The 288,358-nt window shown below is 41.2% G+C and overlaps 8 protein-coding genes and 13 non-coding genes across 25 annotated transcripts in view; 9 read left to right on the top strand and 12 right to left on the bottom strand.

Moving 5' to 3' along the window:
• LOC140272907 (forkhead box protein K2-like) overlaps nt 1-4,715 on the bottom strand; it is a 14,202-nt gene extending 9,487 nt beyond the window's left edge. Inside the window, exon 1 of the mRNA XM_072368416.1 lies at nt 4,221-4,715. Coding sequence (XP_072224517.1) covers nt 4,221-4,513 — 293 coding nt within the window. The 5' untranslated portion in view covers nt 4,514-4,715. The remainder of the gene's footprint in view (nt 1-4,220) is intronic.
• Nucleotides 4,716-13,189: 8,474 nt separating this feature from the next.
• On the bottom strand, nt 13,190-13,810 carry LOC140273274 (transmembrane protein 238-like). The gene has a single exon (XM_072368794.1). The coding sequence runs from the start codon at nt 13,695-13,697 to the stop codon at nt 13,212-13,214; it is 486 nt and encodes a 161-aa protein (XP_072224895.1). The 5' UTR covers nt 13,698-13,810; the 3' UTR covers nt 13,190-13,211.
• Nucleotides 13,811-17,325: 3,515 nt separating this feature from the next.
• On the bottom strand, nt 17,326-20,969 carry LOC140273488 (phosphoinositide-interacting protein-like). Of its 2 annotated transcripts, none has more exons than XM_072369088.1 (2): nt 20,856-20,969; nt 17,326-17,811 (listed from the first exon to the last, which is right to left on the bottom strand). In XM_072369088.1, the coding sequence occupies exon 2, from the start codon at nt 17,793-17,795 to the stop codon at nt 17,388-17,390; it is 408 nt and encodes a 135-aa protein (XP_072225189.1). In that variant the 5' UTR covers nt 17,796-17,811; nt 20,856-20,969; the 3' UTR covers nt 17,326-17,387. The 2 variants fall into 2 exon arrangements, with proteins under 2 accessions (XP_072225189.1, XP_072225188.1); XM_072369087.1 differs by lacking the exon at nt 20,856-20,969 and adding an exon at nt 20,638-20,849.
• Nucleotides 20,970-58,446: 37,477 nt separating this feature from the next.
• Nucleotides 58,447-136,993, bottom strand: LOC140273761 (protein shisa-6). Its single transcript, XM_072369425.1, has 8 exons — nt 136,954-136,993; nt 135,555-136,467; nt 127,940-128,097; nt 121,003-121,098; nt 120,489-120,557; nt 72,019-72,081; nt 67,860-67,988; nt 58,447-62,855 (listed from the first exon to the last, which is right to left on the bottom strand). Exons 2-8 carry the CDS (start codon nt 136,109-136,111, stop codon nt 62,239-62,241), a joined length of 1,689 nt encoding a protein of 562 aa, XP_072225526.1. The 5' UTR covers nt 136,112-136,467; nt 136,954-136,993; the 3' UTR covers nt 58,447-62,238.
• Nucleotides 136,994-157,238: 20,245 nt separating this feature from the next.
• trnac-gca (transfer RNA cysteine (anticodon GCA)) lies at nt 157,239-157,310 on the top strand. The gene has a single exon. It is a non-coding gene; the product is annotated as a tRNA-Cys (tRNA).
• Nucleotides 157,311-157,734: 424 nt separating this feature from the next.
• trnac-gca (transfer RNA cysteine (anticodon GCA)) lies at nt 157,735-157,806 on the bottom strand. Its single transcript has one exon. It is a non-coding gene; the product is annotated as a tRNA-Cys (tRNA).
• A 124-nt stretch (nt 157,807-157,930) lies between these two features.
• Nucleotides 157,931-158,002, top strand: trnac-gca (transfer RNA cysteine (anticodon GCA)). The gene has a single exon. It is a non-coding gene; the product is annotated as a tRNA-Cys (tRNA).
• A 447-nt stretch (nt 158,003-158,449) lies between these two features.
• Nucleotides 158,450-158,521, bottom strand: trnac-gca (transfer RNA cysteine (anticodon GCA)). Its single transcript has one exon. It is a non-coding gene; the product is annotated as a tRNA-Cys (tRNA).
• A 627-nt stretch (nt 158,522-159,148) lies between these two features.
• On the top strand, nt 159,149-159,220 carry trnac-gca (transfer RNA cysteine (anticodon GCA)). Its single transcript has one exon. It is a non-coding gene; the product is annotated as a tRNA-Cys (tRNA).
• A 450-nt stretch (nt 159,221-159,670) lies between these two features.
• On the bottom strand, nt 159,671-159,742 carry trnac-gca (transfer RNA cysteine (anticodon GCA)). Its single transcript has one exon. It is a non-coding gene; the product is annotated as a tRNA-Cys (tRNA).
• Nucleotides 159,743-159,899: 157 nt separating this feature from the next.
• trnac-gca (transfer RNA cysteine (anticodon GCA)) lies at nt 159,900-159,971 on the top strand. The gene has a single exon. It is a non-coding gene; the product is annotated as a tRNA-Cys (tRNA).
• A 636-nt stretch (nt 159,972-160,607) lies between these two features.
• trnac-gca (transfer RNA cysteine (anticodon GCA)) lies at nt 160,608-160,679 on the bottom strand. The gene has a single exon. It is a non-coding gene; the product is annotated as a tRNA-Cys (tRNA).
• A 153-nt stretch (nt 160,680-160,832) lies between these two features.
• trnac-gca (transfer RNA cysteine (anticodon GCA)) lies at nt 160,833-160,904 on the top strand. Its single transcript has one exon. It is a non-coding gene; the product is annotated as a tRNA-Cys (tRNA).
• Nucleotides 160,905-161,232: 328 nt separating this feature from the next.
• Nucleotides 161,233-161,304, bottom strand: trnac-gca (transfer RNA cysteine (anticodon GCA)). Its single transcript has one exon. It is a non-coding gene; the product is annotated as a tRNA-Cys (tRNA).
• Nucleotides 161,305-161,461: 157 nt separating this feature from the next.
• On the top strand, nt 161,462-161,533 carry trnac-gca (transfer RNA cysteine (anticodon GCA)). The gene has a single exon. It is a non-coding gene; the product is annotated as a tRNA-Cys (tRNA).
• Nucleotides 161,534-162,336: 803 nt separating this feature from the next.
• On the top strand, nt 162,337-162,408 carry trnac-gca (transfer RNA cysteine (anticodon GCA)). The gene has a single exon. It is a non-coding gene; the product is annotated as a tRNA-Cys (tRNA).
• Nucleotides 162,409-162,572: 164 nt separating this feature from the next.
• On the bottom strand, nt 162,573-162,644 carry trnac-gca (transfer RNA cysteine (anticodon GCA)). Its single transcript has one exon. It is a non-coding gene; the product is annotated as a tRNA-Cys (tRNA).
• An 87,249-nt stretch (nt 162,645-249,893) lies between these two features.
• elac2 (elaC ribonuclease Z 2) lies at nt 249,894-261,306 on the bottom strand. Its single transcript, XM_072369004.1, has 24 exons — nt 260,798-261,306; nt 259,987-260,037; nt 259,837-259,907; nt 259,082-259,146; nt 258,940-258,997; nt 258,793-258,861; nt 258,594-258,707; nt 258,212-258,267; nt 258,066-258,124; nt 257,854-257,926; nt 257,657-257,769; nt 257,477-257,575; nt 257,265-257,403; nt 256,434-256,519; nt 256,087-256,208; nt 255,898-255,994; nt 255,248-255,386; nt 255,115-255,153; nt 253,433-253,542; nt 252,242-252,341; nt 252,042-252,162; nt 251,526-251,604; nt 251,178-251,322; nt 249,894-250,353 (listed from the first exon to the last, which is right to left on the bottom strand). Exons 1-24 carry the CDS (start codon nt 261,127-261,129, stop codon nt 250,120-250,122), a joined length of 2,571 nt encoding a protein of 856 aa, XP_072225105.1. The 5' UTR covers nt 261,130-261,306; the 3' UTR covers nt 249,894-250,119.
• A 1,253-nt stretch (nt 261,307-262,559) lies between these two features.
• Nucleotides 262,560-275,662, bottom strand: LOC140272840 (dual specificity mitogen-activated protein kinase kinase 4-like). 3 transcript variants are annotated; one of them, XM_072368324.1, is made up of 13 exons: nt 275,214-275,662; nt 274,518-274,553; nt 272,688-272,720; nt 270,099-270,201; nt 269,841-270,015; nt 269,641-269,760; nt 269,439-269,558; nt 269,295-269,346; nt 269,080-269,207; nt 265,507-265,584; nt 263,506-263,654; nt 263,341-263,386; nt 262,560-263,258 (listed from the first exon to the last, which is right to left on the bottom strand). In XM_072368324.1, exons 1-13 carry the CDS (start codon nt 275,362-275,364, stop codon nt 263,145-263,147), a joined length of 1,305 nt encoding a protein of 434 aa, XP_072224425.1. In that variant the 5' UTR covers nt 275,365-275,662; the 3' UTR covers nt 262,560-263,144. The 3 variants fall into 3 exon arrangements, with proteins under 3 accessions (XP_072224425.1, XP_072224427.1, XP_072224426.1); XM_072368326.1 differs by lacking the exon at nt 272,688-272,720 and having other exon boundaries at nt 270,099-270,189; XM_072368325.1 differs by lacking the exon at nt 272,688-272,720 and having other exon boundaries at nt 275,214-275,661.
• A 1,338-nt stretch (nt 275,663-277,000) lies between these two features.
• tmem220 (transmembrane protein 220) lies at nt 277,001-279,913 on the top strand. 2 transcript variants are annotated; one of them, XM_072369116.1, is made up of 7 exons: nt 277,001-277,125; nt 277,318-277,461; nt 277,547-277,576; nt 277,672-277,732; nt 277,977-278,100; nt 279,371-279,430; nt 279,536-279,913. In XM_072369116.1, the coding sequence occupies exons 2-7, from the start codon at nt 277,354-277,356 to the stop codon at nt 279,666-279,668; spliced, it is 516 nt and encodes a 171-aa protein (XP_072225217.1). In that variant the 5' UTR covers nt 277,001-277,125; nt 277,318-277,353; the 3' UTR covers nt 279,669-279,913. The 2 variants fall into 2 exon arrangements, with proteins under 2 accessions (XP_072225217.1, XP_072225216.1); XM_072369115.1 differs by lacking the exon at nt 277,001-277,125 and having other exon boundaries at nt 277,206-277,461.
• Nucleotides 279,914-280,033: 120 nt separating this feature from the next.
• sco1 (synthesis of cytochrome C oxidase 1) lies at nt 280,034-285,221 on the top strand. The gene is made up of 7 exons (XM_072369114.1): nt 280,034-280,363; nt 280,687-280,806; nt 281,766-281,856; nt 281,958-282,155; nt 282,253-282,345; nt 284,220-284,335; nt 284,418-285,221. Exons 1-7 carry the CDS (start codon nt 280,211-280,213, stop codon nt 284,544-284,546), a joined length of 900 nt encoding a protein of 299 aa, XP_072225215.1. The 5' UTR covers nt 280,034-280,210; the 3' UTR covers nt 284,547-285,221.
• The last annotated feature ends 3,137 nt before the right edge of the window (nt 285,222-288,358 follow it).

A 288,358-nucleotide genomic window follows, 5' to 3' on the forward strand; every position in this document is an offset into this window, starting at 1 on the left:
TGAACAACATCTGGACAAAATCATCCATCAATTCACAATAAAAAGTGCCTCCTGCATGTCAGGGGAGCACAGAAACAAAGTCAAATATCAAGCTTCACACACCGAGGGTGGATTCCACAGACTGGAACTGCAATATTACAGCAAATCAGAGATATTCACACCAGAAAAACTGGTTCATTTACTTTGTGTCCAAGCCCACTTCCTAAAAACATGCCAGGAAATTTTACAAGTCCCACCTGACCTGCCAGAGATAAAGTGACGTGACTCACCAGCTGCTTCCGGTCTGAGCAGCAGAATAGGAATGACTCGAGTATTCCCGGATATGATGAGATATCGCTCTCTTTTTTCCTTTAGATGACTGTGCCCACAGTCCCCCCCCCAACGCACACAAGAGTTCATTCATTTCAGGTGTATAAGGACTATAAGAAGAGTGATTAGTACCACCCAAAGAGCTGGTTTGACTTTTACTAAAGCCAGAGCCCCCCCCCCCAGCAGGCCATTTTTATTAATGTGTCTGAACATACCTGCATCATTCATTAGATTCTGATTAAAAGCTAAATATTTTTACCGACCCATGGCTCTCTCTGTCTCTATCTCTGAGCTGGGATGATGTCATCGACGCCTGCCGCTGCAGCACAGCTCATTCACTCCGGTAAGAACGTCCATCTTACTCAAAGTCGTCGTTCACGTTGTCAAAATCTGATAAATATCCTGCCATGTTGCACAAAACTATCAGCAGCAAACTCTGTGTGAAGTTAGCCGACTGTCACAGAGCACGGAGTGAATAAACTGTGCTGCAGGGGGGCGTGTGGATGAAGTGGTCCCAGTAGAGTGCCTGTGTAGAAATCCCTCCGTTAGCTCTCCTATAGCTGCAAGTAGCCACATAACAGCAGCTATGAGCTAACAGAGCTATAGCACACGTTCATTCATTCATTCTTCTTAAAGTATTGGTGAAATACAGACAGATAATGCCTTATTTAGAGGCTGCATCCTCTAAGCCCCGTTCACTCCGTTATATGGATCTCCAGTTATCTAAATATCTTCTGAAGGACGCCAACTTTCACCAAACTGTTCTCGGTGAGGAGATGAACGTATTTCATGCCAGAAATAAGGTCCAGGTTTAAAAATACCGGAGTTCCCCTTTAAGGTTAGGAGCCACAGTCTCTGGAGTCAAACGCCATCAGGGACCTGCACGCTACCAATAACCTCCAGGCAGCCGCTCGCCGAGTGTAAAACCAGGACTGGCGCCGGGAGGCGGATCTAATGACACATCCACCTGCACTCAGAAAAGGTGTTTAACAGCCCTCTGAATAATAAGAATATAATTAAGAACACATTGATTTTAATACTTCGACACTACAGTAAAACACCAAGTAATTGTTCTGTGGACAGAACTTTGTGCTTTGGAGCAACGGCGGGAGAGTTTCCCTTCATTTGTAGAACTCAGTGATTAATCGATAAATCGACATGAAGGTTATTAGATAAGCTAAATGTTACCTGCAGCTTCATCAGCAACAAGAGACACAATTTGCTTTACTTTAGGTTTCTGTGAATCAATTTCTGCCTGCAAAATAAAGCCTAAACCATCGAAAGAAGCAGGATGTCAGTGTTAGAAAGGCTCAAACTTCTGGAAAAGGTCTTCAGTTGCTCATATGAAACATCTTTAAAAGATTTATAAAAGAATTCAAGTTTGCAACAACTTCAGGAAACATCTGACACTTTTAATTCCCGTATATGTGGGATCTGCTGTGGAACAACCCTCTCCTGTGTGCAATTACAGAAGCCTCTTTATAACCCATTTTCTCCTGCAAGAACAATGAAGCCCAAACTCCAAATAACGCACAGTTGCTATGCTGCTAAGCTGCGAGGACAGCAACAAACAAAGCTTGTTCAGCTGAAAGCTTTCCCCCGAATTTCACCCCCACCCACCCTGCGAAAAAGAGAATGTAAACAAGAGGGGACAGAAAAATAGGAACCCACTTGGGGTGAATTTGTGGGTGTGGGAGAGGAAGGGGGGGGGGGGCTGTTGCTTTCTACTGGCCGTGTTTACATCACCAAAGAGGAATCCCTGGAATACAAGCGACCTGATCCCCGAGCCACGGCTCAGCGAGTTCTCTCACGCCGTCTATCTGCTTCTTCAGCTCTACCCGTCTTAACGCAGAGAGTGTGGCTTGTTTAAGGGTCTCCTCCAGCTCGGGGATTACAGCAAAGCACGCTGGGTGGTGTCTTACCCATGGAAGTCGCTGTAATAGACACTGATTAAAAGCTCCTTACTGGCGGTCGGTCTGATCAATATGAGAATCTGACACCAGTGTTTTTTCTTGCTGGTGGTACAAACACGGTGAAATGCACTGGGACAGATGCGTTTAAACGCCCAACAAGGCCAGTTTAGGAACTGCATCAAGTCAAAACACGTCAGAGAAATGGTTTCATATCGAGGGATTGCACAATAGTTGAGAGAAGTGTGCAAAGTCTTGACTGGAGTTGGCAGAAGCTGGCAGGTCTGTTTACATGACGCCGCACGTCTGTGAATGAACTACAGCGGCTCAAACAAATCCGTCTGGACCAAGTGTAAACAACCTGGTTTGGTTGAGTTTTTTAAATCAAACACTTCGTTTAACCGAAACAACACGTCAAATTTCACCGTCACAAGCGAATAATCCTGCTTTCAATCTGTGTGGAACTACTCTGCTGGGCCTCAAAGTGCACCTAAATATTTCAGATAACATACAATAAATGGAGAAAAGCTCCCATCTAGATGCACAGGTAACAACAAACCTGCATGTCATTGTCCAAGTCATTCAAAACAGGTTTCAAATAGACGATTTCTTATATTCACACCAGCATCTTCTGCCTGAATAAGTGCATTTAGACATTCCCTTTTCAACTTCCCTGCAAATTTCACCAAATGTTGCAGTTTCACACAGATTACACAAAGCAGTTTGGGTTTTTTTTAGATGACAGCCTTACATTTCCTCTTGCACTCGCCTTTTAATCGCATTAAAAAAGGAGAAATCTGCTGAAAGACTTGTTTTTCTTTGCAGACCTGCTGTGAAAATCAAACATGCTGCACCCATCCCCAAACAGCCTGCAAGAGAGACTGATAAGGGCCCGTTAATGTCGTTACACCCAGGATTTCATTTGCTCTTCCTTCACAGACATGTGTTGCTCTCCATATCAGCAACAAACTGTGCGTTTCCACCTCAAAGCCAGTGCAAGACCTTCTAATATCTGATTTAGTTATTCAAAAACAACGTCACAAAGTTTCACTTTTGGGAAGTTTTAAGAAAAGAACAGTCTGCAATTATCTGGGCTGTTTCCCATCCACTACTACGCCTATTTTCTTTGTTAATAACATTACAGCGAAGCCAGATATGTTCAGCTTATAATGAAAACCAGTTTATCACCGCTGTGGAGATTAAACTCATTAATCTGTTTAACTGTAACTTTATTTTACCAACACAAGCAGCAGATATTCACAGATATCTGCCAAGAATGGAAATCCCACTGCTTAGTGAAAGTTTATTGATTCCCCAGAGTGATGAGAGTCAGCAGCAACCTCCAACAATGGCTACAAGCTGACAGCAATGCAAGGTGTAAGTATGAGACTCGGGTGATTGTTTACTAGTGAGTGACAGATAATTATTGATGAAGCACGCGCTAACACACCGTGGGTTTAGCGGATAGAGGTCATGGTGCTGCAGGTTGTGCCGCTGTGAGCCAGCAGGGCGGGGACGGCTTGGTTTGTTTACGTTCAGGGGTCGAGAGGAGCTCCATTCACAAATACCGGGAGGCTACGGCTAACATGAGCACTGTTTACACTACCACGAGCGCATATTTCTTATTTAAGCCTGCACGCGTGACCGCAAAACTATCCCCGATCAATATCAGCGACAGCGTCCCGGTAGATGCGGTTACTTTGGGTTAATTAGCTTTAATACAACCGCAGAGGAATGCGGCTAAAGCCGAGCTGAAAAACTGGGTGGAAGGTGGGATCTGGGTGGGATGACGGCGGGCGGCTAATTTACACAGTTGCTAAGAAGAATGTCAACAAAGAAAACGGCTTTGGAAACAGGATGCGGAGTTCTTGCTAACATGCTAAAACACGTGGTCTTCTCGACCCTCGCTAGCCAATATAAACCCAATGTTGTTGACTGTTAACTTTAGCCGTCGGGCTACTGTTGCTAGCGTCCACATGTTCTCCAAGAGGGGGGACTTACATTCGTGGTAGCTGCAGAGGAGGGGCGCCTCGTCGAAGGAACACTCCGTCCACAAACACCCCGTTTTTACCGAGACACCTCAGGTAAAAATCTCCGCTGCCGGTGCCGTCGTCGCTGGTGGTGAATATCTCCAGGTGCCTCCGCGAGATGAAGCTGGAGTGGCCCATGCTCACGTCTACGGAGCCTTGAGAGGAGTTCCGGCCGATGGTCACCGAGCGCTTTTTCATCATGTATTCGAATTCACGGCCCTCGAGCCGGGCAACCGGCCCAGACGATCCGCTAACCACAGCCATGTTCAGGTTAAAGCTTGTAAACGCCAAATACTGGGGCAACTAAAAATAACAGTGCACGTGCGCCCGACTGTGGCCCTTCAGAGGCGTGTAAATGGAGCAAATCTACAAGAGGGGCATCAAATTCAATACAGGAATCTAGAGGGAAACATGCGAGGCCAGGGACAGCGGCTCCGACCCACCGCCGAGAGAAAAGGTAGCGGAGAGGTCCAACCAAACGGGCAAGGGTGGATATTTCTTAACTGGCAGGCGTCTTAACCAATGAGAAGCCAGGAAGGCGATGGAACTTTGATACTGCAGCCAATCAGACGTGAGAATTAATCCGAGGACAGATTCAAGGTCGGTTGGGGGGTAGCAGTACGCGCATATGCTGTTTGGGAAGAGTTAAGAGGCGGCGGGTCGAAACAGGAAAAGGAGTGGATCGACTGGTTTACACGTGCAATCAGTCGCAGTAATCACTACAGTTAAAGATAACGGATAATCCGCGATAGTACGTCGAAATAGGCGACTAATCTTGTACCCTAACAAAGACATGACTCCGTGAAATGTGGGTGTTTGTATGATTAAGCTGCCCTCGATTTCTCCAGCTTAGCAGCGCAAAGCCACGGTGCACGATGGTCTTCCTCCTCCACTACGCGATCCACGCCTGGTTTTCGACGATGCTCCCGTTGCAGCATCTTGTTACTTTGTAATTATGAGGTTAGATATCTTTGAGATGATCAATACAAACAAACCCTGTTGCCTGTACGCTCAGACCTCTTTATTTTCCTGCAGATTTCAGCGCCTCTGCCGTGCTGCGCTGCACTGTCTGCAGGCCCTGTCATATCAGGGAGAATGACTCTGCCATCTATTTACAAACTCCAAGGATCTGCTTTCTGAGAAGTGATCCAGTTCGTCCAAAATCATTCAAAATCAAGCCTCTCAAAACTCGACTAACACACCCAAATAATGTGGTTGGGGATCAGCTAGCCTGAAATGGGCCCAGGTGCTCTGTACATGCTCCAGAGTTCCATCTTATTGCATCTTTTAGTACAAAAAGTAAAGGGATAGTGTTTACGTGGCTGCTTGCACTCACATATTTTTCAGTTTCATTTTGACAGACGTCAGAATTGTGACACAAATCAGCCCCTTTAAGACTTTAAGTGTAAACTCATAATTGCTTAAAGTATGTCCAGACTGTTCCATTGCTCAAATAAAATCCTGGTATTACAAACAAATCACCATTCGGGTAACCTACACACTTCTTTGCAGTGAATTCAGCTACGCTTACATTTATGATGAAGAGGCAAAATGCCTTGACCACACCAAAGCATCACTGTGTCTGAGACACTTCAATCAATGAGGTGATATCTCTCCTGTGCATCTAAACTGTTACAAGCACAGTGGTCCAGTTAGATGGCTGAGCCACAGCTCGACTCAACTGTGCATTTAACTGTGCTGAGTGCCTGTCAGTAGTCAATTACACCCCAGAGAAGGAAGTAATCTGGCCTTAAGAGGGTGTCTGTTTGCACTACTTAACAGCTTGTACGATTCTGGTTCAGATCATCCTAAAGAAAAAATCATTTGTACCTCCACAACCTGCAGCACCAAGTAGGTCATCTACATTTTGTGGCTAATTACAAAACATTTAACATGACACGCAGCCACTTCAAAGACATTTTACTCCTTTCTGTGGCTAAAAAGAATCTTTATGACGATTACATGATCTGGTCACAAAGAGGGTTTACAGTGCCTCCTCATCACATTAAAGGACAATATTATGCACTTCACTGAGTTTATAATAGACTTTATAAGTGATTACAATCATGCATAACAAAATAGAGCAGTGCAATTCTTCTCTTTGGCTCCTGGGGCGGCATCCTGCTGCAGCTGTTCTGTGTTACATGGTGCAGGAGGTGGGACAAAGGATATGTTTGTGTGGGACATGTTGAAAAGTAGTCTGAAGATAAAGTCTAAAAGTCTAACTTAAGAAATAAACACAAAAGATAAAGATAAACATCATGAATATATTCAATTTGAATGCAACTTTCTGAACTTTGACCATTAATCTTATTCTATTCGTGTTTTCCTTTTTGTTTTCTTAATCTCTGAGTTTGGAAAAGTGACTGGTGCAGTCTTATCACCACAATCTGCCGACCTGTATGTGATAAATACTGATTATTTCTGTTGCCATCACCTTATCTGGCAGTTGTCTTCAGGCTTTTGCTGGAATACATCCACAGATTGGCAAATCTACCTTTGGGCCAAATGTTACTTATTAGACTTTCACATTAAATTTTCCCTGTTAAAATAAATAAATATGTGAAATATATTAAATGTTAGCATGCTATTTGCAGTCAGACTAATCCGTTGTATACTTAAAGTATGGTAATGATTAGCTAACTTAAAGGTGAATATCTTTATAATCAAATCAAATTTGTAGCCAAACTTTTGTGGCTCTGTATGTACTAATTTACATCCTTGATTAGTAAAATAAAGTTTATTTTATAAATAAATACAGTAATAGTTTCATAAGTATACAAAAAATGCCACCAGCAATAAAGCAATATGTCATTAACATGTTATTATTTTATTAATTGTGTTCTCAATCATACTTTTCACACATTTCCATTAATAAAAATGGGTCTTTACTAGTAATTTACCTATAAACTTTGTGATTACTTCATGGTTTAAAATGCCCTTGAAATTAAGCTCAAATGTAATTTAAGATATACTAAAACTTTAGGGAGTTAAAATGCATAGTTAAGAAATATGTAATATAATATATTACAGTATATATTTATGTGAAAGGTACCTAACCATCCTGCAGAGTTAACTTTAGACACATGGAGCAGATTAAAATGCAGAACATTATCCTAATTTGTGGGGTGAGGGACAAGGAACACCTGATCACCCCACTTACATCATATCGAATGTTTCCCTGGCAACAGGGTGCAGCCACAACCAGACACCCCCAAAAGCAGATTAACACTGAAATCTAAATGACTGAATTGGAATTGATTTTGGATTTTGTTTCAGTTTAGCACAAACCAGCTACCATGACATAAGGCATTTATAAAGACACTTAAATAACAAGTATAGACACTCAGCTCCTGAAACTGACTTGTGATGATGTAATTAACATCAGTACTGTGCTAAAGTGACAGCAGATTTGAAATTGTGTGAATCGTTTTGCATTATTTTGCACACACCTTCATCTTAAAACAGGTAATGGTGTCATTGCATCATATCCTGTGGGGGGGGGGGGGGGGGGGGGGGGGGGGTGCATGTGTGAACGTGCAACTGAAAGTGAAGCTGCATGTTGTCATGAGGGAGATTACGTGGATTAAGACTCAGTGTAACTGAAGTAGACGGCGTTCGGACTCAAATGAGGAAAGTTTGCACATGAACACCTTGCTTTACAACAATTAACACGAGCATTTTTTTTCTTTTATGCCACAGTTGACTGATAACATGAAATGCAGGATTACCGACAGGTAAATACTCCTGTGCAAAGACTTGTAAAGGTGCTTTTAAATGTTTATTGTCTCAACCTTGAGTGTCTGCCGTGCACAGCCTGAGTGTTGGGCTGAGTGTGGGCTCCAGTGTTTGGTTTACAAAATGACTTTCACTTGTCTTGTATTTGAATAAGTCTTAAAAAGAAAAAGATTGACATGAGTTAGCTAGTGATTAGTGAACATCAGCTAACACAGAAGAGTGAGCGTGTGCGTCCATGGCTGTTTGTCTCGTTTGTGTCTGTTTTGGCCCTGTGATGAACTGGTGTCCTCTGCAGGCTGCTCTCTGGCACAGCAGCAACTGGGATCCAAGGCTCCAGCCAGGATTAAGCAGGTATGGAAAGTGAACTGATGGATGGTTGTTTGGGTTATTAAAATACATTAAATCTACATAAAAAGGCTCCTAACTCAAGAGATGAACCAATGTTGTGTCTACACATTACAACTTAGTAAAGAACCAAATTTAAATGGTGTATTTAAGCACTTTGTTCCCATTTCTTTAGTTGCATCTATGAAAAACAGCAAAGATAACACAGTTTGACAGACAGAAAATAGGATTTCTGCAGCAACAAGGTGATTCCCAAAGAGCTGTTAGCTGAAAACTTGGCATATCTCAGCATGGTGTGCAGTGTGTCCTTAAAACATTTGAGGAAACTGGACAAGTGGAGGACAAAAGAAGAAGTGTCAGGCCTAAAAAACTATCTACAGCAGATGAACAGGATCTGAAAGTGATGTCCTTAAGAAAGAGGAAAAAATCCAGCTGTGACCTGACAGGACCTGAGAGATGCATCTGGACCTTCAGCTGATCCATCTGCTGTTGGCCCAAGCCTCATCAGAAATGGTCTCCATGGAAGGGTGGCTGTCAAGAAGCCATTCTTAAGGAAGGGAAACAGGGAGAAAAGGCTGAGCTATGCCAAATGACACAAGAAGTGGACTGAAAATCAGTGGCAACAGGTCTTATGGAGGGATGAATCCTGATGAGAAGATTCATAGACTTTCAAGCTCTGTTTTGTCTGATAGACTGTAGTTCAGACACCCCTCATGTTTAAAGTGAGGGGTGTCTCAAGACATTTGCATAGTACTGCAGTCACTGTCACATTATCTGTCCAAATCTAATCATGAAGACTTTGTGCCTGAACTCTGAATGAACTCTGTAGCAAAACTGATAATATCCATCCCACCTCCACATGGAACAGGGACAAAGCTGCCTGAAGTTACTCTGACTGCACAGTGAGGAGTTTTGCACCCGGACACATATCTCACAAGTTTCAGGTAGAAGTTTACACAGATTTATTTCAATCACATCTTAACTTACATAATTTATTCATATTGCTATCATTATGCACATGATAGGAAAACACTGCATTCAGTGTTAAACCTTTAAAGTGAACGTGACAAACTGATCTCACAGAAATACATTAAATTTCAAAAGGAACAAATACAGTCTATCTAAATTCATATATCATAGTTTTACACATCCGCAAATATTCAATTTACTCTTTGAGAGGAGTTGATTGACCTCTGGGAACCACCCACAATACCCTGGAAGCTTAGCTCTACACCAACCACTGGAGGGAGACATCCACCTTTCCACAACCTCCGAGATTTCCAGATGACATCATCACGTTATCAGCCATTTCAAGCTGTTCTGAAGAAGATAAGTTGGAACAGTATTGCCACTTATCCCCTGCCAAAAGACAGATTAATCTGCCCGCAGTCAAAGCATGCAAGTATTTATCAGCGACAGAGAGCAGATAATCAATCTGAAGTGCTTAAATGGCCTGATCATTTTCTGATATTACATTAATAAACATTCAGTTGTTCCTCTCATAAGATTCTAAAGTTACAATCCGATCAAAGGAATTTTAAGTTAGAATATTAAAAGCCATTTGAAACATTTTCTCATTAATTCATCTTGTATCTGAGCTTCTCATGCTTCCGGTGTATTTGTGGTGAGATCTTTATCCACTGGTGACAGCCAGCCCCATTTTCTCTACAGTCCAGGAAGAGTAGCGACCGCTAATGGCTATCAACTATGAGTCAAAGCTCTTTCCAACCACATGACTGGGATTCACACAGCATATGCTTTATCACACTGTGCTAACAAACCAGGATGGAAATTTGAGCCTCATGTTCTCACAGGGAAGCCTCTTATAATCTGCTTCTCTCATGGGAGCCACTATTATGCCCTGATGTGTACAGTTGTGATTAAGACTGTTACGACATATAGCATCAAGACAACTTCAGTGAGAGTGGCGTCCCGTGGGAGAGGAAGAGCTGAGCAGCAGGGCTTCGAGGAGACCCATTACGCCTCTTCTCCATTTCCTCTCTCAGGGGCAGGAACCAAATGGACACATTAATAATACTCCCCATGTCTGAGGGAGCTAATGGTGCCTTGAGTGCTGATTAAAGCTGGGAAGATTTGGGTGTGGAGGAGGAGTATTAGTTTCACTCTCTTCTCTGACTGTTGTGCACGAACTGAAGCTTACATCCTGTGTTAGAGGTGCTAATTGCGAAAGCTTTCCAGTTGAGTATAGGTTGTCATTGTTTCCTGCTTCGCATCATACTTGCTCTGGGTGGATCTTAAAAACTTACAGTGCCAGTTTGGCTGGTTCAGTTTTCAGCAGCAGTCTCACAGAGAGCATACAGCAGTCGTTTTAAAAGCTTATCACTCATGCACGAATGTGCAAAGACGTGCTCGAATTCAAACATCAACTCACAACAATAAGATCAATAAAGCAAAAGCTATCACCCCCTGCAGTTTTTCAAAGATATTTTCCACTCCAACAAAACACGGGAATCACTGCTCTCCAGTCTGCTGACGAGTTCTTTTGCCATCAAGTCAAAGGGATTAGTCAAATGTGTCCTTCCTGGATTTGGTTTATCTCACATGGAAACACTGAGGCTCCAGAGGGCCACAGCTTGACAAATTCAGGATTTTTGATCCAGCATCTGCTTCATTTTCATTCCTTCCTCATCCTCATGTGACAATCTGGCGCCTCTGCCAGATTTGACTCAGTCCAGCGTCCGTCGAACTGTGCCATGCAGTTACAAAATGTCATGTTTAATCAGGTTGAGCTCCTCCTCGGATACAGTGAGGTTCCCCATGTACCAGAATATCCAGGGAATCAGGCTGAGGAAGATCAGCAGAGGTCCGGAGAGCACGAAAAAGTCCCAGAAACTCAAAGGTGCGAAGATCCCAATTAAGAAGAGGAGGAGGCCGACAACGTCCATAATCACAGCGAGGGATAGGAAGAAGATGGAACACTTCCCCTGCTCCATAGTTGGACCGGGTGAGACAGAAAGGTGGATGTCTGCCGATGGTATGACGAGTGTGAGCAGCCTCTCCAGAGAAGTGCTTCCTCTGTCTCACAGATCATTCTCTGTCACTCACAGCACACCTTACATTTCTTTCATACAACAAGATGTAGTGGAAAGACTGGTATCCGACCAGAGCAGTGGGTTGTGCCTCCCATTAAAACACCTGAAGGTTCATTCCTATGCAGGGCTGACTTGTTTTGCATCTCTTCATGTCATCGGTATGACAGATTTATGCACATAATCAGCTGCTGAGTCTGTGTTTACATGGTGATAAGCTCGCTGTAATTAATCAAGACCCGGCTGATCTTTATGTTCAGCTAATGAAACCAACGTGCTGCAGCTGCATCGCTGCCCGGCATCTTCTATCACATCATTAAAAGCCTCATGGGAGTTCAGAGAGTCGCCCGGGAAAGACATTTACCTTTTGAGTTAGCTCGGGAGCGGCTTTGTTGGGTTTTTCCCCAAATATCGTCACCATAACGACACCTATTATGGAGTCGAAAAGCAGAAATGAACGTAATGGAAACTTCTCCACAAACACCTTGTTTGACAGGTCAGGCCACCACTGTTTGAGTTTCCTCCCCAGCTGTGACTCTGTTTTCATATTATAGCCAGTGTACACAGATAAGTTGGGATGTGTTTACTGTTACTTAGTCTCAGCTTTGATTAAAAGGAGCTGAGCCGTCAGTCAGGCCCACTCTGACATGACAGGACTGTAAGTGAAGCTTCTATTCCCAGACTTTGCTGTCCACAAATACAAATGTTTTAATCAGCAGAAGACAGATTTGTCATACATATATTTGGTGTTCGTAGAAGAGATACTAAAAACACCCTTGTACAGTTATCAGGCCTCTGTTGAGGATTTTTATGTTTGTTTAACCAACACCGCACCACGAGGCCAAACCTGTCTGACCTGTTGCTTTGAGCGCACATCCAACAGCAAACACGATCAGCCTTCTCTCTGTCTGGCAGCAACTACACGTCAAAGAAAACTAAGCTGCAACAAAGGAAAATTATCACATTTAATGTGGTTGGATCGACACAGAAATTCTGAGAGAGAAAACTGTAATAATAATTCTGAATATTTCAGTCGAAGCTACCACTGAGAAGACTGAGAACACGCTGTGTTCCTGCAGCTTTGGGAAATCAGAAGATTTTTTGATAAGATAAAACACTGATATATCTAGAATTACAATAAGGACCATATTAAGCTGCAAAGGGGGGTGTTCTTACACTTAAAAAACAACTTCATGCATCATATAAGCACAAAATAAACTCAAATGAAGACATGCATTACATTTTACATCTAAAAAAGTTGCCAAATACTTTAAGGCTACAGTCATCTTTAGATCTAAAGAGCTTAACCGGTTTCAAGGATGTGCAAGTGATTACATAACATCAAACTAAATATGCTCTCTTAAAGCTAAATAGATAAAAGCCCCATCCAAACAACTGTTAAAGTGAAAGGAAAAAACAAAAAGAGTCAATTTGTTTCTTGTGTGGGGCACATTTTAAAAGTTATTTCCAATGAGACTTTCTAGAAAGAGCTGATGGTTGGATGGTTGTCCCACATTCTACATTTGCATGCCCAGCTGACCTGGTGTGCACTCACGAAAAGAAAGGTGCCACGGTGTTTGTTTTCCTCCTCTTCCACAGAAAATGTGTAAGGACGTTATTTGAAAATGTTACACCTGAAAAACGAGGACTTCCTGAAATAGAAAACCATTATAAGCTTTGGGTGGATATCTTTTAAATGCTTGCTGCAGCATTGCTATTTCTACATCATTTCTTATGAGTTTTTAATTGGGTTTCAGTTGCATCCTTCTTCTCATAAACCAACTGAAGTCATAGTTCCCACTAAAACACACGCAGGCTCACTTAAAAGATCAGAAGTTCACGTTGTTGGAGGTGAAGTCCACCTTCTTCTCCACATCAGGGGAGTCCATGGAGCTGTCATACCCTTCGTTGCTGTAAGCGGTGGATTTGCCCCATGTCACCCTGCCGGATTTGCGTGGACGTGACCCCATCTGGCCGGAGTCCTCGTCCTCGACGCATTTCACGCGTTCCTCCCCCTTCAGCTTCTTGCTTAACCTCTCAGATATTTTCCGGGCCAGCTGTACGATACTGTTGCGCTTTTTCAGCTCGTCATATTCCGACACCCGGACGTTCCCCAAGTACCACATCAGCCAGAAGCCGAGGCTAAAGAAAATGATCAGAGAGCCGGTGTAGATCAGAAAGTCGCCATAAAAGCGACCGTTGAGGCGCAGGTTGGCGAATATCCCGACGAAGAGCAGGACCAGGCCGGTAATGTCAAATGCGATGGCCATAAAAAACAGAGGCAAACAGCTTCCAATACACTTGACCGTATCCATGGTGGGGACATTAGAGCTGCTTCAGGTTTGTATAACGGCAGGATGCTTCATCCTGTGTACCTGCGCTGACGCTGCGCACCTGTAGAGAAACGCCCCACCTTTCTGTGAGGATACGCACACAAATCAAGCACACAGCCACCGTCGTTTCCAACAGGCAGTTCCCTTTTTCTACAGCAAAAATTCGAAAAACAATCATGCTTTTTTTCACAATGCAAATGGGAGAGGCAGACTCTTTAACATATCATTTGCTTGTCAAATACGCAGCGTGATGCAGCATGTAAGCACCTTCCTCATATACTGATGTGGTTACTTATAAGGATTAGACGAGGCCAGCAGCCATTAAAACATCACGCAGTCCAAAATGACGTTGTCCAGGTCTCATTTGATGTTTTCCTCTTGCTAAAAAGCCTTTTTCGTGTCTGCTTGTCGCCTTCTATGTGGATAACAAGGACACCATTTTGATATTAGAGGCACATCCTGTACTGTCCAAAAGTCTCCAGCCATCTGCAAACATGAATACATAAAAAAACAGAGTTTGTACAAGCTTGAAAGTAAATCATCTTTGTTCTTTTTGAAGAATATTATATCTTTATAAAAAATCTGAACCCTCTGAGACGAGCTTTCTGTCATTTCTTTAAGGAGTCTTCAGGAATAGTTCTCCAGGCTTCTTGAAGGACATTCCAAAGCTCTTCTTTGGATGTGGGCTGCCTTTTGTTCCGTTCTCTGTCAGATGATCCCACACTGCTTCAATAATGTTGAGGTCCGGGCTCTGGGGAGGATTCATCCCTCCATAAGACCTGTTTTTTAATGTTCTTTTTTATCTATTTTTATTTTACTTTGTCCATTTCAAAGCAGCAAACTGACCTATTAACAGTTCATTAGGTAACAGTATTGCTTAGATTCACACCCCCCAGACACAGTCTTTCTCATGTTCTTTGATTTCTCCTCTGCTTTTAATGTAATTCACTCTGAACAGTTATGTGTGAAGCTCCTAAAAATAAAGGTTAATGGCTCTACAATCATCTGGATTGACTACTTACTACCTGACAAAAAGACCATAATTTGCGAGACTGAAATTTTACTCTCACTGTTTTACATCATGCTGTAAACCTCAACAATCCAGTACAACTCAGTCCTGTCATTTCCAGAAATAACAGTGGATTTTAGGAGGACCAAGAATAAGCCAAACACTATTTCTAACCTGGGAAAAAAAGGTGGAGGTGGCAGAGGTCGACAGATATCTGGGAGAATATCTGGACAACAGTTTAGGCTGGAAATGCAACACTGAGCTGTCGCCAAGAAGGAACAGAGCTGACTCTACTTCTTCAGGAAACTAAGGTTATTCATTGTCTACACGAACATGTTGCATATTTTCTATGAGGTTGTGGTGGAGAGAGCAATCTGCAGTGTAGCCATCTGTTGTGGCAGCAGCATCAGAGCAGGGCTTTAAAGAAACTGAACAAAGTGATAAATTAGGCCGACTCTGTGCTGGAGCCTCATTATGCAAAGAAGAATGTTGCAAAAGTTGCTCAACTTAAAGCACAACGATGCATGTCTTCTACACAGCAAATCACATTTTTACACCAAAAGTAGCATCTGTAAAGAGGGTTTTTTAAGCGTGGGTTCACCACTAAAACAAGCCGATTAGAGCCTTTTCCCTTGCATGTGGGAGCAGGTTTATCATCTCTGATTCGTGTGCCCTGACACAACATGATGGCATTACTCTGTATCCTGCAGATTGTGCTTCTTATAATCATTACTCAGAGTAGATAATCAGGCTAGTTTACTACATTTGATTGGACTGTGGATGTACGCTACACAGGGGGCAGGGATAAGTCAGTAAATGTGAGTTCTAGAAAGAGAAAGTGAGGTGTGCCCATTTTTGCTGCTTCAGCTGCAGCATCCTCGGTTAAAATGAATGTGTTTACCGGGGTCTTGTGTTTCCACTGTTTCTTTTGCAGAGTCATTTGACATTTAACACTTTCCCGCTGCAGTTAAGAGCCAGTCAGCATGTGTTTACGGGTTTTTGACCAATGTAAAAAGTGCTTTAGAAAATACAAAGTGAGTCCAGTCAAAGGCTTATTCAGCCATGCTGCAGCAGGAAGTCTGCACAATAACTTTTTTTTACAATTTATAATAATTTTATTCTTTATGCTGTCAAAAACAATATCCCATTTTGGCATTAATAAAGTATTATTCGATTCAGTTCAATATTTACTCTACTTTTCGCTCTGGTTTTGGTAGTTCAGCTCGACTTGCAACTGGAAAGTTAGCAGTTTGATCCCTTGAGTGTCCTTGGAAACAAGTCCTTTGTATAACTTAGACAAGGTCACAAAGGGGCAGTATTAAAGTGTGTGGACCCTTTTTATGTTTCTTTTGCAGCAAATTGCTTCACCGGTGGTCACCAGTTGTTTCTGAATGTGTCTCTGAGCTTTGTGGTGCCTCTAGGAGGTATTCAGTGTCTCTTTAGAGCTTTTGCCTTGAAAACAGCTTTGATAAAAAACAGAGCTGAGTGAGCCGAGAGTCATTTTATTCCTTCACAGAGGTATCCATCTGTGGTGTCCTCAGCCGTTCAAAAAGCAAACAACACACACTGACAATTGAAGCAGTGATCAAAAGCTGATTTGTTGAAAGTTAACTTGAGCTGGCTCGAGCTGGAAGGGGCAGACGGCTACCGATTTAATAAGGGGAAAAAACACCTAAAAACATAGCAAAGAAGTGAAAATAATGACAACAGCTGCACTGGGCAATCTTCACTGTCTTAACAGTTGGTTTCTCCATCAAAAAGCACATATTCTATATACTTTGACTTCAGTTTAATCCACAGCAGAGTAAAGCTAAAGGACCAGCAACAGTGCTAACACAACTAAGAGCAACCCACAGCTAAAGACTGCTTCCAAGTAGCAGCAAAATGCTACCATGTAGACATGTGCATGTACACAGAATGATGTTAAACCCACATGACAAGCTCAAATGCTCCAGAGCTGAGTGATACTCAAGTCGTTTTAACAGCTGTTTACACATAATCCCACTCTGTTGTGCTCAAGAATGTATTTTGACTGGAGAAAATGGCTTAATATTGCATGCATTACAATAGAAGCTGGGTCTGAAGGGGTTACTTAAAGATTTCTGCCATGTAATATTTAAATCCTATTTAAATCTTGTGCTTTCAGGTCACACTAGTCAAATTTTCCCACTTTTCATCATTCAAAGCTGCATGCGTTCGGATTCAAAGTATCCCTTCCAGATGCTCAGTTCCACACAGGCGATCTTAGAGGATGCAACTAGACACAGTAAACAGGAAAGTGACAATTACAAGCTTATTTAATTATTCATGAATCGACATATACTAAACCACACAGCTTTAAGAGCCCCCCATTGTCCAGTTCAGTTCTCTCTTTCATAAATATTCAGGAGGACTCTTTTCCCTCTATCTACACCCTTAAATTGTGTGTGAATAATTTGATTTTATTCAGCTCATTGTTGTCCTTGTGCGCTCACGTTTTTTTCAACAGCTAAAGAAAATGTCATGCACACTAAATGTTGCGATAGCATTGTCAATCCTGGTGAATCACGGTAAAGTAAACATAAATGTCAGCACGCTGAGCTCTAAAATAATTAATGCTTTAAATCTGGTTTCCTCGAGTAAATTCCATGAAGTTTCCTGGAAAAACATCCACACCCATGCCATCACAGATCAAACACTGGAGGCCTGTAGTAACTGAGAGGCCTCTTCATAGTTGACGTCTTCCTGTTCTCCTTGGTGATAGGAATCAGGACCACACCAATCACAAAAACCATCAGTCCAATGGACAGCAGGGCCGGTCCCAGGATGTTGGCTACCTTCTTGCAGTGGCCGGCGAAGCCCAAGCCGCTGATAATGATGCCACAGGCCAGGAAGCTGCCTCCAGTGGACATGAGGTGGATGGGGAACCAGAAGACTTCACACTTGGTGCGGGAGTTCTCGGTGGTCCAGAGGGACTCGCTGCGGGACAGACTGAACACGGTGCTCGCTGTGTGGCTCGGAGGGGTCAGCTGATCCCTGGACTGGGAGAGCGTGCACTCTCCCAGGGGGATGTCCTCTGGGCAGCCTGACATGACCTCTTGGATGACTCTGTAGAAGTAATTTGGCATAATGATTAGTTCCTGGAAGGCTTTCTGCTAACTTTCTGCTAATAAGACAGCCTGGTCTTAAGCAGTTAATTTTATTTGGTAAAATAGGCCTGAAACACATAAAGAACTGAAGGAATCTTCCCCATCTGTGAGACTGCACTTTGAGACTGTGAGATTTAAGAGATTCTGCATCCTCAACACTGGAAATGCAGACGTCCCACACAACATTCTTTTGAGAGGATCAACATCTGTAAAATCAAAATAAATTTCTACCAAAGCACGCTCATCTTGCTGAACAGCGAGTCGGAGCCAGGAAGCTGTGCAAGGCCCAAGCACGGCGGCACTGGATGCTGCTCTGAAATGGGTGGGACGTTTTTCCGACTTCAATTTGGACATGAAAAGCATCTTTTCACTGTCTCACAATGTGACAAAAGAAGGAGGCCACACATAGGTTTTTTATTGTTACCAGTAGGTCTTTAAGCATGCCACGTTTCACAAAGTGAAATCAGTTCTAAAACCATTGAGAAAAGAGGGTGAGGATCTTGCTGGGCTGGTTTATAACCAGCTGAGCATAGCCTGCCTGAGTTTACTGCATCACTGACAAGGTTTCAGCTCCACCCGAAACGACCTGGAAGGGAAACACAAAGGCCTCACCCCAGGCTGTCACATGATGTTTGAGGAAATACCCCCCCATCCTCTCGCTGGTCTCACTGTAGAGTCAGTTGTTCGCACTCATGACTTTTTTTGCCTCACAAAAAACCACACAAGCACTTCTGTGTGTGACAACAGTTTTTGATGCACGTCATTTTTCACACCTAAAACCAATAAATAGGTCCAATCTAATTTAGACGATATCTGTGGCTGGAAAACCTCTGTTTCCGGAGTCACATTATAGGTTCAGGGACGTGCACATGTACGTGCACGGACCTCACATCTTAGCTTTGTACAGGGCATCAAAGCAAAGATATCCTGACAGGTGTGACCACAATACACTGTGATGGTCCATCAGATGCCGCCGAACACAGAGAAGTCGACGCTGCCTCTCTAACATTAACCTCCTTTCTTTAAAAGTTTGAAGGGGCATTTGTGAATGTAACTCTGTATTGTGGTGCTTGACAAAAGTTTCCCACTGTAAACACTTGTCAATGTGGTTATATCAGCTATCGATGAATGACGGTTATTGATGCAGCGCCATCTGAGGGCTCGGAGATCACGGGAGTCCAGCTCAGGCTTATTCCTTTGTCCTTTACGCACTGAAATTTCTCCAGATTCCTCGAGTGGAATGATGTTCTGCTCTGTGGTAAGACTGATATACAAATATTTACGTTTTTAAAAGAAAATAAAGAGTCTTTCAATGTTTTCCTTTTCTTTTTATTCCTTTTTTTACGTGTTGCAGGAGTGAAATATGAAAATGTTTGTATATAAACAAAACCGTTATCATTAAAATCGCTGCAACATCATTATTATTACTGTTAAAATAATAATTATTCATGTTATTGGTATATTTTGCTCACCCTGATCCCTACACTGATGAGGTGCAAGTTTCTTTTCATCGCACACCAAACCCTTAATAAGCTCCCCTTCCTCAGGCAAGTGATCAGCAACATTTTGCTTTGCTGTGCCCTCACATGTGAACGGTTAAGGTTAGAATTCATCTAAATTGCTACATGTTACAAAATACGTTTTTTCTGGTGAGACGATGCTGAATAAGATGATATATACTGAATGATGCTGTCTTTGTTGCACACGAGGAAATCAACATTATTTAGATATGAAATGGTTGCCTCCCTTTTTTGGACTAACACATTTCATAACTTCAATGTGAACATAGTCTTCAGGCAAACTGCTTTTATCAGGATTCGGTGTCAATCCAAAATGTTACTGAACCTAAAAAAGGAAGTTTAACTTCTCCCCGGGAACGGACGGTTTAAATAGAATAAAACTTTTCCCGTCACACTTGTTCAGTCTTTAACTAAGCTTAACTAAGTGTGACCAGTATTGACTCTCTTCTTTTCCATCCGAGTAATCTGTCAGTGACTTGATCTGCTTACGATCAGGATTTTGATGAAGCAGCCTGTTGAAAGAGGTTAATTTCTTCCCTCACTGTTAACCTCAGGTTTGAAAAGAGCCCATGAGTCTTCAGTCAGACTTAAGTCAATAAGGACCAGGTCATTCCTCTGCCACCTTTAAAGCTTTTACTGTGTAGCAGCAGGGATTGGGAGGTCATTTCCAGCTAAAACTGAACATAAACATTCAAATCTGCACTTTTATTTAATCACCAGCAGAGGGAGACGTCTGTGATTGGAAAAAAGATGTCTGACTTGGTACTGATATCTATGAGAAAACAATTCAACTTTTCACTTGATCTGGGACCTCACTAAACATTTTCCTGAATATTTCATGGTCACAGTCCATAATATCACATGTTAGATACTGCATGATGTTAATCTAGACAATTCTGTTCCCATTCAGACTGCTTTGAGATCGGCTACATTGTGACTGATTCACTGCAGACTAATGAGAGTATGTAGTTGGCACTATACTTAAAAAGATGCACATGTGATGCACAGATTGCAGTGAAAATACTGAAGAATCTTCAAAATTAGTTAACAGACCAAAGAGGGACATCACCGCGGCTACGCCCAGCTCGTCTCAGATTTCCAGTCAATATCCTCAAAATGGTTCATCCTCGTTAATCTTTTATGACAGCAGCACATGCAATACATTAATGGAAAAAAACATCACAGAAAACATTTGAAAAGATGAGTTTTTCCACTTATTGTTACTACAAACAAGTACAAGTCAACAAAGACAGATAAACACCTACCTGTAAAATCTGGATCAAGTCTCCTTATCTGTATTTTCAAGCAATCAACAATAAGCTGAAGTCACATTAAGATAGAAAAACATCCATGTGTTTGAAGGAGATGACAAGAAAAACTTCCAGCCTCCTTTTGACCAGAGAAACCAATAACAGGCAGCCTACCCACCCTCCGATGCTTTCTCCACCTCCTCAAGAGAAGCCTGTGACCACCATCATCTTACCATCATACACCATTGCAGGCAGGCTGTCCTGATGTTACATCCAGGGCGAGAAGCTTGCCTTCAGGTCCCCAGAGGATATCCACTGACCTCAAACTACTTAGGCTAACGTCTTCATTAGGCTCTAAAATCATTTCTGCAAATTCTGTGAACAGTTTGGTTGTTGCGTTTCTGAGTATGAATTGGCCGGAACTCTTTCCACACGAAGAGGAGCAGGGCAGGGCAGCGAATAGGAAATGGCTCTCTGTTATAGTTGGATTGATGCAGCAGGCAATCAGCCGTAAACAGACTTTTCCAACATGTTGGCACAACATTGATCCCAAAGTGCCCTGCAGCCATAATTTTGTTCGCTGAACATGGGATCAATTAATTCTTTGTGGCAAAAATGAACCCTCAGGAAGAGTAGAGGATTCAGGGTTGACTTTAGGATGTTCTCTTGTAATCTTGTCGTTCAGCTTCTTAAGTTACCAGCCACCGATGCACAGAAGGGAACACAAAAGGGATGTTGTTGCAACATGAGCCTCCTGCATCCACTAAACAGTGCAGAGATTACATTTGTTATCTTGGTCGCCATGTGTGCTCTTTGAAAAAGACACAAGTGTCAGTATGTGGCCATTGATCAGAACATGAGCTCACACTTTAACGCAATTATGCACTACAGAGAGCCGTTAAGCTGTGAAAATGGCTCTTCAGGGCTTGTACTTAGCAAACACAGAACCTCCTGCATGATTTCATTAGACTGCTGCTGCCATCTGTTTTAAAAGCCCCATCCTGTGGTGCAACGCTGACATTATGAAACCTTACTGAACCTGTGATGAGCTGTTTCATCCAATAGGGGGCAGTATTGTCACATCATTTGGCATGTGAGCGAAATATGTAATCCGGGTTTGTTGTGTCATCAACATTTGGGATGTTTTTGTAAGGAATCTGGTGTCTTCTCCATTCTGATGGTCATGATGAATCATGCTAATGATGCTGCTGCACATATTGTGATGATGCTGGACCCAATTCTCCTTTACGGTCTATTTAAATCAGTTGTACCTCCTTAATTTGATCATTTTAGGGACTTTTCCCACTGCTGATACTGAAGGTTGAGGTAGAGCAGCAGATTTTCCATCATTACATAATGCAGGTAATATATAACTTTCATGACATCCATTTCTGCCTAAAACTGCACTGAATATAGTTTGATTAGTATGAGGTTGTGAAGAAGACCAGAAATAGCCTAAAATCTAATAGTTCTAGTGCTTTTTGAGAGAACATGCCAATCATTGTCTAATATCGACTTTTTATTTGGATATTCCATTGCAGATGTTTCATGAAGATATCATGATATTACAGTCTACAAAATGAACAGAACACTCTGATACAGACAGGTTTTATATCAAAGGAAAAAAATTAGTGGAGCAAACAGCAGATGCTGTAATTAAGTAATCAACATCCTGGAATGTTTTGTGGCTTGTATGGCATGTGGTATGTCTGTAGCTCAGGAGGCTCCCGTCCCTCAATCAGAGGGTCGCTGGTTAAATGTCAAACCTCCCCAGTCTACATGTCAGTGTCCTGAGGCAAAATACTGAACCCCACATGGCCCCCAATTCTCATTCTCATGAGAAAATCCCTTTGGATAAAAAGTGGATAAAAGCATCCTCTAAATTAATGTAATCCATAGAAATGCAGAGCTGGTTTGTTCACCTTTTGCATCAAAAGAAAATGACCTAAATGGATGAATGGCCTGGAGCTGCAGTCAAGAGACTGCTCAGGCTGCTGGTGTTTCATCCATCCAGCCATCCATCCATACCTATACCCACTGTATCATGTGTTTCATCCATCCATCCATCCATCCATACCTATACCCACTGTATTATGTGTTTAATCCATCCATCCATACCTATACCCACTGTATTATGTGTTTAATCCATCCATCCATACCTATACCCACTGTATCATGTGTTCCATCCATCCATCCATCCCCATATCCACTGTATCCTTCCTTCCTGCTCTCAATGAAGGCGGTCACATTTCTCTCCTCTCCTCTATCTTCCCTGCTTTTCTTCACATCTTGTCCTGTCTTGTCTCAAACTTTGGTTCCTCTCTCCGCATTGTTCTCAAAATTAAAATCATGGAATTGGTCAACTGGTCTCTCAACGCAATTGAATTTTCTCGACGAGAACCTGTCTGCCCTGATGGAACGCGGGACTCCTGGGAGAAGTGGAGGGTCGTGTGCCTGGCGATTCGTCAAGGATCTTTGCATCTTCGGAACCATGATAACGGGCTATCTGCTCATTGGATTAGGCATTGGCCTGGTGTATCGGAAAAGGACTTCTCCATGGCAACCTGCTGGGGTATCACGATGACATCCTGAGAACTGAGACACTGATTGAGAGCCAGACGAAAGCAACTCTCTGGACTTACCCCCATCCCACGCCTTCAAGTTGTTTAGCATTTTTATGTGTGAAGCGAGCAAATGTTTGCTTATGTTTTGAGTTCTATGTTGGATGGTGAGCTTATGTTTGCCGTTCTTGATGTTGCTGAGGTTTTTTCCCAGCCCCACATTGTACTCCCCAAGGAACATAGTCTGGATGCTGTGTTTTTTCCCCTCCATCCATCCATCCATCCATACCCACTGTTTCACGTTCAGGGTCATAGAGGTCTGAAGTCTATCCCATCTACCACTGGAGAGCTTTGATACATCCTGTCTGGACAGCTTCCAAGTCTATAAAAGGACACCCCGGTGGATATCCTCTGAGGGTCAAATGATCAGGACAGGCTGCCTATGATGGTAAGATGATGGAGCTCACAGGCCTTTCCTTTGGTGGGTAACAAAGCACAAAAAAATGAGTAGATTCTTATTTCAGTGGGAATCTGATCTGGTCAGTTTTTGGGTGGAAATCATTGTCACCATCTTCTTCAGATTTCTGGATGTTACCTTATCTTTTGGTGACTTGATCAAGATAATCCTAGATAATAATATTAGTCGACTTGTTTACTCGTATTTGACGTAAACTGATATCAAGCTGTTCATAATTAGATTGGATCACAAAAAAAAGTAGACCTGACAAGCACAATTATTACTTTATCATTATTTCTATGCACAATTTCCCAATTCCCATCCATCCATTTTCTATACCGACAGTCCGTTAATCGGGTAGCGGGTGGGCTGGAGCCTATCCCAGCAGTCAATTTCCCAATTCCAAACCACATTTTTTTGAGAGCTTAGTGGCTTTAATCACATTCAATTACTATGAGTTTTTGTAAGACGAGAGGGTGGCCTAAAGTTACCAATAGAGCCCATAATCCCCCAGTGCCACCATGATTCAGATATCCAGCTCACAATTGCAGTGTAAATGCAGAGAAACACATTTATGAACATCACACCTGACGTCAGTTTATAATCATCAATTAACTTAACACACGTGGACTTTGGGAGGAAACCAGATTACCAGGGGAGAGTCCATGCCTGCATATGAAGAACATTTTAAATTCCACAACATTCAAACTATTAATTTCTTGCTGTGGAGCAAAGAATTTAATTTTTGTGTCCTAATATAGTCATAGCTTGCTTGATAGCTCCAGTAATTTTGCTGCTCATTCTAGGTTTACGGTGGATGTTACTCAGCGCACCAAATCAGCCTGTAGTGTTGGAGGTGATGACATAATCAATGAAGCCCCCATTGAGAGCTAAAAAGGACTGATTGGTAGACCTGATGTTTACAGAACTTTGTGTAAAAGTGACATCTGCGTTAAACCTTAATCCTGTCATTATCAAATAAACTATACAGCCAAATACAGCTTTAAAGCTGAAAAAAATGGGATTCTTACATTTACTTTAACTTTTTATTTCACTGCAAACAGCTTGAACTCAATATATTTCATGTCTCATCTACTTTGTTTAAATCGTTATACATCCATTTTTGTGTTTGAAGCCAGCGCTGCACTCCAGGGAAGAAGCACAGGGACACCTGAGGGCTAGAAACCTGTTAGAAAATTATTCAACAGCTTAAAAATGGTGCTTCTCATCATTTTTTGGTGAGAATGGACTCAAATGCTGGACTGAGGAGGCAAAGGCAGGTAAAGAAGATGAACTAAGGCTTTATTTTAGTGCTACTAGGGCAGGAGCAGAGAACTTCAAATGAAACTAAATGGAAGTAAAAGCAGGATGAGCTGACATTTTTGTGTTATGAAATCATAACACAAATACTATAACTAACAACATAAAAAGATAAGGCAAATTAGATGGTTAACTGAAGAGCTATAAGTACGATGAGTTGATGAGTTGAGTGACAACAGGTGAGTGAATCTCAGGAACAGGTGTGAATGAGAATAAGGAGGAAAACCAAGATGACTGAGGACATCCAGGGGGAAAAAAGACAAAGAACGGAAGAAACAGAATATAAAAAGGACTAAGAACTATAACAACATACCAGGAGTGAAGCTCAAACAAGAACACAGAACAAAGACTAAACTGAGGCACTAAAAAATAACTAAACCAGAGCAAGGACAAAGAAATTAAAAGACAGAAACCAAACCAAAACCCTAAGAACCATGTCAAAATTAAGAGTTGGAGAGATTTCCCTCCTTTACACAGTAAAAACTTTTCAAAGGTCTTTTGTAAGGTAGTAAACCTAAACTGTAATCTTATGATCCCTCAGGTGGCACTGCATAAAGAATGGTTATTAATTATTAGCTGCTGGACGAGGGATTACTGTGGGAGACCTTTGTCATACTCTACAATACAGAGTTGCATTACTTTAAACTTTAATGTGCAAAAAAGAATAAGAGGCAGCATCGACTTCTCTGAGCTCAGAGGCTTCTGGGATGGACCATCGCATTTTGGAAAGGCTGTGTGTGCAAAGCCAAAGACAACGAATCACCCTGACTGACACTGCAGGAGGGGCCAGGCAGGAATTTATGATGTGAATCACTTGTGACAGTGTTCATAGTCCAAAGATCTCAGTCCTTTAATCTGCCAGCTGTCTATGTTATGCATTGTAGATATGAATACATTTTCTAATCACAGAAAGTGTAAGAAATGACGTGTAAAGCTCGATAAAATGTGTTTGAAAGAACTCCGGAGAGAGAAAACTCTTAACTCATCTCAAGCAGATGATGTCTTATTGGTGTTCTAACGATATAATTTGGCCCAGCGTATTGATAAAGCAAGATTCAGGTGTTAGTCTAATCCTGTTTGATGATAAAAACACAGAGAGTTGCCAGGGATTAGGCATAATAAGCCTCGTCTTGACTCAGAATGCTGAGTTTGTTGATTTGGCAGGGGTTTTAGCCTGGGATCCAAATGAACTGTGGAGGTGGAGGTGCAGTGCGCACACCGTCTAGTTAAAGCCACCAGAACTAAGATGCTCTAACAACTCCAACCCAAGCATTTTTTCAAGGCCATGGATTAAAGAGAAATACTTTTTGGCCAAATGAAGCCGCACACAGAGCCTCGTTAACTCCTCAGAAAATATCAATAAAACCTCTGCACCGACTCATCCGAAGACTAATCACATTTCAGCTAATACACTGCCGATTTATTGACACATGGAGGCCTTTTCTGCACAGGTGACCTTGGGAAACTAATGAATCTGCTTTGCATATTTACAGCTTTTTGTTGAGTAAAGCCAGAAGTGGAGGCATGCAAACAGCTCTCGCATAAAGGCTCTTCACTCGTGGTAATCCAGATAATGTGAAGTTTGTAGTTCTTTCGGTGCTGACCACTTGAAATATGAGTGTTTGCTTTTTTTTTTTTCATACAAGCTGCTTAGTCTTATATCTGATTTGATAGCGAATAAACAATAATCTTCCTTTAAAGACGTGTGTGACTTTACCAGTACCAACACTGCTTCGCCATTAATTGTTAATCCCATCACAGCCTGGTAATTAATCTCCATGATCCCACTGTTAATGTCAGCAAGATGTGGGACGAGGGATCCGGGAAATAAACCCATCAACTCCAGCTCTTTATGAAAGCAAATCCAACAAAAATCTCATTAGTGTTCACTCCAAAAAGTGTGTACACAGTGGAAATTTAAATAAAAACCAAACCTAATAATTTGCACATCTGATAAACTAACATTTTATTCAGAAAGAAACATTTAAACACAAGTAAGGGGTACTAAAAACAGCTGGAGGAACATGTTACCGCTAATTAGGCTAACTGGCAACTGGTTAGTCACATGATTGGGTATAAAAAAAGCACCTTAGAGAGGTAGAGTTTCTCAGAACTAAAGATGGGCAGAAGTTTAGCAATCTGCAAAAAACTGTCTATAAATCGTAGCGCAATTTCAGAATGGTGGTTTGTAAAGACTTTGAATATTTATCGTACATAAAATCATCTGTGGGGACATGGCTGAAAATCGTTTCCAGTTCTCAGTTCGAAAGCCTGCCAGACCTTTAATCAGCTGAAAACATGTAAAATACAACAAAGAAGACACAGAATCCTCTATCAGACAACAATGGGACAACATTCCTCCCCCAAAGGTCCAGAAGCTGGTCTCCTCAGTTCCAGATGCTTCCAGATGTTGTTAAAAAAAGAGGGGATGCTGCACAGCGGAAACATGGACCTGTCCCAACTATTTCTCCGGGAGAGAACAGGGCAGAGACAATGCAGCCTCTAAATAAGGCATTATCTGTCTTTATTTCACCAATACTTGGATGAATGAATGAACGTGTGCTATAGCTCTGTTAGCTCATAGCTGCTGTGTTGTTGTTATTGTTGCTATCGGGGGGCTTATGGAGGACTGGATGAGCTGCAGCACAGCTCATTCACTCCGTGCTCTGTGACAGTCGGCTAACTTCACACAGAGTTTGCTGCTGATAGTTTTGTGCAACATGGCAGGATATTTATCAGATTTTGACGACGTGAACGACGACTTTGAGTAAGAAGGACGTTCTTACCGGAGTGAATGAACTGTGCTGCAGCAGCGCGTCAATGACATCATCCCAGTAGACGAGTGTGTAGAAAGCCCTCTATAAGCCCCCCGATAGCAACAATAACAACAACACAGCAGCTATGAGCTAACAGAGCTATAGCACACGTTCATTCATTCATTCTTCTTAAAGTATTGGTGAAATAAAGACAGATAATGCCTTATTTAGAGGCTGCATCCTCTAAGCCCCGTTCACTCCGTTATATGGATCTCGAGGAATCTAAATATCTTCCGAAGGACGCCGACTTTCACCAAACTGTTCTCAGTGAGTAGATGAAGGTATTTCATGCCAGAAATAAGGTCCGGGTTTAAAAATACCGGAGTTCCCCTTTAATAACCTTGATAAAAGTTGAATGAATTTATTACGTGCTTTGCTTTTTTAAACAAACCTCTTGTGTATCATTTTCAGTTCAAAGTAATGCTTTTAGATGTGGAAGACACCCTTATTGTTATCGGTGAGTTATGTCAGAAATAAGGTCCGGGTTTAAAAACAGCTTAATGCTGCAAGTGACTTCATGCATAGACTCATATATACATTGTCAAACAGGTCATTTGAGAGGGTAATTTCACATAAGACATTGATTTGGTCATCATTCTTTTTCTCCATTGAGCCCCAACAAAATCAAATTCAATGTTTACATCTCAGTATATGACTTGTGTTGCACAATGACTGACCTACACACCCAAATGTGGCTCAACATTGGAAAAAAAGGTGGTTGATGGATGTGCTTAGTGGTATTTTTATGCTGACTTTGTCATTTCCAAGGCTTATGGTTATTTTGTGTCAAACTAAAATATATATTTTGGAATTTCAAATATCACATTAGCTGATGCAGAGCTGTGCCAGGTCATGAGAGTCAACCAATCAGGGCAGACTGAGCAGGTAGAAATGTTTTGCTTGATGAAGTTCTGTTGCAAATAGACATTTTTTTGCAAGTTAGACGGTGTGTGGGAGTTTTCCTCTCGTTAGCACTTGCTTCTGGATGTAGAAGTGCAAATTATCCCCTTGGTCTTTAAGAAAATAATTGCTGAATTCATAAAAGGATTGAGAAGTGGCAGAAATCCCAGATCAAGTATGCCATGGAGCTTGATATGTTGTGGTTGTAAGAGGACTACGAGGGTACTTATTGCACTTAAGTAAGTGCTGTTATTTTCAATGGACTGATTTTGTAAAAAAGCCACACTGGTTTAGAGCGTAAAGACCAATAAAACCTGACAATGCAGCCATCATTTACTTCTGGTGTTACAACTGGAATTAACACAAAAACCGCTGCTCCTGGCTTCCGTTCCATCATCTGGTGCTTCATCACGGGGAGTTACACGCCTGCCACAGAAGCCATTTTCACACATACATGGCTGTTTACAGGCTGGGAATTTTCTCATTCAGGAGGGGCGGCATGTGTGGTGAAAAATAAAATGCATGCAAATATAACGTGACTTAGGGTATTACTACACTGCAACAACACAAAAACATAATTCTGTATGTATAGGGAGTATAATCAGCTTTGTTATAACCATGTTTGCATTGTGTCCTTCCTTTTGTAAATGTAAATGTAATTTATCTATACTGCCCTTTACAACAATCCGTTTCGGTACCAAAGTGCTTTACAGCAGATAATAAATAAAGAAAAGAATAAGTACAAAACAATAAAATAACAGTAAACGCAATAAAATACAGCAAAATTGAATAAGATAATATAAAAGTGTCACCATACCACTGGGTATTAAAAACCATCTGAAATAAGTATGTTTTTAGCCTAGATTTAAAGAGGCCCAGGTCAGAAATAAGACTCATCTCGGGGGGGGGGGCTTATTCCAGAGCCTGGGGGCAGCAGCAGAAAAGGCTCGGTCACCCCAGGGCTTGTATTTTGACCTGAACACTTCCAACAAAAGTTGATTTGTTGACCTCAGAGCTCTACCAGGGTAACGGACAGTTAAAAGCTCAGATAAATACGATGGGGTGAGGCCGTTAAGAGCTTTAAAAACAAACATTAAAAGTTTAAAATCAATTCTATAAAGGACAGGAAGCCAATGAAGGGAGTTAAGAACAGGAGTGATGTGCACACGTCTGTTAGTGTTGGTTAAAAGACGGGCAGCAGCAGCATTTTGCACAAGTTGAAGGCGACTGAGAGAAGTCTGGGAGACAAAGTGCATTGCAGTCGTCTGACCTTGAACTTATTAGGGCATGGATGGCTTAAAAACATTTTAACTTCGGCCAGGAGACGCAACTGGAAAAAACTAGTCCTGACAACATTGTTCATTTGTTTGTCAAACTTCAGATGACTGTCAAAGGTCAAAGGTCACTCCCAGATTTCTGACGGTTGAACTGAGCTTTGAAGACAAGGTGCTAAAGTCAGCCGTCACAGTATCCCCAAACACATCATTTAAATGTAGAAAACTTTGGGCCAACCATTGCTTAATGTCAGCAATACAATCACACAAAGAACATTGTGCACTGTTACTATTTTGTGGCACTTTGGGAACCTGCATTTGTCTTCTTTGATTGTCACAGAATCTGCACATGACCATCTGGTTTATTCAGAACTCTGGCACAAGGAGACAAGTTTTCAATTGTTAAGATAAAAAGTACGATGTTTCTGGCCAGCTGCTGGCCTCCGAGGGGGCCTTGGGCCGTCATGACGTCAATAATCTGCACTGTTCCTCCCCTGCTGTGGCATGACAGACACAGAGAGAAGCAGAGAGTGCTTAGAGATGCTGTGGGAAAGGCAAAAAGTGTAGACTGTATAAACAGATCAATAGTGCAGCCATGTCCCAATTCTGACGGATTTGTTCATCCAGTCTGATAATTGGGCAAAGAACTAGGAGCGCCACACTAGGTTCTCTGGGCTTTTTTTTCCTGCTCTCAGCAGAGAAGTTGGATGGTGCTGATAGACTGAAACCAGGCAGAGGATAAACAGACGGGACTTCAGCGAGATGCCTCCGACACTGTCACTGCAGAGGCTAAATCTGAACTGACATAGTGACAGAACTGTTGATTGTTAGTCATTTTTCAATGTAAATGTCCAAAAACAGGAGGCTCTCATTCCCACCAGGGATGCTGGGGACATGTGGCTTGTTCTCATTTTGTTATTTGAACAATGAAAAGTTGATTTTTGGGCAGTTTGAATAAGCTTGTGGACAGAAGAAATTGCAGCAGAATATGATGTGGGGTGATATAAAGAAGTGTGTTCTTTCTCTTTCTCTTTCATTTGATGTTTTTCTACACTTATAGGAATAAACAGCAAAGGGAAATGACTCACACTCATTATCATAATAATTCATCATCTTCTTGTATCTTACAATGAAAATAATCTAAGAGTACTGGCTGTAATTTTCTGGTTCTTCTCGAGCATTTAAATGACCTCGTCCATGTAAAAAGACAAGCAGAGGAGTTCATTCTTCTGAGTTAACCAACAATGAGGATAATTTGGATACAAACACATTCATTTATAATTAAATTTATCTGCATCTAGAAAGCCTGAGGAGCCCCCTGCTTACAAATTTGTTCTGCAGTAGTTGCAAAATGTCCTTAAAAATATATATATTTAAGGTGATTACAGCCAGAATGGCCACATTTACAGGCTGGATAGTGTAGTGGGAAGGTTGCCATCTTGCCACCTTTCATGCAGGTGACCTGGGTTCAAATCTCCTGCATGATCCCCTTACTGCACCTGCAGTAGGGGTCCTTAGGCCCTTATCCTACCCGCCTACCGATGTAAGTCGCTTTGGAAAAAGCGTCTGCCAGATGCATAAACATTTAAAAGGGGCAGGGATTTTTGTGAGGTTGCAACCAGGCCTCTGCTTGCTATAGCTTACCTGCTGGTATCAGTCTTCTTATTTAACTCTTTGCAACACGGTAAATGAGTATATTATATATATATATTTATATATACTGTCTTTGAACAGTTAGCTTATTACGTAAGCTCTCAGAAAACCCTAAATACCTGCTATTGTCTGTTACTGGATTTTCTCAGTTGTTGAACACTGAATTGTTCAAGAATTACAGTACAAGACTAAAAACAGTAGCTTATGTTCAGCCAAAAGTTTTAGACAGAACACATATTTCAAAAGGTCTCCTTAAAGGTAATAACTGGATATGTGACCCAAAGGCGTCAGTCTGTACTAACATGGTGTTGAAGGTGAGAGATCAACCAGCAGTAACAGGGCACTGCATGGGATGGGGGATACTACTGCAAGTTTCTGAATCCACTCAAAGGCTGATTTTCACACTTGAAATGAATAACTGAATGTTATCTAATAATGAGTCTGTGGTGAGTCATATATCCATTCCACTTTGATTTAGAGAAAGGCACTTAAGAGAGAGGCAGCAGGCTTTTGAGACAAAACAAATCACAGTCTTTTCTGGAGGAGGTTAAGTTGCTGAAAGGGGACCAAACGTCCTGGATTGTTAAATTCTCCTTCTACTTCTCAGTCCACGCTCTCATGTTGGTCAGATTTAATCAAAGAGCAGGATCTATGTTTTGTGCATTGAAGACCAGCATCTAGAAAAATGATGGGGTTAAGCTGAATGAACCTTTAATATGGGCTGAGTAATGTATGCTCCTTGGAGAAGCTCTCTGTAAAACAGCTTAAAACATGCATGCTGTGAGTCATTAGAGTGAGATTATTATCTGCATTATTACTCTTCACAGAAACATGTACTGTGTGCATTCTGACCCACGTCTGATGGTCCTACATCAGGGGTGTCCAAAGTAGGGCCTCGAGGGCCGCTGTCCTGCAGGTTTTAGATGTTTCCCTGCTGAATGAAACGGATCTCTTCAAAAGATTAAGTTCTGCAGCAGCCTGCTGATGATGAGCTGATCTGAATCAGGTGTGTTGAAGCAGGGAAACGTCTAAAACCTGCAGGACAGCGGCCCTCGAGGACCAAGGGGTGACTCAGATGACGTGACAAGACACAACTGAAGGTGAAAGTTGACATTCCAGAGTGTATTCTGTCCTCCCCATATTCCAAAAAAGTTAGGATGCTGAATGCAATCATTTGCAAATCCCATAAACCAATTTATCAATCACATTATGAATATAAAACATATCAAATGTTGAAAGTACCGCTTACATTTTCAGTCTGTTGTAGCCCCTGTCCCAACTTTATTGGTCTGTGTTACTACCTTCAAATTCAAGATGAGCTAATTGTTTTTTTTTCAGATTTAGATTCTCAACGTTTTTGGAATTGGAGGTTTTAAAAAAAAGACCCTTAACACAGTCAGCCAGGCAACCAAAGTTAGACAAAAAGTCCACGAACAGCAGGAAAAATGGCTGGAATGCTAACTTACAGGGAATACTAAGTAAGAGGAAACACAAGGAAATCCACGCACTGAGATAAGAAATGATGAACCGAATGCAGCTGTGTGTGTGAGGAAGGAGCAAAGTGAAGAAAGGAGTGTGTGATTCATCCCAGTTTCACAGCAACACATTAAAAAGTGCACAAATAAATCACCAATCCACTGATATGTCGCCACAGACTCTGAATTTTCCAACTCACAAAGCAACTTAGTTCTTTAAAGTTTCTTTTGCTGTTTCCTTGTTCTTTCGGTCACTGTTTTATTGTTGTTTTGTGAATTAGAAACTATTTGGGATATTCTTGCTCTTCAAGTGAGGTTTTATGATGTCAAATGAACAGTCAGCGTCTCATCTGTGTCTTATCCGAGTGTTTCTCAGTTTATAGAATCAGAAAGGATTTTCTGACGGTCAAGTTAAGCAAAGAAGAGCAATTTCTGGCCCTTAAACTCAAACCACTGACATTTTTCAGTGGTCAAAGCACATTGTGTCACTTTTGCATTGGATACTTACACAAACTGTGTCCTGCTGACCATGTTCAACATCAAAGAGAAAACGTGTCCACGACCTGATGCAAAAGTGAGGAAAAATCCACAATATAGCGTTTGCTTGACATTTTGATGCTTTTGACTGAGGACAAACTCAAGCTCATCTCACACAAGAGACTCTGTTTTCAATGAATATGTCTTATTATTTAAAAAAATCAGAGATAAAAACAGGAAAAAAGTACTTATTTTATTGCTTCCATCGTATTGTATTGAGATAAATTAATAGTTTTTGTAAAGCAGAGGGAGGATGTTAACAAAGCAATGTAATTTCCATCTGTTAACGGTTTCAAAGTGATTTTACCGAACGCTGTTTGGATGCTTCCTGACTGATGTGTGTCAGAAGATAAAGGGAATGGCATCAGACAGTTGAATCTGCGCTGCGAATATCACATTTTCAAGATGTCATCTAAGATGTCATCGTGCTGATAAAGTGTGGGGGTTGTTTTTCTGCGCAACAACGATGGCTCTGAACTCTAAAGCTTGACCTGAGAGTTAATACCGAAAGGAGGGATGATACAATTTCTTTATTTTTTTTTCCTTTTGGACCGATTACTCCTCAAACTTTGGTTTTTAAACTAAAGATTTATTTTCTCATCTCAAAGAGGGTTAGATGAGAAAAGACACTCAAGTCTATCAGACGGAACCCTGCTGTGATACGTCTACTATCTGTTGTTTAAAAACCTTTCACAAGACCTTTGCTTTGATCCTGTTAGAGGCAATAAAACTCAGATGATGTGCGCTCTGAAACTCAGTTGAGAGGCATTTCATAGCAAGCAATATACAGCAAGGTGTGACTTGGCTCCACAAGTTAGACGCTGACATCTAATTTCAGAAATCAAGAGGGGTTGGCCTCCTGAACCATGGGAAATAAGAGCAATCTATCCAGGGTCAAAGGGATAAAGGTAGTGCGGCCAGAATCCTATCCCTGCTCTCATGGAGGACACAGATTTCAGAGTCAGCTGTAAAGCCGTGATGTCTGGTACAGTATGCCTTTGTTCAGGAATCAGACTTCACAGCTCAGATATGTCTTTGATGATGCGATATCACGGTTGTAGCTGGAGTTCCTTTTGAAATGTTAATTCCTCTCTGAGCAGCAGAAGCCAATCAGTGATATCAATCTGTATTTTCATCAGAAGTCTGACAATCCTGCAGTCACATAGATAAGTAACTTATGACCTGGACTCCCATATTCTGCGAGTATGCTAAGTGAGCAAACTGAGGCTAATGCTCAATGCTGCTTTGATGGCTAAGGCTGCACAGATGTTCTGGCTTAATCAAGATAAATGGGAGCTTTTGGTGCATGCTGAAAAGTCGATACGGTGGTCCTACTGAGTTACCAGGAGGAACTCCCTGTGGAGCGCTGAAGCCTTGCAGACTTTAGATTATTTAGAGGAAACAGCTCTGAACAAGCAGCAATTAGCAAGTTTTCTTCTTATGTCCTCTGACTCTGCGCTTTTAGCTGAAAGGGACTTTTTACGAAGTTTTAGGGAAGAGTTCAGTTGGTAGTTTTATTACTTTTGTTTATATGAAGCATTGTGGGAGATTCCATCTGTCACAACGTCTCTGACAGAATATCTTTTTGATTTAAAAACATTTCACACGTGTGTGCACAGATGGTTTCTGAGGTGGTTTGAACTGCAATAAATTAGTATACGAATTGTTCTGTCTTAACTGTGTTTGTTAAATGCATGAAGCTTTTGTAAGAATACACCATTTATCTGTTAAAATCTGTTAAAAAGGTACACATTATAATAATGAGCCTGACTCAGCAGAACTGCAATATATCTAAGTGCAATATTTGTTCGGTGCTTCTGTAGTTCTTCCTGAAATCTGTTTCATTTGTTCAAAATTAACCTTTTTCTGAGGACTCGAGGCTCAGAGAGAATGTCAGACTATGAGGCCACATTTACATCCCTTGACTTGACGGGACGTATCAGAGGTTAGGGTTTGTAAAAGATGGACCATCTGACCATAATGACACCCGGTGGTTTCTCAGGCTTTAAGTTCAGTATGCCGGCTCTTTCCCTCATGATTTTGGGTGTGGAGCAGTGGATTGGGGCAAGAGCGAGTGGCAGCTATTTGTTAAAGAAGAATATGAAGTAAGATAAGCTACAGGTGTCTGAACTAACCTTTCAAATAGAGATTTCTGGTGAATATCGAGGAAACAAATGGACAGACTGCAGCAGTTTCTTTCAGTTAATTACTGCACTAAACCACAAAGCTGAGGAGCCTCTCTTCACATTACTTCATTTATCTGATCACTTTGGTAGACAGTTACTATTTAAACAGGATTTTGACATGCAAAATATTGTGCTGTTTGATGAAGACTAAATCTTTAGCAGAACCAGCCCAGATCATCAGCCCTCCACCACCGTGCTTGACAGCTGGTATGAGGTGTTTGTGCTGATATGCTGTGTTTGGTTTCCTCCAAACGTGCTGCTGTGCATTATGACCAAACATCTCCACTTTGCTCTGGTCTGTCCAAAGGACATTGTTCCAGAAGTCTTGAGCTTTGTTCAGATGCAGCTTTGCAAACCTAAGCTGTGCTGCCATGTTCTTTTTAGAGAGAAGAGGCTTTCTCCTGCAGCCCTTCCAAACAAGCCATCCTTGTTCAGTCTTTTTCTAACTGTGCTGTCATGACCTTTAACCTTTAACATGCTAACTGAGGCCTGTAGAGTCTGAGATGTAGCTCTGGGCTTTTTCACCTTGGGGTGAACTTGCTGGGACGTCCACTCCTGGGAAGATTGACAGCTGTCCTGAATGTTTTCCACTTGTGAATAATCTTTCTCTCTGTAGAATGATGGACTGCAGATAGTCTGGAAATGGCCTTATAACCCTTCCCAGATTAATGGGCAGCTTCTCTAAGATCATTGCTGATGTCTTTCCTCCTTGGCATCGTGTTAACACACACCTGAATGCTGCAGAGCAGGTTTCTTCTGATCAACTGATGAAGTGCATTTGATTATCAGCACCTGGATGCCACCTTGCTTCTTAACGCCTTTGGAAGCAGTAGAGATGTACTGTTTATTTATGTATTTAGCTGCATTCTGGCGTAGTTTTTGTAAAACTGTAATGTAAGTGTAATATATCACGTGCTGTTCTTCATCTGCGGTTGTAAATATCCAGTTGTGAGATTTGGTTTTCAGACTAATCATCACAGAAATGAAAAAGGGTGCACTTTCTTTTTCATATGACTGTACAGATATGAGCAGGACTGAGGCTAACGTGGGAACTAGCTTAAGTCTTGTTGTCTGTGACTGACTGGAAAGCATCAAAGACATGGGCCGAGCATCATTTACCCCCGAGATGTACAGAGGAGTCCCCCAAAACTGGCTATTTTTAGTCACTATACTTATCACGCCACATCTGTCTGGGTGAGCCATTGTGATGCTGTTTGTCATACAGGCTTCAGCCTGGGATCTGAAGACAAAAGTTCATTTCACATGTCACTGATCACGTTATCCCCACCTCTTAAGCCATGATGTGAAATTGTCATTTGTTGGTGTGACCATGAACTGCGTCCACCAGAGCCATCTCTCACATACAATCACTATGATGGGCTGCTCTGGACTCTTTTGTCCTTATAAGGCAATTTCATTAATTTCCCCCTCAGTGGAGATGGCACAGTGTTAGATGAAGTCAGACCTCCTGTTCAACTCAGTCCATTTATGTGTCAGTCTGAGCGGAGAGTGAATTGCTTTCATGCAGTTTCGCTGCTTTGCTTGTTATTGTTGTATTATCTGTTATGCAGGGGAACATTCAGGTAAACAAAACATGAATTCATAGTGAGGAAGCAATAAGTCACACTGTGTGCTGCACAGCATGGGATCATCTTCACGAGCACAGCAATGACCCTGAGTTTGCTTAACATTTGCTTCACCTGAAGGGACCAAAAGAAAGAGATTAGTAATTAAACATTAACCCCAACCTGAAGCTAACTGTCAGGATTTGAAAAGTGCATTCGTGGGCATTTGTTATTTTCAAAACTAGAGAATTTCGGGTCAGTGTGCGAACAATTTGGTCGTGACTTTTTCCGTAGCTGCTGTCCACACAAGCACATCACAGCAGGAGACTTTTTTTTGCAGGAGATAAGCTCTCCAGGCTGGAAAAGCAGGTGAGGTGGTGCAGGGCGACCGCTTTAGAGCACATAGAGGGCAGCACTTAATGAAGAGATTGCTGTGTTTTCTGCACAACACACTGAGAGTAGCAGGTGTAGCAGGGAGACAGCGGAAAGCAGCTTACAGGTCATCAGAAAGGACTAACTCTCACACTCAGAGGCAGAAAATACCTGCTGATACCGTCATGCATCTCACTGATGGCCCGAAGATTTTACTGGAGGCCTGGATAGAAAATGCTTTTGGGCTACATCGTAAATCAGAGCACTTCAAAGATACAATCCATATCATTAGACCATTAATACCATCAAACAGACTCAGCCAACGCTTTCTTTTCTTCAGCATGTAAAAGTGGAAGAAATTGCAGATGATGCAATGATTGTTGAATCATCTGTGTTGATAAAAATGCTGTTTCTTCTTTTCACCTCTTTTGCATCCATCGATAAGCAGTTTTTACTGTTTTTCCTCATTTATAATTCATTATCTTTTACAGTCAATCAATTCCAGGGAGAACCATTTCCAACAATTATCAAGAGATGGTTGGAAACACGAAGCCAGTGTAGCAGTGAGGGGAAGCTGCAATACCACTGACAGCCACTGGGGGCTGAAAACGACCAAACACTGTCCCTGAAGCTATTAGCTGTTAGAATGCATGTTGACGTGCATGTATACTGGGACAAGGATGGTGGTCCAGTTAAATTGCCACTTTGAGCTGTAACTGTGGTTCAGCTCAGCTGTGCTTGTTGCTGAGACCCTTCAAGTTTTCACAGACCTGATTGGGAATTACAGAAACTGGCAGCCATTGGGTGGTGGCTTGTCACTTACAACAAAGCCAAATCTTACTTTAAATTGGAGGATAATTCACTGAAAGAGCATAAACTCATCAAAGAAACGTTTACTGACGTCACAAATTAAATTTGATCCACAGTAGTTTTAAGGCATTACTGTTCTGGGTCTATTTTTGAAAAAAATCCACCTGTAAATCCACCCAACAAACCTCTGCCTCCAACTGACTCCATTCTGAGAGACTAAAATTTTCTGAAGAAACACTTTTTGTCCACAATGTCATCAACTAGATTCAGTCCTTCTGATCAGTTCGTTTATGATTAATGCTTCAACTAATTAAATCGATCAATGTTCAGGTATAAGTATCACTTTTTTCTTGCTGTACTCAGAGGTTCAGGCATCAGTAAAGTGTTCTCATCATAGTCTGCAGCACTTTGTGTAAATGTTTCTGTTCTATAGCGTCTTTAAGTTTGACCCGTAAATGTTTGTTATATAGTAAGAAAACAAAAGTGTTTCAGTGAAAAGCTGTCGTGTTTACGATAAAACGTATGTTGGCCTCGATCTCACGACACACAAAGGCACAAAGTTGCTTCCTCCTTATTAGGGCTGCAACTAATGATAGTCTGAACTATTTTGATAGTCGTTAGTATTGAAACGATTAATTGACTTTTGACGGTTAATTACTAATTAAAACAATCTGAAAACTGAAAAAGGACACATTCAAGCCATATTTCATCTTGACTTTTAACATTGACATTAACTGAAAATGCTCAGAAGAGTGCTGGCTGTAATGCACCAGCAGTCAAATCAATACCAAAAAGTGAACAAGTCAAAAAGAATACAGCCTGGTTTTAACTTTGGAAGTTGAATGATACAATTTTAATGTTGCACTTAAAATCTAAGACAACTCCGCTTATCTATAGCTAGCAGGCTACGCTAACAAGCTAAATATCTTACCATGGTGAGTTCACGTCTCCCTGAGCTCCAACCTGCTTCCTCTTGTTGTTCACGCATGACAGACAAAACATGCACTTAAAAAATTTACATTTAATCTATTTTTTCTGGGTGTCGAGGGCGAAATGCTCCCAGACCCTGGACACTTTTGGACTGGAGGACGGTAATTCAGCCACAGCCATTTCACTGTTTATACAGATCATCTCCCGCTAATATTTATTGTGACGCGCATGCATCTCTGAGCAGAGATAGGTAGGAAGTGAGATGACTCACTCCGTACGAAAAATGATGTTCAGCTCGACCGCGTGAAAAAGACGTGTGATGACGTAACCGAAAATGATCGACAATTAAACACCTCGGCGACTAATTATGTTATAGATTTTTGTCGACAACGTTGACTAATCGTTGCAGCCTTCTTCCTTATGATGACTTTGTGTCTTCCTAAAAGAAAGCGTGTGAATGACTGGGAGACTGACCTGATATGAGTTGGATTGTCCTTCTACTTCTGTCATGGCTGTACTTTACAGGATGCCGTTATGGGCCGTACTGAAGTGTATAAATTAATCACCTATATGACGGTTTCAGTTGGAGGACTTGTTGGTTGTGGAGACACTGATGACGGCGCTGAAATGTGTGCTTACCCGTGGGACTCTTTTATCAATGAACCACTCCATTATATGTTCAGTTGATGTAATTTATTGTGAAATTTCGGTCTGATCATGGAAGTCTCACATCCTCTGGGCTGCTTAAGCTTTCAGAAATTCATTCAGGTTTAAAGATTTCATTCAGTTCTTCTTCGACAAACAAGCAGAGGAACACTTACTCTCACAGATTACATCGATACAATTGATTTTTACCCCTTCATTTTCATCCCTCTATCCAGACAGCCATTGATTCTTTCTTACTCACTCTGTTTGAGAAGAGGAACAGGATTATAATTACTTTCCTCTGTGTCTGAAGAGTCAGAACAAACCATTTTTCCTCTAAAATGGTTGTTTGCCTGAACATGTTTATACTGCAGTTGGACTATAAGTTGATGATAATCGCCACCTGCATCCTGCAAGTTCACGCTTTTCTTTACGAATTCTTGGCAGCTTTACTTTTTTTCTTTTACACTTCGCATCCAGCTTTCATGAATTATTCATGTGTGTGGTGTTTTTTCTCCTGAAGGGGTTGTTGCTTGCTCCGAACTGTCAAGCCACATTTTAATTGTTCTGCAGTCTCCCACGACTCAGAAAAAAAAACACAAAATGGTTTGACCTTAGCAGTCCGCTTGCCATTTGAGCTCAAAACATTCATGGATTCATGGATTGTGTTACGGGACAGCTAAAAGGCAAGATAAAGTGAAGGAACTGCTCCTTTTCTCACCGTTTCTGTTCTCGGTAGACATTTGTTAAGGTCAACAGTCTTTTATCAAGCTCGGTGAAAGACTCCAATGAGAAGCATGTATTTCAGAATTTCTTGCACTCAATTCAATATGCGTGACTGTGGATGATTTTTCCAAAGCTAGAAACCAGAGAGCAAAGACCTAAAAATGAGATATCATCACATATATACAGAGCGAAATAGAAAAAGATAGTGAAGCCGACTGGTGGAGCTTCTGGGGTTATTTTCTGGTGATATGAGAGTATATCTGACAACACAATGACAGGATGAAACAGCAGGAAGTAAGACCTGAAAACAAAAACAAAGGAGTTCACAAAGTCTTCCATTCATTTCCCATGTGGCGGCTCCATGTTTTCTCTATTAATTAAGAGTAGAACAACCTTGTCTATGTCTAATATAGTCTTTTACAGTATGTTAAAATTAGGGTGTCATCTGATTATCGTAAAGCTTCCCAGAGTCAGGAGAATAGAATCAGTAATGGTTTAATTTCTTCATTATTACATGTATAAGATACTCTCACAACAAAGTCTGTTACTTTTAGGTTTAAAAGGTTTGAATTTATTTGTAGAAATGTCCTTTTTCTTCGATTATTTTCTTATATTCCACCTTTTCAGACATGAGATACATGACAATGATGACTTCAACAGACTTTAAAGTCAAAACTGTCCTCCTTCTAAAAAGAACTTTGTTGCTGCAGGGAATTACAACCTAATATTAAATATGAATAACATGCAACCTAAAAAGTAACTGCATGTTTAGTGTCAACATGGTGTCCACTAAAATGTCCATGTCATGGTAGAAAGAGTATATTTCAACCCCAACCATGATCATTTTCTAAACCTAAACGAGTGTTTTTATTGTCTAAACCTAACCAGGAAGTAAAATAAAACGTTTTGGTACCTCGCTGTTGTCCCATTGCCTGAATGTAACCGTACTGATCTTCAGGAAGGTCCCAAAGATGAATCATTGATCAATAAATTTGGATGCATTTGAAGCCTATCTAACCATATCGGCTGTCGTGCCTTTTTCTCAAACTGCTTTTCTGTCCCCATCTTTCTCCTTTACAGGACTTGTTTAAGGAGACCCTCGTGAATGAGGTTTGCTCTGATGCAGGAAAGGCAGGAACAAACTTCCTCTGATTGTTAAGCTTGGAGATGTGCAGTATGTTTTGTCATCTGTAGTGGTGCTAATGATAGAGGACGCCCCTGTGAGTCCTATTTAAGGGTAGGATTGCAAATGACACTTGATGATAGACAGCTTTGACATGTCAGTGTCACCAGTTGGTGCTTAGAAACCAAATGTCATCACAGAAGGTGATTAAAAACGATGACTGACCGGGCTACAGAGTTTATAATTGTGATCTTCTCCAGAACTTCAGGATACACTTGAAGAAAAGTGAAATCCAACTCCAAGCGGACACACAAACAAGCTGGGAGAGACTCCTGTTTGTGTCTTCAAAACATTTTAAGACTCGACACATTTGTTCGTTCTTGAAACCAAATCCTAAGTCCTGGGATTCATGACGTGGATGATATGTATGATTCATACCCACCACCCAGGCTTTGTAGCGGCTTCCATTCCGACAATTGGGCGACACTTATTTTTTTATCAAACGTCCCGTCATTCCGACACTTTTTTCCTCCTATGGTCAGAATGGCGGTATGTTTTTTTTTTCCCCCAACAGTTCCTTTTAATAGCCTATTTTTTACCCAAAACATTTTGCACTAATGATAAGCCGGTGTAAATACGCCCTAAAGTTTGGCGCACAAACTCTGCACATGCAGAGGCCTCGCAAACAAACTTTAATAATCTACTATCAAAAACCCCTGAATTTAAAATATAAAAATACATATATTAATGTAACTCTGGCGAGACTGAAACTGGTTAAGCAGAAATACAGTCTCAGTGAGCTGTCAGCAGCCAGCTGGAGCGGAGCTCTCCACAGAGCCCATGCGTCTTTTACACGCTGTCATCATATGCAAAAGTAATAATTGCAATTACAGATATCATAGGAGAGGAGAGAAATGACAGCATAGAACGTATAAAACACAACAAAATGCAGTAAAAACGTTTATTCATGTTATTCACGTGATTTATGAGTACTCGCTCCAATTTTGGGAAGCGCGGAAGGGCTTTGTGCATTTGGCACAAACACACAGCCTTTATACAGCCTGTTGATATCTTAAGGACCTAACTGGTCACACATGGGAGTAAATGTCATGTAGAGATTGTTTTTACATGACATTACAGCTGAACATATAGCTTTCATCCACAAACCAACGTGGGAGAGCCCGAAGACGCATTTTGACCACTTCATGATGTTTATTTGCTTTCTTTTTGTTAACTTTCGTTTCTTTTGGATTCTTATGCGTATTATGGAGCCGTTTTGGTCCATGTTTGTAAGCCTTTTTTTCCTGGATTAAATTTTCAGAAGTTGAAACAAGTGGCATTGGAGTGTGTGATTGAAAACCGAGACTTTGTGTTTTTAATAACGCTTATTATCTGTAAACATGTGTTAAACATAAATAGCATGAACAGAAAGAATGGACTCACCTGTTGAGTAACGCACATTTCCTTCTACGGAAAGCCTTGTCGGAATAGCGGGACGTCGGAATGGGTGTTGCCACCGCTTTGTAGCACCAAGTGAAACCCTTAATGACAAGCATAAAGCCAGAGTTAGTTGTTGTTGTTGTGGCTGATCATCAAATGTCGTTGGATATAACATCACAGACTAAAACCTCAAGCACATGTACAGAGATAATGACTCTTACTTTGTTTTAAATGTATTCAACATGTATCCCTGTTTAAGTGTCAACCCAGTACCAATATATAAAAACTCAGAGGCTGGAATCTCAGGCTTTGATGGACCTTGAATCTCCACAAAATGAACTCTATGAAATATGAATTTCAAACAAAATTTCTCAACAGTTCTCACAGAAAACCCTGTGATGGGGTCATTCCATATTGCTTCTTTAGTTCTTTTTATTTCGTTTTAGTGATGCAGAGCAGTGCTGGAGCCTGTAGATACAGACCCAGCAGTTAGTTTACAAGAAACACGCTTTTTATTGGCTTTAAGCATCTTGTGCAGCGCTGGATGAAATCGGCCTTCTAATTTGGTGAATCACATTAAGGAAAACATTGCTAATTAGGCTCGCTGTTAGCCTTGCTTCCACAGCACAGAAATCAAATGCTACATGTTTTTATTTAGCCACCAAGGCTAAGAAAGATAAGAAACCTTGCATCAGTCTTAAAACATATTGGGCTTACTTTCATAATTTAACAGAAAAAGTTAATAAATAGTCAGATTTACTCACATTCAAAGCAAGAAACTTCCCAGCAGTGTTGCCATGAGAAACAAGACCAAATCTGTGAGAACAACCTCCAGAACAAGAAGATCAAAGCTGTGACCAAAATGTGAAACAGACACGTGTTAAATTGATTTATGATCATTAGAGGTGTGACGAGATTAAACACGACGACATTTCTCGTCACGTTAAAAATCTGTCTCGCGAGATTTGTGAGCTATCCAAACTTCTATTTGTGACCTGTGGGGGCAGTAATGCGCCTTTGCTACGTCGAGCCTGCCAGAACCTAAAGAAGGAGAAGGACAAGAAGAAGAGGAGAAGGCGCGGAAGCAGCAAGCAGCCAAAATGACGTCAGAAAATACCGGTACAACCATTAAAGATGCCCCCGCCACCTTCAAATCGTTTGTTTGGCAGCATTTTGGGTAGCCGGCGGAAATGAGAGTGACTGAATGATAGAGTGACTGATAAGTTGTCAGTTGTCAGTGACATACTTGGTCAGACTCTGTTTGCACTACTTGCAACTCCGTATTGAAAGAGTAGAACTTTGATTTGGTTTTGCACATAATATTGTTTGCTCTTGGAAAAAAGAAATAAACATTTTATTGATTTAACTTTTATAAGTTTTAGTTTCAATTTGTGGAAGAAGAAGTTTATTAAAAGTTCATGCTTACATCATGCATGTAAAGAGTTATAATAGGAACATTTGCAACTTGGTTAAATAAATGTCTGTTGGTCCAGTCATATATTTTGTCATTGTAGTATCATTGTAAAATCTTGTCTCGTTCTCATGAACCCAGTCTCGTCTCGTCTCATGAGCTGAGTGTATCATCACACTCCTATTAATCATACACGACCAACAACGAGGAATGAATAAAGTGTCCACCTGTAGTTCTTTGAGCATGCATGGAGCACTAAGTAGTGGAAGTGATCACTTCTTACCAAAGTTTATAAGTAAAAAGAACCCTATTTGTCCCCAAAATACAGTGGAGCAACACGAGAAGCCAAAATTAAATGGAAATACCTCCACAGCTTCAACCTACAGTAGCTACGTTTATGTTGACATTTATGATTCACATTTTAGAAAATGTGAATAAGCAAAGGTTAAAGGAAAGGTTGAAAATCCAAAACACTTCCAGTGAGCCGCAAAAATGTTAAAAGGTTCACTTTCCGCCTGTTTCGAAGAAGACTTCGGAAGCAACCAGTCCCATCTGACCTGTCAAACATTAAATTGACGTGACTCATCAGCTGTTTCTAGTCTGAGCCGGCGGACATTAAACTGATGTGACTGACCAGCGTCTTCCCAAACACGATGTAATATCCCAGGCGTTCCAGGGGATGAAAGTAATTCCTGAAGAACAGCTCTTTTCTTTTTGCCCTTTTGGATGTCCACCAGATGTTAGCAGATGTTGGCTTTTGTCTTTTTCTAAATCAGTGAGAAACAAATGAGAAATTAACAGAGAAAACACACTGAAACTGAAATTAATAAAAGACTTCTTGTAAAAATAAGGTGGGATTTAATAAGCAGACTTAGCAACAGTGAATTTCTTTTTAATAAAACCAGCAGTGCTGTAAACAAACAGCAAAGAACAGACCTTGCAAGGTTTAAAGCTCTTAGACTGGCTAATTGCTGCTTTTTTGCTTTTGAGCCCCTTTTGTCACCATCCACTTTGGCAGCTTGTTTTGCCAAGTTTGCAGCGCTATCCTGCAGAGACGTTGTGACTGATTTGAAATACTGTTTGGTGGTGGTTGAGTTACAGCAGATGAAAAGATGAAGACAAAACTAACTGAAGGATCCGAGGATGCATGTGAGTGGGTCTGATGATCTAAAGAGTTTGTTTGATTCCAGTTTCTTACACATGTCAAACATGACAGTGTGATTTCACTTATGCATGCAAACATACACGGTTGTCAGTGTTTATAACTGCAAGGCGTTCTCTGCTGCTTCCTCGCCACCTCTCATGCTAAACTAGGCTGCACCAGATCACACAGCTCAAACACGAGGTGTGGCTTCTCCTTCAGGCTGAAGGAAATAAATCAGACTTCTGTAGGTTTAGAAATCAAGGTCAGCCAGAGTCTTTTAAATCTGGGACACTTCCCCTCATGAGACGAGCTGTTAATCTACCCCATATTAAAAAAACTGCACCACCACCACAAATGTTGGTGCACAGCTGGACAGGTTTGTTGCAGAAGCCTTAAACAAGCTGATATGAGGAGCTGTGTTTGTTCTGATGACAATCCAGACCTCTCTGCACAAACAGTTGTGATCCAGTGGAGGACCCTGGACTCCATGTTGCACCCACAACAGTAGAAGTGCTTTAGATTGATGAATTTGACCTGTTAGCTGCTGTGAAATTTATGGACTATTGTGAGAAGCTTCCTTTCTTTTGTGTGCTTATTTTCTGCCCCTCCAGTAAATTCCTCAGAGAGACGTCAGCCTAGTTGCCCAGATTACATCTCTGCCTGTTAGTGGGGGATTTAAGCTCACATGTAACATTCAGTGAAGAGGATAATTTCTGTCTCTGCAGGCAAATCTAAAAATATAAACTTTAATTCACTGTGGATGATTTTAAACCACTTGAACAAAAGGGAACAAGGTGTGAGAAATATCCCAGATACACAAATGAGCACAGTGAAAATGTGTGCAGCACTTAGGATACATCTCTGTAAACAAGAGCTGGTCTCCGTTGGTGGCCCTCTCTGTCAGATAGTTCTCAGCAGGGTACCGTCAGATCAGCAGCCTATCGTTGATGACTTGTGAGCTGCCTTGTTTTATTATGTTCAAACAGTAAGAGACCTCACATCCCACCTCAGCCCTCCCCTCAGAGGAAACAGGCCGTCAAACAAGCTGCTGTGCTGCCACCAGAAAGCAAACTAAGACAAGCATGTGTGCCACTCGCTTCATGTTAGCACACACCAGTCGTAGATCTGTTCACATGGTGCTGCCTGCCCACTCTCACGAGAAAACATGTAACACAAGGCTTTGTTTACATCTCAAAGATGTAGCTGTGTCACAAACCCAAACCCCTAACCATGACAAGCAGCTAAGTGAGCAATCATGAGCAAAAGAGAAAAGACTGGAAAGGTTCTGTAGGAAGGGTCTCAAACTGGGTCTCCAGTGTGGAAGACAGGCTTCCTCCTTATAAGCTTTTGTTGTGTACAAAATCAACATGTAGTGAGAACCTTTATGTGGTCACTTAATGCTGAGACTTCGTTTTGAGAGAGGGAAAAGTATTGGGATGAGAAGATTAACTGAAAAGAGTAGGAACCTGATTTAACATTAAAGATGTGATCACATCAGTTTAAAGGCAGTTTAGAGTCAAAGCACGGCTAAAGAAACTGGGTCCACACTATTAATAAACCATTCATGTGCAAACAAAGGGAGTCCAATCCACACACAACTTAAACAGTATCTCATTTGGGCCGCCCACCCGAAGCTCTGCCCAGAATTAGTGGTGAAAGCAGCATATTGGTACGTGCCCTTAATCAAACACAAATTAAACATATCTCATGACCAATGGTAACAATGGTAACCAGTGGTTTAGAACGCACAATGATACCTGCTATTAGTTAGGATTTTACAGGAAGTCAGGAGCATTGGATCAACATCTGTAGAGCATTAATTAAATACACATGATCTGATCATCTGGTGAGACGTCACACTGAATCCCGAGATGCTAATACAGCTAGCATAAACAAAAGAAAAAGACACAAAACTTGGACCCAACTTGGAAAGGTAAAAGGTAATCATGTCACCTATTGGCAATAATTTACAACAGTGTGGTTGCAAGTGTTGTCTGTGGTGACATGATGCTGTACATACAGTAACGTTGTGGTAAAAGACACCAACTCGACTGTATTTAACTAACTAATGTGTGCCAGTCTAAACAAGAAATTCAAAAGGCAGTTTTTTTTCTGTAGACTAGATGCATAGTGACTTGTCTCATAAGGGAGATATACACAGCCCTAAAAAAAGTCATGGTATTGTCATGGATTGTGGATCAACATACCTAAAATACCGGTAATTGCATCACTGATAATGTTCATACAATGACTCTGGAGAGTTTAGAGACAAAATGTTGGGCTGGACATGTTGTTGCAGTTCCCTTGACAGATGTTGAGATTATTTGTCATCATGAAACATAATATTACTCTCATGATTGGGCAGATAATTCCTTAAAACAACAAACATTTTATGAGAACAGTATGATGGAGACGGAAGACTAGAGACTAGATGCTATAAATGTGCTTTTTCATACTATATTTGGTCAGTTCAGATGAATACCAAACATTCATCAGAGGACCTTTAGGTCTCTGATAGTTAGAGTTAGATTTAATGCTTGCTGTTATATTTGAGGCCATTTCAGTGAACTGTAAATGAAAAGTTAAGAGTGTTGGCTTAACCTTAAACCAACAGGTTTATTCAACACAAAGCTCATGTTTTGACAGCAAATAAACGGTGATGACTTTCATAAATCCATGAGTGCTTCCATTTACTCACACGGTATGAAAGGTGTTCTCACAGATTATTGTGCAGTATATCCACCGATAGTTTTCTGCCCGCATTCCATCAAATGTACACATGAGCCAGTCTCAGACTCTGGAGAGGGCCTGATCTCTGGAGAGCCGCACATTGATCTGCTCTGTGACCTGAGCTGCATGAAGTGTGGAGGATCTGCTCCGCTCAAGTCCTGGCTGGGGGGAAAAAAAAGAAAGAAAGAAAACCTCGAAGAGCCTTTGACCATATAATGGTAAAAAACTTCAAGGTGTAACAATGCAGTAAAGAATGACAGAAGAGTAGGAATCTCAAGTGAGTGCATTTAGCAAACCACTGCTCCTGCTATCTTGGTAGCAGATGGAGAAGGAGCGGCGTGTATGGTTTATGATTAATGAAGGTAGTTGTCAATAAGACAATGCAGGTGGGATATTAATGCATCAGTCTGGCAGGAAGCTCAGTTTATAATTGGAGACTGTTCTCAGGATGTGGAGCACATAGAAAAAGCTGTGAGCTGTGTTCAGTGTCACAACACAACAAAGGAAATTACAGTTTATTTAAGCGTATCTTGCAGACTTTCTAAATCTCTTGTCTGAGCAGCGATTAGATTGCAACTCTCTGCTCAAGCTCAACATGCACATCGTTAGGTATGTTTGCGTAATCTAAAGTGTCCATACAATAAATCACATTATGCTTAAGAACACTCACATGTGAGAGGGATCAGAGATTTAACCAGCAATGCTACGTGTTTAAGGTAAAAGGCCAATGCAAAATGGGTGTTATGGATTTACTTTCCAGACTTTGTGGGGTTTTTAACCTCTTTAATTCCATGAATATATTAAGCCTTGTGTTTCTCACTCTGTCATTAGCACAATGGGGACAAAGCAGTTTTCAGAAACAGGTCAGGGGCATTTCTGGAGAAGAATATCGAAAATGAAACCTCCTCCGTTATTAGAAAATGGAAAGAAAGCCCGACAAGAAAGGACTGGCGACCAAAACTCAGATCTGGAAAGAAAGTATTTCTCAAAGAGCAAACAAAGATGGCAAAGTTAACCCTGAAAGAGCCATGAAGTGTTTGTCAGGACAGGACAACATTAAGCTTTATGGAAGAGCATGCAGAACAAAAGGTTTTATCATGTAAATTTAAATGCATAAAGCAGGAATGTTTATAGCCAAACAGTAATAAGGTTTAGAACATACTTTGATTGGTTTTAAAAATCTGCAGCTGCTGCATTAAACATAAGGATTTTTATGAGTATATTGTTTCATGATGAGGATGATTCCCTCATATTTGAGGAGGGATTTGATAATAACTCCCATAATTGTTGTGATTGCTGTTATGATGGTAATTATCATCATCATCATCATCCCTGATGCTCTGCATGGATCAGCGGCCCCTGTAGCTCTTCTTGGTGGGCAAAATGGACCGAGGTGATGAGATCTGAGCTCATTCATGGCACACAGCTGATCATCTGTGGTCCAGTGGTGCTTTGCCAAGCTTCATTAGAAAATAACTCCAATCATATTCATGTTATGGATTGTTACCTACAGGTAGCAGCTTCATGATCATTTACTGTTTGGGCTGTAAAGGTTGTGGGTTTGCAAAACAAGAATGAGCTCATTTTTGAGGAACTTGTGGACAGTTCACAGTGAAAAATCTTGATAGTGAGCTCGGAAAAACCACAAGATAAGTCTCGTAATGACAGCCTGATCGGTGCAGGTCTCTTCTGTCTGTACCAGAGTGTTTAACATGTCTTAACATTCTGTGTTAAGACTATCGCTCTGAAGCTGGATTAAATCTGTCCACGCTGAGTCATATATTATAAATATGCAGAGTGATATATTATGAATATGCAGCAAATGGGCTTGGATGGATTCTCCAAAATGCACACAGCGCTGAGTGAAAAACTTCAAAGTTTGCTTGAACCAGAAGTGAGACAGGAGCCAGATGCCTCCTGGACGTCTCCCTGGTGAGGTGTTCAGGGCACGTCCCACTGGGAGGACCCAGGACACGTTGGAGAGACTATGTCTCTCGGCTGGCCTGGGAACACCTCGGGGTCCCCCGGAAGAGCTGGAGGAAGTGGCCGGGGACAGGGACATCTGGGTTTCTCTGCTCAAGCTGCTGCCCCCGCGACCCGACCCCAGAGAAGCGGCAGACAATGGATGGATGGAGAAAAGAAACTACTTTTATCACAAAAAAAAGAAAAGTAAAAGAATCTTAACTGTTATAATACTGTTTCCCGCCATCGCTGAGCAGATTCATTTCCCCCTATTGCTTCTATCTTTTATCACGAAGCTGCAAAAGTAAGGGACAAACAACAAAACCAACACAAGCAGGAGTAGCCTTCACCTCTGATTGGTTACATTTGTTTTAAAGTAACACTAAAAAGCTGCAACAGATCACACCTGAGGTTTACTGATGAATGTCCAGTATTTTGCAGTTTGGGCCAATTCAGGTGTTACACATTTTCTTGTAAGATCATGTTGCTTAGAGTTCAGAGACATGCTTTTAGACTGATTTGTAACTCTAAAATGTGCATACGATAGGCCTGAGAGTGCATGGTTATAGGTTATATGGTTATATGGTGATAGGCTGAGCCCTCTGGAAACCTGGACAGGATGAAATTGGTTTAAAATATTAATTTTGTGTCAATCTAAAAAGTATGAGATAAGTAAGATGGAGGCCAACAGCCGTGGAAGTGAGACCGATGAGTACTGTTTGACGGAAACTTAACTTAACTCAAACTTAAGAAGCTCCCAAAACCAAATGGTAAATGGACTGTACTTTTGTAGCACTTTTCTAGTCTAGCTGACCACTCAAAGCACTATATGCCACATTCAGCCATTCACACAGCACATGTTGGTCTGTGCATACGTGCTTCCTACCCATTCACACACATTTATACACTGATGGATGCATCAGTGGGTAACAGTGTCTTGCCCAAGAACGCTTTGACACGCGACCCGGGGAAACCGGAGTCGAACCACCGACCTTCCAATTGGTGGGCGACTGCTCTGTCTCCTACAGCCGCTCCAATGGAAAAGAAAAAGACTCAGAACTTTCAGAATTTCTGAACAGACACGAATGCTCTTTGTGGCTTTTTCTCTTCGTGCGGTAGTTACACAATTTTCTTTAAAAAAAATCGAACCTTTCCTTCCTTCCCCATTCAACAAATATCCATTCCTTTGCAGAAGCAGTCGCGGCTGTTTCATACACAGCTCAACTATTGACCGCTCCCATTTAAGCAATGGTGAAGCAGCATGTCGGGGGAGATCAATACCAGCCCCATATGAGAATCACCCATGTGTGCGTGCATGTGTACGTGCGGTGCACTTAGAAACGCCTTGGCCTATTAGCTGCATTCATCATCAGGCTCCCATGGTGGTGTGGTCACTGGTGAATGCCATGGTGTTTACTCAGTCTGCTTAAGCACCCTGCTCTATTAACTCTCTGCATTTACCTGATGCCCACATCCATTCATTTCTCCCTGGAGGTGAGAGCTCTTACAGTGAACCATAGATTACATGAATTGTCCAATTTCTGCCCAGGCTGAATGCTACTGATGTAATTGCAACACAGATAATGACTCCTATTTTCAGCAAGGTGGCTGGTCATCAGTGGAATGGGACTGAGTATATTCTTTTCATGCCAGCACATCAGAAATGTATGCAATTTTACATTTTATAGTTTTAGATCATACATCAGTGTAAAATATATCTGTACATAATTAAAGTTTCTGTGTAAAAACTCCTGAGAATATTGAGCAGAGATGTGAGAATGCTGAAGAAAGTCATATCATTAGCATTATTCATTCAGCAGTGGGATTTTATGAGAGATCTGCTTAGATGCAATAAAAAAAAGGGGTTGTTGAAATTCAATGTAAACAATAAATTTTACTGACATAAGGTAGTTTTGGTATATATATATATATATATCCTTTTGTATGCTTAGGTAATTTTATTAATTTATTGTTAAATTCTATTCCTTTTTCATGCTCTTTAGACGGGTCCAGCTGGAACAAAAGTGTTCTGATTCTGATAAAATATATCTTCTATCTTGTAATGTAACTCACAGGCCAACAGACCTACATTTTTACCCATTTTAGCATAATATTACTCAGCTTATCATACTGTCTTGCCTTCCCAACTCATCAGATCTCAATGTTTAGTCAAGAAACTTTGACACCAGTTTTCAACACGCCATCACCTTCCGGCGCACAATAAACTGCTATTGCTGCTGTTAGCTATTGCTGCTATTAGCTAATGCTGCTATTGCTGCTATTAGCTATTGCTGCTTTTGCTACTATTGCTGCTATTAGCTATTGTTGCTATTAGATATTGCTGCTATTAACTATTGCTGCTATTAGCTATTGCTGCTTTTGCTACTATTGCTGCTTTTGCTGCTATTAGCTATTGCTGCTATTAGCTAATCACTGCTATTGCTGCTATTAGCTATTGCTGCTATTAGCTATTGTTGCTATTAGATATTGCTGCTATTAACTATTGCTGCTATTAGCTTTTGCTACTATTGCTGCTTTTGCTGCTATTAGCTATTGCTGCTATTAGCTATCACTGCTATTGCTGCTATTGCTGCTATTCCTGCTGTTGCTGTTGTTGCTGCAACAACAATCTATTCTATTCAATCTAACTAACGTTAGCTACAGTGAAACCATGTAAAGACAAATGAAAATATCAAAGGAGACATGGCTGAGTTGATGAGTTGTTTAATCAATCATCTAAAAGACATACAGAACAAAAACAATAGGCTGAAACATGCATGAAAAGCTCTGTATAGTAAATGGAGGCTTATCCTCTACACATACTGCTCATTCGTTCGATCCTAGTTTTGCCACTGTTGGTCCGACAGTTTGTCTGTGTTCCTGCCTGGCTTCCCTCTGTTCATTCTTTGTTTGGCACATCAATCAATCAGGACAAAACTTGTCCCTCATGGTGCCGTGGCTCTTGATTGAATCATGGCTGACAAAAGGTCAGCTGTGGCATTTTGAAATCCCCCACTATGTCAGTAAACAATAAAAGCTTTGGCTTCATACCAGAGGTTTGCATGTTTACGTATGTTTTGTTCTTTTTTAACCAAAACGGAAAGGTCATCCTATCAGAAACAGACTTCAGGGCTGGTGAAACACAGCGACTGGAAGATTTATGGTCAAATGTGGTTGTTTTACATGTTAAAAGTGGCATTTGGTTTGAATAAATGCAGTTTGTTTTTTCCTGTAAGCAGGCATGAATCTTTTCTTCTTGCTGGATCACTGATTGTACAAAATATACACATCACCCTTTTGAATAGTGAACAAAAGCAGCGTTTGTTCATGATCAAGATCATTCGAACAATCCACTGAATTAACTAACATGATAAAGAACACGAGGAGAACAGAATTAGATTAATGGCTGAACATTTGACCGTTGTTCCTCTATTCTGGTCACAGTTGTCCAAATAACCTTGTTCCTTTTTCCATCTAAATGCAAATGGATGGGTGTTGAAGAAAGGGGAAACCACAGCTATTTGGCATCTTCTCATTTGTGTGCACTGTTGTGACTATAAGGTTTTGTTCCGGTAGTGTAAGAAATTGCCTGCTGACTCCTCTATGAATTTCAAGAGGGTTTCAAATGACCTAAGACACGATTGAAACAGTGGGTTTAATACATGTGTCAGTGACCATATGTATGACCAACTGAGGTTTTAGCCTGGAAAGCTTAATCAGGTCTGGTTTGTTTTGTGGGTAGTTTTTGTTTGGTTCAAAAGTACTTTTGATTTGCATGTGTAGAGAAAGAAGAGAAAGGGCCTGAAGCCAATGCACTGCAGGTAAAGAGATATCCTGCTGTCTACCGCAGGTAAGATTGATTACACTTAAATACTTCACGCTTAAAAAAAAAATCACCTGCGAGCACAGAAAACTGAAGATATGAAGCAAAAAAGATGGGACAACAAGTAGAAAAGAGAAGTTGTCGCACAGACCTGGGGGCGTAACACCACCATCTCCCCCCTCCTTTACCTCTTATCAGTGTTTCTGAACATGTTATAGTTGTGGCATGTCACATGTTTTCACAGTTCATTACAGTTTAGTGTAATGAAAGATGCCAGCGTGGTACAATCTGCAAAGGAAAACAAGGGTCGGCCATTTTTTTAAGCCTAGAAAATGTTTGACAAACCCATAAAGTTGTCTTTTTCTACACTTACTTTTAGACCGTCTGCACCTCATATATATATATATATATATCATAAATACGGGTGTAAATCAGGCTGTGTGTGAATATAAATAAACAGGAGCCATAGCTATGCAAGGTCAAAGGAATGCAAAGCTATATTTCCGCCTTTGTGTGTACACACGATTCTAGTCATTAAACTACACTGAGTCCTATGCATCTGGCCCCCTGTCAAAGGTCGGTGTTTCATTTTATTTGTATATTTATCTGTATTATTTTTCCACCATCTCAGACCTACAAGATGTTGATGCAGATCACATCCAAGAAAAAATCCAAGATGTTGATCAGTGTCAGTATTTGAGCAGCTCGGAGTGAAGCTGCAGAAACTGGATTTCAAGATATGTCTTACAAGAAGGAAAGAATTATTCTTAAAAAAAGCTAGTACATACATTTCAAACTACACACCTACTCACACACGTATATATATTGTTTTTCTTAAGTGGTTTGGTGGTGTGAGATGCAGGAAGTCAATTTTGAATTGCTTCCTTTCTCTGCGAGACCAGCAGACGGATGATGCATCTTCCCAACTTTTCACTCCCACGTCACCGTGTGTCCATTCAAACTTACCTGAAGCTACAACCGCATCATTTCTTTATTCCTTGACACGACTACTTGAGGATCTCAGTGAAATGTCAAAACAAGGTAATGCCAAGATGACAGATAAACCAAAATGTGATAATTGAGAATGATGACTCTGGAGACTGAAAAGCCTTAATTGTCTCTGCACAACATCAAACCCACAGTCCATCTCACACTATAAAAGAGCTGCTCTCTCAAAACTGCGTCTCTCCAAGCTGACAAGGTCACAAATATCGACTGCATTCATGGACATAATAATCCCATATGGAGCTATATGAAGGGAAACACAGAAATGACCCCTTTTTTTTTCATAAAGTGGATTCAAAATCACCATTAACCTTTAATAAATGTTCACTCGTTCACACTCTGGGACTGCTCTTTTGGCTTCGAAAAATAAAAAGCATCACTCGTCAAATCAAATTGATCAGGTAGATTCTGTGTCACCGGGCACGAGGTCTAATAAATATCCATATTTACTGTGAATAAAGTAAGATTCTTGACCATACAGCTATTAGTTACATTCAGTATGTAACTTTTAGAAGAGATGAGATGGCATACCCTCTACTTTATTATCAAAATGACCAAAACACCCTTTGTGTGTTGGTTGGTGGCCTCTCTTTGAACTATTTCCCCAGTTAAAAAAACATTTAATCACATTACTTTGCGTATCATAAGTAATTTGTCTGTAAGATGGACAGAAATATCCATTTTCTATACCCGCTTAATCCAATTTTAGAGTCGCAGAGCCTATCCCAGCTGTCATTGAGCGAGAGGCGGGGTACACCCTGGACACCAGTCTATCACAGGGCTGACAGCAAGTTCCTTAAAGCTAATATACCAAAGCAGTGCTACACTCAGTGAGAGGGACATTCCTGAAGTATGCAACATCGCCAACATTGGTGCATTCAGACCCATCATGCAGGGAAGTGTGTGGGTGGTGCGATTTTGCACTGTGCAAAATGAGCAGATGCGAAAATGCACCTGTGCAGGCCTCTCAGCGTCGGGATTCTTCCAAAGACACCAGGAACAAGTGATATCCTGAATAATAACCTCATATTGAAGCACGTTGACTTCTCTTATGCACATTGCGGGGCCTGAAACTGCTCCAGAGCTCCAGAAGGCTGAGATACTGTCGTTCACAGCATTGATTTCAAGCCCTGCATCACACAGTTTTCACTGCACGGTTTCTTGACATTTTTGTGAGCTTTTCGCTGTGGCCCCCTTCAACATGACAACAAATTCATGTGCATGGCTGTACATGTGCACGGCTCACACAGAGCTTCATCTTTGCAACAGTGGTGTTACATCTCACAACTATGGGGGGCCCATAGCTGTCTGTGGGATCCCTGAGGTCAATGATCACAGCTATGATCAACCAAGAATGATTGATTGGTTGGGTTACAACCATGTTACATCTGCAGATAGAGGACTGTCCTCTGCTCTGTATGTCCACTTGTATGTATTATCACCCAGTGATACTGTCTCATGACTGAGGAGAAATGTAAATGTTTTCTCACAGCTGAGACATTGCTAATATGATTCTAATCTTGGTTTATAGAGATGTGAAAGAACAACATATATCTGTTCCCACAACCAAGTTGCACTTGGTCAAGAGCACGTTAGTTTTGATCACAGTGGGCACCCTTCCTCACCCCCAGAGCATCGCTTTTGAATGTTAAATCCCTCCCAAACTGGACATGTGACAGTCGTGGGACACATCACCACAGCAAAGTGGAAAAGCTTATTGCAACAAAATGTCTGCTGTTGTATATTCTAAGATCTGATCGTGATGTTTTCCTAACCTAAACAAGCACCTTTAATATACAGCTTAGTTGTGTAGTAGTAAAAAAAGAGAAGCCGAAATAAAGACCAGAAACAACATAAAGGCAAAGAAAGGAAACAAAAACCAGCTGTTTCATGGTTGAACTCAAACACGAGTCCCTTGCTCAAGAGCCAGACATCTGCCCTCCTTTCTGACCTCCTTACGCAGTCTGTGTTACTTGTTAGTAAGCCAGCATGATAGAATGACCGTTTCCTGTTGCTGGTTATGACTGGGCAGCGGGTGAGTTACTCACCGCCGCCAAAGGATGAGCAGCAACATGCAGCAGTTTCCTGGTGATGGTGGAAAGGAACAGGAAGGGCCAAGCATCAGAATCTGATGAGATGGGAATGAGAATGTGTCAGATGCACAAGGACAATCAGACTGTGTGATATGCTGGCTAATGTTGCTGTAAAACCTTGTTTCCTGGCATTTATGTGGATTTAACTGTGACACCAACTGTGTAAGCATTGTTTCAGACCATTTGCCGACGATGTTTCCTCTTTTTGCCACACAGCGAAAACTAAATGGTTTGACGTTGTTCAAGATGTTGACTTGGTGTAAATTCCTCTGAGGAAATTCTGGAAAACTGATCGGATTAATGGAGGCTTTCAGGATCCGCTGTGAATATCTTATGGCGCCTTACTGGGTAAGAGCTGTTTCAGCATCATGAATGGGGACAGGAACAGGCTGATGGTTTTACACACTGTTATTTTGACACGTCACAATTAAAATAGAACAAAGATAATCAGAGCATGCCAGCTCTTTTCACACGAAACCAGGCCCATTGCCAGCTTGGTTCTGCTAGATTCTCAACATGAATTTCAAAAATCTCTCTAAAGGGAAAATTTGACTCTGCAAGTCTTATAGAGTTTAACAGCAATGTGAGATCCTGGGTTTGACTTTGACAGACGTGAGATGGTCAGGAAAAGCTTTGATAGCTGATAAAGGTAAAGAGATTAACTACAAATCATGAAATGAGTTCAACCCCTGCAAAAACTAGCCTTTCCACAGTCATCGCTACTGTACTGTTTAGTTTTAAGAGACTTTGGTGGAATTTAAATCATATTTGTTATATTTCAGAAACGATAAATAGCATAAGTGAATGGAAAAATATGTACAACACCCATTATGTGCTTTAATAATTTGTAAACAAACAAAAATGCACAAGAACAGTCATATCTTATGGTTTTGAAGCCTTTAAAGTCTCCAGTCATTTATGCAGTTACACCAACATCTTTTTCATTCATACACATTTGTCAGTTTTATAAAAAAAACTCCTTGTCGACTATGAAAGACGGCACAGTCCTAAACCAAAAGGACGACAAAGCTTTCATGGCAGCAAATGAACCTCACAACCTTTTAAAAAGAGTAAGTGGCTATAGAGTTATATAGCATGATTAGGAAATATTGCACATAGAGAAAAAGGCTTTTGGGATGACATCATTATTAATTAAGTGAAAAGAAGTAGCAGAAGTTTGTGAGATTAGTTGCGCAAAGTAGATGGATACAGATATTTATCCAAAGCAGTCTGCTGCTGAACAGTTAGCATCCCTCCCACACTCATAGCGATCAAATGTTCTTCCTTTTCTGAAGAATCTAACTCTCTGAATAAAGAAAAGAAGAATCATCAAGTACAAAGACAATAATCAAAAAAACAAAAACAAAGCAATTTCTAACTGACATCATTGAATGCAGACCTGGCTTAAAAAAAGTGAAGTGGCACATCAAGTTGAAGAATACTTTTCTTGAACTCAAGGTACATTTGGCCAATGTTCCATATCCCTACGACGTCAACCATTAAAATTCACTGATATTTTAAAAAAAAAAGAGGTCAACTTAAGAAAAACATGCAACAAGACATGAACAGCTTTTAATAAACCGATATATCTATCATGAGACACTGCTGTCCTGCCATTGAAATTACAGTTCAAATCACAAATAACATTGTATTGTATGTACAGTAGTTGACAATAAAGAATAAGAACACGACTTTCCTGATGTTTTACTTTCAGAATGATGTCAATCTGTTGAGTGTTTTCACAAAGAAACGGCCACAATTTCTTATTTCTTGGCATTTTGGTCACGGACAGTGCAAACCTAAAGACTAAAAAAAAGATTAGTATCTGAACACTCTTTCTGACCTTTAAACACGCCTGTGGCAAAGGCATTTAGACTCTCCGGCAGAGGCCTTGATGGGTCTTAAATTCTGATTAATGCAAGAAATGCAAAAACTGTCTGCCTCCGTTAGATTGTACATAGAAGATGGGAGTAGCTTCCCCGACTCCACCTATTTTTTGTGTTTGCAGGCCCAGAGTTCAGCATTCATTCGTTACCATCCTTTTAAGATGATTTACAAGGGACGGATCTGTTTTGTTGAACTCGAAGACACGTTTATTAGGAGAACTCACCAACTAGAGAAATTTGAGGAAGGTAGCATGACTGTAACCTTTACAAATGTCATTTTTGTGAGTGAGCACACCAAAATAAGGTTTGCTGCAGTTGCTGTTAGCATTGTGGTCGGTGTGGGAGGCATCATCACCAAACCTTATGCAAATTTCAGAGATGCCATAGACTTTGAGAGAGTAGCTGGAATGGGAACGGATTGAAATTTCTGCTTGTAAAGTCGGGTGGTTTAACTTGCGGATCTTTGGGGGCCAGTTTTTCACGTTGCCCCTTAGTGGTCATTTAGGGGAACTGCAGTTTTTGGCACCTGCATTTGCTTTTTTTTATTTTTCCTCAGAGGTTGCCATTTGGTCTCTCTTTGGCAAAGACTACGGCACACTGTCGGAAAGTCCTTTTCGGACAATTTGGGATTACACACAGTGGTGCAAACTTGAATTTGAACCGTGGAAAACATCCCTTGCTCAATTCCTGGATTGGATTTTCATTTCAAACCAAGAGAACCCCTTAAACCTCCACAATTCATCTGCCTGTACAGCCACAAACAAAGTAGTGTATTGTATATTAGTAAATGTAAATACTTGCACGCCTGTAAACCTTTAACAAAGCTAATATGGTTGATACGTATATAGTTTATTCAGTTTCCAATAATGATGTACTGACACTAGAGAGGTTCAGTTTGATTAAAATAATCTCATGTGCGAATGATCTGTTGATGTGGATCATTTGAAGATGTCTGAACGTTGTCCTGTGAATCCCAGTATGAGCCCAGAAAAGAGCTTGAAGAGGCAGGTCTCAGCCTGCTTCCAAACAAACTCTGATGCGCTTTGTTTCAAATATCAATGCAACACGGAGCACAGACAGAGAAACCTACAGCATACAGGAGCTGTATTCCTCATTACAGTTCAGCACAAGCATAGCATCTACTATTTTCTTGCAGCGCTTTGTGCAGGAAAGGACCTAAAAGTTACATCTCTGCTGGTAAATGTACCGCTGCATATAGTCTACTGGTCACATTGAACTTGACATGCAGGATTGTTTTGGAAATGTGTCATTTTGCCAACAGAATATATGTCAGAAAAGCTGTCCAATTGGTCTTTTATCAGGCATCTGTTGGTTTGATTAGAGAAAAATGCCAAGATTAACACCGATGTGACTAATTTCTTCTTTGGTCCAGACCAAGGAACCGTACTTCAAGTGTAAACACACCCTAAAAGACAGAAGAGTGATGTGTCTAATGATTGTTTTGCTTTCAAAGTTTGAGACTTATTCAATTTAATTTAGTCTTTTTGAGGTATATGGACTGTAGCATCTATCACTCTCCTGATTTTTACTGCTGGTTCTGCCGTAATCCATTATATTGCACGAAAAGCCATGTGACAAAAGCATGATTGTTCAATTAAGAGCATATGGGATTCTATCGATAAGGCATTGATCTACTGAAAACATCTGGACAAACATTTCACAGTTTAATTGATGCTTGATTGACAAGTGATTATGAAGTCTCCTTTAATTCGGATTGTTCCAATCGGCATCAACACAAATCTATTACTCGGCCAATATGCTCCACAACACTGAGTACCTGATATGTAGAGATGGAAGGAGCTGGCAGGAGGCCATCCTCATGGATGACGAAGCAGGAAAGATTACAAATGGAATTCAAGCAAATTCGAACGACCATCTGCCTCAATTTTTAACAGCAAATTCATAGATGCAGACAGAAGCTGCCAGTCAACAATGGTATTACACAGTCATTCTATGCCACAAGCACAGTTTGAAAAGAAAAAACAATAATCCCCACATTCATATTAGATCCACATAATTTGCAGACATCGGTGGAAATAATACTAATTTGGGAACTGCCTTATCTAAAATCAAAATGATTAAATGGGAATCTATGATAGATTCCACTTGGGATAAAAATGCCAGAGGGCCAGCTTTTCTTGTTTAATGCTGCTAATATAGCTTATTTACAATCATCTATTGTATGCAACAGAAATAGCCTGTTCTCACTTAGATTATAAGCTGATATGTTCTGGCCAATCATCAAAGAAGAAGAAGAAGAGAAAACTTAATTCAAAAGAATGGGAATTCATTAATTGTGCTTTTTAACCCACAAATCCACTCCATTGTTGAAATGGGACAATTTCAAGAGGCACCACTTGAAGTGCTAACATCAAATAATGAGAATCTCTAAAGCTATAAACAAGAACTGAAAGTATAAATAGTAAATATAGGTTATTTATATATTTATAAAGTTGATACAATTCCCTTCGAGTCCCATGTCCTGTTTAAAAAATATCTAACATCTGACATGAAGGACCTTTGTGTCAAAACGCAAAGCCCTTATGAAGCTCTAAGAGAGTAACGTCTTTTCCAGGGTTGATCCCAGTTACCCAAAATCTGGATGAGACAGAAAGCTTGTGCTAAAAAGCAAAGAGAGTTAACGTAGGTGGATGTTTTAAAAGAAGACCAAATTGCTCTTCCGAAACCGGCTGACACTGTGGATGTCCGTGGATGTTCGTGGTATGTCTCAGAAACTCTTTCTCACCAATGTTAAACAGTTACCTCGTTCTTACTGGCAGTGCGATACGTGTGGTGGTGGCCCGGAATGTACTGTAGGTGATCCACTGTGTGTGTTCGTCGGGAAGCAAATGCCTGCCTCTTAGATGTGGTTGCATGATGGTTGACCATCAGCGTGTTGTACGAGTCATTGGAGGCACTGGGTTGGGAGTGCATCTTGGTCATCTTGTGGCGGTCCATGACAGGGGTGGTTGGAAGCAGCATGTCGGCGTGAGACATCGCCCGTGCCATGGCCTTCTCTCGGAACTTATCACGCCTCATGGCGGGGGACAGCAGCAAGGGATCCTGGGAATGTAGGCGGTCTGCTGAAAGTAGCTGCTCATTTGATAGGTTGCGACTGCTTCCATATGCTGCAGCTGCCATCGCACCGTATGATGACAAACCGTAGTCTCCACGTCGTGGTGTCCTGGGAGGAGACAGGACATGGTCCTGGGACATTGCCCTCTGGACCCGACGGGGCCGCTGCCGCTGCTGGTGCTGCTGGTGCTGCTGGGGTTCTGCATTCAGCTTCACCATGTGGGTTGGTCCCCGGCCACCAAAGTCAGGATGATGATGCTTCCTTGGGTAGTAGTCATCTATGTCCTTATCACCTGTGGAGTCAGAAAACAAATGTTATCAGTAGAGTGGAAGTTGCATTTTGCTGCCTCAGATCATTTCCTCCTCCATTTTCTAACCCTATCGTTAATATGTCGTTACCACAAGAGAAGCCGTCTATGGACACTGTCTGAGAAATGGCACACATTTGAAATAAATACCTGGCAGGTGATTGAACAAACCATTTACCACCCTTATCAGCTGAGTTTTGACAGTTGATAATATCACTCTTACCCAAGCTCGTTGGGGAAAGACTGAACACATCTTTTCTACCACAAAGCATATTCTGCTGAAAGCAGGTGGGGGTTAAAACTGAGTATGAAGCATAAATATTGACAACCTGAGAAAGCTGGTGGGAACCAAGCTTGCTGAGCACTGAGCTGACAGAAATCTTTGCATACCATGACCTTGAGATTCCTGCTGCCTCACAGTGAAAGTGTGGACTCCCAGCCGGCCCAATTTGAATCCCAATTTGGTCGGCCTAAATGGTCTGAAAAACTCCCCTCAGCCATAAAGACATCACTTTGACACTGGCATCAGAATCTCTCATCATGAATCCAGCTGCCTCACAAAGTAACACATAGGCCTTCAGTAAAAAGCGCCTTGGTCATCTTCTGACTTGATTTTCAACTGGACAGTAGTTGCTTTGCTGTGCCTTAAATCATGCATGGACTCGCATGGACTTTAGAGCTGTAAAATCCTAAAGAGGCAGCTGGGATTCTTTAATATGAGAGCCTCAACAGGTTGGTATAGCAGATCTGCCAGTGATGCGAAAGAGGCAAGAACCTCTGACCAGATATAGAGTCTGAGTATGAAATATGAAAAATGGACACCGATAATCCCCATGGTAACAAAGGTAGTAACATTTGCTGGGGAGTCCGATATAACCTGGTGCTATGCATGTTGTTCATCAGCATGGAGAGCCTTCATTAGCATGCCACAGACCTGCAAAGTCACAGTCCCAATTAATCCTCTTGGTCCTCCCTGTGGCAAGAATCAGGTGCTCGTTTTCTCATGAGCATCCAGGAGCCTCCAACACACCAGCTGAAGGGCTCGATGACCAATACTCTTTGATACCTCTGAAGAGAGAGGCATCTTATCTATACTAGCCAAATAGAGGAGTAGGGCCAAAGGGGTAATTGGGATCAGGCTTGGGATGATCATTTCCCAAAGTTTTAACCACAGCCGGCCGACAGCAGAATTATTTTTACTTGTTTTGTTTTTCTCTGATAACTATTTCAGCAGAGGGGTTGTTATCTGTGTTGCCACGAAGTATGATGGAACACAGAGGTCAACCTTAAACTGCAGGACCAAATCAAATTCCACCAAGTCATGGTGCAACAATATGATTGGGATTGTTTGTTTATTCGGATGCTTCTCTCCCTGGGAGATTTCATACTTGGTTAATAGAAGGTCAGCTTATTGTCGCCCATAAGGAGGTTTTCACGTCAATTGCTCTGTGCATTCCTAATTAAGGTGGGCCAGTTCTGGCCTGTGGCGATGTGCTCCAGCATTTTCCCTGCAGAGTTGGTTGAGATGTGACATTATGGCAGAAAATGTCAACCAAACTCAACTAAAGGCTACAAGTGTACAGACAACTGACAAAGCCTGTAGCTTCATTAATAGGCCAGAGTAAAATATCCACGATTGGAGCTTTACTATAAGCTCATGTGAATGGTGCAGGGAAGCCTAAAGTCCACAAATTCTTAATCCATGGCAGAAGCAAACATTAAGGCAGTGTTGAGTTTCAAATGATAAACACCAATCGATAGAACAGTGAAGGAGCAGATCAGACAATATTGAGGGTTCCTATACACTTTCAGAGTGAATTATCTCAAAATATGCTGCTTTTTTCGTGCATTAGTGCACCCCTTTAGAGATGCTTCTGCTGCAATCTGATTCAAATCCCACTTTTCATGAGCAGACACAGGCTACACAGTTTACTACACAGTCTACACTTTAGGAGACAGAAGAGATTTAAGAATGCTAATGGCTGATCTCATCTCTGCAGCTCTGATAAAAACACAGCATTTTACTATTAACATGACTGTGTGGGCCAGACAGCTTCCAAACATACAGAGCAGCTACATACACACTAAATTGCTAACAACAGCTAATTAAACTCCAGCGCCCACTTTGTTAGATTGCTTCCAATACAACCACCATATTTACGTGTCAGCTATTGATCACAGAAGACTGTAATCACGTAATGCACTAACGCTCATGAAACTGCTGGGACATCAATTACAAAGTGATCCTCTGAGTTTTAGGGCAGGAGAGGTGAAATCTAAAAACGTGTGTCAGTTGGGAACGCTGTTTAGTTTAGGTTCTTCTTTCTGGGAGGATTAAAGATGGCTTGTATGAGGGTGAAGGGTGTTTTAATCCCTTTTAGGGTGATTAAGGTGAATAACAACAGAGTCTCCTGTTTTCCTTTGAGGAGTTAAGCAGGTTATTTAAAGCAGCGTCCTCCATCTCTGTCTCATTGGTGAAGGACGAAAGGGCCTCAAAAGTTTCTCTCTCACACAAACCGATTTAAATTAGCAAATTTTTAAATTGCAAATAAAGCATTCCAATTTGATCTAGTAATCATCAATTCTCAGGACGGTTTAATTAAATTAGCAACTGCTATAATTATAGAACATTTAGGCATGTTTCCAAAGACCTCACTAATGCTTCAACCCATCATTTTAGTTCGTTTTTTTTTCTTTTTGGGAGGACTTTCTTCAAAGGTTGGTCTTCCTGTCACAAATTTGAAAAGCTTATTTGTCGTTTGGTGTGATTTACTCTGTGTGGACAAGGTTTTAGCAAGATAAGAGCAAAGCCTTGAGTTGATAAGACAGAAAAAGGCAAAGCACTGACAGAAGATTTCACTGATGCATGTTTTCACTCACATAACCAGTCTTTCTGTGTTCTCTTAACATGCATCTGGAATGGATTCATTCCTGCAAAATATGCTTTTGAGAAAAAGAACAACACAATTATTCTGATAAAAGGCAGTTTCACTGACAAATTATGTTGAATAATTATGCTGAATAACTTCCTGAGGCTAAAGAGAGTGTCTTTAGAAGGATTAAATGGAAACACATCAGATAAATATTACACAACCAAACAAACCAATCAAATCAGCAGCATTTCCAGCAGCAGATTGATGCTTTTAACAGAAGCAGCAATTCTGGTAAAAGCAACATATGTCTAAAAGCAAAATGTTTAAAATAAAATCCGTCTTTCACAACTGACAGGAGCAGCTCGACCGTTTAAGCAGATGAGGAAAAGTTTGTGGATTACATGTGTCTTTTATATTCATGGTTATATTTATGCTGTGGGTTGCTAAGACAAGCTGACAAACAGCAGCCTCCGCTGGTAAAAATCTAATTACATGGAGCACAATGAAGCCAGAGCTTCGTGACTTACCAGATTTTAATCGATTTGATTTGTTTTTTTGTTGGTTTGTTTGTCTGACCTACAGCTCCAGGTTTTGAAGCATTGCTTCCCCTTTGCAATCAACTGCGTAAGCTCATCTAAGAATGACCGATAGTCTGGTAACAGATTATAGTGTTTGATCTCTGCAGGACACTTTGGGTGCCTGATAACCCCGACTTTATGCTACATCATTCTGTGCATTCAGTTGAGAGTGATTAAAAACAAATATATATATATATATGTATATATATGTATGTACCATCAGTGGCTTCAGTTAGCAAAGACTGAAGCTTTTCCTCTGGAGCAGCTGGCTACAAGGTTTGCCTCATTAAGACTTGAATTTTCACTGATGGAAGAGGTATTCAGAGGCTTTTTTGAGAAGAAAAAGTATTTGTCAAATACTAGCTGTCTCAGGTTCTTGAATCCCCATTAACTTTGAAAGAGGAGAGGGAACAATACCCCCAGAAATGTGGTTTTCTAACATTTCAACACAACATTGACAAGAAAATTGGCTTTAATCTATAGCTGCTTCCCATGTTGCCTCTATCTAACCACAATTTGTCATTTCTATCAATCAAATCTAAATCTATGAGAACGAGAAAGCAAAAGTCCCTCCTATGAGGTCAACCTGGTCTTCCAGAAATAAGAGAAAGAAAGACTATAATTTTTTCAACATAGCACTACAGGATACAAGAACAGCCTCCATAAAAATATGGTTTCATACAAGTGTTCAAGCTCTACATCTAGATACTCACGATGACCCAGAGGCTTTAAAAGGCTTTACAAATGGAGAAAGCTGCAGTTTCACTGCTTTTAGTTTGAAAAAAATAGATAGACTTTAATTGGACTCACTGACTTCGTACTATGCACTCAAACACCATTCATGCAATATTTGAAAAGCCTTGTTCTGTTTGAGAAATAACTGAGTGCAACTGTTATTATTCAATTCATGTCTCTCCTATAGAAGATAATGTTTCTCGAGAGACCTCCCGCTTTAATAAAAAAATTAAATCAAGGGAAGAAAACTGGGATAATCACAGAAAACATGCAATCAATCTAAAGAACACAAAGACATCACACATCACAGTCAATGGATAATGAACTCCAGTGTCGCTATGACATTAAAGCACCATTCTGTTGGCATATAGAAGCTATTCTGCTGAAAAAAGGCTCTTAATATGTCATTAAGAGACATTAACAACATGGCATGGGCCGCAGATGGAGCCAAATTACACACCAATTATATGTCAGTTGATGAGCCGGTAGATGAGTCCATGGAAATGAGTATGGAGGCTTGAAGAGTGTTCTCATGCATTCTAAGAAGTTTATTTCCCTAAAAAGGTGAAAAAGGGAAAGGGGCATCTGCATGATGAGCCACCAAACATCTGCAGATACTCATCATGATGCATGTCTCTGTAATGGACATTTAGATGTTTCATCAGGCCAGATGCAGGGAATGTAGCAAGCTTTTAATGCAAGGGGCAAGAAACTGACGTCATTCCCGGTCTTTTTTCAGGCAAAACACGGCGATGGAGGGCGAATGAAAGACCACCTACTTAATCTGTGGAGTGAGTATTTACTTAAGTCAGGCTTGAGGGCCAGCTCGTAGGAGGGTGGCAGATGGCTGAGGTTCTGGAAGGATCTGGAGAGGGACAGGTCGTAGGGCTCCGTCGCTGAGGTCAGGATGTTGTTCATTCTCTGGGGCCTCTCTACAGGGGACAAGAGAGGAAGTGGTGCACTGCAGTCAGCCCACATTCAGTCGCAGAGATGGTTTTATACTAGGAGTCTTTACTTTGGAGAGGAGGACTGATGCATGTTTATGTTTATGCATTTAAACAGACGCTTTTATCCAAAGCGACTTACAGGTAGGCAGATAGGACAAGGGGGTCTTGCCTAAGGACCCCTACTAGAGGTAGAGGTAGTACCTTTCATGCAGGGACATGAAGCCCAGGTCTCCCACACGGAAGATGGCAATCATACCACAACACTATCCAGTCCCTCAGGAAATGTGCAAGACTAGAGAGTATATGACTCCTTAGTGTTTTACTTCCTTTGCTGCTAATCAACTGAAAAGCTCCCACTTGGCATATTTGCTAAAAAATATATATCAAGTTAAGGTAATCAATCATGATTGCAGGCAGGGACGCATGTGGGGTAATTTTAGTTTAATTTAGCCACAAACAGCCTAAATGACTTGTAATAACCGTCATACTAGGAATAACTTGTGTGTGAAAGGTTCTGAAAATTAACGGTTTATCTTAAATGTCCAACAACTGCAGCAACCAAAGCCATGAATTTACCAGCTGCATCTACCTGCATCTTTCTTCTTTTATGTGCGGTGCCACATCTGTGCGGCTTGTTTTGGGTTCACCTTTGTTTACCACTAAAGAATGTCTTTGTATAAACCCAGTGAGATCTTTGCATGTGTGAGTAATTGGGTTCGGACACACCACCAGAGCCCTTTATATCCATGGCCAGAGGCATTGCCACCAAGCTGTCCTCCTCCAGTGAATATCACTGCTCTGTCTGTCTCCCTACTTTCTGTCTGTGATTGGATCAGCCTGAATAACAGCCAGGAGGCACCGGTGCATAGCTCCAAAGTGATGTCACCAAGGAAATATAGACCAGCTAATATGTGCTGCAATCCTGACAAAATAGTAACTGTAAAATGTTTCCTCCTTGTAAGACTAAACTCCATGATTAGGGACACTCCAGTGGCCAAAGCACAATGTTAGACTTTTAAATTTCTCCTAAACTAAACTAAACAAGGATCCTAATGAGGATAGGCTTTGTATTATTGTACTGATTAAGTTAATACATGGGTAGATACTGTAGGTATTTGTACACACCACATATTTTGGCATGTAAAGCAATGAGAGCAAGTTTTATTCATAATCTTTGATCGCTTAGTTGTAATACGTGTGCTTAATTACTACAACAGCATAGTTTAATTTTCTGTGACATAAAAAATACTGTACAAACACAACTAATATACTTCTCAACCCCCAACATGGTTTCTTTGGAACTAGTGGCTGTAATGAGGTAAATTAATGTATCGAGCGGTACGAAACACAGATTACAAAGTGTCCAGCTGTAATCCATTATCTTTAAGTGGTTTTCCTTTGGAGAGTCATGAGACAGAAGGTCTGCTCTCTATGTGTCCTCCAGTGTCCTGTGTTGTTGACCTGTTCCCATTCCATCTCACACCTGTGCCCTTCCTCATCCTTTTCCCATTTCCCTCCCTGTAATTTTACAATCCTTGGAATTTACAAGTAGGTATTGACCAAAAGTATGACGTCACAGATACTAGCAACCAACATAGCTTTACTTCACAAGGACGCCGACTTTCGCCAAACTGTTCTCGGTGAGTAGATAAACGTATTACATGCCAGAAATAAGGTCTCGGTTTAAAAATATATCTGCCTCAGACATTTTCATTTTGGTGATCAGTTCTTGAAGTGGCGTGCCCCCCCTTGTAGCCCAATTGTTGAAAAACGCATGCTAAAATGCCCTCTTGGGAGCCAAAATGTGTGCTAAACTGCCCTCAAGTGCCCTCTCGGGAGCCAAAACGTGTGCTAAAGTGGCCCTTTGGGAGCCAAACTGCGTGCTAAAGTGGCCCTTTGGGAGCCAAACTGGGTGCTAAAGTGCCCTCAAGTGCCCTCTCGGGAGCCAAAACGTGTGCTAAAGTGGCCCTTTGGGAGCCAAACTGCGTGCTAAAGTGGCCCTTTGGGAACCAAACTGGGTGCTAAAGTGCCCTCAAGTGCCCTCTCGGGAGCCAAAACGCGTGCTAAAGTGGCCCTTTGGGAGCCAAACTGGGTGCTAAAGTGCCCTCAAGTGCCCTCTCGGGAGCCAAAACGCGTGCTAAAGTGGCCCTTTGGGAGCCAAAACGCGTGCTAAAGTGGCCCTTTGGGAGCCAAACTGGGTGCTAAAGTGCCCTCAAGTGCCCTCTCGGGAGCCAAAACGCGTGCTAAAGTGGCCCTTTGGGAGCCAAAACGCATGCTAAAGTAGCCCTTTGGGAGCCAAACTGGGTGCTAAAGTGGCCTCTATTGGTGAGGACGCGCTATATGTGCCCTTTTTTTTTCTATCCGCCCCTGCTCTTCAAAAAGTCTGTGCATGCCACTGAGTTCTATGAAGACCATCCCAACAATCCAGGACCAACTATTGGCTTGTTTGTGGCTCAGGGCTAAAATATTTGGGCCCAGCTCCATCAAAGGTTTGGATGCACTTACCCATTTTTTTAGAATGAGAAGGTGTGTTAAAACATTTGACTTGAACTATGTACAGATACAGTCAAGTATGTACAAATGGGGCAGCAGGATACAATGAGAGTATCACAGAGGCAGGGGGCATCTGCTGGGGATTTAAAACCATCTAACCTTAAAACACAGTGATGATAATGTATACATCTGTTTAAATGTTTGAGTGGTTTGGTTCAGAAATGATGATGTGCATAACTGTGCTTTTTGTGAACATAAAGTACTGACTTTTTATTCTGCAAAACGGCTGCATGTGTTAACAAGTTGTAGCACCAAGAAAGCAGACTAATCTGTCTGCTTTGCAGTTATGAGTCATCTGTCAACTACACTGAAAGAGCTCAAGCTCATTGCTGACTGCCTTCAACGCTTCAGTTCAGGATATATCAGTGTGTGACACCATTAAGGCTCCCTGCACTGTGAGGAGCTCCTGTGGCTTCAGTATTTGGGACGCCCAGTCATGGGTCAGAGAGCGCCGCGGGTGGGAAGGGCTGGGATATGAACAGGGACTCTGGTGCTGCATCTAAAAATAGGACTGAGTGACTTCTGCAGCAAGGAGGACAGAGAAACACAGCACCAAGGAACATGTGGTGTAAAAGGGAGACGCTTGGCGAGTCTGAGAGTGTGTGGGTGTGTGGTTTTGTGGGGAAAAAGAGCCGGTTTGGTGGAAAGAAGGAAGACAATGTGTGAGAAAAGATTCTGAGATTGGACTAAAGGTCATGGATTGTAATGCAGCAGCGTGAAGTTTTGTGACTGCAAAGAATACAAAAGCGCTTAAAAAAAAGAAAGAAAGGAAAGAATAAAAATGAAATACATTTTGGTCTCTGCTGCGCATGATATATGTTGAAGGCGTATGTGTATCACTTACCGTGTCTCATTTGTCTGTGGGCTAACAAATCCAAGTGAGAAAGAAAGTATCAATACCAGTAAATGTGAAGAATGCTTCAACCACAGCTTCCAAACTAGAGGTTGCTGGAATACGGCAAGACTGTTGCTAAGGGTTAACACAAGGTCCAAAAGAGCAACTCTTGAATTATGCATTGAGGCTCTGATAAGCTAAATAGACTTCAAACGTGCTGTTTGAAGAGTTTTATTTAGTACTTTTGAAATCCGTTTTCCCAGTGAAAAGCTTCCCAGGACGGGCGAACTGCAGCTTTGTATCATGATTCAATAACACTTTCTTATCTTTAATCAAAAACAGTTGCAGAAAACAACAGGTTTTAAATATCACAGTGTTATTCTTCTGGTTGCATTTAATTTCTATTGAGATGCAGTTTCACACTAAAAGATCCACTTTCACAGAAAATCACATTTTGTGAAATAGACGGGAAGCCATGGCAGTAATTGGGTTTTTAATAACTTGAGCAAACTGCATTTAATCTCCCTTTGAGAGACATACTTTTGTCTTTTTAACCAGAAATAGGAGATTTGCACCATGTTGCATCTATTGTCACCAGTGCAGGATTCCATTAGTTAGTTTTCTTACCCAGTTTAGGTGTGAGCGCAGTCAGGTCCAGGTGGCTGTGCTGGTAGTCGTGATGATGGTTTCCTATTACGACAAAAACAAATGAAGAAAATCACATGTAACGATTGATGTTGCCTTTTTGCTTTGTGTTGTACATAATCATTTAAATTAAAACCGTGCTAATGGCCAAATCCCGCTTGTGACGCTTAAAGCAAAACTAGCGCCAGAATTAAACTTTGGCCTTTTTGTGAATGTACGTGAGTCACACAGTCCTTTCAAAAGCATAATTATGATGGAAGCGCCCTTTGTGAGATCAACCGTATACGTTTATGGGGTGCAGTTGCCTTTTTAACGGGACATTTTTGGGCACTCGTCAAACTCGCTACTTTTAAAACACTCGGAGGCTCGACAGAGCATGAAACTTTCCCCGTATGTAAAGACCTGGGTCTCTACACACGAACCCAAACGTCTATTAAAATAAAGGTTTTAAAAAACTCACTTCTCGTTGTCGGAGTTTCTGCTCTCCGCCATCTTTGTAGTCCAAAACACTCGATCGCCGAATGAATGGACTCCAATGGAGGAAATCCCATGATGTTGTTATTGCAATGAAACGCATGACAGCTTAGCCTTTCATGGCATTATCTATTCAAATAATTGTTTTGCCTTTAGTGAAAAGCAACATTATTCTTGTATTTGACAATTGAGCCTCATATAAGAGACAATACTAAAATCAGAAGCTGGAAGAGATCGACTGTTTTGGACTACAAAGATGGCGGAAAGCGTAAAACTCCGACAGAGAGAGTTGTTTGAAACCTTTAAGTTCAATTCTGGCTCTAGTTTTGCTTTAAGTCAGCCTCAGCTGTAGACAGATGGGTAAAACCAACTCCTTCACACCGTTTCCACTCTTTTGTTGACGATATCTTTTGGCTGGAACTGGGATGCCCGGCGCAGCCGAATCAGACATTTGTCAGAAGTGTTAGGGGCCTTGATCAAACGATAGAATAACCATCATGAAAATTAACTCACAATTAATTTAAGATTGTGAACACTGAATAAATGACATCTGTTTAATACCATCATGTTAGTGTTGTTCCTGTTATTTACTGCTTTCATGCATTTGGTTTTCAATGTTTGGGGGAATGTCTGGTTGTGTCGAAGGCGGCCATCTTGAGACTTCTTTAAAATACTGTCAGATTCATATGGTTTGGGATTAAGTGATTTTATTGGTTCCTGACCGTCCTTACAGACCTGAAGACCTTGACATTTACCAACTAAAAGATACCAACTGTGTACAACACAATATAAATTAGATTTAGATTTAAGATCCACCACAACAAACATGCAGCCAACCTCAGAGAGCCCTTTTCCAGGCTGTAAAAGCAGTCTTCTCTAACACTTAAAGTACAATACTATAACACTGGGTACTACATCGATCAGCTACAACATTAAATCCACTGACAGGTCTGTTCTACTGAGAAAACCTGCACCTTTGAAATCCACCTTTGAGTCCTGCAAAATCTACTGAGGAAGAGTTCAAAGGAGTTGGGAAGAGTTGAAAGGTAAGGAGTCTGAGGTGTTATGCCTGTTTCCAAACTCCCCAGATACTAATCTGACAGCATCTGTGAGTAACGAGCCCAGTCCTCAGAAGTCCCGACTACCCCACAACCCAGAGGGCCCCTTCCCAGATGTTCTTTGTCCATGTGCTGAGTGGACAGAGCTCTTTTGCCACCACAGGGAAGTAGAGAAGAGCTGACCTTTAGAATAATGTCTCTTTATGAGTTCAGAGAAAAGGCTCAGTTATTATACTGACCGCCAATATTCTCTATTTCAGAGTATCAGCTTTTCCTTCCACTGAAGTCAGGGTTTGCTGAAACTCCAGATATGAAAGCTTTGATTTGTTTACTGTCTCAAGTGAGCTGTAAACGTCCGTAGCTCAGTTATGAGATCGTTTCTTTCATTAGACAGAATGCACACTCTTGAACTTTAGCAAAATGATTGATTACAGCCTCTTTAAATGGAGCAGGGAAGCAGCTAAAATTCAAGGTGATCCATCTTCGCTGTGAGTGATTTGATGTTGCAGTAATGTAGTTATGTGTTGTTCGGCTGCCTGAAGAACAAAGCAACATCTTCTGAGACCTCCATCTGTGAGCTGCAAAGGGAATTCACATGATTCCAGAGTGAAAATATTGCCTTTATTCAATTATGTTTTGTTCCCCTGTTTTTTTGAACACTGTACAAAGACGGTGACACTTGTACCTGATTTCCATTTAAATGTTTTCATTTTTCATCCAATAAAAACATTAAACGCAGTAAGAAGACTGCACTAATTGCCAAAAACAACTTGTATGAGCTCTTTACAAAGCTTTGACCGGACACATGGATTAGTTCTCTTTTAGTTTAGGTTAACCAATGACGCTGATGTCCCAGTGGGCACAGGTGTTTTTGCTAATATTCAGACTTAAATATGATGTTAAATATGTCAGAATTCCTTGATGTTTAGGAACGTAAACACTTTAGAAAGGAACTAGCTCTAAGGTGCTGTATGGCATAATTGCAAAACAACTTTGGTCCGTTCTCCCTGCAGCTGTACACTGCTGTCCAATCGCACAAGTTTGATCAAGGGACCAATTATAGCAGCAAAGGGAAACTCAGCTCGTTTACTGCACTCTGTAATTGCATAAACTTCCTTTTCCCTTAAGCACATAAACCAACATGAATTCCACACTTTGAAATGTACCACATGCATTAAACCAAAGTTCATACGTTTATCACCGTGTGGGGATGCTTTTCCTTCAGGTTATCACCTACATGTATGTGTGATCCAGTTATCCCTTTTATTTGACTTGTCTGAATGTTGTTGCTCCCATTGTGCAGCAACTCCGACACTCAAATGAGGACAAACAGGATTGAAATACAGATTTGTATTTTTTGTGTGATAAGAGAGAATCTAGTTCCACAACTCGGTGATGCAGGCAGGAATAATTTAACCACGGGACAGTGAGCAGTCACAACACAAATCAGTCACACCAAATAGTTATTTCTGAGGCTAGAGACTTTATAGCTTTAGCTCTGTTTGCTGTGGAGAGCAACTTCAGCTGAGCTCAAGTGGAATCACAGAGCTGCAGCAAAATGCCCTCAAGTACAAAGAAAAAAACAAAAGGACCCTGAGCACGAAAAACAAGTATGCAATCTGAAGCTAGTATTTAACCATTTCTAGATTTCTTATGACCAGGGTAAGCCTCCTTTACACTGCGTCATACGGTGGTGGAAATGTACTGAACTTCCAGGCCGACACCACAGAACAGTGGCAGTAGAAAGTAAAACAGAGGGGCAAGTCAGGTAATAAAATGAGCTTCTTCCAAAATGACGAAATTATGACTTTCATGTGCTTCTATGAGGATAAAAAGCAATGTATGAATATCATATTGCATTTATAATAAACAGATCCCTCCTAATGTTACATGCTGTAAAGCTGTTTGGTTCATTTAGTCAACAAATGTGTCGTGTGTTTCAATGTTACCAGGAAAACAATGTTTATGTAACAGTACCCTGCAAAAGGCTTGAGCCACCCGTCATTTCTTTAGAATTTGCTTCCATGAAGCTGGACTTCTTTTGTGTGGTCTTGAACAATAAGTCCAGGTTTTCTGAAGGTCTTTCAGTTTTTCTTTGGCCCAAGAATTAGTGAAAAAGTAGCCAATGTCCAGTCCTGGCCATTTCTAGCTGAATATGCATTTTATTTAAGCAGTTTAACACGGATCTGTGAATCATTCATACATAAAAATGGGCCCAAACTCAAAGTGTTGAACCAGTGTTGCGTCTACACGACTACTTATTAAAATAAGAAACTATTTTAAATTGCATGCTCACGCACTTTGTTACTTGCAGCCTGTCACAAACACACAGAATTTGCTCCAGCTTCTTTAGTTCCATCTATGAAAAATGCCACATAAAATTGTATTTTTGCACCAACAAGGTGATTTCCAAAGAGCTATTAGCTGAAACTGAGACGATGAATGGTTACAAAAGGCATACATATAACACATAAACATCTGCATTTCCCTGAGGTTAGACCAAGCACATCATGTACAACTGAGATCATAAATAGCAGAATTAGATGGAAGTTAGTCAAACTGGTTTGCTTTTTTCCCCCTTCATGTTTCATACATGCTCTCTCGGAGGATTTGACATGTTGAGCCACTTGTTTTGGTCACAAGATCTGACGAGTTAACATGAAGCTAACACATGCTTGTCCAGTCAGGTGGCAATGACTTAAACGACTGACCCGACGGTCAGTCTGTGACACACATATGAACCTGGTGACCCGCCAAGTGCGAATGGTCTTTTAACTGCTCATAACCTCAAAGTCCCCACCAACTAGTGTAGAACTGAACCCATTTTTGTGAGTAAAGTAGCAGCCATATAGAAATGAGGGTGTTTATTATGAGACTTAAACTGTTGTTGCTGTAGTCAAACAGTTCCTGACTGTAATGGTAGAGCAAATCTGTTATTCTTTCCCTCAGTTTCATCATCTACGTGAAGAAGTTGCTAACCTGAATCCATCTGATAGAGTATGAGAGCTATAATAAGCACATACCTACAGTAAGTGTTAAAGCCCTCATTGACAGCAAAGTGTGCCACATGGATAGACTGAGGCAATGCAGGCAGCTGTGTCAAAAATGAATCGAAAGCTTCCAGGTTCCAGCCGGTGGACAGAGGGGATCCCACTGTGACCCAGATCCATTTTAAACGCCTCGCTCTGGGGAAGCTGATGGACAGACGCTGGCTCTGGAGAAGGCTCATGCTATGTCATTATGTTGGAAGAGTGTGAGGGACCATGTGGGCATGGTGGGACGCGTCACCTTATTTTGTCCTTGTGCATACATTATGTGTGTGATGGTGAGGCAGAAACACTTCTGAGCTCATTTAACCCTTATTAGATAGAGTCACAGTGCATCAGAACATTTTACATTGTGACCTGAAAAAATAATTATCTTTAGCGAAAAATGAGCAGGTAAACAAACGATAAAATAAACTTTGTATATTTTGTCACATTTGTGTTTTAAACCTCCAACAAACCCAAAGAAAATAAGAGTTTTAGAGAACAGCTTCAAGTCTGCAGTGATGCTCTAAACATCTGTTTCCCTGCACTGATCTGTCACAGCTTTGCATGCAGTAAGAGCAGAAAGACAGTATGTCAAAGTAACAGTTTTTTCCCTTCGATATCAGTAAAACAATAAGAAATATGCATTATATAATAAAACTGTTAACACTTCGGTCCCTCAAACCATCTTTGAGAGAGAATTATTTCATACAAACGCTTTAACCAAAGAAAAATGTGTGAAAATAACAGTTTAAAAAGCCCTTTTAGCCTGTTAAACTATCACATAAATACTAAATGACTTTTCAGTATTCGACTGATCCAACAACATATTTGCTGAATCTGCAGCTACAGGCTAATCCTGCCAGTTTCAACATAACATCAGATAAACATCAGTTTAATCGCAGTCAACAAGCTGAACATTGGCCAAGCAGATGTTACAACAGCATATACATATAATAACTGTGACTGTAATATCCATTAAGGCATGGTTATAAGTTATAACAAATAAATAGCTTGAAATCATTGACGAAGGCACAAATTCTCGTCAATAGAATCATTCTTACGGAGCTCGAGAGCTGCCTGAAAACCAAGAGGACCGGCAGAGACTTGCAACTGATACTTAATGCGATTTACTGACTGTGATCCATCTTTGATGAGCTTTTGGCATCTTGAGGATGGCACCTTTAAATTTGCATTCTACCTTTGCTTCAGTCAAACATCTCTGAATTCTGGGTATTGGAAACAAACAGAAAAAAAAAAAGAGGCATTCTCAGAGTTCTCGGCTTAATTACAGCATATTAAAAATTTTAATTTAGTCTCCAAGTAAACAAGCGTAATTTTCTTTGCTGATGATAAATAGGTTAATTTTCCACCTCACAAACTGCATCTTTGAAGAGACAGTTTCTCCCTCGTGCTTATTTTAATGCTGGAAAAGCAGCACATTTCCACACATGTAAAACAGAAAGCAGCAATCCGTACAATCACGAAGTCTCTGAGCCTTACCAAAGCGCTGTCATGAACTGCACCGACGCCATCTCGGGGAGAGAACAGCTTCTTGGAGTCTGTGAATTACTAACAAGGATAAGCACAGATTTATCTGATGTCTTCTTCGATATGTCAGAAGTAACATCACACAAAGCTGCCGTTATCCTTGCTGTGGTATGTTGGACTCAGTGAATCAGCGGGCCAAAAACCAGAAGGGTGAGCAGTCGGGTGCTGAAGGTGGAGCAAAGTGAGGATTCTAAAAGGAAAGCCTTTGACCACAACCAAAATTGGTCCAAAACAACAAAAGACAGAATATAAACCACATCTATACTCCTTCCACATAAAAACACAAGCTACTTGGACACTTTTTCCATATTTTCAGTGTTAATTTGAGCCTGTTTTTCCTGTTTGAAGTCCATTTATCCCTTTTTTATCCCACTTTTCCGACACCGGTATGTCAGAGAGAGATGAAAAGAGGACGATATTTCACAAATGTAGGGTGCAGGTGAGGAGCTTCAGGTCCACAGATGAGATTGGATGACAGGATGTGACTCAGGAGGAATCATTCAAGGGTTCTGGGATTTAGAAGGTTTATTTGACACCAAAGTTGATCCCTATGGATGCAAGTTTCAGTGGAAAGTCTGAAATCTATATACCCCACACGCCCGAACACTGAGCTCACATCACAACAAGTCGTGACACAACTTCGGCTAAGACAGACCCCGAGCATACAGGCGAATGTGATGTATTCAGAGCTTATGTGAGAAGGTATCTGAGGGGCAGTCAAAGCATGTGAAGCTTTCAGATGCATGTTGGAGCAGCATAAAACTATCTGTACCTGTCGCTGATATCTTTGATATATTTTCATTGTCATGGTCTTAGCTTTGATTGCATCAGTGGAGTTTCGTCACTTAAACAGATGCTAAGATAATTTTGTCCTGCATAGATCATAATGGTGTTAATACAGGCCTAACATCCAGTGTTCATTTGACAGTGATGCTATTTTGGCTTAATGGGAGCAAATGACAGTCGCCATATCACAAAATCTGACACGAGCAGACTTGGAATTACACCTACTGCTTTCTCTATGAATGCTGTTTTTCTGTGGCCATATTGAAATAAAATAACCTCACATTTCAGACTTATGCAGCTTGGGAAATGAAGAAGAAATAAACCCGATTTTAATGCATCTTTGGCTTCTTCTCAAGAAAGGATGTTTACAGCTTGTATCAATCTGTTTGATATATTAGGACTAATGATAATATGTGGGTTCACACCTCAATTTAATAAGGTTCGTGGCTCCAACAGAACACAATGAGTGTCAGGAGCAATTAAGTAAAGGCACATCAAGCATTTCAGGAGCATCTTCTCATGTTTGGTGTGAAGAAAAGGCAGCCGAGTATTCCAAAATGAATTATCCAGTAAGTTATTTACTATAATTACGCTCCGTGTTTTTCCGTAATTACATTGGTTACTTGGCATAAAGCAACTGTTGATAAGCAGGCTGATGAAGCGATTAAATGAAGGAGAAAAGCCAGGCATTGTCAAGATACCACAAACTGGAAAATTACGAGCGAGATCTTTTAATGACTTTATAATTACGAGTCAAGCTCAGCTGCTCATTGGCATTTAGCAGAGAGCGTACAGAATGTTATTACTTAATGTTGACATCGTTCACTCTAGGTTGGGGATGAACTTCACTTTAAACGCAGCTATTTTGAGAATATAGAAGTTAAGACTTTTGATCAGAGCAACTGCTCAGTCGGTCATCATGTAAAATTCATAGCGAACTAAAAATTCCCCCTGAACAAATGACTGAGGAATATTCATTTAGCTTTCAATCTACACTTCAACACCCACAAAATGGAGTAAAGAGAAAGACATTGTTTCCTTCCAGTGGGAAATCCAGTAGGTTGACAGTTGTTTGTCACTCTTTGCGGCATTCTTTCAGTCACTGCAGATTTCAGACCATCCTCCTTCCCTTTCAAAACAGAGCAAAGACAGGAGAACTGAGTCGACCCATCTTGGCATTACATATACTTCCCATTAGGGGCCCCTGAGGCAGAGGATCTTTGTTTCTTCGGTATTGATTAGGGATTTTGTGTCGCCGCTCCGAGTCGCGTCATGTGCGCCTGACATGCTTTTTCCAGTCAAAAGAGGGCTCGGTCTGCTGTTTTCCCCTCTCAGGATGACCTTGTGACTACCTAACAGAAATAAGAATCACCCTGTAGGCCAAGAGAGCAGTAATAAATGGCTGCAGAGGCACCAGAAAACACTGTGAAATAAGCACGGTGTGATATTTCATTGTTATCCGATGTTGTTTTTTTCTAATATGCTATTCCAGCATGCATTCTTTAGAAATGGCTACAAACAGTGAGGGTGACAGTCATGTGACTTACGAAACTTGTATGATTTTGTCAGGAAAAATCACCACCAGTCAGGTTAAGTCTGTGATTTTCAGCCTATTCTCATTCAGACGATGTAATATAGTGCCCTGCTGTAAAGCCCCCACGACATCACTTACCAATGCTTTTATTACCAGTTCTCAACACAGCAGGAAATAGAGTTAGACAGTATTTCTACATCATTAAATCTAAATTCCTACACCTAAACGTGTCGTTTAATTGGCTAAACCTATCAAGGAAACTCTGCTGGCTAAGTCTAATGATGACTAAACCTAGCTCCATCGTATCTAAAAGATCTCATAGGTTTCCGAGAGCAGAGCCATTTTGGATTTAGGAAACAGATACCTCTCCACCTTTAGAATTAAACTTAAAATCTTTCTTTTCCATATAGTTTATAGTTAGACATAGTCTGAAAGATTGTATCTAATTGAATCAGGCCAAACCAAGTTGTATTGATGTGTAAGCCTAAACCTAACCAAGCAGTTTTTATGCCTAATCCTAACCAAGTACTTGCGCTGTCTCAGCCTAACCAAGTAGCAGAATGGTGAGCGGTGCATAATTGGGACATTTGTGCTCACCGACAAGTGCAAAATAAGCTGTTTGAGGAGGGCTCAAAGAAGTGGACTTAAACTAAAATATATAGGTACAAGATGTCTTATTTGCTTTACAATTTGAACCCAGTATAGTGGAGGCTGTGATGAATATGACTTCCTAACATAAGATGTTTACTGTTAAGATAGGTTTGCTCTTCCTTATTCCAGAAGAGACAAACCTAATCTTCTGAGGGGATAAAAGGCAGAAGTGGCAGCAGTCTCTTACCATTTCCTGATGATTAGAGAATCTTTTATCAGGAAGCTTTTGGATAAGTGGATGTTATTTTACAGCTGTTACCGTCGGCGGAGCGTCTCTTGGCTCAGTGCTGCATGTCTTTGTCTCCTTCACACTTCTGCCACTTTCACAGAAGGCAAGCAACACGCTTGCCTTTCTTCTCATGAGTAATGCGTGATGATCACAACAGATAATTACATCTATTTACATATAAATGTGATTGATACTTGTCCTACAGAGTTAAGCTTCCTTAAGCTGCTGTCAGAGACGTTTGTCTCTGATCTTGTTATGATTTATCCATAATATTTGGATCCTCGTTCTGAAGCTACCTAATTAAATGATCATTCGCGACACGTAAACAATTGTTGATTATTCTAATTAACGACGGCTGAACACTGTGAGGCATTACATGTTGAGAGACACTACCACTGCATCTAATAGCGTGTATTAAAAGACTTATAATTAATTCAGTGAGAGTTAGATCTGTTTTGTGTTTTTTTCCCTGTGGCAGACTCAGTTGTGACTGCAGCACAACGCACAAAGAGGCCAAAGGCCTAATTGATTAGGTGTTGTCATGCACAATATTGACCGCCCTCATAAGAATCTCAAATGAACAGTCGACTGATAATGCCAGAACTTGTTAAATTTTGAGCGCTGTGGGACTTTCGGAAATGTCAAGACAAACCCAAATGATTTCTAAACACGGGGACCTTTTTAAATACATGGAACAGACCCTATTTTCATAACTAGCAGCAATATTTTCATTGTGTATCTGTAATTCAAAGATATAATCAAATATTCTGTTTCCTTTCCCCGCTGTGCTTTTCAATTTCTACAGGCCCTGCCTGAAACCGCAGGATGGAAGCACCGAAAACATTTGCTCACCCTGTGTGGTCTTGTGTCAAACATGCCCTGTAGTCAGGTCGCACCTCAACAGGTACGCAGTCAGACTGCTTATTAAAACTTTGGCTTGAGCCCACAGAGCTCCAGGATTCAACATGCCTACAGCTTGCCAGTGAGCTGCAGGTGCAAACTGCTTGCCAAAAATGTCTGGTTGGTGGTGTGACCTCCAGTCAGAGTGAGCATTCATTTCCTTTGACATACTCTAATAATCCTGAGACACATGGGAAGTTTCACTCGGATATTGTGCTGCACCGTGACCTTTGATGAAATGCCAAATGTCTGTGATATGATTTCTTGCACTGTATATACTGGTTATAGTTCAAAACCTGTGAACAATGCAATTTTTTTTTACAATAAATAGCATTTTAAAGGCGCGTACAACTGCTAAAACAAGCCGATTAAATCCTTTTCCAATGCAAATGTTGATGTGAACGTACACATCAATGGGGTTACAGCCAATAACTACTGCTTACTCCATGGGTGAAGGCAAACTATGTTTGAATCATGGAAGGCGGTCAGATAAATGCCACAATTATAATGAGAAAAAAGGACTTAATATTTGAAAAACAATCTATCTTGTGTTTTTTACTCCTTTAGTCCATGTTGTTGCTGTCTGTTGGGGTCTGAGAGACATTATGGCCGATAAACATGCGTTTCTGTTGATTTAAAAGGGAGCTGTGCCTACTCTTGCAGCCCCAAGTGAAGCACATTGATTGAAAATTAATGTGTGCATCCAGCTGTTGTGTTTTCATAAATGCTGATCTGAGCCAGAGCTGATAAACACCAGTGACCACTGCATTTGTTTTACACAGAACTGGATGCTGATGATATTATAATCAGCATCATTATTGTGATCAGCATTATAAACACAAAAAACAGATGTTATTAGGTGTAAGTAATTTTGTTTCATTTAAAAAAAGGGGTATTATGAACAAAAGACAATTTTACCCTCATAGATTATAACACTGAAATGCTGAATTCATAACAAAAATCTTGGAATGCCATTCAGTTGGGTCCAGTTGTACCTTAAATGTTATCATTAAAGCACCTTCAGCTCTTTGTTCAAGCCTTTTTCAGTGTACCAGTCAATGTATTGGGGCCAGGTCATATAAGATATTACCGGTGTGAGAGGGCTTGCTGAATAGGCTGCCTTGAACTGCAGGTCAGCCATCCTTCCTCTTAGTGGTTTCAGATGTGATAGCGTTGTGGTTCAGTTATACTTATACTGCACCAGTGTCACTGACTCATTGGTGTGGCTTCCAACACAATGTATTGGAATACATTTTGACAACATTTTCAGAAAGTCTGCAAAATAAAATGAAAATGCTTTGTCTTTTATAGAAAAACAAGCTCAAGGGTCACTTGTTCATGTGGGCAATGACGGCCTATAATTATGTTCATATGTTCTGTGAGCAACTGTGTGGAAATTGTTGAATAAAGTGATGGTGGCGTGGTGGTAAATGGAATGTATTTTAGCTTTAACCATTATCATCTTCACACCCCAACTAAGAAATGTTATTGCCTAAACCCAAGCAAGAAGTGAAAAAAGTGTTTTAGTTTTCATACCTGGGGTGCAAACCACTCCAGGGAGTTTGACTTCATCAACTTTTTATTCATATGCAAAACTAACCAAATCAATAAGGCTCTGAACACTCATTGAAATCAGCTGTCCCAGTTTCCTTCAGCGAGACCTTAGTCCATGCTGTTACCATACATGCAACTAAGTTAAAGTGGCATTTCCAACAGCAGTCTAATTACTGTAATTTTCCTTCTTCTAAAGGTAAACATAGTGTATTAACAAATGCACACCTACAGTGATAAGGACCTACATTATAGTACATTTGTTCTGCAGGTTAATTGACTCATTTCTCAGGGATCTCTTTATACTCTCTGTGTGTCCTCAGTGGTCGGTTGCCTGCCCCACGCTCAAAGCCACCCCACAGGGGTCCTGACTGCAGCAGTGACTGCTAATTATGCAACAGCAGGAATGCACGCTGTGAAGAGGCGAATTACTTAATATATCAATGAAGAAAATTAAAGGCTCATTTCTGTGGCTTTTTTCCTCATCTGCTTCTTTGTAAAATGATATGTAGCCGATGCAGGAGGGTGTTGAACATAACGTGGAATGAAAACTGATTCTGCAACAAACAACATTTAAAACAATGTAAAGACTTCTCCACCAACATCTGAAAGACCGAGATAAGATAAGCCATAAAGAAAACGATAAGAAGGTGGTGAGGGGGCAGATACATAAGGGGGTCTGACACAGAACAAATGTGTGTGAGATGCTGAAGCGATTGTCAGATTTTCTATCAGAGCTTTTGAAGAGCTTTATGGTTTGTACAAAAGAAGAGGTCAGTGTAGAGATAAGGGTATAATGGGTGATCTGTCAGAAACACACACATGAAGAAATCTCACAATACCAAATGAAAAATAAAGGAGCGACTGCAGGATGCATAGATCCAACGCCCCCCCCCAATCCTGAAAGACATTTTCTGAGGTGAAGGTGATGAGCAGATAAAGAGTGAGACATGGGATTCTTATGGGATTTGGACTGGACTTACAGATGGCAATAACTGGAGGATATGGACATTAAAACAACCGATACCCTGGAAAATTAGTGATGTTGTGAGGTGTAGCATTTATGGCTATCAATTAGCAGTTCACTATACAGCTACATTAGCACAGAATGACTGTAAATCTGAATCATTGCGTATTTGTTACCTTAGAATGAACAATTTATACCTACAAGTGGAGACGGTTCTAAAAGTTTCTACTCTTTTCCAGAACAATGCGAGTAGACTCGCACATTTGGGGTGGTGTAATGAAATCGTTGGCTTTTGTAGCCTCTTTAGGTATTTTCTAACATACTGAGGGATGGTGATTTATTTATAAGCTGCAAGGACAAAGTATTTCATTTGTAGAATTTGTTCTTGTTTTTACAGCTTCCTTACAGCCCATATTAATTGAGGTTCTGATTTATTTCCATTTCCATTAATCAATTAATGTGTCAGTTACTGTTTTTAAAATGTCCCAAAACCTTGGGAGAAGGAGACTCATATTCTTAAAAAAGCTCAGGGGTTGGTCACCAGATATTGTGGCTTTGTGGTTCTATTCAACCAAAAGCCCTGAAACCTTAACATTCACAGTAAAATGATCGAAAAAAGCAGCAGAGCCAGACATTTCAGAACGTTTTTGCACATTTAGGGTCTCAGACAGTCAATCAGACATCAAACCTCTCCGAGCACCAGTGAATGAAAAGCATCTACGACTCCCTCTGTAGTGATATTTGTTAAAACCAGTACCAAGCCCTGCTACCTCTGATCCCCTCTCACAAACAGCCGCTCTCTTTTCTCAGTTCAAACCAGTGCCAGTGGTAAGGTTTAAGCCTTAAAAAGCAGTGCAAGACCCCATGTTTGTGTTGGTGAGACCCAGCCGTGCTGTTTGCATCATGCTACAGCAAAACAGGGAGTACGCTAGAAGTCCTTTGGGTGTTCATTTACAGTCGCAGACGAAGGCGAGGAAGCAAACAACAATTTGTAAGACTGATTTGCATCATGCGATCGAGTTGAGTAAATAAAGTTTCTGCCACCTCTTGTCCTGTTTGTGAAGACTCCTGCTGTCAGTGAGCCTCCAGTCTCATTTTGATCTTTTCCTTCCTTTTTTAATTAGACCCAGGAAAAAGCTGCTTGACTTTTCATGTGCATATTTATTTTACCGAAGCTAAAATACATTATTCAGTCTGAAAGTTGCATCAGCAGAGGCGAGAATTCTCCGTGCGTTTTCTGTAAACACGGGCCTGCGGTTAATACACTGTGACGATCACACAGATAGCACTATATATATATTAAAAAAAAGAGAAACAGGAAATTGCACTTCGAGGACCTGATAGATGAAAAACTAAATAAAAACTGAACTAGAACCACAAGTGAGAGATGAAAAAGCTTGAGGATATGTGGTTATGAGGGTGTTTTTTATAAAGAAAACACACACCTGAGCGACCACGGCAACAAACATCATTCGTGCTCTTCTCACCAGACAGAGTGATGGACTAACAAGCCCTCAGAGTGGCTCCATTTTCCACCTCTCACATTTTCTGTTCATTTTGAGTGCCAGACACATCCGTCTGTGGGTTCGCAGATGTTATGACTGGTGGGAGATGAAATCCTAGTGGGCATTGTATGGCTGGAATTCATGTGATTCAGGTGTCCGTCAGTGCTGCTCCTGACAAGGAAGCATAATGTCATTGCAGGCCCTGTTTTCAGATTGAGGTATGGACTTATTGACTATAAATCAGAGTGTCTGCAGGGGACTGATTACTTGATACTAACGAACTCCTGCGATGCCTTGAATTTTCAGCCACAGTGAGTGAGCAGTGAAGTGTGATACCTTTTTTTGTAGGAGTAGCTTGTGGCGTAATAAACCAGCACACTGATATCTCAGACCAGTGGTTCTTAAACTTTCTTCTGGAACAACAACACAGTGTAAACATGAGCAAAAACAGGAAAACAATGAATCTAGAAGTAGAAGAAAACAGACACAAATTTGAATTTTCACTCAGCGTATTCCCATTAATGGTGAACTCCGGTATTTTTAAACCTAGACCTTATTTCTGGCATGAAATACGTTCATCTACTCACCGAGAACAGTTTGGTGAAAGTCGGCGTCCTTCGGAAGATATTTAGATAACTGGAGATCCATATAACGGAGTGAACGGGGCTTAGACGATGCAGCCTCTAAATAAGGCATTATCTGTCTTTATTTCACCAATACTTTAAGAAGAATGAATGAATGAACGTGTGCTATAGCTCTGTTAGCTCATAGCTGCTGTGTTGTTGTTATTGTTGCTATCGGGGGGCTTATAGAGGACTTTCTACACACTCGTCTACTGGGATGACGTCATCGACGCGCGCTGCTGCAGCACAGCTTATTTACTTATTTAGGACCCGACTTTCACCAAACTGCTCTCGGTGAGTAGATTTCATGCCAGAAATAAGATCTAGGTTTAAAAATACAGGAGTTCCCCTTTAAACATGATGTGATTATGCTAGCTTATGCCAGGGGATGCATCTCCTTTTTAAAACTTCCTCAGCAGTTGTTAATCAACTAAAACCTCATCTATGCTCCTCAAAATTGTAGCCACATTTTTAAGTTTTAGCCATGAAGAAAAAAAAATATGAAAGATAACGTCTCATGGCCTTAAAGTGGCTTTGTGCATGACTACACTACATTTTCCTCATTCAGTAAGAGGGGCTCTATGAACATACTGATCTGGCTCAGCCTATATATCTCTGCCCACCAACAGATGACACTGATTTCCCGTTTACTCTGACTCTTCTATGCCAAGGCGACTTCTTTGGACCAGACCGTGACTCTCAAGAAGAAGAAGCTAAACTGAATAAGGTGTGGGAATGACAACAGTTCACTTCCTATAACTGTAGATAATAATAATTGCATCACGTGCCTGCAGCTGAGAGGTGGCTGCTTACTGCCAGGCCTTTCCTTGTTGCTACAGTAGATGGCCACTGGCAGCCGCCGCAGATGTTAGCAACAACAGTGGCTTGGCAGCTGCATCTATCAGGCCAGAGTCCCGGACTCTAAGCTGGCTTTGCCGACTGACAGAAAATGACTACATTTCCATTCTACCACTTCCCTTTGCATGCACTCTCTGTTGCCGATTGTGCTCATGATGTATCCTGTACCCCATAAAAAACAAATAATGGTTAACAAGGTTAAAACCTTTATTTCTATTGGAGCTAAACAGCTGTCACAACTGCTAAGGGCTACGGCTGCAATGGAAAGTTAACTTTCCTCAACACATTATAAAGTAGACAAGAGATTATAATCTGCACACCAACTGTTTTCTGTGATAGCTAAGGGGTGTTTTAACAAACTGTACCCTGAGTAGCTGAGTACATACGTACTCCCCATGCAGACAGCAGCAAAACAGCATAAAATTCAAGCCTGCAGCAATAAATAAATAAATGAATATAATAAGACAAATCGCCCTTTATGCGTGAAGTCTTTTGATAAACAACATCTCTAATCCATTGCTACTTTGTTGCATTAGCATACCAGTAAACTGTAATTTTGCCCTTTAATTGGTAAAAATGTGCAAATGGCAAAGAAAGAAACTATTTTGGATGATCATGGGTCAAAAATTCTATTCTCACTCCAGATGTTTGTCTTAGAAGTAGACAGATATCACAGATAACCTTTGAAATGATCAAGCCTACATAGATTTATTCTATTCCAACAACCGAGGGTAGAGGTTTGAATTTAATTATAATCAGAAAAGTTGATTAGGAGTTTGTGAAATAATGAGCCTCGATTATGAACTCGCTGGCACCTCCTTTACTCCTGACAGGGTTCAAAACCTATTATCACCCCAGCAGATTTAAACAATGCAACAAATTTCACATTCATATTTCATTTCCAGTGTGCGGAGTCTGATGAATGAAAGCCGGCTGGAGATCATCGTCTGACAGAAGATGGTCGGACGAGGTAACAGAGGTTCCATCAGGGAGAGGCACAAATGAAACGTAACAACGCAGTGGGAAAAACTATTTCAAATGATATCCTGCTAATTAAATTTCTCCAAATGCCATTAAAAAGATTCCAGTACTATTTGAGCAAAGTGTTAATGTAATCGAAGCACATCTGAAGCCCATCAAATGATAAAAATGCTGCAGAGTGAAAAAAGATGGAGCCACTGCTGGGTCACATCATTATATCAGCGTTTCACTGACTCCATCCACTTTTACACAGCGCACAGTTTAATAACTTAGACTTTTTTCTTCATCCTTTATTTATATAGGATTCATGATAACATCAAAGCCCATAGGTTTGATGTAGAAGGGGACAGATGTATAATGCATAAAGCTGTCCCTACTACATCCCTACTACACATTTCACCGTGTAGAAAGTGATGTATTTATTAGTTATTAAAGGCAGAATGTGCGGCACCCTGCTGATCTGAGAATCCAGAGCTTGTTTCATGATATCCTCTTAAGTACTGTTCTTCTTATGTTGTCTTTGATTCAGTGAGAGCTGGAAATTAAACAGATTTCTCGTAAACATTTGACCGATGAAATTAACCAAATTTGGAGAGGAGGAAACCTCCCACTTCATAAAGACTGAAAATAAGCAGAAAGGTTGGGGTACCTCTATGCGAAAAAAAACGTAAATATGCCAAGAAAATAAGGGAAGTGCTTCCATTTGGCTGCTAAAGCCGCTAACAGACACATCTGTCTGTGGGTTCACAGACGCTACAATCAAACTGAGATGATCCAGTAAAACTGGTTCAGTAAACAGAGGTATTAGTAGGAAAACTGCTCATTAGATGTTTGTTTTCATCCTTCTATGGCTAACGAGTAACAAGGGAGCTTAGAGTGCACGTCCATAATCAGGTCAGATGTTTTTCACAGTTTTAAGAAAAGAAATCAAATTGGCTCTCCCAAAAAAAGATTTGCTATGAACTTAATGGAGAGTCACGCATCACCATCTCGAGTCTTTGCTGGGTGGAGGAATAATCAAGATTTAAAAAGCAGCAACTCTGAATGGATGGCTTTATCAATTGGATTAAAATCTAAAAGAGTAAATATTTGTTTCTATGTGTGCACAAGTTTCCCTTTCTGGTAAAATGTGTCTAAAACGCCAATCTTTGGCATTACAACATACAATTAGAACTGAAATCTTTGTTTAGAACATGCTTTACCCATTTAACATGTTCAAAATATAGATTTCATTTAGACTCCTTTCACTTTTAGAGCTGTTCTACAACTATACGGAGTAAATGATTGATTTTTGTCTCTTCCGAAAGCTATTTTTTCCCAGTAAAAAGCACTCAGAGAGTAAACGTTTGAAGACGCTCTTTGTTATTTCCTTCCTCTCAAGACAACTGTCTCTCTTACGCACCTCATCATCCTCCTTCATGAGTTCACACGGTACACACGAGGACTTGCTGTCGCCGTAGCCTTACGAAAGACTTTTATTATTGGACATTTAAAGCTACACCTGTGGCTATTTGATGCATCAGAACTCAACAAGCTGATTTACAGCTGGCTCTGATGTTTACACGACAGCAGAGGAACGCAGTGAGGTGTCAATCAAAAGAGTTAAAATGGTTTCCATGCAGACCAAACTTATGAAATAATATGTGAAAGTTTAGGCCCGGCTGATAGCTGTTTGAAATGATGCAACAGCAGTCTGTGGGAATATACTGAAGATGTCAGGTCCCTTGCTGATGGAAAAAGAAAATTTTGATTGATTGAACCCACCCACACCAAACGACCTTTGTTGTACTCATCCAATATTTACAGTAGACCTATTTGTCATTTGACAACTTGTTTAGGTCTTTACTGTCTACCAAGAAGCTCCTATAGGACTTATTCACTACACTCAAGAATGCTTCAAGAGGAAAACAGTTGAACTTGAGAAGGGGATAAGGGCAAATGAACCCGTGTGGGAAGTCTTAAAATACCCCTTAAACTAGGGCAGCGCACGAGGCTCGGGGTGTAGCACGCTGCACAGAGAACCTGTCCACGCAGATGGGGACACGAGTTATATAGACCAACACGAGGCACTGCAGGATCCCGCTAACTGCAGCTTCTGATAATGAAAAGCCCTGTTGAGGGCATGAGAGTGATCGGGATTGAAATGCCATCATCTCACCTGCTGCAAAGCGACCTAGATGCCTGAGCAGGTACAGCACAGAGCCAGAGACAAACTCCAGAGCCTCAACTTTGTATCTCAGCTATGCCGGAGAGCAACTTCTACAACTGAAGTGTTTTAAAACAACTGAAAGGAGTATGGGTGGTTAAAGATTCATGGGCTGTATTTTCACTGCCATCCATTCCACTGATGAGGTCTACAGTGAGGGATTAAGGGAGCCTTGCATATTGTTAAAAGTAAATTGGTGCCTTTCAAATCTTGCGGCAGTCTGTCCAGCACATATAATGAATTCCAGTAATGAACTGGCCCTATACAGGGGAGCACACTATAAGCTGTAAAGTGTGGTACTATGCAGACCACATTTGTCACCATTACAGTCAATATTTGGTGACTGTCACAAGATGAATGTGGCCCTGGGGAGCAATGAAAGAAGCTTGGTCTAATCTAATGTGAGTCATGATAGTCTCTGTGGCTCCTGTTGGCCCAGGTAATGGTCTGCGTTATACAATGCAACACCAGCTATTCTGTCACCTGCCCTTGATACACATCTGAATGTATTACACTGTAAAAACATCAGTCCAGAAGAAGAAAGGTAACAATTTCAGCAGTAATACAACAAAAAACTGTGGAGTTATAGTTAAAACTAAATGTGGCAGAGCTGACCCAAATACCTCCTTTTCCATTTGTACTGGTTGTCTCTGATGACCAAGCTTAACATGGAATCAATTCAACTAATTGGAGACTTTAAATGGAATTGTTCTTGCCCTGTAAATGAATCTTTGCCAAACCGACTCGTTCAGCCAGCGGAAAACAAATGATTGTGCTATTAGCACCGTCTTCAATTAACTTTTTAAATGCTTGATCATCTCCTTAAATTTCTCTGCTGATATTTTCTTAATAAAACACTGAGATTTCTACCTTTAGATTTCAGCCCACCAAAGAATCTCACAGTCACAGATTCAAACAAATTTATAACCCGTTTTTTTAAAACCTGGACCTTATTTCATAAAATACGTTAATCTACTCTAATCTACTACTAATCTACGAACATTTTGGTGAAACAACACAGCAGCTCTGAGCTAACAGAGCAATAGCACACGTTCATTCATTCATTCGTCTTAAAGTATTGGTGAAATAAAGACAGATTATGCCTTATTTAGAGGCTGTATTGTCTATGCTCTGTTCTCTCCCGTTATATAGATATATGCGGATCTCGAGTGATCTAAATATCTTCCGAAGGACGCCGACTTTCACCAAACTGTTATCGGCCAAATTTGGGCTTCACAGTGAATTAGCTTAAGCTAATGTTAGCATTTAGCAACACAGAAGCTGTATGCTAACATAGTGAAGGCGAAGGCTCTGTGTTTGCTTGTGTCACTTCAGCTCAGTGTGAGTTTAATTTTTTTTGGCCTTGTTTCTTGTATGTGTGCATTTATGCTTACAAACTACAGGCTCAGCTCTGTGCTCCGTGTGACCTCCATCACCCCTCTCCACCATACAACCAGAGCTGCAACTGGAGAGGAGTGCAGGGCTATTTTCCCCATAAAACATACTCTCTTAGGGGGCTGAAAATACACACTGCTCTGCTGTGAGGTGTGGAAAAAGAAATACAAAGCAGAACTGACAAAAGCAGATACACATAGCAAGAAGAGGATACAACCTGTCATGTTAGATGTACTATAGCTGGTTACTTTGTTGTCTGTTTCAGCCCAAACGAGATGGGCTAAAACAGAGCTCTCTGTGTTCTGGAATCTCTTTATTCAACTCCTTTTTGGAAAAATCACAACCTTTGTCAGAGGCACTTAAGGCAAAGGGATTGTTTTCTTGAAAAAAACCGATAAACTTGATCAGAGCAGGTATTTTGGTAAAGTAGGGTGAGGCGATCCATCAAAACATACAATTTAATCCCATGAAACTGACAACTATGTGTCAATACAACTGGATACACTGAGTGTGTAACCATTTCTTATACGGTATCACAAAACTATACCACAATTTTTAGTGTAATCAAAGCATGTGATTCCTCTGATCAGGGTTCTCCCTCTCTGACAAACATCTCTACAACTTGCTCACAAATCTAGGCAATCTTAAGCTTTTCTCATCAAATCAATTCACTTGTAAGCATCTTTACATCTGGGGGTGCACAGCAAGCAGAAACCACTAATATCTATCTTTACAAAGCTGTTTTTTTTTATTTTTATTTATAAAATCAGTGAATGTTTGCCAAAATGCTAACAAACAGTGTTTAAGCTTGGTCTGTCGTAAAGATAAGAGCTACATAATTCAATTAACTGCAGGATTTCTCTGTAATGCCATCAGACTCGAGCCACTTTAGGCTTAACAGTAGCTGCAGTTCGCAGCAGTCCAATCAGATTTGGGACCGACTAATTTGGATGAATACACAATACAAGTCTGGAAATCAAGAACTGGATTTAAGCTTGTTTTGGCTTAAATGTTCCTATATAAAAGTAACATATTTCACAAGCTAAAGCCTTTCAGCCAGAAAGGCTTTAGCCTCCCCCCCCTCCATGACCAGGTAAATCCAGTCACAAACAACCTAAAACCATCTGACCATAAAGCATTTATTTTATCCAGTGGTATTAAGGGAGCTGTGCTCACCTCCCCACTTTTGTTTTCAACTCCTGAATCCTTCAGCTTCACACGAATCAAGCTGCCACTGCTGCGGGGAAGCTTGTCAGAGAAGACGCCTCGGGGCCGCTCAGCGTCTCCAGCCGGGTCTGGACATCGGCGTGTGAAGCTTAAGTCCATATCACACCCTGTGTGTGCATCATATCTGACCTCCTCCTCCACTTCTACACGCTCCGTTTACAAAAGGAGGGATGTTGCCATGGTTACAAAATGCAGACCAGCATGCCAATGTTTTCCATGAATTGTGAAGAAAACAAGTCTTTTTTTTTTGTGGTACACACATCATTCTTAAAGCATATCTTAAACGTACTTTTATGGTTATTTCAAGCAACCAAATTATTAGTTGTTTTGTTTTCTGGCCACAAACATATAACCATAAACCATTACAGACAAAAATGGAATAATAATAAACAGGAAATCACGGCATCAATGCAACATACTGTGTCGATATGTTAGAATAGTATGTGGGCTTCATAACCATTTGGATGTGAATAACATCAAAACAAGCTCTTGTGCTATTTGCTGATGCTTACAAAAATGCCACAAAGCTGCAAGTGCTTTAAAAATAAAGTTTTGGTTACTCAAACACCTCAGAGTTATGTACTATTACCTCCCTGATGTGGGAGTGACAGAACATGACACAATGCCTGGAGGGGGACTGTATACGAGAGCTGAAGGTCCGCCAGGAGTCCAACATCAATCATATATTACAAAAACGGAGGTTTTGAAGCTTGTGGAAGCTCGTAATTAATCTCAGGATTTGTTTTGACTAATGCCAAACATTTTTTAAATACATTTCCTGAAACCCCTCTGGTGCATTGGGGGAGGAATTGATCAAGAGCACTGTGGTGCAGGTGGAATGAAAGGTAGCGAATGATTGAAAAGAAGGAGTGTGATAAGTATGTAGGCACACCACCCTGCCCATTCTCCACAGTGGGGTCCGGTGGTAAATATGAGTGGATTTCACCCCCCCTCTTATCTGCCTGTATGTAAACTTTGCCACAGTAGCTGCTGATATGCCACCAGATGGTTAACGAATCATCCCAATTAATTCAAATCATGACACAGGAACAATTACTCCATCAGCAAACAAAACCAATGAAAGAAAAGGCTTGATCTTCCGATAAAAGACAAATACCAAGAGAGTCTCTGATACAAAATGAAGTGTTTGATTAAGCCTGAAAAAAAACAATAAAGCCTTACTTAACCTTCTCAAATCCCTCCTCAAATATCCTATAATCACTCTCTGCAATTTTGTTTAGTTAAGCTGCTTGTGCACAAGTTCTTTGCAGATGTCTTCCTCCGTGAGTGCAGCACCTTCCCCACAAATTCATCTAAAATGTGATGTTTTTATTAATAATCCCTGCTGACTGCTCGACTAATTGCATTTCCTCGTGAGAAAAATACCTGCTATTGGGCTCAAGTGAGTCCCCGACTAAAGTGAGAAATGCAAAACAATTACCTGAATTTCATCAAGGCCAGTGGAGACGTGTTCGAGATGCTCATTTAGAGGCTGGAGATTGTGTGTGAATCTTTAAAGATGTTGATGAATGGCAGAGACATTTAGTAGAGATGCAAGACAACTGATCTTGTGTGTTGCATTAAATTTAATTAGATATTCTTGGGCACTTTACCAAGATGAACCATTGAAGTATCAATAAATGAAGTGCTCAGTGAGTCTCGGTTGTCTGTGTTGTCTCAAAGTGGAAGATCCCAGTGAAATTGATAGATATTGTGCGTTCTTTATCATTCAGAAAATCTGTAAAAGACAACTGAAAACTGTGCAACTCTTAAATAGAGCAAGAAATAGCAGAAAACTATGATTCTCAGTAAGTTACGTCCTATTCAATGGACCTTTGACATGATTTTGGCTTTTTTAAGAGCACGTTCTCACAACTTTTTGTGAAACTATCATCACTTTTTCTTCATATATATGTGTAAATGGACACAGTAACTTAAATAAAATCCATTAATCTTATTAACGTCGAGCTGTTTTGATTAAAACCGCTGTGATTTTATTATTGAAGCCGTGTTAAATCCATTTTGTCATTTCAGAACAGTGACCTAAAGGATGGACTTAATAGAAATAATTATAACAGAAATGATAAAACTGAAAGGCCATAACTTGCACTGAATTTGATAAAGTGACTGTTTCTTTATTTGAAGTATAACCCTTCAAATAAAATCAACTGGACTGTGAACTGAGATCTATTATTTAGCAATTTTTGTGACTTCGGCCATTTCTTAACCATCAGACCATCGTGGTGTGGAAGTCTACAGCTCTGACACATGTCAGACGGGTGGTGTAACTAATGAATTATTAGATAATGAAGGAATGGAGGTGCTGTGGGATTTCGTCTTAGCCTCCATAATCTCAGAAACCATGGAAACACCACCAAGAAGTGGCGTCCGTAAGCAGGCGGTATAAATAACTCGCGCTTTGTCTTTTCTTTAGCTCTCCACTTCCTGCCGAACCTCAGTGGTGTCGGGCTTCCTTATAAAGTGTTGGAGTCTTAATTAGTCATCTTTACTGTGGAGGTATTAAACTTCACTGACAATCATCTACTTATTCTTTTCAATTCGCATACTTTTTTTTAACCACTTTCTAAGAATTTCATTACTTTAATTATGTTTCTGTCGCTTCCACCCTCGAGGGAACTTTCCTGAGATGATAAATTGCAGATCTCGTGTTGCAAATGGTGAATTATGAGTTTATTACAGGGTAAATGGTAAATCGTGGCTCTGTTGTCATGAAATCACACTTCTGTTAATCAGTTCGAATTCATTTAACCCTCTGTTTTTCAGTTTATGTCCATTTTCAAACTGTCGGTCTTTGATTCACCTGCATTTTCATCACATCTTTAGCTATATAATGTATAAAATACATTTTACGGTGGTGTGGTGGTTAGCAGCGTCGCCTCACAGCAAGAAGGTTCCAGGTTCAGTTCCTGGCTGGGGCCTTTCTGTGTGGAGTTTGCATGTTTTCCCATGTATGTGTGGGTTCCCTCTGGGTACTCCGGCCTCCTCCCACCATCTAAAAGCATGCAAAAGCCCCGGGGAAGGAAAAACAAACCAGGGTAGGGGGTGCTCTTCAGTCTTGGCTGTCGAGTCGCTTACGAGAGGGAAAACTTGGACAAGAAAACCAACGCTGAAGACGGATGTACTGGGCTACATCATGGAGACTTTTACATCCCCAGCAGAGTTGGTTAACAACTTTCTAATTTCTGAACAATTTGACGCATCTTTACAAACTTTACAAAGTTTAAAACCCTCTCACTTGTCTTAAAGGAGGACAAACACGTGTTCTATCTTGTGTTAATGCGTGAAAAGGAATCACTTGACAAGATAACAAAGAATTGATTTCCTTCACCCAATTAAAAAAGAAATGTATACTTTGGGAGTATATTGGGTCAAGTTAAGGGGTCAGTTTGAAGTAAAATGAGCATATTAAACACTTTACATGAATCCAGATGATCTGTGGCCCTCTACCCACTGTAATAATCACACGACATTTCCAATGATCGAGTGCAACCGCCGCACACATGGCTGCTGGTTAAACCTTCATCACTTTCTGCAAAGACCTTTTGTAATAAATGTGGGAGAAAATGATTACAGAGGCTGAGGAAATCAAACGAGATGCATCGCTGTGCTTCTTCAACACGTAGTTTACTGAAAGAATTATCTGCTGAACAGAGAAAAACCTCCAAGCACGATGACAGATACTATCAGCTTTACAGAATCCTGTGGGTTTCCTTCCAGGAACCCTTTTAGCACAATGAAAGCAACAAGTGTTAGAAACTGACAAATTACTCGTTTCTGCAGTGCATATTTTTAGCTTTCCGTGTTTTACACTGTTGAATTTTGTCCTTACTGATCAAAGAAGCGTGTAGAAGTCAGACATCTCGTAATGCTTCTTTAGAAAACACTCATTAAGCATCGTGTCTTCTCCACACGACTAAAGAGAATTAAAAAGCCGAGGTTAATGCGGAGCTACAGAGTTCACCTGCACTCAGTCGCACAAAGAGCAGGTAGAATTTGGATTACCTAGCTTCGCACAAACACAGCCTTTTTCTAACGCCAGAAGGATCCCCGGAGGTGACAGAGAGGAAACGCCATCTGTGCAGCAGTGGAGGCTGACAGGACGACCGCATTGTTCAGAAAGGACCAGGATTACTTTGAAATTGTGTAACCACAGCAACAACAGACACGCAGCGGAGGGAGATCTCATTAAATATGGGACGTGGGTCAGTTTAGTTTAGTTTCTTTCTTTTTTATTCAGGATTTTGCAGCTGTTTTACTGAAAGATAAATAATTATCTGAAGTCTGTGAGTCCTTAAGTGATGATGAATACGTTTCTATGACTGTCAGACTGAAGATGTGGTTTCCACAGCTTTTCTGATAAAAAGAACTGGCTCAAAATGAACATAATTTAACAATTTGCAAGTGTTTTTCTGGGCATAAGATGGCTGCGGAGACTTCTCTATCAGAATTAGTTGCATGATGTTTCTTCATTTATCTGTTCAAATCTCAGAGGAGCGCGTTTTGCAGAGTTAAAGATAAAGTTGCATTCTGTAACTTCTGCTGAGGTGGAAATAACTGTTTGTTTGTTTGTTTGTTAGCGAAATAACGAGACAAATCTACCAGACAGAATTCCCTGAAACAGCACGGGTAAAGACACAATTCATTTCAACCCGAACGCATGACAGAGCATGTGATTGCTGCATAGATCCACAGCACAAAACGGTCCACGCTCACAATAAAGGTTAAAATAATGGTGCAATGACTCTGTTTTCTTACTCTGTTCCTTACAGACATCAAGGCAGTTATAGTTATGTTTTCTGCTTCTAAATACAAGACTGATATTGTTGTCCTTGGATCCCAGGAAGTCACTGAATGGCATTACCTTGGCCTCTTGGGATGCAACATCCTGGTAAATCCTGAAAAACTACACTTTCTGGCTCACACAATCGTCACATGCCTACTTTCTGCCAGGTTGCTGAATTGTACCCAATCAGCTTTTTTAATTGTGTCAAATTGTGACAAAATGTGATATATTGCACAAGTATTAGATGCTTATATGGAGGTACGAGGGGGTAGTTGATGGTGTAACACCAAAAGAATTAAGCTCAAGCCAATGTTTTCTAATTTTCTACTTATAGTCACATGGTTAAAGTTAAAGTAAATGAATATTACTGGTTTAAATCACATGACCCTCTGCACCAGGCATGTTTTCCTGTGAGACTGGACTGTGGACATGCAGCTTCCTCCTCACTACAGGATGACGTTCACCGTTGCACATCGCTGATTTGGTCACAAACACTTACAGTATAAAGAGACAGGAGAAGCGTTTCAATTCTGGTGATGAGTCGACTTTGCATTCATTTGAATTTCAAACACACGTTTAACATCAGAATCAATATACATGATTAGATGTTGCACTCATGGCTTGTGGGTCTACACAAAACATTTGCTTAGGGATGCATTGCCACCTCACAGTTTCTAACCAGTGACTGTGATGCTTCTACCTTTTTGACATGTGAACAAACGTATTGACGACACGTTTTCCGATGAGACTGGGGTTTAACTTCAGCTGCAGAACAAACATGCAGCCACGAGACAAACAAACTGAAAATGTGTCCTTGCTAAGGCCAAAGCTCTTTTTAATCCAAGTGATCCCACTCTGAGACAGTTTCAAAGAGGATCTAATGTTTGTTTCTTCAAATACATCAGAGATTTTCACTGAAAACACCACAGAACTGAATGAGGAGTTGTTTTCTTCTCCCTCTGTTTGACATTCATTCGGTGTAAATGAGAAAAATTACAAAATGCATGAGTCAGTTATCTACAAAATGCCTTCAAATGCAAGACGGTCTCAGCATATTCAAGAAGCAATAATTACTGCATAAACAGTGGGCTCATTATTCACAAAATGAGAAACGGTTAACATTTTTTCTCTGTCTTTTCGTGCTGAAATCTGGACGGACATCTCTGCCAAAAACAACAAAACGCCAAGCTCTCCGAGTAGCGCCATGTTCAAGGCTCTGCTCGGGCCAGACAGCCATCCAATTACCAACAAACACGGGGAGATTGTCCTTTATCACGCACACTGAAACCTCGACGGCAGATCTGGAAAATGGAGTTGAAGGAGACGGAGCAGATTGAAAAAGAACAATCTCTCTGGAAAAAAGGTCACTTTTTGGAGCATTACGGTCTAAAGGTTGTGGTCGGCGTGCGCAGGATGACGGGATGTCTTTTTTGCTGTTGTTGATGAACCGGTGGTAGAGATGCCACATATGGTTGGATGTGTGCTCATGCTTGGTGTGACTCAGACCGGTTTCAATTTCACACAGTGTCTGGTTTCTCCGTTGCAGCCCGACAGTCTCCTCTCACCGTGTTTCTTTTTCTCTCCCCCCCCCCCCTCAGCCCCGTCTGAAGGATAAATTACAAATGATAAGTGTGTTTTGCATTCAATCCCCCCAACACAAAGCAGACGCCTCCAGTAATGAAGTCATTATTATGCATATCACAGATATCAAGAGGAATGGGCTTAAAAGCTTACACATTTAATTGATTAAGGCAAGCAGAGAGACACGCCGCTTTGTAACAGAGATGGCTCTTTCTATCTGAAGGTTGTGGTATTTGAACGACGTATCCAACGTGCTCTAATTGAACAGAACAATACTTTGACTGCTATAGATTAATGAGGTTCTTCATTAAAAAGTAAAGTGCTCGTTCTTTATTTTCCCAGCTGTTTGGACAACTTTTCATGCATGATTCGGTGTTTGATGACCGCAGTAGCGATGTTTCATGATGTAACGGGGAAAATAAACACTCAAAGATTATAAATCTATGTTTGTCTCTTTTTGCTTTTTTGTAATTCAGATGTTAAAATATGAGCATCTTTATAATGATGATTATTTTTGTCTCAATCAGACATGAGCTGCGGCGTGTTGGAGAACTCAACAGATGTTTCCTGGCTGTAAACTCTGAATTTGAATAATTCTTTCACATGTAGTTTAAGGTCAAGCTGTATCTTTTTGCTCCTCCTTGTTCGCTGCAGTGACAGCACGCTCCCAACTGTATTCTTCACTTTGTTTGCCAATGAATTAAACATGCCTGCTGGCTTCAGTCTCCTCAGCCATGAGCCCATCTTCCAAGTTGCTTCTTTCCTTTAACTCTTGACTATTCCTGAATTAACCACTTTTTGTGGAAAGACAGATGCCATCAGTTTACGTAATTTTTCGATCACATGCTCTAAAGTTATGAACTTGCTTCTGAACTGTTTTTTTATGCCATGCATGTATTTTAATGTGTTTGTTCCCACGTCCAAAATGAAGCAACGTCACAATCCATGGAAGAAAACCGGCGTTAGGCCGGCGTCACGTGACACGACTCGTGAGCGATGGCCATTAAAATGTGTAACCTCTAACAATGTTTAATGTCTAAACTCAACCACAGAATTAATTAACATACAACAACCGCTTCACATACTGTGACAGTAAATAAATGTAGAAGGGATGGGCTGCATTCCCTTCTCTGTATTTTCTTATCTATTTGATTTGGATACAAAGATGAAGGCTATTGTTCACAGAACCTGCAGTAGTTTTTATAATTACATAATTACACCTGTGACCACGCAGGTGAACGACTTCACGCAGTCACATATGGCTGCAGAGCTTCATCATTTAACAAGAACGTGGATGGACACTAAACCTATCCAACACCATGAAGCTGTGTCTTCATGTAGGCAAAGGGAATATGGTACAATTTAAATGACTAAATTAGAGCTACAATCTTGGAGCCATTTGTGGTGAAACTGAAATGATTTGTGCAGTGACTCAAAGTAACTTTTATATTTCCTGCCGTGAGATCGGGTTGATATTTAATTTAAATGAGGGAATGAGGACTTTCACTAAGACAAAGCATAGCTCTGCTTTCCAAAGTCCAAACTAAAAGCAGAACATTATGATGTTTCTTACATAATAGTGACTGTGAAATCTCACCAAGCTTCAGTTTTTAGGATTCTTAGGATGGAGAGCGTTAGATAATTCCTACAAAACATTTGTTTTTCAAAGACATGTTAAACAAATCTCAATCAATCACACTGGAAATTGTGTCTGGGATGTCACAAATGGCTTCTTCAAAGACAAATTAGTGAAATCAGATTGGGAGCAGGGGTGTGATTGAGCTGACCTGGAACACGTTGTCCAACAAGCTCTGTCACATGCACGGCATTATCTCCACCTGAGCAGCAGCACCAGAGTCTGGGAAGTCGTGCTGCACTTTGTGGTGCAATGTGACCTGGATGAGAGTTGGAGGATACTTATCTAATGTGGGCCAGCGCAGATTGCATTGCATCCATGGGGCCAGGTAACTTCAGGGAGACAATGTGCTTCCAGAGATGGCCTAGTCCATCACAGCCTGGGAGCCTCCAGCCTGTGCAGCGCTGCCTCTGGCCACAGGCCAAAGGAAAGTTAGAGAAATTTAATTGATCCGTTTACTCCATAATTATTATGTTTCAACAGATGCAGGCTCGTAGATTACAGCAGTTTTGAGCACACGGGCAGATGCTCCTACACCTGAACATTTGTACGATTTTAATGATTTATTTTACGGCTTTGGCAGTGATTCTGGGAGAAAAATGTGTCAATGTGTGATGTTTTAAGCTTTCAGAAAAACAGCACAAATGTGTATTTTTCCACCGAACCGCTTCAAATTAAATTAATTTCCTGCACCTGCAATGGTTCTCGTTAGTGCGCACACTGGCCTCAAACTGCTTAAAAGAGCTGAAAACGCAAAAGCTCGTCTTTCAGCAGAGGTGCAGGAGCAATAAAACATAGAACATGAACAAAAAATACCACAAACTGTGGTATGGAACATGGGAGAGCAGGAAACAAGGTTCTCTGCATCTAGATAAACTTTGTTCCTTTTGGAAACATCAGTTCATTTCAGTTGAAGGTAAATCGAATGGCTTTAGAACAGGCCTAAGCAGAGGCACCACAAACAGTCTGCTCTCTGGGACATACTTAAAGAGGGCGGGTGCCAACAAGTGTAAAAGTAGCGAAAATAGGGCTCACTTTCTAAGGTTGTGAATAAAAATTAAATATTAGAAGACACCTGTTAGAGGGATGCCGCTCGCTGAAATAAAACCACAAAACAGTCACGATTCATTTACTTAAGTATGTAGTACTGATGATGAAAGGAAGGGGAAACTGTATTATAAAAAGATCCCAACTTAACACACGCAACCAAATGCTAATGTTCATATTTAATGTAATGTGACGAAAAGTATCTGGTTTTTAAATGGCTGCAGCTTTCTGCAGTAGCTTTATGTTCAGCCAGACTGTGATAGCTGGTCCAGTTATACAAAAAAAGGCTGAAACATTTCCCCTTTCTAAACATGAGGACACAGCTTATTTTTCACCACATGCACATGATGTTGCACTATGTAGTGATGCAGAGGTTTGATACTGTTGTATAGCCACAAATTCAATTCAATTCAAATTGAATTAAATAATATAGTCCAATTCAAGCCAATTGGAATTCAATTCATTGTAATCATAATCCAATTAATTCCTGGAAGTGGAATATGTGGAAGGAGCTCAGAGGAAGTGTCCTTTAACTTTTGGAATGAATTCTGGATGGTTAGGCTTAGAAAGGTTTACCTGGTTAGTGGTCATGACTCCCGCCATGTTATGTGAATGCTGCCCTTCATAAAAAATACATTACTGTCTCCAAATCTCTAACCATGGTGTGTATGAATTACACATTTAGAGAGGATGTCTTCCACCAAGATCAATACTATATTTAGCAGTTTCAGTGAAAGGGATCCTAATCTTCCTCCCAAATTTCACGGATTCTATGCTCCAACTCTTTAAAAAGAGCTTTTTCTCTGTGTTTTGGCCTGTCGTCCACATGAAAATGAAAAAGTTTTGGTTGGTGAAAACAAATCTTTTGGAAATATTTGCCCAAGGTAAAGAAACAATAAGCAGACAGGATGCTAAGGAAGTTGATGCTAACCTTGTTAACAAGCCTTTTTACATGTTTAGCACTACATTGAGCTGCAGATGTTGCCGGTTTTGGACGAGACCTGATTGTACCTCTTTGTTGGTTGAGGTGGGTGTCTTTTGTTTGAGGGACCGGCTTCAGCTAGACACTGACAGAAAGGGCTGCTGTAAAAGGATCGCCTACCATCTGTAAAATTTGCTCAGAAATAGAAATATTTAGCAGGTGAGGGGAGATCACACATGAAAGAAAACACTGTTGGAAGATTAAAGAGGAGCCATTTGTACCCGTTATCTCACCCTATGCCTGCATGTAGATTTCCTCTGAACAGTGCTGTGTGGACAGAACAAAGATCAGAAAACACTGTTATTAAAAAATACCTGTGTGCATGTGTGGTTGAAATATCAACTCAAGCTTTTTACTCAAGTAGAAGTATAAAAGTACCGGTTTCAAAACTACTTAAAATTTAAAGTAAAAGTAATGTAAAGAAAAAAGAGCCATCAAATGTTATTGACCCCACACCACAGGGGCCTACAGCGCACTTCACGACCTGCCCCCCAAAAACATAATTTTTCTAAAGGCCATAATAACTAACTGGTGCTCGATTACTTGGGACATATCTGAAATGGAGCAGGTGAGCCTGGCAGGGGGACGAAGCAGTAGTGATGGCAGCGGAGCGCAACACTGAAGCTTCGATACGCACTTCAGACCCTGAACTACAATTCCAAAGAATGCAGGGTCTCACGTGCAGGGTCTATGGATCACGTACAGACCAACAGTGTGTCGGAATGGTCTATGTTTATACGTCTCATCCAATCGCAATCAAAGTATTTGTACTTTGTTACTTGACACCTCTGGTGGTTATACACAAGGAGCACAAAAGTTGTGTTGGCTTTGTTGAAATGCTTGGAGTAAATTAGAGAAATGCAGGAAGTGTTGAAATGGTCTCCAGTCTCCCCAAAGGAGAACTTGAAAGAAGTCAAAAACGATGCCTTCACACTTCAGCACGCTTGGCCAATCACAGAAGCCAGGAGGGGGTCTGTTACTTGAAATACGACTTTTCAGAGATGGGATTTTAGATCGAAAGAGTGCTTTGTGTTGAAGTGCACTGCGATTTTAAGACAACAGCAAACCACTGGAGAATAAGCCGGCATGAGAGCATCTACAACTTGGATTAATTACAGTTTGGGCCTTATTCTTTGTCGTTCAAGGAGGCTGGAAGAGTGAACACTAAAGCCTCATGGCGAAGAAAAACTGTCCTCTCAACTCTGTAAATCAGACAGGAGGGAAATGAGTAGGAGAGTGAACTTGACTGCTTGAAAACAAACTTTTGGGAATAATTTTGGGTTTGCTTTCGTCTTCCTTGTTTAGTTAACGTAGTGCTCGTTTATAACCTGAATGACAACTTCCATAGTGACTTTTTTGGCAATGTCCCTGTGTTCCCTGAACTTAAACAATTCCATCATTACAGAGAGAAACAGCGGGCAAAGCAATAATACAATTAGAGGATTAAATTGGGATAAACTATTTTTTATTTAAGCCAGCTCCGGTTCTCGACGAACTGGGCTCCATCTTTTTAGCCTGAAAATCTGTCCTCGATACAGGATCATTATCTCCGGCTCGACATGGTGCATCTGTGAACAAATCCAATTGCTCTCCAAAATAATGCCTCTAACATGAGCCAGCAGCGTGACAGCACGTCTCACACAATCAACTGCAAAGTCACACAAGTCAAGAGAAGCTCAGCCACGTCCGGAGACATCTTCTCGAGTAAACTGACCACATATCCAGTCAGCGCCTCCAGGCTTGGCTGTTCCTTTGTCATGGGCAAATGTAAGCACGGATGCACACTTGCCTCCTCGGGCCGGATGCTGGTCTCTACCCTTCGGATCACAAGTTCAATTAATTTCACAGTTGGCAGCACCCGCAGTCATTTCACTGGGGCCTGTTGTCTGAAAGTGCAGAGAAATGGGAAGAGTGCGATGCAACCAGAGCTGCGAGCGCTCAGCCCCTCCTCCTCTTCATGGAGGCTCCAATCGCCTGGAGCCACATTTGATCTGATAGGGACATGGCTCTGCGGCATATTAAAGCTCATATCATGATGATAAGGGGAGATGAGACAGATGCATGCATCATTACAGCTCTGTAAAGACATCCCTCTTCCATTTCATTCAACAGAAATGCTTGGATTGAGCAGAAACTGCAGATCATTAAAGAGCTAATTCACAGTCTGCAGATACGTTACGGAGTTTGGATGTAATCTTAGATAAATAAAACAGTCAGTGCTTCAGAGACGAGCTCGGTCAACATTTTGATATGAATGTTTTCAAGCACATAAACTAGACGAGCAGCACTGCAACTGCCCCAAAAACAGCTTAACATTCAGCCCCACTTGACACACATACAAATATATGCATGTATCTATATAAAAACACACGTATACATATTTATAGATATGCATACATTTCAATATCTAAAATTAGGCATCTAATAAACAGTATCAGGCTCCGATCAGACAATCATCTGCAGGTGTGTTATTGAGGTGCTGACACGCCCCATATGAGTCGCTGTACGCCATCATGAAAGGACAGAATGCATCAACTAAAACAGAGCAGAATGGATCCCTCGAATAGCTGGCTGAAGAAAACTAATCAACAATTTTGACAGCATACTACAATAAGTTAAAAATCACTAAATGTTGGCTTGTTCAAGCTTCTAAAATTGATGGGAATTCAAATATCTTTGGGTTTTGGATAGTTCGTCAAATCTTTAAGCAGTCTGGAAAATTCCTGCCCTTTTCAAACATGCCACGTATCACTAATGGGTTTGTGAATCTGTTAAATCAATAGCATTTAGTCACAGGTCACTTTTCCATAAACTTTTCCATCAGATTTCACTTAGACATGCCCAGAGCAGTGATAGAAAAAGCCACAGTACACCCATGATATTTATTTATGTGAGACTTCGCTGATATCTGATATCTTATCACCAAAGTCCTCATGCAGTCACAGCTTTCTCACAACAACATATCGACGCATATCAGCGTCTCATGTGGCCAGTGATTGTGACCAACATAGCAGCAGCGAATAAAAGCAACAGAACATCCCTTTTCCCACATCTTTAAGCTTATCTAACAGTCAGTGTTATAATTATGAGGGTTTAATGGCACCACATTCACAGAGTAGCTGTTATCAACACGGCTTTTTAACTTCCCCTGAGGACAGCGCCACTGCTGTTTGTCAGAAGAGAAACTACATCACTTCACACAACTCTGGAAGTCCTCAGAGAGTTAAAGGTTCTTTCCTCGTAAAAAAACACATCAAGCTAACAGACGTGCAGCATTGTGTTAAACAAACGGTGGCGGAAGGAAGCAGTTGAATATTTAGATATAATCAAACAACAGAAGCTGCAGCTCAAGCTATGACAGCTATTAATATCGCCATCAGTTGAAAACTTCTGTACAGCTGATAAGAAGCCAAATTTACCCACTTCAGCCGCACATGTGCGTGATTATTTCAATTTGTCTTGTTGAGAGAATAAGCAGATTAATCATTAGTGAAGTAAATGTCAAAGTAAATGCCACGAATGCAAATAAATCAAACACTTTTGTCTACTTTGTGGGAGACAAGTTAGTGAAGAAAGCTGGATTACATTAGTCTTCTGAAAGGCATTTGGATTTCAGTTGCACTTTTAATCACCGTCTGCTGTGTGTCACACTGTCTTCCTTCCAGTGTGCAGACAGGAAAGGAGACTGGATGTAAAACAGACACATTTTTACATGTCTGGTTACCTCCCAAAAAAGTCACAGAAAAACGCTTGTGTCTATGTAAAATGCATGGGTCACAGATCCTCAAACTGCTGCCCTTCGACTTGAGACTGACTTTGTTTCGAAGGTGACCTGGTTTCACTTCTGCGTAGCATATCCCGTCTGCTGGTTAGAGAAAAAAACCCGCAGATGCGACCTCAGAACTGCTGCTGTCCAGCCATCTATTGTTTTCTATACCGCTTATCCCATTTGGTGTTATTGGAGCCTGACCATGTTGGCACAAGGGCCAGAGCAGGGGTGAAAAAACACCATCTCTGCTTAAGTGTGTCAAGGAAAAACAGCCGCTGTGAGCTGTGATCAGCTGTTGCACACTTAAAATGAAACATAACACCTACAGTAATGCTGATAGTGCTCTGGAAACCACATAATACACAAAGATGAATGAGAGCAATGTCCGTGAATCTTTTAATGAACCATCGTGCACTTGTGCTGGCACCCAGCCGGCGTTGCTCCTAATGAGCAGTAAGAAATGTGGTCACATAGGTTGTTGAAACATCCTTGATAGATGTGACACATTACAGGCAAAAAGGGTACTTGTAGAATATCAGAGCCTGAGTTCACTGATCCCCTCCGGTATCCTTTGGTTATCCATCTTTAATGTTCCTTCTCTTACATGCAGGGCAGTGTGTGCCGGTTGCTTTTCCAGGACAACACACAAGGGAGGATACTAATCACAGACTCACTCTCAGCTCTCACACCTCTGTCTTACTCAGATTTGCTCTGCAATAACCTGCAACCACTGATCTTACTGTCACAGAGTATTTCTGTGCGGATGCTGAATTTTTCATCGTCAGGCTCCCTCACATCTGTGCTTTTTTTAAAGAGTTAAATTTATGAATGATGCCCGGTGTGTGTAGGACGCAAGTGATGACAGGCCTTCCTGAAGGGTCACAGGAAATCTGTGGGCGGCTCAGCTTCTCCCATTCACAGAAGACACTCAGAGGCACTGACTAATGAGGCATTTAGAGGAGACTCCACTGCTGTCGTCAACCTACAGATGAGCTGCAGGTGTAATTTCGGACGGCATTTTACTTTATAATTATCATCCATTTAGGCCTGCTCGCAATTTGGCACTCAAGGAGCACTGGATGGAGAGAAGTAGGTTGGAGTGAGAGGTTTGATGTGGAACAGCAAAAAATAAATGAATAAAATTAAATCCCATCTCTAACAAACTGTGAGCTGATCTGTTTGCGTGTCAGAATACGTCTCATTGTTGAGCTCGTTGTTTTTCAAAAAGTCCTTTGTAAGTTATTGAAAGTTACAATTTGTCCTGTGAAAATAGGAACGTATATTACAAAAGGATTATAGCTTCTTCAGACAATCCTGAATTCTATGAAGAGGTCTGTTTAGTCTGGGGAAATGACAGAAAATCCAATTAGCCAAACCTGGATACGAGGATGATCTAAGAGGACATCTTTGAGATGTGTCAGTGGTGAACAGGCTGGGCACAGACAACTAGCTGCCATGGTGTGGGAGCAGTCACTTCATCTTGAATGTGAACAAACTAAAGCAGATGACTGCAGATTTTAGGAGTAAGAATCAGTGACTCACTGTTTCTGTCCTGGAAGAAGAGGAGGAGTTGGACAATAGATAACTGGGAGTTTACCAAGACAACAGACTGAACTGGAAACGCAACATTCGACGCCGTCTACAAGAAGGAACATGACAGCCTGCATATCCTCCACAAGTCTGTTGTGTAGACGACAATCTGCTTTGCAGCCATCTTTTGGAGCAACAGCATCAGCGCCACTTAATTAAAGAAGCTGAACAAACTGATGTTCTGTATTTACCATTTTTGGGTCAAACAAAACACTTTTTCTGATAGCTGAAGCAGAATGGTGAGCAGTACCTGATCTGGCATGACCAATTACAGCAGATTGTGAGTTCTGGGAGCGTGGCAGCCTCCCCTCGCTTCCGCTTCATAGGGAACATTTAAAGGTGCAGAAGCAAATAGCAGTAAGTGCAGTAAGCTTTAATGTTGGTCCTCAACTGTATTAATCAAAAAATACCAACATTTCTACAAAAGGGTGGAGCTGGGGAGTGATATCTGAAACTCAATAACTCTATACTTGGTCATTAAAATTATCTTCAAAATGACTACTTGGATGAGCTGGTCCTTTATCATACACAAGATGGCGAAGAAAGGAAAGGATTATGATAAATGGGGTCGAAGTCGACCGATATTTGAGGTTTTTACTTGTATCGGCCACTGATCAATTAGCCCGTTAGTTATTGTTCACATTTCTTTTAAAAAATATTTTTGTTGTATCACTGTTAACAAATCTTCTCATTTGCACTAAAAAGGCCTCATGCTGCTACGTAAAGTGCACATTTAAGTGTTAAGATAGTTTATTTCTATTGTTATATATTCAATTGTTCTACATTGTTTGCTACTGTTAATATGTTTTTATTAATAAATGTTTCTTTTTTTGTTTAAATTATCATTGGGTCATTTTTATCATGTAAATGGAGGGAGAAAAAACAACATCGGCTTCAAGAATCAGTCCCCTAAAAAATATTAAAAAAATTAAAATCGGCAGCATAGATCGGTTAAGACTGATGTGAAAATAATCGGTATCGGCCTTAACAAAATGGGGCTACATAACATTATGGAAACAAGCAATATTATCATTTTATATTGCCATGATTATATGATTTACAGCATAAACAAATACTTCAATGTTTGGTGCTAATCTCAGGCGTATTAACAAAGGCTGTGTTCTACTTCTGCACCTGTTTATGCTGGTTGGAACGTGTACATGAGCTTCCTCTAAGTTGAATATTTCCCTCATTATTAAGCCTTCCATTTAAGTCAAAGTGTCTTTGCAATGTTGATATTGGGCCCTTCTGGCTCCCTACATCAACTTTTGTGTGGACAGCTTCCAAAAGTGAGTGTTAGGAGCATAATCTGTACATAATCTGTTCTCTGTATGTCTCTGTCACATGTGTTCAGATAGAGTTGTGTGTAGAGCTGCTCAGACACCAATACACAGTGACCGATACCTGCTTAAAAACACTTAAAATAGATCTGAAGGGCAATGATAGTATGTCTCATGTCAGCTGTATAGCGAGAAGTAAAACATGGATCATTGCATGTAGTGTGCAGACAGACAAATCGATTAAAAAGAGCAGCGTATCTGTTCTATCAGACACATGAGAGGACTGTAAAACATGGCTGACAGGCTTTCAGCACCTCCTACAGACTCACTATGGCTGCCGGATACATTTCAGCATTAAATACCTGAAAACAGCTTAAATATATATTTTTTTTAGGCGAGGAGATGGAATGGGAAATCAGTTTTTTGCTCAGTTGGGACTCTGAAACAAAAATCTATTAGAGACTTCAGAAACAGGGACCCATTTGTTTTCCAAATGAGCAAACTGCCCTTCACAACACAGCCGTTAACGCTCAGCCTCTCCTCACAACACCAAAACTCTCTTCTCCGTCCTTGGTTGTCAGCTCTTCTCTCTTAAATTATTCTATCGTTCTGGTAGCTTTCTGGTTTGCATAAAATCCCTCCTCATTGTAAAGAGAGAATGCTTGTAAAATAACACACACACATCGCCTCAGGGTGCTAATTCTTTCCATACTGATACAAACCGCCTTCTTTCTGTTTGATTTTGGCCTCTGTGCTGACAGAAGCATTTCCATGTCCAGCTCCGCCTTGTCCTTGCCCTCCCACCAATAATATTTATTGACAGGTGTGGCACAGATAATGCTAATCTGCATCCCAACAGGGCTTTACATGTCATATATCGCTTTCTTGAGGCCGCGGCATTCAATTCGCCACTTTGTTATGCCACTAATAGCATTTCATGGTGGCACAGCCCGCGGCCTTCAGAGGGGATGTGAAAGTGGAGCCTGACTCATTCATGGGTTTGCTCTCTGAACTGTGGCAGAGCAGGTTAACTAATGCTTATTAACTCACGATATGGTTCATGAACACAATGAATAGGCATATATATCATGAAAATGTACCTTTTGTTAATTGAACACGGAAGTTGAATATGCTGTTGATGTTAATAATATAGCTATATCTAATCAGTTGCTTCTGAGAATCTCAAATTTATTAATTTCTTCATCTTTTCTATGACTTGTCTTATGAGAGTATCTCTTTTAAAAGCCACCCATTTCCTTCCAGTTGTCCCCAGTGGATTCCCATCTTTCCACAACACCTGACATCCCTTGTGTATACAGCTAATCTGTCTCTCCCTGTCAGATCACACAAAGTGCTCCTGTAGCTTTCTACTCGTTTCTTTTCGTGACTTTTGACCTTCCTGGTTTTACCTCAGACTCGGCCATCTTTACTTACTGTTATCAAACTCTGCTCTGAGCAACAAAACAATCCACTCAGCTGTGCATGTGAGTTAAATTAGTGTTTTCTGAACCACTTATCATGATTAAAGTGAAGTACACCACTGTGATGGCACTAGAGTGTGGTCTGTCTGCACCCATTATCATTTCGGAGTTAGAGAGAAGACTGTAAAACAGCCTGGCTCGTTTGTGATTGGTTTAAGGATGCACAAAAGATTAATGGAGGGACACTTTTTGATGGCACAAACATCCAAGATCTAAAGACACATCACCTAATTAAAAAGTTGTTCGACACCCTGCTTTTCCATTCCACAAGTTGGGCTACAGACTGAATCCCACATTGCCTCTGATGTGCCTGATTTATAGGATAAGAAGGGGGTGGGGGGGAGGGGGTGTTCTAGAGAAGAATAACAGCCAGACGGTGGGTTTATACCAGCCTGTAACCATCCTTGATCTCAAGGATGTTTGTTTAGTTGTCGCAAAAGGTAATCTATTGATTTGCTGGAAAACTGGGTTGGACTTTCTGGAGCGGTCCTTAACTGGTTCAGGACCTATTTAGAAGGCCGGAGTTATTTTGTTACAATTGGCAGCTATGAATCTGAGTGAGTGGCCATGACTTGTGGAGTCCCTCAGGGGTCAATTCTTGGACTTCTGTTTAACTTGTATATGCTACCTTTGGGTCAGATATTGCAGAACTTTAACATTAATTATCACAGTAATGCAGACGATACACAACTTGATGAGTTTCTGTCACTGGACAACTGCAGCCCAGCAGATGTACTGTGTCAGTGTCTGGAGGAAATAAACACCTGGGTGAGAGAGAATTTTCTACAATTAAATGAAGACAAAACTGAGATCATTCTGTTTGGTAGTAAAGAGAAGAGGGTCAGCGTTGGTAAATATCTTGAGACTCGGGCCCTTACAATCACCGACCAGTAACCTTGGAGTGTTGATAGACTCAGATCTGACCTTCAGCAGTCACATCAAAGCTGTCACCAAGGCAGCTTTTTACCGACTCAGAAACATCTACAGAATTAAAGGTTTTCTCTCCCAAAAAATCCATGCATCCATCTCCAGTAGACTCCATTACTGTAACGGTCTTTTAACTGGACTTCCCAAAAAGAGCATTAAACATCTGCAGCTCATCCAAAACGCTGCTGCTGGAGTTTTAACCAGGACTAAGAGATCTGAACACATCATACTAGTTTAAACTCTTTACACTGGCTTCCAGTCAGTCACAGAATAGATTTTAAAAGCCTACTGATGGTTCATACTCATGTGTCTATGCATGAAATCTGCACGGTATCTTTTAATTTATCTAGACCGTTGCTTGTTTTTTTAATAATTTTAATTTCACATTCTATTTCTTTCTTTTTATATTCTTTTATGTATTTTTAATGCTTCTTTCACTCCCTGAAGCAATGCTTTTATTTTATGTAAAGAACTTTGAATTGTTTTGTACATGCAATGTGATACAAATAAATTTGACTCTACTTGATTTACATACTGGAGCACTATTTAAAAGTATTCAATCTCACGGAATTTGCAACATCTTGAGTTTCTTTTAAAAGCAATGCTAGCAGAACTGATGGAAGGCTTATCTGAAACAAGTTTAGAGGTAAGTGTTGATAAATGATAAAACTGAGCAGCAGCTCTTTGAATAGAAATTTTATCACTTGCAAAATCTGAGGATTGCAGTTGAATCTGCATAATTGTTTATATTCATATTTATCCTTCTGTTCAGCACTTTGAAACTGCTTCAGTATGTAAATAAATTAGCTTTGCTCTCCTCTTTTCAGTTTAGTTTTTTTATTTCGTGCCACACACATTTATTCAGCTCAGGCTTTTAATGGACTGAATTACAATAAGAAGCAATCTAATGCAACAGAATTGCAGCATGAAAACCAAAAACCTTCTGCAGCAAGCTGATCCTGCAGATTTACATGTTTATTGAGCAATCTTTGCTTACATCATATTGTTATTTTTTAACATAATTCACTCCTCAGTTCAGGCAGATATTTAGAAGCTTTGATATGAGACATTTCCAGTTTTAGCAATAGGGTGTTTAAAGTGGTCAGATAGCACAGGTTGACCTTCCTTCCCGTTAGCTCTTTAGCTCATTGAACAAACCACTACATAATGCAAGAGAGGTTGGATCAGACAAGGTGTGAAGAGGCCATCTCTGTGTTTGTCAGGATGCAATGAATGAATTTCAATATTTAGTTTTGGGGATGTGATTCAAAGACTCTTGGGACTCTCACTGTGTGAATCTCATGTAACCAGTCCAATCAGGTTCATTAGCTGACTATTTAACAGACAGGGGAGATAAGGAGATTAATCAGTTTATATTGTGCATTTGGCAGTGTGAGAAGACTTCTCCCCGCTGGTCTGAATCAAGCTCATTGAGAAAGCAGCCGAAATTTCCGTCTTGACTTAAAATTACCTGATAAAGACCATTCAAAGTCTTCATGGTGTCTGAAAACTGCTGCAACACTTTGCATAGATTCTTTACAGATCAAAACCGTCACATGCAAGGTTTACCCCTCTGACCTGTTTTGAGTCCAAAACCCCTGTAAAACCCCTGGTTTATATGATCTAAAATACATCTAAATCAAACTAAACAGCAGTGCAAATGCTTGAGGATTATAACATCAGTAAAATAACGCACAAGATGGAGAACCAACATTTCAGATTTAATATCCTGCCTAAACCAGGTTTAATTTGTTTAATTTCCAGATGTCCCGTTCCACCTTTCTGACATATGATGCACTACTCAGCAAACTGTAATGCGCCATCCGATCAGAGACCAATGTGCTGGATTAATGTTTAAACCGGAACATTTTCCTAAACCTAACCAGGAAATATTAATGCCCAAACCTAACGTGAGCCTTTCACTGGAAAAGATTCCAGAATTACATTTGCTATGCTAGCTGTCAGCACCAATAATGATCCATGTGCTTTGGTGGAATAGGAGAATATGACACTAATGAAATGAACAAGAGCTGGTAAAATAAAATGAATGTTCCACATCAAAATGTCTATACGTGAACTGCTTTGCACAATACTTCTGGGCATCAGTATCTCCCCCAACAATGGGAAAAAAAAAGTTTTTATGCAAATAGTATTCTTAAGATAATTTGCTAAACAAATGAATAAAAGCACTGACTCGCCCTGAATGTGGGGATTACACTAATTCTAGCTCCAATGACATCCTGTCTTGAACTGACCAATCAGAGCAAACTGTGCTTTTCAGGGGCGCCCTCCCGAATTTCTGTTTTTTGGGATTATCTCAATATGCAGAGGCAGATAGCACTCTGCAAAGCCCATTCAGGGGGATTTGAAAATCACTCTGCGCATCAGATCATTTCATTCACATGATAACCACTCCAGGGACCATGTATGGAGGACAGTGTTGTAGAATAGAATATGAATATCTCCATCTTTTTTTCCCCTCATCCGTCAAGCCTGAACACCTTGAATATTTATCAGTCTTATTTGTAGCATTTGGAGAGCTCACCTAAATAATCCAGCACAACTCTGCATGACTTGATAATCTGAGCAAAGTTTCCATGAGCCAATAACTTAAACTAAAAGCACTGCAGGTCTACATAAAAGAGAATAAGTGATTTATGTCACTAGTTAAATTTCTTTTTTTAATTGGACTCAAATTTTGCATGCAGACACAGTTTATCACCTCGTTCTATGTAATGTGACCCAATAATTTCAAAGGATTAATCTTGGTTGAACGTTGGTGATACTACCACATCAGGAACATGTGATTCCCATAGAGAAAATGTTTAAATATCTTCTTTTGAACCTGGAGTTTCTCTGCTGACATAATTTCATGGTGGTTCAACAACATTATGCATCATGCAAGTTCACCAACTGCTACACAACCGTGTTACCACTTGTGCCTCTTATCCGAGTCAGTAACAGGTCTTAAATTATGTATAAAACTCGCATGATATATCACTACTTCTTCCTTTGCAAAGAGACATCCAAGGGTTGAAGGGGCCAGGCCCACATGCTCAGCTTAAGGTTCAGATGTTGCTCAGCGTGGGCTGCGATGAGTTTCCACCATCAGACAGATGAGCAGGATGAAAAGTTGTTGTGTGACAGGACACTGCAGGGGAAAAGGTTCCACTGCTTCTTGATACCATCTCATGTCTTGTCTTAGAGTCTCAGCCCACTGAAGATTTAAAACTGGTCTCAATATCGCCCCACGTCTGCCATTTTCTTTGGCATCTTTTGTTATTTATAGATGTTGCCTGCTGGGACATGAGAGAATAGGCACATTCCCACTGTAGGAACCTTTTTGCAGCTCCTTACTTTTCGTGGGTTTTAATTTGTTGTTGAGTGGCGCTAAAGTAACACGTCTGTCGCAGACTGTTGCGTCACATCAGTCCCTGTCAAGGTCCCCGATTTCTGTGCGAATGCAAAACTAAACGGTTCCCCTGGGGAAGGGCAGTTCTTATCACGAAATTGGAGGTGGACAGTTCTTAGAACGTCTCTGTATGAATGCGGCTCTTGATTGTAAGCAACTGGTTAAAAACAAATATTCATTTGATCTGTGGTAAATCTGTGTTTGCTGCCCTGTTTTCACCAATACTGCCTCCAGTCCCACTGCACAAAAACAACCTGTAGCTCTAAAAGCTACTAAGAGTATTCTCACAGACTAATTATTTAGAATTGACTGCATATATATCCTTGGATAGACCCATCTTTCCATCCCCACGTGTCTTGTACATTGAGGAACAGCCCATTTGTAATATACCAAAGCATCATTAAGGTTCGATCAAATCTGGTATCGACCATAACTGAAGTTTATTAGCTTTAATTACAAACTGCAAGAAAACTTCAAAAAATAAAATAAGCATCAGATCCAGAAGGTGACATTCTGTATCGAATAAGTTCCTGGTAGCTGATACAAATGACCCCCTAGACAAAGTCAAACTTCAGAGTGGATTTCAAGGAACAGCACAGAGAAGTCACTTGATCCAGAAAGCGTTTGACTCACCATCATCTAATTAAATCAATATGAAGAATCACGGTCAGGTTGGTGAACATAAATGTGCAGGGAGCTGATCACGTCACATTACATGATTTTAAAAATCGATCTACGATTCCCGAAGTTTCAAGTTACGATCTGCTCAAGTTCGCATCTTAAAGAGAAGCTGTAAAGACGGAGAACCACAAAGGCTCAGTAATCGAGGCAAATAGGGCAAGCGATACCTTCTTGGCACACTTTGACACCCCTCCATTTGCACTCGCACATACGCAACCACACTGTGGCCGGGGGGGATTACAGCACAGGGAGGTGAGAAAGCTGCAGCAGTGCATCGCAATAAGACAAGGTCACCTTAAGTGGATTGGGATGGGGGAGAAGCAATTCCCTCGGGACGAAAACAGGGAGCATCTCATGAAAAAGTAATTAAGCAGGATGCACATCAGTGGACGCCACAGAACGGGAAAACAAGGAGAGAGATGAATAAGCCCCAAGGAGGAGAGGAATGTTTGTACACACGATGTCTTTAACCTCACATTTTGTGGGAATAGTTTTAGGATTCGTCTTTACCGTGAGCCAAAGTTGTGCTGGCATATAAAGTAGCGACTAAGTAACTAATGTGCAGCAGACTTTAAATAGTCTTACTAAACTATGTGTTTCTGGATAATGTCTTTAGTTGGACACTTGTTTGATTTGGATGAAATGTGAGGCCATACTTGGGCCATAAAAATTGAATATTTTCCTGGCCACAGTTTATCGTACATGCATGATTAAAGAGGTAAATGTCCCAAATGATCCTACAGAAGCAGTGTGTCACCTTGTGCTAAGAGTTTGCTGATCATATCGTTTCTCATCCAGGTTTAAGAGTTACATTCCAACTACTACAAGCTCTGAGGCAGCAGCTGACATCCAAAGTCATCACATCCATCTTCTTAACCGCTTAGTCCACATGGGGTCGCGGTGGCAATATGGAGAGAAGAGAGGCCCATACATCCCTGTCCCCCGCTACTTCCTCCAGCTCTTCCTGGGTGGCCCCGAGCTGTTCCCAGGCCAATCAAGAGACAGAGTCCTGGGCCGACCTCGGGGCCTTGCACCAGTCGGTCTGCCTGGTACGTCTCCAAAGGAAGGCGACCAGGAGGCATCCTGATCAGGTGCCCGAACCGCCTCAACTGGCTCCTCTCAATGCGGAGGAGCGGCGGCTCTACTTTGAGTCCCTCCCAGATTGCTTAAACAATTCATCATAAAGAGGACCCTTCAATTCTCACTGATATACTTTTTTTCTTCTTCACAGCCTTGGCAGCGACCTCAGACAGTCACTTTACATACGAGCACAGCCACCCAAACAGGTGCAGCAGCATTGCTTGTGTGTCTTTGGATCCACGCAGAGCTCAGTGTTGGGTTACATCACAGAACATGAATTTTAATGACATCACTTGGAACTTCGTTTATCAGCTTGTTAGGACTGAAGTGTATTGGAATCTGTGCTGTTCTTTTCACTAAACTCCCCCACAAATATGAGTGTTACAAACTCAGTTTTTGAGGTCGTAGTAATTTGTGCTCAGATTTACTTTGGATTTTAAAAAGGGATGATTGTGACTTTGCTGTTGCCTAAAGATCACAGTATAAGCAGAACAAGGCAGACTTACCAGAACAGAAAAATATACTCAATTCAGTAACATTTTCCTTTGTAAAACCTTTTAAATGTGAGGATTTTAATTTCATAGATTGGTTGAAGGAGGACTCAATGACAGAAGCAATGAGAATGGAATGGGAATAAGGGATGATAGTAGGAAAGATGCAAAAAGTGAGGATGAAAGAATGTTGGGGGGAAAGGAACAAAGGACAAAAATGTATTAGGGGCAAAGAAGAAGACTTATCTAGGAAGAAAAGAAGAGTAAAATGGAGGAAAAGGAAGGACAGAAACAAAGAGGACAAGGGACAAAAATGAGGTGGAAAAATATGGAAATAAGGGACAGAAGGAAGTAAAGACGGATGGGAAAATGTGGGAAGGAAGGAAGAGAAAGGAACTGCAAAAAGAGATGGAATAAGAAAGGATGAAGTAAACAGGGAGTCCAATAAAAAGGGAAAGAAGGAAGGCAGGAGGGAAGATTAACAGAAAAGACAGATGAAAAGAAATGCAGGAGGATGAAATGAGATGGGAAAACGAGGGAAATAAAAGAAAAGGATAGAACATGAAGAGCCCAGTAAGAGGATGGGAGGAAAGAGATAAGAAAAGGGAAGGAAGGAAATGAAGGAGTCCAGTAAAGTGGAGGAAGGAAAGCATGAAATCATGTAGGGTTTCTGGTGAACAGAGTTGGGAACATCTCCATATAAAAAACAGAATTTAATGTGTGAAATGTTTGGTCCAAAGAGTGACCTGTGACTGTACTTTTTTATTTTCGTGAGGCATATTTGGAGCAGATGTGAAGCAGGATTCAGAAACACTGTCACATCTGTCAATCTGCTTCCTGCTGCTGAGAGGTGTGCGAATAGCTGCTGTCAGCTGCGTGTTAAACTCCGACATGAACAACAGAGGAGGCTGACAAGACCTCCGCTCTGAAGAGACAGGTACAGCAATCAGGGCATTAAAACATGTCACCTGAGAGGTACAGCTCGAGGCTGACAGGTACAGGCAGTAGGGGGTCGCCGTCTCAGACCACAAAAAAATAAATACATTAGTCTTTGGTTGAGGGAATCCATTCAGTTCTTCCATTTTATGAAAGCAGACATGTTGTTTTCAAAACTGCTGTTCAAGATTTGCACCCAGACGTCTGGAAGGGAGCCTCTAAAGTCTAAAATGCGTGTCCGTAGAGGCATATATTGAAAGTCATGGCAGCCACTTGTCAAATTCAAGTAGATGCAATGATGCTATACAGGCAGAGCAAGTTGGTCAGTGTTGATGTAACCAGGCTTTGTTCCCCATTTCTTCTTATGGGGTATTAATTCCTTTTGCCCCTTTCACATCCTCCTGTTTCCTGTAGTTTTCCTGTAGAGGCGGTGGATTTGATTGTTTCCATAATTAACTTAATATCTCTTCTAATAGTGTTCCCATGTGTTACATCTGTTTTATTTGTGGTGGAGTCATGCAAGCTGTGTGCATAACATCCATGGAAGATCTACCCAAAGCTGACGAACTTCATTAAAACTGGTCCAAGGGAAGGCAAGAGAAAGCAAACACTGTGGCTTTCTCTTTAATTACAAGTTAATGGTGTGTTTTTGTAGTCAAGGGTCTCATTATAATAGATAACCATGTTGATAATTTAAGTTGATCTATAGAATTGTTCTAGACCTCTAATGAAAAGGAGGATTCTTAAAAGAATTTAAGCTGTTATTCAAGCTTATGAGCTACATATTGGAGTCATAAATCTCCTTAGTTTTAGGCTGCATCGAACTAAAGAGAAAGTTAAAATTATATACTTTGATCACTGATCATACAAATGTGGCAAAAAAAACCCCAAAAAGAATGAATAAATAGGTTCAGTAAGATCATTTCTCTCAATAAAGAGCAAGCAGAGTCTTTCACTTACCTTGAACTCTGCTAAAACAATACTTGTCTGCTCATGTTAATGTCCTCACCTGAGCATAGAAGCCATCAAAACAAAGCAGACTAATGCATTTAACCAACCCTGCAGCAGTGGAAATATTTTGGCCCACAGAACTTACACCGAGAGACGGTGCTGTGATTATCGGCCAAGGGCACTCGATTGATCCGTTTGTGTGTGTGCGGTGTGAATGACTTCCCTTATCAGGTGCAAGCAGAAAGCAGGTTGTGCGGCTGGAACATTTGGAAAACGTACCATAGGACATGGGGATGTCCAGATCTCCCTGCCAGGACATCTGCCCCGATTCGTCTATGGATTGCTGCGCTGTTAAAACACAACAACAGACCTGTTGTTTTGGACCTATTCTTACAGCAACACAGCTTCTCATTTATTCAAATTTAGGAAGGCAATAGACTGGGATATCTGAAACGGTGCCATGCTGCCTTCACACTGGCTGCCTACAAAGTATGGAAGTGTTACTTTGTGTTGAGAAGTGTGTATTTAATTAACAGATAAGAAATGTGTGTGAGAGAGAGGACTTTGCAGCTCATAATGGCTTGAAGGGACATCTTGCAATGTCCAAACTTCCACTAAGCTGAAACAAAAGTCACAGTCTTTGACTTTTTTCTCCCTTTTAACAGCACTGTCCTGTACACAACATTTTGGCAGAAATAGGATGACAGCATGACACTAAAGCTGTCAGAGTAAAATCATCTTTATTCTGAACTTACTGTGAAATGAAAAACAACACAGAATGAGGACAGACTACCTTTCAAGTGGCCTCGTCCGAGTGTAACAAACCCAGAGGAGATGTAGTTGTGCATGTCTTGGCCTCCGCTGCGCAGGTTCTCTTTCCCATAATGACCTGGTGAAAGAAAATTTCATATTTAAAAACAAACTTGAGCACTTAAAAAGCTTTGTGTTCTCTCTTTAAGTTACAGATGACACTTATCACATTCTGCCAGTCTGTTCGTTTACATGCAAAGTACAGTCGAGCTAATATTAAAGGTGGACCACTTCTCCAATACCAGTATATAAAGGAGGGGAATCCATTTGACCAAACTGAGTCCGATAGGTGGTGACATGTCCACTTTCAGCTTGTTAGGGTTGGACTTTTTCCCTCCTCCCCCCCAAAAAAAGATTAATTCCGCTCATTCTCCACAGTCAACCAGATGTCTGGGAGCTCCAGTCACAGATTTTAAAGCTGAGACAATATCTTTCGCTGACCAAACAGATGCAGAGTGGCAGCCGCGTTTCTTTGTCTTTATTAAACAGCATCAGAGAGCAGAAGGATTCTCACAAACTCTACAGAAGGATTGTACGCAAACAATTTTGAAAGCCCAACCAAAAGGCTTTTCTGCAAACAACAAAGCTGTTTAAACAGACAGACAAATTGGTTTCTGCGCTGGAACCACAGAACAGAGCAGAGGATGAGGCCAGCTGTTATGAAATAAAATAACAAAAATCTAATTATAGGCTTATATCCTCTGTAGAATCATACTATTTTAGGGCAAATCAAGTAAACAATTAGTGATCTTTCTGGCTTGATGCTTTTATGAGGGATTCAGAGCCCCCCCCCCTTATTATAGTAGGTATTTTGGTAAAAAAAATAAAATAAAAATGCAATTTCAAATAAGTATAAATGTAGAATTGCATGAAAATATCACCTTTTTACAACGGTAAAGAGGGCCGTTCATGTTATCAATGTTTTTGCTGCCACCATTATCCTGTAGGCTTAAAAGAGGAAGAGGTTGGTTGCCATCTGAAGGATTACCACTGGAGTCCTAGCTCTGTTGAGCCTCGCATTCCTTTAGCACTCAGTAGTGATGACTTCCTGAGCCTCTTCACCGATAAAATCGTTTCCATCAGTGAGAAGATTCATGGAATCCTTCCCACTGATGTATCATCAAGTATAACAGCTTTAGAACCCAATTTCTCTTTAGACTGTTTTCGAGTTAACCACAACAATAGCTTCTTCGTCTGCGCTTGTCCTGTTGGATCTCGGTGCTGCTGTTGATACGATCGATCACACCATTCGATTACAGAGACTTCAACATGTTATTGGGATTAAGTACACTGCATTAGGCTGGTTTAGTTCCTCATGGTTCTGTGTTTGGACCGATTCTTTTCACTTAATACATGCTTCCAATGGGTAATATTATTGGACAGTTGCTCTACTGATGATACTCGGCATACTTATCAGTTGGTTACTGATCACACCGACAAGCATGTCTTAAAGACATAAAGAGCTTAATGAATTTTCTCCAAAGACCACATATTAAACAGATTTCTAAGACTGCCTTCTTTCACCTCCATTAAATTGTCAAAATTAGGAACTTCCTGTCTCAGAGTGAAGCAGAAAATGCTCCATGCATTTGTTAATTCAACATTGGATAGGAGAGATCCTATTTCTCCAGTTTTAGCTTCTCTTCATTGATTCCCTGTTAAATTCAGAATAAAATTTTAAATTCTTCTCCTCACATAAAGCTCTTAATGACCGAGCTCTATTACATCTTAAAATATCTCATAATGCAATATTTTCCCCAACAGAACACTTTGCTCTAAGATGCAAGGTTAACTTGTGGTTCCAAAAGCAGAATGGGAGGCAGAGCCTTCAGTTATCAATCTATTGGAGAAAATTGATTCCACAGAAGATTTTTTTTTAAAGGCTGGTGCAGCTGGGTCTTCAGAATATTATGAATTCCCACTCCTGCCATTTAAGAAAAGAGCAGCCATAGATGACAGGAATACTAAACAGGGCTAAAATGGCATAACAGACCAAACTGACTCTCAGGTGGGATCATCAGCTCGTCAATATGTATTGGTTGAGGATGCAGTCAGCAGATTTCAGGGCTTTTATAGTCTGCATTTATCATGCTACTTATTTTATGTCTGCAGGGACAAAAATATCTTATGCTACTGGATAGTGATATAGCAGCACTTTTGGCTCATAAGAGGGAAGAATATTCAGGTTTGATTTTGTTTAGAAAAGGCAATAAACGTCAGATTTTCAGGATTTCTCCGAGTTTAAGATCAATCCTGCACCTCATCCTTCTAGTTCTGCTGAGATTGAGAATGCAGCATGAACACAAAAGCAAGACGAGGCACCTGCAAGCACCAGAAGAATTCAGTTGTGCCGTCAATCAAAAGCAAATCCTGAGAAGAAATTAAAGAATGCAGCATCTATCAGACCTAAAGTAAAGAAAAAAACAATCCAGAATCTGCAGAGCTGGCCCTTCAAATAACCTCTCGTCCTTCCACTCTGCCATGTTAATCCCCCTCTATATTAACTAGCAAACAGTTAGATGCCTTCCTCTCTGAGGAACCACTTCAAAGTCAATAATATCACTCAGACCTTTGAGCCCGAGGAAGCTGGGATCGAACAGCATTTCAAATTATCATAATGAGAAGAAACACCTGGGACCATTAGGCCAGGCTTTCATCACACCAAAGTTTTCCACTTAAGCCTCAGCAAAGCACTTCCTTTTTTTTTTTTTTCCTTTTAAAAATCCAACAAAGAGTACAACTAAAAGCTGATTACTGATGCTGACATCACTTTTGATTTCGAACCAAAGACGTAGAATATTTCCCTCAAACCTGGTGATTTTACGTGCAGATTATAGCTATAGTTTGCCTCCCAGGTTGAAATGCTGATGATTCATAACCTCTGCATCCTCCAAGGACAAGAACTGAAATCTTCTATGAGATGCTGACGGTGATATAAATTGTTCCCACGAGGAAAGATGAACCTATAGCCCCTTATTATCTCTGAAAAGTGCTCCAGAAAACTGCCTCATCTACACTGCATACTGAAAAGCAACTAGCCTTCGCAAAATTGAGGTTGTGTTTGAGTTGGTCTTAGGGGAAAAAGTAGTCTGGTGTACGGTTACAATGTACATAAACTGCTTTATTAAATTCAGGTTAGTTTTGCAATTATTGTCATCCACGGTTACCTAAAGTTCAGAGGTACAGTTTTGACAAAACATTCTAAATCAAGTCAAGCTCTACTATACTTTTATCCAAACCTGTAGGAAAAGAGAGCTGTGAAAAGAGATCTATTGGCTCAGTTTTACTGTACCTTTGTTTGTTCCAATAATCAGAAGTCCTGTCAATAGAAGAGTAATACCCCTTTATAACCTTTAGGGCACAAATAAAACTACAGATAGCAGCCGATAACTTAGCTTAGCATAGCAGCACAACTAACCTGGCTCTGTCTACTGGAAGCAAAACAACTAAAAGCCCCACTGAGACAGAATCAAAGTTTAACCTTTCAGTTTCATCTGCTATAATTAACCACTAAAACTGTTAGTAGTCAGTTAAAAGCTAGCCAGCACTGACTGGATTCAGAGGGATATACTATGAAGTCAGATTAATGGCTTAATAAGGTATGCTGGACCTAAATTTAGCGTCTCATGAAGGTGGCTCTTTTAACTTTCTAGATCACCATAGTAACGGATGCTGAACTCAAATCATCTGTAAGCTCCATTTAAATGGTGGTCAGCACTGGCGCCTCACAGCGAGAGGGCTCCTGGTTTGAATTCTGCCACCGTACCAAAGCATGCATGTTAGGTTAATTTGTGATTCGTGCACGATTGTACGTCTCATTTTTCTCTGTGTGGTCCTGGATTGGTGATCTGTCCAGGGTGTAATTAATCCATCAAAATTTCATTAAAGTATGTTTTTTTTTAAGTCTGCTGAGCCTGGATTCAACACAGAATATATAAGTCAGCCTATATATAAAGAATATTCAATCAATAACATTTCAGGTGATTTCCATGTTATTATGGGACAGTGTCAGAGCTGAAAGCTTAGTTTTGATTGGCCAAAAACGGAGTGTGACGGAGCTGCTAATTTTTTTGAGTGCGCACTAACTAGGGCAGGCATTATGATAATGTGTTTCAAAATGATGTCATGAAATCAAGGAAAAAAAAAGGCCTGGAAAACAAGTGTCTTCTGTGGGATCCACAAAATCTGTACATTTCAGTGAAGAAAAGGGAAAATATCACTAAGCTTAATGTGCTTTCTTTAATGCTTCAACACAAAAATAAGTCATAGCAAACTTCCAACTTTAGGGCAACAGTTTGGCTAACCATTACAAAACCCCTTGCACAAAGAAAATGGATCTTCCAGTTCACAGAGCCCCGACCTCGACTCTATCCAGCACTTTTAGAGGGATCACTGTGAGTCAGGCCTCATTACAAGCCTCGTCTCACTCCCAAGGCATCACACACTGCCAGTACCTGTTGGCATCATCTAGTCCTAGGCTTAACCAAATGGTTCTGGGGTGCAAATCTAATCAAGTAGATCTGTTGCCTAAACAGGACCACAGAATGAAGACAGATGGGTAACAGAATCATCAGGTTGTACAAATGTACTATAGCAGGCTGTAGAGACAAATATGACTCTACAGCCAAACTGAAACTCTTCACATGATCTTATAATTTAAAGACTTTCTCCCAAAATTGTCCTCATCTGAAATAAAATGACTTCAGTTGCTACGAGTGGAATGATTTTGTTCTGTGTCTGCAAAGTGTGGAGGACATTTGTCTCAGAACAGACCAGGAGTGGAAGTTATGGTCACAATGCTCACTCTGGGAAGATAAAGGAGGAGAACTATCCCCATCAGGAGACATACTCCATCAACACCAACCAGAATGAAAGGAGTGACTGAAGCTACAGAATGTAATGCCAGTGTTTGGAGCTGCGTGACACCAGATTCAGTATACATTTCCCAATTTGGAAGTAGTTAAATGAAATGGAAAAACTGCTCTTCTGGGCCTAAATCTAATTAATTGAAGGCTCATTTTTAGTCACAATATGAAAAGACGAGTGATAAAAATGACTGAGAAAAGGTTGTGAGCTGCTTATTAATACATCCCATTTATCCTGCTTTATGCCTCCTTATTTCATAAAATATTCAAGTCTGTCTACGTGATCTTGTGACTGTTTCAGACCCAGTAAACCAGTAAAACTTAAAGTAAACCCTCCTTTTTGTTGGTAAATTCTCAAGATTATAAACAAAGATTCATATCTGAATACAGGTGCAAGCAGTCATGCATCCACACAGTGCAAATTATGTCAAGTTATGTACCATCTTTGCACTCAAAACAAACAAAAAAGTATTTAAATCCTATCCATTGCTACAAATTCCAATATTCAGGTCAAGTCTTTGCATTGATACCCTCCATCCTCCCCTTTTGAAGCCCACATTCATCACAAACAGGTGATATTTGGCATTATTAGGACAAGTATTAACATAAGTTGGTCCCCTGTTCCAGATGTCACTTGCAATATGCACAGCAAATCCTTTTTCCAAGTGTTTGTTATACGGGTTAAGATTGAGTGTCACCACTTTCCACCATCTAGTCCCTCAGGGGTCCAACCTTAAGGGATTTACCATTGTCAAGATGAGTATTTAACCAACTTGTGGGAAGAAAAAACTACCAAGAAAACCTCATTCTGGAGTTAAACCCCCTCCCCCACCTCACTGATACCCAGACACAAATCATACTGTAGATGTTATAAGTCAGGATGCCTCTTGCTTTCATGATGGAGCTATAACAATGCAGATGAATTTAGCTCATAATCAGCTCCAGAGGTGCATTCAGAGGTATCAAACCAATTTACAGTTAACTGTATTTATTGCCAAGCAAGACACAAAGTGGTCTTGAGTCTTATGAATGTTTGGGCCCTGGGACAGTTACTCATTTTTGCTGCCTGGCTGTCCACTCGAGTAGTTTTTATTATGCTCATTGCAGTAAGGTCAGCCCAAGAGTAAATAGTTCTGAACTCAAACATCACCAACATCAAAAGTTCATCACTTCTAAGTTTGTCAGTGCCCCATTTCTGGTAATGTTTGCATACAAATCCCTCGAGGGCTTTGAGCGATCCACCTTCCTGGATTCCAGGACCTTTTTAATGTTCATGATGCATTTAATTGCTTCCCATTTTCAGCAGAATTATTTATTTATCATTACGAGGTTGTAGCAGAGAAGGAGCATATTGGAAACATTCTGATAAATAATCAAGAAAAGACTATTCAAGGTCACCTGTCAATTTTATGCACCTCAGTGCAAACTTAAGAGGCACAAGTAGTGCCTACAAATGACTGGGCCATTAAAATACAGTCATTCTGCTGCGGAGAAGTAAGCAAAGCAATTCATAACCTGCATCAACTGTCTGACACGTGCACTCTGTTGTACGGTGCTGCTGATGGAGAGAACAGTGACACAGGAGTAAAACATAACACTGAATCTGGGACACCATACTGGGGCACTTAGCAAGCCAGCTGATCCCTGGAGCAGGGATGTGGAGACCGACCGGATAAAAGTACAAGGAACAGAGTTGCACGCCTGAATTATCTTTGGACAAAAGCTTGCGTCCGCCGCAGAAGATAATAATTTGCATCTCAAATTGGAACCAGTGCTGAGTCGGCTTACGGGACCGCAGAGTGAGGAAGAGGAGAACTCGGGCAGGGCCTTGCATTTAAATTGCCATATCTTTTCTGCCACGTTTACGCTTAAGAATGATTGAGGGAAAAGCATCCATTTCAGTGGATGTCAATCAAAGGAGACTGTGGCAGATAAAAGGGTGTGTGGGTTTCAACTTAAGACTTGCACCGTCATAATAACCCAAAGCTGGATTACGCTGCGAAAGCTACAAATAGAGCCTTCAAATACATTTTATATGAGACATTGATCACCTACCGTGGTTTGACGCCTTGGTGTGAACAGGTGTGTAATGATTCTTCAAGGTTCTGACCGGCGTCTCGTCCTTGGGAGATCCATCGATCGACCCAATGTTTTCATGGTCATAATGCGATATCGGAACTGGTCCTTGTTGCTTCAGAATGTCCGCAAGAGCTCTGAGAGGAGAAAACACAAATGTAAATAAGAATTATGCTTCCATTCTAAAATAATACCAAGAAATCATTAATTTCGCATCCTCCCAACTGCCCCCCTCATCCATTAGCTCCAAGGCAGAGAGGAAATGGAGTTAGATTTCCAATAAAGTTGTACACAAGACACAAACACTGTGAGCCAGACTCATGCACAGAGTGCAAGTGGAAGTAAAATAAGTGATATCTCACCAGCACCATGTCTACCATTTTTGGAGGCTGGGTAAATTAAATAAAAGGTCAAATTAATTGTGTCAATGTCAACCTAAAGCAACCACGGAGTCCACGTTTCCATAACTCTGTGACTTTGGGAGATACACGGAGTATTAATAGCATTTCCCTTCCAGGGCGAACACAATTTTGCCGTTTCTTCTTCACAGACAGAGGCGACCTGATTTTACATTGTCCCAATTGCCTCCTGTGCAGCAGGAGTAGAACCAGCGTTCAACACATATCCTGATAAGAAATTACGAATTATTAAGGAAGAGGAGCCACAAAAGTGCTTTAGATTGATGCCGAGTTACTCTGCATCAACTCTGGGCCTGATCTGCAGAGCACCTTTCTCAATAGATTCAGAATGTACTTTAAAAAGAGAAATTACGTCACGAAACACTATGATGGTAGATCAAAACTAAGTTTACATCCTTTGAAATTGGAGTGATTGGACTGGATTGAAAAAGGTTTCAAGTCAAACTTAAACTGAAAAGACAGGGAGGTCAGATATTGTAGAAGGTTACCTTTTTACCGTTTTCCTGAATGCTTTTTGACTGCAATAAAATAAAAAATTACAAGGTCACGACTGGAAGGAAAACTTAGAAAACACAAAAAGGAGCAAAATAACATGACTACACTAAGCTGTTATATGAAGGTCTGCTACGAGCAATCGCAGCTGTTTTAAAAGAGGCTTCCTGTCCAAATCTACATTAATCCCAATTAGCATGACGGTTTTTAAATAACTGTGTTGCTGCTGCAAGAAACTTAAAGACAGAATACTCTCCTTTTACATAAAGGACAGGCTGCTGTGTCCTTTGCTAAAGGAGATAAGAGAGCACTAAAGCGTTTAACTCCACCTGCTCTTATCATGGTTGCTACCTACTTCGTACTTTCATTTCCTTCAACTTTAAACATCTTTCTAAAAGAAAGAGACCATTAAAAGACAGTTCAACAGGTTGCCAGCACAGGAAGTCCAACCAGTCACAGTCCCCTGGTCAGCAGGGGGGCAATAATTTGACAGGCATCAGCTGAGGAAAAGGAATATATACAAGGTGACTAATGGCAAACTGGTGTGTGGTAGGAACAGAACAATGGGGCAATCAGCCCATCACAACACAGGTGGGGAGGGAACACAGGAAATGAAATGAGCAGAAAGCAAGAAAAGCATCAAAATCTAAAAAGGAAGTAAACAAAAAACTCATTTGAAGATGGAAGATAGACCACTTCGTGGGGAAAAAAACTAGAATTATGACAGAAAAACAAAGTAATATTGATCCATATTTAATCAAACACCCCTTTCAAAGTGAACTGATCTTATTACCAAATTGCTGATAAATTTTAAAGTTAACGCCTCAAAGGGCATCGATCAGTCTCAAATTCTGCAGTGTTTTTGTTTGTTTATCAACCCTTTTCTTATAAGGCTCACATAGCCTTAGACTTTATGTGATGAATGATGGTGCATGGTGGCATCTGAAGCAGCCGCACAAAGGCTTTGTGGTCATTTTCGTTGTATTTCAGACAAGAGATGAACAACCTATCTGGTCAGTTACTTTGGAGGACCCAAAGAAGGCAAGGTGGTTTCAGTCTGCTCAGATCAGGAGCCGCATCCTGCTGCTCTGACTGGGAATCACTTCTGTGGCAACAAACTCTGCCCTGATTGGCTAAAGGCTTCTCTGACATATGGCTTTGTTCTGCAACCTTCAACAGTTATCTCCCCAAAGACGGATGTAATTTCTTTGCTATTCCATTCTGGCAGATTGTTCCCCTCGCATATCCAGCAAAAACAGCACCCCCCAACAAATTTTAAGGTGGATCTTTTATTTTTTTGCAAGCCATGTAATGCACAAGTTGCTGTTGGAAATCAGTCAACATGACAACTTTGACTGTTGCTTGCAACACATCCTTTTTAGCGAGGACTCTATCTTTTAGTGAAGATTTGTTTATGAATTTCAGACGTAATATGAGGGTGATGGAGAAAAAGTGGCAAAGAGGCATCGCAGTGTGTTGCAGCAGCACGACACGAATAATGAGGTTATTTAACCAGGCATCAAATTTGTGTGAATCCATCACTGAAAACAGCCCTCCTCAACAGTTAAGGAGCCCAGTGGTTTCAGATTTATTGCTAATCTTTATACATTTACATCTTTAACATGAAAATCTTTTGAAACTTGTGCGGTGAGAGATTTTGCACAACACTGAGCAAGTGTTGGATCCTCTGCAGTTTAACATAATTCAACCACATATTTTAATCCGTTGGCAATTTGAGTTTAGTAATAAACTCGCTGGCACGATTATGGACTTTTTTACTAACAGGACACCGAAAAAGGTTTTATCTGACAGAGTTATGTCATCCACTGGTTCACACAAGGATGTGGCCAGTTCCTTTTGTTGTTTATTCTATATACAAATATGTGAAAATACAAGCAATTTAAAGTATGCAGACAACACAGTAATTGTTAGTCTTTTGCGTGGAGTCTCATCTTCAGCTCAACATATCAAAAACCAAAAGCATTATCGTGGATTTCAGGAAATATTCCAGCACACCTGATGCCACAAACATCAAGGGTCAAACTGTGGCATGTGTGGAAAGTATCTTGGGACGATTAGCGATCCAAGGTTGAACTTTGACACACACTGTGAAGCAGTGAGCAAAAAGGGTCACCAACGTTTCTTTTGTTTGCAGAAACTGTCCGTCTTTCACATTGACAAGACCATCACGAGACCATTTTATAGATCTTTTATTGAGACAGTTTTATCATTCTCCTTTCTGTCGTGGTAAAGTAGCCTATCTTTGGAGGACAGGAACAGACTGATGGTAAATCACAGCTTAACCTGGAGTCTCCTGACAGGTGCAGAGAATGACCAGCTCCATCTTAACCCATAAAAACCCAGACCCATTTTTCTTCAAAGACAAATTATAGGGAATATAAAACAGACCAAATGGACCACATTCATTCTAACAACAAAATACTGATACTTGAAGATACTTGAAGACGTTCCTGTTCCTATATATGTTAAAAGAAAGAATTATTTCTGTTGAATCAATGCAGAGTAAAACAAAAAAATCCCCTCTTGTCAAGCCCGTTTCTGTGCTGCAATCAAGGAACAAAGCCATACATCTAACCACCAACCAGGCATAAATTGCATCTCAGTTTGCTCTGCAGAAGGTGATCAATACAACCTGTTCAAATCACAGGCTTTAGCTCTCACTCAAATTTCTTGGGTTTCGGTGAAGGTCACATTCCAAACAGAAAAGGTCTGCCTTCCTCAGTATTCTGCTCACATTCCTTCCTCAGTCTCAGAGGTGGGAGTTTAAATCGCTTTAGAAAAGCACCGGAAATTAACAGAGACGCTCCCACTTTTCAAGAGCAGACCCTTGCCAAATATAAAGATAATCCCGTGTTCCACCACTTCTTTGTGGTCATGGCTGTCAGCATGAATGTCTGCTGCCAGCTTGTTCCAGCCAGCAGACATCATTACAACAGCTCTATTTGCCAAATGGTCAGTGACAAACAAACAAATCATAAAAAGAGGGGAAATGCTACTGAGCACCCAGCAAGCTATGCCTTTTTGTTTAATTGTCCCCTCACTAAAGTCTCGTGGCCTCTGCTTGCACTGAAGTGGTGGCATTAAGCAGATTCACTTGAAAGTACGGCCTGTGGCTGAGAAGCAAGAGAACATAAACGTCACCATCTCCTCATCTGTCGGAGTGTAGAGACCCAAAAAAACTGCTGTATCATGATATTAATTCTTTTCAAAGTATATACTGGATTACAAAGTCTCATGAGTCCATATGGATATTAAAAGCTGAATGCTCCACCTTTCAAAAAGATCACTCGAGCTTGCATTAAATCTAAAACTCGTCCGCAGAATCGGTTCCTTTGTGTTGTTGTCAGCCCTTAAAATTTGGACATTTTCTGGCTGTGTTTCTCTGAGAGAGAAAGCTGAGTAATCCCCTTGACATTTTCAGAGCAGCAGGACGCAAGGTCTCATGACCACGGCATAACAATGCTCAATTATTTTCATATCATTAAGTCAACTTCTGTGCCCTGGCTGAGAAGCAAGACATCCTCCTCTCATTTGACCAGAATGGGATAATAGAAGGTGACTCAAATGAATCATGCGTAAGAGTACTGTCTATATGACTAATCTTTTGTCACAAGCAGGGGGAAAACATACAATTTCAGTCAGACCAAACCCCATTTAAACATCTATTCATGAAGGCTACATTTTAAAAACTGCTTCAGCGTAAGTAAAACTTGCGTGAAATAATAGTGAAGTGTGTGATTTAAGATTATATGAACAAACACAGCAGACTTTGGGTTTCCTGCTCATCTGCTGTGCGTGTCTGCATAAAAAATATAATACGGTTCAGCCGGCACCTCACTGCCAAAACAAAACAGGAACATAAAAAGCAAAATAAACTTGCATCTGCGGTTTTTATGAAGCACCCTGCTTGGAGACAGTAGAGCAAGCTGTGAAAACAAGTCGTGGTGACAACACTGTCAACACTAATGTTAATTTGGAGCCATGTGTCATGCCACCAAGTTCACCAGGTAGGCTAAAAAACTCAGAATTAATGAGGGCCTTGCTAATTGGAGAACAATGTGAGGTTGGATGGGTTGTGGTGGAAGGATTTGCAGGGCCTCCATTCAATGTGAATCCTTTCATTTCTCACACTGAATCCTGCGATTCAAGTCTTTTGAGAGTATGTTGTGTTCTTTAAAGTTTAGTGTGTGGGATGTAGTAACATCTAGTGGCACAAATCACAAATTGCAACCTAATGAATACCTTGTTGCAAAAAAAGCAGCTTGAGGCTCAGTTGTTTGTTTGGTCCCGGCATGGTTTATATGGTTTATATTTTGTTCAGTTGGTATTTATTCATTAATCTTGTCAATTATATCTGTGTTGTTTTTCAACTGCACCTTGTTTAGCTTTATCTGATGTGAATTCTTTTTAGTTTTTCTACTCTTTTCTACATAAATATTGTTTTCTTTGTTCTTTGGCAGATGATTATCTCACCATCTGCTTTATTCCTGCTCTGTTGGGTCAGTTTGGTTATTTTTTGCTTTCCTGTTATTCCCGGATTTGTTTCCCTGTAAGCATCTATCGTTTGTTCTAGTCCAAGTTCAATAAGGTCTTTTTTTTCTCTACAACATTAAATTTGTTAGGATGCACCAAAACAGGAGAGTTGTCATCCTGAAGGCAAAATAATGAGCAAGAAGATGCAGTAAAGCTCTTTAAAAAAATCAAAGAAATGGAGATTTTCTGTGTGGGGGTCATCCCAGAAAGCCTCCCCAGAGCATACATATATACATATATATATGTATATATATATGGCAGTACAACATTAAAATCCTCACATGCACATATTGGTCCAGCCACAGACTGAAACACTTGCATATTTATATCTTCAAAGCTATTCTATGTCTGTCCGCCATCATGAAATAACAGAAATTCTTGTGCTTACACCTCAGACCTATTTCCTCCATCCATCATACAAAAAATGGCACTGAATTGGGAAAAGTAGCCTCTGCTCCTTCTGCTTGGAGTCAGATCCATAACCAACAGATTCTTTGGGAGCTTGTTTCTCTAAATCAATTCAATGAATGTTTAAATAACCTGGGGGCAAGCACATCTCACTACAAAATGCTTTGTATGGCTATCGATGCCACGGCTCTGACCTACGATGACTGTGATGGTGAATTATTCATCTTTTGCTGCTGTGTATACTATACAGTCGACATATTAATTTACTTAATTCATATATTTACTATGTGTACGATATGTGTTCAGTGTTGTGTGACCGCTGTTAATTGAGCTGCTGCCTTCTGTAGCTGGTTCATTTCCCTGGTTGGATCAAAATAAAACGAATTTCTAGAATCCAGAATGATACAGTTCAAATGGTGAAAAACAAAGAGAGAGTTGGATGAAAATCTGTAAGACGAGAACAGCATTGACTGAAGAAATGGCTACAAAATTTAAAGGCAGACTTTTTCTTTTTCAAACTACTTCTGGGAGCAGATGGGAGGGTTTTTTTCCCACATGAAAGATTTCTTCAGCATTCACTGCTCTCTTTGCTCTCTTCTCAATGGTTTGAGGTGGGTGGGGCACATTTGGTGAATGGTGATGCAATGGATTTCTGTGCACCAATCATTTCCTGACAATATTTGTAAGATCTCTATAAGGCAGCTTACAAGTTAGAGCAAGTCAATTAAATGTAATCAACCCTCATGGTCATAAAGAAGCAGTTAGTTTTTATTTTGTAAGAATTTAAAAGTGAAATACTCAGAGACTGAGGTATGTTTTCCCCTTAATAATAAGTTTTGTATAGATGCAGTTTGTTATGTTCACATACACATCCCATCATATCCCAATCCTGGTCTTCTAACTATCGAAATTCAAATTTTAAATGCTTTTCAGTTGAATCAAAAACATCAAATGCATTCATCTAAAACACTGAAAACTGGAATTGTTGCAAAATATTTGCCTTCAGTCTGTGTATGACATCACTACACTGCATTTTATTGAGCTGCTGACTGAAATGGCCAGAGGGTGTGTTTTTTTTATGTTGCTTTAGTGTACGTAGAGCAGTTCAGTGACCACTACTGGTGCCTTGGAGATTTAAAGATATTGTCACTAAAGAAAAATACACTCCCATCAGGATCTCAGTGGCATTTGCTTTATTCCCCTGAGGTTCAACAGACATAGACTACCCCATCAGGATTCATCTAAGGGTTGACAAAGAAAGAGATGTGTACCATGAAAAGGTGATATTTCCTTTAAAAGGGAGCTTTGGGAGGCAGTGTAATGGCATGTAAAAGGTCATGAGCAAGAGTGAATTCGGGATATTGTTGCTGTAAGTTATGTATAGAACCGTAGATAGAATTCACCATGAAATCAGCTAGAAGACCTTTCTCTCTAAAGCTGTTGAACTGAAAAAGCCTCGTCGTGGGTTCAAGAATGTGCCAATCTGAATTCATTTTCAGATTGATCATAGGCGAACAACAGAACATTCAACCAATTTTATTTTGTAATGATAAGCCACTATTGTAACGAACATAAATAGCGTTGGAGGAATTAAAGGAGTAGAAACTACCTCAAACCCCGAGTTAAGAGTGAGACAAAGCTCACTTTTCAAAAACGTTTTTCCGAAAGTTCAAATTTATCTTTATTCAGAATAAGTTGTGATAACGTGAAAGACATTTTACCTGTGCACATTCATCTCCTGGGGGGGCTTCGTGGCTTTGTCATAGGCAACTTTGACAGAAATCCCAATGGCAATGATGAGCGCGATGACCCCGCAGGTGATGTACACCGTGGTGTTGGTCTGGTCCAGCTCGGGGTCGTACGTATCACCAGTGGGCGCCGGTGAGGGGGGCTGAGTTTTGATCCAGTCCGGGGTGTTGTAGTTGGTGCAGCTCTTCTGCTCGAGCCGCTTCCCCCGGTCCGCGCAGCAGAAGCGCAGGAAGCAGCTGCCGCAGCAGAAGCGGTGGTCAGTGTTGTTGCAGGCAAACTCTTTGTCGTACTGCCCGCTCACGTCGTAGTAGCCCATGCAGGTGTCGTGCTGGACGACCGTGGGAGCCTGAACCTGGGTGATCTTCCCCGGGATGGCCGCGGGGACAGAAGTGGTGCTGTCGCTGACCTCCTTCACCCTTGAGTTCCTCCTCGGCGAGATTTTGTTTTTTTTGTTGGCGGTGGCGGCGCACAGGACATTCAGCGGGTCTAAGTAAATCAAAAGAAGCAGAAGGTGCTTTATCCCCATCATTTGAGGAAGCGCTGGTGTTTTCTTGCTGGCCTCCACTCTCGTCTGGTTATTCTTCTCTGAATGTCACTCTTCCACTTCTTATCGAGTGGAGCTTCTTGCGGGTTTCTTCATCGCTGTTACTCCCGTTTGTGTCAAGCTTTCTTTGACAGACTTGAACTCGATTGTTTTGCGCTCATCAGAAACAGATTGCATCTTCAGACGTTTCCAGTTCACAGCCAGTTGCCTTTCAAAAGTTCAACCTAAGTTAATTTCGGGCGCAGAAACGCGATGGGGAAAAAAAACGATGTCTTCCCGGAAATCTGTCTTATCTTTACCATGAGTTGTAGATACCGAGTAAGATTGAGGCTCGAGGTTAGCTGTGGAGAAAAAGATAAATTTGGTCTGTAAAATAGGCTATATGTTTAATAAAGTAGCAAGAAAGACAAACAAAAATGTTAGTATGCAGACATAGAAACGAGAACTTGCAAAAACTGGATCTAATGTGAAACTGAGAGTACTTTCAGAACCATGGATAGCGCCAAAGCTTTCGGCAGGCTTGTTGGACAGAAAACTAAAACAATATCTACTTTATCTTCATTAATATATCAGAAAACATCACATTTGGTGAGCCAACATGAAGTCTGACTCCAATATTCCTCATCAATTGCATAAGTTTTCGAAAAATGATGCCGTGGAGCGTAAGATCGCTTAATTTCCTCTTCTTTTTACGCACAAAGTTCCCTCCGACTGTTTTTTTTTTTGTCGGTAAAAACAGTGCATTAACTTATTCACCTTTGTATTGACAAACAGTTACTGAATAATCTTATAACAAACAGAAGAAGAAGAAGAAGATGAGGACTTACCGGGTTAAGAATGGCCGAAAACAGCAGCGACGTCTCAGCCACTGCCACTGAATCAAAGAGCCTCTGTAAGACAAGAGGCAAGACCTCTCTCTCTCCTCTCCGGCCCGCCTCCCTCCACCTCTCTTACACTCTCTCCAATCACCCCCCATCCCACCCACCCACCCTTCAACCACGTCACTATTCAGGTATCTCCGTTAATTATCGTTCGGCTTTTCTCCCCCAGGTTCTTTGGTCATATACCTCCATTCGTCACCCGGTGACTCGCGGAGGTGGAGAAAACGGGAAGATAATGGTGTGTTATAAGTTGTTTGTAAAAGAAGAGGCGTTCTCGTTGGTGTCTATTCACGTATCAGTGCACGCAGTGTGTGTGTGTGTGTGTGTGAGTCTGTGAGTAAGTTTTTGCTGGAGGTAAAAAAGGATTTGGGTGCAGCAAAAATGTTTAGAATCAAACCGAGTGGATTGAGGCAGCAGAGACATTCAAATGTTTCTCAAATCAAGCTCTCTGGAGTTTCCATTCTGCAATTTTAATGTCAGGTTCTGACTAACTAAAGGTTTGGACTTTTTGTAAAGTAGCTCTACAGTGAAACCTTTTGCCCATTTATCTTCTTAGAATTTAAACTCAGAATTAGATTAAAATACTACTTAATGGAGTTAGATTTGCTCATATCAAACATTTTCATAAAAGCAATGCTTTTCTCATAATCCACTTACAGTATGAATATCAGCTCAAACATTTAGAGCAAATCCCACTTCAGATTAATTAGATAAAATATTGGTACGACCGTAAATAAGTGGATAGAAAATGGATGTATGTGTGGTCATTAAGACATTGTGTCTGAATAGAATGAGGCACATTCTGCATGTAATTTCTACACATTTTAATGGTCTATATCAGGCCAACAGGTCAGGTGTATTGTTGAATTGAACTGCTCCTTTACAGGCATGATCGGAGCCTTGCATATCCTGTGTATGCTTATAGCATTGCTTGTCAGAAAAAGCACAAAGATACAATATGCAGAAGACCAATACAGGCTTTGTAGGGGTAAATGTGAACAGATGTCTAACATCAAGCACTTGATGTGCCAACTACAATACGTTAGTTATCACATAAACCAATAATTAACCTTCTATGTTGTTTCCATGTTTGTTTCCATCCTTTAAAAAAAAGAAAAACACAATTTTTACACGGTCTGAGTTCTCTGGTGTTCCCACCTCCTCCTTTTTTGTGTGTCAGTACTGGAGGAAATGCAGCTGATAATAGTTTTATCGGCTCCTTTTTAGCTCCAATCTCTAGACTTAAAGCTTTCCCAAGATGAGGGGAATAATCTGTGATGTACAATAGTGATTGGTCCATACACTGATGGTGTTTTTTGATTGGTTAAAATCCACACTGCAACTGCCTATTATTAAAGAAAATGTGAAAACAAAAGTGAAGCCATTACATCCAAACAATATTTCTCAATGTTAGCCTCTAAAAAACAAAACTACAAACCACAGAGGAGTGGAAAACTAATAAAATTCAGGGTTTATTGAGCCTATATGTGACATAGAAATTAGATAGTGGTTTTGATTTCTCTACCAACCACAGGCTGGATGTTGCATCACTTCAGCTCTCCCAACTGTGGTGTGAATGCCAGCAGCGAAAAAACACACTTGAGGATACTGTTTCCTTTGGGGAGCCTGTAGAACTGTTTGGTCAGAATGTTCCTAATCATACCGGCGATGGAGACGGTTGCCTTTGTGGACGTGAGGTTAAAATGCATTTTTGGCCTCTAATGACATGTGAAGTGGTCAATCCAAAAGAGCGCATCTAATTAAATGATACACAAAAAACAAAAATAATTGCTCTTGATAACACAGGACCTGACTTACCATGTAAAGTTTCACTTAAAATCATGAAATAAGCCCTTAAATTAAAATCTTTTTAAAAAAAGTTGTTTCTTTAGTGCCTACACAATATTTTTTGTCCATTTAAAGGGGAACTCCGGTATTTTTAAACCTGGACCTTATTTCTGGCATGAAAGACATTCTCTACTCACCGAGAACAGTTTGGTGAAAGTCGGCGTCCTTCGGAAGATATTTAGATAACTGGAGATCCATTTAACGGAGTGAACGGGGCTTAGAGGATGCAGCCTCTAAATAAGGCATTATCTGTCTTTATTTCACCAATACTTTAAGAAGAATGAATGAATGAACGTGTGCTATAGCTCTGTTAGCTCATAGCTGCTGTGTTGTTGTTATTGGCGGCTATCGGGGGGCTTATAGAGGGCTTTCTACACACTCGTTTACTGGGATGACGTCATCGATGCCCGCCACTGCAGCACAGCTCATTCACTCCGGTAAGAACGTCCATCTTACTCAAAGTTGTCGTCCAAATCTGATAAATATCCTGCCATGTTGCACAAAACTATCAGCAGCAAACTCTGTGTGAAGTTAGCCGACTGTCACAGAGCACGGCTTTTGGTTATGGATACTCGTGGTTATCAAGGCTCATATTTACATATTTGTTTTAAGAGTCATTTATGCACCTCCACAGAAAATAATGCAACACATTCGCAAGCTATAGTATGCAGTGGCAGTGTAGGGCCAGTGGCATGTTTTTTTTTTTTGAGTGAGTCATCTGGTGTGTCTACTAGATTAATCCTCTGTTAATATATGTAGAATACAGGCGAATATGTGAGCAATTATGCCCACGACGCAGCAAGTTGTTTACGTGAACATGTGATTAAAAAGCAAGTATATTCCTGGCCTCACATGGTTTTAGTTACTGCACCTAACTAATAGGTAAGTGAAAGTGACCAACGACTTATAATGAATGAGGTATGAGGTTGGTCCGGACAGGAGACAAAGTAAAGTCTGCTGGATGCTGGATTTTGGTTTTGGCTCACTGCCTTTTCAATCTATCTCCACAAAAAGTATGTCTTTACCATTCAAAATCCCAAACGATCCTCAATGGATTCCACTTTGTGAGAGTTTAAACTTTCAACATTGCTGTGTTGACATTGTTTAACTTTAAACAAGAATACATGTTTCACCCCCTATTATCCATGGCACCTTTTCAAGCCTATATATTGTAATTACAGAGTATTTCATATGTTTTAGATAATGCAATTCCCCATCCCCAAACGGCAAGTCAACGACAAATATTGGATGTCGGAGAAGGTGAAGAGAATAATAGAAAGTGTTCTTTTCCTTTTTTGGGGGGGATTTGATTGCAATCCAAATGCGTGTTAATCTGGGGAAATCTGGCGTACCAGATGGCGAAAATGACCACATTAAAACATCCAGACAGGTAATTTGACAGTGAAAGGTAGCTGCGGCAAATTGACTTTCAAATACTTTGTTGTCATTGCCTGAAGTTCGCGTCCTCACTCACTCAGTTATTATCCGGCATGTCAAAGCTCATCCATCTGGTGTGCTGACTAAAACCACTGCCAAGATGTATTTGTTTTAGGCTGCTTGAGTGTTTGATCAAGGTTAATGGTGTTGGATCAAGGTCTGCTTTTCTTACACCATGGCACACAGGTTTCATGACCCTACTGGTGCAATATGGACATATTTACTGAGATCCTCAGAAACATTAGATATGCAGAGTTCTACATCACATGAAGACTTTGCGGTTGCTAAGGATCTAATTATTTTATTACTACACATGTGAGACTTATTAGGCTCTATTATAAGTAAACTCACATCACTGGTTTTCACACTTGCTGTATGTAGTCGTGTGATCTAAAGATGTTCATTAAAGGCGACATATTACAAAAATATAACTTTCTTCTTGGATTGAAAGCATATATTTGGGTGTCTGAAGTCATTATCAGCTCAAACAAAATCACCAACCTGGCATGTTGTTTTGTCATTCAGTGAGCAATTCGGAAGTCATATCACTCTTTATTATTCTTTTGTATCTCCACCAAACTTCAGCTGAACTTCAGCTGATGCTGCATTTGCTGTACCTTGAAAAAAGGATGTTAAAACTCTTCTGCTCTTGCTTCTTGATACATCTGAACATCAAATATCATCATAAGTTATATAGTTATATAGTCCTGACAAGGATAGCTGACTTTTTTTTACCTGTCAGATGTTAGAAATTCTGAATTCACCATTATTATAGCAATTTAACAGCAAATACAAGAACAGAAAACTGCCAAACTTTGCTCCTATGAGCAACAATAATGTATACAAAGGAATACAAAGGATGGATCAACAGTGAAGTCCAGAGTTTATGTAGATGACGTGTGACGGAGGAATTATAACAGGAATTCTCTGCAGTGGGATTAATTGGACAGCAGCTGTTACCTTCTGCATATGTGTTTTAATAATTTGGGCCAGTTTGACATGACTCATGATCAGACTGTGCCGAAAAGAAGGATCATTAGCCTACCAGCTGTCCACGGTCCAATTGCTCATGAACTCAATGTAAATATCTGATAATGACTTATCCAGAGGAAAGCTCTTAAGAAGAGAGGGGCGTGAAGTCAACTGGGTCACTCCATGCTGCTAAAATGATTCATTTGAATATAGGTGTAACTCAATGGAAGATAAAAAGGAAGCTGCTGTACTGTCTTGCTGTCATTTTGACCAAATCATGACGCAGACATTTTATCATGACCTCACAAAAACTGTGACAGCATGTGAAACAGCGATCGGCCGATATATCGGGCCAATATTTGCGGTTTTTACTTGTATCGGTATTGGCCGATAGGTGTGTGCATTCGCCGATCAATTAGCGCATTAGTGCATTAGCAATTGTTCACATTTCTTTAAAAAAAATGTTTTTTTGTTGTATTACTGTTAACAAATCTTCTCATTTGCACTACAAAGGCCTCATGCCGCTACATAAAGTGTAAATTTAAGTGTTAAGATTGTTTATTTATATTTTTATATATTCAAATGTTCTACATTGTTTGCTACTCTTAATATCTTTTGTTGTTTTATTAATAAATGTTTCTTTTTTGTTTAAATTGAGACTTGTGTAACATTTGTTATCATTGTGTCTTTTTTATCATGTAAATGGAGGGAGAATAAACAATATCGGCTTCACATATCGGGGATCGTTTAAGACCGATGTCAAAATAATCGGTATCAGAGTCAGCCTCAAAAAACCTGTCGATCACTCGTATCTGCCACATGAAATGCCTCAGAAATCATCAGTCCTCCATATCCATATCAGCTCCATATTGTTAACTCTAAAATAAAAAACAAAAACAAGGACATGAATGTTTTTGTGGCAGTAAAGGTCTAATTGAGTGAAAGATGACTTGTTTAGCGAAGGCTACAGTAGCACCGACTTATTCCTGACACCCACCAAGTAAAATGTTGTGATCTCATGTTCAAATTCCAGAGCCAGCGTAGCATCTGTCTGCTTAATTCAAGAGAGAATAACATAAAATAAGTATGAATATGTATGAAGTTGAAGCTGCAGTGGAAGAACATGAGCACGGTGCTCATATTCCAGCTGTTTGTGCTTAAATATTTTGTTTGTGAACCCGTTGCATCACCTCTTTCTTCATTTCTTTGGGTTACACTTCTGTTTAAAAGGTGCTTTATAAAAAAAAAAAAAAGTTGAGGTTATAAAGTAAAGACTGATACTAACCGGTGAAGAAACTCTTTCCCTGCAGTGTGATCCTCTACAATAACTTATAGTGAAATATCAACAGTAGAGGGATGTTCAGACATGTTTCTGAAGAGACTTTTAAACTAAGAACTGGCTCCAGCATCAACCCTGAACTGGCACTGAAGCCGCTTGGGTTGAAAAGGGATATTTTATGCTAGATGCCACTTTCAATATTTGATTTTCTATATTTTATAATGGTCTAACTTACCATACTGAATCAGTTGAAGTATTTAACTGACAACTGATACACAAAGACACAAAGATGATGTGTAACAGTACCATTTGCCCTGTTTTAATGCTAGAATTCAACACTTTACTAAACTTTAATGAAGGGTAGGCCTTAATGCTTCTAAAGTTAACGCCTCCGGTCAAGTGACAATTTACAACAAACAACTTTAAACACACTTACAATAATTGCTGAACACACACTGACATGTACAGTAAAAATTAGTAGCTAATTATAACTGATTGGTGATTAGATTTTTTATTTTATTCATCCTATTTTGATTAAATTAAATTGTCTAAAAGATATTTTAATGGGCGGTTAGAGCGTATATCACAGGTCTCCAGCACATTATGCTCTTGACAGTAGGATTTAAAACTCATAATAATCATAGTCATTAATTTGACTTCATTTGTCCAAAGCATTTTTATCTCACGCCACTAATTTCAAATCCTGGACAGAGGAAGTGGACGTTAATTGCCCACTCATACATCATTTGAGCAATCCACCCCTGCAGGTCTTTGAAAAGTGTGTCCAACTCTACAGTGCCCCTGACAGCACTGCACAGATAATATGACAAGAAGACAAGAAAAAGGGCAAAGAGTTTTTGATGAATGTCTTTCCACAGTGGATGCTCTGGAGTACAGCATTTGCAAATTGGCCCTCTATTCCTCTGTCAGTCAAAATGGCGCATGAGATGGCATGTTGAGCACAAAAAGAAGAGGGATTGTCCATTAGTGTTAAACAGCTTAGAGTGTGTAAAGCTGGTCTCAGCAAAAAGTGCTGACAGGTGACGCCCGGGTCGACACCGGCTGAAGAATAATGAGGCCATATTTCTACAGAAGAATGGCATCATAAATGAAGAGATCTCAGCCTTTGAGATTGTTTTCCATGTCAGAAATCAAAAAACAAGTTCACTGAGAAAGTAATATAGTAATTTACACCACAGCAGGAAGGCCCCCGAAAGCACTCATCTTGTAATTGTCATGTTGATTAGCATCAAGGAAATTTGCCCCACATTCTCTCACTAGAATCTAACTGATCTATATTTTATCTTTTCAATCAGGGATCTTATGTGGGTCTTGATTTGGCTTGGCTCAGAGCACCAACCAAAATGTCTGCCCCAGTTCTCGGTGCAGTGGGGGAATTGCACTCCTTTGACACCGGCTCTGTTCAGCGGTCTGTTCTGTTGCCTTTGTTATTGGGCCAGGCAGCTTCACCATGACTCAAAAGCTCAATGCTGCATGCAGATTCAACTACAGCACGGTTTCGTTGTGACTGAAAGAGAGCACGGCGCTCACATCTTTTTATGGTGGTGGTGTCTGATGCCATAATGCTCTGAAGCAGCCACTATTGTGTTGTTCACTCAATAGAATGTATAGAGATCATATGCATCCAAAATTAACTACATAAAACAATCTAATTAGATTTTATTATAATAATAACTGCTAAATATTTCCCTACATTCACAGATCAGCATCACAGTGACATGGCCACTGTCCCAGGAGGATAATAAATGACAGATCTTTATAACTGCAAAGCAGGGAAGGTCATACCGACTTTGTTCGCTCTGCCTTCGGTAATGAGCCAGGCAGCCACATACTTTGAATCACTTTTACTCCCCTTGGAATGAAACTCTGTATCTTTGTTTATATTGCTTTCAGGCCCCAGCCTCCATCCTTTGTTTCCATACTGTCAAAAACCAAGGTAGCGATGGTGCGAACTTAGATGGTATAAATAAGACTTACTCTCTTTAGCCTTGGAGGTGTGAGGAAGCTCACTTGTGTTTTCATGCTCTCATATGAACGTGTTTGCCGTATAAAGTTTCCCGTGACTCCCGTTCATCTCCTCAGAAGAGTGTGATTTAATTACCACAACAAGCAGCAAAATCTGAAGAAGAAGAGTGAAGAAGCACCTTCAAGCAAAGGTTCTTATTTGTCTTATTGTCCCATTGGAAAGGAGCAAATACGTTGCTGGTTATGTGTTGGAGGAGATGCACAATATGCCAATCCACTGCAAATACTGCAGCTTAATCAGCACCCTTTGAAATCACAACCTTTAGAGGTTACCGATGTTTCGGTAAAATAATCCAATATGCATGATTGACATTATGAGTGTACTTCAAATCACACCGTGAGTGATTGAAAGCAAACTCTAACACCACATGAAACAAGTGAGAACGTTATTATTGTCCAAGGTTACAGCTGAACAGTAATCAAAGGATAACCCCCTGTTTTCTTTCTAAACACTCTTCCTTGAAGTTGATTTGAAACCCTGTGGGGTCAAGGAAAGATGGGACGAGGAATTCTTGAGGACTCATGAAAAGACAACCTCGGTTCAAAGAGCTTCTGATCTCACAAACGGTGAATTACGTGACATGTTTGTATTAGTCGGACATGAAGGTAGACTTTTAAAATACAAGTAAACATGTTCAGCTCAGCCTCCTTGTGGTTCTTGTTGCTTTCTAACACTTCGGTCCAAGCTCTCTTACGAGGAAACTCGTGTGCTGCTGCATCAGGGAACAGACACCAAAAGACTGAGGAAGACCAGGAACTTCACACCATTAAACCAGATGTGCAACAGTTGTCGATATTTAGGGAGTGACCCAAAGCTGATGCATACATCTCATTTCAAAATGTGTTTTCTTTTGAATTATAGTACCTTACGGTTGGATTTAAAATAACTAACTGCCATGTGACTGGCACAGAAAGTAGGAATTAGAATCTATAATGATGATATGAATAATAAAAAAAACATTTCTTCAGAATAACTCACAGTTTTATAGATAAATATTACATACAATCACATATGCAAACTTCATGGGACTGCTTGTCATCATTACTTTCCGCTTGTTTAACATCGAACTCTCTGTGGTTTCATAAAAAAAATATGTTTTTATTCAACTGGTGACGTTTTATATTAAATATGCACAAATGTTGGCAGCTACACAGATTTGAAGTAATGATAATATAAGGTGTAAAATTCAGCCTGACGGTTGTACTTGCAAAATGCGACAAATTTCAAGTCTCTACTGAAGCCAAACAAGACATTGCAGGATATACATATCGTGTTGAGTGTTACTTTGCACTCTGACTGAGTTTGTTGAAGCCACCTGTCACTAAGACGTATTCCCGTGTGGAGGAGAGCTTGATGATCTGATGAATTATTTACCAAATTTTATGGAAATGAGGAAAATATCTGATTTGTTGCCCTTTTTTTCATGGAAAGTGCTTCTTCTGCACAGCAGGGAATGCATAGCTGGGGGAATACTCCTCTCCACCTTATCTGTACTCATAAACTAGTTCTTTTCAACTCCGTTAATTCAGTCCAACACTTTCTGAAGGAAGGATCCAGTCCGTGAGTTTAGGTTCAGAGACAAATCAAATCCTAAGAGAATTCTCTATGTTGTTCAAGTCTGCAGTTTGACCAGAAACCAAAAGAAAATACAAAGATGAAAGGATGGAGGGCCAGAACAAAGTAAAGGTGAAAAATATGTGACAATGAACACTGGGGGGGGGGGGCTCGCAGTCACTGAAGCTGAAGTGTAACACTGCAGAGTTTAACAACTCTGTGGCGGCAAGCCCCAGGGATGAGATAAAGCCCTGAGTTCCTGACAGTCCTGGATGTTGCTGTTGTCTGTGCAGCATTGCATGGAGGTCTGGGGGCCGGGCCTCAGGACTGGCAGACCAGGGAGTGTGTTCCACCTACTGGGGGATCACATCTCTCAGCGTCCCTGGTAAAGGAGAACGGTGCATTGGTGATTGGGGCAGCGTCCTCAGGGATGTGGACTTTGTGCTGGTCTGTCGTGGTGAAAAGTGAGCAAAGCTGTCGCTTTCCAAACCCTCAGCTTTGGTCTTGAGCTGTTGGATGTGACCAAAGACAAAAAAACAACTGATGTGTCAACTCTCAAAAATAAAGATTATGTTTCACGACAGTTTCATGAACTTCCATGAGACTGTTCTGGCTTTCATCACCATGCAAGTTATAAGCTTGAGTTGTGCAGTCAACCGTGCTGCGATCTGTCTGGAGATCTGGAATTCAACCACCAATCACTTTATATACCACTGAGAGGCCACTTAACTGGACCCTCTGTCTGAAAAGCACAAACAGAGTGATGAGTGGTATTCAGTGCACTGGATCCTTGCCCATCAAGCCAGTCGGACTGATGCTTGACAGCTTCAGATTTCCAGTAAATGGACAGCTGACTGTTCCATTTTGACCTTTTCTAAAAAGAAAGCATGAGAAGATCAGAAGTTTCAGTGCAATTTAACATATATGCTTTTTGAAACTGGTCCACAAGATTATTATTGGATTATTAAACCCTTCCAATGACTAAAGGCACAAAGATTTGAAGGATTTATCACACTGCTGAAGTGCGAGATTGCTTTGAAGACGAGAGTCAACATTCTGTGTCTTGTCTTGTCTTAGATTATAAGAATATGTGTTATAAAGTGAAAAAAAAACAATAAAAGGAGGAAAGACGCAGTACAATGGGATAAATCTCACTATAGATGTTAAAGCATACGCCAGAGCAGATAAAAAGGAAAGTTTCAGGAACCCATCTTTGTCTTCTGGTAAAACTTACAGCTGCACAGCTAAAGACACCTGTTGGCATGTTGATTCCAGTAATTCGTTTCAATTTGACACACCGCACCACCCTAAGATGCACAGAAGAAAATTAAAAGCTACACAGAAGCTTCTTATTTGGACCTCAGTGACTGGATGAGATGCATCTTAAAGACTACTTAATGAATTCCCAAAGAATGCAAAGTAGGATCGAGGGAAATTAAAACTATCAGCCGCTTACATTTTTCTTTGTGTGCTTTTGAGATGTTACAAAAGTAGGGATGGACTTTGGTCCAGAACCAAACTGTCCTGTAGGGATTTTTTCAGCAGAGTAGACTGTGGGTGCTTGAATACATTGCACCATCGCAGATGTTGTGTGACAAACAACATCTGGCTGTCAGTTTGTGGGCAGAAAAAGTGTCGTTTTAAGAGCAAGAGGAACATTGTGGCATGTTTGTGTTTTTCATATTGTGCATCAGTGTCGTGTCGGCTTTGCTAATTCTGAATGAAAATGAAGTGTGATGAAAGAAGCCGTAAAAAACAACTTTACAGAGCCAATGATTTTCTACCTACAACAATAACGTCTGGAGGGGCGGGGTAAATTAGAGGCTGTAAACTGTAGAGCACAATGCATTTGTCTTGTTTAGCAAAGACTTGTTGTGCTAAACTAATTTCACCTCCACTCCAACCCCACTCCAAATTGCTTGTTTTCAGGAGAAGCCCTGGATTGCTGTAATGAACGGAACCATCCTTGGGCGCTTCAGTGTATCTTTTTACTCTCCAAGTTTTTGGTGTGTGTCGTTTATGGCGCCTTTCATGATGAGCGATTACCTTCTTCCGTGTTAGCAGCTGCTGAAAGCAAATGTACAGCAAGGACACACAATGAGTCCTGCTGGCAGTTGCTAGAGGTCACATTATATGGCCAATCATTGCTTCATTTGTTCTCGTTAAGTGTGTCATAATTGTAACCGTCCGTGGCCGGCACTCACAAGAGCTAATCATGAGTGACAAGTCTGGCAATTTTGTTGGGCTTGCATGCAGTCAGCCCACTGGATGCGGTGCCATTATTTCTGTTCAGCAGGCTTTACAGTATCTGGGGAGGATTATTGCTGCTTGCTTGTCCTATTGTGTTGCTGCTGTCGTCTTCCGTGTTAATGTTTGTGCCCTGACTTCGAATGTATAAGACGCACCAGTAAACACAGCCTGCAGCCTGAGAGGAGAGTACTGCCTGTGACAAAGTCCATTCTGTCAGTGGCATCCAATCAATAAACAACCTCAGGAGCATCCCTTCGCACAAGCTGTGTGTGTTTGTGTGTGTCGAGTTGGGAAGCCGAACACAGAAAACAAGACACCTCTTTTTCTTTTTCTCTCCCATCTCATTGAGGAAGGGAGGTGAAGGAAGGTGGCCACCTAAAACACAGAAAACCACCACCACCAACAGCAATAAAAGAAAGGATCCATTCTCTTTTTTCTGGGCCTTGTTCCTTCCTCCTCCCCCCACCAGGAGAGTTCTTAAATTGCAGCTGCATACTAACAGCTTCCTCTGAATCAATTACCATTTGGATATAAATGTCACAGCTTTGGAAATTGTCACCAGGCAGAGACTGAGAGGAACCGCCGGTTTATTAAGGCTGGTGCAGAGACTCTTAGTTTCATAAACACACACATTCTAGTTTGTGTAAAAAAAAAAGAAAGATAATCCCAATTAAAGTCTCATCTTATAATTGGACATGTGGCACACAAACAGAAAACAGGGAATGAAAAATTCACTGTTTGTTAAATTTCTCCCAACAATAAAACCTTACTTTGATCTCACCAAACTTCTCATGAATGCAACAGCCTGTTATCTTTGTGTGTAATCTGCATCTCCATCCATCACTCCAACATATCCATCCATTCATTTTACTTTTGTACATTCAGACCCAGGTCAAGGGGACAAAAGTATAAGCAGAGATCCCCAAACCTCCCTCCCATAGTCAGCTTCTCCAGCTCTTCTTGGAAGACACTGAGTTGTTCCCAAGTCAGCTGAGAGTTACAATCTCTTGAGCCAGCCATCTGTTTACCCCCAGGCCTCCTCGCACTGGAATTTTTCCGAAAGACCTCCTTTGAGAGGAGTCAAGGAAGCAGCCCAGATGCCCAAACCTCCTCGACTAATTCTTTTCAATCTGGAGGGCAAACAGCTCCACTGTGATGACTGAGTTCCTAACCGTTTTCTCTTAGGTTGGGACATTCTATCTAAACTCCTGAAAAGGACCCAGAGATACTTAAACTCCTTAATTCGTGGCAGCAATTCACTCCTAACCAGGAGTGAGCAATCCACCCTCTTCCTAATGAGGGTGTCTCCAGTGTCTGTAGGTTTTTGCTCGAAGAAGCCAACAGGATCCGGTCATCTGCAAAATGTAAAGCTCCAAATGTACTATGATTCTATGAAGGTTATGAACAGAATGGGCAGCCCTGGTTTCTTATGTCTGCAGAGAGAGCCTTTGAGCTAGCTCTTCACCGCCTCCTTTTGAAGAAGCCACAGCTGATAAGGCTTTGTGTTGCTGCTTGAAAAAGATGTGCGACTGAACAGGCAGCGTCATGTTAAGAGCTGAGGAAGGAGAGTTGAGACCTGCAAGGTGGGGTGAGGAGCCGTTTGGAGCTTGCAGCAATCAGAGGCTGGACCAGAAAGAGTTGAGACCCCTGTTGGATGAAGGTTTAACTGAAAGAGAGAAAGAATAGAGGTTTTGGGGGTGGAGTTGTGGAGATGGGGGTTAACTCGAAAGAAACATACTGTGTGCAAACTGCCAAAGTTCAGGGTAAAAGTCCATATAACCGAAGCAACGGTGCCATTATCATCTAATTCTTACTTCAGATTTCTGGTTTGGCTAATAAATGCGACATGGACCACACTTATTTAATGTCTTTTTAACCTAATCCAGGTTCAACAAGGCACTTTGCATGTGTTTGTCATTCACACAGACATTCAGAGCTAATTATATAGCACTTCTCTCATGCTGGTGTGTGGTCTGCAAACCCAAGGTAATGTAACATCAGACTTTATACTGACCCAGGAAGGAAAGTCTTGATGAGGTTGTCTCTCAACTGTCCCAAACAGACAGGACTTTCCTGAGCACACAGAAGCAACCGGATTGCAAGAGGAATGGTTCAAACTAGAGCACATGGATACTTGAGTGTGGGAGCAATGGTTTGAAGGAGATACAGTATAATACCAGAGCATTAAACATAGACTGTCAAACCAAAAAAAGCTATGCTCTTGATTAACAATAAGTTTGTAGCCTCATATGTATGTTACTAAAGGAAAAGTCCAAAGATCTCGTTAGATACATGCACACACTCTCATTGTCTTGGAGAAAGTAATAAGGCTGAGTGACTGAAATGTCGATATAACATTTACTTTTAATAACCTGGAGGCAATAAGGGCTTGATGTGTATTATGAGAAGAGGAATGTCTTCCACCTTCTTCCTGACATGGACAGTATTTGTTAAAAACAGCAGAAGTGAAGTTCAGACGAAGAAAGATTGGATTTTTGAGGTCATACAGGAATATTACACCCTGCCTTAGGCTGAGAAACAGTGGAGCTGTGAAACTTGGTTTATGTGATATTGTCTCACCATTACATAGTGCTCGATACAGGTTTATAAAGATGAATCTCAGCTGAATTTGGAACTTTTTGCCAGCCTCTGAACACGTCCTCAAACTCAGTAACCTCCAATAAAAAGGGGGTTATTTTGTTTCTTTTAAAGGACATTCAATGGGAGAAGCGTAGGTTCTCAACCACTCTCTAGTGCATGTGCCAGAATGCTTTTTTACATCATTATATGTGTTATTTCAAAGCTAAAAAATCTGGCACACACACATGTCTGTAATTAGAAAAATATCCCACATGACAACACAACCATGTGTCCTGCTGGCTCTTCCAAAGCACCCTTTGCAGCAGAATGGCTGATTTATGGTACGCGCATGCGGCCCTGCTCTTTTGTAAACAGCTCTACAAACACTGCTGCTGCTTAAAACACGAGCTCATTAGTTTGATGATGGACCCAGGATAGCTGACACTTTCTATGTCAGATTAAGCACCCGCCTTGAATTTTTAATGTTTTTGCTGGAAGATGATGAGTCTACACTTTGTAATTCTTAAAGAAATTGCGGTGGGATTGTAGAAACTGCTCGCTCCTTGAGTCCTATAAACTACAACAAAGTTAAAGCTGAATGTTTTAAAATGTGTAAACAGAGCAGAGACGAGAGCAGCTGTTTATCAGTTGGGACCAGTGGCGTGCACAAGGGGAAGGAATGTAAAATGTGGCCCAATTGTTGAAAAACACATGCTGAAGTGCACGTACAAAAGTGACCTCTTGGGATCCAAAACGCATGCTAAAGTGACATCTTGGGAGCCAAAATGCGTGCTAAAGTGACCTCTTGGGAGCCAAAACACGTACTAAAGTGACCTCTTGGGAACCAAAACACGTGCTAAAGTGACCTCTTGGGATCCAAAATGCGTGCTAAAGTGACCTCTTGGGAGCCAAAACACGTACTAAAGTGACCTCTTGGGAACCAAAACACGTACTAAAGTGACCTCTTGGGATCCAAAACGCGTGCTAAAGTGACCTCTTGGGAGCCAAAACACGTACTAAAGTGACCTCTTGGGATCCAAAACGCATGCTAAAGTGACATCTTGGGAGCCAAAATGCGTGCTAAAGTGACCTCTTGGGAGCCAAAACACGTACTAAAGTGACCTCTTGGGAACCAAAACACGTGCTAAAGTGACCTCTTGGGATCCAAAACGCATGCTAAAGTGACATCTTGGGAGCCAAAACACGTACTAAAGTGACCTCTTGGGAACCAAAACACGTGCTAAAGTGACCTCTTGGGAGCCAAAACACGTACTAAAGTGACCTCTTGGGAGCCAAAACACGTTCAAAAGTGACCTCTTGGGAACCAAAACACGTGCTAAAGTGACCTCTTGGGAGCCAAAACACGTACTAAAGTGACCTCTTGGGAGCCAAAACACGTACTAAAGTGACCTCTTGGGAACCAAAACACGTACTAAAGTGACCTCTTGGGAACCAAAACACGTACTAAAGTGACCTCTTGGGATCCAAAACGCGTGCTAAAGTGACCTCTTGGGAGCCAAAACACGTACTAAAGTGACCTCTTGGGATCCAAAACGCATGCTAAAGTGACATCTTGGGAGCCAAAATGCGTGCTAAAGTGACCTCTTGGGAGCCAAAACACGTACTAAAGTGACCTCTTGGGAACCAAAACACGTGCTAAAGTGACCTCTTGGGATCCAAAACGCATGCTAAAGTGACATCTTGGGAGCCAAAACACGTACTAAAGTGACCTCTTGGGAACCAAAACACGTGCTAAAGTGACCTCTTGGGAGCCAAAACACGTACTAAAGTGACCTCTTGGGAGCCAAAACACGTTCAAAAGTGACCTCTTGGGAGCCAAAACACGTACTAAAGTGAGCCTCTTTATCCCTCCACCTAATCCAGTGAGCGACAGTTGTGTGGACGCACCTTCGGGAGATTGGCATCATAGATTTGCAGCTGATAGATCTGCAGCAACTATCTGATGCTATCATGTCAATATGGACCAAAATCTCTAAGGAATGTTTCCAACACCTTGTTGAAAGAAACCATGAAGAATTTAGGCAGTTCTGAAGGCAAAAGAGGGTCCAACCTTTGACTAGCAAGGTGTAGCTATTTTAGTATGTACAAATACTGAATTGTGCATGTTGCTGAAAGTGGAAGAAAATAGTTTGGATCTAGCAGCATAAACACAAAAAGGGAAGACAGTGAATGAGATGATTAAACCTTGACTGAGGAAGAAAATATTAAACTCTTGAAGCAGAAATGCTCTGCCTGCGTTCTTGCTTTAGTTCACATTCTAAGCATATGTCAGTGAATGAATGGCTGCAGCAGGAAGATGCATGGAGCTGGCACAGGAATAAGATGATGACTGATACAGTCACATCTCACTGCTCACAAAGGATAAAAACTAAGACCTGCAGGATCCCCTCCCCAACCCGACATAAACTTTGCTTCATTTTGCCCACTTAACGGTCCAGCACCACCTGCCAGTCGGCCTTTATCACCTCCATCACTCCACTTAATCAGAATTGCTAGCTTAGGAGTGCCTCTAATAAGACCAATTAGACTTTAAGGCCTTGTCTTTCTGGCAAACTGTCATTTCAGGACAAGGATCTTCCTGCCTGGCAGCCAGAGGTGCTTCCAGAGAGAATTTCCTTTCAATTTTACATTCTACATAACCTTTCATTAACAAGCAAGGTCAATTAGGAACAGATTGTTTCTCAGGGTAACAGAAAAGATAAATGCTTCATAGGGGGACTTGGATGGGGGAAAAAACAACAGAGGCAAATGCCAACAAGATAATGAAATCACCAACAGAAAGGGCATTTGGTAATACTTTCTCCATCTTTCTTTTACAGAGATCTCACCAGTTTAGTGAAGCATCCATCGCTGACGTGGCAGGCGTCAGTCAGCCAGACCGGTTTGTGAAACCTGATTGTTTAAACGTGAGATCTCTTTGCATGAAGCCATGCAATGAGATCTAATCAAATCTCACGTGCGGGTGGCCTCTCTGGAACATGACATGAGCAAAGCTCAAAGCTGTAGTTGGAGAGTTTCTAATATTTTTGGCAACTGGAAATCTTTTAGCTCGGCAGGCTAAATTATTATCTGCAGCACTGGAAAGTCAACTCTTCTGGTGACCTTGTAATGGTTTTTGACATTTGGAATCTCTGAAACATGCTTAATCTCAGGATAATTATGGTAAATCTGACAGCACTATCCATCATAGCCACTTGTAATTACCTGCATATAGATCACTGTCACATGAAAAGGGCCATTAAGAAGAGGCTCTGTGTGTGAATAGAAAACATTCAATCAAAATGCCACTTGCAACACAACTGGCAGCGAAGAGTGGTGATTGAACAAGGATCCTTACCAGGACATCCCAGTGTGACGGCATTGTTGCCAGGTTGGCTGGTTACATGTGACAATCACATAAACAGGTCTATCAGCAAGAGGAGGTTTCTTTCCCCCTGTGGATGACCAACTTGTTACTGCCGAGCTAACATCTCTGGTGCAAATCCACCAGATGAAAAAATTATTTTCAGCTTTCACTGCTGAACAATAAATGATGCCTTCACTTCCAATTTGTCACATATGGATGCTTGTGGTCATATGAATTTCTTGGTGTCATATTTCAGTGCACTGCAGCGGTGACTTTTTGAAGGGCAGGAGTGGAAAGAAAAAAAATATAGACATATATTTTGATATAGACAAATATAGACAATTTAAACATATAGTGCGTCCTCACCACTGTAGAGGGCACTTTAGCACTCGTTTTGGCTCCCGGTAGGACACTTAAGGGCACTTTAGCATGCGTTTTGGTTCCCGGTAGGACACTTAAGGGCACTTTTGCATGCGTTTAGGCTCCTGGGAGTGCACTTGAGGGCACTTTTGCATGCGTTTTGGTCTCCGGTAGGACATTTAAGGGCACTTTAGCATGCGTTTTGGTTCCCGGTAGGACAATTAAGGACACTGTAGCATGCGTTTTGGCTCCTAGGAGGGCACTTAAGGGCACTGTAGCATGCGTTTTGGCTCCCGGCAGGACACTTAAGGGCACTGTAGCATGCGTTTTGGCTCCTGGGAGGGCACTTGAGGGCACTTTACCATATGTTTTGGTTCCTGGTAGGACATTTAAGGGCACTTTAGCATGCATTTTGACTCCCGGCAGGACACTGAAGGGCACTGTAGCATGCGTTTTGGCTCCTGGGAGGGCACTTGAGGGCACTTTACCATATGTTTTGGTTCCTGGTAGGACATTTAAGAGCACTTTTGCATGCGTTTTGACTCCCGGTAGAACACTTAAGGGCACTGTAGCATGCGTTTTGGCTCCTGGGAGGGCACTTGAGGGCACTTTACCATATGTTTTGGCTCCTGGTCGGACATTTAAGGGCACTTTAGCATGCGTTTTGACTCCCAGCAGAACACTGAAGGGCACTGTAGCATGCGTTTTGGCTCCTGGGAGGGCACTTGAGGGCACTTTACCATATGTTTTGGTTCCTGGTAGGACATTTAAGGGTACTTTAGCATGCGTTTTGACTCCCAGCAGAACACTGAAGGGCACTGTAGCATGCGTTTTGGCTCCTGGGAGGGCACTTGAGGGCACTTTACCATATGTTTTGGTTCCTGGTAGGACATTTAAGGGCACGTTTGCATGCGTTTTGACTCCCGGCAGGACACTTAAGGGCACTGTAGCATGCGTTTTGGCTCCTGGGAGGGCACTTGAGGGCACTTTTGCATGCGTTTTGACTCCCGGCAGGACACTTAAGGGCACTTTAGCATGCGTTTTGGCTCCTGGGAGGGCACTTGAGGGCACTTTACCATATGTTTTGGTTCCTGGTAGGACATTTAAGGGCACTTTTGTATGCGTTTTGGCTCCTGGGAGTGCAATTGAGGGCACTTTAGCATTTGTTTTGGCTCCCGGCAGGACACTTAAGGGCACTGTAGCATGCGTTTTGGCTCCTGGGAGGGCACTTGAGGGCACTTTACCATATGTTTTGGTTCCTGGTAGGACATTTAAGGGCACTTTTGCATGCGTTTTGGCTCCTGGGAGTGCACTTGAGGGCACTTTAGCATGCGTTTTGGCTCCCGGTAGGACACTTAAGGGCACTTTAGCATGCGTTTTGGTTTCCGGTAGGACATTTAAGGCCACTTTAGCATGCGTTTTGGCTCCTGGGAGGGCACTTGAGGGCACTTTACCATATGTTTTGGTTCCTGGTAGGACATTTAAGGGCACTTTTGCATGCGTTTTGGCTCCTGGGAGTGTACTTGAGGGCACTTTAGCATGCGTTTTGGCTCCCGGTAGGACACTTAAGGGCACTTTAGCATGTGTTCTGGCTCCTGGGAGGGAACTTGAGGGCACTTTAGCATGCGTTTTGGTTCCCGGTAGGACATTTAAGGGCACTTTACCATGCGTTTTGGCTCCTGGGAGTGCACTTGAGGGCACTTTACCATATTTTTTGGTTCCTGGTAGGACATTTAAGGGCACTTTACCATGCGTTTTGGCTCCTGGGAGTGCACTTGAGGGCACTTTACCATATTTTTTGGTTCCTGGTAGGACATTTAAGGGCACTTATGCATGCGTTTTGGCTTATACTTAGTTTCTTTTGCTCGTTGCAAGATCCCCATCATTGCGCCCCATATCAGCGAGCCATGTGTTTCTACATGAGCTTTTTTAGATTTCTCTTCACTTTCTAAATAAAGTCTGCATTTCAGTCACCAGCCCACCTCCCGCCTGTTAGTCCTGTGTTTGGGTCCTACTCATCACTCTCCTCTTGCCTCTGATCGTGACACACGCACATGCATTATGTGATATTTATAACTCCAAAGTTGTTGTAAGAGGTTTCAGAATGACCCTGTATCAGAGGTAGCTTATAGGTATAGTAGAAATGTTTTATTTTGTTGTACCTTCTTGTGATTTTTCAGTTGAATTGAATATGTATTAGATTACTCCCAATGCTCTATTCTCTATTCTCTTCACTTCATAAATTTTTCTTGGTTGTTCTGCAGCCAGTCGTGTAAGTTTATGTTAGAGCTTTTATCCAGTCATTTTTCATCCATCATGTGTTGTTATGTCAAAGAAATCTTCCACAAGGCCTTCAGAATTAACAGGTCACACGATTACTACATGTCAATGTCACATTTGATTCTGTTATAATTGGCTATGTTGACAGGAGAGGTGGCAAAGTGGCGTTATGTCTTCACACAAAGGGCCTCTTATTCTGTGGCGCCAACATGATACCTGAAAGCAGACTCTGATGACAAAGGCTTGTGGAAGTGTTGGGGGGTATAGCTCAGTGGCAGAGCATTTGACTGCAGATCAAGAGGTCCTCAGTTCAAATCTGAGTGCCCCCTGCAATTATGACAATATCAGCTTAGTTATCTTCTAAATGTTTAAATTTGAAGGACTTATGAAGTCTTTCTATGTTAAATGTCACGTTTGATTACATACCTTGCTTGGTGGAACATGGAAGAAAAGTTTACTGACTAACACACAATGAGAGTTCATCCATATGGATTTATAACAAAACTCATGGTCAGTTTTACAAGAAAGGTGGATTTTTCATGCCTGAGTCTAATCCACAGCAAAGTCAAACATTAAACAATCACTTTGTAATATTATAACTGATGGGAGATGAACTTGCATGCTAATCCATGGTGTAACATCCTGTCCAGTCCACACTTAGATGAATTGATTATTTCTCAACTCTAGTACCACCAACATAAACCCACAGTCAGACCTGTAAGCATTGAGAAGATAACCAGGTGTTATAATCACAGGGGGCACTCAGATTTGAACTGAGGACCTCTTGATCTGCAGTCAAATGCTCTACCACTGAGCTATACCCCCCTGTTTAAAGCTTCTGTCAAGTACTGTTTATGAAAAGTTCCATGTTCTGTGTGGCAGCAGCATTGACCGTCAGTTTACACACTGATGACAAAAGATGTCATGGACAGAATGTGTGGAAGTGTTGGGGGGTATAGCTCAGTGGTAGAGCATTTGACTGCAGATCAAGAGGTCCTCAGTTCAAATCTGGGTGCCCCCTGTAATTATAACACCTTCAGCTTAGTTCTCTTCTCAGTGCTTTAAGAAGATGACAAAACTTTCAAAGTATAGAGGAAAAGACAAATGTAGAGTTAAACAGGTCTGACTGTGGGTTTATGTTGGTGGTTCTATAGTTGAGAAGTAATCAATGCATCTAAGTGTGGACTGGACAGGATGTTACACCATGGATTAGCATGCAAGTTCATCAGTTATAATATTGCAAATGTTATGATACAAACAATACAAGTTTAATATTTGACTTTACTGTTGGTTAGAATCAGGATTACTGCAATAGCTCAAAATAGAAAAGAAGAAACACATGAACCAGGATACTTGTCCATATCAGGAACTTTTGAGCCTTCAAACAAGCAGGGTGACACTTCCTATGGAGTCAAACATGACATTTCACTTTCAGCAACTTTAACTAACCTGATATTGTTATAATCACAGGGGGCAACCAGATTTGAACTGAGGACCTCTTGATCTGCAGTCAAATGCTCTACCACTGAGCTATACCCCCCTGATCATCAAGTTCCAAAAAACTGATGGCCACTGCCTATGTTGACAGGAGACGTGGCAAAGTGGCGTTATGTCTTCACACAAAGGGCCTCTTATTCTGTGGCGCCAAGGACAAGCATCCTGGTGTATGTGTTACTTCTTTTCTATTTTGAGCTATTGCAGTAATCCTGATTCTAACCAACAGTAAAGTCTAATATTAAACTTGTATCGTTTGTAATATTGTAACTGATGGGAGATGAACTTGCATGCTAATCCATGGTGTAACATCCTGTCCAGTCCACACTTAGATGCATTGATTACTTCTCAACTATAGAACCACCAACATAAAGCCACAGTCAGACCTGTTTAACACTACATTTGTCTTTTCCTCTATACTTTGAAAGGTTTGTCATCTTCTTAAAGCACTGAGAAGATAACTAAGCTGATGTTGTCACAATTACAGGGGGCACCCAGATTTGAACTGAGGACCTCTTGATCTGCAGTCAAATGCTTGACCACTGAGTTACACCCCCAACACTTCTACACATTCTGTCCATGACATCTTTTGTCATCAGTGTGGAAACTGATGGTCAATACTTCTGCCACACAGAACTTTTCATAAACAGTACTTGACAGATGCTTTAAACAGGGGGGTATAGCTCAGTGGCAGAGCATTTGACTGCAGATCAAGAGGTCCTCAGTTCAAATCTGGGTGCCCCCTGTGATTATAACACCTTCAGGTTGGATATCTTCTCAATGCTTAACCTTAAAGAAGTTTCTAAGTATTGAGAAAAAGACAAATGTAGAGTTAAACAGGTCTGACTGTGGATTTATGTTGGTGGTTCTATAGTTGAGAAGTAATCAATGCATCTAAGTGTGGACTGGACAGGATGTTACACCATGGATTAGCATGAGAGTTCACATCCCATCAGTTATAATATTACAAATGTGATGATACAAACGATACAAGTTTAATATTTGACTTTGCTGTGGATTAGAGTGAGGATTACTGAAATAGCTCAAAATAGAAAAGAAGTAACACATGAACCAGGATGCTTGTCCATATCAGGAACTTTACAGCTTTCAAACAAGCAGGGTGACACTTCCTATGGAATCAAACGTGACATTTCACTTTCAGCAATTTTAACTAAGCTGATATTGTCATAATTACAGGGGGCACTCAGATTTGAACTGAGGACCTCTTGATCTGCAGTCAAATGCTCTACCACTGAGCTATACCCCCCTGACCATAAAGCTCCAAAAAACTGATGGCCACTGCCTATGTTGACAGGAGAGGTGGCAAAGTGGCGTTATGTCTTCACACAAAGGGCCTCTTATTCTGTGGCGCCAACATGATACCTGAAAGCAGACTCTGATGACAAAAGTTTGTGGAAGTATTGGGGGGTATAGCTCAGTGGTAGAGCATTTGACTGCAGATCAAGAGGTCCTCAGTTCAAATCTGAGTGCCCCCTGTAATTATGACAATATCAGCTTAGTTCTCTTCTAAATGTTTAAATTTGAAGGACTTATGAAGTCTTTCTATGTTAAATGTCACGTTCGATTACATAGGATGTGTCACCCTGCTTGTTTGAAAGCTGTAAAGTTCCTGTGGTGGAACATGGAAGAAAAGTTTACTGACTAACACACAATGAGAGTTCATACATATGGATTTATAACAAAACTCATGGTCAGTTTTACAAGAAAGGTGGATTTTTCATGCCTGAGTCTAATCCACAGCAAAGTCAAAGATTAAACAATCACTTTGTAATATTATAACTGATGGGAGATGAACTTGCATGCTAATCCATGGTGTAACATCCTGTCCAGTCCACACTTAGATGCATTGATTACTTCTCAACTATAGAACCACCAACATAAACCCACAGTCAGACCTGTTTAACACTACATTTGTCTTTTCCTCAATACTTAGAAACTTCTTTAAGTTTAAGCATTGTGGGTATTACACACCAAGTTCACATCAGGATTACTGCAATAGCTCAAACATCCATGTTTTCTTATTAAACTGACCATGAGTGTTGTTATAAATGCATATATATGAACTCTCATTGTCTGTTTGTCAGTAAACTTTTCTTAATTGTCATAGCTACAGGGGGCACTCAGATTTGAACTGAGGACCTCTTGATCTGCAGTCAAATGCTCTACCACTGAGCTACACCCCCCAACACTTCCACACACTTTTGTCATCGGTGTGTAGTTTCAGGTATCATGTTGGTTCCACAGAATAAGAGGCCCTTTGTGTGAAGACATAACGCCACTTTGCCACCTCTCCTGTCAACATAGGCACCATCAGTTTTTTAGAGCTTTATGGTCAGGGGGGTATAGCTCAGTGGTAGAGCATTTGACTGCAGATCAAAAGGTCCTCAGTTCAAATCTGAGTGCCCCCTGTTTAAAGCCCCCAAAGTGTAGACTGGATGGGATATTACACCATGGATTAGTGTGTAAGTTCATCTCCCATCAGTGAAATTATTACAAAGTGATTGTTTAATATTTGACTTTACTGTTGGTTAGAGTCAGGATTGCTGCAATAGCTCAAATAGAAAAGAAGTAACACATGAACCAGGATGCTTGTCCATATCAGGAACTTTTGAGCCTTCAAACAAGCAGGCTGACACTTCCTATGGAATCAAACGTGACATTTTGCTTTGAAAGATTTCTTAACTCCTTTAAGTTTAAGAATTGAGAAGATAACTAAGCTGATATTGTCATAATTACAGGGGGCACTCAGATTTGAACTGAGGACCTCTTGATCTGCAGTCAAATGCTCTACCACTGAGCTATACCCCCCTGACCATAAAGCTCCAAAAAACTGATGGCCACTGCCTATGTTGACAGGAGAGGTGGCAAAGTGGCGTTATGTCTTCACACAAAGGGCCTCTTATTCTGTGGCGCCAACATGATACCTGAAAGCAGACACGGATGACAAAAGTTTGTGGAAGTATTGGGGGGTATAGCTCAGTGGTAGAGCATTTGACTGCAGATCAAGAGGTCCTCAGTTCAAATCTGAGTGCCCCCTGTAATTATGACAATATCAGCTTAGTTCTCTTCTAAATGTTTAAATTTGAAGGACTTATGAAGTCTTTCTACGTTAAATGTCACGTTCGATTACATAGGATGTGTCACCCTGCTTGTTTGAAAGCTGTAAAGTTCCTGTGGTGGAACATGGAAGAAAAGTTTACTGACAAACAGACAATGAGAGTTCATACATATGGATTTATAACAAAACTCATGGTCAGTTTTACAAGAAAGGTGGATTTTTCATGCCTGAGTCTAACCCACAGCAAAGTCAAAGTCAAACAATCACATTTGTAATATTATAACTGATGGGAGATGAACTTGCATGCTAATCCATGGTGTAACATCCTGTCCAGTCCACACTTAGATGCATTGATTACTTCTCAACTATAGAACCACCAACATAAACCCACAGTCAGACCTGTTTAACACTACATTTGTCTTTTCCTCAATACTTAGAAACTTCTTTAAGTTTAAGCATTGTGGGTATTAGACACCAAGTTCACATCAGGATTACTGCAATAGCTCAAACATCCATGTTTTCTTATTAAACTGACCATGAGTGTTGTTATAAATGCATATATATGAACTCTCATTGTCTGTTTGTCAGTAAACTTTTCTTAATTGTCATAGCTACAGGGGGCACTCAGATTATACTTCCACACACTTTTGTCATCAGTGTGTAGTTTCAGGTATCATGTTGGCGCCACAGAATAAGAGGCCCTTTGTGTGAAGACATAATGCCACTTTGCCACCTCTCCTGTCAACATAGGCACCATCAGTTTTTTGGAGCTTTATGGTCAGGGGGGTATAGCTCAGTGGTAGAGCATTTGACTGCAGATCAAGAGGTCCTCAGTTCAAATCTGAGTGCCCCCTGTTTAAAGCCCCCAAAGTGTAGACTGGACAGGATGTTACACCATGGATTAGCATGCAAGTTCATCTCCCATCAGTGACAATATTACAAAGTGATTGTTTAATATTTGATTTTGCTGTGGGTTAGACTCTAGCAACTTTAACTAACCTGATATTGTCATAATTACAGGGGGCACTCAGATTTGAACTGAGGACCTCTTGATCTGCAGTCAAATGCTCTACCACTGAGCTACACCCCCCTGACCATCAAGCTCCAAAAAACTGATGGCGGCTGCCTATGTTGACAGGAGAGGTGGCAAAGTGGCGTTATGTCTTCACACAAAGGGCCTCTTCTTCTGTGGCACCAACATGATACCTGAAAGCACACATTAAGATGGCATTTCATTGGCTCTGTTTAGTCAGTTGAGTGGCACAACAAGTGTCATCATGTCGAATGGCTCTATGAGGCTTTGACTGGGGACCACAGGGCTTTGACCTAACGCCAACATGCTTACAGAGTGATATTTATCAGGTATAATGTTTAACATGTGCATGTTTGGTTTCATTAGAGTAAAACAAACTGAAGTGGAGACTTATGGGAGTCTTGCTAACCCTTACCCATTTTTTGATCTGTCGATGGTGCCAGGTAAAATGGTCCCTCACAGGAATGTAATTTGTCTTTAATGGGATGATAACGTGTGCCCTGACATTTATGGTGCTCCATCTAACAGGTACAAACTATATCACTAAACCCATAAATGTAGCGTGATGGTTGGAACGGGTGGTGAAGGTTGTGTTATGTCAAATTTCTTTATATATAACAGACATTTTCTCTCTAAAATGGCAGGAAAAAAGCTGACATTGTTGTATATTCACCATTTTCTTTCCATAAAGATTGAAGGTCTGTGATTTACATCATGTTGCTGGAAAAGAAACTACTGAGAAAATGTCTTTAGATGGCAAAGTCTATGAAAACAAATCACAAAACATAGAATTGGATTTTCTTTGGTAAGGGAAGTGTGAAACTTTGTGAATCAGTGAAGATTGAAGGTTACTCTTCAGGTTGAAGAAATAGGGCTATGAATTAAACAAGTTTATAAAAAGCCATTTCACAGATATTTCAGGGTCGCTAATACAGATGACGATAAATTAGAGGAGTAAAAACCATCTGTATGCCTCCAGGGTGAGATATCAGGGGAGAAAACGACCCACTGCTTGGGAGAAAAGATGACACTTCATTTAGAAAGAATTGATTTAGATCTTTTGATTCAAAAGGTTTAAGATTGTAATCAAGTGCTTTCAGGATCTTATGATGTTTTGTAATGCCATAAATGGGCAAATCTGGCAAAACACAGTTCTGTTTTTCTTTCTACTAAATTCCTATTTCTCAAACTAATTAAATCCAACAACCTGAGTGCGTGACACTTTTACAGTGACTCATGACAAATAAACCCATAAAAGAGTTCAACTCTGCCATCGTATTTTTCCTTTATGGTGACACCAGTCACTCTGCAGACAATTCCTGCTTCCCTGAATACATTTTTCTAGTTTTCTCTCATAGATACAAAATTGAAGACATCATAAATGTCAAACTGATGCAGCCCTGTACATAGATAAAATATGGCACGTTTGGCAGCACAGCCCAGATAAACATATTTATCATTTCTGAAAGTAGATGCTCATACTTTTCAGCGTCTATTATTGCCTGACAGGCAACTAAGTGGAATAAACTTAAACTGTATTGATTATGAGTTTGTTATTGCCTTCAGCAAAAATACCTAGGAGGCTGTTCTTCTCCGGGATTATGGCTGTGATGTTGGTTCAGCACCAAAGCATCCATAATCACAGAGAACATCCTGAAGGTTAGTGCAGCTTTAATTCAATGGCAGCAAAAGTCTGCATGTACGGTTAAAAGTCTCCTCCTAAGTAGTAAAAACGCAAACTAAAAGTCCTGAAAATAGTAAAGCCACTAAGTACTTTAACAGATACAGAGTTTTGGGTGTTTGGGTCACCCAAATTCAGTATTTTTGTCAAATATGCATGTGGTTCAGATGCACAGATACCAGTGTGAGCCATTCACAGTTGACGGATGTTCACCTGTGACTGAGCCAGGTGAGTTCAGTGTTCCTGAGAACTAATTCACAACTGACGCCGTTTCCAAGATAAATGTTTGGAAGACAAACTTCTGTTGTAGTTTACCATCTTTGGGTGAAACAAGCTTCCAGAATATGATTCTCTTCAGTCCAAACCATGAACAGAGCAGGTCTGCCATCTTCAGAACGAGAGCAAAACGCACCAAGTGGCTGTGACAAGGTCATCTTTATCTAACTGGACTTTAAGCAGATCTATTTAGACGGATGGTTAAATCTCCAAGTGTTCCCGGGAAATGCAAAAAGTTGCTCTTGATGAGCACACCTTAAGTTTTCTACCTCAGGCTTGATTTACCCTTTGTTGACGGACATATTTAAGGGTGATGCACAGAACTTGGAATAAAAAAGAAAAGTTGGTTGGACTAAAGTTAAAGCCTTCACGGTTATTGCGTTAATTGTTCTCGTCTCATAATAAAGTGACAGGATCTGAAACCAATCAAACACAAATATACTGAAATAAATGAATAAATCAGTCTTAAATACATTCAGAAAGAATAGAATTGATAAAACAAATATAACTTTACTTTATGGAGCACATTTTTCCATGGACGACTGATTTATTTACAATTATTTTACGTCTCTTTTAATTGAATTTCTCATATTCAGCGAAGGAAGCATGGTCATTGGGACAGCTCACAGAGACATAAAGAGAGTATGAAAGTGGCCTTTGAACAAGTGATATAAAAGGTTAAAAACCTGTCAGACTTTAGGCTTCACAGTGCTTTTTGTCCTCTATCACACACATGCACCCACCGATGGATGCATGAACGCTTAGACATGTGGTTTAGGGAAGCTGGGAGTCAAACCACTGACTCTCCAAATGGCAGATAACTGCTCCTCCTACTGAGCTACAGCCACCCAAGACCATAAGCAACTGAGATAATAATATGACTTTCAAACTTTTGTCAAGATAGACACAAGTTCTGAAACTTGTTTTGTTGTCTGTTCAGGCGTCTTTGCTCTCCATCCAGTCCTTCTTAGATCTTTGTTTGCAGCAGCAGATTCCGCTCATTGTGTGCTGTGCTGCAGGTGAGAAATACAAGAAACACAAATGTGATGAGATCCAATGCTACCATTTGAATTTTTTGTATTTGCATACGTGCATTGATTACATTCGGGATGAAACAGAAAAGGATTTAGGCCATCATGCAACACTAAACAACATTTAAGCGTCATTAGAGTGTTTGTTAACCGGCTCCTTCAACATGAACTGTTTTAAATTGTTTAATTGAGCCAGCGCATGCACGAGTATCAGAATGCAAGCCTGTGGTGAAAATGGTTGGACAATATTGAAGGAAGCAGATCTCAAGTGTTGGAGCAGCGCGTCGTGTGAACTGTGCCCGCTGGGTTTGGCTTTCTTTCTCCACGCTGAGGCTGTTGTGATGAAAAAGTCTTTGAACTGGGTCACAGCTGTGCAGCATGCAGTGGCACCAATGCACATTTCTGTGCCAGTGAGGACTTTCTGAGGGCCGGCAAAGAAAATGAGCATGCAAGTTGGACTGCCTCCCCTCAAAGTAAGATGAGAAGAAGAGGCAGTTAGAGCAATAAATCATTAATCCACCGTAAAGAAAGTGGAGGAGGAAAGGCAACGTCTCTCTTTTAATGTGAGGCACCGCAGCTTGTACGTCTACCACCTCACTGTGGCCTGCTGGACATGAAGAGACGAGAAAAAACAAAGGATGAAGCTCAAGAGAAACACTAAAGCTTGGGAAATGTTCCGGATGGCTCTGCAGGAAAAAGTTCAACGAAGACTCGGCAGGTTGGAACTCCGCTTTATTTCAATAATCACTGCACGGCAACCAGAAATCAGCTGTAACACTTTGGCTGCAACTCTCTGTGATTTCAACCAGAAAATGAGAAAAACAGTGGAAAGTGAACTTAAGAATTTAATAATTCATATATGCTAAACTAATAAAACTGATTCCCCTCCAGCCTTGACTCCAGTGAGTCAGAGGTCTGGCATTAAATGACTTTGTCATGCCCTCAATTACCGTAGGGAATAAAATTCACTGAATCAAAGCCAAAGTGACGCAGATGCCCAGGTTATAAATTTGTATAATCTATCTCTCTGTTGGCCCAGATTGTCATCAACACACACTCCTATCCACTTAATGTATTAATGGCTAAATCCAAAGTGTCACCCCTGAAAAGGGTTTTTAAGTAATCTACATGATCAGCAGTAATGTGGAAGTCTGAAGAGATTCGGTGCAAAAGGTCAAACTCCAAAAGACACACATCTTCCCTCCCTGTTGTGACCAACGAAGAAGAGGGATTCATTTTTCTTTGATCTTTACGCATCTGCAAGTCTTGATTTGATGAACAATTTTCAATCTGTGCAGAAGACACCCTCTGGACGAAGTGAAAAAATGAAGAAAACTCCTGCGATAACCTTTCTCCCACACCCCACAAGACGCGCTCGCATGCAATAACTGTGAATAAAAGAGATCACACAGTAGTACTTGTAAAGTACAACACTCTCTCACGGAGGGATTGTAAAAACTCCTCCTGCAGCAGGACAGCAGCTATTTGGTGGCGTGAAACATCTTCTCAGAAGGTCTAAACTGTGGCGTTCCATTTAAGGACAAAGATTAAACATCAGCCAGCTAAAATATTGATGCTTAATAGACATTTTTATAGGCAAAAGGAAGGGTGGGGATGAGACAGGAGGTACCGAATAGATGGATAAAGTGTAAGATTGTTGGCCAGAACTCGATTGGATTTCATATCAGAAAGAAATTTACCTTCATAGTGAAGAAATGAGTCAGTTTTCAGAAACAGGACCTGCCCTGACACACCGACACCACCAGCATGTATCACTGCTCTCATTCTCTCTTTTTTAATCCCTCATAAATTAGGACTGATGAGAAAAGCTGGATAAAAAAATAAAAGTTCTAAACGAGGAAGGTGCTATTTTTACAATAGAGGTCAGGTCCTCTGCTCACATTTAACTTCTTTGTTAAACTGCTGTTTGAGTTCATATGAGTGGGAGAATGAGATGAACAACCTTTACTTAAACAAAACAAAGGTTCTGGTTCGCCCATCAGCTCAGGGAGGTGTTTTGGATATCTTTCCATCTTTAAAAGTCTCTGTAGTGAACTGATTCATGCAAACTGTATCTTTAGGTGCTTTCTGCATTTTTTTACTATAAAGTAAAAATCCTTACAGATTGCTTCTCATTAAGAAAATGTCTTGATCCTCCTCAGAAGAAACACTTTGTCTCATTTTGCAATCACCAGTTAACTGTTGCTGAACATCGCTGCTATCAGTCCTGCATGGCCAGGCTTGCCATTAGCTGATTACTGCACACCCACTATCTTATTAATGTAAATCCCAGAAAGAAAATATGGCTGAGGCACAATATTTACTTTGCAAGCTATTCTCATAGTACACAGCCTCAGTTGGCCGCTTTATAGAGATTTTTAATGAGTCTTAACCAACCACCAAAGAAGACAATTTATTATTCCATCCTGCAGCTCGCTCAAATGAAAAATAAATAAATGAATTAAAGCAAGAAAAAAGTTTTTGCAGCATGAAGAGGCGCCTGCTGAGGTGAATATGCTGCATTTTAATTTACTGTTAGGGAGCAGAGGCAATCCATCTATGTTTGTATCTCAACAAATATAATTTAGACCCTGCACTTATCTTGTCTGCACCAGGTGATATACAATACTCCCTCCTTTGTTGACTCTTTTGTTTGGAATTAATCAGTGTGCTTGTCTCATCTCTCATTATGTGGCCCAGGCAGTGGCGTCTGACTGCAGCTATACTGCATCCATTGCAAAAAGACTTATAATTGATAACAGGCCAACTTTATTGATTTATACGCGAAGCATGTCTTGTTATCATATTTGAACAGGCAGCTTCAGAAATTTCCCGACATGACAGTCATTGTTTATCCTTTGGATTTCTACTGTGTCTGAGTGTCAAGGCCTCATTTCTGTCACCAATTAAATTGCATCCTGCATGCGGTATCGAGACAATGCAGTGAATGCAAATTAGCGACTTCATGACCAGCAATGCTGAACTTTTACTCCACATTAAAGCCAGAGAAGGCAACCGCTGTCACCTCAGCACTTTTGGCTTGCAGCTCGGTACACTCATGCTGCTTGGGCACCTGCCAATATGTCCCCATTTAAGAAATCGTCTGAGCTGATGAATAGCTGCACTCTCTGTCACCACAGCTAACAGAGTGCCAGCGTCCTGCAGGGTCGACAGAGAGGTGCTCAATCTGCTGTGACGAAATTACATCTCCTATCGGCCAGTGGGATGAAAGCAGGGGCCTGCAGATGGAAGCCAAATCGCCAGTGCAAAATCCCTCCCTGCTGCATCCTAACTGGGTTATCTTCCCGTCTCGCTCTTTAACAGAGTTATCTGATTTGCTGCAAGAAAAAGATGGAGCCAAGAGTGGAGATATGTCTATGTCTTGAAACTCATGTCAATAACAAATCAATACAGTGAGCCCTGTTGTCTCCTTGTATGAAAAGGGGCTGTTTTCTGCAGGGGCGTCTGGGTCTTATCTGCCTGCAGCAATCAGCCAGAAAAGCTGCCTCGAAAAGATTGATGTTTGCTTAATTAGCTGTTCATCAGAGATCAAATCATCCTTCTTACAGTAGTACATCCTCAGTGATATGTTTTTATGTTTAACTGAACTCCGATGAAAGATTTCTTTGCTTTGCTGAGACAAGGACAGATATTAGGGCTAAGGTATTCCTGCGGAGGGGAGTTTGGAGGCCTTCTTGTCGGCTAAATTTGGTGACGTTAATTTTGGACGCTCCCCTTGTCTACTGGATGGGGTTGATTAATGTGGCTCCTCGTCACAGTGAGCTGGCAGAACCAGGACAGGCACAGATTTCAGCCCTGCTCTCACTTACTGGCAACGATTGGCCTCCGTCTTTGAGTTGTCATGGAAACAGAAATAAAAATATGAATGAAAACATCTGAATTGGTCATTTAGAATCATTAAATGATTGAACAATGGAAGAGCTACACTGAGAGATAATATTCAAAATATTGAAGTTGTTGCTATTTTAATCTTTAATGCCATTAAATCATTAAAGTATGACATTAAACATTTTGCATCATTATGAGTTTCAAAACCCTTTTGCTTTATTATCTGATCTGTCTAACTGTACTTAACTGTTCTCTGCATAAGCAAAGACGAGCTTTTCTTCGCAAGCGTCAGTGACTTAATCCAACTTTTATTTGTAAGTCTGTTCCTGGAGGTTACGGTCCATATTCTGGACTAAAACAGCTGCCATAACGTCTGAAAGTACTGACTTTAACAGAACTTAACACCTTTGTGATTCTGGCCCAGGAAAGATACTCAAACTCGTGGATTAAAATCAGGCTTAAAACCCAAAAGAGCAGAGGTTACAACCAGATGGTCAGTCAGCTAAGCAACCTGAGAAGAGAAAGAGGTAAAAATCAAGGAAAAATGGTCAAAAATCAAGAGTTGCAACATGGTCCGATGGTGAAGTACACCAAACACAGAATGATGTAGCAAGAAATGCAAAGGCAGGGTGATGATGAGCAATAAGTGACCATCAACAAAGACAAAAAAAGCGTTGTTTTATAGTCAGTTCTGTGACAGTTCAGTTCAAGTGCTGGTTGATGTAAAATAACACGTCATTAGACAAAGTTCTCCTGCATTTATACAACACTTGACATTTTAATTCCAAGGTTTTAATTAATCTACCAAGAGAGCCAAATCAGTTTGTTACATCCAAGCACTGAAAATGCAACAGTTTACAGTGGTTTTGCAGCTCTATAGTTTAGCTACAATATGAATTCTTTACCTCAGGAGCAGTGTAGCGAATCACAGAAAATGGATTCAAGTAACAATAAGGGCTCTATACTTTCCTTCTGATCTGGCCAATGATAAAGCAGTGATAGTAACTGATAATCTGATGGTGGGAAAGGAGAAGCCACCCGCATGTGTCTAACTTAAAAGCTCATTAGGATAGCTGCAAGCGACACTGGTCATTAGCATGCTGAGGTTAGTGACCCACTGGACTGACTGTTACTGTCGAGGCTGGTCGTTAGCTAACAGCCTGTGCAGCTTCAGTCAGTTTCACAGTGTATGCTAGATTAGCTGATGAATTGGCCTCTACTTCCTTTATTAGCAGATTGGAGCCATGTGTGCTACTATGCCTGTAGCCAGATGATACTTTGGTCAACATTTCACGGCAGTAATACATCTGCCAGCCAAAGTATTAGGGTTGTTAACCTTTGCGTGCTAATGGCCAGTAGCTGTCTTTATGGGTTTTTGGTTGTTGTTAGACATGCAATTAGACACATTTTCATCTACACATCAAAGCCAACAAATCAGTTCCCATTGTTGACATATTGATTAGATAAGTAGCGGTCTTTCAAAGGTAAATGGTTCACACTTATATGGTGCCTTTTAGACTAATCTAGGTCCTACAGTGTGCTTTGTGTTTCTCATACATGCACATACACACACATCCTCTCTCATGCAGTGTGTCTTATATGTACTCTACATGTTCAGAGCTTTTTCTGTACAATCACACACCAATGAGCCTATCTGAGAGGTTCAGTGTTCTGCAAATGGTTGGTATTCTGATTGGAAGACAAGACGTTTACAACCTCACGGCTTTCCCAAAGTCCCAAAGTTTGTCTTAACTTTGTGTCATATATATATAACAGAAACAAGTTGAGTGTAGTGTGGACCGTGGATAATTGTATCACATATTCAGAGACATGTATAGCTCTGCATTAATCATGTGATGTTCAACAAATCAAAAAGGGTGTGTGTGTATTCAGCGGTGGGAAAGCTGATGTCGCTCGTGTATTTCCTCTCGTCATACACCATAAAATTCGTGTCCATCCAAGCTGAGTAAAATTTCATCAGCAATCTCTGAAATAAAAATGATTTCTTACAGGAAAATAAAACCTGCAGGGGGTTAATTGAGTGTTAGACTGGTGGTAAAAATATTGCTGTGCAGTACCATCATGCAGATAAAAGACAAAAAGCTCTTTTAATTATACCACGACAGTTTGCCATTAATTGGTGTGCTGTTCTTCTGCTGAAGGTAAACACAGTGGCCATCTGAAGGAAGCCAATTTCAACATGACACTCTGTGGACCTCTTCAGCAAAAATGAAATAAAGTTTAATTAATTATTGTTGATGCGAAGTTCACTTTATAAACTATATCAAATGAAAATTTAACACTACCTGTGTCCCAATTTAAACTTTCTTCATCTGTCTGAAGTGTCATTCTGTGGTTGATTGTTGCAGAGTGCCACAGAACAGCTTACACTGTTGTTTTATGGGAAGAGAATAACCCCCCCCCCCCACCCCAGACAGCAGTTAGATTACTAGCTCAATGCTAACAAACCGAAGGTAAACACAGGCCTGCCTGTATGAACACCTGCTCATAGAGATTAATATTACACTGGGGCCAGTAAAAGCATCATTATCATTCTGTCTTACTTAGTCTGCTCCACAATACAAGGTCAGGCCAGATGTTCTGTGGACAGAAAGCAGCTTTAACGATAGTGCTACTCTCACATCATTAGGGAAGAATGTGCTGTATACACACATATACAAAACTCTTCATGGCTCACTATTAAATTTCGGCAGAAGTCATACAAACTTGCTTTTCTCTTTTATCTCTATTCTTTTATTTTCCCAAGCTTGACGCTGTCCAACACGTCCCACCAACCAGTGCATGTTTTCTAATTAGATGTCATAACAGAAGTCATAGCATAAACACATTAAAAGTCCCCACTTTGCGATACTCAGATGTTTTGTTCTCGTCTTTTCTCGGCTTGAAAAGACTGAATAGCTTCTTCTTGCACCTGTTGACTTCTCTACCTAGCGTGTGCTAACTAATTTGTACTAGCTTCTCATAGCACTGGTTCCTCCCAGTCTGACACTGTAAAACTCTTTAAAGCAGCCACAGTGCTGATGGCTGATGTTCATAATGCGCTTTCCTCATATGTTTTGTAAGGACCAACTTTTAACTTTAGTCTACATGATAAGATGTTAAAAATGTTGATGTAACAGATAAAGTTTTTTTTTAGTTTTCATGAGATATTCCCTCTCCATCTTTAAGATTAAGCTTAAAACTCTCCTTGATGATATAGTTTATAGGTAGGGCTGGCTTTGGGGACCCTGAACCATCCTTTAGTTGTGCTGTTATAGCCTTAGATGCTGGGTGACCTCCCATGATGCACCGAGCACTTCTCTTCCTCCTCTTCACAAGCAAGCTTCAGCCTCACAAACAGCTGATCTGCTTCTTGAACAAAAGGCTGCAAACCATGACTTCCATCAAAACCAGTGACTTTTAAGATAACCTTCTTAAAAATGTAATGCCAAACTAGGTTTCAGTCACTATTTGGAAGGGCTTACACCTAAAAATCTTGACGTATGCTTGACCTCAGGCATTACAAACTGCATAGTTGAGGAAAATGTTGCTTGGGAAATAATAGAACTAGGGTTTGGCACAATAAAAATTTTTGCGTTAACTAATTAATTCATTATCACCAACAATTATTTGTCTCCCATTAACGCCGTTTTTATAGATTTATAATTTTTATTGTAAACGTCTGTTGCTCACCGGCTTTTATTTTGAAAAAATCAGTCGTGGGCGCACCCAGCATTTTGCTCACAGGAAACAGTCAGAAAAGAAAATATTACGGATGGAGCGGGCTAAACAAACATGGAGAAGGTTAGGAAACTTTTCCATTTTCATTTCAAAGTTCTCCCAGATGGAGCAGCTGACAGAGCCAAAGTTATTTGTAGGCACTGCAACGTTGAGTTGTCTCATCACCGGAGTACTTCGATCATATGACTGTACAGTTCCAATAAAAGCGCCTTATATGCTACTTTTGATTTCATTATTGGATTTTGCATATAACGTGCGATTAATCGTGATTAACGAATTTAATATTTGCCCTAAATATAACACATCAAAATATCTCCTGGATTAATGGCTGCTGAGACTCTCCTCCTCAGCAAAACATGTTGGAGACACGGACAAAACCTCCCAGCTTTAGTACTTTCTGAGTGGCACAAAAAATGAAAATTCAAAATTCAATCCAGACAAATGACAGTTTTCTTTTATGACTATTTTATGTTTCACAGTGAGAACAGGTAACTTGTATCTATGCCCTCAGAGGACAGAGGAGACAGTGAAGCTCACACAGCTTTCAAGGATGGAACCACCTCTGGTGCAAGGCCACATCACCCTGGAGTTCCCTCATTTTTCCTCTGGCTCTGCTTTAATGTCACCTCAGTCTCCCGTCTTCATCTCTCGCTAGAATTTCTCTCTTGTTACTTTAATGAATAGTATTACATGCATAGTTGTATCTTTTGCACCAAGATGGCAACAGAGGTTTCAGCTTCAAGTTATACAATAATTATCTGTGTGGTCAGACACGACTTTGTAGTCATAATGACTTTGTGTATCTTTGAAAAAGCCATCTATCCCCCATAACTTACTTGTTATTACAGCAGTGCCTAATAATATTAGTGGATCACCAATTTCTAGCATAAAAAGAATGCAAACCCTGGCTGAATCCTGGTCACTAACAGGCGCAGGAAATTACGAGAAATTACACCTCAAATGGAAGCTGCCACAGAGATATGCATCTCACTTTCAGGTGTTCAGAGTGTGGAGATGAACCTCATTTTAAAGTTCCCAGCAAATCCAATACACAGAACTTTTGCATCAAGAAGCAGCTGCAAACTAAGTACTGGTGTCAGCCCAGTAAACACACCTGTATAAGACAGAGAGCTCTCCATCAGCGTCACTTGTCACTGACATGTGATGTGGCTGACTGGGAGCTTGCATGGCAACCCCATCCATCTTTATCGCTACTCCTGGAGGAGCGTGGTGACGGGCGTTGGCTGACAGGCGCAGTAGAGCTGCCGGCTTTATCTATCGGCATGTCTTCTCAGCTTCACCCTTTGAGAGCTTTGAAGGGCAACTTCCTCAGACTGATAGCAGACAGATGATGGCCCAAGGCTGTCCCCCTCCTCCTGTACCATTACTCCATTTTCAACTGTTGTCACAGTATTCATAGAGGAGGATGTCTGAAGCTGCCAGGCTGGAAATGATCCTGTTTAAAGTGTTTTTGTTGACAAAAACATTGGAGACTGAGGAAAAAAGAGGAAGATATGGTCGCAAATGCCTCATATGTACAGAGGATGGTATGTGTTAGCATGCAGTGAAATACCTTGATTTATTTAACAGCAATGTACATTCAAAAAGCTACAAGAAAGATTTCACGGCAGCTCTTGCTCTGAGAAACAAAATTGTTTATTTGCCATGTTCTAACCTGCATTTTAATTTACTCTGCAACTCTATTAGCCTCTGTCTCTTTCAATTCTTCACCCAAGTAATTAGAAGTCAAATGCACCAGTATTGGTAATATATAAAGGAAAGCCCATTTCAGTCTCCTCCCCTCTCCTATAAAATATATTAAAAAATTAAAAATCCACACAGTAAAGTGAGACAATTCAACTGGAGCTATTAAGATATGCAGCTTAATTATAAATGAGCCATGTGTGGGCGTAATAAGCACAGCTAATACAATGATTTCTTGCACAATATGCGTCTTGGTGTATAAATTAGTTCCAGTTTAAATAGAAAACACACCACATTATTCTTTGATTGTGAATGAGTAATTTAGTTAGAGTGCTGCAGGCCACAGGTTAGTCATTCAGTGGTTTAAGCAATGAAAACAGTTGTGGAGCCTGATGTGGACGTGCAAGCAATCACTGCCATTTCAGTCGCATTCTTCTCAGGAGCTGATAGTAAGATTTGGCTCCAAAGGTTGATGGTAGTAAGAAGCCATATTGATTTGAGTATCTCAAACTTAAACATAAAAGCAAAGAATCTGCACAGTATGATCAGGTTCATTTTTAAACTTAAATGTGTTGGTATTCAATAATTTTCCAAAGTTTCCAAACCTAACCGTTTAGCATTTGTAATAGACTGAATGCACTCACTGGAAATGCCACATTACTTGGATTTCGCCCAGAAAGTGGCAAAAACACACCTAACTTAACGATTTCGCACTGTGTTAACGGCACAAAATCAGATTCAGTAAGAAGTCAGAGTTAAGACAGAACCATGTAGTTGTAATTCACAGAAATAACTGAAATCAAGGCTCGAAAAAAACATGGATTTACACTTTTCAGATAAAAAAAAACATTATTGCAACAGTTAATTGTTTGGTAAACCGTGGAACAGATTTAGAATCCACAATGCAGTCTGTAACTGGAAGGATTTTGCTCAAATCTAACAGCAAAAACATTGGTTTGGTCTGCATTATGAATAAGGGTGAGATGTTTGGTAGTCATGATTAAATTCAGTTTAATTTATATGATGGCAAATCACAAGAAAATGTCATCTCAAGACACTTCGCTGATAGAGTCGGGTCTTTAAGCTCTGCAGAAGGCTGAGGACGACCCATTCATCTGAATCAGGTGTGTTGAAGCAGGGAAACATCTAAAAGCTGCAGGACAGCGGCCCTCCAGGACCGACTTTGGACATCCCTGCCTTAGAGTATAATTTTGCACATGAAACTTCCACAAAAAGAGACTCAAATCTAAGATTTTTCTTCAAATGTGCTTCGGTGGCTCACATTTCAATTAAAAAGTCAAACTAAATGGGATTTGTTGGGGTCCTCAGCACCTTAAGTTCACATTTTGAAGCTTTGCTATGTGCATTTTGATTCATCTGTGGCAAACCATGTGTTAAAAACAGCCATGAGAAATTTAGGAAATTTGTCTCAATGTCTAAAAAGAATAAAGAAGAAGAGACTGACGACAAGCTGTAACCTCATATTCAAACTAAATTTTTTCAGCTGCCTTTCAGGGACAAAATTATGGCAGCGATGTTCCATCAACTTGTGGCCTATTAAGAAACTCATCAGGTTAATTTTCAGAGCCAATTCGTGGTGCTATCTGAATCCTTGTCAGCAAAAACTAATGCCTAAATTAAGCTTTGAAAAAGGTGCCGCAGGCCTCTTTCTCAGGTCTAATTCTTAATGGTCTTGGTTGCATTGTAACGGAGGCTCTGTGTGTCCATAACGAGCACAATCACACTGCAGCTGGAGTCCATCACGCCTCCAGCCTGAAATGCTTTGTTATCACAGCCTGCCTGCAGAAGATTTAGTGCTGAGACAGATTTGGGCAGCAACTAAACTAAAACTGTTGTTTACTTTGTTTGTTGGAGACAAAAAAACTTTCAAGAAGCTCAAAATGTCAGTCATACAAGTTGGTCACTTACAGAGTGATGGAGCTCAACAGAGGGCTGCTTTCGGGTTCTTTCAGAAGGCTTGATTCAATGCACCTGCCTCAGTGCCAACAGGAGGACGTTATCAAAAGCACTGAGGGGAAAAGGTTGGGCTGCACCGTCGGGTGGTGGTCAGGTGGTTCACAGCAAGAGGGTTTTGTTCTCCCCGTGTATGCGTGGGTTCTCTCCGGATACCCCGGCTTCCTCCCACCCCCCAAAAACATGCATATTAGGGTAATTAGTGACTCTAAATTGCCCCCTAAGTGTGAGTGTGAGCGCCCAGCCACAGGGGAGCACAGGCCAGTGTATTTCTAGTGCCCAGATAAATGGTCGGATTGCATCAGGAAGGGCATCCGGCGTAAAACATGAGCCGAATCAATGATGCGGGATCGACTCGCTGTGCCAACTTTGGCTTGTGGTTTTATGCCAAAATCAGTTCCTTTTCAGAGTTTTTCTTATCAAAAAGAAAGCTGAAACTTCATGTAACTGATTTGAAACTTAAATGTGTCACGAGTCTTATGAGTTAAACGCGTCTCTCCTGGTTGCTCCGGCTTCCTTTCACTGCCCAAAAAACATGGCTGTTAGGTTAAATGGTGATTTTAAAAAAGATTACCATCGGAGTGAGTGTGAAAGTGGAAGGTTGTTTCTCTCCATGTGGTCCTGTGATGGACTGGAGACCTCTCCAGGGTGGACCTCATCCCCGTGACCCTGTTGGATTCAGCGGGTATAGAAATGGTTGGATGGAAGGCATAGTTTATCGCAACATGTCAAGTTTCCCCCACACACAATGCTTTGTGAGGACTGTGGGTTCTGAAGGCCCAAATACATCCTAATCATCGCAGTGTTGATCAGATGCTGGGATCTCTTTTCTTATTTTTAGGGGATTGGTCATTTATTGGTTTGTTATCTCAGTTTAAGAGCTCAACTCTTTCTGCACTCTGCCCACCTCGGTGATGATATTTGCTCTGAAATCCATCTACATAAACTGTCTTTTGTTTGTAACAGATTTGGACGTCAGTTACATCTGCAAAAATAACTGAAAAATGAAGCTAATGATTGACAAAGTTGAGTAATGTTAATGGATTTCAGTCAAATCCGTCTGCATACACTTATTTATTAGAAAGAAGGAGATGAATACAGCAAGCGCTTTCATCTCATAGGATGCCCTTGAACATAGACTGCAGCATCAGTCACATTTATTTATGATATATTACAGCAAACCGTTGAAACCGCCCGCCTGTGTTTATGAGCAAGTCTTTAAGGGTCAAGAACACAGTCAAGCATCACACAACACAGCTAATTTACGTTAGTGCTACTATTCCAACAGCACAACTTTCACAAAGCTGTTGCCAATTAGTCAAAAATCCAGTCCAAGATTTAGTTGTTTGACGCCTTTTTTGGTCGCTCTCTTTGCTCTTTTTAATCTCTGCCATGATGCAGAGAAGAAAACACTGAGCTAGTTTGCTTTTGGCTCTAGCGTGTGACACAGAGCCACGACGTGCTACGCTGCTGTCTCTCCACGAGTAACATGCTGCCAGTACACGGGACTGCAAAAGAGACAATTAGACAATACCCATTCCCTCTGGTAGAAGACTGTATGCAATTAAAATTGTTACAGTAAAGTTACATAAAGATTTGGGAGTTTAATTGCTTTCTACAACCAAAGAATCCTTCTTGGAGTCCAGTGTAGTTTGCAGGATAGTCGGTACTTTGTCATAATTTGTCTTCCATATCCATCCCTGTCAAAACACTGAACATGAGGAAAACAAAACTTTTGTGCCACGATAAGCTGTCATCCTCAGTCGTGTAGAGGTACTGAGCCTTCCACAGAGAGACAATTTATCGACCTTATCACAAACAGAAGCAAGCGTATATGGGCAGCACATTTGGCAAGCAATTAGTCATGAAAACGTCACAGAGAACCGCATCAAAGTGGCTTTCTGTGCGAGGATCCCTGGGTAGCTGGAAACCTGCTGGTTGTTACAAACAGGCTGCTGGTGAATATGTGAAGCTGAAGCTCAGACTGCCGCTGCGTTGCTCTGCCAATACAGTGACAGCTCCAGCCTGAGTGACCTCTGACTGCTTCAGTCGTGTGGAAAAAGTGTAACTTTCCCTGCAAAGTTTTCTCATTTTTACAAGTCCAGGTTGAGCTCTGCTGTCCTTGTCCATGAAATTAAAATAGGGCGGAAAACAATTCCATCAGTAATCCCATTTTCCTCTTTGCAAACAGGATATTGCTTATTAAATATTAACTGACAAGCCTGTGCCTCCTTGCATTTTGATTGTTTTCTCTATATATAATTATTTATAGCTGACAAGACAGTTGAGGGAACGTTAGTAAGAGCATCCCAACTGCTGCAAACCGTTTGAATGTTTTCCTAATTAAATCTGCCTTATAATTAAACTTAATTAGTCTTTTCAGACTCCAAAATTAAGTCCTGACTGGGTAAAGATTTAAGCAACAGTAAATAGTTGTCTGGTGATCAAATATTGAATTAAACACATGAATATTTGACTGAATTTAGTTAAAAACTTGGACGTGTTGTACTTTTTAAATATATAACACTTCTTAGTTATCGAGCTATCTTAACCAATACAGCTGCAGAAAAGTAATTGTCCCTTTTTACCAAAACATCTGTTAAGTTACTGTTATATTATAAAAACAAAAAAGGTGTCAAATGCGTCTTCACCTTCATAAAAGCTTTGCTGGTAGAGTTTAAGACTTTTTGTCAGGGTGTGAGCTATTTCGTCGTTATTTTTTCATCAGTTATGCACATAAAAAGTGTGGAGTTGATTCCAAGAATTACATTTTACCTTCAGTTCGGTCGGTTCTGAGAAAACTGGTGAGCTAAGCAACATAACGAGGCCTGAACAAGGTCCACCGAAGGCAGCGGTGGTGGAAAATCACAGGACCCCTGACCGAGATAAAAAGAGAAACCCCTTCACGACATCCAGCCAAGTGAGCACTCCAGGAGGTAGACACATCCAAGTCTACCATAAGAAGAAGACTTGGTGAGAGCACATACAGAAAGGTGCACGCTATTTATGAACCGCCAGCATTTGGCTGAAGACAGAAGCAGCCACGTGAATTCTGATTGGATGAATCTGCTCAGGTTCAGACAAGAGCAGCAAAGCAGATCGAAGAGATGGACAATGACCCCGAATCACACTGAGAAAGCAACACGGGAGTTTTTAACAGGTAGAAATATTCAGGTGTGGTCACTTTGCCTCAAGTCAACCAGTTAAATAAAGGAAAAGTAAGTAAATTACAGAGTCAGTCATCTGATTCTCTCACTGAAGACAAACATGAATGAAAAACAGCAGTTCATCATAACAGGATGACACCTGACCTTTGACTTTGACCTTTGATGGTTTCCTGACTTCAGTCATTCGTTTATTTCCATAACTGACCAAAATGAGTTTTGGTAGATGTCAACAAATGTAAATCATGTAAAAATTAACATATTTCTTGAACTAACTGATCTTCACTGACCGATATATAAGCAGAGCTCAGTGAAAATAGGGATTTAGGGAACCTAAAAGCCAAATTTCACCCTGAAAACGGACACACATGTTTTTTATAACAAAGATTGTCGAGCAGCAGTTTAAAGTTTGTATAATTACGGGTTAATTTAGGCTTTATTTTTGACGTAAGCGTGCCGTGTCTCGTGTATGGTTTCGTCTCTCCCTCCTCTAACCCCATGTCCTGTGTTTTGTGTGTTTCTTCTTATTTCCACATCTTTTTGATTTGTCACATTTTGTTTCACCATTTATTTGTACACTACTGTGTGTTTGTCTTCATTCGGGTCATCTAAGAAGAGCAGCACAGAGCAGAGTGAAGGGTTTATGCTTAAATGACCTTTTTGTGAACAACAGGAGGTGCTTTTCTCACTGAATTTGGAAGAAATTTGTTTTTTGTGAGCCTCTTGGTTGTTTTATGGCGCGCTGTCAACTAGCATCAAGAACTCTTTATCACACAGTGAAACATATTTGATTTGAAGTGATTCTACAGAAAAAGCTCCAGCAAGCCTTTTTGTACTGGAAACATCAACTACTACTGGGTCAGGCCTCTGTTTGCTCTTCAACATCTTTTGATGAAAGGATTGAGGAAATCCTTCTTCCTCTGAGATCCTCCTGTTGACATGATTGCATCACACTTCTGCAGATATGTCTGCTGTTCAGCCATGCTGCCAATCTCTCGCTTCCTGATATATTTCATGTGAGCTCCACGAAGTCCAGAGCCAATGCAAAAATATTACTTTTGTTTATCTTTATGCATTTAGCAGACGCTTTCATCCAAAGCGACTAACAAATGAAGATGCAGCTACAGAGAAGGAAACCACTGGTCCGACTCTGTCAGAGGTCACAGTGTAGAGATAGAGTGCAGGCATAGAGGGAAGTACAGGGAAAGTCTAGGATAGGATATGCTCCTCCTATCCTAGGGGACGCCCCTGTTCTTGCAGCTCTTGGAAGGTCATTCCACCATCGTGGAACGACACATGAAAAGAGTTTGGATTGTCTTCAGCGTGGTGGAGGCCCTGCTAGACGACAGTCCTTGACGACCGGAGTGACTGAGTTGTGACGTGAGCCTTTGCGAGAGCATTCAAGTAGATGGGAGCCGTTCCATTAAGCACTTTGTAGCTAACATCAGGGACTTTAACTAAGGGCAGCCAGTGGAGCTCAATGAACAGAGGGGTGACGTGTTCTTTTAGGCTGATCCAAGACCAGATGCGCCGTCGCGTTCTGGAGCATCTGCAGAGGTTATTTATCTAAAAATGATGTGGAAATGACTGTGTGCTGTGATGTTATTAAAATATACAGATTAAAAAGAAGTAAAGTGAGCAGATAGGTCACCTTTTGTAGCCTGGAAAGTCACTGCTTCTTCTGCATTGACATATGTTGGACATGTACATTTATGCAAAGATGATGAACCTTTAAGCACCAGGTGACAAAAATATAATGAAATACAAATATCTATACTTTTGTAGATCAATTTTTCACAATTAACATGATCTCTGCTGAGTTGACATACATTACAGGTGATTCACTCTGTACTTGTTTAGAGAAGTAAACTTTTGAACTTGCTTTTTATTTCTCTCATGATGATTAATTAAGTTAAATTATAAGACTTTGGACTTCTTCAGCTCATACGTTTCATGAAGGTTTCTGCTGCTGTTCAAAACCTTCAAATAAAATATGTATTGCTCATTTGTGTTGGGATCATTATATCAATGCTGTGTTAACTCAATTAAGAAATCATTGGCAGCATCACAGCCTTTCTATACTAATAATCTAACTAAAAAACAACTATAACCATGACAAATCTCATCGAGTGTCTCTCAGTTTATTTTACATCTGGACCAGATGCCTCTCAGGCCGGAAAAAGCCAACATAAGGAGAATAAAAGAGGGCCGATGTACACTAATTAAATGTGTCCTCATTAGGGAGTAGATGGACACAGGCAGTCAGTTACAGTTAACCTAAAATCTAAAAGAATAACTCTTACCGTCTTCCTGGAACTTTACGCAGTCTGGGTTTGTTAGAAAATGATAAAAATAAGAATAAATTAATAATTTATCTTTTGGGTTTAAACATCACAGCTGATTCATAATTTAAAGTACAGACGTTGATTTTAAGACGTATTTCCAGTGTTTTTGTATGCAAAAAAATAAGGAAATTTGGGTTATTTATGTGGTCAGAGAAACCTCTGACTGGTCATTTGTCATCTCTGGGTTAGAACATGACAATATTGTATTCGAGGCTTGACAAGTGTGAGAAGTCAAACTTTGTATTAAACTTTGCCTGCACCGTTGGCGCCGCTGCCTCCCCCCCCCCCCTGTGGTCCCCAGATACCTGCATTCGATCATAATGTACCACAAGACATGCTCAATGGTGAGATTTGACTATCAATAAGCCAGCTGAATTGAGAATGAACTTGCCAGAGCTTGCAAGTACCAGTACCCGTCCACCAGGCTAGTGAATTATGAAAACCATTGATGGATGAAATATGAACATCAATCTTCCTCCGCTCCCGCCTGCTGAATAAATGACTTTTTAAGTCGACTGCCATGTTTGCGGACATGTGCTTCGGAGAATGCTCACGCATCCCTGCATCGTCTACAGAGGAAAGAAATCTCAGACGTAACGTAAAGTAAAATGAGTTACAATGGGAATATGAGGATATTCTGTGACTATTACCTGGATTGATGAGAGGTTTGTCCCACAGAGTGCACGAGCCATGAAGGCAGCACAAAAGGCAGGTTGATTGTCTACCGATTTGTCTCGTTGTGGATCAATAATATCAGATGGAGAGGTCTGAAAATACAGAGTTTTCTGTTCGTTCTGACACTGTTCATGGTCTGGTAGGCTTCCTTTAAGTTATTCCACAACATACAAGTGGCATTCCTCAGGTTCTGCACGTAATGAGGACGATTTCTGCCTTGACCCAGAGTGCACATAAACGACATAAGGTAGAGGAAAAAACCAGGATGGTGTTTGGGATCTGTAACCTCCAAGCTTTCCTCCTGACTCCAAATCCTCTGTTTCCAACGTGGGTCTCATTCCTTATTAAAAACTGTTGTTGCAATTGTTTGGGCGAAATGTCTAGGACTGCTAAGCTGAGCCACAGCCCTCCTGAAGTCGATGTGAAGAGTCAGTCCAGAGTCATGAATGTTTTATTAAATAAGCACATCTTAGAATGCAAATACACGCTCCGTCCACAGAAAATGAGAGACGGCACAGCGAGTGACAGGTTGTAGTTTGGCACTGGAACAGCTGCAGGCTGGTAAATGCGAGTGGGGGGGCCTACAGGTAACAGAGGTTTCTGGCATGCAAACGTTGTTTCACACTAATTCACAAAAAAAAGTGGAGAAAAATGTCTCTTCGGATGAGATTATTTAAAGATACAGACAGGATTTAATGAGTATTTGGCAGTACTGTTTTTTTTTCATGCTGAGAAGAAAGGCTCCTCCTACAGGTGTGGGCTGTTGCAAAAGCAAATCTCCATCTCAGCTTGAACTTGTTGTCATGCTGAGGCGGCCGGCAAACACACTGCACTGAACCACCAAAAATGTCAAGCAACAGGGTAACAAGAATAGGATCATTCCATGCATTTTTACATGCCACGATAAACCGTATGTGAGGAACAGGTTGTACTTCATCTGTGATAAAGTTTGTGTGTTCGGAAGCATTTGAACTGGGCTATGTGGGAAATTTATGGGGAGAACTTTGTTGTTTTCTCCTAAAGCACAATTTTCTGAGCATTTTCTGAGTTCTCGGGTTCCCTGATTTTGCTCTTATTCCCAGGTTTGGTTCAGGCAACAAAGATTCTTTGCTGTGAAAATAAACGATTTAAAACAACACGATTCATGTTGTTCTGGAAGAGGGAAAAATTACACTGAAAGGTTTCCAGCTGGGGGGCCGGAAGTAGGGGGTCTGCATTGATTCTCAGCAGTAACTCAGTTGGTAGGGCAAATATATCGGTTCGATTCTGTGTTTAAACCTTGTCAGACAGTATAATGGGGTTTTTCATGTTAAATTTGCTTCTGCTTTTAATCTTTATGGTTTTACAGTCAGGGCTGCACGTGGTGTTGGTGGTTAGGAGTGTTGCCTCACAGTGAGAGGATTCCAGGTTCAATCCCCACCTGGGGCCTTTCTGTGTGGAGCTTGCATGTTCTCCCCATGTATGCATGGGTTCTCTCTGGATACTCTGGCTTCCTTCCACTGTCCAAAAGCATGCATGTTAGGAAATTGTCCCTAGGGGTGAGTGTTTGTCTCTGTGTGGCCCTGTGTTGGACTGGCAACCTGTCCAGGGTGATGACTCAATGACCTGACAGTTGGATTAAATGGGGATGGATGGATGGGTTTTACAGTCTGATGCAAAGAGATCATGACAAGGCATAACTTGGACTGTCTTTGTGACTTGCCACCTGTTCCAGTCCCGAGAAAGGCTACAGAATCAAAAGTTTCCTCTGAGCTGTGCGGAGAATAACAAACTAAACTTCCTCTGTAAAAGACCAAACTCCAAACAAACAAGTGCAAAGTTCCCACTCTGCTACAGGTGCCAAATAAACATAGTTTTGGCTTCTTAGAGGCGAGGAGACATAAAAATCATTGACTGCTGTCATCCTTAAGGACAGGCCAATCACAGGACCCCGTGTGCATCGGGTAAAAAGCTGCTCCCACATCCAAGACGTCATCTCTGTGAAGCTGACACAGATCAACATGTTGGTGAGTCAGCCTCGTAGCTCATTTCTGTCTGTTTTTCAGAGATATTAAGGCCCTCTGTCTTTTTGGGGGGTTTGCTGCTTACGTTAGTCAAAAGTATTCATCACTGATCCGCTGACATTATCTAACTGCTTACTTGAATAAATATTGCTGTATAAATTAATCATACAGACTAATTATAGCAAAGTCAAACATGTTTAATTTTAGCCCGATGTGACGTTAATAAAAATGACAAATGCACAACTTTAAGAATGTTGTGCATCATGAAGATAAAACAGTACTTTGTCATCCTATATGTGTGTCCAACTCAACTGAGACAAGTTGGATAGCAATGCTATCATAATATTTTAAGTCTGTTACAACCATAAAATATATCTGTGCTGCAAAAATACGGATAACAAGATGAGATTAGCTGCATTTCCAGCCGATATGCATTTATAATCACAGTCTTCCAGTTGCTGAAGGTGATTAGCAAAGTTATTTGTCCTGTTTTCTTTTTGTGTGACAGTGGTTTGACAGCTTTTCAACAACGAGAAGAAAACAACTTGATTTTATTTAAAATGACAAAAACAAACATGGAAAACACAGAGAAGGCTGAGATGAAAGCTTTGCCACAGAAGACATCTTGAAAATGCTTGTACTATTACTTGTTTGAGTTGCTTGCTTGAAGGTGCAGTTTCTCAGCTACAAGATGATCGATTTGGATATTTTTATTAATCCATGTTGGCTGCATTATGTGGATTAGGGTGAATTGGATGGTGTCACCGCAGGTCGTACTCGGCCATGGAGGCTTCAAAAAGTGACTGAGGTGCCTCTGTCCACTGAGAGGCAGTTAGGACAAGCCTCACCTTAACACCCACCCACCCCGATCTGTCTCTCCTTAGTGGTACATCAGTTTATCTGACCTAAACTGTGCAAAGAATGACCATTTCATTGTCAACAAGTAATAAACAGGATAATATAACAGAAGCTGGATGTATCTTTGCCATTGTTGCTATGCAGCAGTCTATTAGCATAACCTCCCTGTGATAGAGAAGGCCATTATAATTACTTGTCAGCCAGCAGTACGGCTAATCATGTGCAAATTTACATTTTCATTATGTGTAACGAGTCACAGACCTCTACAGTCTCCACTTATAGACAACTGACACTGGGCTGCATTAATCCAGTGCACGTGGAAGCATCAGTCAGCCTCATTATAAATATACATAGATATGGACAGACCCTCACTGTTTGCCAAGTTGAGAAAGCAGATTTCAATCAATAAATGACTTTCAAATACAGGTTGATGTTGTGAACTGTACAGTGGCCATATTACAGAGGCCACATCTATATGAATTAGCTGTAAAATACTTAAGCGTCAGCTGGATTTTACACATCCAGATTAAATCCACATTTAAAGGTTGAAGATTATCCCCAGAGTGTTCCTGACACAGAATAGATGGGGGTCACTCTGCCTTAAAGAGCCGCTCCACAGAAAAGAATTCATTAGTCTGGGTTACATTAGAAGTGGTGAAACGGGGGGGGATTAAATTGAGTGTTCACAATAGAAAGGTTTCGACCAATGGGGAACATGATTATGGAAATTTAAACGCAATTTGTCCATCATCTTTTGATCTTTTCAAGTACAAGTGAAAATGAGTGAAACTGCAGCTGCAGATAAATGTCAAGAGGGTCATCAACATGCTATCAATTATCCCCGAGATTCCATAAATATTTCTAATTTCCTATGAATTAGGCCATGTTTTAAAGGTAAAATGTTTGTGAGGGTAGATTTTTGTGGCTGGTTGTCGAATATGAGGATTCTTGCACCAGAGAGAGCGATTGTAACTATGCAAAACTGTACCATCATTAGTAAAGTCATGTTGTTCTTAATCAATGAATGAATAAAAGAAAAGGACAGACACACAAGCTAACACTAAATTGCACAGCATGCTACACAAGAAACACTACAGCCACCCCACAAAAGCAAAATGAATGACAACTTTACGTCTTTACTATCACCAACCTCATGTAATCAGCCTCAGATGCAATAATGCAGAATAACAGAAAACAACAGGCAATACTGCAAATATTAGCTAAGTTAAAACCATATTTCCTTATCTTCAACAGTACATGGCAACAGACCACCATTAGAGGCAGACTTTTGTTTCAAATCCTCTCTGTTCATATGACTTGTCACATTTTTCTACAATTCCTTATCTTAATACCTCAAAATGAAATCCCAGTGCCTCATTTCCACACACCCCTGTTTTTGTGCACAAGTTAACAGGGAATCCATTAATCCTGTGCGTTGCTCTTTTATCAGTGCAAAACACCACTGTCGTATATTTTCCCCTTTCCTGTTGATTTAAAAGGAAACTACTCTGTTGTACAGATAAAATGCGCCTTCAAATTGAAGGTGCGACTTGTTTTCCCCGACGCATCAGTTCACTTCACATGAGAGAGGGGCTTTGCTCAAATGCTGTGCACGGTAAATATGACCGGCAGGTTTCTGTGGTTAGTTTTTAATTTTTCATCACTGTTGCAGAAACTCCAGCCTTTCAGAGGACAGAATCCACACTTTTCAGACCGGATGGAGTTTGTGTTCTTGTCTGGGTGGAGTTTGTGCAAGAGAAGAGACTAAATTTAACTGATGCTTTGTAACAACCGATGTGCGGCGCAGCTTTGGACAGGACATTTGAGTTTGGGATGGGATGTAGGGGCCAGAATCATGTGAGATTGACAGCACATGTTGGTTTACAGCATCAGGTTTGCAGGATATGACTAATAACCCACCAGCTGATCCTTTAGGCATTAAAGGGGAACTCCGGTATTTTTAAACCTAGATTTAAAACTACCAGAGTTCCCCTTTAAGTTCTGTTTCCCGTCCTTTTTAATATTCCAGTAGTAAATGACCACCTCGATTCTTTGTTGTACTTTGATATGAGATGGCAAGAATTCAGTGCTGTGAAAATGTTTCCAATTTTTTGCTAACTTAGCAGCACAGTGGCACAGTTCTCCTCTGGCTGTCCACACATCAAAGGTTCTTTTCTCTCTAATGAATGATGTTTCTCACAGTTTTTTTTTAACTTTCCTGGTCCTTTTGACACCTATTTGGCTTATAATAACAGTGTTGCGGTTTGTCATGTGCTTGTGCAATTATATTTTTGATCCTGATCAAAACCCTTATGTGGATCTTTATTTTTTATTGTTAGAACCACTCTAGCACAACTAAAAAATGTAGTGTGAGATATTCGTAGAGATGTACTTCAAAGCCAAACCTAACCATAAAACAAGCAAATTTGGCTGCCAGTGCAATGAGTGAATTTTACAGAAGGATGTTTCAATGTCATTAGGATTAAAAAGATTCATTAAAGACATGATAGTTCAGTCGATATCTTCTATTTTACTGTCGCTAGTAAGCAATACGAGTGTAATTCCTCCATTTATGAGTCTAGTCTATTCTGGTCATTGCTCAGCTGTTTCTTTTATATATTTGCTCTACATTTAGTGCATGTATTACTTCATGTATTCTTATGAGACACCTTCTGTTTGGCTTTGTTGGTTAACATGTCTCAGATCATTTCCTGCAGCATCCCCAGAGAAAATGACATCTCAGCACTTAAGACCAACCTAGATTGTGATATTCTATAGAAAAGCAAATTCATCAGCAATCCTATCAAAGATATTCTGCTCACAGTTTTTGTATTACTTTGAGTGCATTTTACCCACCATGATGTTTAGCTAAAACTACCTCAAATAACAAAAAACTCCATATAAATCCACCCTCCTCTCCTACACTGTGCAGCCATTGTCTCCTGACTCCTGAAAGCATGGCTTTTTGCTCCATAATATCATCTCACCCCCTGTGCAGAAGCAGTAAATATGGAGGCTCTCAGTGTGATCAATAATTCCTTCAGCCCAGATTCCACACTGATAAAGTACTTTGATGTGGACTTAAGTGTGAGAGAGAGACCATCCCGAGGGAGAAAATGCAAAGAAAAGAGGCTTCATTATTTCAGACTGCTGTCAGAGGGTCACGTTCAATTAGCTGTAATATGTTTGCCAGTTCTGGAGACAGAGCTACAGCCTGGAAAAGGGGGTAGGTGGGTAGGAAAGGAAAAGCTCTTGTAATTTTGGGATCCTCTCTTAGTGATGCCTAATCAAAGCAGGATGCACAGCAGGCGACCTGAGAAACATCAGAGCTGGGGAAGAATCAGCCGAAGGACGGTGAAAATCTCCGTTTTAACTGCACTGAAACGTGTTGTTAGGCTCCACTCCAACTCTGCTGCTGCACGGCAGCCCACAGCAGACATTTTGTCAATTTCCACCTATTAATCTTCAGTGTCTGCAGGAGCGGTGGCCTGTTTTCCAGAGTTAATTTCACTGGATTGAATCATTTGATAATAAATTGTTGAGTGCAAAAGGAAAGCAGATGTAATGTTTGCTAATTAAGTCTGTGATGAACGGTTGTTCCTGAAAGCTAATTTAGTTTGATTGTGAGATTTTTTTTCCAAATGGGGTTAGTGTTCCTATCGGAAAGCAGCTAAACCTGGAGCTACTGAACTTAAAGAGCCTCTTCTTTATTTAAATTGGCTTCTCAGTGTTTCCTGACATTTATTTAGTCAACAAACAGCTGTTTCAGTCACAGCATGTCTAAACCAACACCTTTTTTTCCTCGTTTGGAACTGATCCTCAGAGACTCCTGCTAAATTAAATATGTGACTGCTGTCAGGAACAACTTGTATGCTCAAGGAGGAAAATCCTCAGTAAAACTGTGATGGGGACTGAGATGCTGCAGCTGGATCATGAATCAAGTAGACCATATTCAGGAAGTGTGTTAAATAAAAAGGTACACATGCCACTAATATTTCTACTTTAATGAATCAGTTCTTGTTTCTAATGCACATCAAAAGAGCCTATTAGAGCTGTGAGATGGTTTGTGTTGAAGCAGCCATTACTCCTCAGGCCTCACGGAGCAATTAGCTCTCTTGAATTTAGTTACTTCCTCTTTGGTGTACTTGTGGAGAATAAAAACACAGCAAAAGTGCACTTAATCTTCTTGATTGTTGCTTTAGAAGCCAACGATGAGATAAAAACGGTGTGAGAAGTGTACTTAAAGAACTTAAAGTCGGCTTTATTAAGTTTCAGGTGTTTTTGTTTGAAACTTTTGCAAGGGCACACACTTTTAAACCTTACAAAGTTCGGCCAAATCATTCAGGTGAGGTAAATAATTATCTTGTTAGGCGACAGGGATATATTAGGCTCTTGAATCGGATAAGTTGGATGCTGGAAAAATGGGTGTAAGAGTGTAGGGAAGTGAGAGACTTTAACATGCTAAAGGGCTACGGAGGATAACCAGTGCAGACAGGGTCAGGGATGCCAGAGGCTCATTAATGCACTTTGTATGAGCTCCAATCCCAGTGAAAAGCTACTGCAGCACGAACAGCTGGAAAGGTAGAAAGAGTCAAAGCACAAAAGCAGCTGGAGTGGGAACGTCAGCCTCAAAACTGGACCATGGTACAGTAAGAGTCGGTAGCTGGGTCTGATGAGTCACTTTTTTCACATCACATGGGCATCTGGGCCCCTCACATGATGAACAGATGACAGCAGGATGCATTGAAGGCATGTGGATAGTGGTGATGTGATGCTCAGGGTACTGTTCTACAAGGAAAACCTTCAGTTTATCTCTGGCATCAAGTACCACCGACTTCAAAATGTATGTAAGCCATGGCCACAGTATCCCAGGCCTTTTTCAGTAGAATAATGCACCCTGTCACAATGCAAACATTGTACCGTAATGAGTTAAGAAGGTGATATCAGAGAGCAGCCATGCCTTAAATTATGTATTTAAATAGATTTATCTTGAGAGTAAAGCCTGTTCTCTTGCGATTGCTGCTTATTCCCCTTATATCTTTAGAAGCTGGCCTTTTGTTCTCTTCACATGAATCAAATTAACCTGTTGTTTTTAGGTAAAGAAGTTTAGCTTTCTCCGTCACCAAAGGCTTGAGGGGAACCTCTCTGGCTTAGCTAACAGCTGCTTAGCCCATTCTAATTTTGTTCTGAAAAGTCCTCCTAAGGGTTTTCTACTTAAATCTGACCTGTAGAATATTTTGTCTCAACCTCTGAAGAATCATTTGAGAGGTTATAACCTTGCTTTCATTGCAAACTACTGACTTTGAGCTCAGCACAAACAGAAAATTGTCCTTGTGTCTTGACAACGTTGATGCAGCATGCATCTCATATCAGGTCGAAAAGATAAAAGCACAGGGATTATGCATCGGATCATGATACGATTCGAGCCGCACGGCCAATTCAATTATTAAAGACAGACCATCCCTGTTTTCTCCACAATACTGAGCCAACGTATTGATCCAGCTCTCATTTCTTTACAGTTTCTTCTGAGCAGTCAGACTTTCTTGTTATATTTTAAGGTGGTCTTGAGCAATAGTTCTCCAGGCTTTCTGAAGGTCTTTTTCTTTGGACTTTGGCTGTTTTTTTCACTAATTTTCAGTCCTTGTACCTGACCGTTTTCACAATTACAGAAAGAGCTTTTGTTTATTTGAGGTTTTGAAATTATAAATATATACTTTTGTATTAAAGTTTAAGCTTCTAAATGAATTTTCCTTGGATCTTAATCCAAACAAGCGCCTTTGGGTCAGCTCCATGGAGGCCTCACCTGGCAGCTGTCAAAGCTTCTGATGCTAATGAGTCTTAATATCTAAGAACTGTTTGGTGGTGCAAAGAGGAATTTATCCAACCCTATTAGAAACATAACTAAATGAAACTAAATAAGATTGATGTAGAATTTAGATTCCATATGCTATAACATGTTGTTTGGGACGTCTTGCATGTGACAAATGACCAAACAAACACAAAAGTTTATTTGAGGTATTCAGTCTTTGAAAAATGACACCTTCTTTTTCATGACAAAACTGTGTCATTAATTTCAGCTGATTCCCCACAACAGCTTCAAATGACAGTCTCTTTTAAAGGACCAGTGGTTTTGTGTTTATTCCAAATAGCTACCATCTGTCTGCACCTTCTGCTGGTGTCAGTCATTTCCTGAAACATGCAGTCATGTTTGCAGCATCAGGCAACGGTTTGGACAGAGCCTCTCACTCAGACTTAATGGGTGGGTTTGTCCACAGTTTTCACTGTTAATTGAAGGTTTTATTGCATTGCAGAACGCTCCAGCTTTCAGTTTTATTCCTGCTTTAGTTCTAAGATGGATCAAAGGAATACCTGGTAAGAATCTGGGAAAAATACACAACTCAGTGTTTTAAAAAAACATCCTGATTACAAGGAAAAATGTAAATATCTACATATAGACCAATCCAAAATGTGCACAACTTTCCTGGTGTTTTAAAGCAAAATGAGAAAATCTTCTCTAAGCGTCTGGCCTTTTCTGGCCTTCCAATGAATATGGCCATGGATTAAATTGAAATGACTTTTCCTCACATTGGGGTGACCTTCCATGGCTTGTAAGTGAGGTTGAATACATTAAGATGGATCTATGGGTGATTAGTTCAACAGACAAGTTGTTCCAGAATAAGAAAACGTATTAATATTAATGGCCTGGCCAAGTGGCTAATTTCTGTTTACCTCACACTCGACATAAAAGATGAATGTCGTCACGTGGTGTGAGACGTGAAGCCAATGCAGAAGGACCTCAAAGTGCAATCCCACAGATTGGTTCGAACTGCTGGCTCCAATCGCTCCAATTATAAAAGAATCAACATCTCGTGAAATATTAAGGTAATAAGTTTTCCCCACAACTCATTATTGTATCATCAGCTAAATTCTCTCTGTTTGATCAGTGTCATTTTTTAAATAAAACTATAATTGAATAAATATTCAGCCCCAATCAGGGTCCCTTCTCCAGCTGCACCCTTTACGAGTGAAAACTGCGCATAACCCAGTTCCAGCTCAATAACGAACAGATTAAACCGGAGCCAATGGCCCTCTACAAGTAGCTAAAACTCATTTGGAAATTACAGCACCTCTTCAGCTTTGTAATCTAAATAACAATCTCATCCATAAACGCATGGCACCCAAACTAAACATTAACCATAGTGGTTTTACACAGCGGTGATTAGTATGGACTGCAGTGGACTCATTTAGGGCGCTTTTAGTATTTAATTGGAGTTTAGAAGAGCTGAACATTTAATGTAAACTTTTATATCTTGGATTGGTTGTTTTCATTTTATTTTTATTTGACTAGGCATTTAAACTCATCAATCTAAAGTCTAATGAGTGTGCTTGCAGAGCATAAAAATCTATTTGGAAGTGTCTCGGTGATGTACTGTTTATTAGATTTTCAGCACACTTCACTTAAGTGGCTCAAGCCTCTGTAAATTCGCTTTGCTCAGTGTTTGCACGTGTGCATAAAGTAAAGAACATATACCAAAGCCAGCCAAAGTTTCCTCTGTCTCACATTTCTTTGAACAAATTGCTCTGACGACATTCTCCTCCTGATTTGTATTCACCGGCGGTGAAGTCGGTAGCTTTCATTTCATGTTGGTTCTGCTCTGCACCCCTGATTCAAATGACTTTCAATCTCTTTGTTCTGGGCTGCGGTCCAGGCCAGAGGGCCGGAGAATGATGCATTGAGGTGGTTTATTAATGTGATATGGTGCACAGCCAGCGACGACGGCGTTCATATTTCTGCCCTGCCACCTCTTCACTGACCTGCCAGAGGTACAAGATCACCTCAAGGTACCACTGCTGTCAAACCACCCTGATTCCTCCCATAAAAGCCACCCAATCATCAACTGAAATACAATATATCACATCAGGTCTTGCCATATTTTCTCACAAACTGGAAAAGAATTTAAGTGTTTTTGGTCTGTCAAACAGTGCAGTGGAGGACATCAGGGAGCTTCATATGTTCAAATGGCAAGAGGCAGTAAACGTCTGAAATACACCCCCATTTTTTTTTTAATATGGCAGAATATTAAAATTTAGCTCTGAGCAGCTGAACAAGATGTAAAATAATCCTCTGCTTATAGTGTCGGGGTTATAGGTAGATCATTCTGTTGAAGGGAAGATGATAAGCAGCAGGGTATAGACTCTTAATGCTTCTATTATTCTGGCTGAAAAATGTATTTCAAGTTGCATGTAAGTTTTAGAGCTTCGGAAACAGCTAGGCTTTGTGTTTTCATGGCAATTCTATTCTTATCTAAAAGTGTAACAGCTTCATACATTGCATACACATGAACACGCACAAGGGGCTACTTACTTCCTCTTGCACATGGAAAAATCCGCCTGGATTAGGATGTTTCCAGGTTGCTGATGTGAGTTGTTGGCCGTTCACCCAAGAGACCGAGGTCCGTATCTGGTTCAATTACAGTTTATGGAGTTGGTTTCTCTTCAAACATGTCAAGTGCTGTGAACCAACATGGCAGCAGATGAAAAAGGAGGAGTTACTGATGGAAAGAGGCATGGCACTTCCCAAACAAACCGAGTTTAAATGGCTCAGATCTTTGATATGAATGGGCAAAATGATGCTCCAGAGAAACAAAATGACAGTATTATGTACAAGGTGCAAATACATTAGAACAATTTATAAGCAGTGAACAGGCACCAGGGGTACCAAGACCCTACAGCAGGGGGGTCAAACTCAAATACACATATTAACTTTTTAATATGGAACCCAACAAGTTGTGATTTAACAATGAATACTGAACAAGCAAGGCTTATATTACTTTAAAGTCCAGGGCTGCAAAATTGCTAATAATAATAACAATAATAATAATAAAAACATATCAATGGCATATTAAATAAAATTTTAATAAAAATGTAATGCCTCCTTTCTGTTTGCAGCCTTCTGATGTAAATGTCAAAATTAGCTTCTTACACAGGCTAATAAATTTGAAAATAAAATAACATAAACCTCTTTTCATCTCCTTTACTTTCTGGCTCCTTTGAGCTGTGTCCAGGTCCTTATATTTGTCCTGGTGTTTCGTTTCATAGTGTCGTCTAATATTATATCCTTAGTTACTGACGCGTTGGCTCCACAAACAAGACAAACAGGTCTGTCTTTTACATAAACAGATATTCTGTCTCCCACCTGTCCAGAAAAGTTTTCTGCCTTTCTTTTGGCCATTTTTTGGTAGGTAACAGTGACAGCTGTGGTTTGAGGTCGAAGTGTGGTCTGGGGGAGAAGCACGGGGCTTTCAGCCGAAGGAGTGCGCAAAAAGACCACTGGAGTGCGCAAAAAGACGCTACTGACACAGAGGAGGCGGCGTAGCTGCCTCTGTTCTAATTGACGCGCCAAAACAATAGCAGAGCATTATGGGATTTGTAGTATAAGCGGTGTTACAGCGCTGCCGCCGTATAATACTGACGGGCCAGCTCCAATATTAATTTGAAATTGCCTCGCGGGCCAAATATAATTACACTGCGGGCCAAATCGGGCCAGAGTTTGACACCTATGCCCTACAGGGTTAAACACGACTTAATACAGTTCACTACAATACAGACCTATGAGCAGGAAGCTCATTATTTGTGCCGTTTCTGTATGAACTGCAGAACAGAAAGACAGCAGTTCTAGTGTCAAAGGGTTGCTATAAAAGATATTTAACCTTGCATTGTACGGTAGGAATATGCACTCAGTGTTGGCAGTCTTTCAAAGAAAAGCTTTATGAATGTGTGTGCGTGTAAATGGGTTATCGAGGCTTAACTGTAGACACTGTGAGAGACCATTGAGACCAGGAAAGCACTGTATGAATGCAGCCTAGTATTCATTTATTTATTCATTATGGTTTTAGGACTTTAGGTCTTAGGTCTGAGCAGGTGTCCTATTGTGATGAGTGGTCAAAGGAGAGATCCAAAACACAGAAGTCACATGCAAAAAACCCTGAAAATGAAGACTTTCCCCTTATCCTTTTCCCAATTTGCACACACTCGATTCCTGCCCTCAACTTCTCTCCTCACATCTTAGTCCATCCCTCCAGAGATGAACTGAGGATGGTGTGAGGAGGTGAGGTGACGTCTTATCATCAAAATGAGACGTTCATGTTTCTTAAAAAAATTTAATTACTTGTAATCATCAGCATCATTTCCTCTAATTCTCAATCATTTTAAGACCCTTATTTTCCTGTTGGAGCCCCTGTTCTATGATGCTGAGCTAAAAAGTGTAATGGCCATCATGCTGCTAAAACATTTGCAACAGCCTCTTTTGCAGTGGTCCACGTTTGGATCAATCTTCTGGTTGGCACCTGTCCAACTCCAGGAGACATGAGGAGGTGGTTAACAGCAGCAGCGAAAGGCCATTAAAAAGCCGTAGATGTTCAATTAGCAGCAACATTCACACAGGTGGTGTTGATCACGATGTCCAAGGTGGAACAAGGTCCAGGGCATCTGTCGACTCCAGGCGCCTGTGCCAGGAAGCTGCGTTTGGACATCTGCTCATCATGAAGCCCCAAATGAACACCATGCCCTGCCCAGTTAACACAAATGGAAAGCCATCAGAACGTGTTTGAAAGTGTCTCTAATCTTTATCACTGGATATTATATTGTCTGCTGTGTTTCCCTTTCTAGTTTCACATCTGCTGTCCCACACACACACACACACACACACTGCAATGATCACCAAAATGAAGGCAACCCCCAGATAGAACTGGGCTGCAGTACAGTATGTGGCTGAAAGTGAGATCCTCAGCGGAGGAAACCTAGATACTCCAGTGATAACCTGCATATCCAGCTCTCAATCTGCCACACACTGAAGAGGGAAAATAAATAGCCTTCACATCGGTGAAAGTGTGTTCCCCTTGTCCGCAAAGTGGTAAATCTTCCCCATTGTAAAAGTGGGACATGCCGAAGCACAGAGGGAAAAGAAGTGACGACAAGGGCACTGGGGCAGGACCACAAAGAGGAGGCGGAAGGGGAAATTATGATAGGTGTCCTTCCTCCATGGCCGTCGTTACATTTCATTTGGACTATCTGCATTATTTAGATCCTCCCCTGAGCCTTTCCGCTTGGACGACCTTCCCCGTGCGATGCCACTCTGAGATTACATGTTGACAGAGCAATCAATGGAAACGGTTCCAAGCCCGCAGATGTCATTTTGTCCTCATCTCTTTGAGTTGGTGCTTTACTCATTGTGCCCTCATCCCGAAAGGAGTCGGTCATCCAAACCGATTCAGAAGTGTCCCATAATTATAGACTTGTCAGTACTGATTTTCATCAACAACTGTGCATGTGATGATCCGGCAGGAATGTTAATGAGTCCCCAATTGGAGTTAATCAGCTGCAAGTGCTGCAATGGCCGCCTCAGCATTTCCCCGTGGTCCTCTGCGTGGCTGTCAAACATACGCTCTGTTGCTGTGCATTTTGTGATGGGGGGCCAGAGGAGGATCAGCCACTACATGACACCACCGTTCTGTTCTGTTCTCCCCTGGGTTTCATAAAAGAAACTGCTTCTCCTGCAAGATCTTTTATTTTTTAGTCAAAGTTTATGTCCACTTGCTTCACTACTCCTGACTTGCCGTGCAATCCTTTCACTTAATTAGGAGAGCTATTTCTTCCAGACAGGCCTCCCAGAGGGTCATGGATTCAAAGAAGTTCTTCAGCTAATGGGAGTTGCTGAGCACTTTGTTCATTTTAATGTGCCTTGGCTGGGTAATCTTTTGACACTCTGTGAAGGGGGTTCTCCAACATAAAGGTCTGAAAATGTGAACAGTTCATGGCAGTGTAACTGAAACAGTCAACCCTAAAAGTCACGCCTTGCTGTTGGACGATATGTTGCTATAATTAATTCAGTTCTCACTGTGTGTGTCTTCTTGGTGTTAATCATGCCGGCTGAAAAAGCTCATCTTTTAAATGTCATGTGATCATTGCATTGGAGACATACAGTATGACCATCCCTCAGGAAATGTTGCAGAGGTGACTTGGAGTCTTTCTTCTTGTCACGTTTTATGTTTTGATTCATGTCTTGTCTCGTCATTTCCTGTTTTATTTTGAAACACTAACTGCTCCTCTGGTTTCAGGTATCTTGCCCTTCCTCTCGTGCCAAGTGTCTGCGTCTACCTTGTCTTGTGCCTGTGTGTTGTAACTTGCCACGTTCCTCACTCTGACGCCTTGAATCCACGAGCCTTGAATCCACGAGCCTGTAGTTGAGCGATCCTCCTCCAGTGCTATCTTTGTTTGTAATTTATTCCATAGCCATAGTTTAGTCACGGTAAGTTTTCATAGTCTGTTTTGTTCCTCCGTTAAGGAGTGTTTTTTGTTCTCGATAATATGTCATAGAACCACCGATAGAGGAGTGTTGCGTTTTTCAGTTATCGTTCAAGTTTCATAGTGCCTCCGGTTTTGAGAGAGCGTCATTTGTCTGTTCCGCCTCTTTAGTAGAGTGCGTAGAGTTTAATTAGAATCTTTCATAGTTTTCTGTTTTCCTCCTGGAGTGGAGAGCGTTTTTGTTTTGATCATTTTCATAGCTGCACCCTCCTCAAACACAGTTATTGAGGAGAGTGCTTTAGGATTGTCACAGCCCCTTCTTTTGGAGAGCCTTGACTTGTTTATTGCAAATAAACACTCTTGCTTTGAAAAGACCCTGCATGTGTCCTCACGGTCCATGACGCATGTTATTTTACCCCAAAATGACATATTCACAGTGTACGATTGCTGGAAAGTGACTAAATGCTGTTACTCTCCAGCTTATGGGCTACAGTAGAAAGTGGAGACATGCACTGGCTTAAAGAATAAAGGTTTCATTTTAATGCAAAAGTGAACACGGTGAGCCGCGAACTCAGCAAGCGGCGTCCAGCACGCTTTTCATCCTCATCCTCACACAGCACAATGAGCCGAGACTATTAGGAGGAGGAAGCCTGTGCACAATTCACAATCTATTTCACCGCCCTTGCAAGCCCATTGAAGATTCAGAGGGGCATAACAAATACATTTATCAAGGTTCTCAGGTTTCATTGGTTTTATTTGACATATGTCAATGTCAGTTTTATTTCTACAGCACGTTTCAAGTACTTTACAAATTCATTTAAAAACAAAAATCAACCCCAGATAAGGAAATAAAACAATAAAATAAGATGAGAAATAAAAGACAAATAGAATCAAATAGAAAGAAAGAGACACCACAACATTAAACGACTGGTGCAGCTCAAACTGAACTTGAATTAAAAGCCAAGGGAAAACGGTGAAATTTAAAAGATGAATTGTTAATGGCAGGTTGTTCCAGAGTCTGGGAGCTGCCACAGTGAAGGCCAGATCCCCTCTTTGTAACCTAAGACATGCTACAGGTGTTGAACAGCACTGTGCAAAAGTTTTAGCCCTGTTTTTCCTTCTTATAAAAAATGAGAACAAGAAGTCCTGAGCCCTGATTCCACCACGGAGTCCGTCTGGTTTTATATGAGGAAAGAGACAGTGAGACAACCCAAATCCAGAGAAGAGCTGTGCCAAATTCTCCAGCTATCTGCCAAGTTTTGTAAAAACTGTGTTAAAGTGTACTCGGGGGAGGTGCTGTTGGAACACCCAGTATTGTTTTGATTTGAATTTTCTATTTACTGCATGTTAACATTAGTGAGCAAGTCTCTTCCAAAGTGCTGTGGACTCAGGAACAACGTGTACTCACAGAATACTGAGTGATAAAGTAGCTAATAAAGCTTACATCATTCAACCTTGTCTTGCACAAATCTGTAAACTGACCACAACTCTCTTTGCACTTTTTAATGCATCACGTTTGGGTGGCATGTCAAAAAACACTACGTTAACGATGCCAAGAGAAAGTCAGTTCACAGCTTCGTCCTGGTGTCTTTCTCACCTACAATATACAAATACCCTCTGCACAGCGTAACTGAGAGGGGTCGGGTAGAGGTGCAGCCTTTTCTTCTTCTTTTTTTAAGAATCAAGTAGGAGATTTCTTGGAATAAAAGTTTAGGAACTACTGCCTTTAGGCACCAACAACTCAGGAGAAAATTGACTTTATTCTAGGTCTGCTCGTGTCTAAGAAGAACTGACAAGTAGAAGCTGAATACAAGTACCCAAATATAAGATAGATACAGTCATTTATTCATTAGTGCACTTAATGTATAAAACCATAAAACACAGCCCAGTTTTCTTTTATTCAAACACACAATGTTCACAATACTTTAACGGAGCTCCACAGTTTGGTGTCAAGGAGCCATTTTTTGTTCTTTCTTTGACTAGTTGTTGGTATAACTAGTTGAACGTGGTACTGACACCCTTAGAAAATGTGAATTTTACTGCCAGGCTGGTATTACACAATAATGATAATAAATATTTTGGCACCCTGTTATTTTTCTATTTTCTACAACAGCCGGTCTCTGAATGCAGCTGTCTGCTGCATGCTGCTGCAGAGGCAGCGTACAGTGGAGTCAATAAAGCTTTTTTAACTCCGATGGAGTGTAAAAGAGCGGAAAATAGCATGAAACACACTAATAAGCCCTCATACAGCTGAGATGGCCTGAGCAGTGGCCACAGATCATAACTATTTGATCTCCTGTAAATATTGACTTGCAGGGTACAGTGTTTAACTCGGCTGTGAGTAGCCACATGCAGCTAGATAACCATCACATCCTTGATACATTCTTGTTTGCTTCCCACATGATAGCTTGTCTCAGACACACACTGAGGCATTTACACAAACACCTCTGCATCATGCATTGCGTCACCTGTGTTTGACATCAATCAGCGAAGCAGTGAGCAGTTAAATGACATTCTGGACGTGGACTCACTCAAACAAAGCTGACTCCTTTTCCAATCATAAAGCCAAAAAACTCTTTCTCTGCTCTCTCGATTGTACAAAATTCCTCTGAAAAGCCCAAGTCAGCTTAATCATCAGATGTGGCCGATGTTCCACTAATGACTAGCACAGTGTGTGTTTGACGCCTCTGCACCGGATCGGCAGCAGCTGACTGCACACGGAGCCCCGATGCTGGCAGTACTGACAGCAAATTCTAAGTAGGACACACACCAGAGCTGCGAGAACTAGCTCCTGAAAGCTTTGGTAGAGCTTTTTATTTGAGGTTTAACTTCCTCTGCTGGCTCACTGCAAGTATGAAGCAAGGCCAAGCAATGAATCACAATCCACAGTTTGTCCTTCACCTAATTTCTTCCCACCACAGAGGCTCAGGTGATTTAACCTGCTGAGGGCACACATCCCTTTCCTGTGTGCCGAATTTCTCTGTTTGAAGTTCACATTTGGAAGGCGGGTTATCTTTAAAGGCATAGAGGCTTGAAAAAAGATAAATCCAGGTTTTCCTGTGCAGATTTGAATCTGTCATGGGTTTTAAAGAGTTGGATTTGCTTTACACAGACTTTTGAAACATTTATCTCTTAGATTCCTGTCGCCACTTAAAAAAACAGCTGTCCCTATAACTTTGGATAAATCCCAGACCCGAATGTCAACAGCTTTCACAGCACAGGGGACATTTCTATCTCTTAAAGCCCTTACACACAGTGTGATAAGAGCGAGTTAGTGCATCTCCCACCTTACAAGGTGGTTCTACTAAGACTTTGCTTGTAATCTGTGTCAAACAGATAAAATATGTTAATTTGTGTGTTGAGTCATTAGAAAAAACAAATTGTATGACCTAGAGCCACGCGCTGATGTTCTGAGACGAGCTGTCATCAGCACTGAGATTAAAAAGTGGCTCTTCTGGTGGTTCATATACAGAGTGTGTTACAGGGTGCCCACATCCTCGATTTTTCAAATGAATTAATTTTCATTTTCTATTATAATGAACACAGAGATGGACAACAAGATAAAATATAGTCGGGGGGGGCTTTTCCCTTGGATTTTTTGTTATTTTACCTGATCAAAGATACAGCAGCACATATAGAAAGCCTCCTACATCCAGAACTGTCAATACTTTCACACTCAGTGTTCGCAGCTGTCCGAAGGTTCATGACTGTTGGAAACTTTTTTGGAAACTCAGTTTATTTATGCCAGCTTGGTTGAGATCTGGACTCTTGTCCAGGCCAGAACATGCAGCTTATTGATTTGTTCAGCTCTTGTTATGCTGCAAGATCATATTTTCAATGTTAAGTAATGCATTCAGAGACTGAGAAGATGGCCTGTCTGCAATATTTTCTGGTATTCTGCAGCAGTTACCACAGCTAAACCATGTTCTAGTATGGTGGCAATGCAATCTGGGTAAAATATTTCATTTATCTATCCAAGTCAAGAGGCTATGGATCTTCTGGAGACCTTCAAACCTCTGGGAGTTCTCAACTTGTGACAATCTTTGTTCTCCTCTCCCTCGGCACAGTGAATTTGAGCCATCTGTCAACTTGAGGTGTGGTCACTTTGGGTTTTCCAGAGACTTGAATTACAGAGCCTGACCTTTAACTCACTGCATTCAGTGAGACAACAGCATGGAGATACATCTATTTTCTCAGTCAATCCGCCTGTTTGTGTAGCTCTTTCATGTGAAACATAGTCAAAAGAAGAACAAGACATCTGTTTCTGTCCCACCACAATAAGAGAAAGAGTCACAGCCTGACCACCCTGGCTCAAACATTCTGGCTCCTCCACTTTATTTTGCACAAAAACACAAATTAAACAAGAATATAATGTGGGATTAAAAAGGGATATTAACAAGTGCACAAATAAAGAGGGAAAACATCTTGCAAAGGAACCCATGGCTCAAAAAACTGACTCCAGGAATCCAGAAGTAAGCACTGGTGCACATTACTACTAAACAGCTCAACTAACTGCATATGAATATATTGTGATGATTCTTCCAAATGAAGTGAATGAAACATCTTCTCTTTTAGTGCAAAGACTTTTGTCTGTCAACTACACAGGAAAGAATGCATTGACAGGTCTGCTGAGAGAATAATGAAGTACACACAGAGAGGAAAAAGGGCATTTTTATCATCGCTTTCCACATTTACACTTTCAGTGGTAGAAAGCACCGTCTGTTGGCAGCTGTCCCTTTCTGAATCAGACGCAATCATTCTCGGCAGAATTTGAGGCCTCAGTCACAGAGCTGCATGCTCAACATGCACAGTCAGAGGAGCGGTGAACCAGGCAGATCTACATAAAACACCTGGGGACAGTCATTACAGCCTCACAGCCGACTCGAATTTGAATCCAAGAAATTTCCCCCAGAGGAGCAAAGGGGTGAACTTGAGCCTCTGCTGAGGTGGCACAAGAGAAGGCTGAGGATAGACAAAAATTGATGCTTTCTCCATGTTTATATATGGTAATATTTGTAATATCCAATTAGTTCAATGGAACATATTAACGTTATAAAGTCCACAGAGAAATACATTCACCTTTGTAATATTTTTATGGTTCTGCTATTTATGTTTCTCTGAGAATCGATCCAATTTCTTGGTTTTCTTTACATTATCAGACTTTGCATACAGTTATACAGCTTAACATGACTTTATCTATACTTAATACTCCAACTACATTAAGTCAAATTCCTTGTAAGTGCAAACCTACTTGGCAACTGATTCTGATCCCTTACTGAAGGACTCCAAACAGAGATTCCTATATAACCTTTAAAAACTTCTTCTTTCGGCCTCTCCTTTTATCAGGAGTCGCCACAGCATGTTTTACGCCGGATGCCCTTCCTGACGCATCCTCACCATTTATCAGGGCTTTGGACCGGCACTAGAAATACACTGGCTTGTGCTCCCCAGTGGCCGATCGCTCACACTCACACCTCGGGACAATTAAGCGTCACCAATTAACCTAACATGCATGCTTTTAGGGGCTGGGAGGAAGCCGGAGTCCCCGGTGAGAACCCATGCATACCCGGGGAGAACATGCCAACTCCACCCAGAAAGGCCCCAGCCGGGAATCAAACCTCTTGCTGTGAGGCGCCGGTGCTAAATCCTTTTAAAACTAAACCACTTTAATCTAAGGGAGGATGTAAATGATAGACTTTTACTTTTTCCAACTTTTTGGGAGATCTGTGTTCACTGAGAATTTGGATAGTAGATTATTTAACATTTAACACGTGCCATCAAACATCTTATTACTACAACTAAAACTATTTTTCCAACTGGAAACTTGGGAAATCCTGAGTTCAGATGGAACACACCAACATAAGAACAACCAGAGCTTAAAGGCCATTTTCCAGCACTCTCTAAATAAATTTGACAAACAAAAGGCAATATGCCCCAAAAACCTGCTTGTCCTTTTAAATTGTCTCAAATTGCAAGACTTAATGGGAAAACAAGCACCAACATTATTGCTCGCTTAGAGCTATGAATTTGTGTTTTTTTTTTTTTTAGGTTTCAAGCTTCATCCACCTGCAGATTTGTTTTACATAAAAGCAAAAAAAGGCCCAAATTATGCTAAAAAATTAATACTTGAATCAAAACTGTACATTCCTTAATGCCCCTTTGAATCCATATAAGTTTAATTGTAAATGTTTAAAAGTAATAAGAAATTATTTTAAATCTTTCTTCTCTTACAGCTGTTTAATGATTGTGTATCCTGATAAAGTCTGAGTTTAGGGTGAATGACAGAGGGTGAAACATGAGCCAGGTAACAGTCTGACTTTCAGTTAACTTTCTCACAAGTGCTCACCTTGGCTGAGATTGCATCAGGTTCTTATTTATGAGGAGAGAAATTGCAACTTTCAGTGTGATTTGACTTTGTTGAGGACATCTAGTAAAGGAAATGATTAACCTACCAAAACACCCTTCTGCACCGAGGCCCAGGGCATGGCAGATGTCACAGTACGAACAGGGAGGGGTTTGGTAGGGGTTACCATTAAGAGCAGGGACACATATGTTGCTGGAAAAACACTCTCAGATTCCTATGGGTGCATTTTGAGAGTTCGTAACCAGGTCAACTCCTACACTGCATGTAGTTTGAACTCCTGTTTGTAAGATCAGGCTGTTTGCAGAAGGATAAAGTGGTTTTGGACAAATTTGGATGCAATGCGATGCAATACAATCTGTTTTATTCAGTAAATCTGTGCCATCCGAGGTCTTTATCAAGGTTGGCAACATGAAAATATTATTGTTGCTGTTCTTATTATCAGTTAGTATCATATATATAAGTTAAAATCCAAATTAGTCCACTTTATATGATAGTTCATGAAAAGTTATCATGCTAAGGAAACCAGTGGACCACATTGAATCTTCTCTTTCATTCAGGATCTCATCCTGAGCATGCATGAGGCGACACCAGAGAGGAAAACTCTCTTTTTGCACAAAGAACCAGGAAGGGAAGCCAGTTGGGCGTTGAGAGGACAGGAATGAGGGGTCAATGAGCACTAAAACCTAACACCAGGCCAGGAAAATTAGCAGAGAAAGAAAAGGAGAACACAAATTCATCATAAAAATGCCATAAATGCAGACAAAAGAGAGTCAAAAAGAGACAAAATGGGTTGAGAAGACGTGCTCAGGGCATCATGGGAGGTCCCCCAGCAGCCTAAGCCTATAACAGCACAACTAAAGGGATGGTTCTTGGTCACCTGAGACATCTCCCAGCATAAGCTTTATCTTAAAGAAAAGTTTAAAGCCTGATCTTAAAGGTCGAGACAGGGTGTCTGCTTCCTGAACCCAAACTGGCAGCTGGTTTCATAGAGAGGGAACTGATAACTGAAGGCTCTGCCTCCCATTCTACTTTTAGTAACTCTGGGAACTACAAGAAGGCTGTACATTGGCGTGGTGGTTAACACGTCACATCACAGCAAGCAGGTTCCTGGTTCAAATCCTGGCTGGGGTACAGCTTGCATGTTCTCTGGGTCAAGAACTGTGGAGAGGTAGGACCCAGATGCAGCTCTTTGGATTCACAAACAAGGTTTATTCCAAAAACAGGGAGCAAAAGGCAAGAACAAAAATACTTGAACGTTGACAAAAAACCAAGACTATGAAATACAAAACAAGACTATGAATAAATAGCTATGAACAGGACTGTGATAACAAGACTATGGCTATGAGGCATCTTCCATGACTGCGGCATGAAGGGTTGGTGAGGATTCTGCCATGAATGAAAGGAAACCAGGAGACTAAATACTGTGGAGGGAGTGATTAGTGAACGAGGTGCAGCTGTGAACAATGAAGCAGGTGATGAGTGAAAATAGGTGGCAAAAACATGACCAGAACATAACCTGAAAACAAGACTATTAAAACATAAACTGTGACCTGAACATAAACTGTGACACTCTGGGTACTCCGGCTTCCTCCCACCATCCAAAAACCTGCACGTTAGGTTATTTGGTGACTCTGAATTGTTCCTAGGAGTAAGTGTGAGCTTGCATGGTTGTTTGTCTCTATGTGGCTCAGTGATGGATCCACCTGTCCAAGGTGTACGCTGCCTCTAGCCCAATATCAGGTTGAATTAATCAGGTATCTTTAAAGATGACATATTATGCCCTTTTAACAATTATACTTATTGAAATGAATGAGACAGGCTTTGGTCAAAATACCTGTTGGTTTAAGCACAGTGGCCCTTCTGTAAGCCCTGTGTTTATGAGGACCTGGCAACTCCACAGAGCACAAGCAGCATAAACAGGAAGTGATGCAACACGCCTTACTGCAAAAACATCAGTTCGTCATCTAAGAATTAACTAACATCTAACAGAAAAAACTGTAACTGAGAGGAAAAGGTGTGTTTTAAACTTAAGTATTGAGAGCATCGAGAGTGGAGACAGACTTTGATCACTTGGTTGACAGATTTAAGGCTGATAATTCACACCAACTGAGACTGTTACTGTTGAATATATTCTAATGTCCAAATATCCAAAGAACACGGCATCTCATATGCTAAAGATTAACCCAGAGAACGTGTTTATATTTTTGTAATTCACCCTTTTTGTGCATAAGAAATTTTGGTTCTCCAACAGGAACAAAGGCAAGACAATTAGATGTTTAAACCAGTTTCACAGTAATTTTACAATGATAATAGTAAACTTCTTCCAGAAGTTGTGTTCATATTCATCAGACTAAACTGTTATTCTGGTGGCAACCTACTGGAATTACTGCGTGGGTTTATGTGATGAATGAGGCTCTACATTTATGATCAGCAGCAGACTTGAGTTAGATTAAAACCAAGTTTTCCTGTGAGATTTGTCTTTGCTCTAAAAAATAAATGTCCACAGAGATTGATCATTTAAAAAACACCAACACGGTGTGCTCTCTCATTCTCATTTCAAGTCGTGTAAGAGATTGGAGAAATTCCAATGGTGGAGCACCCCAAGGCGCTAAAAGCTGTAATTACCAAACTGTGGGAAAACAACTGGATAACCTGATTGTCTATTGATTCTGAGTGTTCTGCTATAAACAGATATCCCACTGCCGGAGGCAGCATGTGCAACGGAACCAGCTACCATTTTTTTTTAGGTCAAGCAGTAAACATGACTGCCACTTTGGTATTTCATATTAGATGTATGTCTCAGCGTACATCTAAAGCCAAATAAATCATTGAAAGAGATGTTTGTAATGAGCTCTCTTTTCCATGCAAATAAAGATGCATGCGTCAGCATGACTTTGATATCTTTGATAGCCGGGTCCTAATTTTAAAATGCAAATAGTTAGCTTTTGATAGATGAAATATAAGCCCCGCTATTTATCCTTCATTATTTAATGGTGCATTGGACTAGTGCAACAGAAACAACATTTGTCTTGGCTGCAGCAGTCTCTTTGTATCCGCTATTGATCTTAATCCCTATTCCAGCCTGTGGAGAAGATCGGTGTCTCTGTGTGCCTGCCATACAGGCTGTCTTTGTTTAAAAATCAGATTGATCACTTGGATCTTTGTTTCTGCTCCAAGCAGAAGGGGCTCTCTGAATCTTAAACACAGTAGGAAGACACGGAGCTCAGCAATATGGCTGTTTTTTCCCCCCCATGAACTTCACAGGAGTGAGTGACACAGACTGATTTTGTTTGGTTGTGAAGCTGTGTGATAAGCAGGGTAAAAATAATGACTATTGTCTCATTAATGGATAAAGAATGTATTATGGGTCATACATTTCCAATGAATTATGCATAATGAATAAGCAGCCACTCTGGCAGCTGGCTACATATCATCTGAGAGGCCAAATCATTATGTCTTCTCAAACAGAGTGATACTTAGAGGCATTTTCTTGACAGTACAGCTTTGGAAATGCATCAGAGTAAAGTGGGAAGGTGGAGTCGTTTGTGTCAGATTGTTAAAAGTAATAACCAAACATTTTGTCACTTCAAAGTTAGGGCTGTCTCTATGGAAGCTTTGCAGAATAGACCGACCCTGTCCTCTTTCTTATAAAAAGCCTATATTGTCAGCCATGGTAAGATTTATTTCTAAATGGGATTATTGAGTCATTCATTTGACCGTTTATTCATTTCTCGCACATATCCGAGGTTTGGTTGCAGTCTCAGCAGATTAAGCAGAAGATGTACTTCACCCCAGCAGCAGCTACCACTTCCTCCTGGGGAATCCCAATGTGGTCTCAGGTCAGATCAGGAATGTAATCCCTTCAGGGAATCTTATATATAACCCAGGACCTACTTGTAACTGGGCTTTCCCAACTTCCACAGCCAGGCATATTAATCAGATCCAAATCACCTCAGCTGACTTCTTTCAATGTGAGGCAGCAGAGGCTTTACTTCAAGCTTCTTTCAAATGTCTTACCTAAAGTCTAAAGTTAAGTTTAGCCACCCTACAAAGGAAATTCACATGTATCCACATCTCATTCTTTCCAAAGATCTTGTGACCTCAGGGGAGGGTTGGAACATGGATCAACTGGTAAATTAAATCGTGCTTTCTCTTCACCATAATGTTCTGGCACTATGCATCACATTATGGCACATCCCGCATCCATCTGCATGCTCATCCCCCGCTCTATTTCCCTCCCTTGTGAACAAACTAAATGATTGGTTTCTTCCTCTGAATTGCTGGTAAATAGATGCTTCAAGTTAAAGGAGTTTAAGTATCTCGGGAGATTTTTGACATTCAGGAGCACTTGAATCCTGGTGCTTCAGCGCCCCTACTGGCAGGAGGGAGTAACTGCAAGACAAAAAGTTTACGAAGTTTACAGCTAAAAACTGAATTTTGTGAAGTCCATTAGAAGTCCATAAACCATGATTGTTCATTAAATAGTTTAAAGTCACATTTTCACTGTTTTTTCAAACTAACATTCCTTTGATTTCTACATTTTTTTTATGTGTTTTCTGTGTTGCCTATCTGCTGGATAGATTTAGGTTATGTTTTCTGCCTCCATGCAGGGTCACTGAGGCCCTGCCCTAATTTCTACTTCTACTAATTATTGATCCTTCTGTTTAAGCCCAAGCCTCATCAGAAATGGTCTCCATGGAAGGGTGGCTGTCAAGAAGCCATTCTTAAGGAAGGGAAACAGGGAGAAAAGGCTGAGCTATGCCAAATGACACAAGAAGTGGACTGAAAATCAGTGGCAACAGGTCTTATGGAGGGATGAATCCTCCCCAGAGCCCGGACCTCAACATTATTGAAGCAGTGTGGGATCATCTGACAGAGAACGGAACAAAAGGCAGCCCACATCCAAAGAAGAGCTTTGGGATGTCCTTCAAGAAGCCTGGAGAACTATTCCTGAAGACTCCTTAAAGAAGTGACAGAAAGCTTATCTGAGAGGGTTCAGGCTGAACAACCTCTAAACATGATAAATGTGACTATTTTGTTTTATGATACAGCATCATAGTGTTTATTAAAGCTTATTTGTGATGTTTAAAATCTACCACAGATCGGTTTGGCCACCAGATGTTGTACAAAACAAAAATGAGAACACGAATAATAAGTGATTGGAAAGTTTCTTTTTCATTTTAATTAAAAAAGAACAATGTACTTTAAGTTAATATCCAGAAAGACACATTTATAATCAGCCAGAGTTTCAGGAATAGAAGGAGTCCATCATACAATTCATCACCTTCTGTCTGTCCAATAAACTATTGAGGCTTTTACAGCTCAGTTAATTACCTTCTCCTGCACACAAAAAGAAGCATTATGGTGAAGCAGCAGCGACAGGAACTGCTTAAAGTCAGAATCTGTTTTATGAGAAAATTCAGTGCTTTGTGAGAAAGTCTCTCAGTGTTCCTGTTGTTGCTTTCATTCCTGGATTTTGGCTGCACATATTTCAATGCCTATTGATCTGGGACAAACAGAGAAACTTTAATCAGTAGAGGGTTTTGAATAAATCATACATCCACTCCGGCCGCTGTTTTCTTTCCACCTATTTCATTTATTCACATGATATTAGCATTTAAGTCAAAGCAAATGGAAATATTCTAAGACTGTATAGAGTAGAGAGTAAAGGACACTAAAACATGAGATACAGACACCTACAGGATGCTCTAACCTTTAATCTTATTGTGTGATCACAAATTATCCCGATCTAACATTATTAGGCAGCGCTTCCTCCTGAAATGTTGACTCCTGCATGTACTTCTTCTACTCTGTAAGGATTTGCTGCTCATTTATGGTGACTTTACAACAGCATTTCCATTTATTTCATTATATAAGAGCATTGTTTACAAATAACAGTTGAAAACTTTAATTTATCATCATAAAGCACAGTTCCCCCCACCACCACCACCATACACACACACACACACACACACACACACACAGACACTGTACTATATTATATTCATTATTGTAGACAAAGAGTCTTACAAGTGGAACGCCGTTGGGGACAATGTGGAGCTCGGTATTTTACCAAAGAACACAGGGAAATGAAAACTGGTAATACACACTGCAGCTTTAAGCATTCCTTTGTCTCCTTGGTTGTCAGATCTGTTAATCATAAGAACATTTGGGCTTTTTTTTTAGGTCGCTTGCTTTGGACTTATTTTCATAGTTCTGGTTGCTTGTTTCTGTCTCCAGACCTGGCAACCCAGCAGCAGAATTGATGCAGAAAAAGGAGATACAAATTAGACGCGCTTTTGTGGCAAAGAAGAAACCAGAGTGATTCTCCCTGTTTTAAAGGAAATAAGCTTTGGATGGGAGCAAATATAGCGGTGGCAAAGGGGCACATAATGTGACCCATTCATGTAACTAAGCTCTGTTTGTAAGCAGTAGTAAGATTGGAGCATCCTACCTGAACCCTATGTAAACACTTAGATTAAGGTGAATACTTCTAAAATCACTGTGCGTGTACCGAGGAACAATTATTTCCTTTCATTAAGGACATCATCCTTACGAGACGACTCACCGTGAAGAGCAACTCTGTGCTACTGTCATTTTCATTTTGACAGAATGTTTCTGCTTTGTCACCATCACTTAATATCATCATCTTTCCTTTTTTTGTCGCCTCAAAGGTTTGAGTCTTTCCCCCTCTGTGCCCATCGACCTGCTTCTACTACTTGGTTAAAGGCCACAAGAACCCCCACAAAAAACCTTCAATAAAAAAGCAAGTTTCTCTTCTATTTCCCTGGTTATCAGAGTGATGAAAGCAGCAGTAATGACATCAGCGTCTTTCTGAAAAGTTCAGATTATCAGCCAGAAGTGCGTCATGATCACACTGTGGTGTTTGTTTTGGTTTTCTGGGTCTTAGGTGGGCCGGAGTCCGGTTAGTTCTGGTTAGTCTGCCCTCATCAAGGCGCCTTCTTCAGGACTTGCTGGACCAACCAGTCTTCACCAGATTGTCTCACTCCATACTGTGGTAATTCGGCCGGTTCTTATGCTACCTTGAGAATATCTCCTTCGTGTTTCTCCGCCTGCCTCCTTGTTGTGTCCTCTGCTGTCTTTGTGGACTCCACAACTATCGACCAGCATCACCAACCTGCCTGCTCGCCCCACCACAGACTCAGAATCTCTGCACCACAGCTCACTGGACGCTGTAAGAACGAACCCAATCAATTACCTCAAACTTTAAGTAATCACCCCCCTCTCCTCTGAGAGACTCCCGTTCACCTGGATTTCCCCTCTGGCTCTCCTCACTATCTTTTATTTACAAACCTCGTCTTAACTCAAGCTCCGTTGTTTTGGCGTCTGCTCTTGGGTCCTTCTGTGAGTCGACAAGGCACGAGATGTGACAAAGTGCTTATTTCATTAATTACGCTCCCAGAGGATGAACAAAGCAAAGCAAAGTTGGAAATGTTGTAAAGCTGGAAACAACAGCTCGTTACTGTCATCAGAGTAGCTCTTATTATTGTTGAGCATGGTTTAGTTCCAGCCCAAACTGTTGCAGTGCAGCAGAGAACTTCATTTGACACCTAAGAAACAAACTTATTGGAATGCAATATTCCCACCATCCGTAACTTCGATTGAAAAGCCTAATCTCATCATCCCCTGAAGAATTATAAAACTGTCATCCACTGATAATTTGAAGACGGACAGTCGGTGAGTGTGCTGGTGCAGAGCGGGAGTTACAGAGAGAAGTTCTGCTCCTCGGCCGGGAAGCGGGAACGATGCTCATCGCCACGCTTCTGCTCCCTGGACCAGAGAGCTTTAGTCCATCAAATCCTGTTTACGAGACATTTGAAGGGCAGAGATAAGGGGTTTACACTTTCTTGCCGAAAGAAGAAAAAGGTACAGGTGGATTTAAAAAACGCTGCAAGTGCAACAAGATGAAACATACGAGGATTTATCACTAAGTGAAAGGCCTGAAAATTTATAGGGGAAGCACACGTGCAGCTCATGCATGCCAACTTATCAGTACTTATGGTAAAACTACAGTATCTCACACCAAACAAGTGCCACAGTTGTACATATACTGCTAAGCGTAATAAGTGTATACCAGTTGTGCAGCTGTCAGTGTGAGCGCATCATCCTCCTGTCTCCTGCTGACTGCCTGGACTGCTTTCAGACTTTGTTTTTCCCCTCCCAATGCCCAGAGATTGAGTGCTGATTGCCTGTCCCCCCCGCTGTCCTGCAGCATAGGAATGATCTGCAGGCATGAGGACAGCAGGCCATTATTCAGTCTTTAGATGGGCTGCCTCTTATCAGCACGCAGAGTTGACTGAGGCAGCTGCTCTTGTCAACATGCCAGCACCCAAGCGTCCCCGGGGGGGGGGACAGGATTTGACTGGGATGCTCAAACAAACCTGCAAAAAAAAAAATAAATTAAATAAATACACACACAATACCCTCCAGCCAAGTGTTGTGCTTTTGATGGTGCACATATGTAACCGCCTCCCCCAGCTCACTCCATTTAACATCTCTCCACTGTCAGCATGAAGGGAGACGGATGCAGAATGAGGATGGCAATGTTTGTCCACTTAAAACAGAGAGAAGATGACTTTCTAAAATGAAAAACACCTGCTGCTATGTTTCCTTTTTTTGGTGGTTTGCCAGCCTGGATGTCTAGATGCAGGATTTATTGTTTTTGTAAGCGTTTGGCCAATGTGATAAATTCTGCTGCTGTGTTCATATGTCGCTTCACAGTTCAAAGGAGCAGACAAAGTTAAATCTGGTCAAGAGTTATGATACTGAATATATAGGACCTGCAGAGGTCAGGGCATCCCTGAAGAGATATTTCTGCAGACAGAATGGAGGGGATATAGAATTCCAGCTGCTCAACAATCCTGGGTCTTCTCTGTTGTATTTCTCGTCTCACGATGCTATGCTTTCAGTTGGTGAAAGGTCAGTGCAGCACCCGGACCCTTCTGCTACGAAGCCATGCTGTTGGAATAGATGCAGCATGTGTTTGCTGAGATATGCAAGGCCTTCTCTGAAGAAGACGTCATCTGGATGGGAGCATATGCTGCTCTAAAACCCGTTCATACCTTTTAGCATTGATGGAGCCTTTCAGGTTTCCAGTTCCAGAGGCGCTAATGCCTAATGAACTGAGGGCTGACAACAAGCTGGATGTTTCCTCTCCCCTTTAGTCTGGAGGACGGAGCGTCCATGATGTCCTTGAAAGTCTAAATTTAGACTCATCTGCCCACAGCTTTAACCTGCATTTTTGGCTGAGAGACTCCACCTATCTAAGGTGCGCTTTTTATACGCAGTCATATGACTGACCTCTTGCCAGTAACTGGTTGTAACACGTTTATCCGACTATTTCTTCATATCACTACTTACTTTTCCATCGTTTTGTTGCCCGCGCACCAACTTTTTGCTGGGATGGAAGCTTCATCCCAGCAAAAAGTTGGTGTATTATAGATTAAATATTGCTTCATGAGATTTCCAAACCGTTACATTCTGTTTTATTTACAATCCAGAAAGACCTAATATGGGATTGTGGTTGTAATTTACAAAGAAATAGCAACACCATGGGTAATTCAAAGCAATACACACTTTATCAGGGCAAATCTAGGTGTAATGGGCCACTACTACCAATTCATCAGTTCCTGGAAAGGGCACTTGCCTCATCGAGTGTCACTTGGGAATCATAAAGACTCTACATTAACCTCAGACCATTTACCCACCGGGGTGATACACCACTCTTCCACGATATATCTGTGTCTGATCATCCTGATTATCGAAAGGAAGAAGTACAATGCCCAGAAAATCGGTAAACCGCCCATGTTAATCAAAGAAGGGAAGGGAAGAAATACAAATGACATGATTGATTTCAATTAATCAGATTATTTCACAATATGTGACACCCATTTAGTCCAATATTTGTGGAAAGGTTCCTTTCTTCGTCTCATATAGATGCTGTATTATGACTATAAACTCTCATTTTGTTCGGTGGCTCTTCATTCAGTGCTTCTTTTAATAGCTGCAAGTCGTATCTTAAGCAGGCATTTGTCCCAAGCATTTCAGTCAGTTGGTAAATTACCTAAATATATCATGCCAAAGCTGTGATTATGCTCTATACCCAGTATTGATTTCATTTCTCTCTGGCCAATAAGACAATTCCAAAACATGTCCAGGTCTTCAGCCATTGCTAAGTTGCTGCTAAGTTACTGCTCTCCTTTGTGCTTGAAGAGCAGTTCAAGATTTGCTCAATTTGTTTTCATTGCCTGTTGTTTTGTTACCCATGTTCTTCTTTTGTTGATTTTTAAATGTATTTCCTCCTTTCATGCGGAACATTTGTGCTTTCATCCTGCTTTCTGCTAACAATTAATCGTAAAAGCTTTATGGAGAAGCCCCAACCAGTGACTGGAACAGCCATTATTCGTCACTTATTGATCTGTCGTCATAACTAAGTAGTTATTTGTCTGTGGAGATGATGAACCTTTGGAGAGAGACTCTCCGCACAAGAAGCAGTAATTCAATACATCACTTTACGGGAAAGAACACGGTTTGGTAAATAGGGACTACCTTGTTGTTGCTGTTTTATTTATCATTACAAATGCAATTTACAGACATTTCTGTTAACATTTGGACTGTTGTGTTGTCTGTTGTGACTCTGAACCACAGCTGGGACCATTTGCTTTCAGCTCGAGCTGGAAACACCAGCCATCCTTATGGAATACGTGCACTGAAATGATTTTCAGTGTCTTCACAGATCAGCTGATCATCAAATGATTCACACTTTTTAACCTTGTTTAGGTTCTAAGTGCTTAGCCTCAGTTTCTCATTCACACAGACGCATCATGTGCCTGAACACGGTCAGGTCATCATGAAAAGAAATACCAAATTACATATATATTTGTGTGAGTGTGTATATATAAACACACTGCACACATCACAATGAAACATCTGTGATAAGAATGTCAGGTTCAGAGTCTTGCCGAAGGATACTTCAACATGTTTATGAACAGGGGATCGAACTACATACATGGAAGATTGCAAAAAACATAGATTTATTTAAGATATACAGAGCGGAACATTGTGACAACACTGAGGGAGTCTGGGGAAATCTCAGCTTGTAAAGGCTGAGAGCAGAAACCGTGTTGGATGTGTGAGGTCTCTCAGCTCTCAAGCATGAGAATCTGTCATGCCACCATGATCACTGTGGTCACATGGGCTCAGGTGTGCCCTAAAAAACCGATGCACATCACACCAGACTGCAGGCAACGGGATGTCAGAGTGGCACCTCTTCCTTTCTCGTGGGTCACTAATGGATAAAGATGAGCTGTTTTCTTAAAGTATAACCTCAGATCTCCGTGCCTCCACAGGTGGTGGCCTCCTGTCTAACTCCCTGCAACAAAGGCCTGCTTTCCTGTTTTCCTCCCACAGAACTGTCACTGAAACAGTGACTAGTCCACCGAATCCGCTTATCAAATATCTATGGACAATATCGGGCAGTGAGAAATAATTCAGCCTTCAATTCTTACTTTTATGTATCAGTTTGTTTGTTTTCTATCTTACAAGTTTAGCAATCTGAAGTATTAATTAGGATTTTGACTGTTTTTGATTTTTTAACCTGATCTGCTGGGGAAATTTTTACTAAATGTAACTTTAAATTACAGTGTTTACATCAGTCATGGGAACACAATCTGCAGCTGGAAAGAGCCAAAGCCTGTTTCTGAATGAAATCTTTTTCAGGCAAAAGCCCCTTTATTGACTCTGAAACCAAGAACTGTGATACAAGCATTCTCAACAATAGTTTTTCCTGTGGATTCTGATTGAAATATGTTATTAAATTAAAGGGGAACTCCGGTATTTTTAAACCTAGACCTTATTTCTGGCATGAAATACGTTTATCTACTCACCGAGAACAATTTGCCAAAAAGTCGGCGTCCTTCGGAAGATATTTAGATAACTCGCGATCGGCGTATATCCACCAATACTTTAAGAAGAATGAATGAATTAATGTGTACTATAGCTCTGTTGGAGGGATTTCTACACAGGCACTCTACTGGGCCCACTTCATCCACACGGCCCCCTGCAGCACAGTTTATTCACTCCGTGCTCTGTGACAGTCGGCTAACTTCACACAGAGTTTGCTACTGCTAGTTTTGTGCAACATGGCAGGATATTTATCAGATTTTGACATTGTGAACGACGACTTTGAGTAAGATGGACGTTCTTTCCGGAGTGAATGAGCTGTGCTGCAGCCATGCATGTGGATGAAGTGGTCCCAGTAGAGTGCCTGTGTAGAAATCCCTCCGTTAGCTCTCCTATAGCTGCAAGTAGCCACATAACAGCAGCTATGAGCTAACAGAGCTATAGCACACGTCCATTCATTCATTCTTCTTAAAGTATTGGTGAAATAAAGACAGATAATGCCTTATTTAGAGGCTGCATCGTCTGAGCCCCGTTCACGCCGACTTTCGCCAAACTGTTCTCAGTGAGTAGATAAACGTATTTCATGCCAGAAATAAGGTCTAGGTTTAAAAATACCAGAGTTCCCCTTTAAGCTCTGTTAGTATCAATATCAGTCATTTCTATCCTCCGGCAGCTTATTTTTAATCAGAGATAATTCAATACTTTAGCAAGAATGTATGTGTTTAACCCCTAAACTCCAATCCATCCATCATCTTTTCTTAGAGGCCACATTTGAGAATTAGTGTACTGTCAGGATTGTTTGTAATAGTGTACGATATAGGCAGAGTCTGTAATTCAAGCAAAAGAGCTGTGCTCTGCAGAGGTTTGAAACTGTCTGTCAGTGATAGAGTTCAATCGTGGAACATAATACCCTTTCATTCCTCAGCCCTCTGCAGACCGTCTGCATACAGATGCATTCAACTGTTCTACCTGGGCTGTTATTTGCTTCAGGGAGTCAGAGGTGGTTTCTCATTTTCTTTTCTCTCTTTGGTCAGGAAATCATATGCAAGTCTCTGACGTGCTGAGAATTCCAGAAATTAGAGATATATAGCTTAAAATGTACACAAGTAACACAATGTTCTCTCTGCATGACGGACAGAAATCCCAGTGAGAACTGCAAATCCCTGCTGCACGCCGACAAAATGATGTCCATCCCTTATCCTGCAGGTAAGTGGGAACCACTTATCTTACTTCTAAAGAAGAGAAGGATATTATATGGAGGAAATTGATATGTGAAGGAGTCTTGTGGTAATAAAGAAATCTCAGTGGTTGGTCTAAATAATTGATCTCCGTATCTCCCCATGCACTCATAAAGATGGAAATTGCTTCTTCTTCTCCTCAGTCTGAAGTTTTCTGTATGGTGGTGACCTCAAGAGACCTTTTGGCCATGAATCAGTGACCAAAAATCTATTTGTGGTTGTTTAAAAAGATGATATGAATGTCTTTCTGTGTGTGTTTGCAAGACATTATTACATTAAAACGTCATCAAATGAGAAATATTCTAACTTAAATGCAAACTAAAGCCTTTTTATGTATACCTCAGAAATGGAGTGGAATTTGTTGATGAGTCAGTGAATATTAATTCAAAGAAACTCACAGTTTTTACTCCAAAATAGTGCTGGTTGGTTGGCTTGCCATTAATACGAAGGAGTTCCACAGAAAAGGTGAAGGTGTCCATAAAAATAAAGACAGAAACTCAGCATTTAGAGGGAGAATTACAGACTAATCTCCAGCTTAAATAGTGCAATTTCCGGCTGTTTCAGATGAAAAATCACCAATATCGAAGAACCATGAAGATATTTTTGGTAATGGCTAAAAATGGTAATCCTGCATCTCACTCTGAGGATGATATAAACATGGCTATTGTCGAAGTTTTGCAAAGATAACCGGGTACAACTTTCTGACAGAGCCAGATACTTAGGACGATCACCCTGAGGTGTGATTGCAACTATGACCCTCATCTACGAACCAACCAAGCTGGCTTACCTGATCAACCTTCCTGCTAGTTTTTAGTCAAGCAAGTCAATAGCTCCAGAGTTGTGGGAGCCCCAAGCTGCCCGACCTCTCCTGAGGGCGTGGCTGGGAACTGGTGAGTGAACCAATTTAGGGGCCAAATGAGTCAAGTGGTCGGACAGGAAGTCGTGAGCTAGCTGGCTGCATGTAATCTTGCATGATTTAGCTTCAACCCATGAGAATCCATCTGTAGTTCAGACATTTATGGCTGAATTACAATTCATTTCCATTTTATTTATACAGTGCCAAATCACAAATGTCATCTCAAGGCACTTTAAAGATACAGTCCAATTCAATCCAATCAAAGCCAATTTATCAAATTAAAAATTTGTCAAATTAATTCAAAAGTTAGCATCAAAACTTCTCTTTGATCCAATCCCCCGTCCTAAGCACGAGGCGCCGGGAGAAAGAAAAAAGTTCCTTTTGACTGGAAGACACATTTAGCAGAACCAGGAAGGGCGGCCATCTGCCTCGACCCGCTGGGGGTTGAGAGAACAGGAAAGAGGGGACAACAAGCTCCATGTCTGCAGCAATGTTGGTATATTCATGCAGCAACATGATGAAGAGTCGGCACCGAGCCATATCAAGAATGTTTTTGGTGGTAACACTTTTATATGTATAGTTATGAGGAACACAGACGAGTTTTTGAAGGCGTTGATAACTGCCAGAATGGGACTTTGAGACAGAAAACAGCTGATGGAGTAGACAAACATCAGCACACATGGAAGGTGTTTGTGCAGTTACTCTCACTACCAGAATGGGGAGGCAAAGGTTCTGCACTGCTGTTTAAAATCTGGACAAATTAAAACTGAAATCCTTCTCAAACCACCAGAGCAGCCGCTTTAAAATCATAACTTTAGTTCACTGCTCTCATTAATTCATCTTCCATCAACAGAAGGCAGCAGTTTCATTCAATTCAATTCAGTTTTATTTATATAGCGCCAAATTACAACAAATGCATCTCAAGGCACTTAAATAATATTGTTCAATTGAAGCAAATTGGAATTCAATTAATCGTAATCATAATCCAATTAAATCCAATTAATTAATTTAAAAATAATCCAATTCATTCAAATAGAACCAAAAACAATATCCTAGCTAAGGAAATCAACAGATTGCACCGAAACTTGTCTTCAGTCCAATCTCCCATCCTGAGCTGCACGAGGCGACTGTGGAGAGAAACGACTCCCTTTTAACAGGAACAAACCTTCATCAGAACCAGAACCAGGAAGGGTGGCCATCGGCCTCGACCAGCTGGGGGTTGAGAAGACAGAAAAGAGGGGAAAGAAACAACGTAACACCATTCAAAGGATACCTGTTGGAACAGGGAAACACAAGTTAATAACCAGGGGGAAAAGATAGCAAAGTGAGGAAAGGTGTGACAGATGAGGTCCCCCAGCAGTCTAAGCCTATAGCAGCAGAACTATGGGATGTTTCAGGATCACCTGAGCCATCAATAACTATAAGCTTTCATGCATAAATGTGTTGATAAAACCCACTATATGCCACTTTGCCACCACCAAACAAAAAGCAGATTAGTGGGAGAACAAAGATAAATATGATATATAGATATTAACTCGTACCTGTTGGGTGACAAAACCCAATCCAACAGAAGTCTGTAGGATGGGTTACTGGACAACAAATCAGTGTTGAGGTTCTCTGCTTCCAATAAGTGTCTCTACACTGCCTTAAAGTACTGATATATTGCAAAAACAAAGCCTCTCTTGTAAAACCCATGGCCTTTAAATATGAGTTGTGCGTTACTAGCTAACATTGATATCTTCACATAACAAAGAAGACAGAAAAGCTTGTTAGTACATCTTGAATGATCCTCGTGGGATTAAACTGTGGTTAAGATCTCACCCTTCTCTGTCAGAAGTGCAGCGCATTAAAAGAACCACTTTCAACATATTGAACCTTCCCTTTAAGCCCTCATCCGGCTTTTACACTGCACCACACTTCATCAGATCTATTGCAGGAGCTCAATTTCTGCGTTCACAAGCCGCTACAAAATCTGGAGAATCTATCGAACAGTGTCTCAAAATAAGGGAGAAAACTGGTTATCCTGGTAAATGCATTTCTTGGGGGAAAATAGTCCCAATTCTGTCCCAAAAAGGTGACAAATGTTTGGGTGAAAGTATTTCTGTTATCCTGAAAGTTGTATTTCTGTTTGAATTGTAGGTTATAAATCAATGGCTTACACTGACATTTCTTGCAAGTGCACTGCCGGTTACAATCAATCGACAAGCAACATCAGACATTTCAGTTTTCCTTCATGTTACAGTATGGATTACAGTGCCCTCCATCAGTGCTTTTCACTGTGTTGACATGAATATTTACAGATGCTTCGTGGCCAGATCAATATTTTCTCCCACAGCTCAGTCATTGTTCCCCTGCAAACTCCTTTGAAGGTGACCATGCAAAGTGCATGCTAACCATGTCATTTACTGGCTGTGCCCATGCCTAAATGACACAGGTTCAGGCTTAAAATGGAAAATCCTATCTGAAATGAAGTCCTGTTCTATCGTATATAAGCTGAGTTTCAAAGGAGGGCAGCCTGGAACAGAATGGAGAATTCCCAATGCAGCTGTTGTATTGTATGTGCTCTGAGTTAGCTTCCTTACAGCATGCCTGAACATGTTAAGTCCATCTCCTCAACATGCTGCAGCTCAAAAGCATTTCAGAATCTAATTTACACCTTAAGTTGTGGGTATTTTTTCTTCTTTGTTTTTTAAAACTTTTTTATACTAACAACCAAATAGTCAACACTATTCATGGAATACTTGAAAAAGGTATCAAATAAAGGTAGACAGAGTCATGCGAGGTGTTAACTTATGCTTGAGTTCAGTCAGGATGGAGCTTTGGTCAAATTAGATAAACATCACCCTAGCAACGGGCAATCCTGACCATCTTAAAGGGGAACTCCGGTATTTTTAAACCTAGACCTTATTTCTGGCATCTGAGATCACGGGGATGCTGGATCCTACCTCAGCAGATTACACGCCGGACACCTGGTTACATCCAGTCCATCACAGGGCCAACACGGAGACCAACAACAATGCTTTCTCACTCTTATGGTCAATTAAGAATCCCCAGTTAACCTAACATGCATGTTTCTGGACGCTGGGAGAAAGCCGGAGTACCCAGAGAGAACCCTCGCATGCATGGGGAGAATAGAGAGAACCAAGCTGAGATTCAAACCAGGATCCTTGTTGTAAGGCGACCACACTTAAACTTTAAAAAATTACAATTTAATTGTAATAAACTGAACTTAACTACAGAGAACAATGTGATTAATATCAACATAAAGTTTGTACTTGCTTGACAGCAGTGATATATAATTTCCAAAGCAATCATGAAATATTATCAACATAATAACCAGAGGAAGAAGTGCAATCTGTGCACTGTTTTAAGCAGAGGATTGATTCACGATGTATCTTCTACTGAGTGTTTGAGAGGCAGGATTTCTAAAGAATGAACTGAACTTTGTTTTATGGACGAGAAGGAGTGCGTCAAGCAGAGCAGTGATGTGTGTGTAAGATTTATAAAAGACAAGTAAAACACTGATATGCTGTATTTTTAGACCTAAACCAAATAACTTCTGACTAAAACGGCAGTGTAAGAAATGTTGAGGATGCTGACAAGTGTTCTCCGAGCACACACACCGACGTGCACACACACCGACGTGCACACTCACCGACGTGCACACACACCGACGTGCACACACACTGACGTGCACACACACCGACGTGCACACACACCGATCCAGCCTGCAGTAGGACATGTCTTTGGCTCTCCGGCTGGCAGTCTGACAGCAGCATCTGCGAGAATCCGAGCACTGCAGCTGATGACATGCTGCTCTCAACTGTCACGGGAGCAGATGGTTTATCAACTCAACGTATGAGAGGGAAAAATAGAAAACCGGCCTTCAGAAAAGGAAACAAACAAACAAACCAGCCAACCGCTGAACGATCAAAGTACCGCCGGCCTTTGGATCCCTTTCCTCTCCTCAAAAATGCATGAAAAGAAAATCGTGTTGCAGGATTTTATTCATACCGCAGTGTGGGAATTATACTTGGAAAGAGAACTTGTGTAGTGGGCAAATGTTTTATTCTCTTTCAGATTGATGGTAGGAATGTTGCAATTCAGGCTGTCCAGAGAGACACACTTTAGCTTCTTTTATACAGAATGGTGTTAGCAAGGCCAGCTTTGGAGGAGCTCCAGAAGAATAAGGCTCATTCTGACCTGCGTCTTCGATGCACAAGGATAAAATAACTACAATTGAAATGCTGCTTTTGTTTTCCTCAGCTATTTGACAGCAAGTTGTAATCTATTGGAGCGTTCACCTCCTCAAGTAAACGACTCTCTGACCGGATTGATGTTCAGAGAGCCTGAATCCAACCGATGCAGCACTTTATTCAGGAAAACGTTCTGCTGATGTGAACTTGTGGCGGAACCGAAATGATAAATTCATTCCATTTGCATCCATGTAATGAGTTTACAATCTAATGTGATGTCTCTCTCGTGGTGATGCAGATTTTCATGGCAAATTGAGTTTTCCATAACCTGCCGAAGCGAATCTACGAAGAGCGGACGTTCTCCCCTCAGAAATGATCTGTCACATTTCACCCTGTGAATTTTTGAAGCCTCCCAAAGCTCTGAGTTTATCAGGCAGGTGCTAACAAGCATGGCTAAAGTCCTCCTTAAAGGTCAGCCATCCATTGAGAGGTGTGGACTTTCTGAATAATTCATCTTCACTGTTATCCCTTAGAAATTGAGAGCAGGAAATCAATTACACATGCATGACACTGCTGTCCATATTTACTGCCTCAGTGTCTTAGGCAACACTTACCTTCTAATTAAAAGATAATCAACAAGTATAATGGATTTTACAAGGTGGAAGGGTGTAGAGAGATGAAGTTTAGTTTCTTGAAATTAATGATTTCCATCTGCTGACAATACGTTCACAGCACAGTCATTCTATTACAGTGTCAACAGTGCAGTCAGTGTTAACAAGACTCAGTTTGCAGACTCAACAGTGAAATGGCTCCTGGCTGAGTTTGCATCATAAATATGAGTCTAAATATATCGATGATAACAGTGGCTCTCACTGGCAACCTGTCCAAAGACAGCTGAGATAGACTCCAACCCCGTAGAGCTCTGGAGAACCTTCTTGTTGTACAATCTCAAATGGACCTGAAACATCTAAACCTTCCTGTATCACTCTCACACAACCTATTTTTGTTATTTACACAATTGCTAGCTGGGTTATATTTAGAGATAAACGTCTGATGCACTGGAATGATCAGGAGGAGGTTGTGGTGAATGGCCAAAATGCAACGTATGAAGCAGCTGGATTGTCACAAGATTACAAGGAAAGAAGCCATCTTGTCAGCCTACAAGCCCAAAAGTCTGGACAAATATTGTCTTGCACTGGCGTCTGCTTGGTTCATCTGATTAGTTCAAACCCACTTTGGTTTTCTGGGTGGGGCATTTAGCCGGGGGCAGGGGCTGGTACTGTGCTGGTGCAGTAATGGTGCATATCCACTGTAACATTTACTCTGATGTTGATATGGAAAGTCTTTGTATAGCATCTGCAGCAAAGCTTTATTCAACCAGGTTTTAATGGCAGAATTTGGCCATTGACCAGTTTATGGCACATTACAGTTGATGAAACTGACCGTATATCAATTTAATTACATCTTTAAGGTTTAAATTGGTTTGTAGGTTAATCTTAACACTGCTAATACTCACTCATGGTTTTCAAGTTAATGCATCGTTATACAGGATTGGTCTGTGACTCTGCAGATTTTTATCTAAAAATAACTAGAGAGGCACTTGAAGAGCCTTTTATCCACCAAGGCTTGAGTCTTATTTCACATATCTATTAAAAAAAGTTCAAGATCCACACTATAATTCAAAGTAAGTGTCATTCGATTTGGCTCGGTGGTTCTTCGGTGAATCTATTAACATTACATTACTCAAACATGTCGTTTTATTGTCTTTGTCAAGGCAAGTTTGCACACCTTCGAAAGGCTTCGTCGTTTCCCTTCAAACAAATATGAGAATTCATATAAATGCTGTATGTTAGCATCACATAAGTTCTGTTTGCTATGAATATCCTTTTTTCTTTGCTTTATCCTATGACTATATGCAGCCAAAGTGACCCATTTTCATCACAGTGATCATTAAGATTCATTAAATTTTAATCTGATCTGCCCCTAATTTAAGACACATATGACGAATCACCTACCCTAATCATCCAGTCCTATACAGTAGGCGTCACTACATCCTCTTTCGATGTATGAAAATCAGCTTTTTCAAAACCTAACTGCTCCATGGCAACGAAGCAGCCCAGCAGAGCCAATCGCATTCCAGCAATCATCTTTTGGCCCTTGTGGGTGGCATTGTAAAGAGCCTGTTGTCACAGTGCAAAGAGAGGGATAATGGTGTGAGAACACTCTGCAGTGGCCTCCAGCAAATGCAGCAGCAATGTACAGCAAAGTGCAATGTCTCACTCTACCTTGAAAAGTCCTTGAGAAGACCGCTGATGTCATTGTCTGCCCACGTAGCACCAGTTCCCTTAAGCCGTATTTCTTCTTCCAGGAATGTACTTGCCTTGAGTTGCATTTACACAAAGTGCCCATGCATGGAAAAAAAAGCTGCAAAAACCTCCTGTTGTGGAACTCCGACATGCTTACCTTTCCCTGACTTCCTCTTCTCGGCAAAACTAAATTAAATGACCGCCAACGACAGGTTAAGGTTGCAGAGGTTTTTTTTTTTAAAAACTGAGTTTTTGGGGGGAAGTTCAGCCGTACAAGTGCAGATAAACACATTTGCATCTCAGCCAGTCACATAAACTGTGCACCTGCAAGCATATATCAAAGAAATTTGCAACATATATGTAATTGCACACAGGATATAAAGATATCACAGATTTGCAGCTGCTTTATGGTGATGGTAGTCATTCTATATAATCATGAAAAGTATTTTTTTGGGGGGCTGACCCAAGTTTATCTCTTAGGATGAGATGGAATACAGCAAATATCTAACCCGTTCTCACTTTAAATTCATCATACTGACTACTGATCAGTGTGCCCTCTGTATTCCCAAAGTGTCCCTTTAAGAAGCACAGAGTTTCCTGAGCTCATAAAGTAACAATCTCAGGAAACCACTGGTTGTTTTACCAATAAATCACTGTTTTCCTAACCTTAACCAACTGCTTTTGATGCCTGACCTATCTAAGTACTTTTATTGCTTTTGGACTGGAAGTCAAAAGAAGGAAGATAATAATGGAAATGGAAGCTGGAGTCAGATCACTATCCTCCTTTTTCAGCTTCTTCCACAGCCTGTGTCAGCCTTCCTGTTGATGATCCAGCACAACTGAATAAATTTCTACCCGGCACAGCCGGTGCGTCACTTTGGCCTTCAGGTGTCACTTCACACTGCAGGCAAACGTGACCCAAATCGGACTTTTTTTCACCATTTGTGACCTGTATCAGATTTTGTTTTTTATCACAGTCTGAACACCACAAAACGCTTTCAAATCAGACCCAGGCCACTTTTATATGTGGCCCTAAATCAGATACATATCTGATGTTTTTCAAAGCGACAGACTTGTCAATTTCAAATGTAAATAAAGGACCTAACAAGTATGCCATACACCATCAGACATCATTAAATGTTGCGCTGGTTTTTTTCTCCACCTTCTTCTTACCTTTATCACTTGATCATAATTTTGTTGGCTACAGTTGCACAACAACTTCAGAACTGATAGACACACGTGTAGCATCCGTAAATGCAGCGTACTACATCACACCTGCACATTCGGGTCACTTCAGGGCCATAGACGTTCACACCGGAGTCCGATGGTGGTCGCGTTTGAATTATAATGTGAACAAATGGGATCTCAGTAAAAAATCTAAGCTTCAAGTCCTGCAGTGTGAACAGAGCCTCAGTGCTACAGAAGGGTAGCTGGTAATATGCAGCGCCTTCTTGTGTACAGGCCCCTGGTTTGATTCTTGAGTAGACTATTGTTTATTTTGTGGTCAGTCTGTGTTACGTTAGGTTTAGGCAAAAAAGTCATGTGACACACTGAGGAAAAGTTATGGTTTTGGCAGCTGAATGCATCTGGACCTGCAAGTAAAAACAGAGCTCAATTTCTGCTGCTGTCTGGGTTAATTAGACACTTCCATGAAGGTGGAAATAAAGTTTTTTTTTGTTACCCTAGTAGCCAAGCGAGCTGGTCGGAGAGACAATTAGGGAAATAACCACGACTTCTTAATTTCGAAGCCAGTGGTGGAGAAGCTTGTGGTCCCGGCCTGTAATTTTAATAGACTGCATTTACATATCTAAACCACAGTGTTAACAGGTCACGCTTTACATGTTTTCCTATGAGAGCAGCCTAATTTTGTTGGGCATATGGTTCACTTTCTTTAAACTTGACTTCTGCATTATATCCCTTCTTCAAGCACCTTTCTGGTGCCCTTTAAGTTCCACTGGTCATACGGAAATTATGCTTTACTATCACGAAATGAAGGATTAAATATTTTTCCCGATGTTACAGTTGCATTATATTGCTTCAATAGATCATGTTCTTGAGCTTCTTTTCTTTCAGTTTTTAGATGGAAAACCACAGGTTTGTTGGTTTGCTTTCACATGCATTGTCGTGCATCTGTGGATCTTTCTGCTATACAACCACTGAGGCCTGAGCAACTTTTCTTGCCAACGATTACAGTTTCAGCTTTCCTTAACTACACTCGCTTCGTCCCAGCCTGCTCTGACAGTTTGCCAGATGAAGTTAACCTGAGAGTCCAGGCAATAAATCAAGACACCTTTGTTGTCCAGTTGATAAGAGCTCATACTCAGCAATTATCTGCTGAATCAGATTGGTCACCAGTCAGGTCTAAGGAGCCATAAATCTGCAGCACACTCTGATCTCAAAGACACATCGAGGGAAAATGAGCGCAGAGAGGAAGCTGCTGACTTGTTCTTGTTTTTTCCTCCAGGAGGGAGTTAGAAGAGGTTAGGCAGAGCATAAAATTTACAATAAATCAAGCTTACATGAAAAGAAAAATTCAAACCATAGTAGCAATTATGTTTCCACACTAATGACCTTCAAGAAATATCTTTTTACTCCTCCAGGTAACTTAACTGAGACTAATTTCACTGTGTCACACTCGCTACAGCAAATTGGCCTCTATTAGGAGCACCAGCAGTGAGACCGAAGTGTTAACTTGGATAAAAATTATCCTGCTGGAGTAAAATAACATACAACAGAAAACACTGGTTTCCTTTAAGCAGAACAATCAACTAGCATCTCGTTCTTCCAATTACAATGAGAGTTTAGCCACAGCTCTTTCATTGCCCCCACACATGACTCAGAGAACTGTTTTGAACTACAACTTGCTGCGCACCCCAAAGCATCACTCCAGCGCCGAAAAACTGGAGCTGTTTTTGTGACAAAGCACTCTTAAGCCCACCTCCCCTATTTCCCCCGCTTCATGGTTCAGTGGTGCAGTTGGAGGTGATGAATGATTTATTTTCTTCAGCATTCACCACAGTTGCTCAACTTTGCCCGGGCTGCTCCCACTCATAACACTATATGATTTATGTGGGAACATTCAATGCTCCAACTTTAGGTTTTCTTTTATGCTCTGATGCATCGACTGGAGTGGGCAGTGTGCAACAAATCTGCAAAAATCAGAAATCTAAAGTGATTCTTGCAAGAACAACAATTGGTAATGGCTACAGTAATAAGCTTTTAATTCCTACCTCTGTCAGTTTGTCTGATTAAATCAGTCACACACACAGGACTGGCCAAACTTGAACAGTAAACATTGAGCTATGTAGCTATCAACATGAACTACTAATAAGATAACCTGGTCCAAAACCCTTGTGGTTTTCTCATTTTCCACTGAAACATGGTTAGCTAGGATATGATAACATTCTCAGCTTCAAGTTCTGACTTCCAAGGCAAAAGGAACAGTTTACTTCCCTTTATCTGCATTGACTGTCACTCTTAATTACATTATCTCATCGCTCTGCTGAAGAATTAGAAGCAAATCAAGGGAAATGTGCATATATTCACATTCTACTTTGTAAGTTTTGTGAAAATCCAGTTAAACACAGTTCTTGTCACCTCCAGTCCTCTTTTTCGCTGAAGCCACTTGTTGTAAGCTTTGTCACTTGATTGTGGACTTTGTCTTTGTCTTAGTATATGTACAGTTGTAATCATTGAAAAACTGTCAATCAAATATTCCTTCTATCCTTGGGAATGAACTTGCCAAGTCTAGGTACGCAACATATTTCCATGTTCATACAACCTCAGGTGTCTCCACTTCAGGGATCAGTGTAGTTTTCCAGCCTAAAGTCTAGAAAACTGGTGTGCCGCTGAGAGAACGCCTCAGAGTGCGCCTGTTTCATGTCAGAGCCTGACAGGGTATCCTGCAGCAGTTTCAATTTCCCTGCTTTGAGATACGAGTTCACACAAACAGACTCTCAGGGACTCTGCAGACACCAGCTCCTTGTGGCATTTTTTGTGTTTTGCCTGAACTCCTCAAATCATGTTAGTGTCAGCATCAATGTTCTCCAGTTCTTCTTCTCATTATGAATGAGCTCCTCCCTGTTTGCGTGCACCTGCCCTTGCATCCTTTCCTCCTCTGTCTGTCAGGCAGCATAATCATACTCACACAGTGGAAATCACATTATATATTAGCTGCCACTGAGGAAGGGTTCAGGGCAGGCCTAATGAAAGCCTAACCGTCAAAATGACACTGATAACGGCATGAAAGGAGTTACCTAAAATATCCCCACTTCTCGTGCGCCTGTCCTCTGTCTTTGGTTCTACATGATGGCAGGTAACACACACAAATTAATCTTTCACACGAAAACGTTCATCCCACGTCCACCATCAAGGAAAATGACCGTTGCATGTCTGCCACCCAGTGTTTTCCACCTCTTTTATTCTTAAAAATGTTTAATCTTTGTGTAACTGAAGGTCAAACTTTGTGTGACAGACTGCTCTGTTTTGATCGGGGTACGCAGCACATCAGCCGTTTACATAGTTTAGTTTACAGATTAAGGACTCAAAGCTGACATATTTTATCTGTGGCACGCTTTGGTCAAAATACCACACAGAAAGCACAGCTGCTCCCTTTTCTATGCCTTTACACCTCTGGTCATAGATCTGTAGAGCTGCTTTGTGCATGCAAAGGGGAATTTGGACACAAATTGCGCAGGAAATGTATTGTCGTCATAGAATAGATGATACAATAAACAGCCACGTGAGAACACTGATAGAAAAATACCCGACTGCCAGACTTATTCTCATGTCCCTGGTCTGCAGTGTGGCCTCTGTCAGCTAGTTCTGATCCCTCTTCATAGTAAATTCTCATTGTGAGTCATTCGTTGTACTGGCCCGGGTGTGTAAAACACTTCACTACAGATAGGAAAGTTGACACAAGATAAACCTGGGGTGCACTGTTGGTCTGTTTCTCTGTGTTTTGTGTAAGTTTTTGGAGGCTACAGTTAAGAGCTGTCGCTCATGAAGGCCTCATTTCACCAACCAATGGGTTGTGCTTGCACCACTGGGTGAAAACATCAGTATCTGGTTGGGTGAAATCCCTGTTCATGGTCGGAAATTAACTGAGGTGTTCAGCAGTATATGGGATTAAAGTCTTCTGATCACTGCAACCGTGGCCTCAACTGAAGAGTGTCGACCCTTCTTATCACAGCAGAGTGGTAAGAATCGAAGCTTTCAATCCCAGATACAGCTAAACACGTGCACATATTCACCCAGAGCACGGTTACTTTGAACAGCGTTTCATCCACCCTGATACCTTCATCTTCAACCAGGGAACGCATCTATTGAGGCTGTATTCAAAAAGATATTGGAACTGTATATTTAAAACAGAGAAAATTGTCACATGCAGGGTCAAGTTCAAAGTCAAGAATGTTTATTGATAAACAGGTTGAGGATCTCCAAGCAGAGCAAACCAACAGGCTGTGTAACTCCTGAGCATTCTCAAGAACTATGGATGAGGAGAGTGCAGCTATGAAAATGTTCAAACCAAAACTCTTCACTCCACGAGTAAAACAAGAGATAAACTCTCTCCTAATGAGGCGGACTTAAACAAAAGAAGCTCTCTCAAAAACAGAGGCACTATGAAACTTTAACAGTTAACTTAAAACACTTTAACAGAGGCACAACAGGATCACTAGAATGCAAGACACAATATTACTCCTCCAGTGGAGGCACTATGAAACAATCAAAAACCGAAACGTAACGCTCCTCTAATGGAGGTGTCCATAAAACATTTAACAAGAACCAAAACCCACTCCTTCATGGAGGAAACAATAACAGGCTATGAAGCTTACCGGGGATAAACCAGAGCTAAAGAATAAATGACAAAACAAAGGATACATTCTGCAGGAGGATCACTCACTGCAGGCTCAGGGAAACTGTGGACAAGACGCTAGTAATGAAGCTCATGACCAGAAACAACACACTGGCACAAGACCAGGGAGACGCAGACTATTTGAGCACATGAGGAGCCAAGGGGAACAGGTGGAAACACTTTGGAATCAGGCAAGACAAAGACACTCGACACAGGAGGAAGGGCAAGGTACCTGAAACGAGAGGGAAGTTAGTGATTTCAAAATAAAACAGGAAATGACGAGACAAGACATGACTCAAAACCTAAATCGTGACAAAAATGCCAACAGGAAGTTGGATTTTCTGGTTGGGACCCGGGTTTAATAAACCCAGACTTCCACATTGTGCTTCCAGCATAAAGGTACTTTACCAAGTAAACACAGGAGCTCCCTGAGCTGGTATTGTGATATATTCTGCTGAATCAGCCAGTGTATTTGTGTCACACACATAATTGATTATCAAAAGCTTTCTTCTTTGCTTTTAGGCTTTTGTGTGCTTGTCCTGGTAGTGTTGAGTCCTCTCAGGTCAGAATCCATGGGGACCAGCCTTGTGAAGTCCGTTTTTTGATGTTGGTACCATTTTTGCTCAGATTCATGAGGATAGCCTTGGTGATGACCCTTGGTGATGAGTCATGGAAAAGAGATTACATTGAAGTTTGTGTTGGAAAACATCAGGCAGCCTGAAGAAGAACTTGGCCTTGGGCAGCAGTGGACCACTTGTCAGCTCAGTTATCAGAAACCTATAACCAAAGTGGTGAGGAAATGGACAAAAGTAAAATTTTGGGACCAGGTTTTCTGCTGTCTCAAAACTGTAGAAAAGTCTGACTGCACCTCTGGAACAAATTAAAAGGCTGTTTGTGTTTCTTTAAATTGAGTGCATCGTGTTTGGATTAAACTTCTTATGCAAAAGAACTTTCCATAACAAGTCCCTAAACAATAAAATATGTAATTTGTTTTAAAAATGCATGTGTTTTTCCACACTTTGCCAGCTGTGTCTCAGCAGAAAACTCTTTTCCTCATTAACATCGATTAATTAAATGGTATCGAAGGCTCCTGTCAAATATCAATCACTGTCACTTTCAAGCCAAAGTTGCTGCATGTTGGCCTTAAAAAAATCCATATTCATCAAAAGGAAAGTGTCACTACAGTGCAGATCAATTAAGTCAAAAGGTCTTCGGTGTGTGCTGAGCTGATGAGCAGAGGGAGCTCTGGAGTCTGATGGGGTCAATGCGATGAAACTCACATCACCCAGATGATCCAAAGCCGAGTGAATATTCATTAAATCCTCCACAATAAGGAGAATTTAATCTGCCAATTTAATTATGAGGCTGGCACACAGGAAGGCTCTGGTCTAGATTCTGTTTCCCTGGGAGATTCGCCCTCTTTCCCCAACTCCCACGATGAGAAAGCAGCGGAGAGGAACAAAGAGCAGGCATTTGACCAGCAGTGACGGAAGACCGGCCCTTACTGCTGCTGCACATACTGGAGGAGGAATAATGAGCGAGGGATGAGAAGAGAGAGAATGCAGCTTCACAGCAGTGTGACTATTACTCCTCTGCATGGCCTATTATACAGAGACAACAACCAATATCCCCACACCACAAATTAGGACACCAGAGAAACGGGGAGTTACTGAGGATGCGAAATGACACTCCTGAGCAGGATGGAGCTTTAGTAATAGCTTTGAAATGGACTTTTTATAAGATAGTTACCCAGCTCGTCTTGCTCTGTAATGTGGACTGAGTGATTCCACAAGAGGAAATTAGGTTGACTGAGAAAGACCTAGAGGGACTAAAACACGGACATGTACCTGATTTTAAGAATATTTGAATCTTAGAAGCCACAATGTTCTGTTTTCTGTAAAGTTTTCTGCAGAAAATAAACAATAAAAGAACACGAACAAGCAAGAGTACGGTGTTAAATTCGATCATTACGTAGTTAAAATGTAAAAACACTACCTGGAAGTTTAGGAAATGTATTAATGTTGTTTGTTTTTTAGGTCTAAATTAGATAATACCTCATCTGCAAGTTAAAATGGATCAGGAACCACCAGTTTACATGGGCAGATATCGGCTGCTGCAGTTTGGGCACCATGTGAATGTAGCAGTATAATTCATAATTCAGGCTTATGTGTCTTATCAATAAACACCAGCATGATAGGTGCCCACGGACTCTGAGGAGACGGACAGCACATGTTTGCTGTGTTTGTTGGGAACATTGTAATTAACATCTCTCTGCATAACAGACATAAAACATTACGACAATCTGTGCCCGCCCATTCTTTTTTTATTGGACTATTTAAACCAGTAAACTATTCAAATTACGACTAATGTATTAAGATAACCCATAAGTAGCCTTTAAATATGTAAGAACAAAACAATTGATGGTAAGGAAGTGTTTATAGAGTTTAAAAGGCTCCACTGTTATGTTATAATGTTATATTAATATTTTAAAAGCATATACTGGTTTAACTGAAGAACTGAAATCTGATTCCTGTTCATATCTTACTTATAAGTTCTAAAACTCAGCAGCTCAGTCGGAGGACCATTTGCTCACCAGGCATTCCTAAAAGGTTCAAATGCCTGCTGAAAACAAACAAAAAGAAAAGAAAAACATAATTAAACAACAGGGAATTAAGCCAAAAGACAAAAGGCATTCAACAATGACGGAGATATTACGAGCAAAAACAAAACATGACAGCAAGAGGTGGTTGAAGTGAAACTGAAACACTAAAGTGGAACACGACGCTGCGAAATAAGACGGGAGATGGATTGAAAAGTCCAGACAGACCAAGAAAATGTGTGAAAAAGCACAATTAATGATACAAAACACAGGTTTATCTATGTGACTTGTTCAGAGGAAATGTAGAAAGACTTTCTTTATTCTAATCTTTATTTCTTTTTAGTATACATTCCAGCACTGCATGCCTGCTGATACCATCTTATTCATTCTTCAATGTAGGCATGTTTGGCTTTGTTCAGAGTGAAGGCCGGGGTATTTTTCTGAATGTTAACGACAAGAGCGTTAAGCCTGCATGTAATACAGAGCTCTAATGCATCTTCCAGTCAGTACAAAACCAGGAAAACAATTCTAACTTCAGTAAAAACATAATTGTTGACGTGTACGACTGATTTTTGGTGAGAAACTGATTAACCAAACACATTAAGAGCATTTTCTATGTAAAAACAATGTAGTTTGTCAGATCTTTGAGTGGTGCACGACTAACTGCAAAGGGGAGCTCGCTGCTGCCTCTCCTTTGGAGTCCATCTGCTGTACTCAGCCTCCAGAGCACATCTGGGCTTCCTGTGCTGTGACACGGTGCAGTGATTACACCGGACAGGCAATACTCTGCATGAACTGAGCTCTTGATTGTGAGTGCGGAGAAAAAGAAAAAGCTTTGTAGCTGAGGGGATTTGCTTTGGTTGTTTGTCCCTGGAAGCCTCTGAAAATCTGTCTTTCACTTGTTTATCCTCATTTAGGTTTGCGCTCAGAGGGCTTATTGATGGTAATCAAGTGACCTACACAAGGTGACACACATAAAGGCAACACCAAACGGACAAATTAAGACGCTATGAGAAGGGAAAGATGAAGCTTGGACAAACGGTGACGCTATAGAACATCCAAGCAACCCATGTGGATCAAATAGTTCTTAAGAGGAGACAAAGAAACAGTCAGACAAGCTGACAACAAACTCCTAAGAGTCCCAGAGAGTTTTATTCTTTTTTTCAAGGCATCTTAGCCTAAGCTTGTCAGTTTCATGTCAACAACAACTTCTGAGGCCACTCAGACAGATTAAATTCTCAGACACAACATAAAATCAGTCATTTCAGCAGGAGCCCAGAAACAACAACAAGGTTTTCATGAAATGTATTGATTTATCTCTAAGGATGTGACTTTCTTTCATTCTTTTTTCAAGGATATGGACACAAAAACAACTCAATGTTGAGTCTTATGGTGCAAGTCCCGCAAAGCCATAGTAAAAGTCGTGTTTACCAGCGTTAGCGGCAACGGTAACAAAAAAGGACCAGATGTGGGGCCTGGAGGATATGCCTGTGCCTACTAAATACATTACTTTAAAGGTCATGATAGATGGTAAATGGACTTGTACTTGTACAGCGCTTTTCTAGTCTAACTGACCACTCAAAGCGCTTCACTACATGATGGCAGCTCATCTTTTTGAATGACCATCTATTTTCTGCCACTTGTCTGTGTTCGGATCTAAGCAGAGATCCCCAGACCTGCCTCTCCTCAGCCCCCAAGCCAAAAGAAATATAGGCTCTCCAGAGGATTCTTGGTCTTCCCAAATTCCTCCTCCTGGTGCCTTCTGGAGCCAGATGACCAGAATTATATCCTGACCGGATGCCTGAACCACCAAACCAGCTCTTTTCGATGCAGAGGAATGACCAAGCCCCTCATCCTGTCCCTAAGGGTGAGCCCAGCCATCCCCTGGAGGAAGCTTATTTCCAGCACTTTTATTTGCAATCTCATTCTATCAGTCACTACCCAAATCTTGCATTTTCATGCTAATCTTGTCTGTGTGAGTCCAACAGCATGACTGAGTGGATATGAGCTCCAGTTTAAAATGAGACCATTTGATTACAGCTGGAGGAAAGGGGCCGAGTGTCATCTCCCATTCATTTCAACTCAGGATTCTTTAAGGGGCAGGTCGGTACAACAGGAAGAGCTTTTTAACGCCAGCAACAATCTGGTATCGCTCTTTAAAGGACTTTCACGCTGGTTTCACTTGACTAAGTGGACGTATCCATCTTTCATGCAGTCTGCGGCTGAGCGTCTGCTGCTGAAAGATGGCGGTTTGCAATTATGCTGTTCATAATCAAGAACTTTAATCCTACTGCAGGGTACAAAACACAGCCTCTTAAACACTCAGTTATTCTTATTTTTTATTCTATTCCATGTGCTTTTGAACTGTCGACTCGGCTATGAAAATCAGAGATGTGGAGTGTGTTGTCAGTGGAATCAGTTCCTCAGTGTAGCAAAGTCGCCCTCTACTGGGTTTTATACAGAAGCGTGTCATGGCTGTTACGGTGTGTTTGTTTTCTACTGCATATGCATGCAGTGTGGAAAGTGTCTGCTTAAATACTACTACAGACGAGTAATCAATCAAACCAGGCTACAACCCCTTTGCTGCAAAGACCAGAGTCGTAATTTTCATCACAGCCAAGAGACAAACATGCACACACGCTGATGCACAGTCAAACAATTAGAATTTCTGATAGACTTGCATTCTATCAAAAATAAAGATGAAATCTTTCATTAAAGCTGCCAGGTTAAAGAAAACATTTGATTATTTTAGTTACTGAATTGAAATCCACCCCTTTGAACAAGTTAATATTTCCCAACAAACCCCTTAAACTACCCAGAGCTCCATGTGGACTCTTATGTGTGTTTCACTTAAATCTTTGTTCATAAATGGCCGAAATGTTCGTCTCCTGCGTCTCTGGAGAACCCAAAAACACACAGGAAGCCATTGCAGAGATTTTAAAACTGGAGTAACGTGAGCTCTCTTTCTGGTCTGAGCAGCAGAGTTTTGCAGCAGCTGTAATGGATTTATAGTCTTTTTAGGAAGACCAGAAAGAAGAACGTTACAATAATCTATTCTACAGGTGATAAAAGCGTGGATCAGTTGTGCACTCATGCAAATAATCTTTAGATGGAATAACTCTGAGGTTATCTACTTCTTCAGATGGATTAAAATAAAGTGATTTCAGTTTTAAAGACAGTTCTTCTCTGAGTGCTTCAGGACCGATGACCAAAAACTTGTGTTTTGTCCTGGTTGAGCTGTAAAAAGTTTTCTGTCATCCATGTCTTAGTATCTAAAATACAGTTAATACGGTCATCTATAGGGCGATATAAAGCTGCGTATCATCAGCAAAACAATGGAAGTTTATCTCCTGATGAAGATGCCGTTTTCTGTCACAAGTTTTATTAAACTGGGTAAAATTGTGTAACTGTTGAACTGCTGAGATCTCTTCAGAGCGGGCTTCACCCGAGCAGTTTCACATGCAGCTGGGAAAACACCAGCCTGAAGAGAATAATTCACAATATTAAGAATATCAGCTGTCTGTGACCTAAAAAGAGGTGTGGGGGTGGGATCTAAAAGACAAGTTTTGTTTGGGAGATAACTTGGTATGACTCAAAACTGCATCATCGAGAACAGAACTGTCCTGTGTGACCTCACAGATCACATCTCTTTGTGACATCACGATGACACTGTTAGTCATTTCATTTAACTAGGCTTCTGGCAACAGACACAAACACAGTTGAATACAACAAAAGACAGAAGACTTTAACGCGACAGCAGAACCTTCTACCACAAACATTTAGTTTAAAATGGAAGAAACCATGACAACTAAACTGAAGACATTGCAGTCTATGAGGAACTTTGAAGAATGCTTCGACAAGATGGCTGCAGAGAGGATGAAAATGAAACAGCAGCAGCGGGAGTATGACGACTTGATCAAATGTGGACGGACATTAAGCAACGTGCTCCATGTGGCACAAGTCCAACAAGCAAACGAAGCAATGATTGAGATCAAAAAAGAAAGACAGAGAATAATTCAAGAGTGCAACAGAAGAACTGACAGCGAAAGGCTGCGAAAAATGGCTGAAAGTGAACAGCAAGAGTTAGAGAAGGCTCGACAGCGCCGACTCAAAGCGTGGGTTCTCGCTGAAGATAACACAGTACGAGTTAGGAAAAACCCCAAAGAAATTAAGAAAGAAGAGAGGAAAAATGCAGAAGTCCTACAAAAGATTCTGAACGATCAATATTTAGATGACTTGAAAAAACAAGCCATATTAGATGCTGATAAAAAGAAAAAAACCTTAAGGCATCAACTTCAGGACATCTCTCAGAAACAGCTCCGGAAAGAAGAGGAGTTGAAAAGACAAAAGGCTGAGGATGAACACAGAGAAAGCGTTCAGCAAGAAATGGAAAAACTGAAACATAAAAGGGGTCCAAACGAGATAGTGAAAGACCGACAAAGTCGCACAAACATTGTGTCACTCAAATTTGAAGAGATTCAGAGAGAGCTTACAGCCAAAGACGCTCTGAGAAAAGAAAAGAAAGAGCAAGAACTCAGAGCACATGAAGCCAATATGATAAATAAGCAGGAGCAGAAAGCGGAGAAAAAAGCAGAAAGCATCAAGTCGCTTACAAAGTATAGAAAGATCCAGATAAAGAAGAAGGAGGAGAAAAAGACTGAAGAAAAACAGAGAGAACAGGAATGGATTGAGGCCCATTACAAAAGTTCCGGCTTCTGCAATGGCCAGGAGAAGGAAAAGGCTCAGAAGAGAAAGGAAAAGGACATTCAATTTCAAGACACAAATAAAGCAATGGCAGCACAAAAACATGCCGTTGATGACATGAAGAAGAAGGCTGCTTTGAGTCCTCCAACAGAGGCTGCAGAAAAAGACATTGAAATGCTGCAAGACGTTCAGAGAAAACTTCTCTTAGCTGCAGGTGTCAGAGAGGAGAAAATCCCTGAGATTTTAGGAAGAAGCACAGGAGGACCTGGCCTTCTGGTGGACAAGTTTGATGAAAGCTACAACTGCTGCAAGACTGGAGAACCTTTACCCAGGATAACCACCAACCAGACTCGTTACATGAAACAGTATCACGGGCGCAACAGCCTTCAAAAGATATGGAAGGAGGAGTCAAAGCTGCCCACTCTGCCTCCCATTCCCATCAATCCACATCAGCAGAGCAGCAGCCCTCTTCAGAGACTGGACAAGGAGATATTCAGGCTCCCACCAATTCCTCCCAGAGTATATCAGGAGTGTAACAGCCCTCTGAGAATGCAGAGAAACCTTCCACCCATTCATGCTAAACCCTGTCAGACGTGCAACAAGCTGCCAAGTGATTCCTTTCTGCCATCACTGAGAAATAGTAAATATTAATCTAATATTTAGATTTCAAAGTTGGAGAGCTTGTGCTTTGACTTAGGATTAGCATAGTTTCTCTCATCGTAAGAACATTACAAAAAGGACAGAATGCAGTCAAATAAAACTAAAGCAGATTCTTCATTGCAACACAGAACTTTGCAACGTTGAGTTTGAACATAAAACGAAGATTGAACTGTAACCTTAAGCTGCAAAATTCAAGAAAAATAAAAAAAAAGCATCAACTTCAATTGTCATTGTATTGTGTTTTTGTCAAAAGTTTGAGTTTTGGTCCCGTTGATAGAAAATAGCCATCACTTTCAATTTTTAATCCATTTGGTACGTTTTAGAGTCTCAGAAAATGTGTTTTTGTTTACTTGTGTGCGTGGTTGTTTGTCTCTGTGTGGGCTCTCAGCCACATGACAGCTGGGAAAGGCCCCAGCCCCCTCGCAACCCTAAACTGGATTAAGCAGTTTCGGGTCGCGATGGACTTAGTCTACTGCACCAGATCCCATGTTGACACAGATCTTAAGGTAATGACAACGTGTAACTGTAGTACAATGAATAAAACTTCCACTGATAACGTATTTATTTAGTCATTTTGAATAATTCATTCAAATCCAAATGAAATCAAGTAGATATAAATATGGGAAAGGTGTGGTAATAGAGAAATACAGCCTGTAATGGTCATGAAATTGCCTGTTTCTCCAGTTTTAATCAGAAGCATTTGGGTCTGGCAGCTGTTGAGCTGTAGACCACAGTTAAACATCCCATCTCTTTGCATTTTTCTGTGAGAATACAGGCTGTTTCTGTCTAATGTGGGAGAAATGATACTTAAATAAATGAAAGAGAAAAATCTGGGTGTATGTTTCCTTTTTTATTTGTATCCAGAACAGGATTGTCAAACATTTTGATAGAAAAGAAGGAAACATAGAGAAGGAAACAGTACTTGGAGTGCATTCTTCCAAAAATGCTCCCAAAAATCTCAGGTGTGGGGTCACAAATGATATCATAGTGTCTTTGATCTTTGATAATGGCGCCTTGCAACCTTTGTGATAACAGCATAATGGGAAAATATATTAACACATATCAATACATATATTCTGAGTACTCACAAGTCAACACTATAAAGCATCTAAAATATAACAGCATAGAAAAATCGTCTAGTTCCTACCAGGTCTTAACCTCACGGTGTCATTAACTATTTAACAAAAACTGAGAAGCAGAGATTTTAACAGCTGGTAGAAGCTGTTAGCAGCAGTAATTTCTGTGTGATCCCATCGCAGCATCATACCTCAGCCTCCTGTGCTGCTTCCAGGGGAATCCCTTGATCTATCTAATACAAGTTTAGTTATGTCTAAGGTTGGAAAATCAACTCAGTTTCAAATAGGATTTGATGAGAAAATCCCACAAGAAAATGGTTCAGATTTAACATATCAGTTCCGGAACTCAACTGTAGAACCATGGAAGGAACCTCATGAAGGTTCCAGAATCTTCCACCTAACAGCTAAAGGTTCTCTCTCTGTCAGAACCTGTGCTTGTGATTACATTGGACCAGCCTGCGTTCCATTGTATATCAAAGTAAATAGAAAATTATTCATATTAACAGGTGTCCTGTACATTTTAATGCTTTCCGACTCGCAGGCTAACGGGTCAACTGGTTCGCTCACTTCGGCTATGTTCACCCTGCAGGTCTTTTTGTGTGGTTGTTCTCAACATAATTTGAATGCAACCGCCATCAGACTCCGGTGTGAACAAGTCTGCAGCCCTGAAGTAAAGACGCATGTGCAGAGGAAGACGTCACACGTGCACGCTGCGTTTATGGAAGTAAATATGGATGCTGCACATGTCGGCGCGCGCTATCAATTCTGAAAATGTCCAAAACCTCAATTTCTTTCCACTGACTGGCTCTGTGAAGGGTGTCTGTTTCGTCCATTGTTATGTTTAATATTGCCTCCTCCGGCACAGAATTGTGACGTCTGTCTCATTTCGATGGCGTAAAAGTCGGATGAAATGCGGCACGACTTCAGACGGACGTATATATTTGATTTAGGACCAAATATGAAAGTGGCCTGGGTCTGATTTTATAAAGAAAATCTGATTTGTGCTGTTCAGACTGTCATAAAAAAAGAAAAATCAGATATGGGTCACAAATGGGAAAAAAAAACAGTCGGATTTGGGCCACTTTTGCCTGCGATTCTGCATTTGTGTGACAACTTTTACCCAAATCTTTATTTGACTGGAGTCTGTGAGCCAAAGAGGTTGATTTGACAAAGGCTAATCCACACAATATATATCAAGTTTTAAGTCTGTGAATACAATTGATAATACTTTACTTATCTTAGAACGGGTTAGGAAGTTAGGAAGCCATCCAACTCATTCTAATGTCTTCTATGTGTCATTTGAGGCCAGTAAAAGTCCTTATGAAACAATAAGTAATAAAGATATCAAACAAACAGGCACCTGTGTTATTCATGTTTGTCATAGCTGTGAAATGAAGGGAGACAGATCTGAACAGAGCAGAACGCCACCAATCAGATACACCCCCTCCACCTCCACCTTAATCCTCAGCTGCTGTCTAAACCAATTATGCAGCCTGTTTGCCTCGCCTCACATTTTCTGCCTGGGCCGGCGGGAATCAATGTGTGAGGTAAAATGAGGGACATCTCAGAGGGGACGTGGCAGTCCTGCTCGTCGCACACATCACTAACACGGACCCATCGGTAATTGTGGGCAGACCAGACGTGATGGTCCAACTATACCTGCATTAGTGTCTGTCAGCTGTCATCTCGCATTTCAATCTTTATCCAGGCCGCGCAGACACCTCTATCTGTCAGCACTCTGGGGCCAGAGGAAACAAAACAGCGCCTTGTCCTGCCTTCTCATGAAAAACACCATAAAACTGGGATCACAGATCAAAGGTAGTCCTTTGATTACTTTAAAAAACGGTGAAAATGGCACTGATAGATGCTGCTGGAAAACACTGCATTGGTATTCTCTGCTGGTGTTGCATCTCTCCTCCCCAGTATGGAAGCTCTGCTTTAACAGTGTGAGAGAAACATTTGCAGGCTCAGATAGGACTGGCACTCGCCTGGACCTGCATATGCACAGAGAAAACATCTCCTTCCGCCTTCTGAGAAACAATCATCTGCTCTGATATTCACAAGCAGCTTGAATAAACTTTTTTTTCGTGTTAATTCAGATAAAGAGAATTTACGAGTTTGCAAATTACCCATGAGTTTGTGCTTATTCTCCCCGAAATGTCAGTGAAGAGGAGGATTAAAGGATCATAGTTTTTGTCATCCTATATCTATTCAATGCTTTGTTTGTGGAGGAAAACATCTTAGCTGCTAAATGGTATTGTCACAGTTATTTGTATTAATCATCTTCAATCATCTGTTTGAAAACAGCTGGCTGAAAAGAACAGAAATGTCATATTTCCACATAGTTTTCCACCACTTCATAGAATTCATTGTAGGAGACAATTATTTTCACACAGGGAGTTCAGACCTTCACCCCACTGAGAATCCTCGGGATGTGGGTGGAGAAGGCGTCACACGGCGGTCCGACTCTCCCATCATCAGCGCAGGGTCTGAGTGAAAAATGGGCAGAACCAAAGGTGTCTGTGTCTCAAGTAGATTTTGACTGAATGAGTTAACTGTCTTACAGCACTGATACTGTGGCCCAGTTTTTGGAAACAGTAGCAAGCACCCCTCTCCTTGTGTGCCGTCTGCTCCGGCTGTCCTGCGCCTCCATCTGTGGCAGCCACCTCTTACCCTCTTTTCATCCACTGTAATGTCAGACCATGTTTTTTAATGCTACTTTGCATTATTCATGGGAGGAACCGAGGCGGGGCTCATGCATGTGCACTCAATTTCACATTCATTCGCAGTTCTAAAGGAAATTCGCTCATGATCGGGTGCATTGTCTTAAACGTGTGAACATTTCTTGGCCTACATACTTTTCTCTTTTTTTTTAGCGTGCCCTCTTTTTTGTATGTGAGCCACAGTCAGTTATACACAAGACACTTGGTGACTGACAAATATGTGCAGTATTTGCAGTACAGTCTATTCAGCATTAAAAGTACGAGGAGACAGGAAGGTGAGGGACTACTTTACGTTTGGAGTGTCAGCATAACTGCTGGTACTTGTAAAGAACATGATGCATGAAAGCAAGCTTATAATTTGTTATTTAACATCAGAGTGGCCTGCAGAGGAAGAAGAGGCCACTCCTGCAACACACGATAATTGCACAGTTTCTAGTTCATTTCCATCTTAACTGCCATTAAGCTGCTGAAACACACACTTCCTTCATTACCTCAGAGATGTATTCAAGTGGTTTGTAAGATTATGCTCTGCCCGAAAAAGTCCTTAAAAAAGCTAAATCCTGTATAAATAAGACATAAACTCTGAATGAGTGCTTTGAATTTTGTGCATTAATGTTTTTTTCAAAAACTAAACGTCATGGAGCTCTGCTGCAGTTTATCGGTCCAAATCTACCAGACTGATGTCATTTTTATGATGTTTCTGTATCTTTTAATGAAATCAATAATACCAAACTCTTTCAAACCCCAATGAGACATCTTGAGGGATTTTATCAGGGTGGACCTGGTTTGTCTAATCATCTTTGATGTAGCCACAGTATTTTCTTTCTTCCCAGGCCCAGAGATGCCTGTATGTCAACCTCTGACAGGCTTGGGGCTGGCGAGGAATCGGGGGCAACATGAGAGCCGATCATCAGTTCTTCCTGCAAAACAGCCCCAGGAGAAGAAGAAAACAAATCCAGAGTCGAGTCCAGTCGAGTGAAGATGAGGCGAACACTGAATCCATCACTGCATCTACTGTTGATGTGTCGAGTCGGACATATTTTATTCTGACACCTTGAGTGAGGTGGAAACAGCCGAGATGCCCCCGCAGCAGAGGGTGTAATGAAGGAGGAAACCACGGTGATTCTCGATGCTGAATTCCCCAACAGTATAAGAAAGAAAGAAGTAGCTCCACTCCTGTTCCTAAGCACGTCCTCCTCCTCAGGGAAAATGTTTCTCCAACAAGGCTTACAACACAGCATGAGGAAAGAGCAGGTAAACGTCTCACAGACAGACAGTAAACATGTGTTTGCTGCTGGGCCAAAGTGGAAACCTGCTTTAAGATGCTGCCTCACACAGCTGCCACCACCTGACCAGCAATCAGCTGGTTTTCCGAACTCAAATCAGACAGGACTGGAGTAATCAGAAATAACACATGAAAACCTTGAGTGTTCTGAACACAGAGGATGTCAGTCTGTCCATCCTGAGGGAGCAGCTGGCAGCAATGAAAGAAATGGGAAGCACATCAGTAGCTTTCTGACTTTTGATCCTGAATTCCAAAGAGCAGCTCACTTAATTATCCTGTTCTCCAAGTCCTAAACAAAGATGACACAACAGGGATTATATATCTGGTGATTTCTGCCCTCTCCAGACAGCAGATGCGGGAGGGCGACACTGCACCGGCCTGTTGAGTAGACGGAGGCAAACAGGGAGGCAGATTAGGAATAAAGCTTCAAACACTTGTAATGCAAAAAGTCTGTTGCTGGACAATGTTATACTATGGACTATAGTGATTTTATTGCTGATTTAAGTGACCCCTTACCTCCAAACTGCAAACTAACACCAGGGATATACTTGCTGAAGGGGCTAAGCTAATGCTTAAAGCCACTGTTTGGCTGGTTTAGATGATATGAATGACAGCTGATTTATTTTCCACCAACAAATGGGATGCTGCGCTTCGACAGCGTGTTCCTGGCAAAGCAGTCAAAACTGATTTCCCTTTCTGCCCCCCTAATGGAATAATCCAATAACAGTATCATAGATGAGCTTCATATGCAGCCAGTGAGGATGGCAGTTGTTGCATGCATGGACCAAACACCTCCCAGACCATTTTCTGCAAAATCTATGGCTGATATTGGCTTAAAACTGTTTGATTCCATCTGTACAGGACTCTGAGGTCTATTTCACTTCAGCAAATTCCCCTTGTGGAGAAATTCTTTGCAAATTTATGATATGATAAATCAGGTGAAAGACACATCATGATCAAGCTGCACATTTTGATGTATTCCTTTTGTATTTTTTCCCAAAGCTGTGGGACGAGTAATGTGCTGACAGTTGCATTCCCTTTAGATTTTGGCCTCAACCTGACTGAGTATAAGTACCTCTAATTTAAAGGCAGAGCTGTGGAGAGGAAGGAGGCGATAGACCTGGAGGGTATTCATACTCCAAGCTAAGTCCATCCTTCTCACAACACAGCGTCTCTTCTATCTGTGTGAGAGAGAGAATGTAGTTAAAAAACTTTTAAATATTTAACAGATGCTGCTCCACAATGAGTCAAATCAAACTCATAAAGGTGTGTATCTGCAGATTTCTCCGTATCTCCTCTCCTCTCCTCTGTCCCGTTGGAAGAAAATGGACTGACATCAGGCTGTGGTCTCACTTATCTCCCGACTTCTTGACGAGACGTTCTAAGCAGGTTGTGTGTTATCTCCTCACAGCATTTTCTCCCAGAGCATTATTATCCTTTTCTTCTCTGCACAGCGGTAAAGAAATGCTGTCAGCCTCTTTCCTGGGATGCAGGCGAGCAGCATTTGAGCTTCTCACTTCGCTGTTGATTAGCATTTGTTAAAAGTAAAAGCAAAGTCACATTCCTCTTTCTGAAGAGTTTATTCCTGAAGGACTGCACTTCATCTTGATTCTGAAAAATTCCCAATCAGCCCTCTTATTTCAGAGAGGTAGAAATGCTCCACCTTAACAAGGACGCAGCATAATGAAGCATTGAATCTGTTTCTTATTATATCCTTTTGACATCCAGGAGCATGAATACAGCAGGGCTGCATGCTGGCCTGCAGGGAAATCAAAAGCTACGGAGGTGTATGTCAGCTGAAGGCGAAAGGCCATCAGAACAAAGAGATTTGTTATGTTGATGCACCCTGGGATAATTGGAGCTTCTTGGAAAAAGTGCTGAAGATGGTTACAGCAGCATAAGAACGCTAATGACACTAATGACAAAGGGCCCCTCATTCAGAGGCTTCCTATTGATATGTTATCATTCATCAAGTCAGAAACAATACCGCGTCTCAGCGAAAAATTAACACCTCGTTACCCTGTAAAATATACCTCAAAGACGCCTTCTCAGTGCTATAACAACATATCAGTAAAAGTTTCAGTAAATCTCCAAAGTGAAGAGGTGGAGGTTGGTCAGATACCTGGGAGACAGATCTGGGCAGCAGAATGGATTGGAAAAGCTACATTAAAGCAGAAGGAACATAGCAGACTTTACCTCTTAAGGACGCTTACATTCTTCAATGAAAAGTTGTTGAAAAGTTTTTCAAACCTGACATCTGTTGTACGTCTCTAAGTTGTCTATTTTCAGCACAAAATGACTACAAACACAAAGCCTGGTCCTGTCTGCTCAGACTTATTGTTAATCCAGATTCCCGCTGCAAACTGCTGGCTCTCTCGCCTCACAGTATGCTTAATTCTTCTCTCATCCCTCACATAAACATTCAGTTTTCTCCTCGTTTTACCCCCCTGAACTACAATATGACAAGATAATATTGTGAGTATTGTTGTGCAAGACAATGAGGACATTTTGCAACTTGGAGGTTTCTTATGTCCCTCCAGCCTTCGCCTTTAAAGGCGTCAGAACGAGCTGAAAGATTGCTGTCAAATGCATTCAGATCACACTTCTTTACATATACACGGCTCGTGTCTTTTGAATTAGGAATGGATGCTTTCGGTAAGAATGAATGAACCCAGTTGAATGCTTCTGAGCAGACAGAGGGTCCACGGGGAAACCAATTGTCTCAGCTTGGGAAGTTTTCATTTATTATGAGGAAGAATCAGAGATAAAAAAAAGAAAGAGATGTTTTTCTATTGAAGAGAAATGAATGGAGACTTTAGCTGAGCAAAGACTTTGTGGCTGTGATGATAAATGGTGAGGTGATGCAATCGCAGCCTTTCTATAAATCTGGCTGACTGGTTCTTTAGTTTAAATTCACTATCGGCTACGCAGCAACATAAGGTGACTTCTGCATGGGTCATATGAAGAGCAGCATTGCATGTCAAAGGCTGAGAAAATACTTGTTTTCAAACCTCACGGATAAGGAGGCAACCGGCTTCATGGTTGGAGTCATTTCTCACATACTTCTGCAGCAGTATGTATGTTGGGTCGGTGACCATGCATGGCTGTCTGTCTCTGTGTTGGCCCTATGATGGACAGGCGATGACTCCAGGGTGTGGCCTTCCTCTCACCTAATGGCAGCTTGGACGGGCTCCAGAGTCCAAACAAACCCTGAATAGGATGAAGTGGGTGGAAAACATGCAGCCCAAACACGTTCTATCTTATGTTTGAGCACTAGGCATACGAGCATATGGCAAAACAAGTAGCTGTGGTGAGGATGTACTCGATGGGGTGAAGTATCAAGGACACTTGGTCACTGAGACCTGATGAGGCTGTCAGCTTTTCCAAAAACATCTAAGCTCAATTTTAAGACTCAAACGTGTTAAAACAACCACATATTCTTGCTTTATGCTGTTACCGTGGCTGCATGACAACTTGACTTGAAATGAAAAAGTCAGTTACACTTTGTTTGGGGTTTTTGATGAGCCTGAAATCTTTATGATTTGAAACAAATTCACAGTTTTCTAGGTTTGGTTTTACAAATGGATTATCTGATGATATCCAGACCTGGCTCATTGTTGAGGGCAGAGGGAAATGTGGCGATGGTGCATGTTGCAAAATGCAACAAAAACACTGCACTGAAAGCCTGAAGTCACACAGATAAAGCAAAGTGAATCTTCGCTTTGTGTTTGGTCTGAACAAAACCAATTAAATAAGAGAAATTCTAGTAATTTTGACAGAGACACAAATATATTATAATAATCCAGTTATTTTTCAATTAATACTGGTGACATCAGTAAAACATGGATAAAAACAGGCTAAAATTATGCCATTAATATTGATTTGTAGTCGTTGAGTGCTGATCACGTGATCCATCAGGTCACCATCTTGGCTCTGCAGCGTTCGTCATTTCTGTCCCGTTTCTACGAATCATTTTGACTCTTTTTATAAACGCACCTGAATGGACTCGTGAGGTTCAGGAGTAATGCGTCTTCATCAGTGGCGTGCACAGGCTTTTTGAAGTGCTCCCGAGAGGGCACTTGAGGGCACTTTAGCACGCGCTTTGGCTCCCGAGAGGACACTTGGGGGTATTTTAGCACGCGCTTTTGCTCCCGAGAGGACACTTGAGGACACTTTAGCACGCGCTTTGGCTCCCGAGAGGGCACTTAAGGACTTTGGCTCCCGAGAGGGCACTTGAGGACACTTGAGCAAGAGTTTTGGCTGCCGAGAGGACACTTGAGCACGCGTTTTGGCTCCCGAGAGGGCACTTGAGGGCACTTTAGCACGCGCTTTGGCTCCCGAGAGGGCACTTGAGTACAAAGGGCACTGTAATGTAATGCCTCCTGAAAATAAGCTAATCACGGATCCAAAGCTCATCCCACTGATCTCTGAAAACTCACATTCACTCCACAGTTCTGGCACCTGGCCTTATCTGAGGAGAGGGGGGGGGGCTTTCAGCATGTCAGGAGGCTCTACCTTTGGTTTGAATGTAGATTAGACCATTTTGACCTGGACATGCTTAAAAATGAGGCAGTGGTAAATGTTTTCCTTGACATCTTCTTCTCTGAAACTTAAAGGTCAGTCTTTAATGTCTGCAGAAAGCAATAAACACATTCAATATGCTTCGGATACACTGAGTCAATAAAGGTCAGCGAGGTTTCAACGATACATCAACACTTCTGATGGCTGATATCTTTTCCCCATTGCTGCTGTGAGCAGATTACTGCATCCACTACTCCCTCATGTTGTCAAAGATAATGAGCGTCATCACCAGGATAGAGCATTTTTCAGGTAGACAGGTTGATATAATCTGTGATGGGTCACTAACGACCCCATGTGGACCAATATGGACATTTCCAGCATCACCGTAACTCTCCCAGTTGTCCAAATCTTTTGATCTAATTCTGAAACACCCTAAAATCTTGTCTAAGAGCAGCTTTATTTGATCTTTTTCCTTGTTCTCTTACAAACTTTAGTTTAAACTAGTCAGCCACAATTCTGACTTCGTACAAAATTTAAAAAGCAAGAGAACTGCAAATTAGGTTCAGCTGAACACCTAAAACAGGTCATTGTGCATGTGTCGGCACAGAGAAAGTACTTACAGCTGGTCGCTAACAGTAAATGGGGAGGCCTGTGCAAGTTTAAATACATTTTAGATCACCTAGCTTCACTAAATTGAATAGAACATTTCTGAGGTGCAGCTTTTTACCATTAACCTTTCACTCAGGGTTCCTGTTTGATAAGTTCTGATCAGAGATGACACAATGTGCGTCACTGGTGGATTCCTGCCATTTTTTAAGGGAAGCAGAGGGGAAGGGACCACACACACAGCTGTCTGTAAACAAAGACTAAAAAGGGAGCCTCAAACACTCTCCTCACTCACTCTTGTGCTTGACACACACATGTGAGCATGATTAGTACTTTTTTCTTAAGATTCTACAGTTTCAAAATGTAAAGAGCATCTAAATTCAACATCTTTAAGCCTGAACATTTGGTAAAATCGCAAAAGAAGTATAAAACTTAAACCTCAGATGTGTAGAAACCATAAGATACTAAATAACTGAGTTCAGTTAGCTAAAGTACGAAGTTTGGGGACGAGAAAAGAAACCAGCAACACCGGTAATACCAGCACCATGAAGTAATTTAGCCAGTTTTTTGTTGCTCTTTGGCTCCCCTGCCCTCCCACTGCCGCAGAAACCCATCTCCATGTGAGCCCTGCACATGCACAGCCAGGCAGGTGTGGTGTGGAGCCTGGAAGTCATGACCTGCATAACAAAAGTCAAGTTTTAAGGTTCACAAACTTCTCCAGCGATGCTTTAATTATCCAGGTGGGTGTAAATACATTTCTGACAACCAGAGTTCCAGTTTTTCTGTTAAATGTTGCACAACTTGAAGACAACACACTGTGTGACATTTATTTATTCAGTTTAATGAAAAACAAACTATAATTCATAGCCTGAGCTTCCACACTTGATGCAAGAAAAAAAAACATTTCTTGAGGCCTCACAAGCAAAATAAAACTCTCAGATTAATTTAAATAAAACAACTCAGGATGCACTCGTGAAGTCCTTCTCTCTGAACTCCTTTTTAATGACATTACGTGCCATCAGCTGGTCTTCAGCTTCTTCGCGTCCACACTGTGTGTCGCTGCCTCCTCCTGGTCTCTCTTGGCACCTCGCCCGAGCTCAAATGCTCCACCGGCTGCCTGGGCGCCGCTTCCTCTCGGATTCCTAAGCTCCCTCTTCTCCCTTCTCTCCTCCATCTCACCGAGCTCCTCTGCAAAGAGGGTCTTAAGTGCGGGGATGAGTTTGGGAAGGATTTTAAAGTCTCCGAAGCAAACCTGGGAGAAGAGGAAATATTTTTAGAAAGACTCCATCCCATCAGCAGTGTTTTTAATCCTCCAGACTCCTTTTGTTCTGCACTTTAAGCCACTACATCTGATCTTTATGCCGCGTTGTTTAACAGTATCACCAATCAGCACCAGGAGTCGCGCTCCGCAGTGCAACAAATACGACACGCTGAACCTAAAACTCTGGATAAACAGGTGCGTTGGCATGGTTACACATCTGTGTTGACTTAACCCTTTAAGCACCAACCTCACATTTTTCCCCAGAATCAAAAGATTGCAGCTTAAGATCAGAGATTAAAGGGATGCTGTAAATGAGAAAGTGTGACCCAGAGTTTATGAAGGCAGTAAGTTTAATCAGTCACTCTCTAAAGACAAACTCTCACTCTATGAATCTGCTCCTCTTGATTGTTTTTGACTCATTTTCTCAAAATCTCACACAAACACCTTAAATACAAACTCTTTAGCATAACCACATGACAAAACGACCGTCACCAATACGGTTCGATTTTCTCGAACATTTTGATTGGGAAGATAATTAATTTGGGGATATAATTAAGATGACATGTGTGCCATCTAGTGGTAGGGAGTGGAAAGACGATTTGTTGCACGACTCTGAACATTCAACCTGCTTTATTCAGCATGATTTCTTGTTAAAATGACATTAAGGCTGAGGTGTTGCTTTGTGCAAGAGCAACAACACCAACTACCCGTTACCCATTACTCCCACCCCTCGATAACCTGATCAGCAAAGAGGGAACATCAGACTGAAGCTGGAAACAGAACTCTCTGATGTCAAAGCAAAGCCTTCGTCTTACTGTCATGTGGTCGAATGAGATTCCCACTCTGTCGTTAAAGTCTTCGCTGACAAGCGGGATCTTGGCGTAACGTTGGCTGAAGTGGTTCAACATGATGAAGTCAGCGTTCATCTTCATGCCGATACCGATGGCCTGCGAGGTGGTGCTGTCAGGAAACACATAGCATGAACATTTCTCTACTTTTCAGGGCAAGAAAACTGACTGAAGGTTCATTTGTAAAGACTTTCAGGCTCCCATCTGTGGAGAGGGACAGAAACGTAACAGAAGCCAGCATGAAACCATGAAATGCTAGATTTCAGTAACAAACATCAAAGTACCTGAAAGGCTGTTTGATTCCGTTTCTCTCACCTGTGCCTCTTCTCCACGGCTTCCTCCTCCAGCTCATCTTCCAGCGTGGCCTCGTGGATTAGAAAGGTCGCGTTCTTTCCTGCAAACGGAAAAAGTAAAAGTCTGAATCACAGATGCACACTTCAAGCCTCTTCCTGTCTCACAGGAAATCAATCAGGTCGTAATCAAGAGGCAGCACGGCCTGTTTGTCTGCTGAGCTCAAGCATCCATAATGAATACAGGACCTCCTCGCTGCTTCTATGAGCCTATGCTTGGACAGAATCCAGTCAAGCAATTTTAGAAGAGTCAATAAAATGGAATCTCATGGGGACCATTAGAAGAAGCTGCCAGGCACAAGAGTGATTGAAAGCAATAAGAAATATCTAATAAATTATTCAGAACAAGCAATGCACTGAAGATACAGTTGAGATGACCTTTTATGAATCGCTGAAATATTGGACGTGTTCACTCAATTTGCTCTTATGCTGGACAAACTTCAGGGAAGTATGGACTTTAATCTGTGTGAGTGGTGCTTACCGATGTTTACGAATGCGTCGCAGGGCATGGTGTCCCCCGAAAAGGCCAGTTTCCAGCCCGATTGGTGCGTGAAGCTGCAGGCAAAGGCGTTCATGCAGTGACGCACTGTGCACGTCAAGAACTGACACACACAAAAGTAACGATTAGCAACCTTTCAAATGTTTAGTGATGAAAGAGGTGAAGTTCAAACAACAGCAGACCTTCTCAAGATTGTTCTTCTTCAGCAACGCATGGATGAACGACTTGGTCTTCAGTTTGGCCAACTCAGCGCCATCAAACAGAGATCTGTTAGGGATGAGGCTGAAAAACACAACTGCTGTTATCACGGAGAAACAACAGGTTGAAACCCTCCTATACGGCTCCCTAATATAAAAAATGACACAGTAAGACTGTTTCACCTCTAACCACACCCCCCAGTGATGTCACAGGCTCCTGAGGCACACCCACTCATCATCGTGATTTGGTAAGAAGGTAAAAGACTTCCAAGGAGATTTTAAATAACTATCAAATTACACAAATCTGAGATGTTGCTGAAAAACAGGAAGTGGAGTGTGTTGAAATAATGCAAGCTGACTGCCAACGAGCTTAATTTGGTGCCCCCTGGTGGACGGAGGAACTCAAGTACTCGAGACAAAGACAGGAAGTTGTTGTTCGTCAAATGTGGAGAAATGTTGAATATCTTTTCCCCATTCAATTAAAAAACTAGTATGTTGTATCATAAGCTGTAGAGAAGGATGCATGACATCATCAGGTGTAGACTACAATGTGAACACATGTCCTGGTAAGCTCCCCATTAAAGAAAGTAACTGAGTTGTAATGACAGTTGTCCCAAGAGCTGAATGATGACACCAGAGAACATGAGAAGCAGTGTTTTTGGGTACTTTTTCACTGTGAATTGTGTGGTAATGAACAAAGATAATGGACTGTCTTCTCAGCACAATGAGCTACAGCAGAGGCCTCGAACACTGTCGAAGAACTGCGTGTTTATTTCAAAGGGAAAAAGCGACAGCCCTACAAGCTATTTAGAACGCTAACATTGTGGATAGCATTTAGCATGACTGCAGCCATCAACAAACCATCAGTAAAACCTTCTGACAGCATGTTACAACCTGTATTTGTGAAGTAAAAGAGCACAAAACAGGTCCTTATTTTCTAAGGTCAGGGTGCAAATGGATCTGCAATCCCATTTAAGTGCTTGTAACTATAGTCAAGTGGAAAATGGAGGTCAAGCACACAGGTGAACCATTCACTGCTTTCTCCTGAAAGCTTTAGTCGCACAGCAAAGGACCAAGAATTCAATTAAACAACAGTAGACAACATGCCATTCAAAGTGAGTTACTTCAAAGCTAAAGTGTGTGAATCCTGCTTTCGACACTTTTCTGTCCACTTACTTGAAATGACTGACGACCTCTTCACAGTAGTCATGATACTGGCCGAGCCACATCATGATCTGAACCGGAGCAACCAGGTAGATGGGGCTAAACGGCCTTCCCAAACTTGTCTAAAGAGTACAGCACACTCCATCAAATGTCATCGTTTCACAGACACAAACAGGAGGTACTGAAGACGGGTTTCACAGCAACATCATCACAGAGGGGTGTGCACAGCCGGGGGCAAAAAGCAGAGCTCAATCCGATTTGGTGCAAAGTCTGTGAGGTGATCCCAGGTCTTTGCCAAGATCAGAAGATGATGATGGTGGAGATCAGTTAAAGATCAGACTAAGCTCCTGTGAGTCTTAAAGTCTCTGCAGGGCTTACTTTGTGTCCTATGTGATACTGTAAGAGCTTCATCTTAAACCTACACAGAGAACATAAATACATGCATGTAAGGATGTGTGTAGATTTCCCTTTGTAATAACCCTCAATGATGCGTTTCAGGATAAGAAAATACTAAGCAATACTTAGAAATGATTACAATGTTAGCTTGGATCATGCTGTTTGCATCAAATCATCATGGATTACTTGGAATTTTGTAGACTATTTGGGGAAACTACAAGATCCAAACAGTTAGTTTGAGCAGGTTGCTGAGAAGAACTTGTGCACATTACTACTTATTGAGCTGAGATGAAAAGCTAATGTTACTATCATGGAGCTGATATTGTTGCAAAAGGAGAGCGGAAACTCAACCAAAGTCAAAAAATCAGGTCAGATCATTCAGAAATGAGTCTATATCAACATTAGGGCTGTAGCGATAATCTAATCTCACGATACGATACGATACACGGCATTCAGCCAACAATTCTATACGATTCTATACGATTCAATTCTATACGATTTAATACACATCATTTTCTGAAAGATGTTAAAGGGACAGTGTGATTTGACATGAATCGTCGCTGACTGGACTGGTGGTCCGACCTTTGAACTGGAAGGACAACACCGCCAGACAAATGGAAACAAACGAACTTCAGCGTACGCAGACTCATGTTTATATTGTAAATAGTACATCATCAACCTGCTTGTTTTACTGCTAAATACCATAAACACAAATCCAAATTCTCTAATCGTAAACCATCTTTTTTCATTTTTCAGAACGAGCTCAAACAATAAATTACAACAATCCTACACTCTATCAACAGAAAAGCCATTAAAACCACTGAGATGCACTTTATATAACATTTTTATGAACTAATTTATCATTGTTTTGTATAATGTGACCCCCCCCCCGGCATTGTTTTGTATTATGTTAATGTTCTGTGTTTTCACTAATTGTAACGTCTGACTTTTCAATAAAGTTTGCTAAAAAATAATAATCGATACTCGCGGCCGATTACTTTATCAGGAAACAAAATATCGATATATATCACGATATCTATAAAAACGCTCAGTCCTAATCAACATTGTGAACCAGTGCTTTATAATTATTTCATTGTTGAGTGAATTTAAAAATGATTAAAATCTGTTTGTTAATGACGTTTATCCCAATCTCATGCAGTTTGCCCACAGGATGTGCACGTGTCCAGTGATGTTTGGATACGAGAAACCAGAGGAGCAAATGCACAACAAATGTACACAATATTTCCTACTAGATTCTTGACTTTAAAACTGCTAGATATGAGCATCAAAGTACGTACAAGCGCCCGTTGCCTCTGGTAGAGCAGCATCAGCAGCCCCTGAGAGACAGCATCAAGAGTCAGAATGAAACCAAGCTGCTGGTACTTGAGTCTGTTTTAATCGGTCACTCCAGCATGTGGAACAGCTGCTTACCGTGTGATGGTCAGCATGCAGGTGTGAGATGAAGACGGTTGAGATCTTGGACAGGACCTCATCCACATCATCTCCATACTGTCTGCAGAGCTGACCGAAGGTTCCCTCTCCACAGTCCAACAGCAACGACTGACTCGGGCTTCATGCAGCAACAAACACAGAGACAGCTCATCAAAACAAACGAGACGAGAGGAAACCCTGCACAACAAACCGTGTCGGAGGGCAGCTTTGAACCCCCCCACGGTTCACTCATTTAACTCTGCTGTCGAGCTGTTTTTGTTCGTCAGTTCTGATGATTTCTGACACACAAACCAACACTTGTGTGATTCAGCTAACCTCTAAATTATTACGAATGCAACTTAACCGCCTTTAAATCATCAACAGAAGTAGGAAGCATAGCAGCTTATTTGCTCCTGATAAGTGCAGAAAAACCATTTTCACCTGTTATTGTTGAGATTTTTTTGAAGAATGATGAGATAAAATGCAGAGTTTGGAAAGTAAAGGCTCCAAAGGTGAGTGAATGAGCACATAATCAACTCCAACTCATTTCCACTCAAATATCCCAACAAAAGCTTCTCTTATCTTCCTGTCGCTGCCTGCCTGACGGTGTTCTGATCAGGCATCCGTGTGCCGTGACCTGAGAGCCGTACCTGATGTTGACTAAAGTACCGCTGACATTTCGAATCTTCATCGGAAGAGCTGACCCCGTTCCCAAGAAAACCACCTGTGGGTATTTGTCTCCTGAACCTGCAGCAGAAAACATAGCAACACTTCAAATCTAATCAAAGTACTTTGAATGATACTTCAAATATGTTGCATGTCAGGATTCCAGAGCTGACCGGAAAGCTCTGCAGCGCCAGCCGAGCAGATCTCCCTGCACTTCTCCACTTCCGCCAGAAAGTTTGGGACTTCAGAAGCTTCTTTCACAAACTCCTCAGAGTTGCAGGATGGGATGGCATCTCTAACAAATGAGACACAGAGTCAAGAAGACAGGCAACACTGCCGGGGATAAGAGGGGTGCTTTTCCACATGAGCTCCATGAGGCTTCACAGCGCTCGGCAGACAGAAGCAAAAGAGACGGACATCTAAGAGTCGGGGTTTGAAAAGGATTCCAGACAGTGACAAGGCGGCGCTCTGAGACGCAGAGTGATGTCAGCTGAACTGAGGGAGCCAAGGACAAACTAACCTTTGCCACTCCATCACGGGTCTGAGCTGGAACTTGAGCAGACACTCGGCTCTGACGTTTGGGACATGTAATGCAGCTTGAGGCTCCTGGAGGGAAGATTTTTACTGAATTATTTCACGTATCACTCTGTTATTAAAGAATCATCAGCTTCATTTACCCCCACAGCTCATCGTTTTCTTCTTCTTCATTTATCAAAAGCTGAAAAATAGCTTGCGTTGGGTTAACTGCTGCTTGAAAAGGTGACAACTTTTCCACATTAACTTTTAATGCACGCCGTCCTGAGTGGTTTCTGACTTAACTGGACTCTTCAGCTCTGTTCTCTTCCGCTGACAAAATGCATATCCAAACGACGAGGCGACATCGTATGAATGGAAAAGTTGATTTATTGTGTTTGTTTCTAGCTGAGTGTTAAAGTTCCCGTGAGAAGTTTAACAGGCAGCTCTCTAACTGGTACAGATCCAGCGGCCTGATCAGGCTCCACCCACTATTCTGCGTCACTTCTGCTGAAATTTAAAATTTGAAAAAGCATTTAATTCGATGTCTAATCGCCAAAAAGATTAAACTTTTAATTAGTTTTCAGAGGAAACAACAAACTAAAGTAAAAAATAGGACATTCTTGATGTTTTTTTTTTTTATTTCCTGGTTAAATAAAGGTCAAATGAACAAAAATAGAAGAAAATAAATACATTTATCTGGCCCAACCTGATACCAGCATTACACTGCTTAATGCAACGTAACGAGCCTTTATGCCACTGGGTTTAACAAACAGTTAACAAACAGTTAAACCCAGTAACCTGCGAAGCCACTGATCCTGTAGGCTCCGGTTGTTACCTTTGATTTCCAGGACCTCAGTTCGGGAAAGATCTCTGGGTGAATCATGTTGAGCTGAGCCTGAATCTTGTGACTTCTGATGTTGTGAACTGTACACACTTGTTCGTTCAGGATCAGGTGCTCTGTTGTGGACGGAAACCTGCAGAAACAGGCTCAGAGCGTCAAACTCTGCATTAAAAAGAGCTGGAGTATCCGTGAAGTTCAACACAAACCTCTCCATCCACTCTTTGTACTGATCTGTGTTCAGAACAGACTCCGGCGTTATGTGGACCACCAGCACAGCAGAGTCCTCGGTTCCCCCCGTCTGGTATCTGAGGGAGACGACAGACTAAAGTCAAACAGCCAAACTGAATTCCTCTCGTTTTAAAACCCTCTGATCGTTTAACTTTTACCTTCTCAGCTGCCGATTGGCACAAACGGCTTCAACAAAGTCTTCAGACGGACACTCCACGACAATAAAGCTTGGTCCTGGGTCAGTGGGAGTACAAACCTGCTCGGGTCGGATCTGTAAGACAACAGCAACAATCAGCTGATGCGGTTTGGAGCCGCAGCCTCACTCAGTGCCAGAGAAGCAGCCATCACACAGCACCTCTTTTCCTTCATACACGATGCTTTTTCCATCCTTCAGAGCTGCGATGAGAGGACCGATGGCTGCCGTGCCTCTGTGGGGATAAAGATTTCACACGTATAAAACCTGATGGAAGCTTTATTTCTGTTTTACATCGGTGCAAAGTCGGTCTCTGACGCTCACACAAAACAGCCAGTGGAAATACATGCAAACAGAGCTGGATTTGTGCTTACACGGGCAGGCCGAGCTGCTTGGCTTGAGCGACCAGAAAATTGCCTTTCTTGGGGTGAAGCTGTAAAAGTTTGCGACACACAGAGATGGACGTCAAAGTTTTCCTCACTTGAACCCTGAATGGCAGTAAATATTTACGGCATCCTACCTTACAGACGAAGGAGACCACCAGAGACGCATCTCTAGTTGCTGCTCGTCTTTCACCTGAAAACAACACAAGAGTTTCCACTTTGACGTGATGTGTGTGAAACGGTGGACATTAGAACAGCTGGATGTCAACAGCAGAAGATAACAATGAATAACACTAACTTTTCATGCATTGTACATGATTTACAATCATATTTCTTAATCTTTTAGACATCTTTGATCATTCCTGGCATCATTATTACTATAATCCTTACTGTTATTGTCCCTGTTATTAGTAGTGGTATCATACCCTCTTCTGTCAAGCTCAAATGGTAAAGTTTAGTATAACATCTACTTCCCATCTCATGAGCTTTGGCTTTTCTCCTTTTTAAGTGTTTCCTCACCTGGATCTTCGCCTTTACCATTATTGTGAAAGTCGCCCTTCTTTGTGGAACTCTGAGTGGGGCTGCTCCTGCCCGACCTGGGTGACAGTTTTCCTTCACTGCGCTTCGACTTGGCTACAGCAGAGAAAACACAGCCAGCTGACACTCGCAGCCCTTTCAGGGAAGGAATCACAGGGTGTGGGGGGGCATCTGAACTCACCAAATATTGGCACCTGATACACCGTCATGGTGTCGTCTTTGTACGCCTCTTCAGTGTACGGTCGAACCGCTGCGAGAGCATGATACGGTAAGTAACACGAAAACAGGCCAAATGTTAAGATAATTCAGTCCAAAAAACTCGACTTACACAGCTTGATGTCCTCCAGAGGTCCAGAAAAGGACTTGATGGCATTTAGATACTTCTCCTTTAATAAGAAAAGACAGCAGGCATAAAGTGAGCACTTGGTAAGTAAAACACTGTGTTGCATGTCTATGATCCAGATTCTCACCAGCTGTGGAGGTCCAGAGAGAACACACTCAGGGACGCCGGTGTCCTTTAGGGTTAATATCATCCCTGCGACAGAGACAGCAAAGCAAATGTTATACTGTTAAACAGCTGCATTAACCTGACACGAATGAATGGTTTTAGTGCCCGAGTCACTCAAGAAAATGACATTTATATCCGTTTATGAAGCTAAAGTAACCTGAAACAAAAAGTTTGAACATGAAAAATGAAGATGAAACTAACTTTCCACTGATACAGATTTGATCGCGATGTCCAACCTGCGGCTGCTAATAAACGTAGCTGTGCCACACTTTCCCTGCAGAGCATTTTGACTAAGTTGAATTGTGTTGGTGGGAAACATCAGAAGTCAGATAATTACTGATAGCAGACTTCAAATCTGAAATCAGAGACTGATGCTGAGAGCAATGCAGATGTTAAACCTGCATTTCATCTAGCGGCCAGCAGGGGGCGACTATGGAGCTCTGAAACACTTGGTGGAAGCTGGATCAGTTTGATCCAAAACAGGATCAAGAAGAGCAAAACAGAGCTCACATTCAGAAGATCAGTATGTGAGAGACAGAGGAGCAGCACCTCCGTGGATTAACAAAGTCTGTCCAGTTGTGTCTCATTCCAAAAGGGAAACAAGCACAAATATTTGAGATGAGCTGAGACACACCAGCATATCACAGTGGGTTAAATGTTCAAGTTTGGTGTCTCCAAATTAATAAATTTTTTTTTTAAAAAACTGATGCTTCCGACCTGATAAACCTCCCACGTTCTTCCAGTTCAGTCTGGTCAGGAAGATGTTGTCCAAGCGAGCAGCTTTCAACCTGTAACATTGAAACACGCCCGTGTTACTGTTGCTTCTTTCTCCTTCAAACAGACTGAGACGATGACAGACAAGCTTACTTGTGTTCCTGCATGAGTCTCTGAGTTCCTTCACCACAGTTGAACAGGTACCTGCAGCAGAGGAGGAAGGTTTCCAAGTGCTTATAATGTCTTCAAAGTGAGGATTGGTTTGCTCATGTGTTCACATCTAGTGGCTGAGCTAATATAAAACGAGTTCTTTCTGCTTCAACCACCAAAACTCTGGCTAAACCAATGAAAAACAGGTACACTAGCACCAGTTTTTGTCCAATTTACGGTGAGTATGTGATACCTTCATTACTGATCATGTGTCACTTTTCCTCCTCCAATTAACTCAATCTTCACACAAGTTTTAAGATTTTATCTTTAATCTGGTCATCGAGAGACTGTCATCCTGCTTTTTGTCCATAATAATGGGAGAGAAACATCCTGGTGGCAGGGAAATCAACTCATATCATTCCACCTGTGTTCAGAAGGTGCCATAACTGTTAACAGTGGCAGGGGTGGGGCACATCCTGATGACCCAACAACACTTTATAAACCTGAAACTAGGAGGATTTAGTATCGGATTACATCATTTCAGGGAATCAGGATTAAACTCCCTTGCTATGATAGAGAAATTGGGTCATTGCAGAGCTGAAATCTCAGGACTTCTATGTTGGAAGGTAACAAGTCAGCAGTTTAATACATGTATGAGCCTGTTTTCCAACCAAACACACAGAGGATGGGTATTTGATGGGGATCTGCCAGCCACAAACTGACTGAGGATGGGACGGACCTCGTTCCAATACTTTAAAGTGAAACACAACCCTCTGAAAGACTGCGGGACACACCAGATGTCTGTGAGAAGTACCTGTTGAACTCAGAGAAGACATACAGCGTCGCAGGACTGTCTCTGCTCCCTGCACCGACCACCTGCAGGTACACGGTGGCCGGTCCGTGCAGGTCCCCCCGCTTGTTGCGGCTCTCTTTGGTCTTCACATGGCGCAGCGGCTCCTTCTGCTTGGCTTTCTTCGGACCCGGCGGCTGCCTCGTCTTGTCGAAATTATCTCTAATGGTCGCCATCGTCCGGAAAAACTGGAAAGCAGTCTGGTGGAAACGAGAATCACAGCACGAGACAGCCGCAGGACGAGCTCTGCCTTTCACTACCAGCAACGTGAAGAGCTTCAAACGGACCGCGTTCATGCTAAATACGCCACCTGGATTTCAAAGTGACTGAACTCGTCGACAATTCACGCCGCCATCGATCACAGCTAACGTCGCTCACACATTTCTGTTCGTCCTTTTTTTAATCAACTAATTACCCAACAGTAGCTGTGTGCCCATTCCGCAGGACATCAGAGGTTGGTTGACACATGTGAAACGTTTCCGGCATCTAATGATGACGCAAAAAGTTCGTAGTGCTCATTGGTGGCTGGCATTGTTTGGCGCGTCTGCCGGCCAATCACAATAGGCTTCTCAGAAAGGAAGGCGGGGCTAAAACGTCTTGCGTGAGAGTGATTTAACGTAAACAAACTACAACAAAATACAAAGCCACGGATATTAAATCACACGTTACGCCTTCATAAAGTGTCTAAACTGCCAAATACTGATCAGTGACCACAAAGACAGAGTGAGAATTGTTTTGGGCTAAATGCAAAGACAAGAAAATAATAGATAGAGTTTCATAGATATTATATTTAAAAACAATAATTAATATTGCAAGAATATTTTGTTGATAACATTTATATTTGTATTCTTCAGAGACATCACTCTTGTGATGTTTACAATAACAGAGGAGTTCATGGTGGACTCAATGACTGCAAGGTGCCCAGGTCCTGTGGCTGCAGAACCAGCCCAGATCATCAGCCCTCCACCACCGTGCTTGACAGCTGGTATGAGGTGTTTGTGCTGATATGCTGTGTTTGGTTTCCTCCAAACGTGCTGCTGTGCATTATGGCCAAACATCTCCACTTTGCTCTGGTCTGTCCAAAGGACATTGTTCCAGAAGTCTTGTGCTTTGTTCAGATGCAGCTTTGCAAACCTAAGCTGTGCTGCCATGTTCTTTTTAGAGAGAAGAGGCTTTCTCCTGCAGCCCTTCCAAACAAGCCATCCTTGTTCAGTCTTTTTCTAACTGTGCCGTCATGACCTTTAACCTTTAACATGCTAACTGAGGCCTGTAGAGTCTGAGATGTAGCTCTGGGCTTTTTCACCTTGGGGTGACCTTGCTGGGACGTCCACTCCTGGGAAGATTGACAGCTGTCCTGAATGTTTTCCACTTGTGAATAATCTTTCTCTCTATAGAATGATGGACTCCAGATAGTTTGGAAATGGCCTTATAACCCTTCCCAGACTGATGGGCAGCAACAGTTGCTTTTCTAAGATCATTGCTGATGTCTTTCCTCCTTGGCATCGTGTTAATTGTGGAAATATTGGATATATTTTGTATGATAGAGTTCATTAAACTTTAATTGTTCATTATTTAATGTGAGCAAATGTGAGTTGCTGTGAATCAGGAAGCCAATTCTGACATTAAAGGGCATTATATCTGCTAAACATGCTGCGCCACATGGTCAAAATGATACAAACACCCTGAAATTCTGGACTCAACACAAGAACAGAGACAAAAGACAACCTTTCCCTTCTCTTTCTCTCTTTATTCATCCATCAGCATAGAGTCCACTGCACAGTGACTGGACAGCAGGTCTGACCACCAAGGCTTTAAGCTGCTTTCCAACCAGAGAAGCACAATTCCCTTAATATACCAAACACAACGCTTTCATAGATGGAGAAGGTGGAACAATTCACAGAGAAGATGATTCCAGTAAGTTGAACAGTCTCCAGATCAAACACTCCACATGGTTTTGTTTCTATAAATACAAGTTCCAGGTTATTTTTCTTGAAGTCACTGTTACTAATCACTGAGATGCGTCCTCATCATTACGAGTAACGACTGATTGCTTCATCTGCTTTTATACTTAAGTGTCTGTTTGTGAACAAGAGAGAAACAGAAGTGTCTTAATATATCATACAGACTGAAATGGACACCACTTTTATTGCAAGTGGTTCTTTTCTTTTAGGTTTTACAATTCTTACTCAACACAGCAATAAGGGGACCAAGCAAATTTACACAAGAGGTTGTTTTTTTTGATGATTTCTTTTTTTTTTTGTTGAAGCAGAGTGGTGTAGACTGACTGATGTGTTTTTGGATTGTCTTGCGATCAGTCCATATACATGGGGGAGCTGGGGGAAGCTGGCATCTGATCCATGATCCTGCAGACGTAACCGGCGACGTCGACCGAGCGCTCCTCGTACATCTGGATGAACGGATCTCTCTGGAATGATGCAGACGAACGTCAATAAAACTCTCAAAACATGAGGACATCAAGTCTTCGTGTTAGCTCAGCATAAACTCACCAGTAGCTCTTTGTACTTTGGCCTCTTTGATTCATCCTTGGTAAGGCTTTACAAAAAGAAAAAAAGAATTCACAATGCGGAGGACACAGTTCTGGAATTTGTCCACCAGGGGGCGGAATAACACAACTGATGTAAGACGTAAGTGCATAAGCAGCATTTTCTTACCACACGTTGACAAAGGAGATGAATTTGGGGGAGAAGCGCCTCTCTTCCGAGTTGCTGAGTTGGGGCGGGTCTCCTCTCACCACCTGGGTCAACTGGTCAAACACACTGTTCCACTTTGGGTAAGGGAACCGTCCTGTGGCCAGCTCATACTGAAACATGCAAATCATTGGATGAAGCAAACTAAGAAACTGCAAATCAGGTGAGAAAACCCTGAAAAAGGAGAGGTGCAGTTGCTATGGTCACTCATTTTCATGAAGTTATCCTTTAACTGCAGATAAGTACAAACTGAGGAAGCAAGAACCACAGATCAGCTTAGTCGGAATGAGCCCATTTTTCCATTTTTCACCATAAATCTGAGGTCAGATTGAGAGTCGGACTGTTTGCTGGCTCTTTGCTCTGTGGAAGGATGCATTATCATCCTGAAAAATACGCTCAGCATCATAAAACCTCAAAAGTTTCCACCTGCCATCAATGATTGTGGAAATGTTCTTTATGTCAATGAATTGCATTAATGGGCTCATGGCTGAATAAAGCCATTATGGTTGGATTGCTGGGAAGCACATCAACTATCTCGCTGAAGAAAAGAAAGCTTCATCAGCTCTAAAAAAGAAAGGATAAAGCCTTTTTATCCTGTAAAGGAATACGATGCTTTGCTTTAGCGTTCCTCAGATTGAAGAAACAGATGTCTGCAGTGATCCAGCTCCAGATACACTTCTCTGACCCAATCTATCAGCTAATATTTCAAGATTAGATTTTACTAGATGATCTAATGTTTGCATAAATGCATCCTGGTTCTCCCGACTTTCACAAACCAACAGGTTCAGCATCTAATTGGGTAAGTTCTCCTCTGCACAAGGTCGACAGGTCGTGCAGAATCGGATGCTCCTTCTCTGACTGTGGCTCATTTTCAGAATCTTTTGCCTGCGTAATCATCCAAAGTTGTAGAGTAAAATTAAAACCTAAATCTAATTTTTGATTTTCTCAGCCTTAAAGGAAGATGGCCGCCCCTCCCGAGTCTGAGGTTTCCACCCGTGTCCTCCCCACTGTCACCCATCTGTGGGTTTCTTTGGGCAGTTTTGGGAATTGGCATCATATGAATGAGGCTAGAATTAGATTGAATTGAATTAGAAACGGATACAATGATGTGAAGCATGTTGAATTAAACCCCAGTCAGTGTCGTGGGCTGCGTAACCGACAGCAATGCAGGTAACATTTTAACCTTTAACACGGGCGGATTGTCTGGTCCCGATGAGATCAGTTGTAATAATGCACGGCCTGAAGCTCTTTTCTACTTCTGGAAGCTCTGAAAGAGGAACGATACATCGAGGATTTTCACGAGTCGTGTTTTTCAGTTCAACACGTTCGTTATTAATTTGAGAGCTTTAATCATTAGTGGGAAACCTTCACAGCTGTCTTAATAATACACCTTTTCTCATTTCATTAAGTCAAACACTCATATTTGTTCTAATGACTGCTGCTACAGGATTAAGACGTGGATTCGGTCTTTAACCGTGTAACTTTGCATGCTGTGTTGTGTATTAATGCACATCTTCTTCCAATAGAATTGGTTTTAACAGGGTTTTTGTACGTTTCGGTTTAGAATTAATTGTAACGTGTGTAATAAAAGCTTAAAGTAGTACAATTAACACCTTGTCTCCATTTAATCTTTGCCGGGTCAGACGTGTTTCTCTTAGTTTTGTCCGTTCGTACAAAGTCTTCCTCAAAACATGCGAAACAGTGGGAGATGTTTCATTCTCCATCTCTTATCCACATCTTTTAACTGGGAATAAACGAGCTTCCTCTAAAGGCTGTCAGATCAGGTGTCAGACAGCTGCCCAGCGTGAAGGGAGTGGAAATGGGTGGAAATGGTGAAGTTTACTCAGAATAATTCAGATTGCTCAGATTGCTGATAGATCAGTTTGTTTTGCCTTTTTCTTCCAGCAGCGAGTTGCAACGATTTCAGCGTTTCTGGATGTTCTATGAGGGAAAGTTAAAACTCACCAGTGTGATTCCCAAGCTCCAGACGTCCGAGCGCACATCGTAGCCTTGCCTGGACGCGCTGGGGTCTATTCTCTCAGGCTTAAAAAGAAACAGGAGATGGATTATCAACCCTGAGCTCAGGAGTGAGAGAAATGTGTTGAACTCTTGTGGAGAACAAAGACTGATCGTGTGCTTTGTGGCCCTCTGAGAATACCAAACCTGCTCATCACCTCTGGGCTTGTTTTCTCCTGCCCAACAGGATGCATGAGCTCACACATACGTTCCTTAAGTCCCAGCTAATTTCTGTCCTCATTCCCCCCTTCATTTCATCACCAAACCACAGAGCAGATGCAGCAGTGAAGTGCGTCAGAGGGCTGCAGTGCTGCAGAGAGGAGGAAGCACCTCACTGGCCCATTTAAAGGCCTGAATTAGATGCTGATGTCACCCAGCAGAGTGCGACGGTCTGAACTGCAGCTTTATGCAACTGACTGCTGCAAGCATCTGCTGAGACACCAAATGTTTGATTTCCCCGAATCCCGGCAGAGGATCCAGAAAACACTTTAATATCGAGTTAACTGCATTTTAACGAGTTATACAACAAACAGCTGCAACTTCCAGCTTCTTCGTGAGGATCATTTGCATCTTTTAGCTCCTTTTATCAGGCTGTTAAAACAAAAAAAGCAGCTAAAAACATGAGACTGATGATGGTTGAAGAAGGAATCAGAGACACTCCTGGATTTCCATCTATAAGTTCTGTGGACCTAACTGCAGGCCATTTTAAACCTTCCACTTCTTTTCAACTGCTGTGCTGTCAGGTAATTGTGACCAAAGTTCAGACTCTATATAACACATTTAACTCCTGGTACTCCTCTGATTGGACTGTGATCCATAAACAGAGGCAGAAAAGAGACAAAACGCTGTACAACACAGACTGTACCATACAGACTGTACAACACAGACTGTACCACACGGACTGTGGCTGTACCACACAGACTGTACCATACAGACTGTACCACACGGACTGTGGCTGTACCACACAGACTGTACCACACAGACTGTACCACACAGACTGTACCATACAGATTGTACCACACAGACTGTACCATACAGACTGTACCATACAGATTGTACCACACGGACTGTACCACACGGACTGTACCACACGGACTGTACCACACGGACTGTACCTTCTTTCCTCTTTACTGCTGTTAAAAGCAGCTGCAGAAAATCCACCCATTTACAAAATCTGCTTGTTTGCGGTTTTTTCTTCCAGGTCCTGATCTGCTGGAAGGGCGCCTGGATGCAGCATCTCCACTTTAACCACTGCAGCCCACTCCTATTTGCCCAATTACATTTAGTTAAACATTGCTTATGTGACGGTGACAGCTGCACCAGTTTGTCTAACGGGACACTTTTACCATCAACATTAGGTGTCCGATGGACCTGCTCCCACAGATGTTCCCTTCTTTGTTCTGATTGTTTCTGCTCATGGTGGCCGCATACACTCTCTACTCATCAGAAACTATTTGAAAACTGTTGTTGGTGCTCAAAGTAACAGACACTGGCCCTGAGTGCTCCATTTTGTTATTCCTCACAGAAAATGCTACTGTGGTTCTACTGTGGGCCCACAAGAGCTGAGATGATGACGCAATGATCCCAGCAGCGCCAACATCTAAAATTAGTTAAAACATCAATATTGTGACAATTTACTAGCTCCGCCTATGATCCTTACTCATGAAAAAAATCCTTTTAAACAGCAGGAATGGACGATCAATGTCTTTTTGAGGTGTACCACAGGTCCAAATCTTCCAAATGGAGACAAATGATACTAACTTCATCACAGCTGGGTCCACTGAAAGCTCAGAACAAGAGCGACTGCTTGAGTAAAGTCCAAATTCCTCATACATCAACACCTTACGACATAGTGTGCACATATCTCAGCAGTAAGTCAGCCTCGCCAGCTGTACTGAGCTCAGCTGTTCAGCGTCACTGCGCCTGCAGGAACCAGCAGCGCTGTGATTACACACCTGGTGTGCGTGCCAGCCGGAAACAAAAAGCCGGGTGCTGGGATTCCTGCACCCTGAGCTCACAGGCGCGGGAAGCTCCTGGCCGACTTGCTCCGAGACATGAATGAAACGTGGAGCGTTTCGGAGGGCGTGGAGCGAGTGGAGGCGTCGTACTGCTGGATTCTGATAGTGCCAAACCAAATTTAGAATGGAAACTACCGGGAGAGAGGGAGGAGCACCCAGCTGACAAACCCTGCAACAAAAAATAACCCCAGGTGATGACGCCGTGATGAGATCATCCCTTTGATCGGCTGAAGCTTTGGAGTCGTCCATGCGAGGATGTGTGCGTCTGTACTGTCTCTGGTTAACAAAGAGGAAAGACGCCTGCCACCAGCGCATCTGTGATGGTTTTATAGGGCCATAAAGAAGTCAAATCTGTCTTAAAAAACATTTACTGGACCTTTTACAGTCAACCACAAGGCGCAGTCAGAGCTGGCTCCTTGCTGTGCGTCAACAGAGGAGTCGTGTCACCTGCCCTGATTCATGGCTGCATCTTGTGTTACTGCATTATGTGTCAAAGTAGATCAGACTGCTGGAACCCGTGACTGAGGTCGACGAGCACATGATAAAGTCCTACAACAAGATAAAGTCAAAGGTGAAACCATCTTATGAAGGCTTTCCAAGGCTACAGCTCAAGGTAACCGTCAGGAAGCCAGCAGATGCAAATCTGACTCCTCAAACCTGTTCCCAACACTTAAGTCTCTGAAAGATAAATTACAGAGAAGCCTGTAGGGAAAGAATAGAATAGAAATAATGAAGAGACGGCGGTCATAGACCAGCTGGTTGTTTGCAGCATCTGTCGCCCTCGTCACTTCAGTGCGTGATGCTCTGTTGGCCCCCGATGAATCAGTGTCAGGTGTGACAAAGCTGCCTCTGACTAACTGTCGACTTTAATGAATGAGTCCAAGAGAACAAACAACTAAATCATCGTGTCACACATTATTTCTTCATCATTCGTCATGTTCATCTGTTTAAAACGAGCTTCACTTCTCACAACAACATGTGGAGTGAATCGACTGATCGACTCGATTCCTTTCATCTAAAAGCTCCTCCTGCACTGACTAACATGTACCACTGCCTCCTTCTGTGCTGCACAGGCACAGATCGCACACCTGAACTGGCAGTTGGATGCTGTTTTTTGTCTCTGATTGGCCCACATGCTGGCAATGTGACCACACAACAGGGTCCGTCTGTTAACAAGAAAACTTGAGGTCAAAGGAAACTTCGAGCACAGCCTGCTGGAAAATCAAACCTCTGTTGGGCTGTAGGACCTCCAATAAGATTCCCCACATCTGACTTATATCATGGAAGAAGACTTTCCTGCAACGTCACCACAGAAATCAGTAAATGCCTGACAGATGAGCTGAGGATGCAACTTTCTGGCTGCAGGATGCAACATTTGAGGTGAAGAACACGAATCAGGTGAACGGATCATACTCATGCTGCAGCCAGCAAGCACCTCAAAATCCACAACAGATCGCCTACAAAGTCGCCAAAACATCCCCGAAGAGGAAGCTGCGTTACTCACCGCCATGTACGGCCTGCAACCTGCATCTCTGGTTTTGGCGATTGAGTCCACCAGCTGACCACTGATGCCGAAGTCGCACAGCTTTATGTTGCCGTTCCTGTCCAGGAGGATGTTTGACGGCTTTATGTCTACGCGGAGAGTGAAGAAACAGCCGGTGAAAACACAAAAAGCAACAACTCACACGCAGCAACATGCACAATCTGAAATCTTCTGACCTCGGTGTATTATTTTCAAGTTTTCTTTTAAGTGGTTAAGTGCCTTCACAGTCTGCAGAATACAAAAAAGAGGAGTTTAGTGCTGAATGTCAATGAGGGAAGTTAGAAGAGACGTATGAAAAGAGGAAAGTGGCAAAAACTTACAGCTAAAGTTATTTTTCCTAATATTTCTTCTGGAATCACGTCGTCTAATGAGCAATATACAAACTTGTAAAATTTGTCTAACGAGGTAGCCATAAGTTCCATACAAATCCAACAGTCCCCCTGAAACACAAGGAATTCAGTCAGTGGCAGCAGAAAATCAGGTGGAAGAACGACAGGAGGGGAGCAGAAACGTGTCGCTCACCTCTCTGAACAGAGCGCCATAAAACTGCACGATGTAGGGACAATCGCTGCTTCTCACGACCACGTCCAGGTCCATCAGCAGCTGCTTCTGCTCCTTTTCATCCACTGTTGATCGAATCCTCTGAAACAGGAAGAAAACACCACATTTTTCAACCTGCGTCTGAGAGACCAGCGGTTCTCAGATGAGATGAGACCAAGCACCTTGACTGCCATGATCTGGTTGCTTGGCTTGTGCACCATCTTGTTGACGGAGCCGTAGGCTCCTCGGCCGATCTCGCCCAGATCTTTGAGATCTTCGGCCGTGAAGTCCCAGTGCTGCTCTGCGGAGATCTTCAACTTTCCAGATGACTCGATGCTGTGCGTTCTGAGCCTCTCTCTGACAAAACCAATAACCAAACTATAAATGAGAACCAACAAGTGGATCGTCAAACTGACACAAGCCAGAGAGCGCCGACTCACATGTGGGGGTTCTGAAACGGCGGCCCGGCCGTGTTCAGCGAGAATCTAGTCGTGGGTTTGATCGAAGGGTTGGCAAAGTTCAGCTTCAGAGCTTTGCGTTTACCTGAGCGGGAGGAAAAACATCAATCGGGCTTTTAATGAAGCGGCAAACACGGATTACCGAGCAGGACCAAAGGCAAACTCATCAAACACGAAAGGTGAGGCTGTTAAAGTGAGCCAAAACAAAACTGAACGGGAAATAAAATGAGAAAACAGGGATTTAAAAGATGAGCACATGTATCCAAATCCACTAAATTTAACAGATGCCATGCTTCTATAAGGAGAGGGGGAGGGAGGGGATGAGTACTTAGAAACAAACTGCACAATCTTTTGTTTTTGCCTTCCCGACAAATACTCACCTACACTGCTGAAATTAAATAATGAGGCTGCAGATATCATCGTTTCCCCTGAACTGACCACAGAGCTGCATCCAAAGCCTAATGCGTCTCATTCCTGTGCTTCCACACTGTAACACTCTGACATACACAACACTGCCGACACAAACCCCGACTCCAGCTGTATGTTTGGACCAGTCCGAAGGAATCCAGCGCGCTGCTTTAAGCCGCTTCCAACAAGACAGAAACTACTTCGAGACGCTTATTTAGAAATCCTAAAGGAAGGCGGGGTACTGTCAGGAAGTAACAGTCGCCATTTTAAATGTATACAAATAAGAAAAAAAAAACTTTTAAGATGCAATGTTCATCATTTAATAAATTAGGCAAAAAGCCTCTGAAGGCCAAGCCAGTTTATTTCAGTCTTACACTTGATCCAAAACTTAAACATCTGAATGTACACAACTTGCAGATCCTTCACCCTCCTTCAGCTCAGTAAATTCCACTCATCCCTTTTCCACCAACACAGAACAGGTTCTGATCCCATGTGCAGCCAACAAAGCACGTTTCCCTCTGCAACATGGGGGTGTGTGAGCATCTGTATGGTTGGCTGAGCGGGGGATGAGCAACACCCGGTAAAACCGAAGCTGATCACCTGGACTTTGACCAACCGACAACACATTTACGCAGCAGTTCTTCTTCAGACCAACAGAAGCAATCATCCAGTAGTCAGCCAGGAGACCTTTATGGGTTTAGCATATCCCCTCTTGTCAGTCATCATTGGGATTCCTGTTTGGACCCTATTTTCATCCGATTCTTGGTACGAGCCGCTGTTTTAGATGCAAACCATTCCTGTTTGAAATACAGTAAACGGAGTTGTTCATAAATGGCAAAACCAGTTCTCTCCAGGTGTAAAAAGCCCCTAAAGTCTCCTGTACGAAACCAGTTCAAGAACCAGAGCTCATGTGGTGGAAAAGGAATAACCGGAAGACATCCCCTCATTGTGAGGTAAGATGATGCCAACAACAGAGCTGCATTCCACCGCAAAGCACATTTTCTGAGGAACCGACTGAGGAATATTCAAAAGCACCTTCCCTGCATCCCATAAGAGGTGTTGTTCAACCTGTTGTCAACGCGGATATCTATGAGAATAAAGCAGTACAGTCTACACCTTCTGACAAGTTTAGCTTCGTCATAAGCTTCATGTGGGCACTTTCTGCAGGACCGCCGCATTAGACTGCATGGGACAATGATGCAGCCACATTTCTGCCCTCACCTCACTCCATTTATCACTGAGCCTCATTAACAGCAGCGTCACATCCTCACATGCAGCTACTCCAGTTCTTCCAACACAAAGAATCTAAAATACTCTTTTATTTCATGTTTTCTACCGAACTGTTACCACAGCTGTGTGTGTGTGTGTGGGGGGGCTCTTTCTGCCCCTCCCATCTGATTCTGATGCAGAAACAAAAGTGAAGCATGCTGCTAAAAACACACACCTACATTCAAAATGCAAAGATGAAAAGGAGACGGTGGTGAAAATGAAAATAAAAACACACATCAGGATGAAAACATGCGTTTCAGGCTTCGATTTCACCTCGCTCCACCAAAAACATCACAAGAATGTGTGTGCAGGGGTTCCAAAAGGCTTCGGCGCGAAGCTCTGCTTGAAATGACAACGTTAGTGTGCCTTGTCTCAACACGCAAGTGCACCCATGCCCCAGATAAAAGAAAAAAACACAAACCAGCTGGGAGAAAAAAGGCTGGTGTGACAACACGACAGGCACTACTTCAGCTTGTTAGTGGCACGCTGAAAACCAGTGAGTCAGAGCTTCCAAACTAGTCTTTCTTTAGTTGGCAGAGCTCCTCAGTCACACTGAGAAAAGGGTTGAGGGACGTTGAGAAATCTGTGGAGAGGATCTCGTGCCAAAATATCAGTGGAAGCTTTGAATGTGAGGCTTGTGCCCAGATACACTTTTCCTGTCGAGTGTTTCTAACAAGACAAATTCTGAAATAGGAGTTGCATCCAAATATTCTTTGGATGCAACAAGATGTTTTTTAGAAAGTATCAGCTTCCGGCACAAGCCTACTTGAACCCATCAGAAGTTTTGACTTGGATTAGTTGAGAACAGCAGGACAGACTCCCCCATACCAGACTGTCAGGCGGAAACAAAGGGATGAGAACTGTTGGTGCTGAAGCAAAAGAGGTTTGGCTTACTTGGGGGAGCTCCAGACAGGTTTATCTGAAACCCTAGAGGTGAAAAGACAGCTTTTATTTTCATTATTCCTCACGAGACTGCTTCGTCTTAAAGGTCTGTGCTTTTCTTCTTCCAAACAAACCCAAAAGGTTGAGAAATAGTCAGAAATTGGCCTTGCTTTGCAGAGCTGTCACACATTCTTGAGTGTCCCACATCAGGTTTAATGCAGTTTCGGGAGGGTTACGTTTTACAGTAGCATGCGTGATAAGACAGCTAAAAGCACTTTAGCATGATGAAATTCAACGAGGAGGTGAAAAAGGCCTGCAGCTTTAAGAAAGAATAAAACAAACACATGGTCTAGGAATGAGAATGATCAACAGTGATGAGATGGCTTTGGACGGAAAACGTAAAACTTTGTTGGACGGCTCACCATCAGTCAGCATCATGTCAGGAGTTAGGAATCATTAGTTAGCAGCATTGAGGTAAAAGACGGAAACAAGATTACATATCAGGGCTAAATTTCAGAAAATTACTAAATGAGATGAATCAAAGAACATAAAAACTGGCTTATCACTATTACAGTGCTGTGCAAAGGTCTTGAGCAACCCCTCATTTCTCTATATATTCTCAGTAAAATGTTTAATAGAGTTTGTTGAGTTCTGAGCAGCTTTAAAGTGAATATCTGGTCTGAGCTCCTTTATTCTCCAACACAGCCTCTGAGACAAGCTTTCTGTCATTTCTTTGAGGAGTCTTCAGGAATAGTTCTCCAGGCTTCTTGAAGGACATCCCAATGCTCTTCTTTGGATGTGGGCTGCCTTTTGTTCCGTTCTCTGTCAGATGATCCCACACTGCTTCAATAATGTTGAGGTCCGGGCTCTTGGGAGGATTCATCCCTCCATAAGACCTGTTGCCACTGATTTTCAGTCCACTTCTTGTGTCATTTGGCATAGCTCAGCCTTTTCTCCCTGTTTCCCTTCCTTAAGAATGGCTTCTTGACAGCCACCCTTCCATGGAGACCATTTCTGATGAGGCTTGGGCCAACAGTAGATGGATCAGCTGAAGGTCCAGATGCATCTCTCAGGTCCTGTCAGGTCACAGCTGGATTTTTTCCTCTTTCTTAAGGACATCACTTTCAGATCCTGTTCATCTGCTGTAGATAGTTTTTTAGGCCTGACACTTCTTCTTTTGTCCTCCACTTGTCCAGTTTCCTCAAATGTTTTAAGGACACACTGCACACCATGCTGAGATATGCCAAGTTTTCAGCTAATAGCTCTTTGGGAATCACCTTGTTGCTGCAGAAATCCTATTTTCTGTCTGTCAAACTGTGTTTTCTTTGCTGTTTTTCATAGATGCAACTAAAGAAATGGGAACAAATTATGTGTCTTGGTTCATCACTTATGTAAGGAGCCTTTTTTATGTTTGAGTGATTCATAGATCAGAGTGAAGTGGCTTAACAAATAGGTACAGGTGCAGAAACTGGACTGTAAAAACTTTGAAAGACATTCAGAAAGCCTGGAGAACTATAGCTCAAGACCACTTTAAAAGATTACAAGAAAGTCAAAATGAAAGAAATTGAGGTGGATCCAGACTTTTGCAAAGTACTGTATCAGGCTCACTTAAAGTAACTGTAGTGGAAGGTATTTGTAACATGAAATTAACATGCAACTCAACTGTATAACAGTTTCATCTGGATATCATTGGAAAAACAGTGAACCCTGGTTATCATCACCAGGATTTTCTAAACCAGAAGCTTAAAAAATATCTGGGAAAATGATTTTGCTTTCAAGAAAGAAATTTCCAAATCTTTTCATTTACTTATCTTACTCTGAGTCAATGGAGTGTGTAGCTACCTGTTTCACTCTGACATCTCCAGCAGGTGTTGGCCTCTGAAAGTTAAAATAGGAAAGGATTTGTACAGAAATGCAGTATTTAAAGGAGAATTTCGTTCAGTGTTGCTTCATCTGCGACATATTCAGGCTTCACAGCTCCCAGCAACAGCCGGGACTCACATTACACATTATACATCGACTACTTAAAAAATGTACCAGATATGGATTAAAAACAATCCAATTTTAAAGATCTCAATCGAGATTTTTTATTTGGATATTACTGATCGCAGAAATCAAATGTAACATGACCTCATGAAGGTGCTGTGATAAATTCGGCATCTTTAACTCTGACATAACTCAAGCAGAATCCTCTTTGTTCCTGAGGTAGATCGTTTTGAATGTCAAAGGTGCCGCAATCCAAACACATGAAGAATCGTTTAATCTTTGGATGGAGTTGGGCTATATTCCGCTCGTGCAGGCAACTGAGCTACAAAACGACACTGAACGATACTGAAATCTATTTTCAGTTCATTAAATCAGTAAATAAAAATCCAATCACGGTTGTTGCGGAAAAAAAGGAATGCTACATTCCCTTGAGGATTTTTCACAGTCCAGGGAGTAGCCTGCGCCTCCCACGGCTAGCCCCGCTAACATTAACCTTCACTGCAGCAGAACGTGAGCTTCGGGCTTCAAGCGGCTGTTTCGCCCCGTACTTACCCTGCATGCTGCTCATGGTTGTAATGTGCTGAGGCTGGGACTGCTGCTGCTGCTGGAGGTGGTGGTGTGTTGCAGATCCTGCGCTGTTGCTGCTGGGTGTTGTTGAGTTGTTAGGACTGTGAGTCGCCATTGTTGTGTGTTTGAATTCCATCAGCAGCGCCGGGCTGCAATGCAGAGACGCGGAGAGCAACTTCACTCCTTCCCTCCCTGCTAGAGAAATTACAGCTTCACTAGCTGCAACTCAACCACGCAAAACGAGCAGGCGGCGACTGCGGAACACTTTCAATGCGTTAAATTATTAAATACCCGCTCAACTTTGGGGCTACGTTAAAGGCCACCTATGTAATAACAAAAACAAACATCCAGCTAAGCTAGGCTAACTAAACTGGCTAGCCAAGAGGCTTTACGACCCGCAATCAGCTGACCAAGTGACACTGACATGTCAACACCCACGACGTCCCAAACCATTACATGCTCGCGGAAGTTAGCCGAGGTGGGAGCGGATGTTGTGAAGCTTTTGTTTCAAAATAAAACTAAACAGAAGAGGGTTAAATGTCGTTAGCAGTAAACCTTAAATGCACGTTCTTCAGTTACAACAACTAGCTTCTAAGGGATAAACACTGCTTATCAAAGATAATATGATTAAACTTTAAATTTGATTAAATAAAAAAACAACATTAAATAACTGTAAGAAATAAATAATAAGAAATAGATATGAATAAATTGGCCCTTGGGGAGACAGTTGTAAGTGCCGTGGGACTTCCCATGATGCACCTCTCCTCCCTCAGCTCTCTTTGCTCTCCATGTACATATGACATTGTTGTTGTCCTTAACTTGTGTTTCTCTTTCTCACCTGGTATCCCTAGCCTGGCATTGTGGTGCTTGTTTCCCCCTCTTTCCTGCCCTCCCAACCCCAGCCTTTCCTGGTTGTGGTTGCGATGGAGGTTTCTCATGGTTTCAAAGAGGTTTCTCATGGTTTCAAAGAGGTTTCTCATGGTTTCAAAGAGAGCAGCTCTGTATGACATTACTGTAAGGCAAGTTTATTTGTAGAGCACAATTCAACGACAAGGTGATTCAAAGTGCTTTTCAGAGACATTAAAGCAGAAGAAATAAAAAGCATGATTTAAAATTCAAACAAAAGAAAGAAATTATAACAAGAGATAAAATCAGAACAATAAAGAATAGATTGAATAAAAATGTAATAAAATGATATATATGAAAGATAAAATCAGTAGTTAAAATATGATTCCGTTTTGAAACTCAAGCTTACTTGGAGCTTTATTCAAATGCAGCTGAAAATAGAGGTCTTAAAACTGAGTGTTTCAGCTGATCTGAGGCTTTCTGGGAGTTTGTTCCAGACATGCGAAGCATAGAAGCTGAATGCAGCTTCTCCATGTCTGGTTCTGACTCTGGGAACTGATAAAAAAACAGATCCAGATGACCTGAGGGGTCTGGAAGGTTCATAGTGGGTCAGGAGGTCACTGATGTATTTTGGTCCTCGACCTTTCAGAGTGAAAGTGAAAAATAATCTCATGGCATTGTGATCCCAGCTCGCTTATTTGGTTGTTTGGTTGTGTTTTGCTCTGTCTAACACAGTAAAAAAAAAAAAAAACCCCACCATAATCTTTCTTTTCTGAGTAAAAAAAAAAAGGATTTTATGAAAAACCTTTAAAAAAAAAAACAGTTATTTGTATTTAATTTTGAAAACATGTATCGGAAGTCATATCCCAGCCTTCGCTCTGCAGTTTCTGGGAATGTGTGCTCGTTTTGTTTACCAACACCTGCAGGGCAGGAAAAGATGAGGTTTACTCTGTCACATTTTATTTATGTAGACCTACACGGGCTCTCTCCGCACCGGGAAACCCCGCTTTCAGATTTTATAGTACTAAAGACACCGTGTACCTGTCGACAGGTAAGCAACTTCAAATGAACACCTGACGCGTGACTCCAGAGTTGCTTTAAATGACTAATTTACCGGTCATTTCCAAACGTGTCACAGCATTTTTCGGCTGAGGAAACTTACATCGAGTGAACCCTCACAGTTATAGCAGAGTGGCAGGTGAGGAATTGTGCGCTTCCTAACATATGCCTGTGCGTCCCGTAGGCCCGGGCGGGGACGTGAAAAAGCTCCCAAACAAAAATGGGAGAAGTTTGTGACGAGAAGAGCCCGAAGCCGTGGCTTCATGTTGTCTGGCAAAGCTGCAACGTCTTAATGTCTCTGTTCTTTGCTCTTGCTTCATACGTGCAGGTGAGTGTTTGATTCTTTTTCCTGTCATGTCTTGAAGTGTTTGTTTTGCACTTCTTTAAATTGGGATCAATGTCTCCTACTGTAGATCAATGATCCAGACGCAGGATTATGGATGGTGAGATTATATCCATTTTGTTGTCTTTATCTCTTTTTTTCCTCCTCTTTTGAGAATCTGGGTGCATTGTGGTTGACACTATGTTAATATTCCAGGTGGGTTATGGTGTTCCTGCAGTTCTGTGTGCATTAATTGGCTTTAAACCTCATGTGACAGGTAGGCTGAGACGTTCGCAGTGTGTATATAACTGTAACAGAAGCATTTCTCATCTTTTGTGAAGGCACTATGAACACAGTAACTTGCTGACTGACGGAGCTCTTTCCTGTTTTTTAAAACCTTTGAACAAGCTGCTGAACTCTGCACCAGCGCATTATTGCGCCATCTAGTGACACTAATGGTGACAGTACAGCTGAGGGCAGAGCTGAGCAGAACCTCCACCTCTGGCCGTTTTGTGTTGCAGAAACGCTGCCCTGGAGGCGTGTTGCTGATCTCCACGTCATGATCTCCACTGCAGTTATATCCATGTTAGGATGGAAACTCTACAAAGAGAGCATCACACACATCTTCCAGCAGGAGGAGGGCAGGTACGCTACATCTAATGAGGATTAATCACTTGATTTCTGCAGATTTGCTTGCTTCACTCATCATATTTGGGCAGTGAAAGAAAAGGTCATAGTTTGGACTTTGTAAAGTCCTGATTCTCCCCTCATTTCTTCATATTTTGCTTGCAAGCAGACAGACTTTATTTGTAATTTCTTAAATTGGTCGTGAGGAATAGTTTTGAAGATTTTCTGTGGATATTGGCTGCTTTTTCACTCATTTTCAGTCCAGTTCTTGTACCTGACCATTTTAGGAGGAATGTGTTTGTTTCTTAAGCCACTTAACTTTGACCAATGAGTCTTTCAAACTTTAAAAAGCTCCTAACTCGAGGGATGAACCAGTGTTGTGTCTTCACATAACAGACAACTTGGCAAAGAACCAATTTTAAATGGTATCTTTAGGCACTTTGTTACTAGCAGCCTGTCACAAAGACACGTCATCTATGAAAAACAGCAAAGATAACACAGTTTGACAGACAGAAAATAGGATTTCTGCAGCAACAAGGTGATTCCCAAAGAGCTATTAGCTGAAAACTTGGCATATCTCAGCATGGTGTGCAGTGTGTCCTGAAAACATTTGAGGAAACTGGACAAGTGGAGGACAAAAGAAGAAGTGTCAGGCCTAAAAAACTATCTACAGCAGAAGAACAGGATCTGAAAGTGATGTCCTTAAGAAAGAGGAAAAAATCCAGCTGTGACCTGACAGGACCTGAGAGATGCATCTGGACCTTCAGCTGATCCATCTACTGTTGGCCCAAGCCTCATCAGAAATGGTCTCCATGGAAGGGTGGCTGTCAAGAAGCCATTCTTAAGGAAGGGAAACAGGGAGAAAGGGCTGAGCTATGCCAAATGACACAAGAAGTGGACTGAAAATCAGTGGCAACAGGTCTTATGGAGGGATGAATCCTCCCAAGAGCCCTTTTAGAAACAAAGTCCTCTCTTCTGAGGGGATCAGATGTAATGGAATGAATTAAGATAAATTCCATGGTTCCTACCCTTCATCCTGTTTAAAAGTAAATCTCTTCTAAATAAAAATGAGTCTGGGGTTTTTACAGTCTGTGTATATAGATTGATTCTTAAGCCTTGACTGTTTTGCTGCTTTATTTTCCATATTTCTGTGAACTCGGATTATATTTTAACTTAAATTCCTCTTTAATCGTGGATAATTAGGATGAGTATAATGAATTATGTTACTGTTGTCTTGCTGCAGCTACTTCTTGAATTTAAGGAAGATTTAAATATTTTCCCTTTTTAGAGAATTTTCTGGTCTCATGTTGACGGCTGTTTGGCTTCTGCTTTGTCGCCACTCTGGAAGGTAACTACCATTTCAACATTTACTATCACTTCTTATTTATTTGTGTTGCTTGCTGATATAATAGAAGATACTTTTGATATTTCCTTTACACCTGTTTTTGATCAGAGCTCCTGTTGGGATGCTGCGAGTCTCCACAGCTGTTGCCATCACAGTGTTCCCCTTTGTGGCCTGGCTTTACTATTACATCAACAAAGAGCTGCGATCAAACTGGCCTTCACACTGTAAAACTGCTATTTAAAACGTCCATCTCTGGCCTCTTATGCCTAATGAAACATTCCTTTTGTATTTTGTTTTTTCACGGATAATTCCCGAACCAAAGAATGCTGCTTTTGATATATCTTTTATAGAAATCCATGAAAGATTTGTACAAAGTGTAACATCAGTATTAACAGTTTAACTTTGGACAGTAAATCTAAAGCCAAATGAAAAACAAAGTGTAAATAATCTAAAATTTAATAAACAAACAAAGATTCATAAACGCTTCGTTTTTGTCTCTGTAGTAACTATCTCCCCTCTAGATGGCGACAGAGAGCACATCATCTAAAGGACAATAGAAGAAGAACTTTGTGACGTAATGTCCTTGTTGAATAATTTCGCTTGATAACCGATCTCAGATCCGCGGGTTAAATTTCAACAGGGTCACCTTAAACTGTCACGGTTTAGAATAACTGACCGGAGAACAGTAATTTGTCCGTTGCCGTTCCCCTCACTTTTCTCGTTTTATGAAACCTGCAACCGCTTCCTAGTTAATGCAGCGGTGCTGTCAAGGTCCAAACAAACATGGCCCTGAGTGTTTTATGTCACGGCTTAGGCTGCCGGTTGTTGAACGGTAAAGTACTGCGGAACCAGGCCGTCAGACTATCACACAGTTTTACCCAGAGAGAGACTGGACTGAAACACACGCTGTCACCACGGAGAGTTCACTGCTACCTGGTAGGTCAAAGCTAGTAGCTGATGAGATAGTAGCAGCACCAAATTCCATTTAGAAATTTGGCAAATTAGAGTCCTCTTCGGTTTGGTCTGTATTCAAACCGTCATGTAACCACTATTGTGAGTTTATCATTATCTATAGATACTACTGAAGTATTCCGCGTTATATTTAATTAAGAAGAAGAATATTTTATCATTTCATACAGCCTTGTAGGTTGATATGCCTACCTTGCAGTTTGAGTGGCATAACACCAAGTTAATAGTTTACTTGTAAGTATAAAAATAATTTTTGTGTTAATTTTTTCCCTGTGCTCGGTCACTAACAGCTGAATGTGAGCCAGTTGCACACCTGCAGAGCCACACAATGGCTGAGTCAACACCACTCGAGAGCATTTTCCTCAATGCCTCCACCTCCGCCATCAGGAGATAAGCCCAAGAAGTCTGGAGTGAGTCTGTGTGTTTTGTAACATTTGCTTATGTTTGATTTGTTTTCTTCGTTAAACTAAAAACCAAAAATACTGGCACCTATGAACATTGTAAATCCATTTGAGCAAAGTCTCTTGAACCACCAACAGTCGAGGTTTATATTTGTGTTGTTTAGCATGAACTGGAAGGAGTGTAAAGTTATCATTTAAAGGTAATTCATCATCAATATGATTGGGACATGTGACCTAGTTTATAGAGAGAAAATACACCTAACCAGCAGCCAGGTACAATAGCTGGGTTTCCATTTCCATCTTTGATTTGCATTTGGAAGACGTGAATAAGAAAAGGTCAAAGGAAATGGGGAAAATTGCAAAAAAACTCCACTAATACCTACAACAAAGTTCACATGCTGATTTGAGGGTATTTTTGTGTATTGAGAGGAAAGACTCGGTGACCATTTAAAAAATAAAAACAACCTCCCGTCTGACCTCATTAAGATCAGTTAATGCAGAAAATGAATATTTCAGCACCTTAATCATGACGTTTAGCTCAGCTTTAAGACTTAAGGACATTATTTGCACGTAAAGCAATTATAACAGTGCATAGTTGCTTTGTATCAGTTATTGTTTTAAGCTGCACACTGGCTAACAGTGAACATGGGGAAAATAAAGCAGGATAGTATTTGATTAATGTTGCCGTGGTATTTAAAGCCTCTAAATCCAGTCATATTTTCCCCCACACTGTCTCTGTTGCATCCTACATACGTGTATTGTTAATATCTGAGGATGTGCACTCCTCCTGAGCGCATATTGAGAGGAAACTGTACCCTGCATGGATCCAGGGGCTGAGAAGAAGCAGAAGGTGTCATCATTAAACACATAAATACACCTGTTGAGATGCAACATTTCAGAAGTTGTCTTGAAGTGAACCTACGATTGTGTCTGAGTGATCTTTGTTTCTTAACTGTCCCTCTTTAAAGCCCGTCACGTGGAAATCTTTAGCAATAACGTTTGCTATGGGCGGTGCTTTGCTGGGAGGGATGAAATATTTCAAGAAAGAAAAGGAAGAATGTAAGTATTTTACCGGCTGGGGTGCTGGGACGTGGAGGAAAATCGCTGGTTGTATAATGACCTTTTAATGTAGCTTTTGCGGCTTGTGTCATCATCCCCAGTGCTGGAAAAAGAGAGGAACAAGTCGATTGGGAAGCCGGCGCTCGGCGGTCCCTTTTCGCTCGTTGATCACAACAACAAACCCACCAAAAGCGAGGACTTCTTCGGCCAGTGGATCCTCATCTACTTCGGCTTCACCCACTGCCCCGACATCTGCCCGGACGAAATCGAGAAAATGATTGAAGTGGTTGATGAAATCGGTGATAAGCCAGCTTTTGCCATAACTTCACATCGAGAATTTAAAGCGATTTAAGTTTAATTTGAATAAAAAACTGTCTTGTGTTTGTTTCTCGGCAGACAAAATCAAGTCTCTTCCAGACCTGACGCCTGTCCTCATCACCATCGATCCTGACAGAGACACTCCAGAGGCCATGGCTGCATATGTCAAAGGTACAGAAACCAGCTGATTAGATTGTTTCCTCCCAATGCCAGGTTAATTGTTGGCTCCAAATTGTCCTTTAGAGTGAGGTTCTGTGTCTCGTCTGTCTCTGTGTGGCGCTGTGATGGACTGGCGACCAATGACAGCTGGGATAGGCTCCAGTCCCCCTGCAACCCTGAGTCTGATCAGAATATCTTGTTCTGAGGGAGAAAAGTGCAGGAGTGAGCCTGTGTTTAAAGTGCAACCTTCAAAAGACGAACATTACAAGATTAACATTTGCTCAGACGCAATTTTCTACTTATTTAGTTGAATTTTCACACAATTCTTCACTGTTACTTTTCTGTTTATTTATTTGAAGGGATAATGTTTCTTAGCTACACTTTATTTAGCATCTTTGATGGCTTTTTGTCCCTCAGGAGGAGACTCATTTCAGCCACAGTGAAGTTAGCAGCACTACATGTGCTACATATGACAAACAGCACTTAGTTTTTAGCAAATTATGAAAAATGACTGTTGTCCCGTTTGTTTTTGTCTGACTTGATCAGGAGTCAGAAAAATCAGATATGTAGTAAAATCAGCCTTGTCACACAGCTGAAGGATCATAGCTTCATTTACATTTGAATCACTTTGATAAATGAGCATCACACATTAACAACTCTAACTTCCATACAGACAACTCCACCAACTATATAACTTTAACTGAACATCAACAGCTGTGAGTTCAACAGTCCGCCGTCCAAAGAGCTGCTTTCTACTGGTGCTGCGAAGAAATATCTATAATAGTTACAGGACTTACTGACACACAGGACATACACATACAGTAACCAAACACAGGGTGAAAGGATTCTTTAAATGATAAGAAGATGGGATCCGTCAGCCTTGCAGTGGAACAGCTGGTGGAAATGACTCTTTAATGTTTACTTTATACTTAAAGTACCTTTCTGAGTTATTCAGTTATTCTTAAATCAACACTTTTCTGAGTACTTTTACAACCTCTGGTCCAGATCTTTGACTGAAGCCAGTAAAATGTCAGTCACCCTGTAGTAGGGCTGAGCGATTTTATCGATACTGCGATAAATATCAATATTTTGTTTCCCGATAAAGTATTGATTTTTCAGCCGAGAGTATCAGTTATTTATTTATTTATTTTAAGCAAACTTTATTGAAAAGTCAGATGTTACAATTAGTGAAAACACAGAACATTAACATAATACAAAAAAATGCCGGGGGGGGGGGGTCACATTATACAAAACAGTGATAAATTAGTTAATAAAAATGTTATATAAAGTGCATAGCTCAGTGGTTTTGATGGCTTCTCTGTTTATAGAATGTAGGATTGTTTTAATATATTGTTTTAGCTCCTTCTCAAAAATGAAAAAAGATGGTTTGTGATTAGAGAATTTGGATTAGTGTTTATGGTATTTGGCAAGTAAAACAAGCAGGTTGATGATGTAATATTCACAACATAAACATGAGTCTGAGTACACTGAAGACACGTTTGTGACATGTTTGTTTGTCTCCATTTGTCTGGCGGTGTTGTCCTTCCGGTTCAAAGGTCAGACCAGCAGTCCAATCAGCGACGAATCGTGTCAAATCACTTTAAAATCTTTCAGAAAATGATGTGTATTAAATCGAATCGTTGGCTGAATGCCGTGTATCGTATCGTATCGTGAGATTAGTGTATCTGTAGCTGTACCCTGTAGCGGGGGAAGCTAGTTTTAGAAGAAATGAACCAAACCAAAAGAAAAGAGATCCTGAGATTATCCCTACAGAATATTTTCTTTGCTCTCAGGTCATAAAGGAGAGAAACTCAACACATAGATGAGATGTTTTGTTTTTTTTGCCCTCTGGATGAAGATGGTTTTCGTCTGGTTGAATCTTTCAGAGTTTTCCCCGAAGCTGATTGGTCTGACGGGTACAACGGCTCAGGTTGATGAGATTTCCAGAGCCTACAGAGTTTACTACAGTCAGGGGCCAAAGGACGAAGACAACGACTACATCGTGAGTTACAACCTGCTCTGGTTCATATTGTGTTGGAGTAAATGCAGGATTCTGTCTCAGCTCCACCTCCTGTTGTCTGTAGGTTGATCACACCATCATCATGTACCTCGTTGGACCCGACGGAGAGTTTGTGGAGTATTTTGGACAGAACAAAAAAAGCACGGAGATCACCACCTCAATAGCAGCACACATGAGGAAGTACAAGAAGTGAACAGCAGTCCTTTAAAGCCCACCATGGACCGACAGTCTGTTCTCAGGCGTTTCTGTTCACCAATCATGTCTAATCTGGGCCTTTATTTATTTTGTATACACTATCATATAAAGTGCTGCTGTGTGCAGTGACATTCCTGTCAGTGATGTGCTGCGGTCTGATGCCACCATATCAGGCTCTTCTGTGCCTCGACGTCTCCTTCGAGCTTCTGCCTGTGACCCGGAAACCTGCTCAGGAAAACTTCCTCTCAGCATCTGACACATTAACTCGTTTTAATCTGGATTAAAAGTATTTAAGGTTTTCACAATCGTGGTTCGTGCTCTTCTGCCAGAAGCCGTAAGGTACAGCGGAAGGCTGCAACATAACGGCTGTAGCACACATCGCACTAAACCGATCCAAATAATATCTCGTTTTGCTGCTTGCATCCCAGGTGGCAGAACAACGACACAAGGAGGTGAAACAAACTGAAAAGGCGTTTCCTGTTTACAACAGAATGCATTCTGGGAAGCTACTGATGAGACTCCCAGTGCTAGGATCATAAGGGCACCACAGGAGCTGATGATATTAGTTAGAGATGGTCGTGGCTTAACCTTCTAACCAAAGTTTTTAAGAAATGTTCTCAAAACTTGAGGTTTCTCTTTATGTCTCACCCCCAAAGTAACTTTGAACGTGTAATAAAAACTATTACTATACAGCGTTTGATAAAAATACGGAGTTGTCCTTTAGTTTATCAGAAATTTAAAAGCTAATCTTTGATCGTTTGTCTTGAAAATAAGGAAAGTCTACGGTGAAAGCATGCACACACGCTTTTTAAAACCTTTAAAAGACATTTTTCTGTCTTATTTTTATTTTTTTTAAAAAAGCTCGGCTGGGATAAGTCTGAAAGCGTGACTCTAAAACAAAACAACGTAATTAAAACCAGGACACCAAAGTGAACAGTAACTGGGCCTTAAACAGGGATTTTACTTGGAGGAGTTTGTTTGATCACTGCTTTAAACTCTAAAAACTCTAAAAACTTGCAGCTAAAAAGTTCAGGCTGCCAGCCTCAGAGTGAAAGCTCAGAGCTCAGTCTCTCCTCTATGAGAAAAAACACATTCACCTCCTACATGTTGAGCTGAAGTCACTTTAAAAATGTCGAAATCCACAGGAAACTGGCACCAGAGAATAGATCAGATACTGACGCGTTCATACAACATCTTGGAATTAGTTTTTAGTATTTTCCAGGACTGGATAAGTTTGGGAAAAAAGAAAATGGAGTGTGGAGAAACATTTTCATCAGGCATCGAGGGAGAGGAGAACCAGTGAGCAGTGGCAGCTGTAGTTAGTCATCTGGGCACAAGCTGAGGTCTGATCAACCCCGGCCGGGTCACCTGAATGAGGGTGCATGATGCTGAAAGAGCCAATGACGATGTGTCCAGTTGCATCGGCACTGCTCATGAGTGCCTTTCAAAGAGATTATATGTGGGCATCGCCATCATTACGTCACCTCTTGGTTTGACTGTGGGCTCTATGAATACTGAACATTGAAAACTGAAATATTTACATTTGTACGACTGATCTTAAGGTTTTACTCACATAAGAGAGAAAAAATATGATGTTGTATATTCATTATGTTGAGGGGAGTGTTCCGTGTTGCTCGCTGTTTTTAACTGTTTATAACGGCTTAAATATCTGAATGTTTTGCAGAGCGTTGGTTTGGTAGTAATTGAAGTGTCTGCAGTTAATTCCAAAGCACATCCTTTGCATTTAGAAGCTGTTGTGTGAGCCCATAACATGTGTTCAGTGGAGCTTTGATGCAAGTTAAACGGACCAAAGCAAAAGTCTCCCAACAGAGAAAGCGGCAACATTAGGAACGAATCAGAGTTGAGCGAAATCTGAGGAGAAAAGAAGGCACTGCAGCATAAAAAGGCCGGATTGTTCCGTACAGTCATGGTGGGCGAGTGCAGGATCCTTTTCAGAGGAAAGAAAAAAACTTCAGCAGGATGATGTCATTAAATCCTTTATGAAGAGAGGACTTCACAGAGCAAATATAGAGGGTTCATCACAACCATTCGTAAGCATCAAGAAAAGAAAGGTCAAATCAGGCTGTGAAACATCAGTGTTGGAGGTCTGGAGCAGCATTCTTTGGACAGATGAGCCTGAGACGAACCGGGCCCAGAATGACAAGAAGGCCAAAGCAGAAAGAAGGCCGGAACAGCTCAAAATCCAGAGCTGCAACATCATCTGTAAAACACACGGAGGCAGTGTAATCTCACTGACTTCCACTGGTTTATTAATGATGTGATCGAAGACAGAAGCAGCTGGATGGGTTAGGGTTAGGGTAGGATGAAGGGTAGGGTTAGGGTGAAGTACACAAACATATCCTGGCTGCTCAGGTTCAGTAGATTGGACACTGCAGGTGGACAGTGACCAAAATAAAACAACTCGGGACTTCTTTAAAGGTGAAGAAGTTAACACTGAAGGACATATTTGAAGCTTCTGTCCTTCATTTGAGGAGCAGCTTTTAATACTGACTGCTTTCAGAAGAAGCCTCATCAGCCTCAGCACTGTGTGAGCAACAGAAAGCTGGGAGGGACACGGAAAATCCCTTCACACAACCAAGGCCTTGAACTGATAAACTGGAGATAAAACGGCTTACATGATCGCGATGATATCTTTAAAGTTTTATTGACACATTAGAATTTAGCAGCGCTTCCGTTATCATAGATAATAAAGGCTGCTGGGATAATTTTGATCAGTAGAGCTGCAGCAGGAGGAGGTCATCTTGGCCATGGCTGCAAGCACGTTCAAATATTTGATAAATCCACAGGAAAATTAAACCCAGCACAGCAGGATTGTTTAGCTAAATCTCTCGTTCAGATTTGTGTGCTAAAATTGAAGCTAACGTGACTGCTCTATAGAATTAAAGAAGCTTCCTGTTTGATCAGCAGCTGATGAAGCTCTTTTGGCTCATTAGTCTTATCAGAGTCCCGTAAGACTGAGCTCCTCCTTAATGGGTGACTGCCTTCAGACAGATGTTAACCACACGTTTATGATATCATTAAAAAGCTCATCGCTGAAGACTTCCAGTATAATTAAACATCCGTCTCTGTTTGGAAGAAAAAATCTATCATTATGTATTTATATGTAACAGAGTACAACGACAGGCTGTGATCTTGCCACCAGCCGTGTATTGATTTATAAATAACTTTTCCACCTTCAGAAATAGGATTAGAAAAGCAAACACAGCAGCCGTCCGGCTCTCCGTCTCCAGACATCGAGCTCGTTCCCGGAGGAGAGGGCCATAGACTGCTGTGTGTGGGGTTCCCAAAGTGGAGCGAATGGATTTCTGGTTCAATACATTATTTTTAAGAATCTTTTACACGGTTAGTTTACAAACAGACCTGATCTGATTTCCTAGTATCATCATCATTGTCTGAACAAATTCTAAGATGCATATCACACGTCAGAAAGTGTCGATTTTAAAAAGGATCGTTCGAAACATCTTAAAGCATCTGCCTTTAAGTCACAGAAAATTGCTTTAAATGTATTTAGCAAGATCAGCCTTTATTTTTTCTTATTTTAACTAATTTTCCAGTGGATGTCATGCAGATAGAAGATCATAATTAAATCCCTTTTTCCTGCTCAGCACAGGTACAAAAAGAACGACTTCCCAGTCTTTTTTGAATAATGTAGGTGTGTAAATATGAAGTAAGCAGACGCAGGAAAGCCTCATTAAATAAGAAAATACCAGTGATTGAGTCCACTTGTAGACAGTGCTGCCCAATCAACATGAGCAACCAAGAAGCTGTAGAGAGTTAGAGATTTATTAT

This window comes from Leuresthes tenuis, unplaced genomic scaffold (assembly GCF_036924035.1).
Source record: "Leuresthes tenuis unplaced genomic scaffold, fLeuTen1.0.hap1 SCAF_17, whole genome shotgun sequence".
Taxonomy (NCBI): domain Eukaryota; kingdom Metazoa; phylum Chordata; class Actinopteri; order Atheriniformes; family Atherinopsidae; genus Leuresthes; species Leuresthes tenuis.

Excerpts from the sequence above, each read along its gene's own strand:
- LOC140273274 (XM_072368794.1), bottom strand. The coding sequence starts at position 13,697 with ATGGATACGGTCAAGTGTATTGGAAGCTGTTTGCCTCTGTTTTTTATG.
- LOC140273488 (XM_072369088.1), bottom strand. The coding sequence starts at position 17,795 with ATGTCAGGCTGCCCAGAGGACATCCCCCTGGGAGAGTGCACGCTCTCC.
- LOC140273761 (XM_072369425.1), bottom strand. The coding sequence starts at position 136,111 with ATGATGGGGATAAAGCACCTTCTGCTTCTTTTGATTTACTTAGACCCG. Across the intron at positions 121,099-127,939 it reads CACCAAGGCGTCAAACCACG|GTCATTATGGGAAAGAGAAC; the intron begins GTAGGTGATCAA and ends TTCTTTCACCAG. Across the intron at positions 120,558-121,002 it reads CGGACGAGGCCACTTGAAAG|CGCAGCAATCCATAGACGAA; the intron begins GTAGTCTGTCCT and ends GTGTTTTAACAG.
- elac2 (XM_072369004.1), bottom strand. The coding sequence starts at position 261,129 with ATGAACGCGGTCCGTTTGAAGCTCTTCACGTTGCTGGTAGTGAAAGGC. Across the intron at positions 258,998-259,081 it reads TCTCTGGACCTCCACAGCTG|GAGAAGTATCTAAATGCCAT; the intron begins GTGAGAATCTGG and ends TTCTTATTAAAG. Across the intron at positions 256,520-257,264 it reads TGAGGTCCTGGAAATCAAAG|GAGCCTCAAGCTGCATTACA; the intron begins GTAACAACCGGA and ends TCTTCCCTCCAG.
- LOC140272840 (XM_072368324.1), bottom strand. The coding sequence starts at position 275,364 with ATGGAATTCAAACACACAACAATGGCGACTCACAGTCCTAACAACTCA. Across the intron at positions 270,202-272,687 it reads CCTGTCTGGAGCTCCCCCAA|GTAAACGCAAAGCTCTGAAG; the intron begins GTAAGCCAAACC and ends CCTCCCGCTCAG. Across the intron at positions 263,655-265,506 it reads GGAGCTTGGGAATCACACTG|TATGAGCTGGCCACAGGACG; the intron begins GTGAGTTTTAAC and ends TGCATGTTTCAG.
- tmem220 (XM_072369116.1), top strand. The coding sequence starts at position 277,354 with ATGGGAGAAGTTTGTGACGAGAAGAGCCCGAAGCCGTGGCTTCATGTT. Across the intron at positions 277,577-277,671 it reads CAGACGCAGGATTATGGATG|GTGGGTTATGGTGTTCCTGC; the intron begins GTGAGATTATAT and ends TTAATATTCCAG. Across the intron at positions 279,431-279,535 it reads CTTTGTCGCCACTCTGGAAG|AGCTCCTGTTGGGATGCTGC; the intron begins GTAACTACCATT and ends GTTTTTGATCAG.
- sco1 (XM_072369114.1), top strand. The coding sequence starts at position 280,211 with ATGGCCCTGAGTGTTTTATGTCACGGCTTAGGCTGCCGGTTGTTGAAC. Across the intron at positions 281,857-281,957 it reads CAAGAAAGAAAAGGAAGAAT|TGCTGGAAAAAGAGAGGAAC; the intron begins GTAAGTATTTTA and ends CATCATCCCCAG. Across the intron at positions 282,346-284,219 it reads CATGGCTGCATATGTCAAAG|AGTTTTCCCCGAAGCTGATT; the intron begins GTACAGAAACCA and ends TGAATCTTTCAG.